This window comes from Condylostylus longicornis, unplaced genomic scaffold (assembly GCF_029603195.1).
Source record: "Condylostylus longicornis isolate FDR11 unplaced genomic scaffold, ASM2960319v2 ptg000064l, whole genome shotgun sequence".
Classification (NCBI taxonomy): Eukaryota; Metazoa; Arthropoda; class Insecta; order Diptera; family Dolichopodidae; genus Condylostylus; species Condylostylus longicornis.
In genome coordinates, this window is record NW_026578032.1 from 536,971 (window position 1) to 754,102 (window position 217,132).

The 217,132-nt window shown below is 23.1% G+C and overlaps 9 protein-coding genes and 1 long non-coding RNA gene across 17 annotated transcripts; 7 read left to right on the forward strand and 3 right to left on the reverse strand.

The window, feature by feature from the left end:
• Window positions 1-16,209: 16,209 nt before the first annotated feature.
• LOC129612224 (uncharacterized) lies at window positions 16,210-73,724 on the forward strand. Its single transcript, XR_008697214.1, has 3 exons — window positions 16,210-16,319; window positions 16,814-17,281; window positions 73,516-73,724. It is a non-coding gene; the product is annotated as an uncharacterized LOC129612224 (long non-coding RNA).
• A 196-nt stretch (window positions 73,725-73,920) lies between these two features.
• LOC129612223 (neuropeptide Y receptor type 2-like) lies at window positions 73,921-109,327 on the forward strand. Its single transcript, XM_055525756.1, has 2 exons — window positions 73,921-74,369; window positions 108,125-109,327. The coding sequence occupies exons 1-2, from the start codon at window positions 73,995-73,997 to the stop codon at window positions 109,094-109,096; spliced, it is 1,347 nt and encodes a 448-aa protein (XP_055381731.1). The 5' UTR covers window positions 73,921-73,994; the 3' UTR covers window positions 109,097-109,327.
• Window positions 109,328-123,885: 14,558 nt separating this feature from the next.
• LOC129612282 (orcokinin peptides type A-like) lies at window positions 123,886-142,562 on the forward strand. Of its 2 annotated transcripts, none has more exons than XM_055525837.1 (5): window positions 123,886-124,094; window positions 124,235-124,323; window positions 138,778-138,838; window positions 142,005-142,044; window positions 142,222-142,562. In XM_055525837.1, exons 2-5 carry the CDS (start codon window positions 124,255-124,257, stop codon window positions 142,412-142,414), a joined length of 363 nt encoding a protein of 120 aa, XP_055381812.1. In that variant the 5' UTR covers window positions 123,886-124,094; window positions 124,235-124,254; the 3' UTR covers window positions 142,415-142,562. The 2 variants fall into 2 exon arrangements, with proteins under 2 accessions (XP_055381812.1, XP_055381811.1); XM_055525836.1 differs by lacking the exons at window positions 142,005-142,044; window positions 142,222-142,562 and adding exons at window positions 140,597-140,683; window positions 140,777-141,015.
• Window positions 142,563-144,531: 1,969 nt separating this feature from the next.
• Window positions 144,532-151,010, forward strand: LOC129612257 (catenin delta-2). 6 transcript variants are annotated; one of them, XM_055525805.1, is made up of 7 exons: window positions 144,564-145,279; window positions 146,206-146,265; window positions 146,951-147,256; window positions 147,356-148,306; window positions 148,376-148,938; window positions 149,003-149,931; window positions 150,013-151,009. In XM_055525805.1, the coding sequence occupies exons 3-7, from the start codon at window positions 147,177-147,179 to the stop codon at window positions 150,136-150,138; spliced, it is 2,649 nt and encodes an 882-aa protein (XP_055381780.1). In that variant the 5' UTR covers window positions 144,564-145,279; window positions 146,206-146,265; window positions 146,951-147,176; the 3' UTR covers window positions 150,139-151,009. The 6 variants fall into 6 exon arrangements, with proteins under 6 accessions (XP_055381782.1, XP_055381780.1, XP_055381781.1 ...); XM_055525806.1 differs by having other exon boundaries at window positions 146,218-146,265; XM_055525807.1 differs by lacking the exon at window positions 146,206-146,265 and having other exon boundaries at window positions 144,532-144,664.
• Window positions 151,011-154,842: 3,832 nt separating this feature from the next.
• On the reverse strand, window positions 154,843-156,884 carry LOC129612269 (zinc finger matrin-type protein 3-like). The gene is made up of 7 exons (XM_055525824.1): window positions 156,778-156,884; window positions 156,408-156,647; window positions 156,155-156,351; window positions 155,983-156,095; window positions 155,870-155,920; window positions 155,540-155,817; window positions 154,843-155,462 (listed from the first exon to the last, which is right to left on the reverse strand). The coding sequence occupies exons 1-7, from the start codon at window positions 156,797-156,799 to the stop codon at window positions 155,242-155,244; spliced, it is 1,122 nt and encodes a 373-aa protein (XP_055381799.1). The 5' UTR covers window positions 156,800-156,884; the 3' UTR covers window positions 154,843-155,241.
• A 718-nt stretch (window positions 156,885-157,602) lies between these two features.
• LOC129612268 (peptide chain release factor 1-like, mitochondrial) lies at window positions 157,603-159,111 on the forward strand. The gene is made up of 4 exons (XM_055525823.1): window positions 157,603-157,948; window positions 158,017-158,242; window positions 158,309-158,691; window positions 158,793-159,111. The coding sequence occupies exons 1-4, from the start codon at window positions 157,619-157,621 to the stop codon at window positions 159,033-159,035; spliced, it is 1,182 nt and encodes a 393-aa protein (XP_055381798.1). The 5' UTR covers window positions 157,603-157,618; the 3' UTR covers window positions 159,036-159,111.
• Window positions 159,112-159,677: 566 nt separating this feature from the next.
• LOC129612234 (dual specificity protein phosphatase MPK-4) lies at window positions 159,678-161,203 on the forward strand. Its single transcript, XM_055525776.1, has one exon. It carries the CDS (start codon window positions 159,715-159,717, stop codon window positions 160,804-160,806), a length of 1,092 nt encoding a protein of 363 aa, XP_055381751.1. The 5' UTR covers window positions 159,678-159,714; the 3' UTR covers window positions 160,807-161,203.
• A 137-nt stretch (window positions 161,204-161,340) lies between these two features.
• LOC129612235 (protein FAM117B-like) lies at window positions 161,341-163,630 on the reverse strand. Its single transcript, XM_055525777.1, has 7 exons — window positions 163,431-163,630; window positions 162,797-162,883; window positions 162,479-162,634; window positions 162,267-162,418; window positions 162,007-162,115; window positions 161,852-161,949; window positions 161,341-161,783 (listed from the first exon to the last, which is right to left on the reverse strand). Exons 1-7 carry the CDS (start codon window positions 163,462-163,464, stop codon window positions 161,643-161,645), a joined length of 777 nt encoding a protein of 258 aa, XP_055381752.1. The 5' UTR covers window positions 163,465-163,630; the 3' UTR covers window positions 161,341-161,642.
• A 516-nt stretch (window positions 163,631-164,146) lies between these two features.
• On the reverse strand, window positions 164,147-165,175 carry LOC129612271 (exosome complex component RRP41). The gene is made up of 3 exons (XM_055525825.1): window positions 164,898-165,175; window positions 164,593-164,838; window positions 164,147-164,536 (listed from the first exon to the last, which is right to left on the reverse strand). Exons 1-3 carry the CDS (start codon window positions 165,066-165,068, stop codon window positions 164,201-164,203), a joined length of 753 nt encoding a protein of 250 aa, XP_055381800.1. The 5' UTR covers window positions 165,069-165,175; the 3' UTR covers window positions 164,147-164,200.
• A 7,309-nt stretch (window positions 165,176-172,484) lies between these two features.
• On the forward strand, window positions 172,485-216,891 carry LOC129612256 (uncharacterized). Of its 2 annotated transcripts, XM_055525800.1 has the most exons (7): window positions 172,485-172,605; window positions 175,132-175,368; window positions 213,685-213,875; window positions 214,532-214,818; window positions 214,914-215,089; window positions 215,180-215,321; window positions 216,196-216,891. In XM_055525800.1, exons 2-6 carry the CDS (start codon window positions 175,311-175,313, stop codon window positions 215,278-215,280), a joined length of 813 nt encoding a protein of 270 aa, XP_055381775.1. In that variant the 5' UTR covers window positions 172,485-172,605; window positions 175,132-175,310; the 3' UTR covers window positions 215,281-215,321; window positions 216,196-216,891. The 2 variants fall into 2 exon arrangements, with proteins under 2 accessions (XP_055381775.1, XP_055381776.1); XM_055525801.1 differs by lacking the exon at window positions 215,180-215,321 and having other exon boundaries at window positions 172,488-172,605; window positions 216,196-216,888.
• The last annotated feature ends 241 nt before the right edge of the window (window positions 216,892-217,132 follow it).

Below are 217,132 nucleotides of genomic sequence, written 5' to 3' on the forward strand. Positions count from 1 at the left end.
TACTATGAAATATAAATTTTGACAGCCGCTTGAAGCGTGTCGCGCTGTTTTAATTACATCACTAAATTCCAATTACATATTGAATTTTTATTAACTTAATTTTTTTATTATAATTTAAAGTTTAATCTTTTTCTGGTGCTGAGATTATATTTAAGTATTTAGATAATTCTTATATGTATGTATTATGTGTATTGTTTACATGCAATATACATAATGAGATTTGCAAATTAAAAGGTCAAAGATTGTAGATATCGCATTTTATTGTTACGTATTTACATACATAAATACATTACATTATGTATGGATGTATATCTACAAAGGGTACTCTGAAATATATGTATTTTTAGAAGTATTCAAGTATTATTGAAAATAAAGATTGAATTTTTTGTAAATATATAAATATTTTATTACATTAATTTAGTTTAATATTGTATCTTATTTGTATATGATTAAATTAAAAATGAATTACATAATCTAATAATTAATTATATATATATATATATATATATATATATATATATATATATTGAATTATAAAATTTAAATTTATAAAATATTTGGACTAAGCACATTTTACATTTTATATTACATTTTTAATATTAGTTTCAATTTATTTGCTACTTATTCTAACACCTAAAATTATGCAATAAACTAATAATTTATGGCAGTATAAAGGTACTATATGGATAATGCCATAGAGTATTTAAATTTAAAAATGTTTCTTTTTTTTCAGATTAATTGCAGACAAATGTTTTAATACTACAAAAAATATTCAATGAATATCACAAGAATTCAACAAATTATTTTAACATTTTTTCTTTTGAGTTGAACTATAATTATGTCTCATAGGCGAAAAATTTATTTATATGTAAACAAATAAATGGAGCCTAAAAATATGTTATTTTTCAAATATTTTAAATATATAATTTGGTTACCTTATATCCGTTTTAATCATAGGTAATATTATATACATACACGCTATGGAACGACATATATATATATATATATATATATTTTTATAAGATTAGGAAGAAATTGTAGTTATATAATATGTATGTTATAATATATATAATCTATAATATATGTGTTATGATATAAATATAATATATAAGTATATGCAATAATAATAACATTATAATAATAATATCTTTAACTTTTTATAGTTACATATATATATATATATATATATACTTATATACATATATATATATATATATAATCAATATATCCGTACGTACTCGCGTTATTTTTTTTCTTACCATTTTCCTTTCCTTTGGTTATAATAAAGTCAAAGCTCTTCTTAACATTCATCTATTATTTATATGCCGTATAATTTATGATAAACTTAATACAATTAAGTAAAGAATACATTAATAAATCAAATTTAGTCATGTACACAATATTGTTTAATTTTTTTTTTATTTTTTTATTACCTTTTTTTTTTTGTTTTTGTTTCCGCACCTTTTTAAATTATAAGACAATATATTCATTGGTATATACCTATATGCTTATGTATAATATGATATATAAGAATGTATATGTATATTGTATGTAAATATTTATCTATATGTTTCAATGTTTATATTATTATACAATATAATAACAGATATATGTGTATTTCAATATATATATATATATATATAATTTTATATATATAATTTATATATCAGATTTTTTTTCATTGTATATATTTTCTCTCTTTATGGTCGTGTAATATGCAACAAATGATTGTGTAAAGTAATTATATACAATATTTTTGTTATACATGTTGTTATTTGAATGTTTTTGTATGTATAGTGCTCCTCAAAGTGGGGGTATATAAATACCTAATATATAAGATGACAAAAAAATTCTCTCTCAGTTAATAAGCATATATATTAACATATAATATCTTATATATTATCTTATATACTAGAATTATATATATTTCTGTATATAATAATAGTATATAACAATTTATTTATCATAAGAAATATATACATGTTCATATATATCATAATATAGCACTATATGTGTTAATTTATAACACTATATGTGTTGAAAAAAAATTACAAATAAAAAAAAAATTATTTTACTTTTCATTCTTACTTTGGTATTAAAGGACTTTCTTTTCAAATTTTCACCAGTATAAAATTTATCCTTATGTTGTTCGGTATTATTATTCTTTTACTCAAGAAAATTTGTTATATGTATATATATATAACATAATTAAATATTGAAAGAAATCATTATATATTTTAAATCTAAATAATATTTTTTTTTTGTGTTCTTTTGTTAATATAAAAATTTCCTTTTTTTTTATATATATTATTGTTATATACATTGAACTGTGAAATAACTTGTTGCTATAATAATTTTTTTTCGGCTATTTAAACAGAGTATGATAAATGTATATAATATATGTATATATACAATATATCAAACAAACATAATTAAATAATCATGAAATAATGAAAATTTTTTGTGAATTCTTTTTTAATTTTATTCTATCATTATTTAATTCCATAAATTATGAAAAGATATATTTGTAATTATATTAATATTAATTTTAAATGATATTTTTTTTTAACAAATAATCAACATTTCATTATAGTACTTATATATTTTAATAAATCAAGTATATATTATATACTTCTAAATAAAAAATGTGTAAATTAATTTGAAAGAAAATATTAATAATAATAAAATAAAAAATTCTAAACGTAAATTAATAATAAAAATAAATAATAAATAAATATTTAATAGCTAAAAAAAATTTAATTTAATTAAATGTAATTAAATATTATAATAGAATAATTCCAAGTATTCCAAATTAAGTGGTGTAACTAATTGAAAATTAAAATAAATAAAATAATTATTTTTAATTTTGGTTTCTGAAAATAATTCTTTTATTATAAAAATTTTTTCTTTAAATTACAATATACTGTAAGAAATTGTACATGTATATAATAATAAATTCTATATGAAATTTGTTATACTGTTTTATATACGAGTATATGTATATATGTACTTAATGTTGAAATCATGCAAATATATTTAAAATTTAAATTAAATAAGGACTTATGGTAAGATCTTCTATTCAACATAAGCAAAAATTAAAATAGTTTGCAATTAATATAAAAAATACCAATACCAAATTCTACATTACTACAAATTTTGACTGTAGTATAGAATAATAGTATATTTAGTAAGGAAATAGTATTTTCGAAGTTTTTTCAAAATTAATATGAAAGTTATTAAAAGGAGAAGATTTTTATAGAGGGTAATTAGAGGATATGTTTTTGTAGGGGGTTTTACCCATAAATGTTTTAATAAATTGTTAAATACTTTATTATATTATTGAATTTATTGCTCTTTTATTAAACATATTATTATAAATTTAATTACAAATAAATTTACTTATACTATATCTACATTTAAAAAATTTCAAACTTGAGAAGTGTGTATGAATTATAATGGGGTTTATTCTGAGTATCGAATCACTAAGTAATAGTTATAATTATTGTAATCGTAAAAATTCAATATTATTATTGTAAACACAAACCAATTTATACAAATTATTCGTGTCTATAATGAAATTTTTGAAAATTTTACGATAAATCTCACTATCACTTAGTGTTACGGATACTCAGAATAACTCCCAATATAATATTGCAAAAAATAATACAAATTGTTTGTTTTTCTTCTTTTTTAAGTACTTTTAAAAGGATTAATAAGATCCTTTGATTCTTTTTTTTTAAATTTCAATTTTATTGTACAATATATATATATATATATATATATATATATATATATATATATATATATATATATATCTATATATATATATATATATATATATATATATATATATATATATATATATATATATATATATATTAATATATATATATTAAAATAGTCATTATTTATTAAATTGAAGAGAATCTTAATTGGCAACATTATGCAATTAAAATTCTTTTCTTTATTATTTTTGTTTTTAATTATATATATATATATATAAATGAAAACAAAACCGTTAATAAAATATACCTTAAAGCATCATTCTTAAGGATTTGTTTTTTTTAACCTTCTTATATATAAATTTTTTTGTTTATTTATTTTTTTGCTTTTTATTTAAAATAAAAATTTTTTATTTGATGATGTTAATGATGATAATGAAGATGATAATGATGAAAATTATATTAATATTATTAAAAAATGTTATCTAAGAGAACCAGTTTTAACCTTTTTTTTTTGGTCTTTTATATTCCTTGTTTTTTATTATTATTCGCATTATTTTTTACTATATATACAAGTACATACATATATATATATATTATTTTGAAAGTTGAAATTATTTGTTTATTAAAGGCTTATTTAATAAACTCATATATTAACAGATATAATGTTAAATTATGCTGAAAATTATGTATATATATATAAATACATATATATATAAATATATATATAAATATATACATATAAATATATATATATATATATATATATATATATATATATATATATATATATATATAAATATATATATATGTATATATATATGTATATATATATTTATATATATATTTATATATATTTATATATACATTTATATATATATGTTTGTATTATTGTGATATATAATTTGTACTTACATAAGATATATGTATATATGTTATATAACATGCAAATTCATATGCAATAATAATATTCTTAAATATTTAAAATTTTATTTATATATACATAAATATAAATATGTATGGTATATAACTATTTAAAACTGTTTTATAAAGTGATAATCATACACCTTTATTCATTTATAATTATGTATGTTAGATACATGTATATGGTATATATATAAACCATATATATACATATATATATATATATATATATATATATATATATATATATATATATAAATATATATATATTTAGTATTTCTCCATATATATGTATATATAACACTATATTAACTAAATTATTATTTTATTATGTATATCCAATATTAATTCATGTTCTAAATTAGACGTTTTAGAATGAAAAATAAAGGATCAGCAAATAAAAAAAAATTTTTTTCAAAAAAAAAAAAGAAAATTCTGAATAATTTTATAGAATGTATAATAGTGTATATAGAATATGTACTTATCTTTCTTGACATGAAAGCAATACTATTTCCGAAAGGCAAATAATATATGGAAATTTTATAAAAGTAACATGCTTAAATGTAAAATTCGAGTTTAAATGCAATCATGCATACTCCAAATAACATAAGAAAATAGATTTTTTGTTTTTCTTAAAAGTTTTCTTAATTTATCTATTTTTGGTGTGTACCTAAAAATTTCTGTACGTCAAATTGACATATTTTGAGTTGACAGTGAGTAGATGTCAAATTGTTAAATAGGTTTTCCTAGATTTAACACGTTTTCGATAACAGTGTACAAATATCCATGTTCGACTGTAGTTAAAATTTTCAAGCCACATTTTTCGTATATTGTGTAAAAAATCCTAAATTTTATTTTTTTATTAAAAAATTATCACATTTCATTTGAGTTTTTTTCAATAAAAAAAAATAAAATCGCTGCTCTCATTTTCTCTATTATAGGACATACTGGTATAACTATAAAAATTTTTTACGATCAAATTAAGAAAAAAAAAATAAAGTCTAAGCCTGAACTTTTTTTATGCCAAAGATAACAACACTATTTATGGCTACATATATATATTTATATATACCACAAACAGGATAGTCACTTTGTATGTACTTATGCACATAATATATCCTTGTTATAGAGAGCATTATTCATTATAAAAATAAAATAATAAAAATTATATAATATGAGCTTTTATCACGTTTTATATACAAATATACTTTTATGTATATGAAGGTGTCTATTATAAAAATTTTTATACTTGTATATACATATATATAAACCTATTTATATTTAATGTAAACAATTTTTTCTTGTACTTAGTATATACAAAAAAAATTACTTTAAATAGTTTTTCAATATTTAAATTTCAATTGTTTGGCCATTTTCATTATCAAATTCTCAATGAGTATATATACCCTACCTATATACCACTTATATATATGCAACCTCAGAAATATGCGAGATTCTATATTAAACATAGGAGTTTTATACCATCTCATTTCGAAATATACTAAAAATTAAATAAGCTATATATTTATATATTAAAATTTATTTTAGTTTTTATTTTAAAATTAGTAGTAGTGACATTATCGAAATTGTTCATTCAACAATCAAGAAGATTTCTTATCGTCACTGATGATTCTTGTGTGTTTCTTTTTACTTATTTTTGTTACCTTAACAATAGAATAACGGCCCTGAGCTTATGTATAATTTATTTGTTTTGTATATATTCACATATATTATATAGAAACAGGGTGATTCAGTAAACAATTAATGATTGTTTTTTATATATATCAACTTTTCGTTTTTAAGGCATCGCATCAAAAATGGCTAAAATTTTTGTATTGAACTGGGTTTTAAATTGAAAATTTTCGAAAAATTTCTCGTACATTTTATTTGGGCCCTAAAATTCGTAACATAGAAATCGTTTTTATGCTATACCTCCTATATCGTAAAAGATTTTTTATCGTTGGAGGGGTAGAATTAAAGCTTATATGGATGTGTCCAAAATTCTGTAATAAAAAATTTTAAAATTTCTGAAACTTCCACAAAAAATTGTAGGGATAAAAAAATTAAAAAAAATACATAATGGAAAAAATTGGTGTTTTTAAAAATTTTACCCATTTTTGATGTCCTAAACAATGAAATATAATATCGTAATCTTTACTGAATCACCCTGTATATAAAATTATATAATACATAGAAAAATTAAGAGAAAAGAAAATCTCTAATAAATTGTTTTTTTTTATTCATGGGGGGGCATAGATAGATATCTTACCTATTTTCTATTTTTTATCGTTTCTACTTTTTTTTTTACTTTTCAAATAAAATGTGAAGTGAAAAGTTTTAATATTGTTATTTGAGCATGTCAGGGGAATTTGATCCTCTTTTTTTCTTGCTTTTGTTTTTTTTTTGTTGTTGTTTTTTTTTGTCGTCTTCAATTTGACTAACTTTTTGTTTTGTGTTTTGTTTTTTGTTTTTTTTTTGAGAATTTTACTCTCCTGGATAAATATTATTTTCATTTGAAAAATTTTGTATACATATACATTTATATTAGTATATATACATGTATTTGAGGGTGTGTATATTTATATATATTTATATGTATATGAAGTATTTGATATATTGTATATAGCAAATGTATTTATATATATATGGCAGTAATAATGTATACTTATGTATGATCTTATATATAGGGCTATGTATTATGTGTTAAAATATGGATATATATATTATAAATAATTATATGTAAATGTAATGTAATGATATATTTGAAGATATATACGTATATATATATATTGCGTAGATTTTGTTTATTATTTAATATATATGCATATGTATAAGAGTAAAATATTGAGTAAAAATTATTTTTTTATGAGATAATTTTTTAAGAATTAAATATCACAATTTAAAATTTATATTTAAGACACAAAAGACATATATAAAATTTTTATATATACAATATATATGTATATATATGTATATATATTAATATTACACAGTATTATATTTTATTTTGAAAATTATTACAACTATATATACTTAATATATATATATATATATATTAAGTATATATAGTTGTATATATTATTATTATTACTTATTATGTTATACAATAATAATAAATAAATTTATGGTATAAAACATTTATATTGTACATGACATTCATATGTATGTGTATATGTGAAATTTATATTTCATATGACATCTTAATGAATAAGAATAATAATAATAATATTTCTGTTTTTTCTTTTATTTTTCTCTTAAAAAACATATGATAAACATATTTTTTTTATAACAATAACAACATGGAGAATATTATATTGTGTATAAATAAATAAAAGAATAATAATAATAATAAAAATATAACAGAAAATTCTTGTAACAGTCATGTTTTTAAGACAGCATTTTGAATACTTATATATATATATATATATATACATATACATATAGTGTTAGTAAAATCACCTAATGTACGGGTATATGGGGATGGGATTATACTTATACTGATATATATATATATATATATATATATATATCCATATGCATGTACATATGTATATAACAATCATATGTGTTGTAATATTTTTATTTAAATACATTCTTGTACACATATGTGTAGTATTATTCAAAAATGTATGAATAATAAATGAATGAGAAGCAAAACAAAAAATATATAAAAGTTAAAATATTTTTCTTGTTTTTTTTTATTCTTGTTTTTCTAAGATTTTTGCATTAAATGTTAATAAAGGACACAACAAAAATCATTATAATAAAAGAGCAACAATCAAAAGGAAAATGTAAAAATATGTGCAATTTAAAATATGCATGAATAAATTGTGTGTATGTATGTAAAAATATAGTGTAGAAAATTTATGTTGTGTAAGGACTACAAAAGGATAATCGTATATATTCATATTATGCATAACGTTTTATTTTCCATCGTTATCACGAAAAAAAAACAAAAGATTTAATAAATAAAAGCAAAAAAAAATCTGAAAATAATTTGGATTTTGTTTTCCTTCTTTTAATTGTTTTCCAGGATTTTTTCTTTTTTGTTTTTTTTTTTACATATTACTTATTATTATTTAGCTTTTATTTTTTATAGTTGATTTACATATATTGATTTCATATATTCTTAGTATTTTATTCTTAAATTTTTAAATTTAAGTAAATATTTAATGCATTAAATGTTTAAGAGAAATCCCAATAAAAATTAATAATATTTTGACGATTATATTAATAATATTATTCGACGATTTCCAAAAAGTGGGATTTTCCCATCTCCGGCCTACTCCCATGCAATAAATAACATGCAATAAATATTGCACATTACCCACAATAAATCAGTTTCTTGCAATTTTATCATACCCAATGCAAAATTAGTCATAGAATTAAAGATTAGAATTAAAATTTTTTATATCAATAGGCTATCAAATTAATTTCACTGTAAATAGAAGAAAAAATTTTTGGAAAAAATTTTTATTTATTTTTTTAAGATTTGAATAGCGCCCTTGTTTTCCGGCATTTATTTTAAATATTTACTTTGAATATATGGTAAAGCCGGCACTGCATGCATTCCTAATTCTTTAGAAAATAAAACTGTGATATGTATATAGCTCTATTTCGATTTTATTATACGAAAATTAAAAGTTATATAGAAGTTTCTTAAGAATTTAATTTATTCTATTTAGTTATGTCGTAAAATATGAAATTAAATCATAAAACAAAATTTATAAATTAATTGATTTAAGATATTTTATATTACCAATTAAAATTTTATGGTAAAATATTACAAATGAATAATTTTCTACGTATGTAATATATTGTTTGTGTGGGTTTAGTAAAGAAGACAAAAAAATTTTGTTTCTTTAATTAAAAGCTATGCATATTTGGAGTTTTAGACCTGAACTTGACGAGTTCTATGAAATTTGCACTAAAATTATTAATTAGTATCCTAAAAATTTATATAGTATAGAATCCGCTCTAATATTATTATAATCTAATATTCTTAATATAGTTGGTTAATTAAGATAATTTGGAATTTTTAATTTTTCACAATAAATTATCGTTGAAAATTTTATAAAAATTAATTAATCTATCTATATATATATATATCTATCTTCTATCCATCCAATATCCATATGGGAAAATGAAACCGAAATTTTATATGGCCGCCCCTTACTAAAAAATCGCTCATTTGACCGCTCAGTTCATATAATCGCTCAGTTTTAGAAAACAGTTGACGAGATGACTAAAGATCTTTACAAATTGGTTCGAGGTGTTTATTATACCAGTAGCATAAGAAATGGTATTACCTTTCTTCTAAAATTGCAGTCACGGGCGACAGGTTAGTTATAGTGGTATATAATAAATATAATATGAAATTTAAAGGATTTAAAAAGTCATGTAACTATAATTTATATTTTTTTTTGTTGTTTTTCTAATTATAATAAATATATATGTATATATACCTTTTAAATACCTATATATACATATATAACATCTTTATAAACGAAAGCATATGTACACAATTTCATCTATTTTTTCTTTGACTTCAACTACGTCTTATATAATATGCAGTTAATTGTATTTTTGATGCATATAATCCTCATCTTCATATATGAAATTTATCCATATATATATATATATATATATATATATATATATATATATTTATATATGGATATTATATGGAATTTTCACTATATATCCACGGGGATATTATACATCTACTTGCATAAAATCAATATTATATATAAAATAGTTTTTATACCACTATGTATGTTTGGATAATCCATATATATATTTCTACAAATATATTTTTCATGCGTATATATATATATATATATATATTATAGACATGGATATATGCTTAATATATGCAAGGCGGTTTATTGAATTTAAAATATTTTTAATAAAAGGTAATTAAATTTTCATTTATTGATTTTATGGTCTTTATTAAATTACTTTTGAAAAATTTTTTAAATGAATTTTATGGAAATATATATATCGTGCGTAGCTATATGTATGTATATGAATATATTATACATATACAAAGTATGAATATTTATTAAATTTATGACGTTACAAAATATATTTTGCTTGTATAAATAATTCAATATTAGGGGTAATATGGTTAAAAATATAAATTACAATTAATTTATATTTGATAAATTGTGTATATGTACTTGATATTGGGAGAATCCAAGTCATATAGTATGGACTATATGAAATGCATGAGCCAATGATTACGTATGTTGTGCAAAATTAAGTAGTATTCGTAATTAAGCTTTATGTACGAATATGAATAAGAGGGTTCTTAATGGCAGACTCTACGGTAGCATTGATTTTTTTCGTTTAAGTGACGCTTTCTTTCATTAATCTACTAATTCGCCTAGTGGTAGTTGCATACTTTTATTGGTTTGGTTGTTCAATTTTTAATTTAAACATTAATACTACTAATAATATCATTACTTCCTCTACCTTTTCAATCCATAAATGAGGACGATATTAGTTATATAGTTAGTATAGTAGTTACTGATAGCCACGTTTGTTGGCTAAGTGATGTTTATTTTGCTATACTAAATGTTTGTGATATGCAGTCGCCTAATATATAAATTTCGAATTGTATAAGTTATTCGGTTACATATATAAGGAACATAAATTATTTATATAAAATCCAATATATACTTTGTTATCTAAGTATATATGTTTAAATAATATGTATATAAATTAGGAAATATTCAAGCAATTCCATATCTAAAAAATTTTCTTTATGTCAAAAATCATTAATTTTTCTATAAATAATTCAACTTATTCGTTAAGGTATTCGCCTTATTTCAGTAGTTTTCAAAAAAAAAAAAAAAAAACAAAATAATTGAAATTTTTTTTTCCAAGGAATGGAATTGATTTCATTCAGTCCTTCCGTCTATATGTCTATACAATCTTTAAAACAAAAAGCTGAAATACATAAATAAATCTTAAAGAAACTTATTTCATTATGAAGATTTTTACAAAAAAGTAGTGAGTGACTTCCTGTATTTTATGGCAGCATAGTCAGAAATTACAATAACAAAATGGTTCTTGAAGTTGTCCATTATCTAAAACCCGTATTTTGTGACATTATTTTTCTTCGAGATTTGGTTGTAGTTGTATAAAATTCCGAAATTTTTTTTTTACACCTTCCTCCTCCTCCAAATTTTCACCTATTGTGAAATTTTGTGGAAATTTTAATACTCGGCATTTTATATTTCCGAAATTGCATACTTTTCCAAATTTCAAGCAAAAAGCTTCTTTAAATTTTTTTTCATCCTAAATGTATGCAATAATTTTATATACATATTTTAGTATATTTGCTTTTTAGAAAAATATTTTCAATTGTTTAAGGGAAAAGTGCTACCTTACAAACCATTGGTTTTGTTTCCATTTTTATATATTGATTTTTGCTATATATATATATATATATATATATATATATATATATATATATATACATAGATAAAATATTCGATACACATGAATACCTCATTCAAAATGTCAATTATTTAATATAAATTGTTATATTATAAAAATGAAAATTTTGAATTGATTCAGTAAACATTAAAACACTGTATCCTTAAATATATACATTATAATGTACAAATATAACCAAGTGTTATGACATAAATTGTTAAAATTTCAAGCTATATATATACGCATATAGTGTCCTATATATAACAATATTTCTGGTTCTATATTATGACGCGTATAGCCAATAATACGAGTACATCTATAAAAATTCATTTATTTTCAACTAAATAAACCTTTATTTAGGTTTATTAAGGTGTAAATAAAGGCTTAAAACATAATTTTTTTTTTTAAAATATAAAAACCCTTTTCGCCATTTATAATTTAATACACTGCCACTTATCTGTTTTTCAGGTAGACATTTTCAATATTATATAATATACGGCCTCAATAAATTGATTAAATTTTTTACGGTTATAGTTTTGTAAAATTTTAGAGAAGAAAATGATAAGATCCCTGTGTATAGGGTTTGTGTATGAGTACAAATGCGTGAATATATATGTATATTTCAATATATTATTGATAATTCGTACGAATTATTAATGATTCTATATATTTATTGAATTTGTATAATAAAGATTTTCATAAAAATATTTCGAGTTCTATTAGATTTCTAAGACAAAAAATATAAGAATGATTGGAAATTGATAGAGAATGATATATGATTGGATTAACACAACAAAAACGGGAAAAAATGCAGTGTTGATTATTTCAATTCAGTGATATTGGTACGAATGATTTTATAAGAGTTATGTAATAGCTCTTATATGCATTTACAGGCAAGAGTTCTTGCATACAGTACTCATGTTATGTTTTGTTATTTAATATAGAAGCGTAAAACGTTTTATTAATTTTATTTTAACGAAATTTGAGCACGGTAAATTTGATAGTTTCCAATATATTACCAAATTGTTTTTGAAGTTGTACAACAGCTGTTATTACCAATAATAAACACATAATTAAATTTTATCGAGATAGTGCCTTGGCTAAAAAAAAATTTTTATACTCTAAATAACAAAGTTTGCTATATATGACTATTTAGCTCAATAAGAGAGTTAAAAAAGCTAATCTTTAATAAGATTATTTAAATAATTGCTAGAATTTACATAAAAATAAACTAAATTTGTCGAATTCCTAACTTTGTTGCCAATTATACCTTACAGTTTCAATAATACAATTAAATTGTTTTTGTAGTATATTGTAAATATAAGAATATTTTAAATTTTATTATATTTACTATTTAATATAAATATGTTGACATTATTTTATTTTAAATAATTTACTTATTTGTACTTATTATTTTAATCCTCTTATAGAATAAATTTTATTCGATTTTCGAGAAAAATATTTTTTAACTTCGCCTAAAAGCCTGCAATATTTATTATATTAAACACAAACTCCAATATTCAATTCTTTTTCTTCAATTATTTTTCAATTGAAAATATCATACTGATTTCTTATCCTTATTTCAAACATCCCACTCGAAGAACATATATATATATATATATATATTAATACATCATTATATAATTATATTTATACACTCATTTTATACAAAAATGTCAAAAAATTGTAAAATTTTCCTTTCCATCTTAAATAAATACTATAATGAAATTTAGAATTAAATTAAAAATCCTTTCATTAAAACCGCATATCTTTATATGACATTTTCCAAAAAAAAAAGCATAAATTTAATATAAGATCATAATGTGATATATATGTATAAGTATATGTATAGGTATAAGTATATGTATTGCCTGTTTATACAAGTGTATGTATTTACGATTACCAATGGAAAAATTTGTTAATATTAACTTAGAAAAATTTTCAATTTAAAAATTAAATTTTTTTTTTTTGATTTTGTACTATTAGAAAAATTTTAAGCAATATTTAAAAGTAAAGATCCCGAAAATTTTTGAAATGAAAAATTTATAAATTTTAAAATGATTTTATAATTATTAATAAATTAATTACTTTAGAGTTGATTATATTAGTGAAATTCTTTCACCTACGTCATCTTCTAATAAATTAGAAAAATATAACATATAACATATATTTCGTTAATCATATTAAGACTATTATAAATGCTCTTCCTACATGCTTTAAAATTCTGTGCACCGCAAACATTTTAATAAATTTCTTAATAAGACTGGATTCGAATTGATTTTTTTAATAAATTCTTAAATTCCTTACAATAGAGTTTTAACGTTAAGATTATAGAAATGAAATTTTTATTCAATTAATTTCAATTACAAGTAAATGCATCATGGTTGACTAATTGAAAATTATAGCTGAATAGCATCATAAATCGACCTCTTTGTATTTCAACCAAATTTAATTATAAAATTGATATCTAAAAATATCGTGATTATCTTAAAGGATCTTCCGATATCCCAAATATGTATATGTATATGTATTTCATAATAAAAATATAATTTCACTGTCCATTATCTTTAATATTATTATTTTTGCTGAAGTACTCATTCAATATTTTTATTAATTTACATCTTGTTTTTTTTTTTCATTTATAATTTTCGTTCCAAGTTAAAATATCATTAATATAAAAAGTAGATAATGTAAAATATATTATTACTGTATATTATAGTACATTTTCTACGTTATAATAATTTTTATTAAACTACATACATACACGTATACGTATAAGAATTTATTAAATATATCTTATGTATAATAATGATATATATTATATAAGTATGTACATATATACATATAAAATGATGGCAATTTTCCCTCTCCCATTTTTATTCTATTTGAGTTAAAATTCTTTTTTTCTTATTCTCTCTCTCTCTCTCATCTCATTTTATATAATTTTATTAAAATTTTACACTCACTTTACTTTTGCATCTGAGTAATAAACTATACATACAGTACGTAATATATTATAATACATGTATATACACATATAATAGTATATAATAATGGGTACATATTTACTAACTATGTACTATTTACATTAAAAGGAAAAAAACTTTAAGTAGGATGATATCCAGTCAGAGAGTTAAAAATAGGGAGTGGGAGAGAATGAAACGATTACAATATAAGAAAATTTAATAATTGCAATGTACACAATACATAATTATTTTCTGACTTATTTGAGAATGAATATTGTTATATACAATATATGTATGTATGTATTGTATTATTTTTTGTTTAATGTCTTGTGAATTGAAATTTGATGTTGTTGTTTTTTTTGTAAAACAACCTGTGGAATATAATGAAATTGTAATGTGCACTTGATTTCATATACAGAAAAACAACAAAAAACAAAAATTAAAAATTTTCCTAGGATACAAAATATACCAATATATAAGAATATATAAATGTGAATTTATTTTTTATGTATGTATGTATTTATATTAAAATATTCTATATAATATTATTGCCTATGTGGATGAGTGAATATAAGTATTTTAAAAGTATAACAGTTATTTTGTTTTCAGTCTGATTTTGATATTCGAGAGAGAAAATATTGAGAGAGAAGAGAATATTTTTAAAATATTCAAATATATAATGTAAAATAACAATAGTACTTTTGCTTCAATTCTATTTATAAGAGAAAATTAAGAAAAATAAGAAATTTGTATAACAGTTTAAATACTATTCCTGTCCTCCTGTGTTGTATATTTACATCAAGTCTAAGTATATTCACTTACTGGCATACATATATATGTATATATTTATATAATTATTTTCATATTTGTATATACAAAAAAATTTTGTATACTTATTCGAAAACATTCTAAATTTTTAAAGAAATTTTCTGAAATTCTCTCAAAAATTATGTAAGTATATAATGTATAAATAGTTTTTTACACTTCAATATATATCTACATATATATATATGTATATATTAAAATTTCCAATATACTATGTATATCTAGTTTAAAATTTCACAAAATAAGGTTAGTTATTGGGGTATACACAATAATTGTGTTATATTTTTGACCGTCAGTCTTAAATATTTTCTCAATTAGTTAACAACGAAAAAACTTTCAATAAAAAAATATAAAAATTCAAAAAATTTTCTTCCATCGAATTTTTTTATTTAATTTTTTTATTATTTCATTTGTTTTTTTTTTTTAGCAGCTACTTGTATGTACCATTTTAATTGTTAAATACACTTAGAACCAAAAAAAATTATTTATAATAAAATATTCAAAAAATTAAAAAAAAAACAACAATAAAATAAATTTTTTTTTGTTTTTCTTTTTCACTAATTTTGTTTTTCCCAAAAAAAAATTTTTTTTTTTTTGTTAATTTTATTTTTCCCAATTTTTTTCGTTTTTGGACATTGTGCGTATATATGTGTGATTTATGTATTTAAAAAGGTGAAAATTTGTGAAAAATAAATTAAATAACAAAAAAACAAAAAAAAAAATAAAAGAAGGAAAAACAAAAGTGAAAAAGAAAATTTGAATTTTTTTATTTTTTTATGTATTTTTGGTTACTAATTTGTAAAAGTTGAAAAATTAAAAAAAAAAAATAAATTCAATTTTTTTTTTTAAATAAAAAATTATTAAATATTATATATGTGTGTGTGTATGTACCGTATGCATTAACGGAAAAAAAAATTTTGTAAATAATAGGGTGGAGAATGACGACAAAAGATGTTTTTTTAAAAAAAATATAGAAAAAATAGAAAAAAAAACAAAAACAACAACAAAATAGGAAAAAAATAAAAGAAAAAAAATTGAAAATGTGAATTTTTCTCAAATATAGAGAAAAGGTTAAAAAAATTTATTCCAAAAGAACAAAAGAAAAAAATAACAAGAAAATTTTTATTAATCAAAAAAAAAAAGGGAAAACAAAAGAAAAAAAAAAGTTGACTAAATTTTTGGGTTTTTTCCGCTTTTTCCGTTTTTGCTGTACAGTTGATTTTTTCCTATTTGTTTTTTTATTATTCCTTACAAATTCAGAATAGAAACTATTCGAGCATGAAAAATTTTTTTGAAAAAAAAAAGGAGAGATAAGAGAAACGAAAACAATACAAAAACAATAAAAAAAAAACTATAAAGAAAAAAAAAGAGAAGAAAACAAATTTTCACGTATCCCAGGTAAAAACTGAAATACATACATATATATCTACATATATATTATTATATATATATATATATATACATATATTATATATTTTTCTGTTTTTGTAAAAATTTTTTGGTTATTTTTGTTATTTTTATATAAAATTTTTTTTTCTTAAAAAACTTGTGTGGTTTATCAAGTGAATCGAAAGTGTAAATCTGATTTCTTTTGAATTTGTATAATATAATTTATGTATATGTATATATGTATATGTATAAAAATCTTATTAAAATGGAAATATTCTAGTCTAATCTAATTATTTAAATATATATAATTTATTTATTTAATATTTTATTTGTATAATGGTTGTGTTTAATAAAATTGATTAGATCAATTAAGATAATCAACTATCTTAATATTATATACCTATGAATATACGAGTATATATACATTTTATGTAAAATTTTCTAATATCAAAATTTAAAAAAATTATTAATTAATTTTAATATTGTTAATTTTTATTAAATTTTGTATTTATGCATTGAATATAGTAATTGAGCTATTAAAGTGTTATATGGCTCAAAATATACATATATAGAACAATTTTGTTATCATAATTATATAAATTTTATTTAATAAATGCGTACTCTTCAAACTTATGTTGGCAAGGAAATATTAGTTGTCATATTATCATTTATGCAAAATTTCAATATTTTAATTTCAATAGTTCCTAAGATATATAACCGAACAAATATTTGAAGTAGCATGACAACTACCCGAACCATTGCCTCGTTTATATTCAATTTAAATAGCGTTGACAGCATTTACTATATTATAAATTATTTGTGAAAATTTGGTGAGCTTAGCTAAATTAGTTTTTGTGTTATCGTTGGCAGGGATGCACCATGTGTTAACTATGTCTTAAATTTGTTGTTTTTTTTAGTATAGTTAAATATACGTTCGTAATGGTAATAATAAAGCTTTTATATATATATATACATATATTTATTTTTAATTAAAATACCGAAAATGTTGTATATGAAATAGGAAAAGTAACCGACAATATGATTATATATATAATGAGATTAATTTACATTTTTGATAATCTTCAATTAATTTGATTTTTGGTGATTCTAAATTATATATATATGAATTGTAAATAAAAACGGAATTAGAATCAAATTTGAGTGCATCTAATTATAGTTTTTATAATTAAAGTATTGAGGGCAACAGTAAAACAAATTTAAATATTAAATTTTGATAATTCGTGAGGTTCTTATGCGATAATTATGCGATTATAGAAATTTTTATAATAAAGTTTTTAAATTGTAAATTTGTTATACTAATGCTAACCATAATAGACTCAATGTTAAGCAAATACAATTTCTCTCTTTGTTAGAGAGATGAAATGTAGATTTTGAGAAAGAATTGTAGATTTTAAGACAAACATTTTAAAAGTTACCTCTAATAACTTCCTTTCATCCCAATTTTATTGAATATTAATGGAAATAACTTACAAATTATCAAAATTTTATTATATTAAGATTCTAGTTGGAATTAACTTGGAAACATCGTATTTAAAATTACGACCAATTTAAAATCGGTTTATTGAAAATTTGGAATTTTGAGGGCATTCGGCTTAAAATGGTAATTAATCAATTTGTTTTGCCGAAAAATTTTCATATTGTCAGTTTTGAAATTTTAAATACTCTCTTATATAAGCACTCTTATTCTCTAAATTTTTACTCAACTCTTATTATATTAATTTGAGTGTTAGTTTAAGATCAATAACTTTCTATATAACACATAGCCAAATTAAACATAACAATTAAGTGACAGAACTTTTCATTAACCTTATGCTTTTTATATTGCCATCGTTATGTTCTCTCAGTTGTTATTGTAAATTTTACTTTAGTGTTAACGTATCTTCCACTAAATATTATTTATTTATATTGTTCTTGTTATTGTATACAGGGTGATTACATTTTATTAGGGCCGCTAAAATCTTAACATAGAAATGGTTTTTTCTTCTATCTGCTGCACTTAATGGCTTAAATTAAACCTTGAGAAAGTAGCCAAAATTCTGTAAAAAGCAAACTTCGAAGTTTCAAAAAATTTTGTGCGACATTATCGGGTTGTTGAAACCTAAAAAAATAAAAGAAGTGAAAAATTAGATTTTTTTCAAAGTTCGAATGCCTGGTATTGTGAAATTACATAAAATACAAATTCAAGTGTAATATGCTTGCATTTAGTATTTTGGAAACCGTTGAGATTTAACAACTAGTTCGGAACAAAAATTTAACTCATTTTTTATGCTCTTAATTATGGTATACGTTATGTCACTGATTACTGAATTACCCTGTATATTATGAAGTACATATATTATACAAACCTCAAGTTTATAAACTAAGTATTCTATTCAGTTAAGATAAAAATTATCGGTTAATATATTTAATATATCAATATGTATACTTAATTATTAACATTGTATATTAAGAAGGAGTGTAATAAATAAAATTATAATAAATAAAATTATAAAATACAATAAAAATAGTAGCTGTAACATAAAAATAATAATTATTATTGTTATCGTTTTTGTTGTTGTTATTTATTGTTATCTTAACAAGTTATTAATATTATTACTACATGATTTTTATCTTATATACATATATATATATATATATATACATTTATTAAGATATTATTCATAAAAAGGGTTAAAATAATTAATTTTAGTCAGCTAACTAAAAATTACTGAAAATTTTTATGCAAACAATATTACTACATAATTTTTATTGTGTTTTATGATCAGAAACAGAAATTCTTTTGAAATCCTGTTGAATTCATGTCAAAGTGACATAAGCATATTGTATTTCGTATAGGATGACTTTGTATAAAGAACACAATATTATAAATTGTGTTATCGTTTAGTTAGAGAATCACAATAATGGTAAAATTTTTGTTTAGTCAGCGCTTACAAATATGCAAAATTTTTGATGGGTTTAACGCGGTTTATTGCAAGGAACAATTAGGCCATACCAGTCTGTTTAATGGATTATGTTTAATGTGAATTTAATAGCCTTCCATTTTTGTTTTTCCATTAAACAAAATGTACGGACTTTTCTTTACATTCAATTTTCATGAAATTTTCATCAAAGCAATTAAATGTCAACAAAAAACTTTTAAAGTCTAATTGTGTGTCTCTCTTTTTTCTTCTCACATTTTATTCATTTTCAAATTAAAATTTTCCATTTTTCCAATAAAATTATTAATTTTTTCAATTAGATTTTTCCATTTTTTCTAAAATTATTAATTGAATACATTTTGTATGCATCTTAGAAAAAACGAGATATGCAATTCAAAACGAGGAATATTTTTCTCTCACTTCAAAATTACATGAAATTATACAAATATATGATAATTACTCACTTTTTTTTCACTTGGCGAATAAAATAGCGAGATCCCAGATCAGGCTCTTAGTATGTAAAAGTTGACTTCATAGTTTATAAGTTTCAAAGTTGAACGTCTTCCGAAATACCAAAAAAGATTTTCAGAAAATTTTAGTCATATTTCGCATTTGCTTGTGTTGCTATCTTAACTCTCTTACAAACAAATAATTTTAATATTTCTTGCTAATATAATTATAAAAACGAATTTTCGCTAAGTTTTTTTTGTATGTTACATATAGTACTATATAAAAAACTTAGCGAAAATGTATATAACTGCGGTATATCAATTATGTTAGGGTTAATTAGCTAGTTATATATTTTATTTATTTAATGAAATATATTATTAAATTTTTTTAATAACAGAAATTTCTATTCATTCGCCGAAAATCTCCAAAAATTTTAAAACTATTTTAAATGAATACCTTAAACCAATTTGAATTTGTACAAATGTATGTACCTTTTTTTTGCGTATATTAACTGTATTTTTAGCACTTTTCCAAAAAAATTTTTGAAAAAAGTGCTTATTAGTTTCACTCTGTCCGTCCGTCCGTCTGTCCGTCCGTCCGTCTGTCCGTCCGTCCGTCCGTCCGCCCGTGGGCACTTTTTTTGTTTACAAAACTTCTACACCCTTGAAGATAGAAAGCTGAAATTTTATATGTACATAGATCTTTACTAGAAACTTACTTCCGTAGAACAAAATTTTTACCTATCTCCCCCCTCTAGAAGTTATACCCCCCCAAAACCTTAAAAATGGCCTTTTTTAACTATTTGTTGCAATGAAACCATAAGCATTTTTGAAATTTTGCAAACGCAGAAAGGCAGTGGCTTGCTTTCCCTAGCGCAGTATACTACAGTTAAACTTTAGAAAAACAAAATGGCCGCTCAAATTTACCGTTATCTAAAGTCCTTTTTTTCCAAATTTTTGATGTCGTTTTTCTTCTAGATCCCAGCCTGTAGAAGCTTGAAATTTTAGAGACTTTTAGACATTAACAAATAGTTCATTTCGTTGGAAGAAAATTTTTTTCCATCTCCACCCCTCTCAAGTTATGGCCCCTTGAAATTTGTAAAATTTGAATTTTTGACACCTCATATTTCCGAAATCGCATGTTTTTTCAAATTTTTATAAACGCAAAAAGCTAACGGTAAATTCCATGACATTAAAAAATATAATTATTTTCCTTAACTCACACAATTAACCCTTAAAATCGAGCATTATGTTAACACCTTTTTATATTAATTTTTGCTTTATTTCAAAGACTGCATAAATCGTTCATCCTAAAAATATGCAATCCTAGAAAGAGTTTTGTATATGAATGAAAATAATTTTAATAGTGTGATAGGTATACATAGACTGTATTTAAAAGCAGAATTTTCACTTGTTGAAGGGAAAAGTGCTACAATACAAACCATTGGTTTGACCCAACTTTATTTGTAATACATTTTGAATATAATAAATTACAAGGACATTTGTCTATCTATCATTTTCATATATAGAGAACACCTCATCTTTTTTCACGCCCATTTTCATATATATATATATATATAAATATATATATATATATATACAGTCAGTATATATATATAAAATGTAAAGTATAAAAAAAAAGAAGTGAAAAGAGAAAATAATATAAAAATAAATAAAAAAAATATAGTAATAAACTACAATTTATATTTTGGTTATTTATTATATAATATTGCACGCATATACATACATACACATACTTGTGAATATGACGTTGTTATTATTTCAGATTTAAATAAAATATATAACATGATAATATATAAATGTAATGATAAAAATAATCAGAAATTTTATTTAATAACTTATTAATTTATAGTAATGAAAGGATTCCAAATCCTTGCTTCTATAAAATTATATGCCCTCACCACTCATATATTTTTTTCCTGGAAATTGATTAAAGATTCATTCCTGCAATTAATTTGCCACCTTATGTGCAACAAGGTGCAGGAAAAGTCTGATACCTTTTTAACAGGCTGTAGTTCGAAAACGAGTATATCTGCCCTTCCCCTACCCCCATCACGTTTTTTGGTGGGAATTGATCAAAAATTCATTCCTACTTCAGTTGTGTCTTTAGTTCTAGTCAGCTTGGGTTTTGCCATGTTTATTTTGAGACCGATTTTAAAAGCTTATTACATAAGAAAAGTTACAACTGAATTTTCAAAAATTCGGGATTTATTCGGGGATTCCCATTTTACTTAATTAATTTCAGTTAAAAAACTGTTAAAAGGAACAATTAATTTATTTTTTATAAAAGGTCGACATTCTTACTGTAACAATGATAAAATTTTCTGAAAATTACAATATTTTTTTTTTAAAATAATAAAAAATAAATAATGTTCTCTATGAAAAAATTCTACTCTTTTTAAAAAAAAAAACACAAAAACGTTAAATATTCTTTAATTGAGTGTTGAATATACAAAAAATATGTTACAAATTTTTCTAAGAAATTTCTATATAAGAAATTTCTGTAAGAAAAAACTTAAGTTCTTTGAAAGACACAAGCGAAAAGTGAATTAAATAAGTTTGAATCAAATCTAGGGTTTATAAATGAGTACATTTTTCCTAAATTTATATGAAAGTACCTTATTTTCCTTGAAATTATATTTTATTTTTCTAATACATATTGTGATTTATCGTGTTATTGCATACTTCTAGGGAGGGAGGGGAACACAAAATTTTTAATAAGAATTATAGTTATACGTGAAAATTTTATTAAATAAAATGAAAACTGATTCAAGATAACGGTAAATATAAACTGCCATTTTTTTATAGTGATAAACTCGGTCAGCATGCCGCACTTCACAGTTTAAGAGAAACTAAAGTCACAATTTTTGGTATGTGTTTGCCAAATTTAAAAAATATTTGTGATGTCAATTTCAAAAATACCAACTTTCCCGAAAAAATTCCGAGATTTATCATAAAAATATATTCGTGTACAATTATGTAGTTTTGAGAGTTAATTTTTATCTTTCTTAAGAGGTGAAATTCTTATAGGAGAGAATTCTAGAAGAGAAATTTTGAAAGTTCTTAAGAGAGAAGCTTTGTAGATCACAAACAGATGGAGACGAACAAAGTAAAAATAATATGCCTATATTTTTTCGTTTTGCAAATTCTCTATGAAATATGCTTAAAAAATACAAACAATATACCATAAAGAGAAAAAAAAAGAGTTTCTTTTTTTAAGTTTTCGCGTACAATCACTTACATACTTACATAATACAGAACAATAGTAAGTTAAATATGTAAGGATGTGTTTGTATATATGTGATAATATATGAATTTAAATTTATAGGTATATATTTTGTTCAAAATAATAAATACGTAAATATGTATGTAAATAACTATGTACATATATACATATCCTATGAATTAGAGCATATTGTGAATTATTTAAGTACCAATGAAATTTGTATAGAAAAATCATCAATATTTTTTTGTTTTTCTTAATTTAAAATTGGAATATGAAAATTTAAAAATGAATTTTTGTAAATATTAAAGGAAATATTCAAGTTATTGGAACATAATACGAGTATAAGGGTCATATTTCACTTAAGTGAATATCCTTGATAGCAGATAACAGAAATTTTGGTAACCAAATCCGAATACTAGAATGATAAAATGTAAATTATTTTGCTTATTTTGATGAAAACATCTCTGATAACTATTTTATCTACATATATACGTAAATCAAATAGAAAATTAGAGCAAATTTAGATTTAGTGTGCATATTTCGCATTATATCCGAATATATAGGAGTAAAACAGTGTATTAAAGACGATTAATCAAAAAAAATAATAGGTATTTAGGAAACATTAATGTAAGTGGGATGTTTAAAACCTATTTTACTTTTAATAAACTCTCTATTGTATAACAGTTTTGTAAATCTGAACAATGTAAACACATGCGTTAATATATTATTTAGATATTTGGTGAATTGCGAATAACAAGTTAAAATTAGGATTGTCACTTTTGAAAAATTATATGAGCTAAATTTTCGCAAAATTAAATGTTCTAGTATAAACAAAAATTTTATGGGCCAACAGAAATTTAATCAGAATTAGAGCTAATTCAGTCTTATATTGTAATAAACATAAAAAGTTTTTTAACCAATTTTCTTTCTACTTAAAAATTTCATTATAGTAATCGTTTTTTATATCGAAGTACCTCTATTTATACGTAGTGTCCAATTTGAATGAAATTTTATTTTAAAATGAAAAAATGTCATAATCGGATAGAACTTTAATTATTTTTATAGAATATAGGAGAAAAACAAAAAATTTATAATGACAATTTTCAAAAAACAAATCAAATTCGATCAAATTCAAAAAAAGAATGGGACAATGAGGCTTAAGATTGATTATTAAATCAGCAATAAATGATTATAAATGTGAAGGTACAAAATGGAGTTAATTTTATTCATTTAATCCAAAGTGGCAGCAAATGGATCTAGCTTATAATAATACATCCACAATCCCGTTATTTAAATACATTCTATATAATCATACTTAGACACACATAATTTCTATATTATGATATTATGATAAACATTATAAATTTAAAAATAAATTTATAAATGAAAATTAAATAAAAAAAAAAATATATCAAAAATTTTACTACGCGTTGTGTAACTAAGGAATGAAAAATTAGTTCATTAGTGTGTTTATAAGAATGAAATTTAATGCTATAATGTCTTTAAAATATGTTTATTTAAATATTTTAAATCACATTATATGTGTATAAAAATATATATACATATGTATATGTATATGATGTTTATATTATGTATATTGTTTATTAGCCTACAGGAATGGTGAATTATTGTTTTTCCCTGTTTATTTTTTTTTTTTTGTAATTTTATTTTTGAAAAAAAATTCAACAAAAACAGCTAAAAATTGACTGGTATTCTAAGTGGGGTACAATTATTTTTATATTATTAGATTTTTTTTCTCATTAGATTTTTTTTTTCATTCTCATAAAATTGAGTTTTGTAAGGGAGACTAACTCATACTCTCATATACTCTTCAAGTTTTTCAACTGAAGTAAATTATACTTATATAATTTGTTTTCTAAGAAATTTAGAAAAAAAAAAATGTAGCTATGATGAAATGTTGATGAAACAAAAACAAGAATAATAAACAAAAAGAAAAAAAGCCATTTCAAATTTTTCGTCTTTTTTGACATTAATTTGTTTTTTTTTTTTGTTTTTCTTTTCATATTTAAAATATAATATGCTTTATAGGTACACCTATTTTAAGTACAAATAAGAGAATTTTCTTTAAAGTAAAAAATAATTCAATGATTTCGTAATTTTTTTTTTTTCGTATAAACACAATTTGCATATCATTGTGTTATTCGTATGTAAAATGTATATTATGTAATACTCGTATGTGTATAAGGTGTCAGAAATTGATTTCTAAAGTGATAAGTCCCATAGAAAATTTTTACTTTATTTATTCTTTTATAATTTATACAAATCCTTTTAAAACTTAAAGTATGATTTAATTGGGATCTTAAAGCAACAATTTATAGTGGGAAATTGAAATGGAAAATTATTATATTGTGTAAACGACCCCATTATATCGTAAAATGAAAAATTCTAGATGATATTTATTTGTATTTTGAATGTTAAAATGGTAATTTTTTCCGTATTTTTAAATGGAAACTTTTTCTAAAATTCCAAATTTTAACTTAATTTCAAGTCCAGATTGGAATTAAATAGAGATGTTAAATAATTCAATGTATAAATTGTCAAAAAAAAAAATTGAATAAAATTTGAAGTTGAGAAAATTCTGTTATTGAAAAAACCAGTTTTCAAAAATTTCGAAAATTTTCAAATGTTTTTTACAATCCTATTGTAAGATCACATTGTGCTATTGCGTGAAGATCTTTTGTATGTTTAGAATCAGGAAAGAAGTAATTAAAATTAATTAAAATTGCTGTAAAGTGATTTATATTGATATCAGCCTAAAAGTATGCATTTTTTTTTGTAAATTTTGTTGAATTTGTAGATTAATTTCAATCATATGAATCTATCCTATGTATAAATTAATTAATAATTTAATTAGCTTTATATGTGTACATGAAGGAAATTGATAAATTTTGCTAAAAGGTAAAATAATTGTTATTATGTAATTAATTATTAAAAATATTAAATTTTAATTTATATGAATAAAAATTTCATTAAACTTTTGATTAAAATTATTTATTTAATAATTCCTTAAACTCATTCACAAAAATTCTTCAATATATGGCAACATTTTAAAAATATTTCAAAGAACAAATTTTGACATAATTATATTAAATGTGTTAGTAATGCCAGAGGGTATAGATTTAAGAAAATTATTGTTATAAGTACGAAATTTTTCTTTATAAGTATTGTATTTGACATTTATTTTCTGTCACCTGTAAATTTCATACAAAATTTTATCTACTAAAATTTAAATAACAATAGTATACATACTCGTAAATAAATATATTTTGTACGATGATAAATAGAAACATATATACATACACGTAGAAAGAGAAAGAAATGGAAATTTCAATAATTATATTAAATTAAAGAGACTTTATTTTTAAAAGAAGTTAATTTTCATTTTCTTATTTTTTTTTTTGTCATTATGAATCTTGTTGTGATTCTTATGCAAATGTAATTTTTCTTAGAAAAGCAAAACAGCAACTAAAAGAAAAAGTAACAGAGAAACAAAATGAACATTATTCTAGCTTTTATTGTCATGTACTGGTTTACATTATGTATAAATAAAAACTTTTATTAATAATAGGATAAAAATATAATTATAGTACTGTCTTATAAGCAGATACGTTTTAGGGAGGTCATTAACATGTTAATTAACATGAACTTTTGCTTTTACACATTTAATTTTTTAACATTGTTTTGGGTTTATGTTTTCTTCTTTAATTACTTTCTTATATTTACATACAAAAATGAAATATTTAATGTATTATTTTTAATTCGAAATAATTATATAAAATATTTTCATTCACAATTATCATTAAAATGTCAATTTTGTAAAAACAAAAATAAATTGTTATTTTCAATTTTTAAATTATTCATTTGTCATTTCAAACAATTATACTTTCTCTTGTACTACTGGCGCATTTAAGCAACTCAAGGTTGAAATTTATATATGTAATATTATTTTAATTTACATTCGTGTATGTATGTATAAATAAGGATATTATTGTAACATGAAAATAAGGCATTAAATATAATTAGCTACATTTTGTTTTATTTGCTCTTTTTTGTTTTTTTTTTTTTGAAAAATTCATTTTAATATTTATAAATTTGAAAGCGTTTGACAATAAAAAATTATTATAAAAAATCAATTATAAAATTGATTTTATAATTTTCGTGATAAATTGTACTTACATACAATTTTAATTATTTGAATTCTTCATTTGAATTGAGTTCTGTAAACAATTAGCCAGGTTTTAGTACCAGTGCCAGCCCGATGAAGTCATTTTTTGCTTAATTATCTTTGATTACAAATTATAATTTTGTAATTTGTAAAGCTAATAATAAAATGTAAGTGTAAACGCCATGTCCTTCAATTTATAAGTTATAATAATTTTTTATTTACTTGGATATCTTGGATAATTTAATATAATTTAATATAATTTAGTAAATATAATGTAGTTAAATAAATTTACGAATAAGCAGTGCCGGATCTACCATATAAACAAAAGTAACATTTTGCAAAAGGCGCCGGAAAACGGAGGCGCTAATTAAATAATAAAAAAAAAGTAAATTTTAAAGTAAGAATCGTGCTTACAGATAAGTGATTTATATTTCTAGACATTATGGGTTTATTGTATATTTTCATTATCTACAACATAATTTTTTCAGATCTCTGAAAAATCCACAAAATTATATTTTATTCTTCATAATTAATTCACAAATATAAATTTTGTTTTTTTTTTGGTAATAATCATATAATTCAGGACTGAATGGGTTATTAATTTTGTTGTTTTTATATGAATATATTATTTTCTGCTTACTAAGATTTATATTTTATATTGAGATTTATATTTTTAAATTTACCAAATGTTACCAACATAAAACAAAAACTAAAGAGAAAATACAAGAAAAACAAAGTTATATAATTATGTACGTAAGAATACTTATATACTTTATGTGCCTTTAAAGACAATCTTTAACTTTCATTTAAATGTGTCTTATTAAACCTAAGGGATTAAATGCCATAATAATAAATAAGATTTTCTTTTTTCAATCTTTTTACTATAAACATTAGATAGATTGTATATAGACATACATTTGTGGTATATATGTATATAATAAACAAGAGTATGTAAATGGTTGATTAACTTATATATATAACTATACACACACGTAGATCTTATATACATATATATTTTATTGATGTGTGCGTATCTAGAATATTTTATGCAAAATATATTCTCAAGTGAATTCAGGTGAAAAAAAAATTTTCTTTTATATGAAAAATTGTCACAGTATTGTAAATGAAAAACTTGGCAATTTAAATGAAAAAAAAAACAAAACTTTTGATAAATTTCCAAAAGAGAAGTAACAAAAAAAACAACCAAGAATTAAAATAATATTATTTTACATTATGTATTCCGTTATAAAAGTAAATAAGTAAATGAAAAATAACAACAGATTATGTTCTTTTCCTAAGCATGTGTTTAATTTTTCACGATTAAATGCCTCGACTACTTTATTCTTCAAATATTTAAAGGTCTTGCGTTGAAGTACGTTATTTACATGAATTAAGCTGGGGCAAAGTGAAAAATAAAATATTTTATTGAGTTTTCTCAACAATTTCTTGTTCTTCTTTTGATTCTTCCGATTTATTCCTATTCATAATTCGTACTTGAATGCCTCTAAATTTCTATTCACAATTCTTCTTATAATTCAAAGTTTAAGTCAATTTCGAAATCATTCACAATATTTAATCTATTGGAAGAAAAAAGTGGTGTATAGATCACATGAAAGTGGTTTGGATATTTTTAATTCGAGTTGGTAAAATGGATTGGTAAAATTTTTAAAGAATTGAAAATTTCGTGTAGTTTTTCTCACTTTCAAGTCTGAAACTCATTTCTGCAGGACTATGAGAGTTTATAATATTAAATATTTATTTAGTATTCCTGAAAGCAAGTTTTTATTGTATATGCATGCTCGAATTAAAGTTGTACTTAAAGTCGGATGTTGTTGTAAAGCTAACCTTTTATAACAATTCAAACAATACGAAAATATTGTTCGAATATCACACTTCGAACTTTGTAAATGGGAATGGGATGTACTTTGAAAATGGACCACTGTTTTAAATGGAAAACCTCTTGTAAGTATATCTAAGAGAAAAGAGTAATCTCTTTATTTTCCATATATAATCATTTGGGGCCATCTACCGGAATAAACTACTGTAGATACCGGAATAAGCACAAATGTAGTTATGGTAGTATTGTAAAACTATAGTGTTATACGAAATATACTGAAATATTTAATGTTTTTATTTATAATAATTTCAATACAAAATATAGAAAATTAACTGCGCGTAAATAATATTTTTACACTAGAAAAATTAATATTGTGTACAGTAGAGTTTCTCTGCAATATCCTTAAACTGTTTTTGCTTTTGTCCATCATCCCATTTAAATATTAATTAAATTATTATTAAAATCTTAATTTTTTTATTAATTTCTGTATTTTGTATAAAATTAGTCTGCAATTTGTAAACGTAAAGTATGTAGGTTCTTAAAAGTATACCAAAATTCAAACTCCAATATTTTAGAAATACACGCGCTCATTCATTCGATTACATTAGAATACATTCAAAACCGTATACGTACACATATTTGGTGCGTTATATATTAAAAAAATATAGATTATTTAATCTTAAAAGATAAAGATTTTAATAAATTAACAAAATATTTATTTATTTTGTACCCTTTTTTTTTAACTCTTTGACTTGACTTTGTTTAAACAGAAAAACACAACAAAAATAAAAAAAATTTTAATTTGTATAAATGAATCATAGAACTTTTTGGTTAAGCCATCCCTTAAGTTAATAACTTACTCATAAAAGAACAAATTTTGGCAAAAAAAAAAAAAGCAAATATAGTTCAAAAATAAAAAATGCCACTAAATACGCAAAGTATACAATAATCCTTGCCAGAAAAAAAAAACAAAAAAAAAAAATTTAAAAAAGGACCACTTTGAAATATTTTAATTTTATGTTTTCAGGATTTTATATAGTATGTATTAGTATATATGTACAGGGTGATTTATACAAAATTTTATACATTGACTTGGAAAATTCAAATATGAAGTAAATTTTAACTTTTTAAATGTGTAATTATTGTTTCCAGAAAAAGAAAGAGCCTTCAATTTAAAAGTTTTCGAAATTGCCAGTTAAGAATTCGAATTTAAGATGTTACCTAATTCAATATTCAGCATATTTTCGAAAATGGAAAACGTTATAAAAATTATGGTCCGATTTTTACATATTTTTGATTCTGAAAACAATATAAGCTTCTTGCGTTTTTAATTAAAACTATAAGATTGGAGAATATTTTTCAGTAACCAGGTGGAACTCAACAAATTCCATTTTTTATTTTCATCATAGAAATTGAATTTCGATGCTCTAGGAGGGTTTTATGAGAAAAAAAACCATGCATACAGTTTGTATCAATCCTCAATTCTATACACAAACTCTTGAACTTTGATAAAAAGAGGTTCTTAACTAAATTTTCATTTTCAAATTTTTAAGTTTTTAAACGACATACGGTAATAAAGACTCACCCTGTACACAATAATATATACATATATAGTTTGATGTCTTTGTACCAATAATGCTGAATATTTATTTTAAAACGAATACATTCTCATTTTTTATACTATATTATGTTAACACCTACATATATATATATATAACAAAAATATATGTATATGTATAACACATAATTTGTAATAAATGCCGCCTTTCGCACCATGAAAAATAAATAATTTTTCGAACAGTTTTTTTTATTTTTAATATCTATGTATGTGTGTATGTATGTATGTATGTGTATTTTAAACAAAAAGTGTTAAAGGTTTTTTTGAGAAAAATTTATAAAGGATTCTTTTTTTAAAAAAAAAAGAGAAAAAAAATTCAGTTGCCTTTTCATTTGAATGTCATAGTTCGAGGAGCATATTTTTAATAAAATATAGGGGGAACTCTATGTTATATGTGTGTATAGAACTATATAGCACCACTATTATGGTAACTATGCTACTTTTAACGATATTAAAATATAATTGATTGTAAACGATGCTTGTATAGCCACTAAATAATTTATTTACCATAGGTTTTCATTTTAAAATATTTTCTCAGTGATATTTGTATATACACACGTATGTATATATTATGTACTTTCCCACGCATCTCTCATATAGAATAAAAATATAGTTAATATACGCTAATATTATAATTGTTAAGAAAAAAAAAAATATGAAATCTTTCGACACCCTATATTCTATATTAAAATCTTAAAATAATGCTTATTAATAAAATATATTTAGAGAGAGAGAGAGCTATATTGAAAATAATATTAATGTCAGCGTATATTTGATAATGAAATTGTTATATAAACAATTTCTCAAGTGAATGTTATTTTATAGTTCTAGAAAATCTTAAATATTGTAGAATAGAATCATGATTTCGAAAAATACATTCTCCATTCAGATTATAGCGAATTACTTGTCATTCTCGTCATCCGAAAACATGTTAATGTCTAGTATGTGACCACGATTTTCTATAGCACTTTAATTGAGTAGGAAAATGTATCATTCTCTTTATTCTCTTATATTCTTATTGAAGAATTTTCCAAAATAAATTTTAAAATTTTTAAAAATTAAAAATTAATCTTTTACGATTTTTTTCACCATTTTTTGTTTTAATAATCGAATGAACAGTTTTGCTTGTATTTTTAAAATACAAAAAATTATTTAAAGAAAATTTTATTGAATATCGTAGCAGAATAGTCACCGAACTAGTTGCAAAAATTTGAATTATTTAATAAATGAATGGTCGATGAAATTTTAAATTCGAACAGAAAGCAAAATTTAAAATTTTGGCTCTCATTTAGAAGAAATAAGGTTAACGGATGCTTTTTTACAAAAAAGAAATTAATAAAAGCTATTTTTGTTGGTCTATTTGTAAAGAATTATTTGAAATAAAAATTAAAAGAATTGAGAATATGGCAGTAAAGAGAGTAACAGTAACAAAAAAGAAACGTCAATCAATTTTTGTAAATTTTCATAATTAAAAATTTTAATTTGCAAAAATTTTGCAAAAGAGAAAGCAACGCCACTTGTTTGCTACTCATTTATTTTTTTTTTTAAGTAATTTTTAAAATGAGACTGTCATTTGTTTAACGAGAACACTTTTCAATGAGCAAATCCTCTCAATGAATAAATGAGCAGTGTTTTTGCTGCAAAAATTTAGGTAATTTTTTTTTTTTTTTTTGTAAATGAACGTAAATTTTTCTCTTTGTACATACTGTGTATACATATATACCAATATAAAAATTTTATAATAATTTATTATGCGTATACAATAATAATTTCAACCAAAAAATCAACTTTATTTTTTAAAATATCGTATATACCTTTATGAAATTTTCTTCTCCTACGTGTTTTTTCATCACAAAAAGAAAATTTGGTTTATTTTTCCCTTTTTATCGAATATTTTTTTTTTTTATATTCAAAGTGAACCTTAGCAAAAAAAAAAATTTTCCTTTGAAATTTATATTATATAATAAGAAAATTTTTAATTTGTTGAAAATTTATACCAAGTGTGGTATACCTACTACACATACCATACTCTAAATTTAAAAAAATTGTAAGAATTTTTTTGTGATTCTTTCAATAATGACATTTTTTTTTTTATTTTCAAGAAATAATTGAAAGCGCTCTCTAATAGTTGACGTTTGAGTTAAAGAATTTGTTAAATTAAATAAAAATAATTTAATATTTTCTAATTATTATTCTATTTCTGTTTATATTAAAAATTGCAACCTTTAATGTTAATAATAATAACAATAATAAACGCTTTTTTAATTAAAGGTTTGCTTTTGAAATTAGTTTTTATAAGAACACCCCATTAAATATTTTATGAGCTCTTTTAAAATAATGAAATTTTATTTAATTGAAAGAAAATGTTTATTGTATGCCAAGAGGCATTACATTATTGGCATATATTTATATACATGTATATGTGTATAATTTGGTATCCTTCTAAACTGTGTGTACATATTTGAATTAATTGTTTCGGGGTAATTTTATAATTTTGGTTTTCGTAATCTTCTTTTTTCTTAAAATATTTTCAATTTTCTTATTACATTGAGCGTAAAATACGTAGTGGTAAGGATAGTTTTTGGGACTAAGACCAACATTGTTTAAGTTATTTAATTATTAATGTAATTAATTGTAGTTAATTGAAGAAAATGATTTTTTTTTTTGTACCTTTGGTTACCTTTTTTATTTTTCTTTAATTCGGTCTTGTTTTATTCCTTAAATTAGCAAATTATAATGGCTTTATCTTAATTAATTTTTTTCTTGATCAACAATTAATTATTATTTACGATATTTTTAAATTTATTTTTAATTTTTAAAAAAAATTAAGAAAAAAATTGATGATTTACGTGATTATAAAATATTACGGTATATATACGATATCGCTATAATAATAAATATTCAAAGGTAATTTTTAATTAAAATTTAGAATTTTGCTTATTTGAAAATTCAAACACTTTGTAATATTTGTTTAAAATATTTGAAATATTCAGAAATTCACTAAGAATGAATTAAATTTCAAATTTCTTTGATTTCAAAATTACTGCTTTGTATTTTTGATTCAAATTCGATAAATTTCAAAAACGGCTTTATAAGAGTTTTTACATTGTATATAATGGGCCTAATAATTTTATCATTATATAATAACGAGAAATGTTAGCAAATGATACTCGTGTATAGTGAGAAAATTTGAAAACGGTCTACCAGTAATTTCAATTTTATGTAAAAATGGCTAAGAATTCACTGAAAAACTCGTTGGTTTTGTTGATTTATTGTAAAACGAGAAAAAAATAGAGTTGACCTTGTCAACTCTGTGATACCCGTACGAATTCGTTATCCTATGTGCGAATAAAGATGCCATAACTGACTATGTAGTTGCCGTATATTGATTTATGAAAAATTTCAGTACAATGTGTTTTTCAAAATACTGTGTGTGCCAAACTACTGTTGTAAGTTGTATGGCAGCTACCAGAAAGAGCCAAGAAATTTTAACGAATTTTATCAAGCACATCGGCCCTACTAATATATTCCCTTGTGTGAAATTTCAATACCATAGCTTTTATAGTTTCTGAGATGTAGCCAAATAACTTTTGCAGTTGTATGGCAGGTACCAGAAGGAGCCAAATAATTTCAACGACTTTTATCAGACACATTGGCCCTACTAATATATTCGTTTGTGTGAAATTTCAATACCATAAATTTAATAGTTTCTGAGATATAGCCAAATATATTTTGAAGTTGTATGGCAGCTACCCGAACCGGTACTCCGATCATGTCCAATTTAAATAGGGTTCTGGCACTTAGTACAATAAATCATTTGTGAAAATTTGGTGAACTTAGCTCAATTAGTTTTTGAGTTATCGTTGGGACGGACGGACGGACGGACAGACAAAGCTAAATCAACTCAGAATTTGACGCTGATCAAAAACATACACTTGAGTCTATATCTAAGACCGTTATTTCTTAGCGTTACAAACGGTAAGGCAAATTTAGTATACCCTTCGAACATACGTTCGTACGGGTATAAAAATAAAGAGACTATATAATTAGAAGAAAGCGGCAAAGAAGAAGAAATTCTTCTTAATCGCGGATAAAATTTAATTGGATTGAAAATTCAAGATCGGAATGCAGAATACCGCTGAATATTTTTCCAAAAAAATTCTTTGTAAGAAATCCAAGTATTCTTACATATGTAACGTATATATGTGTATGTCAATAAAGTGAGAATAAAATATAGAATAAAAATTTTTAATTGATTTGTAATGAATGAGAATGTCAAACAGTTTTTAATATTATTCAATAAAAAATTATTTTTTCAATATTTTTTTTTTCTTTGTTTCTTTCTTTATTTCTGTACAACAATATTTTATTGCTTTATGTTTATAGCTTTGTAAGCAAATATTTGACTACAATTTTATTAATGCATATATACACGTATATATAAACCATACACATCATAATTATAATTCAAAATATATATTTTGTGTAAGAATATAAAAGTTTGCAAAAATAATTTTTTTTTCGCATTAAAATACAAGGTGTATATGATAATAGACTGTCCAATAAATATTCTGGACGGTTCAGGATAAAGAAAATCAGAAAAATTTTAATTTTGAAAAGAATTTTATAATTTGGCAACATGTTCTCGAATAAACAATTTTTTATCACGAATATCGAATATAGATGGAAAATTATGAAGGCGAACAATGATAATTGTTTCTAAGCCGGAATAAATATTATGCACCTGTAAATTACAATGAAACTTGAAAGAAAAATTTACTTTCCAAAAATATTTAATGTCATACGACACATTATACTACGAGTATATATTTGTAATTATTACTACAGCCATTTCAAAAATTTTTAAAATTCAGAATTTTTTATACAAACTTTCATTTTATATCTCACTTTTTCAGTAAATCACCAATTCTTTGTCACTTTCTTAAATCAGAATTCTCACTCGGCCAAATTTGCTTTATTTCAGAACAAAGTAATAAGAAGTTGACTGGAAAAAAATGAGATACGTAACACGAAAAATAATTTAGTTCCCACAAAATTTATGAAATTCTCTTTTACTGACTAGAAAATAATCACTTGAAAAATAGGCACTCTCAATCTCTTTTCATTTTGTGAGTAAAATTTACGAATTACAGAATAAGGACAGGACCATATAACAGGTAAATTTGTAAATTTGTACAACGGGGGCAACTTAAACAGGCAAATTACGTGAGTTATTAATTTTTTCGGAATGTGAGCGTAATAAAAATAAGTTGGTTGTATTTTAAGCAATGATACACTCTGTAATTTTATAAATTCTATTTATATTGACGAGTATACAAGCATGTATATACCATTATTCATTATATTTGTAATATACATAATAATCATTGTTCGTTTCATTTATTTTGTATGTATATATATGTATATATATGTATAGACGATCAAGGTGAAGAATTTTTTATTATAGAAAATAAACTCTACTGTTTTAAGGTAATGAAAAAGAAAATATAAAAAATAAAAAAAAAAACAACAAACATAATCATAAAAATGTAATGCAAAAAAATAAAAAAAGCAAAATAAAAGAAAAACAAAATGAAAATATGAGAAAAATTTAATGTTATAATAAGATGAATAGAACTAGAAAAAGCATAGAGAAAAGAAATGGAGTACATTAATCGGAGTAAAGAACGTAGAAAATTACCTCAATAGAATTCTGATTATGATTATTATTCAAAGAAGAATTTTATTGTAATTTGTTTGCATAAGTGCTGCTTAAATAAAATAACAAAAACAAAAATAAAGAATGGTTAAATTTAACATTATAAAATAAAAGGGCACATTGTCCGTTTTTCTTATTACACTTATACTCTTTTGTATTATTATGTATATGAAAGAGTATATTAAAAAATAAAGAACATTACAAGGTATATAATAAAATATATTATGCATACATGTATAAAATTTGGTATACTACAGTAAAACAAATTTTAGATTGACAATTTAAAATTAACATTGAAAAGGATAATAGGTAAATAAAAAGTATTGATATTTGGGAATCACAAGGGACAAAATAATTCAAAACAAATTTCAATGACATCTAGCTAATGAACTTGAAAAGAACGGCTCGTTATGTCTTTGCTGACATATAAATGACTTATAAATAACATAAAAATTCAGGTTGACAAATCACAGCATAGAATCAATTATAAGAATACAAAGGAATATAAATTTAAGCGTTACTGTATTATTACCTGAGCGAATAATTGATATAATGTACGTATATATATATATATAATAAGGTTCTTTATCCTGTCAATAAATGTGTCGTATAAAAAAATTAAAAAATTTTTCTTCTTGATTTTTATTCTCTACCCACATTTGACGTACAGAATTCTAAAATGATTCTTTTATTTTTGAAAAGTGAAGAGGTGAAATGTCCCAAATTAATTGGTATACGAAATAATACATAATGTATACATTAATATACAAACTACATACTAAAAGGCAATTAAAAAAATTCAATTCTTAAAATACAAATAAATTCCTAAATAAAATATTTTGCATAATTTTAGGGAACTGTACAAAATTCGAATGTGCACAATTTATTAACATTGGAAATTATTTTAGTTGCCGCTAATATACGTCAGCTGATACTCTGTTTTCATTATATACAATGAATTATACAATGTAAGCTATAGTTATAAATTGAGTTGTTTTTTTGAAATGGAAAATAATGACAAATTCGGTCACACTCCTTCTTTTTTAATAAATTTCAGAGATCAGTAATAGAGCGTATCGTTCAGAGAGTTGCTTGATTTTTAAAATTGTTATATCATATAAGATGTAGGCTTAATTCATTCTAGAAAATATGAACCGAAAATTTTAGAGATGACACGGAATTTACTGTAATTATGAAATGTTCACAGAACCCTGTTGCCATTAGTCCAATTCTGAATCGAATTTAAAATAAAAATCTTGATATTACAGAGTTGCTGTTTAAAATGTTAAGTACAAACAAGTTACAGAGCAGCATGTACATGTCTAGACCGAAAGATCGATATAATCAAAATAGTTTGGTTGAATATGTAAAGTTTACTTTTATACTACCAAATTCTACTACAAAATTCACTTAATTGACTTAAAATTTTCGAGATTTTATTTTATTTTTAATTAATTACACTCAATTAAACTTTAAAAAGTGATATAATATGTATGAAGAAAAATTTAGAGCTTCGTATAACAGTTTGGTACAAAACTGTATTGTATGGAATAAAAACGTGTATAAAATATATGTTGATATAAATGGAACTATACTCTGTAAATGCATTCTAAAAATTTTAAATATTAAATTAAGGTATAGTCCTAATAATTATTCAACAAATCATTTTTATAACTGTTATATAACATTGCCATATATTCATTTTATACGTTTTCAAACTACTTATGTATATATTTACACAAAATTTGTATATATACGTTGCATTATAAAACAATAAAAAAGCAATAATATTTTATATAAGAAAATTTTATTACCCCAACTTAATTGATTTGTTATTTAATATTATATAAAATAGGGTCTTAATATAGCTAATTTAATTTACTAACCAGTTCATATAATAATTTGTACACATATAGCTTCTATATAATTAATATAGGATTTACTATTGTTGTTTTTGTTAAGCTTTATAATAAAATATATCGAAAATGGTGATTCTATGTTCATTTATGTGAACTGATAATAGATGAAAGGATATTGTTCAATCAATTAAAAAACAAGAAAAATAAAAAAAAAAATTAATATGGATATAAAAATATATAAGTATATATATTTATGATTTCTATATATATATATATATATAAAAAATATAAAATATACGATCATAAATGAACGTTTTAAATGTTCACGTAATACTGTTAAATTTGTATTTGAACTACTCAAAATTAAAGTGGTTTAACTCCAAAAATGACATTTCGAGATAAATAAGCTTTAATAAATTTTCGGAGCAAAACTTTTCCCTTAAGTTATTTGGGTACAATTTTATGTGTATTGAACATTCATATTTGTCGGAAATGAATAATTGCGAAGTCTTTCACAGAAATGTATTTAAATAGCCAAGAAAATTTAGGTTTAAAATCATTTCCCGCATTCATTATGAATTGAAAGCATCATTCCACAAAATTTTCCAATAAAAATGTTGGGTAGTCCTGCAATCTTTTTCAAATATTCTTCATTTACTATTCGAATAAAGAAAAGCAATTACGCTGTTTGTTAAACCATTCCCAGCCAAGCAGCAGCAAAACTTTTGTTTATAACATTATTTTTTTAAGTAGAAATCCCGAGAATATACAATTACTTTGAAATCAAAAAATTGTTAATTGAATCATTTTATATTTGAGCACCTTATCCCACTATAAAGAATTTTGATATGTAAGCAATTTTTAAAAACCATATTGTATTATATGAACATTGAGCACATAAAAAAAAATTTTTTTTTTTTTTTAAATAAAAGTAATTCACATTATTTAAAGGCACTAGGGCGTAAAGATTTCAAAAGCATTTTGTATAAGGAGAATTTATTTCGCCCGGAGATGAGATCTGGTGTTTTTTTGTTTTTTGATTTGATTTTCATTTAAAGTACATTTGAAATTTTGTAATCAATTTCTTTTAATTGATCAATCAAATCTCTGCTTAAATCCTATATCTTGTATACATGTTAAATTTTTGTATCATATTAATTGTTATATTCAGAATATAAGAGAAAATTCTATTTTAAAAGAAAAAAAAAAATTTTTTTTTTTTTTTCAATTTTAATTAAATGTGACATACACGTATATAATATGCTGTTCTATTTATATATGCATGTAAATCTAATAAGGTTTTCTGTATATTAATTGATTCTTTGTAAAATTTCAATTTCCTGTTTGAACCATGAAATTGTAATATTTAGATATAAAAATTTTTTATTTTAATTTGGTTTCACCGTAGTACATATATATACGAGTATGTATAATATCCGTATAACAATTGTGGGAGAATTTGTTCCTATAGATATGAAATTCTCCTTTTATATCATCAATTTATTTATATATAATTTCACAACATTTGTACATGGATTATATATATAAATCTATATTTTATCTATATGAGTGGAAATTCCGTATAAAAAAAAAACCTTCCTATATAGAAAAAATTTTTATTTATTGTCATTAAATTAATCCTTTAAAAAGTAAAAAAAAAAAAATTCTTTTTCAATTAAATTTGATATTTAATGCACTGTAAATGTCATATCTTCAATAATTTATATATATATATACATATATATATATACTTAGATTATATAATCTAAACTGTTATATTCATGTAGATGAGCAGATATTTTATATATTCTCTTTTCTGTTTTATACCATTAGGGAAACATAAGCGACCATAGAACTTGTGTTTATCGGAGTTATTAAAAAAGATGAGTTGAGGTTGCTGTAATGTTGTGGAATTAGATACCAACCCTTAGAGATTAATCTATTATCTACTATGTTTTCTGTTTCATATCATTTTTTTTCAATTGAAAATAAAAATAAAATTGAAATTTTTTTACGTATTTTTATCCTTTCATTTTTCCTTTAAAAACTTTAAAATTAAACATTTACAAATAGATAAATATGTATGTATGTATGAATGCGTGGGACATATGTTTTAATGTGATTTTCATTTATATATATATATATATATATATACGTGTACATGTTATATAATTAAACTTTCTAAATAAAAAGTCTACTTGAAAAACTTTTTTTGTTTTCATATTTCCTTTGCAATTACACAAAACATATGTATTTAAACATATATATATATATATATATATATATATATATACAAAATTTTTTCTTATTCTATTTGTTGAGGGTTGCCATTTTGTAAGCATCAATAATAATTACTGGTAACATTAGCAATTTTATTTTATAACTAAAATAACTCGCATTGCGTGCCTGTTACGATCTCACCATATGTATGTGTATTTTTATATATAACCATATGTATCATATGTTTGTACGTCGCATACAAAAATTTGGAAGTGCATTACATTTATTTCTAGCATTTCTCGGCACTTTATAATAAAATTTCCTTCAAAATTCGTTTAAAATAAATAAAAATATTTCAGTTGATTTAAACCGACTGAATTATATCCTGCACCTTGAATATTTGAATAAATTTTGAAAGTATTTAAAATTAGCTTTTATGGTTGTAGGAGAGTAACTCGAAATCCACGAAAACTTCACGAATATGTATGAGATATATAATTGTGCATATGACTGCCAAGATTGATGAGTTTAATTTTATTATTTTCCCAAACATTTGATATATTAACTTTTGAAATTGTATACCAGTTACCCGAACTTGTCAATCCATTCGAATTTAAGGATATTTCTGAGTTATAATTGGATACACATCTGCCAAATTTTACCCAGTCCATAATTAGTGTTTGATGTATTTAAAATAAAGAGATTATTTTTAGTTATATGGCAGCTACTCGAATATGTTGTCCAATTCGGCTCAATTAAAATATCAGCCGTTATTAATAGAAAAGAAGCAGCTTATAAAAGTTTGATGACATTTGCTTAATTCTATTGCGTCATTACCAATACTAATTACCTTACATATATGGTAGATCCGGCGCTGAGTATAGCATAATATTCATATTCATTATACATAAATGTTTCAATATAGAGGAAGAAATTAATAGGTAGTTATTTACTGTTTAAAATTAATATAAAATGAAGATGATCACAGAACACAGTGCAATCGGTCATAAAGAGGCATATGTATAGAATTATTATTCAAAAATTTTTCTTTTGTTTGAATAGCAAGAGATGTCGCTATTTTATATTCGCGGTATTTTTCTGTAATAATCTTTGCTATGGTTATATTGCATTTTTATGATTATTTGCTTTAGGGCGATTGGTAACCCTAATATACCTTATCATTTATACATTAATATTAAGTATGACATTGTATGTTTTTTTTTTCTCATATATGACATTTTATGTACATATATGTATAAATATTATTATACGATGTGAAAGTAGTTATAACGTTACGTACAGGCTAAATACTGAATGAAAATTTTTGAGTTTTTTTTTCTTTTCTTTTGGTTTTTTTTTGAAATGTTTTCATTTTCTGCTCGTTGTATATTTTTAGGAATGTAAGCAGAACAAGTTAAAAATACTTTTTTTTTTTTGCCTTTTTAACACTTGAAAATTTTATGATTTATACACGTTAAGTATGCAATGGAATATAAGTACATACTTAGATCTATAATATATATACATATATGTATAGTATATAAGTGTAATTTTGTGTATATATAAATGTACATTTGTTATATAATATATAAGATTAGTTTATGACAAAATTACAAAATTTTTGTGGTCATAAAAAAGTGGAAAATTTTAACATTTTATTTTAGGTGTTGCGAGATTAATAATTTTTTTTTTGTTAAGGAAAAATAAAAATTTAAATAAAGAATTTTTCAAATAAATTGTAAAAATTTTCCAGTATGCACTACAGAGTTAACAATTTTTGTAGGTATGTCTGTATATGTGCAGATTCCTGTGTTTTTTACTCGGCACATGCAATTCCGTTGAAATAATTTTAATTTCAATTTAAAATTTGAATTAAATTCAGGATTTTTCTATATTGTACCGAATTCACAATAAATTTCTTTTGAAAAATTGCATTTTGCCATGTTGTTGCATACAAGACTCAAAACAACAAAAAAAAAATACCAAAGAAAATTGTGTTTTCAACAGTTTTAAAATAAAAATTAAAACTGGAAAAATTTTTTTTTTGAAAAAAAATTTCAAGAGAATTTTAAATATTTTGTTTGTAAGCTTGCTAAATAAAATTTTCTTTTGAATAAACCTATATAACTACATACAAACATGCATAAAATTTTAAGTAAGAAACAATGAAATTGTCGGTTTAATGCCTGTTTCGGATAAACGCAATTTTAATTCACTTTATACACTAAACAAGTTTTTTTGGAGAGGAGAAAGGTAACGTCTTTCATTATTCCCTCATTTTTTTGGGTGAAAGGTTTCTTAATTCTTTGGTTTCTCCTATATTTTATCATGTTTTGCATGCCAACTAAATTTTAACGCGGTAGTTTTCTGAATTTTAAATATTTTGTTATTATTTAATATTTCAGACAATTCTACGGACCATGAGGCGTTAAATTTAGTCATAATAAGAGAAAAGCATTGCATAACTTTAAAAATTCTTCAAAATTTTCACAAAACAATTACCAAACTTCAATCAACTATATAGCTTTATTGTTTTTTCAAAAATTTAATATTAATGGTTATGGTTGTGTGGCAGCTATCCGAGCCATCTGTCCTAATTTTCTCAATTAAAATAGCAGCTGCCCTTGGTAGAAAAAAAAGCAACTTGTAAAAATTTGGTTGTATTTACTTAATTCCTTTTTGGGTTTTCATGCAATCGGACGGATAATAAGTAACGGTAATTACTTTTTTACTAAGGGTATAGTAAAAATAGTAAATACCGTTATTTAATTTGGGCGACTTCAATTAAATTTACAGAGAAATTTTCTAGTAATTAAAACTTCTCTGTAAATTTAACTCAAACTCATTTACCCGGAAAATTTCGTTTGTGGAATTTGCCTGAAACAAGCACTAGTCCGACAAAATGTATTTTATGCGTGCCTGATTTATATATGTATACACACATATTTACGGTATATTTTTTGTTTTATAGTTACAATAAATATAAAAAGTACATACAAATAAAAATACGGAATTTCAATAAATATTTGACTTGCCTTTTGCGAATGAATTTTCAAGGATTTGCAAAAAAAAAAAAAAATATTGAAAATATTTTTCTTTATTGTATGCTTAAAGTGTTATACGTATATTGGTTTTAAAGGTTATAAACAAAAAATAAGTTAAAGAAATAAAATTTATTTTTGAAAAAACAAAAATATTTTTCATTTTTATCATTTTTAAATTTACAATATGGTTTCAATTTTAACGTGTAGTGTAAAATTCAGATTAAAAGATTGTTTCTTTAATAATCGCAATGCATTTCAATTATTTTAATTGTAACAACTAAAAGTGTGTGTATGGTAGAAATTTTTCATGAGAAGGATAAACATTTATGCTCCAATAATTAAAAAAAAAAACGCTTACGATAAAATGTACGAGTATTTTTGAATAAAAATTGCAATTTTTAAGCGTCATTGCTTTTTATTTGCATATAGTTTGCAAAAATCTGCTTACAAACACAGTTTGAGTGAATTTTTACTGAGTGTATTGCATATAATAAGGGAGGTTATGTGGTGACAACGAATTTCGTAAATTTGCGTGGAGGTCACAATAATTGGAATTTTACTTTCGGGCGATGTTTCAATTCTTGCTATTTTTAAGAAAACAATCGGCGGATTTCGATAAAATTTCATGTGTATAAACTCCGTCTGACAATACAGGACATCAACTTTTGTAAAATTAAAGAGGCATTTTCAGCAATTAGACTTTTATTACGGACCGAATCATGTTGAGAGAAATAATCAACCAATTTCCATAAAATTTAGTATTTCAACTCTGTATTTATAAAAATGTTGGAGCAGTAGATATTTCAGAAATATTATGTCTCGGAAATCGGACTTACACTATACTAGATTTTACGTGTTTTACTATATTTATAAAACTGACTGACGGAATTTCTTGAAATTTAACATTTAAATACTGCTTGTTAATGAAATTAACTGGAAAATTTTGACAGAAAATCGCAGCACGAACCAAATCCACTTTTGTCTGGCCTCATTAATTTAAAGGCAACTTATAATAGGTTTTATGAAATGGAAAATAAGTATTTAAAAGACATTTTCATAAACTAAACTATAACAATTCGATCGGATATGTGCTGTTCACATCAGATTTCTGTTTATTTAGCTTCGTAATGCTTAAGATATAATTTTATAGCACTTGATTTTAATGAGTCTTTTTTTTTTCTCTTTAGAGGTCTTCAGGTCTTCACACATATGAATTTTTTTTTTTATATTCTGCTATTTGCTCTCCTCTCATTAAGATTTTTAATTTTATAATATTTTTAGTGTATAAGTGATATGAGTGTAGAGTATCAATGTTCAAAAGTGTTGGAGAACGAAATCTGTTTTTAATAATAAATTCTTTTAAATAATTTGGTTTTTATATAAGATGCATTAAGTGAATATGTGAAATGAAATGATGCAATTATGAGTTTAAAAACCAAACAATCAAAATTTGCAGTAATTGCTTATTTATATAAAGGTCTTTAAGTGTTATTATGAAAATGTTATTTTAAGGTTAAAAATAAATAAAGTCGGGAATCAGGATGCCCAATTATGGTTAATTCTGCAGAACTATAAAAAAATTAATGGGAAATAAATAATTCAATTTTTAAAACGATTTCTCTTTTGATATTACAATAAAACTCAATTTACCGAAGTATAGCAATACTATCTCTTCTTTGTAAAAAATTAGTTTTGGCTGAAATTAATAAGAATTTTATAAAATTTTTAAGATTATCTCTTTTATACAACCGAAAAATTGTTATACTAATATAATTAAATTTTCAAAATTTTGAAACTTCACGAATAAATTCAAGTTGGCAATCATATAAAAAGTACTTGCTTAAATATAATTATAACCCTTGTTAATCCCAATTGTGTCCTATGTTTTAAATACGTTTTGAACTCTTTAAGAAGAACAATAAATCTTATAATACGTGTAATTATGATAATTCCTGTAAAAAACAATATGGAGAACAATTTTCTGATAATTTCTTCTTACCGCTGTATTTCGCAGTTAATAGGGAATCAGCCACAATTTTAAAGCTGTACATCATTGATTCGAGTCGAGTTTAAGAAGAAAAAATTTTCTAATTATATTTTTCCGTTTTAACTAATTTATTTGCGGCAACGTCATCCATCTGTTTCGCAGTTTTATAGAATAATTTCCTTTCTTCATTTTCTTAAGAAATCTTTTATTATTTCTCTTATACATTATACACTTATCTTTAGTACATTGTCGCATATAACCTTTATTATTTTATAATAAATTCTCTATAGTATAAGTGTATAACATTATACGGGTGTATTGCAATAAAGTGTGTGTTAAAAGTATTTTAATAAATTATATAAAAATCAAATTAGCATCATTTTGTTTCTTAACACGTATAAGAAAAATTAATGTAATCAGTAGAATATTTTTTCAATGTATGTATATAAAATAATAATTTAATAAAAGAATACACCTTTATATTAATTGTACTCAAACACATATACACGTGAACTTTGCGTATTTAATTATAATTTTATTCTATTCTAAACACTTGTTGTTTTCAACCTTTTCAAAAACATTCTAAAATAAAAGATCTGTGAAGGAGAAAATTTTGCATTAGAATTAAATTTGAGTGATAATTACAAATTATGGGATGAGTACACGAATACGAGTATAACAAATTTTGTGATTAGTTTAGAACTATTAAAAGGTTAAAGATTAATTGAATTTGAAACAAATCATTTGAATAATTTGAATTTTATATTCGCAGCAATATCAATTGTTAGGGAATTAAATGATCAATTAATTATTACTTACTCTACTTTTCTAACTTACTTGTGAAAAAGCTCAATATTTTCGTATAATGAATTTCATTAGTATTTATATTGTAAGTAGATAATTTTGTTCAGGTTTTAAATACATATTTTAAAAAATATTCTCTGAATAATAATGTTAATTAAATTCAAGATGCACGATGCTATGTAATATACTATTTGATAAACAACATTAGCTTATAATCTAATTTGTAAATAATAGGAAGGACATATAATGCACCTATAGTCTATACCATATGCTAAGTTCTAAAATTTTTCAAAATCTATATTTAAGAGTTATGAGACTGGAGGGTATCTTATCCTTTCCGTGATCCGGAATGCCTTGTAATACAAGAGATATTGTATAGATCCATGAAGATCTATTTATATTTCCTTGAATAACATTAAGATAAAAACAATTAGGAAAATCCTAAATCAATTTCACTCTTGAAATAAAACATAAATAATCACTTTACATTTATTTTCTGTTAAAATCCCGAAGGTATATCCAATGTACCATATAAAAATTTTCACTTCTTAATTTTAGAAAATCACAATCACAAAAGGATTTATTTTATATAAAAATTTTTATTTCGAAAAACCTACACTTGAAAATTTTATATAATTTAAGATTATGAAATTAAAGGATAATTTTATCCTTTATATTTTAAGAATAATATAAAAAGGTCCTTTAAATTTATATATAGGAAAATAATAAGAAAACAATTCTAACTTTATTAACCATATTATTCGATTTGGATGAGATTTGAAATTAATAAAAATTCGAATATCTTAAAAACTTTTAAATGTTGAACTTAATAAAATAAATGTTTAAACTTTGCATATTTCGAAAATCTATTTTATAGGAAATTGTACTCAAAATTATTTTTTATACTATACGTATTTATGTAGTGTAATAACAAAGGGTAGTTAGTTACGTAATAACGTCACCTCATCTGAAATAATTTAATATCTATATTGAGAGCAATAAAAATTGCTAAATTCACACTCTCATTTAAAAAATACTACGTCCTACATTCATATGGGAATCGTATAAATCGTATACGTATAGTTATACTTTCTTATACTTTGTGTGTCTATATAATTTAATACAATAGACTCACATACATATAACGTACATGCATATATGGGTATAAAACATGGGAAAACTAAAAGTAATAAAATATATTTTATTGTTATTGGATTTCTATATTTTGTAATTTTGATTTTTTATAGAAAAATAATTGTAAACGTAGCTTTGAGATAAATTTTAAGTTGTCCTGATTTTTTTTTTATAGGCTAACAAAAACAAAAAAAAAATAAATAAAAAAATAAAGAAAAAGTACTTTAAAATTTATAGTCGTCATGAAAAATACTATACTTACTGTTCTACTGCTTCCTTTTGCCTTATATCACGTGGTATCAAACAAATTTTATTACTTTGTCTGTAAATTTTGTATTTGTACTTCATTACATATGGTGTGAAAGAGCATTCTGTTCTATTTTAGAAAATGGAGCGCACCGCGTTCGAGTTAAGCTGTGATTTCATATATGACCGATTAATTGCCGTAAGGAAGCCCGATATGTCGAAATTTTGGAATGAGAGTAAAACAATGGTTTGCGTGCCATTTAATAAAATTGTAATTATGGACAAGTTTACAATTTTTTGCATCTATATGAGATTTATTGAACAATTATCAGCTAATTCAAGACATAATTAAAAAATTTTTCTACAGAAGATTTTTAAATGAACTTATTTTTGGAAAATCAGTACGGATTATGCACAAGAATTCTAAATTATTGGTAAAAATGAGATTAGTTTAAAAAAGCCCTCGCACTTCTTAGTAAAATGAAAACTCTAATATTTTCTATGGTACATATGGAAAATTTCCCACAGAATTCAATTGAAATCTTATAAATTTGGTCAATTATTGTAATCATTATTAAGGCTTTCGGATTTAACATCGATTATAATAAAAATAATTTAAAAATGTTGCATGTTTTGAATTGAAATTCAATATTTATTATACAAAAATGGTGGTTAATATTAGAAAATATTTAAGTGATTAAATTTAAATGTTTTTTAAGTCGAAGAATTATTATTTTTTTTTTTGGTATTAAAATTTTATATTCCAAGAAAGTGTTTGAAAGTTATGACTGAAATTTCATATGAATATGAAGTTTTTTTTTTGTTGCTTTTCTAAGAAAAGAAATTTTAAAACACTTGCACGCTTTCATTTCTTAGACACATAAATGGTATAAATATGATAAATATGGTGAATATGGTAAATATATATTAATTTTTTATGAAGATTTTAAAAAAGAAAAGAATTTTTTTTTTAATTTTCTTGTTAAATCTGAAAAAAAACAATTTAAAGAAAATATTTTGTTTTTTTTTTTTTTACAAGAAATTCACAATAATTACAAAATCGAATGTCTGTTTATTAATAATTGAAATTTTAATCATATAATTGTTCTTAGTCTTATATAAGACTACATACATATATATAAGTACATCTTATATGTACTTTCATGCGTAGTCGGTAGATGGTGCACGTGTCTCACCATACTTCCATTTAAACGTAATTTTTTTGTTTTGTTTTCAAATTTTTACATAGAAAAAGAGAGAGAGAGTGACAACCTCACATTAAGAGATTAAGAAATTGTTATTTTCTCATCATTAAATGATGATATTTATAAGGTATACCTATATAAAAATATTTTTATAAATAATTGACTTCAACCCCTATAATGGTATGTTGTGTAGTGACGCTTCTGTCACCTTTATTTGAGAAATTTTAACACAAGAAAAATCTGGTTGAAAGTAGGTGTTAGACACATGCTTGTCATAGAAAAAAAAAGTACAAAAATAATTTATTATGTACCGAGAATTGGACAAAAAAGAAATTATTGAGTGTATTTCATAGAAAATATCATGATATTAGATGTAGTTTCTTACTTAATGACTCTTACTTATATTAATGAAATTTACTTAAATTCATTTGGTATGGCAGCATTATAACCAACGTAAATGCTATAATCAAATATTTCTTAAACAAAAATTTTAAAAAATATTTAGCTTTTATAGAGCTGTTATAGAGCCATCTGAAATGGAAATTCAAAAGTAAATAATTGAAGGCCTTAAGCCTTGGTTTATTCTAAAAATTCTCTACAAGCTCTCCAAATTTTGTTTATTAAGGAAATCCAAAATATTTTTGAAATTTTTTTGGTACATAGTAAAGGTTAAGACTTAAGAGTATATTATTCTACGCCATCCATAACTAATAAATTTTTCTTGAACAGGCATATAAGAATATTTTTGTAGAGAACAGAAGCGTCAGTTTTGGAGACATGAAGACGATTATATAGAGAGAAGAGTAGAAGACAATTCATGACGAATTATTTTAGTTTTTTATTGTGTTTTTTAATTTGTTTTTTTTTTTGTTGTTGTTAATTTACACTTTTTTTTGTAATGTTTTTAATTTAAGGTACCATATGTGAGAAAATTTTTTTCCATTAGTCAAGTGCAAAAACAAAAAAAAAAACAACAAAAACAAAATATTTACTTTTTATAAATTTTATTGTTTGTAATGAAGAGAAATGAGCACACATTTAAAAAAATTTTCAGCAAGAAGTAGGAGGAGGATTAAACCAATATTCCAAAACAATGAACCATTTCCGAACAATTTTTTTCGGATTTGTTTTTTTGTTTGAATAAAAGAGAGTTGCCATAAATTCTTGGAATTTTGGTGAAAAATTAAAAATAGAATTGAAAGTGAGATTGTAAGATGAGAAGAAAGGAATGATTAAAGCTATTTGATTATTTTATGACTTTTTATATTTTAAAAGTGTTTGATAGATGTCATTGTTGAAACACTTTCCGAGAACGCCATCAATCTGATGATTATATCAATTATATCAATAAAGTTATATTCAGTTAAAGTACTCATTTTAATAAAAATATTGGTCTTAAAAAATAAACCTTTAGGCGTAGTTGTTCGTTGGAAAGGATTTCCGGAAAAATTATTTTTGAGCAATTTTTTTTTTGAGCATTTGAGTGATTTTTTTGAGTAAATTTTATTTGAGTGACTTTTTTTTTTTGCGATTTTATAATGATGCATTTTTGATGACTTTCTCATAAGTGAAAAATGTGAGTGAAAATTTTTTGAGTGAAATAACTTTTGAGAAAATTTTGAGTAACATTGAGCGATTTTTTAATGAAATTGTTCATTGATTTTGTATGTACAGAATTTGAAGTGGTTTATTAAGAATTATTTAGTATTTCAGAAAAACACTCATTTCTAAGTAATTTTATGAGTGAAATAAAACTCTCCACTTTTTACATGCTGTTTATAAAATGTTAAAATTAACCCGGATACTAGAATTGTTTTAATCAACAGAATTTTAGGATGTGACTGGAATTGCAATCCTTTCGGTGACGTGAGGAAGGTTGTGATACGATTACGATTACTGATAGGTTGTGATAGGTATATAGCAATATAATTTGACACGGATACCCATTTATTAAAATTCAAGTTTAAGAGAAAGGAAGTTTAAAAATTCTGTACCGTTTTCTTATTTTCTATATACAATTGGTCCCTTTATTTACAAATTATTTTTTTATTAATATTTTTGATTATATGAAAATGCTTATAACTATTACAATAAAAATAAAAAATAAAAAATAACAATATGTGTACATCATTTATCAAACCATAATTTTTTTTCTTTCCTTTCATAACATTTATTTACTTTTACATAAAGTATATACATTTATATAAAGTATGAAGAGATGAAAATCAAGAATAAAACTATATGAAAACAGGAAAATAGAGAATAGAAAGAATGACGTATGTTTGTATATTCAAACATCATCCGTCATCTTAAAAATGATCCAGGATAATTTTGGGACATGCAGCAAACAAAAAAAAAAATTGTATGTTTTCTATATGTACAAGAGCATTTTTCTTCTCTATATAAAAATTTTTGACAGAAACAAAATTTTTTCTTTTTATCATCGCATAGCAATAAAAACAGGAAAATAGTATAAGGCAACAAAAAAAAAAAGGACGTGCTCTGAAATATAAATATCCTTGTTTAGATTTAAAAGAATCAAAAAAATAGAAAAAAAATCATGAAAAAAATTATAAGAATTAAAATAATAAAAAAGAAGAAGAACAAACATTAAAGTGAGATTTTTTCTTTAATGGTATTTTATTATACCAAAATCAATTTAAGTGTAGCCCTCATTAAAATGTTTATTGTTTTCCAAAAAAAAAAAAAAAAATCACAAAAAAAAAAAAATAAGTGAAAAAATGAAAATCGGATAAAGTATAAGAACAAAATTCAAACTTAAGAATATTTTAAAAGCACATATACTCAATTTTTTTTTTTTTAAATATTTTATTTAAAAATTAGAAAGGATAAACAAACAAAGAAAAATTTTTTTATTCCAAAATATCCTAGGAAACAAGATAAGCTTTAGCTATATAACAAGTGCTGATTACATCATATAGTCAAACAAAATTTTTTTTTATGGAACTAAGTAAACATTAATTTTTAATACCCGTACAATGCGTTATAATTCTTGTATTTCAAGGTCTTACGCTTTACATTTTAATATTAACAATAAGTTCTGCAAGATTTATTTAAGAAATGGATGCTAAATTAAAAATATGTTGAATTTTTTTAAAGATTTTCAAGACGAAAGTAAAGTTTTTTCAATTTTCTTTTTTCAAATTTAATAAATTCGTAGAGCATAAGTTCAAAGTTTTGTGGAGATCGTATTGTGAATTTTTATCAATTGTAATATTAATAATAATTTGGTTGCTATTGTGAATGGAATTTTTGATATTTTCTATTTACAAAATATTTTCTAAAGTAAAATATCAGCACAATCAAAAAATTTTTTGTTCCGTAATCTCGTACAGTTTTCTCTTGAATTTCTTAAATTTAAACAAAGTTACAATAATAAGGGTTTACAGTCACTAAATTACAACGTAATATTAAAACATGGTACATACACACATATAATAATTTATACAGTCTTTGATATGTCGTAATGAATTTTAATTTATTTTATTGTAGTTGTTTTGAATTTCTCAACAGTGACCTTTATAATAGTACTCACTATACCGATTTAAATATTATTTATTATCACAGACTTACATTAATAAAATTATTATTGACTTATAGCAGGGTAGCGGTGTTGGTCCCTTGTAATAGGGTGGCTGCTGATTCCTTCGTTTGCTAACCCAATCTTACGTTTATGATAAAGAAAATTATTTTTAAAATTCATAGTCAATATAGATTCAATGCCATAATATCATTCCCATTTTAAAATTTTTTTAATTTATTCTATTAAATAAAGTTTTCTATAAAAAATTTTTAGAGCGCTGTATTTTTATTAATATCCGCTCTTATTGAAAATTTTTTTTTAAGTGATACCGTATCTAACATTTATGGTAATTCCAAAAGAATCAATAAAATTATCAAAGTTAAAATTAATAACAAGGTGCACGTTAATAAATATTTTATACACACGTACGAAAATATCAATAACCATATAAATCAATATTGAAATTGACCTCCTTGTGTGTTTATATGTGTAATAGGATACCGAAAAGGAGAAGAATGAAAATCAACACGTGCATATTATTTATAAAAGAAAGATAATGATGATTTTGTTTAAGTACAAAGTTAAAATTTAAATTTTATGTGGTACATTAAATTTTACACTGTATTAAAACCTTAAATATACTGTGATATTTAAACTGTTATATACTTATATCAATAAACACACTTGGGTTGCAAAAAAAATCACTTCTCATGTAATGAATTCCCAAATAATTACGATTCCTGTTCTCAGCATCATAATTTTCTCTGTGTATAATATTTTTAAAATAGTCTCATTAAAAGCATAATGATACTGAGCCATCCATATACGGTGATTAGGGGTATGCAATATAATATTATGTATAACAAATTAAAACTGAAAAGTTTCAAGATTGCAAAGTACGGAAAATAATAGTAGACAAATCAATAAATCTCTGATTCTTGTAATCAATATGTCAGTAAATTTGATTTGATTAATAAATATCTGCTTCAATAAAATTTGTACGTTAGATATCAGTGAGATCTTTCCAACAAAAAATAATTCATATATGACTATATTGTTCGATTGTTAATTTTAGTATTTGTATTGTATTTTTTTGCTATAACTTCCGCATTTGTGAATTTTCTATTAGAGTTTAAAAGAGTTAGTACAATATTTTATGAGAGTGGAATTGAGTATAACAATTGTTTTGAAATGTAATTTTACCACCCGTATGAAGCACAACTTCAACTACGAACGTTTTAACTACAACAACTTTAATATATACGCTATTTGAGCATTGGAATTACCGCGGCTGCTGGCACCAGACTTGCCCTTCAATACATTCTTGTTAAAGGATTCAAAGAATGTACTCATTCCAATTACAGGGCCTCGGATTCACTTACTGCACACACTGAAATACTCACATTTTAAATCAAGTATGTTGATTTCTCTAAGACCGCACAATTGTTCTGCTCATTTAAACAGTCGGATAAAATAAAATTATGAGATCATTTTTTTTTTTTAATAAAATTCCAATTTATGTTTTAAAAGAATAGAAAATTAGGATTTTTTTAAGAAAACAAAAAAAAAAAATTATAATTATAAACGTGTAGTAATGTAAAATGCATCCCTTTTAATAGAAAAAAAAAAACAAAAACAAAAAAGTAATCCTAAAACAAAAAGTTTTTAGGACATTAAGTCTTTAAAAAGTTCAATTTTTTTTTCATTTTTGTTTTTCTTTTTCTTTTTCTTATTAAATAAAACTTTTCTTTTTTCTTTTTTTTTTGTTCTTTTTGCGCTTTAATGAATTAATTGAATTTTTATTTTTTAAGGGACTTTCAAGATTTTTAACATTATTAAAAATTTTTAGAAAAGAAAAATAATAAAAAAAAAAATTCCAGTTTAAAAGTGTGAATAAAACATTAAAGAGTTCAATAGCATACAACATGAATGAGTCCTTTTTTTTCAGGATCCTTCGTTTACATTTCATTAAAAGTGAAAAGGAAAAAAAAACTTCTTTTTTTTTTAATGGTCTTTAATTTGTAATGAACACAATCTTAATATTATCTATAATGATGGTTTTTCTTTATAAACTTTTAGTTAAAATCTTATACAATATTAATGTAAGTGTGTATGTATATATACAAAAGGATATTAATGTGATCTTAAAATAATTAAATGAAATTTTAATAAATTTTTTTAAAAAATTTTAAATGAATTTAGATTTCTAAATTCTAACCCCTCTCCCTATCTTTGGATGGAACATACGTGTTATAATTAACCATTTAAAAGTTAAATTATATACAGGGTGTTTTGAAAAATAATTCCAGGGATGATTCTATGATCTATTTCCAGCAAAAAATTCATATGGGTTTAGGACGTGCAGATATGATCGTTTTCCATCTGTTCTGCCTGTGAAGAAAGGTATACCTGATTTTTTATTAATTTAAATGAATGCTCATAAAGTCGGAATTATGTGTTATTAAGTAATCATCATGGCTTGCTTCACAAGTAATTGAGCTCTTTATTGTGTATATAAAGTACATACATACGCTTTTTTGCTGGAAATCGATCAAAGAATCATTTCTGAAATTATTTGTATCATGCGAAACATCCTGTATATATATGAATAAATTTGCTCATACATTTCTTTAATACAAACCTAGATAAAATTCTCGGTATTTTCGGATAAAGAAATCAAAAAAATTTTTTAAAATAAATTCTATACAAAAAATATGCTCTACTAATTTATTTTTTACCATTTTATTCACTTAAAAAAGCACTAATTGACATATTTCCATATATATACAAAATTAAAATAAGCACAAATAATTAGCACAAATATACACACATAATTATGTATTAATATTTAGATATATGTCAGTATACGATAAATATATATATGCATAATATTAAAATTTTACATTTTAAATTTCGAATGAGGACAAAATGTTTTTTTACAAATAAAATATTTTAAATGCTTCCTTATATATAGAAATATGTAAAATTATTTTAACAATTTTGAATTATTTTTCGATAATTTGATACAGTCAGAGGTTCTAAACGCATTCGGGTACGGACTGTTAAAAATGTATTGTGGCTGTATACGTATAAATATTTTGGATGACACAGTTATTAGGCTACACCGAAATATACCGAATTAATAAAATTTTTTTCTCAAAATTTATGAATATTAAGAATATTTATTTTTCTGATGAAATCTAATTACCAAAATTATTTTTCTTAGAAATAAACTATTTTCTTCCAAATGACTACAATAATTTCGAATTTATGTCATGGTTAGATTAACACATAAAATATATACGAGTATATATAAATTTCCCGATAAATTTGATTAAAATGTTTTATTTTGGTCTCAATAAACATTAAACTTCTCCTATATTATGCCATATATTTTAAATTTTGGCCATATACAAGTAAACACTTAAGTATAGAATCGATTACAAATATTGCAATTTTTAATTGGGTACTATAAAAATTGACGTCTTATACGAAAAGTTTATAAACTCATAAACAAAATATTCATTTATTTTTGTTTTTATATGATATATATGTAAATAGCACTAATATTTGTACACATACATATGTATGTATGTGTGCATTATATATTTTTAATATTTAAATTTTCTTACATTATTTATTATTACTTTATTTTCTTAAATTTTCGATAAACTTTTTTATATTTTCATTCATCAGACGGAATTTTAATAATTTTGGTCCTTATTATCTATAAATACTTTCATATTCATATATACATACATGTATGAATTAAAAATGTATTTCAAATGTTTATGTATGTATATAGATATGCATAAATTTGAGAAATATAAAAAAAAATTTGCCAGCAGGTTATTTATGTAATTTGAGTTTTTTATTACTTTCTATTCTAAAAGTTACTTAACATTTTTGTTAATATATACATATATATACATATATTAATATGTATATGAACGAATATATGTGGATATGAAGGATTAGTCACTCTATGTGTATTAATAAATCCATTTTAATGTGTTTATGTATTTTGGGCACATAAATATAATGTTATACATTATCTATGTATGTATATATATACATGTATAATGAAAAATTATATTTAAATTTCTTTGATAATTTTCTCAATTTTTAACATTTATAAATCAGTATAATTCTTACTAAATTTATTATGTACATACATATATATATATTGTATATAAATATTTATGCCACACATACATATATGATTTGTGTATATATATTTAAATAAATGTACATTATTTAACACAAGGTTGTCCCGAAGTGGTTTTAAAGCTCTCCCGAAATATTTTCCTGAAAAGTTTTTTTTTTGAGAAAAAAAATTGTTCGTGTGTAGGCGATGAATTCGGTCATTTACGAGTAGTTTTCGATGTTTAAAGAAAATCAGATCAAAATAATTCTGCTAACAGTTAGCAGTTTTAAATCTGTTGAATTACAGCAATACATTGTTCACAATTTTTGTTCTGTTTCGTAAAACAGACCTACATAAAAATAATGTTGGTATTGTTTTGGTACATATTAGACTTACCGTTTTCGAATAGTAGCTGCTTAAACATGAAATTTTGAATTAGAAGAATGAAAATTTTTTAAGAAATGTTGATTATCTCGAAAAATATTCGCCAAATTTTTTTTTTAATGCTGTTCCTCCTAAACTTCGTTTAACATAATTTTTATGTTATACGTACCGCTCTGTCGCAAGTAAAGATATTTATTTATGTATTATTTAAATTTTTTCTCTTATAATAATTTTTGTTACAAAATTTAATCCTTAGTTGCAGACCACCCTGTATAATTTAAATTTATATATAATTAAATAGAAGAAAACTTAACTTTTGGTCTTGACAACTTTTTATATACATATATGTATGTATATATATCTGTAGGCAATTAACCTATAGCATAATATTTGATTTTACTTGTTAGCTTAATGTAGGACTATGTAGTTAATATATATATATATATATATATATATATATAGTTAATTTTCTTTTGAACTGCTACATATCTGTATATAGAAGAACTCTTTGTATATGGAAGAAATTGCAGAAATTGTAAATATTTGTAAATATTTGAATTCATTTGTGAATATGTACATATGCATAATGCAGAGCTTTATGTAAAATACATACGAATACATAGAGTAAGCTCAATAAATCAATGGCTAATATAGTTTTAATTAATTGTTCTGTAATAAAACCGGTTGCATGTTGAGTCCAGACTAACTTGCATACATGTATATTGAATAGTACTTTTACAATTTAGTCTTATGAAAGATATTTAAAAATGAAATTTTTTTTATTAACAAAAAAAAAATCATTCTGAGAATTGATGTGTACGTCCTCATACAATTCAAGTGCCAAAATTGAAAATGATTTTAACCTTCTTAATTAATTTTAAAAACCCAAACACAATCTTAGTATAAGAATAATTTTATCCTAAATAAATTTAATTTTACGAAATTTATATATATGTAAATTATGTACACCCAAACTGGTTTTTGAATTTTCAACATAAAATTTTAATTATTTCATTTTATATTTTTAGATTGAGACCAGAGTGTTTTCTTCTTTTCAATCAAATATAAATTACTTTTGAAATTGAATATGAAAATTTATTGACATCTTTTTTGATTTTCTTGAATATTTCATTTTTTTTTTTTTAATTTATTCCTAAGAAATTTCGATTCTATCTAATTCTATATTTACAAATAGCTATATGAATATTTTTTTTTTAATTAAACTTGGTGAATTTCCTGTGAACTTTTATCATTTATTATAAGATTTAAAATTAAATTCTATATTTATACGTGAAGAAAATCAATAAGTTACAAAGTATATAAGAAGTAATTTGTGGAATAAATATCTTCCTCTTATTAAATTTCAAATAATTCTTATTTGAATTAATAAAACCAAGTCACAGGAATGACACATATGTAAGAATTTATTTTAACAATTCATCATATGTATATGAACTCAATATTAAGCCCGATTATATTGCTAAAATTATGTTGCTAATATTAATAATAAAATATTGCCTACAAAATATAATAATTATGTAAATTACAAAATTTTATAAACAATAATAAAAATGTTGCTAATAATAACTTTTGAATAATTATTCTATGACTCTAATATGTGCTTTTGTGTCATTCGTAATAATTATTACTGTTAGTGTCATAGAATGTTAATAATATCTTTGACAGTAATTTTGTATCGGTAATAATGAAGCAGACAAATTGCAACAAATTTTTGTTATTTTATTAATATTATTATTGAGAGAGAATTTTTAATACTCGACAGTAAACGTGTAGGAAATTCACAATAATTAGTTTTTTCTTCTACATTTATTTACAATATTTTATAATAGTTTTTTGTTCTTAATAATGATGTCTTATAATAGAATACGATTTTTAACTAAAATTGTCTTTATAATAATTAATCAATAAATTTCATAAATTAATTATGAACTATTAATCTATAAATAAAATTTAATATGAATTTAGTTTTCTAATTTGATAATAATAATTACCGTCGAATCTTGCCTGGTTTGCATAATATTTGCTGATAAACATTATTTTTACATATTTAAGTTTAATATTCAACAATGTTAATTCAATTTAAGGCCAATATCATACATATATAATTTCAGGTTTTTTTAAAATCATATATACAGGGTGTTTCACCAACAACTTTGCAACCATATATAATCAAGTAGAGGGTGAAAAATGCGTGAAGTTTTTGTTCAGAACATAGTGTTAAATCGCAACCGTTTCCCGAGCTACTGAGAATTCAAGAAAATTTGGAGAAATTTTAATATACATAAGTTTTTTTGCTTATAACTTCCGTTCCAAAAGAGATAAATGTTCCAAACAAATAAGCCTTTACTAAAGAATAGCTAGTTAATTGTTTTTCATGTTTTTTTTCGGAAATACAAGCATTCGAACTTCAAGAAAATTCCAATTTTCCTCATTTTTAGCACTTTTCCAAAAAATTTTTTGAAAAAAATGCTTATTAGTTTCACTCTGTCCGTCCGTCCGTCCGTCCGTGGACACTTTTTTTGTTTACAAAACTTCTACACCTTTGAAGATAGAAAGCTGAAATTTAATACGTTCATAGGTCTTCACTAGAAACTTATTTCCGTAGAACAAAATTTTTACCTATCTGCCCCCTCTAGAAGTTATACCCCCCCAAATGGCCTTTTTTAAATATTTGTTGCAATGAAACCATAAGCATTTTTGAAATTTTGCAAACGCAGAAAGACAGTGGCTTGCTTCCCCTTGCGCGGTATGCTATAGTTAAACTTTAGAAAAACAAAATGACCGTTCAAATTTACCGTTATCTAAAGTCCTTTTTTTCCAAATTTTTGATGTCGTTTTTCTTCTAGACCCCAGACTATAGAAGCTTGAAATTTTAGGAGCTTTTAGATATTAACAAATAGTTCATTTTGTTAGAAGAAATTTTTTTTTCATCTCCACCCCCTCTCAAGTTATCACCTCTTGAAATTCGTAAAATTTGAATTTTTGACACCTTATATTTCCGAAACCGCAAGCTTTTCCAAATTTTTATAAACGCAAAAAGCTAACGGTAAATTCCATGAAATTAAAAAATATAATTATTTTTCTTAACTCACACAATTAACCCTTAAAATCGAGCATTGTGTTAACCCCTTTTTATATTAATTTTTGCTTTATTTCAAAGACTGCATATATGCGTCATCCTAAATATATGCAATCCTAGAAATAGTTTTGTATATGAATGAAAATAATTTTAATAGTGTGATAGGTATACATAGACTGTATTTAAAAGCAGAATTTTCACTTGTTGAAGGGAAAAGTGCTACAATACAAACCATTGGTTTGACCCAACTTTATTTTTTTTGACTTTTTTTTTTGTCCTGACAATTTCTTCTGAAATCGTTTTTGAAACTTCCTAATTTCTCGATAGTTCGGAAACGGTTCACATGTTAACATTATGTTCCGAACAAAAATTTTACTCATTTTCGACCCTCTATCCGGTGGTGTATGGCTCCTAAGTTGTTGGTGAATCATCCTGTATTAATATAATGCCTTTTTCCTAATTTGTTCCAATACACATATTTTAGGATCATCTCATTAAACACGAAGATTTTAATGTACATAAGATAAAATGTAAGATAAAAAATATTCTCCCAATATTATAACACATGTATGTTTGTATATGTTTATAGACTTTGTTCATAAATTAATTAAATTTTTATATTGATTTTTGATCATTAAAGTCTTAAAGGAATTTTTTAAGTCTTTATATACTTACATACTTATATTTTCAATATTTTCCATATTTATTTATTACGATTTAATACATAAAATTTTGATTTCTTTTTTTTTTTTTTTGGTTTTTTGCCTTCTATATAATAAAAATATAAAATTCAATAAGTATTGAAGAAATATAGATAGAATGAAATCATAAATTTGTTCTTGTATCCAAACACAATATCATAAAAGAAAAAATCCAAATCAATATTATATTTATTCCCATAACAAATTGAATTGAATTCATTTTTATTTTACTAACTGATACAAAAATTTTTATTAAATTTTTCCTTTCATTTTTTGGTTTTTTATTTTTATTATTTTTTGTTTTACGAAAGTTGCGCTTTTTCAAAAGATTTTGTATTAAAAAAAAAATTTTATTTTTAATGAAAAAAGAAAATATATATTGAATTCGAATAACGTATATATACATATTTATATATATATATATATATATATATAAGTATGTTTATATATATATACATGCGTTATATATATATAAAATGTGCAACAGTTTAAATATTTATTGTTTTCATTATAACAATAGCCAATCCATTAATTTTAGCAGTATGTATTGTTGAATTATTCGATGAATAGAAATTGAATGGAGGAAAGAAGGCGGGACAGAGTGGGGGAATGGAATTTAAACAACAAGTTTTATAATATGAAAGAAAATTGTTGTTTTTTTTTATGAATGAGATTTTGTTATTTTTTTTGTCGTTTGTATTGCAGACTAAAATGAAATTAAAATAAAAAAATGTATATGTATAGCTATATAATAAAAATACAGGGTTATGCCGTGTAATTTTCTCGATTTCGAGACCTAATTTACAACAATTCTTTTTAATATGGAAATTAATCTTATAAAGAACTTACATGAACACAATTAAGAGGTTTATAGGCGCAATTTTTTCTTTTCAAGAATGAAATTTGAGGTAATGCCAGAATTAGCACAAAAAAAAATTTAAGAATTTCTCAAAAATATGGAAAATACGAAAAATTTCTATTTCTGGTGCATTCTAGTACAACGTACATCCTACATCCCATTAATATATTGAGACAAAAATCTTAAAATTGTACGTAAATGCACTAATTTTTTCTATTTAAAACATAAAAAAATTTCCAACACAAAAATTATTTTTAGAAAAACAAAATTGTCCTTGGAATATCTACGTTAGAAATCATCACATTTTTTTAACCCCCCCATGGCAAGGTAACAATAATTACTATTTTTAATTATTTTTTAAAACTAATTTTTGTAATGAAAAAAGTAAGTAAATATCACAGTTATAAGACTAGCTCTCCTAATTGACTTTCATTTTTTTGCAAGAGCAAATTAATTTGCCAACTTCTAGGCTATATTTTTTTTTTAAATTTACAAATTAAAAAAATTGTCAATGTAATTTGAGAATTTTATCAACGTAAGAAATTTAAATGTACTCAACAAGTATTTTGACCGTAAGTCAAAATGAAAAAATCTAATAATATCTTACATTCCTATTGTAATAAACGGGAAAATTAAAAACACAATAAAAACAAGTACAATGTAAAATATCGTAAAAATTTTTTTTTTTTAAATTTAAGATTGTGCTATTTTTCATCTCCTTTTTTCGTATAATAAATTTAGCTTTGAAGTATTTTTGGTTCATTTTTTATTGTTGTTTTTGTTGTTTAATTTGCTTTTTCATTTTCATACTCGTCCTTTTAATTTCTAGATGGTAAACTGTTATAGACGTACATATGTATCTAAATATATATATGTATAAAATGTGAAACATTTCTGTTGATTTTCCCTTAGGGGTTATTTTCCCTTGGTTTCTTTATTGTTGAAAATATTTTGTTTTTTCGTTTTTCTTTCATTTTTAAATTATAATGAGGTTAGTTTTTCATATTGTTCATCTAATTGTCTGTCATATCATTTTTAAAATTTTTTACAATTTTTTTATATATAAAAAGCTATTTTTTCCCTTTTTGGATATTAAAAAAATATGCTAAAAACATTTCTCTTCAAAAAAAATAAATTTTTTTTTTTTCACAAAAATGCTTTGAATGCATAAAATTTTTTTTCTTTTTTAATTTACTGTATACGTTTGTATAAAGAGAAAAATTGCATATCTTAAGGCGTATACGTTATGCTTTAATTTTTTGAAATTACATATGTGTGTGCTTATGTAGTTAATACAGAACAGTGTTATGTAAACGATGGTATTTAAAGGTTATATGGACATCTTTTATATGTGTATGTGATTGCATATATGAGCATTTATTAAAATTTCTATGAATGCTTTTGGGTATTTAGTCTCGTTTGTGAATTATTAAAATATAAAATCTTGAATTTTCTTGTATCTTAAAAATAAATTTAATATTATGTGTAGCTACATTTGACACGTTTTTAAAATGTTCAATTTTTAAAAAGCGAGCTCTAGATGAATTTTAAAATAGAAAATTGGAATTTAATTTTGTATCTTATTCGTAATATTTAATGTACATCATGCAAGCCTACATTACGAGTATATATATTAGAGATTTTGTAGGTATTTTTATTAGATTTAAATAAAACAAGATAGACGTGAGCGTGCAGATTTGTATAATTTCGTAATTGTATTCGAATCTGATTAAGAGCACAATTAAAATTACTGACATATTTGTGCACACTTAAATAGTTTTCCAATTGGATTTGTTTACATTATTAAGATTAATTCAACATGTTCATTTACTAGTCAGTACAGCTTAATTGAAATCAAAGATCAATTTCAATTCCAGCTTATCTTTATCGTAATAATTTTTATTACTGCAAACACCAATATATTATTTAAGATTTTTCACAAGAATCGGGCATTTTCTCTTAATTTTCCAAGATTTCTTAATATTTCTGCAATAACAAAATAAAATTCTTTCTCATATACTGTAAATTCTAATAATATGTACCTGTATTGTAAAAAATCAGATAACTGATAATTGTATTTACGATAAAATTTTTAATATTTATTTATTTTTTCAAAAAATTTATACAATTTTTATTGCTATATAATGTTTTTGAAGTGCATTAATAACAACTATAAAAAAGAAAAACTTTTTAAAATGAAACATTTTAATTGGTAAAAACGTCACAATTCAAAAGGATTCAAAGAAAATGAACTAAAGAAACAAAAAAAAAATCATAAAAACGAAATTGTAGAAATAAAATTGTAGAAATAAAATAAAAAAAAAAAATGAAAATGACCTTTGTTTTCTCAACTACTTTAAGAATTTTTATTGAATTTTAATTAGAATTTTGCTGATATTTAATAAAATAATAAAATTTTACGATTTTATTATGAGAAATAAAATTTTAATATTATACGTTTGTGTGTATGTGTGTGTTTGTTTTTCTTAATTATTTAACATTTTAACAAAAATTTTTCTCACATTAAATTCATTTTTCTGTATAAATAATAACCATCATATTGTTGTGTACGTGCTTATTAAATTGTAGAGAGTTAAGAATTTCAAAAAATTATACAGTGGAAAAATATGGGAGACTACTTAACATTTCTGTATTTAAGATACTTAAAATATTGAAAATATATTGTAAATTTTTACTGTTGCAGTGCATAAGGTTCAAAATTTTCTCAAATTTAAAATTCATTTTGCATTAAGTATTTTAATAAATGTACAGAAATTGCTTATTAGAGTAGGGAGGATAAGAAATTCTAAAAAGTAAATTTTTGCCCTAAATACTTAAATGTACCGAGTGTAACAAATGTCCTAAATGAAGAATTCAAGGCGCGTATAATATAATTTTCATTTTTTAGTTTTCTAAAATAATTTTTCTTATTTCTTTTGTGAAAAATTTGATTTTAGTCCTTTTTCGATATTTTTGTTGTATAATTTTTTTTTTATTATTATAAGGGCTTATATGTTGATGCTTATGTTAATATTTAAAAAATAAAATTGCCTTTGTGTCACAAATGTATTTTAATATTTTAATTTTGATTCAAAGAATTACTCTACGACTTCAATAGTTCTAGTCCTTAATAATGTAATCTAATAAATTGTTATACTTAGTATTGTTAAAATTATTAAAATTATTATTTTATTATACTGTAATTTTTATACTGTTAATTCCAATATAGTTTTATTAATACTGACATTTGGCGTATTATTTAGAGCTGTAATAAATTAGAACGAAGGCACAATAAGTAACTGTTGTGCTATTTAAAATTGAGCAAAAACGACATATAATTTGTATAATTTAGCAAATTATTTCTCCTTTCACAAGCAAATTAATTTTCAGAGAAATTTTCATTTTACACGGCAATCCGGGTATATTTTAGATTTTAACAGTTTATAGATATTAATGAATATTTTATTCTATTAGAACAAAATTTCTTTGCAGGTTCTCCTTCTCACAAGTTAATATGTAGCTCTATTTTTAGATATATGTACAAAATAAAAATTTTTAGTCTCACATTTCGTCGACATTTTCAGATCTATATATCTAACTTCTCTAAAAGCGAACATGTAACTGTAACCGTCCTCTTAGACAAAACTATAACCTTCTATAACCTATAAGCTTATCTCTGTTAACTAGAAATATAACTCAAATTTTATTTTAAAAATTTTTCGAAATGTAACACTGAAAGATTCCCTCTTAGATTATGTTAGGTTAAGGTGTCCCGGCCCCCCCAAAAAGTACACATATGCCAACTAGACCCGATGAAGTACCACCGTATCTCTTCTTTTCCGCCTCTGTTTCGAACCAGCCCGAGCTCCTCAAAAATCGGCTCAAATTTCTAACGCTTACAATCGCTAAGTCCGTAGTGCGCTCGAAGAAATAAGACCCAAGAAATCTCTGCCTGGAGTTCGTCAGCGCCGGACATGAGAAGATTTCTCCTAAATATATGCAAAATTATTTGATAATACAAGAATTCAACATGCTCATTATAAATTTTAATAACATAATTTTCATTGCATAGACTTAAAGCTTCATATAATAACGCAAGTTCTTAAATGAAAAGCAAAATTTCCAAAAGAACTAAGTGCAATTTCACAAGCCATGGGGTTGGCGATTGTATCTTGTTTTAAAATATCTTTTATTACGAACATTTTTACAAACAAATTTAATTGAATATTACAATTTTCTCTACTGTGTATACTTTTATTCAATCCTATATATTTGGGTCATGCGTTACACCTTATTACCTTCAAATAACAATATAATTTTTATGTTGTGTTCATATTTTGGTTAGTGGTTTAATTATATACGACTTGAGTTTTTTTATTAAGTTATAAAAATAAATGTAAACAAATTAATTACCATAGATTTTTAATAATTTAATACTTTTTTTTAGCAAAAATATACACGGGCAAGGTTTGTGTTTTTCACAAAAAAAAAATGAATTTAATAATTAAAATTTAACATGATATTCTTTTAGCTTTGTTATACCCCTTTATTATATTTTATGCATCCTTTTTTACGCACATTTTGTAATACAAAACCTATAATTCAAAAATTTTACAGCATATTTCTGTTTACATGTTATTGTATGAGTGTATGTTTGTATATTTTGCTATGAAATCAAATTATAGGTATATTTTTGTTAAATGTATGTATAAGTGAGTACTCGTATATAAGAAAATATTTATTTTGGAATATAAATTTAAATTTGAACTATGTAGTATAGCTATACGGAAAGGATGTATAGCCTATAGGCTATATTATAAGGTACCTTAACATTTTTATAAAGATTTTATGTTTCAATATGTTTCATATTATATAGAAAGTAAATCAAGATGAAAGTTTATTTCATATACATACATATATACCTAACCCAATCTACCAAAATTTGTCCTTCATTTTTTCAACAACAATATTATATTAATAATAATAAATATGAACATATTTTGACAATATAGGAATTCTTTTCAAAAAAATATACAAAAATCTATGCCAACATATTAATACAGGATGGTTCGGCTTGGCTGTAACAGCCCTCGGGAGATGATTTCTTGGAGTTTTTTTTGTAAAAAACTCATAAGTAGTGGAAGTAGAGACTCAGACGTCTAGTTTGAGCGAAACCGGTTTGAAAAAATTCTATGTCACGAATATGCACTCTAGTTTCGAAGCTGTTGAAGTTACAATAATGATCGGATGGGAAGCTTATTTTTTCAATTGATAGACCTACATAAAAATATGCCAATCATTGGTGTCACACTTACTGCATTCGAGTTACAGTCATTCAAACATAAAATTTTAGATTAGAAATCTGAAAAATTTTCTGAAAACATTAATTATCTTCAAAGTGTCCGCTATTCTTGTTTTGGTTCGAAGCGCTACGTCATATTATAAAGCATTGTTATGCATAATCTTCATGTCATATGCGCCGTTTGTCAGCTAAAGAAAAAATTTTATAATTAATTTTTGCGATTACTGTGTAAAATAGACTAAGGAGTCTTCTTTAAAGGAAACAGGTGGAAACATTAAACTCTAACGAGTCACCAACCAAGCGCGTTTAGATTAGAACCAGACCACCCTGTATATTATATATTACTTTTTTATATATTATATAAAAGTTAATAAAATTTTGCAATTTATTCCATAAAATTTTGTTTACATAACTCCTATAATTATGCAAATTTTTATATTTTGTTTTTTTTTCTAAATTTATTCTTTCGCTCTGTTAATAGAAAATTTCCTAGCTATTTTCTTATAGCTATTCACAAAAAAAATTTTTTTATGAATATAAATTATATATTTTGTATAAATTATAGGATTTCCTTAATTTGATCGAGTTATTGTTATAACTTTCGAAGTATAAATTTTTGTATATTTTTAGGCGTGTATGTGTGTTATAAAATAATGTTACGAAATTTAAAAATTTCAATTCCAAATTTATATTAAATTTTATTATTTATTGTGTGTATATTTAGAATATTACTCTTAAGTTTTTTTCACCAAATCACTAAGCATATGCCATTTAAATCCTGAAGTTGTCATGTATTTGTCGGTATGAGCAAGTATAGGAGCGGTGTACTTTGTTTTAAATTTAAGTATTAATCAAGTTTACTAAATGCAATTACAAATAGGAGGATCCATAATTATTTCATATGTGTTTTTATCATTAGATACGATTCGAAACCCTATTTTTTTAAAGTTTTCCAATTAAACATATGTAATATTGTAAATATGCAATTTAATAACAATTAATAGTTCTTGTTCCAAACATATACTTAAATATTTTACAAAAAATACCACAACTTAATTTGTAATCATCACGTATGTATCTCCTCTGTCATTATTATTTCATTCACTATTCATGTATTATACTTAATTTTAACCTATGCATAACGGGAAAACAAATTAATAATAATTTAATTATATATTATATTCCTTAGGTTTCCAATTATTATAAGGTAATTTTTAATATTTGGGAAAATATATTGGATGTGGTTTGGTTTTGGATTAAACATACTAAATTAGCAACTCTGGTCCGGTATGTGTTTTAATAAAAAATTCATTTTTTCCAAATAACAAACAGAAATTTTCGGAGTAATTTTCTTTATGAACTTATAAAACTTTTAAATTTAAATATAAAATATTTATTTAAAATAAAAAACAATCTGATGTGATCAGCACATATCCGACCGCAAGGTGTATATTGTTCATTTTAGTAAAAAATATTGCAAAAGATTGTGAAAATGCCATTTAAACATTTCTTCCAAATTTTAAGAACTCCAGCAAATTTTTAGTTAACATACTTAGAAAAAAAAATAATTTTGGTTCCTAATTGAGATAGACTTTATGTCATCCAAATTGCCTGGAAAGTTTTTCAGTTTTTGGAAAGTCTTCAGATATCAAACAAAACCCAATCATAAAGTTTCATAAAATTTCATCAATATTATTTACATAGACATGTTAAAAAAATGTGAAAGCAGCCTTTAGTGAAAGTTAAGTTTTCGAGCCCTGATAGCGCCAAAAAATGTGTAAATTTATTTCTTTAACACACTGAATTCAATTTATAATAAATTTCAAGAAAATTGGTTGATTTTTTCTATTTATATGCGCGAAAATGTAAACTTGGCCCAAAATGTAAACTTAGATAGAGTGACAAAGAGATAGGCAGATAGGCAGATAGACCGACCGATATTTCTCTTATAAATAGTTTACTTATGTTTCCCTAGCATTGGGAAACGCAATTTCGGCCGAAAATTCCACATGTGAAATTTGGTGCCATCACATAACCTCCCTTATTGTCTGAAGTGCGGGTCATGAATAAAAAAATCATAAAATTGTTGTTAATTAATTTAATTAATTGTTTAAGTGAATCGTTACCTTTATATAAAAGGGTTTCTATTGTAATTTTTATACCTTAAAATACTATAGAAAATTTAAAATTTAAAATTTTATCTCCCTGGTTTTGTTATTGTTTTTTTTTTTTTAATATCAAGGCTCATATATTAATTTTCCATTCATTTACTGAATATTTTCAATTTTACATCCTTTGAGTTTATTTTTTTTTTTGTTTATCTAGCATCAGTAACGTTATTACAAAGAAATACCATTTTTACCAGAAAAAAAAAATTTTTTACCATAATTTACCAAAATAATTTTTTTTATATTTTATACATGTTGGTATTCAATTATTAAATGCTGTTGTAGTCATGGTGTGGGGATTAACGTCACGAATTTTTATGGTTTTTAGCACTTTTCCAAAAAATTTTTGAAAAAAAGTGCTTATTAGTTTCACTCTGTCCGTCCGTCCGTCCGTCCGTCTGTCCGTGTGTCTGTTTACAAAACTTCTACACAGTTGAAGATATAAAACTGAAATTTTATATGTATATAGATCTTTACTAGAAACTTATTTTCGTAGAACAAAATTTTTACCTATCTCCCCCCCCCTAGAAGTTATACCACCCCAAAACCCTAAAAATGGACTTTTTTAACTATTCGTTGCAATGAAACTATAAGCATTTTTGAAATTTTTCAAACGCAGAAAGGCAGTGACTTGCTTCCCCTAGCGCGGTATACTATAGTTAAACTTTAGCAAAACAAAATGGCCGTTCACATTTACCGTTATCTAAAGTCCTTTTTTTCCAAATTTTTGCTTTCGTTTTTCTTCTAAACCGCAGCCTGTAGAAGCTTGAAATTTAAGAGACTTTTAGATATTGACAAATAGTTCATTTCGTTAGAAAAAAAATTTTTTCCAACTCCACCCCCTCTCAAGTTATCGCCTCTTGAAATTTGTAAAATTTGAATTTTTAACACCTTATATTTCCGAAACCGCAAGCTTTTCCAAATTTCTACAAACACAAAAAGCTAACGGTGAATTCCATGACATTAGAAAATATAATTATTTTTCTTAACTCACACAATTAAACCTTAAAATCAAGCATTATGTTAACCCCATTTTATATTAATTTTCGCTTTATTTCAAAGACTGCATGTACTCGTATGCATGATCCTAAATATATGCAATCCTAGAAATAGTTTCGTTTATGAATAAAAATAGTTATAATAGTGTGGTGGATATATACAGATTGTATTTAAAAGCAGTATTTTCACTTGTTGAAGGGAAAAGTGCTACAATACAAACCATTGGTTTGACCCAACTTTATTTTTTTTTGTATAATTTCCAAAACTGTTAGTGTATATATTTGGTAATTTTATATCTATAATAATTTTACATATTTTATAGCATGAGTTTACAATAGGTCTAACTCATATTAAAAAACCTTTATTTGGGAAAAAAATTATTTATAATTTGGACTTGTTTTGTATGAAAGGATTTTATCTATTATAAATATTTTTCAATATTGTTGAATTAATTTTATGTTAGATAAGTATAGGTTCCAAAGAGAGTTATAAAGAATTAACTTTAAGAGAATTTTAAAATATACTATACTAAATAAATAAATGAGAGAAGGAAGGGAGAGAAGTGAGTATCACAAATACTTAAAATTGTGAATTAATTCACCATTATAATTATTATCGTTCTGACTTAAAGAAAACGAGAAAAAAAGTAGAGTTGACTTTGTCAACTCTGTGATACCCGTACGAATTTGTTGTCCTATGTGCGAATAACTAATGTGCCATAACTAACTATGGGGCAGACTATGACTTTAAATTGCCGTATTACCATATTAATTTATGCAAAATTTCAGTACTATGTGTTTTTCAAAATACTGGTTGTGCCAAACTACTATTGAAGTTGTATGGCAGCTACCAGAAAGAGCCAAGAAATTTTAGCGAATTTTATCAAGCACATCGGCCCTACTAATATATTCACTTGTGTGAAATCTCAATATCACAGCTTTTATAGTTTCTGAGATATAGCCAAATAACTTTTGAAGTTGTATGGCAGGTACCAGAAGGAGCCAAGTAATTTCAACAACTTTTACGAGACGCATTGGCCCTACTAATATATTCGTTCGTGTGAAATTTCAATACCATAGCTTTAATAGTTTCTGAAATATAGTCAAATAACTTTTGAAGTTGTATGGCAGGTACCAGAAGGAGCCAAGTAATTTCAACGACTTTTATGGGACACATTGGCCCTACTAATATATTCGTTTTTGTGAAATTTCAATACCATAGCTTTAATAGTTTCTGAAATATAGTCAAATAACTTTGAAGTTGTATGGCAGGTACCAGAAGGAGCCAAGTGATTTCAACGACTTTTATGAGTCACATTGGCCCTATTAATATATTTGTTTGTGTGAAATTTCAATACCACAACTTTTATAGTTTCTGAGATATGGCCAAATAAATTTTGAAGTTGTATGGCAGCTACCCGAAGCGGTACCCCGATCACGTCCAATTTAAATAGGGTTCTGGCACTTACTACAATAAATCATTTGTGAAAATTTGGTGAACTTAGCTCAATTAGTTTTTGAGTTATCGTTCGGACGGACGGACGGACGGACGGACGGACGGACGGACGGACGGACGGACGGACAGACAAAGCTAAATCAACTCAGAATTTGACGCTGATCAAAAACATACACTTGAGTCTATATCTAACACCGTTATTTCTTAGCGTTACAAACGGTAAGGCAAATTTAGTATACCCTTCGAACATACGTTCGTACGGGTATAAAAAAGAAAAATAGGTAGCGGAAGAAATTTTGAGATAAATTTTATGATAGGCTCTTATCCTACTAAGAGAAAATATACTAATATTAATGACGTTTATTTGAAACTCTCATTTTTCAATTGATTTTTTTTTTGCTTCCTGCTTTACAATTTACACTTACAATTAGTTTCCGGTAATACTAAAGAAACAGACACTAATTTCACTTCAAATTTTAATATTAATTTCACAACTATTCCATGACAATGACATTCTTGAGTGTAAGAGATGGAAAGAGAACCAATACTGTTATTAAAGTACATTATACTATTACCGAACGAATATTATTACAAGCAGCAATAAAAAAATACTATTAAATCAAGTTCAATAAAATAGAATAATAGACTAAATACAAATTTCAAATTTAGTTATTAATTTTTAAAAATGATAATTACCATTTGATTGCCCAAGAGATTTTGTGTAATTACAGTGAAAGCCCGTATTTGTTAGGAATTCTCAATTCATTCCAAGACTTCTATTACAAATTCAAAATCCATGATTTTTTTTTTAAAAATCCTTTTGAAGTTCATTAATAGCATTTTCTCTGAATTATTTTTCTGTAAAATTAAAAAATTAAATTATATAATTTATGTATGTGTGAATGTATGTATGTTTATGCAAATTATAATTTTTTTATGAATTTAATAAATTATATTTTGTATGTGCATTGAAAAACCCTTTGAATTTTTTTTTTTTTGAAACTTTTTATTCAATTAAAAAAAAATTTTTTTTTTAGTCTTCTGAAATTTTTATAAAGTTTTCTAATTACATTTTTCAATTTAATTTCAGGTTTCAGCAACTTTATTTATTTTATTTTTATTTTTTTGATTATTTTAATATTTTCCACATTTTTGTTTTTTAATAATACCGAGACTAATACCATAAAATCTATTCAATTATGGTTTTAATGGATTTTTGAAGAAAAAAAAAACAAAACAAAATGAAAAATCGAAAATTGAAAATTCTCATGCTATAAAATAAAAAAACACAGAGAGAAAAAAAATTTAATTATCATTATTACAATCTAGTAATCATCGCACATTTGTCAACAAAATCAACATATTAAAAATAAAATAAAATAAAAAAAATTATTATAAAAGAAAAAAAAATTAAAATCCGAGAAAATTGCAAATAAATTGTTATATTTTTTTTTTGTATTCAATGAACATTTTCAATAAAAAAAACAGAAAAAAATCGGATTTTAAAATAAAAAAATAAAGGACGAAAATTAATAAAATAATCACCATCAGCACCAATAAAGAAACAAAATGGATGAGGATTCATTGGATAGCAGTAATTTAACATTATTTTTAAATTACACTAATTGGGATAATGAACATACCATTGAAAATAAAACTTTAGTTAAAAATAATGGACCCACAAATATAACAGATTTAATGGATAATACAGCAATACAAATTATTTTTGGTTCATTATATACATCAATATTTATATTGGGAATATTTGGGAATTTTCTTGTTTGTTATGTGGTATTTAGCAATAAATCAATGTTAACTGTTACAAATTTATTCATCAGTAATTTGGCATTATCTGATATAATGTTATGTATATTGGCAATACCATTTACACCATTATATACATTTTTAAAAGAATGGATATTTGGAAAAGTTTTATGTCATGTGGTAAGTTTAGAAAATATTTTTTTTTAAGAAAATTATTATATGGACATACATTTTTTATTTAATTTAATTTTAATTAAAATAATTTACATAATTTATTACAGATTTTATAGTAGTCTTAATAATATTCATATGAGGTCTTCTATGTTCTGGAGTTGTAAGACCATTCATCTAAAATAACAATTACTTAATTTGAAATAATATTGATGTGAGCTAAATCATAAATTATTTCTCATCATACTGAAGCTCAATCATTTGCAGTTTAAATTTTCTTATTATTTTTAATTTTATAAAAAAGTCGAACCTAGATGGAATATACCGATATAGTTTATTAGATTATTCATAGAAGGGAGTAAAATATTCAGGGAGTAAAATTTGGAAAATAAAATATTTTTGATTTTAATAATTTCGGACTTCATTCACAGACAAACGATTCAGATTAACACAATCAAATTTATTCAAATTTCTGATTAATCATAATTGAAGGTTTGCAATTACGGTTCACTGGACAAACCCTTTAGTTTCATAACATAATTAATTTTTATAGTTTTGAAAAATTCTACTGCAAATTACAAACATTTTAAACATTTTTAAACAAAAAAATTTCTAATTTTCTCAATTAGGCAAAAAAACCGAGAAAAAAACAAAATGATAGTTGAAGTTGACACATTATTAGAAAAATATCATTTATGATGATTGAGATTCGGTTTGCATAACGTTTAGAATACAATTTCTAAAAAGACGTAGAGCAAAAACGAAGATTAAGCTTTCACTATTAGAAAATTGTTGTTGAATTTGATTTTCGGTTTCTTTAACGGCAAATTGGTGTTATAATAATTTCATATCATTTTCTACATATACAAGAAATATTTTATTTATTTTAATAACAGTATTACATGTGCTTAACATTTGCAGCAACTAAAATTTAAGGAAATGTGCAATAATTTTTATAGTAGATACGTTCACCCACATATAATCGCACATTATCAAAGAATCACCCAATAGAATTTATATATTTCATTATTTATAGTATATACTAAATATAATTTCTAAATTTCAATTAGTTTATTCAATTAGTTATTTAATTTTATACATGAAATATATATTATATAATGGCTCAATAATTTCGAAAACAACACAAATGGTGCTGCTTATACAAGAATCATCCTATGCACTTGTAATATATAAGTAGTTTTAATGGCGTCTAGTCTAAATGTTTTGCAATTTATTCATAATTTTAAATTATATGAATTTTTATATTTCATATAACACTTGTTTTTCTCAAATATTCAAACTTTTATATAACTTTTAAAGAATTTAATAAGAAAAAATATGGAAAAAATAAAATTAATTTTAATAAATTTTCGATTATTCAACAAAAATATTGGAAAACCATTATAATAGAAATTGAATATTTAAAAAATATTCAACCATATTTTTTTTTTTTTGTAAAATTGTATAACATAATTATTGTGCTTAAACTTCTTCTCCTATTTTTTTCGGGTCTATATGAAATTCTCTAGTAATTTTTATAATATACTTTGCTTAGATTCATGTCTACTTCTGTAAAAATTAAGGATTTTATAAATAAGTTTTTGAATACACATAATAATACTTAAATAACGTATATATTATTTATACGATATTAGGAAAGTAGCCAAATGTAATAATTTTTTATTGAAAATTTCTATGGTATAGAGCAAATATGGTTTTTTATTAGTCTGTGTGTATCGTAAAATCATGTGATATAAATTCAATATTTAAAATAAATTTTGTTTCTTTAAGTATGTAATAATAAAAAATATAATATTATTTTTCTGTTTTATATACTATTTTTTTTTTATATAGTTAGCCCTTTTGTTTGAAATTGCCACTCCAAATGTGGAAATTCTTTGAAGAATAATCTTATATGCACACATGTAAATTGTATGCCTATTTAATTTTCTCTGTTTTTCTCTCTATTCTATATATTATTACACATATACATATATAATCTTGAAAATATAGATTTTATATTTTATATTGAAATCCATTTTGGATGAATAAATAAATTGTCCTTGAACTTTATTTTGTAACTATAAAAAAAAAAAACTTTTACGCTTTCTCTCTTGTATTTTTTTTTTTTGGTTTTCTCATCGCTTCCAATAACTATTTTGCTACTTATTAAATATTGAATACTTACATATATATATATAAGTATGTATAACTACCACATCAGCCTTTTTATATTTAAATATTATTAAATTTTTATTAAAATATTAAATATTTAGTCAAATATTTGCCAAATATTATTCGATAGCCGGTTGCGTGTTATGTACAATTTAAATTTTATAAAAGGAAAATTATCCAATGGTTAAATTAAAAATTTATGTTGATTAATATACGATGGTAACTTATTATAATATATGAATGACCCTTAAAACATATTGAAATTCATTTGAAATTCCTTTTGTGGTATTGCAAATACATAGTTATAATTTTTGTAGCTGTAAGTTCTTTAAAAATATTATTTAGGAAAAATTGCATATATTTAGGGGCATTTTATTTATGCTATAAATTTATTAATTGAATTTTCTCATAAAAGGATTATGTAATATTATTATTCAAATATATTATACTTTTGAGTCTATTCGAACACATGTTTGTCAACCTGGATACTAAATTCAATAACAATTTTGCAACTAAAAAAATGAAAACATATGCTTAAAATTTTAAGTATTGTAAAATATTTATCGGAATCATCTTGTAAAATACAAACTTTCAAATATACTTTTATTATTTGTTTTTATTTTACATATATATTAAGACGATGTCATTAAAATGTTTTAAGTATCGATAATAAGTACCAAATATAAGTAATAAAATCAAAATTTTTGCAACTCAAAAGATTTAGATAATACTCGTAAAAATAGGAAAAATTCTATACTCCTACGCGTTCCTATATATTTATGTATGTTTCATTTGTAAAAACATATGTGAATGGCATAGGTGTAAAGTAATAAAATTCTGTGGTGACTAGCAATAGCTGATATTATTGGTGGTTTTTAATTTTATGTCAAGTTCAAATTTTTTCTAGATTTTCAAAAAATAATTAAGAAAAACTAATCTGAAACTTAAACCTAATTTTCTAAATGTTGACACGTCATTTCATCCAATACTTAAACCTGATTTGAATTTGACCTTTTTGAGTTGTTATGTACCTTATCAAATTTTAATACCTTATCAAATAATTTTTACAAAATCAAATTTACAAGATGTAGGGTATAATTCGGTCGGTGAAGGCCAACTAAAATGTTTTTACTTGTTTTTTTTTTTTGTGGTTTCATTGTAAATTTTTTTGTAATTTATCATTTTCTAGTTTAAACATATTTTCTGCTATTAGACTTGTGGTTAAAGACCAAATCAAAATTTAATATAGGTGGTGTTGTTGTTTACATTCAACCGTTTTCGTTAGCCTCGCACAAGACTTTTAAAAAATTAAATATCAAATTTATTTTCAATTTTGATCCCTGATTTAGAATGTTAAAGATAATGTGGTAAAATTTAATAAGAAATGAGAAAAGTTAATAACTTTTTGAGATTTACTCATTGCAGAGTTTTTTGACTCTCATTAATTAACGATATGAAAAAAATTTCCTTTTGTATAACAATAATATCCTATAACATTTATATTAAGGGGAAATTTATATTTATAAAATGATTTTGTATTTATAAAAATATGCTTATTTAGTAAATTACCAATTTCTTGTATATTAATTATAATGACTTAACGGAATAAAATATAAACTGATGTTATCCTGATTTTATTTTAAAGATTTCTTGTTGCCGGAAATAAGACAATTTGAATAAATATTGTATAAAATATAATGACGAATTTAAAAAGGATCTTTATCTCATAAAATAATTTTGGGTGGGAGTTTATTAAAAATTAAGCGTGCGGTGCTATGAAATGAAAATATAAAACGAAACAGAGATAATATCGATTTGGTATTATTATAAATTTTACATATACGAGTAGTGGTATATATATGTATATATGTATATATATATGTGTTTAATATAATATTTTGGTTTTGAGCTTCTTTTATTTTCTTTTCGCATAATGAATATGGATTGGATTCCCTTTATATAACCATTACCTTTTTTTTATATAAACGTATGGAATATATTTCGAATGTCTTTAACATGATTAATGTTAAAGATTCAAACAAGATTCTAAAATTTTCTCAATTTTATTTTTTTTTTTGGTTTTCTCTGCTTTTTTAAATAATATAAGAATAAGATTGATGAGATTGATATGTTTGATTCTCGCGTTTCTTGTATCATTCATATTCCACTTAATTTAAAATTTATCACCTTCTCTCATCTCTTTTTCGTATTAACATAATTTTCTTTTTCGTTTCTAATTCAAAACAATCTTAAGTATAGAAAGGAAAAAGGAAAAAAAAAAAATATTTTCTCTTAATGCTTGATTAAATTTGCGACAATTCTCGATTTTTTTGTTTTTTTTTTTGATACTTTAAAAAAAAAAATTTTGTTAAGGCAAAATTTGAATGAAATACTCGTAATATTAGCAATATTTGGCATTATACCCATATTTGAATTAAAATATTGTTTCCAAAATATTAAAAATTTCAAATATCAAATTATTGCAGAAAATTTTATCGAAATTATTTAAAAATACAATTAAAATTCAACTGTTTAAAGATATCTCATAAATGGGTTTTACAACACTTACTCACCGAGTGAGAGAATAGTGAGCAAACATGATATACAACGTATTAAATTTTTGACAATTGAGAGAAATGCGAATGAGTACATTTTCTGAATTATTTATTTCGCTCTTTATAGAAATTTGAGTAAAAATTGCAATATTCATTTTAAGCCAAATAATATTCGTTCTTGCGAGAAAATTGTAATTTAACCTTTAACAACTAAACTTCAGTCTTTGTCAATATTGAATACTTTATTATATTAAGTTTTGGGAGACCTTTTTTTATAGAGTTTTTCAAAACCTTTCCAACGTTAAACTGTAGTTTATTACCATATTTGTCTAATATTTTAAATCCGAAATGGTATCAAATTTAAACACCAGCACCGATTCCGAACCGATTTAAATCTCTAAACATAAGTTATTTATGCAAATTAGTGTTTATTAGAGCATACAAATGCAATATCAACCATTTTAGTATTAAATCACAAATAGGATTATATTTTAAAACGAAACTGCTCTCATACTCAACTTCAACAAGTTCACCACATTTACATATACACACATATTTCATATTTTTATATAAGAACCCAATTGAAAGGTAACATGTTTATTATTTGCCAAATAAATTGGAATATATTATATATATAGAGAAAATCTGATTAAATCTTCAAATAAAATATTCGAATACTACTGAATATAATTTGAAATAAAAATATGTACATATTTAATAATAAATTCAACACATTCACATGTCATATATAATAATATATATACAATGGTTTATACAAATGTAATAATAACACTGCTTATTTATTGTATATTTTATATATGCATCTCGTAATTTTGATTTTTATTTATAAATATTATAGTTTGTGTAATATTTTTTATTATACAAATCCATTAGAATTTTTTTCTTTTGTTTTTCACCATAAAATTAAATATTTTTTATTCAAAAATTAAATAAATACACCATACACACCAATAAATTTTGGATACCTATTAAAATTTTATTACTTTTATTGGTCATCATAAATCGAGATGAAATATAATTGAAAATTGAATGAAACAGATTATAAAAAAAATTTTAGTGAGTAATTTTTGACCACATGCAATTTTTTGCAAAAAGCCCCCAAACCGTCTACCCCTCCCATTGGAGTTTGAATTTATAGCGTTTTTTGAATAATTTTTTTCATTTGTGAATTAATTGTAAATAATGACGGAATATATGTATAACAGTTTTATATTATGTATTAAAAAAAACATTAAGAAAAGAAGAGATTCAGCAAATATTCGACAAATTCAACAGATATGTGTGTATATGTGATCAGCTAAGAGTAGCAAAGAATAAGAAATTTTTCGTCTGATAAATTTTATTTATGACAAATGTACAATTTTATAGTTCGATTTGCATTTAATTTTATTAAAAGTAGAATATTTTACAATTCCACTTCTTCAGACAGACGTCGAACTCGAATATTTTGTGTCTATATCTCCAAATACCTCTGGTATAACGGGTTGAAAAGCAATCATATAATAGTCGAACGTTCATTTGTATACTAATTTCTTGTATTGATCGCCACCAAATTGATCTCTTCTGGAAGGGTACTATCAACAACCATAGTGACTAAGTAAGTTAAAATGTCAATAGAATTGCAATTATACTTTTTTATAACATATTCCAATATTATACTTTGTTTCACTTTTTGTATTAATTGTGTAACCAATTTAATATTATTTTCCACAGAAACTTAATCTATAGTATCTAAATTCTAAATCAATTCTATTATATGTCTCTTCATACACATATATTGTGATATACAAATATAACTGACCGAATAATTTACATTCTTATAACTTAAGAAATTTAATTTTAGATTTCTTAATAAGTATGTTAAGATAAATTAAGAAAATGTGTTATATAACAACTTTAATAATTCCTATATAAAATATTGATATTCGATATTTCACACGCGTACTCAAATTATTGTTACTTTAATAAAATTCAATATTATTCAGTGTATTTTGCCATGGGAGAGAACATCAGAAACAAATTCATAATATTTTAAGTTTTCAGTTTTTTTTGTTTTTTGATTGCTGTCCTCTTTCTTGTAATTACCTAAAAGCAAATCGGTGTGTAAATGTCAAAAGGTGGTAAATAAAAAATGAAAAAGAAAAAAAACTAAATAACTTTTACTTACCATTATTCTCGTTTTACTTATATAAATCAAATTTCCTGTTAATTACTTATGAGCTTTACGACGATGACTTCTTTCTTAATTTTTTGCCTTTTCTCTTCTGTATTTATTGTGTAGACCATACCTGTATATTAAACTAATGTATACTTATTTATCATCTACACTTACACACATACAAACACACATTATACTATGTAATTTTGTAAGTAGCTTTAAAAGTCTTTTGTCTTTATATCTTTATATTGAAGACTTTCTTTTCAAGAAAGAAAAAACTATTTCTTATTTATCATTCAGACTTCAGAGATTGATTATGAAAAGGAAAAAGTAACTAAAATTTTCTTTTTAGAAATAAATTATTAAAATATATATTTTGTATGTATTTATGTGTATATTTACCCGTACGAAGTGTTGTTCGTTTAGGTATTTTAAATTTGCTGCTCCGTTTATATTTCTGAGAAATATCAGGTATACCTGTATACATTTTCGCTCAGTGTAGAATTCTGAAACGATTTAGCCATTTTTGTGTGTACGTTTTAGTGGTAATTAAATAACTAACCAAATTAAGTTTTCGTCTCTGCCTAGACTTTTTTGCAGAGACGGTGGTGAATGTGTTTTGAGTAAGTAGCTCGCCTGTGGCCCCGAGAAATACTTTGCTTTTCCTGGTTACAATGATACAAATTGTTAAGAACCTGGAGATGAAATTCACAAAAGATCTGGTGGGTCGAAGTGAGAAGAGCCTAAGGACACCAATCACACAAATGATTTTCGCTGAATTGATGAATTGACGGTGATATAGATACTAATTCGGGTATAGCTGGCAATATGATTTCAAAAATGCTTCAATACTGAAATTTAAATGATGACGATTAATTTTTATAAAAATCATTGAGATTGTAATACTCATTATTTGACAGCTGGTAAATGTAATTTATTTCACTATATCTCAGATAAACACTAGTTAAGGCACGGTGAAACTGAAATGTAGCATAAGTGAATTTAGTACAGTAAAACCATTCTTTCAATGAGAGTAATTGAGATTACAAGAGCTCTTGTAACTGTCAGATTACATACAAGTTTAAAAATATTTTCATATTTTAAAAAATTTATCAATTTACAGTGTTGAGGTTCACTGCGACTATCACAAGCGACTATATAAAAATATTATCGGAATGGTACAAAGAAGTTGTGGTAGTTATTAGACAAAACTCTTAGAATTATTCATTCGTACGAGTATATCACAGAGTTGACACGGTCAACTCTCTACCTATTGCCATTTTTATTTTTATTATTATGTACACATAAAAAAAACTTCGTACATCATAATGAAAATGACTAAGAATGACTTTTAGAAAAAATTTTTTACTTGTCATTCAAATAAAATCTAATAAATAAATATGAAATTCAAACAAAAGTAAAAATAATTTTCTTTTTTATTTTCTCTCTCACTCTCTGTCTGTAACATTTTACTCTCCTGTCTTAATGTGACATATTTAACATTAATGATAAGGATATCCACCAATTGTTAAATATGATATAAATATAGGAAAAAAAATTACGTAGTGAGAAGAAAATTATCCTAAATAGTTTTTCTAACAAAGCTATAATAAAGTGTGTATATAACATACAAACACATACAAACATATAAAGTAATTGTATGTGCATGTAAGTCGGTATAAATTGGCAATGAGATGAGTAAAAAATATAAAAATATTATGAAACAAAAAAAAAGGAAATAACAAAAGAGAAAAGGAAAGATTTATATGTGCGTGTCATATATTTGAGATACAAGTCCTTGTTAACTTTTTAGCTCATTTTCAAAAAATTTTAGAAGAAATGTGCCTACCATAGTTTAACTCTGTAATGTCTGTCACAACTACTGAAATTAGTAGCTTTTATAGTTTTGTACACACAAATAATTTTACTAATTAAATTTTTTTTATTCCAAACAAAATTTGTATTCATCCCCATCTGTAACGGCTCTGAATTTGAAAGCTCTTAGAAATACTTGAAAATGGAAATCTTTGAAAACCTACTGTGTTCCCAAATCAAAAGAAATTCATATGTCTTATAAACCTAGAGGTGCGTGGCAAACAAAGTATATTTAGCTATATTTATTTATTTATTTCAAAGAATGCCCCGGAGATAATTCTCATATCGTAGGTTTTATAGTTATTTTGAATTGACGTTTCAGATTAAATGCCATCTTTAGTTGGGTTTTCACTAATTTTTGAACAAATTATTGTTCTTTAATGGTAACTCAATGGAAAAGAGTCAAATTATATGGTTAATATTTTATTTCACTATAGAATGAAATTTCTTTGCATTTTCCATGTTCTTTTTGTATTGTCCCCCCTTAATTAGCCATTTTATCCCAATTCGATATTATATTAGTTTCAATGCAATTCAATTAATACGTATCAAAATAATATTGTCCTGCACTATTCAATTCGCAATATTGATTTGCACTATTCAATTTAATCTTTTTGATAATATAAATTTTCCTCCTAAATTTATGCAAAATTAATAAGAGAATTATTTAAAAACTTTTAAAGAAAAATGTGCTATTTTGAGCAACTTGGGTTTGGACGACTATACCACCTATACAAAAAAAAATGAAAAAAATCAAATATATAAAAGGAAAAAACAAAATATTCTTTTCATTAACTTTCCACTTTTCCAATAATAAAAAGAAGAAAGAAAAAACCCGTTATACACAAAGAAATGAAAAATCGGGTATTAAATTTTTCAACATTTTTGAATTCTGAAAAATTGAATTGAATTTGAAATTCAAAATTGAATATTATTTATTTATGGTTGCCAAAAAAAACAAAATTTGAAGCACGTGTATTACGTATACACGCATAAATTCCGAATGCTTAAAAATTCAATTTAATAGATCTGATATAAGAAAACTGTATAACAATCTGATTTTCCAAAATTAGTTCTTCTTTTTTTTATTTTTTTTTTAATAATACACTGAGAAAATAAAAAAATTTTGTGTTGGGATTGTATTTTGTATATACAAAAATTAAATAATGTCGAGTATGAGATTGAAAAATTGAAGCCAATACTGAATGTAACAGATGTTGTACCTTTTACAAGAAAAAAATTATTTTATTTTTTTGCGAAGAATAAAATTTAAGATTTGAACCAATTTATTTCGGTTGTTTTATGTTTAAAATTTTGTCGGTCTTCGCATAATGATCAGTTATTCTATTAAATGGTGCCAAATTAGGAGAAAAATCAGACAAAAATTAAAAAAACTTTAATTATAATAAAAAATTTCTTAATAATTAAAAACAAAAATTTTAAAATTTATTTAAAATTTAACAAAATTACTCAAAATTTCCCCTATTATTAAATGAAATATGGCGTTATTCAGTTGTAGTCCTCCTCACCTGCTAGACAAAAATATTATAGAAAACAAAATTTAAAAAGTAATCCTAAAACCCCAAATTTTTTGAAAATCTTATTTATTAAAATAGAACCTTAAAAATCTAAAAAAAAAATTTTATAGAAATCGAGAAAATTCTACATGGGAGAAAAGTTTCATATTCTTTTTTTTTTTGGCTTTCTTCATTCTTCTTTTAATATGAAAGTGTGTATGATTGTCACTCAGCTTTAATCAAAATTTTATCAATCAAAATCTTTAGCCAAAAATTTATTTTAATAAAATTTTCTTTTTTTTTTTTCATTTTTATTCTTCGGTTTTTCATAAATAAGGATCTTTACGACTAAACATCAAAAAAACGAGAAAAAGAAAAAAAAAATATTTTATTATCAAATTTTTTTTTTTTCTGTGTATTGAAAAATTTTCTTCAATTATAAAACTCTTAACAATTTTCATATGGCACTAAACCAAAAAAAAACTAAACTCTCCCTGTTTCTCTCTCGGTTGTTATAAGAATACCTTTTGTATTGAATTTCCACTGGAAAAGATGTGAATACCCTTTTTTTTTCTTTCTTCGGTTTGTTTTCTCTTCTTCGTGTATTGAAGGAAAAATTTATTTTAAGAAAAATTAAGGCAATCAAAAAATTTTCTTTTCATTTTCATTTTTAAGGAACATGGTTTTTAAATAATCATTTTTTTTTTTGTTTTTGTTCAATTCAAAAAGGAGTACTTGAGAAAAAGAAAAATTGCTTCTTTAATTTTAAATAATTAATAAAGGATCACTTAAAATATGACCTTGCAATCAATGATGTAATATGTATAATAAATCAATAATTATATAATACGGAAATTTTATATAATATTATTTTTTTGTTTTCAATAATCAGAATTAAATATAAAAGTTTTTAAAATAATGAATGAAATATAATAGCTTTAACTATTTCGTTTAAATTTTTGTTGAATTTATTTGAATCGAATTTAATACTTTCGATTCTCGAATTTCAACTCTTGACAATTGATTCTCAATTCAAATATTGTTCGATTCAATTATCGATTTTGTTTGATTCTACATTCTATGTCGGATTCTCGATTTAATTTTAAATTTTCGATACAACTCAATTCTTAACTCATTAAGATTTTTGATTTTCGATAATACATTTATAAGTTTTACAAAATTATTATTAAAAGTGGGGGAGGCAGCAAGTTAAATCGAGCACAGCGAGTAATAATCAAAAGTATAAAACAATATTATCAATAATTTTTGCACAATTAAATAGAGCAATTATACAGGGGTCTTGTCAAATGAGTAATATAATTTATTAATAAAACATTTAAGATTTAATTTTTAAAGAAATTATAATAATAGTTTGTTTTAGATTCATTCACTCAAATAATCCAAAATTTTTCAAGTTCAGATTCATTCACTCATTTCACAATCCAAAATTTTTCAAATTAAAGAAATTTTTAAGAATTATAATTAAAAAAGTTTTATATAAGGTTTGTATAAATTTACTCATGAATTTCACAAATATTATGTTATAAAACTTTTGAAGAAAAGTTTATTAATGTAATAAGATTAAGCTGTTAAGAAAGGATTAAATTGTTAAGGTCATCTCTCATGGAATTTTATATAAATTTTTTGTGTACACGAAACAAAACGAATCTACTTATACATACATACATGTACAACATAAAATGTGTGACATACAAAAATTGTATCAAAATGAAATAATATCCTTTTTGAGTTCAACTAAAATTAGAAATACTAGCATAAATTATTTTTTAGACTATAAGACAGTTTATGTATATTATTAAGTGTATTTACTAAAATATTACCCTAAAAATTGTTTTGAAAATAATTTTAAACCTTTTATTTGTTTTTTAAACTTTATCCCTATGGAAATTTTTGTTATATAAGTTATGCAAATGTAGTAGACTTTTTAACATCAAGAAAAATAAATATATATAAGTATTTTAATTTCTATAGTGAACCCAATTTTCATATCACATGGAAAAATGTCCAATAATTTGTGATTTTAAGGAGGTTGGGAAAATAAGCGGACTTGCTATAGACTGAAATTTTTTAAAAATATGAGGGCATTTTGTTTAATGCATAAGTACCTACCTGAAATATTAAATAAGAACATCGAACTCTTAAAAAAAATAAGTAAAAACTTAGAATTAGAAAATAGTAGTAAATTTCTGTATATTAAATATGTTGATACCACGAAAAAGGACAGTTAAAAATTACAATAGCAAAACGGCTGTTGAAATTAACTACCATCTAAGACCTGTTCCTCTCAAATTTTTGATATACGTGTGGTTGTTCTTCTAAATAATAAGTTGTAGACATCTAAAATTTAGTCTGAAAATTTAGCAAATTGTTAACACTAACAAACAATTTCTTTCGTTAGAAGATAATTTTTTTTCCACTTCCATCCCCTATCAAGTTATTTCAGCTAAAATAATTTTCATTAAGTATAATTTTTTATTTTAATCGGCCTAATTTGCTGTTGATTTCGATTATTATGTGAAAAATTCATTCATTTTTTTTTTTATCCTAAAAGTATGCAATAATTTGATATATAATATGCATTTGGTAAATTAACAAAAATAATTTAAATTATAGCTTAAATTAGATAATAAAATGTAGTAGATTGCTTTTTAAAATAAAATATTTTTACCTCTTCAAGGGCTTAATATCCTTTTGAACAAACTATTAGTTAGACCCAGTGATTGAGGATTATCCTTCTGGGCCTTTGCAAATTTTTTTTGCCGAATTTATTTTATTTGATTTTAAGTATATAGTTAATGAATACGCGAACGAAAATATTAGAAGACTTCTTAATTTAGTTGCCTTATTATATAGGGTTAATATTAATCGGGTTCGACTGTAATATAAATTTTAACAGAAATAAAATTTTATTCAAAAGTTTCTATTTTTCATTGTCTATAATTATTCACGATTTTATTCAAGAAATGAACCCAAAAATTATAGAAAATGTCTTTTAAATACCCAAAAAATTACCTTTATAAATATTTAATGTAAAACAAAAACAGTAGAACAATAAAAAAAAAACCATCCTTAATGTAAGTATATATAAAATTTCTGTGTAAAAATATTACAAAATTTTTAAAGAGTATATTCTGAGATTCATTCACTTAAAATATAAACAATTTGTCATTTTTCTTTGATATAAAAAAAAATTTTCATAATATTATTATTAACTATTCATGAAATATGAGAATACCCTTAAAGGACTTTATAAATCCTTTTGAATTTTAATGATATTTAACTATATTTAAAAATATGTATATATATATATATATATTAAGTAAGTTTCAAAATATTTGTATAAATATTGTAATTATGGACTATACCTACATTTATTTTGAATTTATATAAAAATTTCTTAACCACATTATTATTATACGGGTACATAACGAGTATATGATTATGGTCTACTTGTAAATTTTTGTAGATTGAATGGGGGGGGCCACAATCTATGGTCCACTTTAAATATACATACATATATGTACCTGTTTTACATAGACCGTTTTAACTTTTTCAAATATGAAATAAAATTTAAACCCAACAAAATATGATTTCGGGTTAAATAAAAATTATTCAGAAGTGAAAAATTCATGGAATAACTTTTTGAACATTACTCTAAAATTTGTTAATTTTTTATTACAATTACGTAAATTTTGCTTAAAAAAAAACATTCTATTATTTTATGAGAATACAATAAACGAGATTTAAGATTTTAATAAGAATAATTTTCAGGTATAAAATCTATAGAGCAATATTTTTGAAACTAATATGCCGCCGCCGTGTTAATATTATGTATAAATATACTATACATTATAGACTAACCGCTGTATTGTAGAGGGCTTGTATTGTACTGCTCTCACCTTCTCCTATATATAGTTACCCGTATACTTTTATATAATATCTTTACAAGACATGCACGCAATTGCTCCTGAATTCCACACATTTTACACATCTGAAGCAGACCGGAATGAACTCATTTATGTGCTTAACCTATTCAAATCTCATATCTATATTTTCTATCTCCTTTCATTTTGTTTTTATAAATAGAAATTCACTATATTCTAAGTAATTGAAATATAATATATGACAATTTGAACTTTAAAATCCTAAAGGACTGATAAAACTCGCATATGCTTACTATTCAAATCACTTGAATGTGAATATGTATATAGAGATAGAGTATACACTTATTGTATAACGTATAACAGCTCGAGTACAGGAAGTCAAAGTTGAATTTTAATATTTTACTTTTTATTTTTTTTTTTCAGTTTTTAATTTAAACCACAGAAATTTGCTTAAAGCAATATGCAAAAAAAACTTATCTTTTGATAAAAATATGTAAAAGGACTAACTTTTTCGCTTAACTGTAAAAACTTTAATGAAAAAAGTTTTTTTATTCTGTAAATTCCGCGAATATTGCTATATGTGTGAGAAACTACTTTTTGTAACAATTAAATTTCCCTTTGCTATAAAATTTTTCCTTTTAAATTGTAAAAATTTAAATTTTTTTGAAAGTGCTGCAAATTTGTAATGTTATCAAAAAAGTGTAAATTTTATTATAGGATTTTGTCTCAAAGATATGCATTTGCTTTTAAAGAAAAACTTTAGAGAAAATTGTAAACGAAAAGTTCTAAAAAATTTTTTATTTTTCTCTCATAAGGAAATTTTTTAAAATGAGTTATTGTATCAATTTAAAACTCACTTTGTTTGAAAGAAAATATAATTTTCGCTGGAAGGCTCCTGACGGGTGTCGTAATATGAAGCTGTTCCTCTTATCTTACTTAAGACAGAGCTGTTAAGAATGGAGGGAAATTGGGTCTGTGCTATTACTTTCTTTTGCGCTAGTCATTATCTGTTGAAATTTCATTTGCACAAGCTTGGACTCCGTTTTATGTACATTCTGCAGGAATGATAAGTGCACGACCCTACATATTTTGCGTCCTGTCCTATATGGTATACCTATCACGGGGCGCAATGGTTTTTTCAGGGCTTTCTCAGTATTAGGCTATTTTTTCTGGGACCGAAATATTATAAGGGGAATATTGAAAGGCTACAATAAATCATAGTTTCGCTGCGTTGGTTGAAAAGGGGGGTGTTTCTTTTGCCCATATCTCTCTTCAGTCATTTACAATCTACATAAAAATACTACGTAACTGGGCATCAAAGCGCTTACTTACTACGCTATTTTGGTTTCTGATTTAAAATAAAATTTTAGTCACTGTTACATTTTTAATAAACTAATAAATTCAAAATGTCACTTTTTTATCACAAATGCTGTTATGTCAGAACAATGTCACTTTGACAACATATATCAATTATATATACATATATTAATAACCACACCACAACATTCAATGTTTTCAATCAAACATAAAAATATTAAATAAAATTTATACTTAGTATTTTAACCGCAACTTTTATAAATTTCATAAGAAATATACATAATTAGAGCATTGCCGTTCTATATGCATATATACATAAGATAAAATACAAGAAAGGTTGTTATACAATTTTTAATTTCTATTTGAATTTGTACATTATACACACTTACATTTCTTTATTTCTAAATGTTGATGAAGTAACACTTACCTACACTGAAAAATCTAATTAAATTGCGGTCTATGAACAAAAGAAACCTACATTTTCAATTTCCGTCCATTCGTATAGCATCATACACACATATATATATTTTCTTCTTAACTGCTTTGTGTTATACTAAACTAATATACAAATTGTTTATTTTATACATCTACCATAATTATTGTGATATTAATTGCTATAATGTATAACCTACGTACAAATCTATGTATTTTTGCATATTGTTTATATATACGAAATATGTACACGTCTGTTGAATAATTATTATATAAATGGTAATTTATTTTTCATTTTCTTAAGTTGTAAAATACAATCATGTCTTTTATTATATAAGAATATAATTAACCTAAAATTGAATTGTAATTAAAGTTAATTGATTTTTCCATAATTTCATTAGAAAATTTTTCAATGTTATTAAGAAATTTCATGAAAATTAATTATGTATAATATTTATATTGGCTCTATTGATTGTATTCTCTATATATTATATTGTATAATCTCTATTCTTATATGATTCTATTTTGTTCTTTGAATAATTACATAAAATATATTAAAAATACTTCAAGGTATAAATGATGTGATGAATATTTTTCGATGTTATTCTATATTCAATATAGTTCTCTGCTTCAACTCCTTCTTAAATTTTGTAATATCATATTATAGTTTATTTGTAGATTGTATATAGAGATTGATGCCAGAGTATGAAAATAATTTACAAAATGAAATTACATTTTATATCCTTTTATATTTAATCCAATCCGTTAATTGATTTTGAAATCCTTTATTGACATCCTTGTTCAAATTAAGGTTTATATATATGTATTTAGAGTTTTATGTATGTACTACAAAATACCTGAAGAAAAAAATTTTTCTTGTTTATTTTTTACTGGGATTACAAAATATAATGTATAAGATAAAATTCCCACAGTAGAGACACTAAAAAAAAACATTTTAAAATAAAATATTTAGAAAAATATTAGAGAATTCTAATGGGAACATTCGCTTTGAGTGCAGTTGGAAAGCTTTTGTATATGATATATGCCTTTGAATTTATTTTTCACAAAATATTATTCTACAATAAAATGTGATGATTTAAATTTATATACCATAGTTCAGTCATATTTTTCATTCAACATAATAGTTTATATATCTCGTTCAGCGCTGTTGCAATCTTCAGCGGAAAGAAAGTGGTGTTTCTTGAACGCATTAAAATAATTATGCCAAAATTTTGTTCACATTTAAGATTTGCGATGACCTCATGGCGCGACTTCCTTCCTGCTGCCAAAATTTTCGGGAATCTATATCAATCTCAGTTACACAAAATCTGTATATTGCGTATAGAACTATATTTAAAATATTTTCTTCAGAATCCATTTTTCATGAGGCATGATATGTTTAATAAAACTGTATATTTCTTCCCGGAAAAATCTCCCGGAATAAAAATCATAAATCCTTTTGAAACATTTTTAACAAATATTCTGTACGACAGCATTTGTGTGTAGCGGTCATCATAATATCGTAAAATTGGAGTCTCGTAGCATTCCTATATACGAATACCGCTACCTATATTATAGTTCTACCTATAAAAACAATATGCTTCCTTTATTCCTCTTCTCATTAATATGTGGAACAGCGTAATGTAAGGTGCCACTAAGTATATATAGTAATTCTAATATAATATAATCAATCTTATACAATAATTAATTTTAAATATAAATAAATTTGTAATATAAAAATTATAATTAAATTGATAATTAAATTTAAATCTAAGTATTTAACATTATTAAAAAAATTGTTAATAAAATCACACAAGTGGGTATAATCACCCATTTATATAACCACCATATGTGAAAACTCAATTTTAGTAAAACAAGACCTATACCGATAGGCATTTAAAAATAATAATTTTGAAAAAAAATAATTTTTTTAAAGAAATGATCGCGGGATTAACCTTGACAATTTCCCAAAATTTTAAGGTGATCTGATGAGCAGTTTATTAGTGATAGAGCCGGTCACTAATAATTGCCGATTTTATATTTCGGATTTTATCTTTTACGCCAAAAAACATATTTCTCTTATACGAGATTTTATATTCATGATTTTATTAATGCAAATCATTACCAGCCTTGATTTTTTGAACTATATTTGAATTCTGCATTAAATTATAACTATTTATTCACTGGATTGTAAATGTTCCTATGGAGTCTATTTATATTTCGTTTTAAAGCTTTTATAACATTAAATCTAAATGCATAGTAAATTATTTAATATTAAGCATCTTTAATAAATATTAAGCATCTATTATACATCTTATTAATTTTGACATTAAAATCGAAATTCTTAATACAAACATGACAGACTAATCTTTATGTTATTTCTCTTGACTTTCAATACCTTTTAGAATTTTGTTGTTTTTTTCATCTTAAAACACAAAATATAATTTAAGATTTAATTCAATCAAAATGTTAAATACAATCAGAAAATTCTCTAATCATGCAATTATATGTGCTTTATTATTTTATATATATATATATATATATATTTTTTTTATCCTGATTTTGGAATTATTTCAGCTTAAGTATTTCTCCTAATTGGTTTATAAAAATCATTTTCGCAGAAATTTTAATATAAATAGGATAATGAAAGAATTTCCTGTTTTTCTTTTTCTTTTTAAAACAGATTAGTAGTTATTTAAGAGGGGTTATAATTTTCTCTTCAAAACAAAATCAAAAACACAAAAATAAAAATAAGAAGAAAAAAAAATAGATATTTATTTATCGTAGAATTCGTTTGAAATTTGATCCCAATTGGAAAATTTTTGCGCGCGTATAAGAATTTTCGCATTATGAAAAAGTAAAAAAAAAAAAAAATTTTTTCAAGTTTAGGATTTTTTTTTTTGTTTTTTTTATTTTAAGACTGAAATTGCTACATTTTTCTCTTCTTATTTTCATTAAATATTTTTGTTTGACCTTTTGTATAGAAATTTTTATCCTCCAAACTAAATTACTAATACTTTATACTTTTTTTAAACTGAAGAGGCCATTTTAACTCATTCTTTGAACAAGAAAAGAAAAAGGTGTCGTTTACATTAGCTCATGAATTTTCTTTAATTATAAAAAAAAATTTTTTTTTTTAATTTGATATTGGACTCTAACTTCTATTATTAATTGAGTATAAAATATTGAGAAATTAATTAGAACAATATGACAGGAAAAAATTTATTTGTGTACTTTGTCACTTTGTCCATCACAGTACTTATTTGAAAGTACTTTAAAATATTAAAGAATTTTAAAAATTTTTATGTTTTCCATAGTGATTATATTTTTTTTTGCAAATTTTTGAAATTAACAAATTTCTATTAAATTGAAAACAAAACAAATTGTCCACTATATTACATAATTTTCTTTAATGATTTTTAAAGATTTTCCTTAAAAATTTTTAATTATTTGATATTCGTATTTTAAAATAGGGATTCGTATCATGTTTCTTTAAATTAATAGTTACATACAGGCCCGGTTCTAACTTATTCGATGACCCAAGCGGTTTCCAAAGAGTGCGTTCCAACCCTTTCAATTTAGCATAACAAAAATTACAAAAATAAACTTTCTACATTTTGTATAATAATAATTTTCTTGTTACTTTATCATGTTGAATGCAAGATTAAAAATGGAATTATAAACTGGAATTTAAAGACAAATAAATTATTTGTATACAGATACAACATGTACTAATATCAACGTAATTTCGCTGCAAATAGAATGAAAAAAAATGTTGAAAAACATGTAATGGAACGAATTGGAAAAAATTTTTATTTTTCTATTTTGTGCCCCTGTTTTTTCGACGCTCATTCTAAATGCTTAATTTGCATGTGTGCTTGCTCCGACATTGACTACATAATACTAATTATGATATATTGTGCTCTTAACAATAACGTCCATGTAATTTAAATTGAATTTAATTTGATAAATAATTTACTAAATCACCTAGGAAAAGATCTAAGAATATTTTGATTTTATAATGGTTGTTTTTAAAAACCGAGTCCTCACACAATCTAGAAAAAATATTCTAGAAAAAAAAAATTGATACACAGATGAAACAACAAATTAATACTTTACCTTAACAATTTTTCCAAATATCTACATTAAATGCCATGAATCTGGTGCAATTACCACCTACACGGCAATATTGTTATCACAGTAATAAGTATTCTCTCTAAATAATGACATTCTCATTCATTCTTTCTTTCCAGCATTTTAAATTAACATTTTATATTGAAAATCTTATTTCTTAACTTTTTATACAAAAAAAAATACTCAGCCTCCTACTTCCCACTAAAGCATTTCCAACTAAAATTCCATAATCCTACAATCAAAACTGCTTGAAGCACACAAAACTATTATTTGACTTTGAAATTTATATTTTTCATGATCCCATACTTAGCACAAATGTCCTTCTTATCTTACTTGTCCCACTACATACAAACGTATAAATATTATATTAAAATTGTTTTATTGTATTTAGAAATCCGTAAGTTTAAGTGTCTTAGACTACGAGTATTAAATTAACTGAACATATAACTAGATTTAGAGAAAATAATTTTATAATAAAGAAAAAAATTAAATAAGAAAAAAAAGAATTAGACAAAATCAGTCTATTTATTTTTATGTGTTAATAAAAGGCATAAAAAAGATTAAATGAGTGTTGGGACGACAGAAAAGCCAGAAAAAAGCAAAAATTTCCTTAATAAAAGAAAATCAGATTTTTATCCAAAAAAAAAAAAAGAGAAAAATAAAAAAAAAGAAAATTTGCTCTTAACAAAACAATTTTGAAAATTTTCCGGAAATTATTTGTGGCTTAGAGATTTGGTTTTTTTATTTTCCTTCTCTACTATTTTTATTGCATTCTAAGAAAATTCAACTACAATTATATACACACAAATATGCAACATATATGTACACATATATGAAATACACTCTATTTCACTTAGAACAAGGTCAATTTAATTTATCTTCTACATTTTCTCAATAATATTATCAATATTTGAGAAGGAAATTTTTGAATTATAAAAGTTTAATGTGTTTTTCTCGAAAAAAAAAAACAAAAAATAATAAAATGAGTTTTATGGAGAAAATTTCTTTGTCAATCAAAGAAATTGTAAAGTATAAAGTTCCTCATAAATTACAAAAAATGAAATTTGGAATTTTACTCGAATTACTTTAATGTTTTCCAAATATTTTAATTTCTTAAAGTTGTGAAAACAAGTTCCTGTTTTAATTAAATAGAATGGCAACGTATACTTACTCTGTTCATTTCAATCATGTTTCAAGAATATTGTACAATAAAATACAAAGCTTATATCCTATCTCTTAGAGTTGCCATCTCTTTAGCGACTAAAGTTATAAGAGATTAAAAATAACTCTATAAAATAAATTGGCTCAAAATTTCACCTTTTATTTTGGATTCCACTTGTATATTCTCAAAAATTCAATTTATATAAAAAATATATTATATAAGATCCCTAAAAACACCACCAATCCAAAAAATTTCTAAATAAAATTAATTTCTTTATACATAGCTTTATTTTAATGAAATGTAGTGTAAATTGTAAATTTTTTTTTTCATTTTAATAAAAATACACGTATACAAAGGTTCTTTCTTACATATTATAAAAGGAATAACAAGAAAATAGGCAAATCCTTGTAGAGGGTTACTATTATTATTCTAAATCATATATAGAGGGTTACTATTATTATTATTATATTCCAAAAAAGAAATAAAAACAGGAGAAGAAGAAAAATAAAATCTTTACAATAATAAATAAATGTAAGGACAGATTTTTATATATGTATACATATATGTATTATGAATATATACGATTATACAAAAATATAGTAAAAAGTCTGCCCATAATTACTTTAAATTGAAAAGGACAAAATATATATATATATTAAGGACACTTGATGTAACAATAAAAATTTATTTATATAAAATTTTCTTTTGAAAATTTTTTCTCTGTATATATATATATGTAATATATATATAGCATTAATGTGCCTTTACAGTATACACATGGTGTCTAACAAATAAAGAATCAATTTTATTACCTCATCTCTGCAAACTGCTATTGTTTTTCTAATAATATTGTGAACCACAGTTAAGTGCTTAACATGCATTTATAATAGAAAACAACAAAATAAAGAATTTTGTTTTTTGAAAAATTATAAAAAAAATGTCTAACCACAAACAAGATCAATTTTTCAATCAATAAATTTTAATTAATTGTAAAAACTAGAAATTATTATATAGCAATTTGAATCAAAACTAACAAATTGAATTTATTGTGAGAAATTTTATCTACTTATTTAAGCATATATACCCTGTCCAAATTCTATATATAAAATATTTTATTTAAAAACAAATTTCATCTTCATTATGCCTTATAGCTATCTGTTTTATATATATATAAAATAATATTGAATGATTACAAAAAGTTTTTGAGAATATATTAAAGATTTTTATTTTATTACATTGTATTGCTATTAAAAATCTATTAACTATTTTAAAAGATTTTATATACATATACATATAATTTAGAAAAGACAAACATAAATTAACAATGGAAAATCATACATAGTTTTTATGTCATTAAAATAAAAGAATAAATCTTATTCACAATAGTTATTCAACAAGTTACATAATACATGGAATATATTTTTTGATTTATTGCTTTAATAAATTTTAGTTTTTGGGGTCCAATATTTTAAATCAACACATTTTATATTCAATTGTAAATTCTTTTTGAATAAATTTTCATAATATTTTTAATGGTATATATATAATTAATATTTTTATATTGTAGATTATAGGTCAAACAATATATTATATACACTATTACCATATTTATATTTCTTTACAATATTTGATATTAAATATCTGTGATCTTTTATTGCTATACGTAAGTTTTTTTTTTTGTATTACTTAAATAAACTTTTATTGTATACTTAAACTTTATTATTATATTAATTTAATTGTTCTTTTGCAATCATCTATAAAACTATTTTTTGTATATGACAAATAATTTTTTTTGTTTTTAAAATTTTATTTTAATTGTCAGAAATAATTTCAAATTAATTCAATATACATATAAATTAAAAATCATTAAAAAATTTTATGACGTATTGTGAATTCAAACATGAGAGAGAATATTGAAAATAAATGTTGCGGAACTTTGTTTCTGGACATTATCGTTCGTTACAATAAATTGTTAATATTGAAAATTTGATTTTATTGAGTATGAGAATTTTGAGTTACTCTTATAAAATAAAGGTTAATTATAATTTTTAAATATTTTTTTTTATTTTAATATTAGGAATTAAATCTCTAATAAAAAATTACTAATTTTTACTTATACAATTGGTGTGTCTTTTTAATACAATATTTTTTGTATCAGTGTTTACACATTAAATATTATTCATGGATTTTGTATCAATGAGAATTGGATGCCATTCCATTAAACAAAACCAACTTGACATTTAAATGCATTCAATTTCCAATAAATTTTGATTATATGATCAAATATATTTAATTAATATATAATTTTGATGATAGATCCAATAAAATCCATGAACAATATTTGATGTGTAAACGCTTCCTTTTAATGACTTCACAAATATTTCGAAACAAGGATATTATTTATTTGTTCATATAAATAAATTTAAATTCATTTTAGGATTAAAATTTTTTGTATGATATTACAATATAAAATTGCATTTATTCAATATAAAAAAAAAATATATTCAAGTAGACCATATGTCTCTAATATTAAAAATTATTTATAGTGTAGGATTTAAAATAAATACAGGTGAGATTAAATATAAATAAATTATTTTGTTATTTAAAAGTATATGCAATGATTTTAGAAAATTCAAATGAATATTCAATTTATATATAGGATTTAATTACCATAAATATATAATTTATATTTAAAATGGAAGATTTTATAAATTCAGAATTAGCAGGCAATAATAATATTATTATCAATTAATTTTAATATAAAATTAAATAAATTTTAAATGCAAATATTTTCAATTTAATTATTTAATAAGTGTAGGTTGCAATTTGACATATAAAGGCTTTAATTTGAGTAGTCGTATGGCAATTTTATTCTACATTCTATAATTCGTGAAAATGAAATTATTAAAAACTATTCTAAGATTCAATCTACTATTAAAAATTTTTACTAAATTAATTTTTCTTTTAATTTTAGAAATTTTATGGAACAGTATAAAATTTAAAAAAGAATCAATTGTTTTGTATAACACTTTGTATAAAACTCACCTCGTTTCAATACATAAACTATTTACATAGGTGCTTATAAATCAAATCTTAAAGAATATTAGAAACTTTCTCTCATCTATTTTCTTCTACATTTTTAATATTAATATTAATATTCTACAAATTGGGGTCACCTTATATAATTTTCACAATATACAAATAAAAAAAAAAAATAACAATTACATTTATTGTAACTAAATTTTTTTTTTATTTTTTATAAAAATTATTTGATAATAACTTAATTTCCTTTTTATCTTCTAAATTATTTATATGTGTATACAAAAACCTAATTACAATGACTTTCAATTAATTCGTAGAAAATTTTTCTTATTTTTGTATTCCTATACATTTGTATATTGTTAAGGAGTATACAAATATCCTTTTTATTGATAAAATTAAGTAAAATTGCAAAATGGCCAATTTAACCTCATATTATTTAATGGATGTTGTAATTATAGAATTCTCTAGATATTTTACCAAAAAAATTTCCATATATACATATATAGAATGTGTGTATCTATAAGTAAATATATTATTTTGTTAAAATAATTAATTTTATATAGAAGAATTATTTAAGAAATTATATAATATAAAAGAATGTGTATATAGAGAAATTTATATTACAATATTGTATTCTTAAAATACTTTTATTATTTTGATTCTTTTTGTTCTAAATTCTATTAGAATTATGTAATTCGTGTCCTTTATCCATTATACAAGGATATTTGTATATATTAATATTATTTAAAGAAATTTTTATCAATTTTACCATAAATCTTTTCTATATACGTAAAAGTAAGTCAAAGAAATAAATTATCCTGAAATTGTACATTTTTTATATATATTTTTTATTTATATATGATTAAATAGAAATAAATCACGTATTTTATATTAATATATATAAACATACCCATAATCGTAAAATTCAGGAGCTTAATTATAATATTATATACATACGCATATATTTATACAGTTATAATATAAAATATATATATCAATCTATTTAGGAATTGATTTAATGATATACAAGTACTATTTTATTATTATTTAGGATAATGTTTAAGTAAAACAATTATTTTCAAAGTATCAAATAAATTTGCATTTTGTCTATATTTTAATATAATATTGTATATGTATATTAAAATTAAATAATTATTTCTTTTGAAATTTTTGTCTAATTTATTAGATTTCATTTAATTTAGAACAATATATTAATTGCCTTTTTATTAACGGTTTAGGCATATTATATATATTAATTTCAATTTTCAATGAAAACTACAATTAATGATGAAATTTTAAAATGATTGCAATTTTAATTAATTATTGTATAGTAATTAAACCTTTCTAAAATTGAGAGCTTTTCTTCTCAAATTTTGGTTTATAAATTTTATTTTTAGCATGAAGTTCATTATTAATTAATATTGTTTTGTCATAAGATATTCAGAATGCTTTGGGGTTTTGATCATTTTAATCAATTAAATATCAATTAGATTTTTGGAAAACTGGAAAATATTTTACTGAATTATAAAGAATTTTTATTTTACCTAAGAGAATTAAAAAATTTTCATTGCATACTTTTTGGCAAATATAATTTTTTTTTTACAATTGCTTGTACATAATTTTTCTTCAAAATTTTAAGAAATAATTTGTAAATTAATTTATTTGAATTCAAATTATTTGCAATTTTTTTTAAATAATAAAATAATTTGTATTATCAGATTTTTGAACAATTTTATGATTTTATAAAATAGTGTCTTATGCAATTTGTATATTTACAACTATAGAACTGGTTCTCAGTTAGTTTGATTCCCGAAATAGTCTTAGTTAATAAATAAGGAATAATAATAAATAAGGAAAAATACCATTGTAATAAGGAAACTTGCTTATCCAAAACTATTTAAATAAGGAATTGATCTTATAGATAATATAATTCAAGAATTAAATTTATATGAAAAAATTATTCTAAATTGAATATAATAAAATAAAATAAATTTTTTAATAAAAATTTTTAAAATATTAATGTTTTTAGAGAAATAATAATAATAATTTCTTATAAGCCTCACTAAATTCAGAGTTTTAATTAAGTAACTATTTTTCGTTGATATAGAACCTATTTCATTCATATGTGTAACTAAAATATGAAATTTAATTAAATTGAATTTTAAATTATAATTTTCAGATTTAGAAAAATCTTAAGCCCATATAACTTTTAATTTTTTATTCACATTTAAATTTATTCACTTGTTATTTTAAAAAAATCATAGAATTATGCTTGGGCCTTTAGAGAAAAATTATAATTTTCAATAAATTCTTCAATAAAAATATATAGACTTTAAAATTTTTGAAGGACCTCTTTTTCAATATTATAGAAAATCTTAAATCTTTTCTATCAATTATTTGGTATTTACCATTTTAATTTTTCTTATTTTCATTTAAATTCTGTAACAATTTCAAGTGGTCCTTATTTTATCTAACATTTTCAATTTTCTTCATTGAAAATTTTTTGCTTTTTTTTTCTTGCGCTCTTAATTTGATCATAAAAATTATAATATTATAATAATTGAAATTTGAAGATAAAAATTATAGAATTTCTCTTATAATAATAATAAAAATAATAATAAAAATAAAAAATTTCTTATATAACATGTAATTTTCTTTTAAAATATAAAAATTATGAAAATTTAATTGAAAAAAAAAAATACTTGAACCAAAAGTTAAGAATCTCCTCTTTTTTTTTTTTATTCTTTAATAACTTTTGTCTGGCTCCTTTTACTTATCCATATACACGTATATACACAAGGAGTATGTATTTTCTTGAAATTGTTCATATACATATATATAAATATATAAATGTATAACTGTGTATATGTATCCGAAAATAATGAATGATGACAAGTGGCGTCTCTTGTATTCATTTTGCTTTTTTAAATTGCTAAATAAATGTTTAGGAGAATGAAAATGCAGTCATAATTTTTATTATATAATTTTTTTTTTTACTTTATTTTATTTGTTACTTACTTTTACTACACCTTTATAATAACCGCACCTTCTTAAGTCATAGAATAGAATTTGTTTTTTTTTTCCTCATTTATTTAATTCCACTAAAATGAATTCTTTCTTGAAAATTTAAATTGCAAAAAAAAAATTATACGCAATATATAGGCAATTATATCTTGTATATTGAATAGCTATTATGAATTATATATATATATATATGTATATAAAGAAAATAGCCATTTAAAAAAAAATATATATTTATTTATGTATTTTACATAAGTGTTAAAAATAAAGAGAAAGAAAAAATACGGTGGTAATTTATACTAATAAAATATAACCTTCGTTTAAAATAATGTTCACATAAAATATACGTACCCATATATAATATATATATAGATATATGTTAATGTTAAAATGTATACAACTATGTATATATAATTTGCATATATAATAATATTATTGTACAACAAAGTTGTTAATTATTATAGCAATTTTTTTTTTTTTATAAAAATGATGGACAAATGACATTTATGTAAATACACAAGAGGGGACCGAATATTTAAATATGGATGAATATAGATATACGAGTATACAATTTTATATAGTTATATAAATATTGTATATATATATATATATACATATAAACTGGTTTCTAATAACATTTCAAATAGCCATAATTAGCCATTTGTTTTTCTTTACACGTATCGGATTTTATATACTATATATAAATTTAATAATATATACCTCTATATATATGGATATATATACATTAAATATGTATTTATATATTATATATTACAGTATTCCTCTTTCATGTATATGCATTTTTATTAAAAAGGACTTTTTATACATACATAATTTTATAATAACATACTTTATATTTTAGTCAGTATTTATTTAGAAAAGCTTATATACGTGCCCGGTTTAAGATTATGAAATTTATACACTAATATACATATATATATATATATATATATATATATATATATATATATATAGTTATATATATATATATATATATATATAACAATAAATTAAGAATATAATAACTAGCTTATACTTGATATCTTTTCATATTTCCATGTAAATAAATTCTAATATTTTATATACATAACATACGAGTATAAATATGCTTATTATAAGAATATGAGAGAATAATTTACGATATACAAGTTTATTGAAAAAAATGAAAAATAGAAAACAAAACAATTGTAGCTGTAAAATATTATGAAATTTAATATATGTATTTAATATATACGTACATATAATTATACAAGGTGTCTCTGATAATAAATGGGAGCGGATGATCTCAGTATAGTGATGATAAAAAATATATATATAGAAAAAATGTTCAGTAACAAATTAAATTATTATTATATTGTATTTTACTATAATGGATCGTTTATATTGAAAGTGATCTAAGTCCATTTTTAATTGATAATTAAATAATACAACGTTTGGTAATTAAATGATAATATGTTGGTATAGGTATTTGTATTCCTTGTTACAATCACATAATGTTAAAAAATTGCAAGTAAAATAAAAAGACATTGGAAATTGCAAATGGCCTTAAGTTACTTTCAAAATAAAACGACCCAATTAGTGTATGAATTTAATACTGAACTCATTCTGGCACTTTAATTTTGGAAAATATTATGAAATTATTAAACCAAGCTCAGCAACATTAAATTATCGAGTTTTTTTTTTTAGTTCTTCTAAAAATTATCCTTTAAATTATCCGTACAGAAAATTCATATTTTTTAGAATTTCATGCAACATCAAGAATGATAAATTCCTGTTATTTTTGTACAAAAGGAAATATGAAGTTGTTGCATAACAACTGAAGAAATAAAGAATAAATGAATTACGCCTAAAAGATGGCAATTTTTTGCATATTAGAAAATATTTTTTGTTGTGATTTATTTTGCTATTATTTTTGTTGTAAAATTATAAAATGTCTATTAATAATTTTCTAATTTCTCTAAATTATTCTTTTTGCTTCAGTAAAAAGACTGGTATATTTAAAATATGAAATTTTTTAATATTGTTAAGAACTTTTTGAGTAAAATACAGCCAAACATCTTTGTTTTAACAAAAATAAAACTGGGACAAAAATTTTATTCTCTTCCAATACATAGTTAAGTTTTAGATATGCGTTTTCTGAGAAAAAATATCCCTGTATTAACACAACCACATCCACATATATTTTAAAATCAAAAAAATTTACCTTAAAAATTACTACAATTCAATTTATAACAGTTCGATTTTGATATTATGCTATACATATCAAAACTTTTCAAAAATAAATAATTTATAAGCTATCTAAAGTTCAACAAGACTTCAAACGATACTTGTTTCAAAGAGATTTTGAAGTCTCTTTACAACATGCAACAAAACTTTACATTGGAATCATTTATTTCGTTTAACATACATATTTTATAGAATATTCTAAATATGACATATGAAATAAACTTCACATCAATCTTTCGATGTTTCCTCCAAAAATAACATACAAAATTTAAGACATATTAATTTTTTTTTTATTTATGAATAATTCATATATGTATCTATGTATATCTATATAAATATTTAAAAAAATATATTATGTTTGGTTAAAAATTTTGGACAAGTTCAAGGATAAAGTTAAAGATATTATAGACGCATGTAAAGCTATTTACAAGAGTTTGAAAATTTTTTCCAAGAACATTCAAAATTTTCAAATAAAAAGAAAATCTTATAATAAAAAATGAACATGTACTAGAATATAAAACATTTTTGAAACAATTTAAAACTTTAAAAAAATTATTCACTATGTTAGAAAAAATTGCATACTTCTTGGGGTATGTATTACTCATTCAACTTTAATATAACTGTTAACTTAAATTTTAAAAGAAAAACTTTTATGCAAACATTATTGTAAAACTTTGTAAAAAATATGACTCTGATTTAAAAAATATTTTACTGTCGGTTTGGTAAGTGTTTACAAGTTTTAGTCTGATATTTTTAAAATCTGTAGTAAAACTTTTTTTCAATATTGAAATTGTGAAAACATTCAATTTTACACATTCACTTACATGAATGTGTAAAAATATCTAATTTGGGGGACATAAAAATCAATGGGTTTAAAAAAAAAATATTTGAATTTCAATATTTAGATGAGTTTTCGGTAAAATGCTCGAAATTTTCCGTAAGAAAGCCGGGGGAAATTGATAATTTTACTTGAAAGGATTTTTTAATTATTTTAGAATAACAATAATGTTAAAAGTAATCCAAATGATAAGCTCCCTTTAAAATTAGATTTTCTTGGGTTATAGGCATGTTAAATTCATAGAACGTCTTTTACTTTTACGTTGACTAAGGCTTGTATCACAACAATACTGTCATTTATTTTCTGAAAACTATCACCAAATATTAACTACATTGTTAATAAATTGTGAAGTGAATTTTTATTACCAAATAAGTGAACTTTCTTATTATGCAGCCAATTATTTCATAATTCTTTTTCAATTTTAATACTTACATAATTATAATAATTACGTAGTCTTGTTCAAATAATACATAGGGAAAAATACGATTACCATATAAAATATTCCAATACCATACTATAAGTGTACATAAAAATGGTTCAAATATTAATCTCTTAAATAAAAAAAAAATTTCATTATTCATGCATTAAATTAATGAACAAAAGGCAATTTCTTAACAAATTGCCGATCTTTTAAAAAGTTTTAATTATATTTCATTGGCATTGTACTTTTACTGAACCTAGAAATTATATTTTTTTTTTAATTTTAGATGTACGTGCTTCTATACCTTCTTTGTATTTTGTAAATGAATTTTTTAGGAGCGCATTAGATTCTTTACATTATATTTGGTGTTATAAAAAAAAAAATCAAATACTTCCCAATTATTTGTAATAAGAGAATTTTAAAATTACTTGACATTGAAAATAAAATACTTATTACGTATTTGCACATACATATATACAGTATACATGTATTTATATATTGCACACTGAAATAAATTTAAAAAAAAAAATAAATTTTCGAATTCATTGATTATTAAAAACAATTTTTGATGTTAACAAAAATTAAAGTGACTGGCAACATAAGAAATTTTAGCTTTTGTTTTTTTTGTTGCTTCTTTTTTTTGCGAAAATTTAACAAATAAATAAATCACGTTTAGTATTGACGCATGAATTAACTGATGTATACTCAATATAATGTTGTATTTTAAAATTACAGTAAAACTTCCATAGAATGAACAACAAATATACCGAAATTTTCTGTTTAACGAGAAATTATTGGTGAGTCGGTAAATTTTTAATTTTAGTCGGGTAAAAAATTCTACACATAGTGATCCGGAGGTTGCGTAAATGTTTAACTAAGTATTTCGTTGGAGTTTCTTAGGAATATCATAGAGGATAACGTAGCGCATTAAAACTTTGAAAAATTTTCCATTTTCTAAACTGAAATTTCACACTTAAGCAGCTATTACTCGAAAACGCCAAATCAGTCATTAAAATTACCGCTATGTAGATCTATTAACTGAGAAGAAAGGTTGCGGAAAAAACATTCAAGCTTCAGCAGTTTCGAAGCTGATTTTAATATTTGTCAAATGGAATTTTTCAATTTGATTTTCTTTGGACCTCCAAAACTATCGCTAGACGTCTCTAGACGTGTCGGCAGCTTTACCATCAATTCCAGACCACCCCTTTAGCGTGCATTTAAATTCATTATAGCAAAATGATTTAGGTTTCCGTTTCTTATAATTTGTTTTTCCATATTATAAAAAAAATTAGTACACAAAAACCTAAAAATCCAAAGAAAAAATCAGAAATTTTACGTGGAAACATTTTAAAATAAGCACTAAGAGGCAAACATAACATGAAATTAGCTGTCATGTTCAAGTTTAGTTCATACATTATTCCGAATTTCTCTTAATATATGACGTAGCTTAAATAAGCTGTATTGGTGTATAATTTTTAATTAATTTTTGTTGAGCGAACTCCTCTATATTACGAACAAACAATTTGAATTTTGAGTGGTTTGTTATATGGAAGTTTTACTGTATATGCACACATGTCTAGTATACAATAAGCAACATAAATACGGATACAGACTTTATATTAAAAATTTTTTTCTAAACAATTTCATTATAATTTTAATAGCAATTTCCTTCTTTTACGTGACTTTAGATGAAAAGAAAACAAAAATTGTGTATTCGAAAATTTTATTATTTCTGCTAGAATCAAATTGATTCCCTCTAAAAGAATTTTTTTTTTTTTTTTCATAGACCACTTATTTCAGACAAAATTTTACTTTTGTTTTTTGTTGTTTTTGTTATTTCTTTTTAAAAATCCATAATGGAATTAAATATTAAACATTTGTAAAATTCAATTTTTTTCTTTTTCTTTCTTTAAGTTGAAAACAACAACAATAGCAACATAAGAAAATTTCCTTTTTTTTTTTATTTTTCTTATTTAGGATCTAAAGGAAATAACAATTTAAGTACCTATAGATTTATAGAAAATTGTATAAAGCTAGGCTATATAAAAAGTTTTAAAATTTTTAAAAAAAAAAAATGGGAAAAAAAAAGGTTAGAAAATTTTCTAAAATTTAAAGAACACCGAAAGAAAAGAACAAAAAATATTTTAAGAAATATTTTCACGTTCACTTGTTACAAATTATTATTCAATATTGAACAAATTTCCAATTTTTCTTTTTTTTATTGTTTTTAATTCGAAATTGACATGAGATGTCGAACATATTTATTGTCATTACGTCAAATATTTTGGTCGACTTTTGACCCACAAAATGACTAATTGAAATATTTCAATATTTTTATCTTCCTGTGTACACACCACATTTTAATCTTTGGTTGGTTGGTTGGTTGACGTCCACCGCGACTCAATTAGCTAAAATATGTCGGTTTGCATGACTACCCCGTCATAGAGTGTACGATTACAATTGGTCTATTTAAGCCATTCGGTTCTCTTGAGGAATCTATCTAAATCCCCGACGATAACCTTCAATATTTCGTCTGGCTCGTTACACTTGCTTTGTCTCACATGTCTGACACTCGTAGAGATAATGAAAAGTCTCCTTCTTTTCCATTTCTCGGTACCTATGGAACGTCAGATTGAAGAAAAATGTAGTATAGCCGCATGCTCTCTCAATAAACGGTATTTCGTGTAGACTGTCGTAAGGCCGGCAATGTTCTTTCCCCTCCCACCCCCCTGAAAGATATCGTTACGAGTCCATCTATTTGTTAAGTCATAGTACTCATATTTTGGGCCATATTTTTCTTGACGTTCCGCATGTTGACAAAGTTTTCCACCCATGTGAGAGAAAACTCATTTTAACTGCAACGAAGTGTATTTCTTTATAGTCCCCGTTTAATGATATTATTTTATTACAAAATACAATGACAATTAACTAATTTACCATTTTTTTTATATATTTTTAATTTTAGGTACCATATTCTCAAGGATGTAGTGTTTATATATCAACATTTACATTAACAGCGATTGCAATAGATCGTTTCTTTGTAATAATATATCCATTCCATCCGAGAATGAAAATAAGTAGCTGTGTGTCAATTATAATTATAATATGGATATTGGCATTAGTATTAACATTACCATTTGGCCTATTCCGTCATGTATATACCGATACAGATGATATAACTGGTCTAAATACAACATATTGTGAAGAAGCATGGCCTACAGAGCATATTCGTAAAGTTTTTGGTTCAATAACATCAGCATTACAATTTGTTTTACCATTTTTAATAATATCATTTTGTTATATTGCTGTATCATTACAATTGGCTGGACGTGCTAGAGCAAAACCAGGTACAAAAACATCACGACGCGAAGAAGTTGATAGAGATCGTAAAAGACGTACAAATCGTATGTTAATTGCAATGGTTGCAATATTTGGTTTTTCATGGCTACCAATAAATGTTGTTAATATATTAAATGATTTTTATGCAAAAACCGATGATTGGAAATATTATAATTTAATATTTTTTATTGCACATAGTATTGCAATGTCATCAACATGTTATAATCCATTTTTATATGCATGGTTAAATGAGAATTTTCGTAAAGAATTTAAAGTTGTATTACCATGTTTTAATCCATCAAGAGGTTTATCAACGAATATTGAATCAAGACAACGATGGAAACGTGAATTAACAATAAATTGCCAAAGTGAACCTCATCAAGAATCATTACTAACATCTAGAGTATCAGTTAGTCAATTATCAATGAAGGACATTAGTCAGGGATGTACAACAACAAAAAATTCAACAATACAACAAACTGTATTTGTATCATCAGATACTGGCCAATCAAATGTTAAAAAAGGCCAATTTACTGAAACGAAAATTTTACCCAGCGGTGTTATTGAAACTAATTTTGAAAATAAAAATAGTTTGTAAGATTAGAGAAAATTAAAAATATAGAGAAAAAAAAAATAACCTTAAAAATACATAAAGAAAAAATGTTTGTATACATAAGATTTAGTAATTTGAAATAAAATATAAAAACAAAAATATTATTATTTTTTATAATTTTTGAGAAAATAAAATATAAAAATGTAAAACGAGAAAACTAAGTAATAGAAAAAACTTAAGTTGGAATTTTTTCAAATAGCTATGCCTTCTACAAAATCTAAGAGCAAAAATCTTAATTATGAAAATTTTAAAAAATAAATGAGAAATGAAAAAGGCAAAAATTAAATTAATTTATAAATTATACAATTAATAATACAATTGTAGATAGATAGATTGTTAATTTTTTAAAAAAAAAAAAACAAAATAGAATTAGAATTAAAATGTACTTTGGTATATTAAAAGAAAAATTAAATAAAAATTTAAAAAAAAAAAACATATTCCAAGAAAAAACAAAAATGTATTTGTGAAAAGTGTAAAGAAAAATTCTCAGAAAATTTTTAATTTATATTTTAAATAATTTTATTTGTAATTTTTATCATTATATACATGAAAATATAATTTTATTTAAGCTGAAATTAACAAATTTAATGTCCTTCCAATCTTATAAACTCAGTTGACTGAATCAGATCATATTAGTTTAGTATCATTTTGTAAATCTGTATAGGGAAGAAAACCATTATAAAACTCTTCACCGTAAATTTTTTATTTAGCTTCTAAATTTATAGCAATTAAATAATTAAAATTTTACTAACTTACATTAATACTATACGAAATGGTCGGATAACTTGCAAAATTGTAAAATTTTACTCAATAGTTAAATGATTTTAATAGGTAGTCGCTTCGGAATCACTCATAAATTTAAATTTTTAAATATGATTTTTATTAAGAGTATTTATTAATAGTACAGTTTTTTTATACTAGTATATTTTTGATCCAAACCTTGGATTACGCTCGTTTCGTATTATTTAATCCCCTCAGATCTAAATAAGACACTAATTTCTGTTGATGCAGATTTTATTTGATTTTTTAAATCTACATTCTCTGTTTGTAATTTGCAGATCTCGTTTTGTAACACCTTACAAAGACCCTCTAACTCGGTTATTCTCGAGTCCTCAGTATCCAATTTACTCTCCTATATAAGACGCCTTCTCATATTACCCTCTTGGGTTTTCATTTTTTTGTCTTCTGCAAACTTATTAGACTTTTTCTCGGAGTTATCATCCTTAATTCTGCCATTTTTCTCGGCAATCACCAATGGGGATGATCGCATGACCCCCCATCTACTTCTAAATGGACCCATCAACGCCGATCTACTATGCAATAAGTGGTCTCCCAGAACCCATGAGGCCATCATCCGAAGAGTGTGAATTTTCCAGCATTACTGGATTACCACCTCGGGTATTCAATCCTTGTGTTTTGTTCATTGTATTTGTTTTGTTTTATTTCGGAGTTTTCTTCTCCTAGACTTTGAGAATAATTCCCTCGTGCAAGGCAGCACATAAAATTTCTGCCGTCCCTCAGGGATCAGTGGCAGACCATAACTTAAGTAAACAATGAGAGCCGCTCATTGAGAGTCCGTCGCGTCTAGATATCTATTTGGATTTTAGTGGACTCTTACCACAAGCATACCATAAAACCTTCATACAACTACAGAACACGATTTATGATGTAGCCAAAGGACTGCGTCAAGGCAACGAATTTAATATTTTATAATTCAGTATCTCTACTGAATCTATGTGAACTACTGAATACTGAATCCAACAGTATCTCTACTGAAATATCTATGTAGCTTTATAAGTTCCTGATGTGGTGGTGTGTTCACCTATTGAAAGTAATATTTCGCTGGTTCGAGCTCAATTCGAACAAAAATTTTCTCATATTGGCTCGTTTCTTTGAATAATCATAAAAATTCTCTAATGAAAACCTTATTTCAGAGAGTCGTATCCCAATAGTAAGTAGCCTATTGTATAGAAATAAAGTCAATTGAAAAGAAAAATGAAGAAGGATGTGATAAAGCTGATAACTATCAATGCGTTATTACTATTTTGGCCTGATGTACTAAATTTGAATAATTATTTTAACCAATTCTAAATGAAAAGATCAAGGAATAAATTTTCCAAATGAAAAGAATAATAGACTAAACGTTGGTTCAATAATGCATTCAAAGTAGTTTAAAAACAATAACCAGTAAATCAACCAAATTTTAGGTGAAATTAAAAAACCGTAAATGGGAAAAATTCCGAAGGTTTCGTTAAAAATGTAAAAATCCTCATAAAGCGTTTTTTACTTTCCATAGGAATAGAATTTATATAAAATGTAACATATTCTGAATTTCTAGAACAAACCTAAATACAGAAATGTAGAAAATTTTTATTTTATTAACTATTTAACTGGTTGAGGGTCATGGTCATTAAGCACAAAACACTCTTAGAATAGATGATGGGGCCAAACGAAATTTCGTACAATTATTTTTGATTATAAATAAAAAAAATTTCAATTAAACAATTAAACATTAAATTCAATTTGCAAACAAACAAAATTAACTTTTTATTATAGTAGAACTTATAACTATTAACTTGTAATAGCAGAATATGTACACAATTAATGGTAGCCAATTACGAACAAGTACGCATAATTTTTATTGCAACTATTAAAACTCAATTCAATTTCAAATTATGTATTTGTATACGCATTAAAAACAAAGTAGTAAATTTGCATATGTAGTACAACAATTTATAAGGGCATTATATATTTTTGTACATAGATCTATATGCACATATAATATTTAGCAATAAGGATAATAATAAAAAGGAAGCCTTCTAATCGAATTGTACTATTGTAGTCTACAAATTTTATCGCATATTAAAATTTTGTCCAACAATAACTTTCATCATTATTCGTCAATTGTGATACACAATGCATATAATAATTTTATTACATGTTATTCAATTGTATTTCTAATCGTTTCGTATTATTTGAAGATATCATTATTTCCTATTACAAGTATCCCATGTACTAGACATATAGTATTATAATTAAGGGTAACGAGCCCTACTTCATTAAATTTTTATAGATTTTTATGTTATGCCAATTCAAATTTGTTTTTATTTATACGAATTCTGATTAGCACTATAACGGGAAAAGGAAATTTTTTATATATTTGAGAAAAATAAAAAATTTGAATGATGCTATTTGGAATATAAAAAATTATTTATTAGTAAATAATAATATAAAACTAAAATAATAAAGTTGTGTTATCTTTGAAGAAAAATAAACATTTTGGTATTAAACTCTTAATACGTATAATAAAAACTTAAGAATAGGTTTTTGGAATCATTAAATATTAACTACTTGGGTGAGACTGCGTAAAACTATAAATAATTTAGTTAACACTTTTTTCTGGATTTTAATAAAATTAGTTGATAGGATGTTATGGCACATTTTTAATTTGCCGCACTATTTTTACCTTAATTTTTTTCTCAGGCCTACTTTATAACTTAAGACTACTACCATCATTTCTCAAAAAATATTTTTAAACGTTCAAGCTTTAAGTACAGAAATGTTTATTTAAAGAACTCACTTTTATACTTTACAATTTGCAAAGTTACAATATCTATGTTGGTCCGCCATATTTTTTAAAACAAGGACAAAATTTTAACCAGCCGGATTCATTATTTCAGTTGAATAAATAAGTTGAATACACATAAACAACCTTAAAAAAAATTTTACCTTGTAAAATCGACTTATATACATAAATTTAATAATTTCTTGTGTGATTTATAAATATTAAATTAAAATTTAAAAATAATAAAATCGAATTAAACAATTGCGTAAATATACACAAGAGCCCCGGACAATATTTCAATATTTAATTAGCAATATTTCAGGTCGAAACATATTCCATTGAACTGTGTGCTCTGTCATCAGAGCATCATAATAATAAAGCAGAGTCTTTATTATGTTAGACAGTAGGGCTCTTCTTGGGGCTCCCTCGTCTAATATCATGGGATGCAGACTGCTAAGGAAATGCGTTGATGTCCTTGATCTGGCTAGGTATACCAGTTAAATAATTCTAATGAAGGTGCTGGGACATTACGGTATATGCGGAGATGATAGTCTCGGCTTGACCCTGAAAGGGTTGACCACCCTTTTCATTGGGCCGAAGCCATGACAACGGCCCTGAATTGTTGGGAAGAACGGAAACTGGTCACACTCGGTCGTCCAGATATGAGGGTATTGTCGGGTGTATCCACTGTACCCTGCCTTCCAATGGTCCATCTGAAAAGGATGGCGAAGAGCGCGGTGTGCCGTCTCTGTCTTGAAATGCTGTAACACTTATTGTGTGAATACAAGACCGTGACTCGCCTACACTTGAAAAGCTTCGGAAGGGGCTTTGAAACCACAATGGAAGCCTCGCGACTTGAGGTTGCTGCTCTACTGTAATTTTTCAGGGGCTCAGATATAGTGCCAATGTAGGTGGTGATTGGAATCACAAAAGATCCTATGGGTCGACGCCAGAAGTGCTTAAGGAGTTTATAGACTTTAACTAATATATTGTTAAAAATTATCGTTTTTAGTAGTTTTACTGTCCAGAAAGTGGCCAGAAATAATTATCTCCACAAAATATGTTCGTGTATAAAATTTTCTATTTCAGCGTCTCAAAGTTTTGTAAACAGTCGGACGGCTGTGGGGACAGACGAACGGGCTTCGGCAGAGTAAAGGTAATAATTACATTTTTAAACAAATATTGAAAGAGCCGTCGAAAAGACTCTTATTATAAGTTAATTAATAAGAGTCTTTCTAAAGTTTATTTAACATGGCACCGACCTTAACGATTCCTTTTTGAAATTCTATACATAAGGTAATAAAGTAAGTATATATGAAAACTTTTTATACTCGTATTATATTAAAATTATTCATTTTCTTGTGTTTTTCGCGCATTCGATAACAAAATCATTATTGTTCAGTAATTTGCTACTCCATAATGACTACACATTAAAAAAAAATGATTAATCTACTGCCCAATAGATGTCTCATTTATTTTTTATTTTATAATGTAGTACCTTTTCTCCATTCCAATATAGTAAGGCAAGAATGGAAAATTTTATTTGCAAACAAAAATAGAAAATTCAAATTTGCTATAGTTATTTTTATACATATACATAGCTGTAATAAATAATGCACACTCGAAAGCAGAAATTACAAATTAATCAAACATTTTTTTTTTCATTTTTATTATATTTAATTTTAATATTTCAATATGTTTAAAATATTTATGCGATATTTATTGTTTCCTTTTCAAATTTTATGATGTATTCATCAGTGTAAATGTTTGTATAAGTAATTCCAAATAATATGAAGGTTCCGCCTTCATACATAACATATTTTTGTTTTATTACGTTGTTATGTTTGAATGTAAATAAACCGTATGTTTAATTTGTTAAAAGCTTCTTATCTACTAATTGAAATGGTAATTTGAGGTAAGGTGATTTTGTTTACAATATTCATAAATATGTGTATTTTTTATTACTATCACTTCATATTATGTAAAATGTGTGTAAAATTGGAGTTAAAAATTTTTAATGCGATTAATCCCTTACAATAATTTGTATTAAGTTTGAAATTTATTAACATATAAGTTTGTGTGTCTAAAGCGCAAAAAGTTCTGACGCAATGTTATAGCCTAAGTGTAAGGGATTTTATCTATATTCAAATATGATGATTTTCAGTTTTATGGTTTGTTTTTTATGTCAATTCTGATTGCAATATTTAGAATGATCAGGAACTAATGATCCCTTATATGATCTAGATATATATCTAGCGGCGCATCTAAATTAAACAAAATAGCAAACTTTTTTATGATAATTAACGTTTTGGAAAAATTTTCCAATTTCACAAGCTTCGAAACTGTTAAGAATATTTTTCAAGCAGAGTATTTTCCTATCGCCCTTATAGTCTCCGGAATATTTATTTTTTTCCTATAAAACTCCAAAGAATCATTTCCCGAGAGCTTTATTACTAGTTCATATTTGCGATAATCCTATATAAAGTTCTTAATTAATTATACCCGGTTGCATTGAATGCTATTAATTTCCTTCATTTGCAGTATTGAATTTTAAGTTAAGAAATTGCCATCAACCAGTCACCAAGCAACCTCAACACAATGATGTATTTATTGCATTCTAGAAAGAAAGACAATAACTACATAATTCAAAATTTTAAAGAATAGATCCATTTTCATATGCTATACATTTTTCCAATATATTGCGTTCAAGACAAACAATTCTCATATTTTTTATATTTTTCATACAAATTGCATTCCAATTCTTGCCAAACAAATCCAGTCTGTGAGCCCCTATTTTAATGACCTTTAATTAATTTTTTAAATCAAATTAATTTTTTTTTAAATGTGACCAAACGTGTCACTTTTAACTCATTGTTTTATTTTTATACGAGTATTATATGCGTATAAGTATAACAGCTTCATAATGAAAAAAAGAAATAAGTAAATTTCCGTTATTTTTTATATCCTTGGTAATTTTATGTACCTTGTATATGTTCTTAGAATATAAATGGTCTATTTATTCGGTCATTTTGCTTTTCCAGTTGTAAGCATTTTAATGATTTTAAAAAGAATTTTATTTTTTATTTTTTCTTATATATTCTTATTTTATCAATGTTATACAAAAACCACGTTTAACTACACATAAACTCTATACGCACATTTATTCATAAATACATATATAATTATGTCTGTGTATGTGAATGTGACAATAGACGTCATAATAATTTTATCATTAATATAAGTAAATTTCCATATAACAAATATTATTTATGTGTAAATGGATAAAGTAAGGGGTGAGTAAAAAAATTTCCTTTTGCTTCATTTAAAGTAAAAAAAAGTTCTACAAATCGAAGCGCTACGAGTCAATAATATCACATTGTTATCCGATCAATATTGTAGGTCAACCGATCAATTGCCATTTTAGTTCTATTTATATGGGACTGAAAATGTTATATATACAAAAATTTAAAATAAAGATCAATACACAATTTCACTGAGAAGTTGCGAGTCTCGAATCCTACTCAATTGAATAAAAGTCGAGCTCAGGAGCGGTTTAAAAATTTTTTATCAGAATAACGTCATTGCGGATCAAAATTTTATTTCCTTTTATAATCTCACTTAAAGTTTTGTTTCTTTCTTTCCAAATTTTCAATGTTATTTTTAGCAAATTAAATTAAAATTCAATTTTACTCATCTACACTGTTTAAATATTTACAATGTTTACAGAAATTCTTAAGTTATTCCCTAAGTTTTTGGTTTATTTTGAAATATTTATTTATTCTATACGTATTCATCTCTTATTTTAAAATATGGCTATAAAATGATGAAAGGTGAATAAAAAAAAAATCAAATAATTGCAAATATTTGTTAGCCTCTTGTCATTTTTTACTCGGTATTAGGTACCAATGATGCGTAATATAACATGAAAAGATTTTTTTTTTGGAACTCATATACTTTCACATTTAAAAAAAAAATACTCCAAAAGACTATAGAGATATAATCTGTAAATGTTAATATTTTCAAAAATTTTAGAGAATTTATTATTTTTCAGGACGTCAATTCCATCGTAGACTAAATAATACATTAAACTGCATAGCAAGCGGAAGAATTATGAATGATACCTGGTTTCGGTATTAAAAAAAATGCATGATACGGTACCGAATCGAATAAAATATAATGTCGAAAACTATTTTGTATAATTTTTAAAATTTTTAAATTAAAAATAGAGAGTTTAAGTTATAATTAAAGAAGGTCGGAGTGCTGGAAAAGTCTTCCGGAACTTTGGCAGGCCAAAAAGCTTCTGGAAGATTATGACTAAATTTAAGAAGATTATAGGGTTGGATATATAATCAGATGATAGTGCTCAACGGGGTCTTGTCCAGTCACTGCAGATTTTCACCTCAGTAGGCCTGGAAAGTGGAGAGACTTGCAGATTCTGTGGGGAGACTATGGGGAGATCGCAGTACACTTTCACCCGTAGGAGACAGGAAATACTGAACAACTTTATTCTCATGGCGGTAGAATTGCGGTCTTCTAAGCCTCGCAATTTGCTTGAGGGAGGTGAGCGTCAAGAGTGTGTTTTAGAGTATACCACGCATTCAAAGAGGGCACAATAGATCCTTACACATAAAAGAAGCTTTGGCCAAAGCAAACTTAGGTCAGTGAATTTTTCACTCTTATTTCCTTGAAATACAGTACAATATAAAACTATTGCCAAATTCGAGTACATACTTAACGTAATTCACAACATTATAAAATTAATATCAATTTCAGAATCTACTTTAATATTTCATTAAATATTTTTTGATACAGAAAGAGAATTCTGAATTAAAATCGTCATTCTAGGTACAAAATTATTAAAACATCAAAATGTTTTCTTTTAAAAAAATTTTTTATATTGAATAAAAATTTTATTTTTATTTTTATAAAATAATTTTATTTTAAATAAAATTAGAATTTGCGTTTTTCTTTTCAATACAAAATATTGAAAATCTTTTCAATTGAATGAAAAACACGAAAATCATTTGTTAGAATTTACTTGAGTACTGCTTTGAAAAAATTTTCTCTTTCACTTCTACTTTTCTGCTGTTTTACAGTTCTTTTTTTTTGTTTTTTTGCACTTCTTGTTTCAATGAAATTTACGCACTCCTTTTAGAAGTGTTTCCTTAATGTCGTAGGTTTAAGATTTTCTTGGTATGTTTTACATTTTTTATTATTTATTTATTTATTTTTTTCCATTTATTGTTAACCTGTTATATTATTGGAAAATTTGTCTTCAATTTACGGTAAATAAGGATAATATTATGACAATGATCAAAAATAAAAGAAAAAAAAAACCGCAACCCAAAAAAAAATTTTTTTATTTTACTCGAAAATTGAATTTAAATACCTTTATAGTACGAGCCTATTTTTTTCGATATTTAAGTGTTGGAGAAGATTTTATTTTTAAAAATATTGTATAAATGTAAACTTGATTTTTTTAACAAAATATATAAAAATTATAAAGTATATTATGAAATTGATAAAAATATTTATAATGCCGCAATAAAAATATGATTGAATTTCGTATTTACTGAATATAACCATAGATGACATTGCATTTCATATTCTCTTAATTTTGAGCATATACAATTCCATTCTGCTATTATTTTTTTCTAAGTGTACAAAGCAATATCGTAACTTTTTTTTTAACTAAATTGCTTAAAAACAATGCAATCGATTTATTAATATTACTAAGTAATAATGGTGATTTATAAAAAATAAGAATGTTTGTGTTCCTTGTTTGAATAATTAATATGTTTCATTTGAATGTTTTACATTCATACTTTACAGCTATGTTTACATGTAGTTGTAAATGTAAATAATATTGTAAATTTGATTTATATTATTGGATAAGAAATGCATTTAAAATTTTATGAAAATTGATTTTAATATTTTTATTGACTGCATTTCATATATAATTTAAAATTAGGGGAGGTATTGTGATAGAACCAAATTCTACATGTCGAATTTTTCACAGGAATGTAGGTATACTCTTATAAGCGCAATATAACGAAACGTAAATAAATCAATTTTAGAAATCTGTTTATCTGTTTGCCCTGTGTCGTCGATTTACTCGTATATACCATTTATCTGTCAGTACACTCGTTCTATTCCACATAAAGTTTCGGCAGAACTGATTTTGATTAAGAGTTATTTCTACGATTTCATTATGGAAATAGAAATGAATTAAGAAATTTTTGGTATTTTGCGGGGGGCCTCAGCAATGCCATCAAAAATTTTTCAAAATTTTCAATAATATCCAAAATTTCTTCATTATACTGTCAGTTTATCTACTTCAGAACTTACTCAAATTATATTCAAAATTAATTAACTTATAATTTAACTTTAAAAGACACATAAAGATCAATTAAATTTTAAAATCAATAAAATTGACATTATTCGAAATTTGATAAGATTTTTAACTTTATCACTTAAAATAAATTTAATTATTACAAAATTTAAAAAAAAATATAATAAAAATTCAAAAAGAATATTTTCTTTAAAATTACAAAAAGATTACAAGAAAATTTCCAAAAAAAATCTTAAAATTTCACATTTATTACATACATATATCAAAATAAATTAGAAAACAAAACAAAAAAGGTATCAATCACGTTTCAAAGGTTCAATTTATATTTGCCATGTTTATATTGAATTATTTTCTTTTATCTTCAATAATTAAGTCAATATATTTATACAAACACGTAAAGTAAACTTAAACAAAAAGGAATTAAGTTGGTATACAATTCCCAGAACAAAATTTTCTCTTCTATATTAGAAGTAAATAAATATTACCGAAATGTTATAGGTAAAAAAGAAAAAGAAATAAGAAAAAATTTAGAATTCAATAATCACTAAATTATCTAAAGTATGCATGTATTAAAATAGAAAAAACTGTTTATGTTTATTAAGCTAATAATGCATATTTGTAACAAATTAACAAAAAATTCTAATATAAGAAATTAAACAAATAAATATAGACCTATTCATTCAAAGTGTTAATATACCTCACTTACATAATATCAAATTTCAAAATGGTATATTTTCTAAATATTTATATAGAAATTAAGTCTCAAAGGTCTATGATACAAAATAACCTATCACACTGTAGGATATACGAAGAACAATATAAATAAAATTATCAAAGTATAGAACATGTAGTTTTCTACTTTTGCTAATATCGTACAATAAAACGAGGGCTTATAGGGAAAACTCTGTATCCAACATAAAAAAAAAAATTTAAAATATTTTACAATTAATGGAAAAACCCATATTAAATTCATGTTATTAGAAATTTTAACTGCAATATATTGGAAAATAAAATATAATTTTTTTCAATTAGCAATCTACAATTTGAATTGAATTTTCAAAATTTTCAAATTATTTCAATATTTTGAAATAATAGAGACATTTCCCCATATGCCCTCGCAAAAAACAATTTTATTTCCAACGAAAAATAAAAGGATTAACATAAACTCAAACTTAAAAGATTAATTTGAATGATACGAGCATATTTAACATAAGTGACTCTTAAATTTTGGAATAAAAATCATATTTTTCTATGATTTCATAAACATCTCATATTTTAATCTAAAATTCTTGTTAAATTATGTTTTTTGTTTTATAAAATATTTTATTATTATGGACATTTTAAATATGTTTAATAGTTCTAAGAATTTTATATGAAATAAGAAAAATCATAATATTATTATACGTAACGTACGTTCAGCACATATACATGTGAATTCAATTATGTCCACCATATTATGTAAAACAATTTCTGTCTTAGAAACACAATTTATTCAACTGATTAGAAGAGAAAGAAAAAATAATTAATTTTGTATATTAAAATCGCTTGACTTACTCAGGAATGTGCTACTTTTGAAAAACTACAGTACGAAATAAAGAGTAGAAATATGACGCCGAATATTTTAAGGAGTCGAGTGGTAAATATAGACTTTTCAGTTTTAAAAGTTTATGATATGTATAAATAAATGTTTCAGAAATATGAAATTTTTTTATAAGAATTAGCTGGCAGGCCAATATTCAAAGATATTTTCTAAATTTAGTTAGTAACAGGCAGTCCCATATAAAATTATAACAATACTGGTTTATATTTGCAATTGTAGCAATAATTTGTTCCAAAAATATTTATTATATGAAGTGTTCATTATATAAAAGGCTCACTGTGTAGAAATATTTTCACACACAAGTATTTATTTAAAAGAGTTATTATCCATACATGCAGAAAAAACTATAAATATAAAAAACAGTTGAGTTTAAGTAAAATATCATTGATTTAAGATTTTAACATTCATATATACATACATATGTATATGTCAAATAAATTTTGAATTTTAAATATAACAAATAACATATATGAATAAAAAATATTTGCATGTCTATCATTTAGAAAATATTATTTTAATTCATCAAATTTTCAATACATCAAATTTCCTAGAAAATTATGACTGAATTCTATACAAAATGAATTCACGCCTAACTATTTTTCTTAGAAGTAATAAATATTATTGAATAAAATGACATTGAACTTTAAATAAAATCTTTATTATATTAAATCCTATACTTCAAATATTTCAACTACTCTTGTATATACATACATATAAAAAATATATAAAATATTGTCGTACATTATTATGTTATTGACCTGATTACAAATAAAATATTTAAAAAAAAAAAATTATGTGAATTCATAAGTTGGTCATTAATATTCCAAAACTGTACATCTTGTATATGACATGACCTTATATGTAATATTGTCTGAGCATAAATGTTTATGTAAATATAATTATGTAAAAATTTTTTAAATTTAGTTTGATTATTGTATTTAATATAGTATAAATTACATTGTCAGTTGTCAGAAAACAATTAAACCACTGTTTTGATATTTCACCACCATCACTTTCTCTGTTTATTAATGACATCTTCACCTGTGCGAAAACCTAACCTCAAACCAGCTTGGATAGGACCTGAACTAACTGGAGTGCCGAAAACACCGCTCTACTGTCTGAGAGCACCCAAAATAATATGATTTTTATAACCTCTTTCCAAGCTCACTCTCAGGCAAATTTATATTGAATGTATATTTCAGCATGAAATACCGGACAATGGATATAAACTCATGCTTATACGCTCATGTTCAGGTGCACTCCATACATGCCTGAGCCCATTCCCGTTGATATCCTACAATATCAAAAACTAGACCATTCAGTCTGCACAAGCGTCGATCAGGAAACACTATTTCGTTCGTATCCACGATCGATTTTATGCGACAGGAGAAAAACGTCCAAAATGCCTATTCTGAGATAGGGGCTCGCTCTCCGCGAAGGCCCTATGATATCAAGAATAGTAAGAAGTCGGTAAGTTGTTAGACGAGCTTCTCACACAATGTAAATGTCAGTTCAACGAATGCCTCCAATACAATCACTAAATTAGACAAGCCAACTTTTGCAATATCCCCAACTTGAACACCTGCTTCAACTTGCGATCGACTGTGTATACCCGCTGCCTATAGGACTAATGCCCCAAGTAAACAAGCTGTAACAAGGACGACAATTAATTAGTACAGTCAAATGTATAGCAAGTTTTCTATGTATAATTGAAAATTTATTAAAATTACTTTTAAAAATTTTCTTTTTTCAATTAGTAACAGTAAAGGTAAGTAAAGATATTGACGTCATATAATCATATTACGCACATTTACATACAACCAGATTTCAATTTATTCTCGCACATCGTCCTACAAAAATTTTAATTTTAACATTATTGTATCTGGTGTCTAGTTTTTTTTTTTTTTGCTGCTTTATCAGCAAAATTTAAGCATTATTTTTACAATAAATTTAATATGCGGTAATAAATGAATATTTTTATTGTAATACATACATAATAGACCGCTAATAAAAAGAAAACTATTTTGCAATTAAATAAACTTTTATATTTGAATTTCAAATATGACAAAAATTTTCCATTAAAATTTATTAAAAGAATTTGGAAAATTTTATGTAGGTACTCGTATATAGACAATATTAATAAATGTCAATAAAATAAAAATGAAAAAAAACTTAACCTAAAAAATTTCCCTTTTCATTTATAGTCTGTCAACATTATTGTCGTTGGAACATTTTCCAATTTTCAATACACATATATACATATAATTTGAAATCAAACTAAATTTTCAAATGTGATGTGTAACACACAAATACAAGTATGATTTAGATTTAAACTTATCATTGTGTATTTTCATATTCTCTTCATGCTCTCTGCCAACATTATACTTTCTTTGTCATTATCATTCGTCATTTAATTTCACCTTCTTATTGTATAAACTCTTCTTATTGTGAGTATTATTGTGAATTGTGATCTTTTTGTTCATTTTAATTTTTCAATAGAAATGTCCTTATTAAACTATACCACAATCTATTTTTTGTAGTAGTACGTATAGTTTTTTTTAGCATCTTAATTTTTCTTCTTCTTCTTGTTTTTTTTTACAATTTCTCATGGTTCTTTAAATCCGACAAGTGTTTTTACAATAAATATAATTATAATTTTTTTTTTGTATTTTTTATTTAATTTGCAAATATTTTATTATCATATTATACTATTAAATACAAGTAGGTGGCTAGGGCTGGTTATGGTTTCAATTCTTGTTTTTTTTTTTTTGTGATGGTTGATTTTTAATGTTTGTATTTTATGATTTTTTTTTATTTCTTATATATTTTAACATTTTAATAGCGTTATATAGAGTGCTAAATTATAATATGCTAAAATTTTTTTTTATATATGTATTCATCGGATATTGTTATACAAGCATATTGTATACCTTACATGTAAAATGAATTGTTTTATGGTGTGTTTTAACATACACATTTTATATTTACAAATGTATACAATATGAAAATCACAATGTTGAAATTTATTTTCATTGTTTTCTTGTTGTTTTTTTTTTTGTTATGATAAAATGATAAATTCCTTATATTTTTTTTAATATTTTTATTTTTATTTTTAATTTCTTATAAAACGCTTGCGCTATAGATCCTTTTTCTAATACAATATAGTTAAAATATATATTTTTTTTTTGATATTGTATATATAAGGATGAATAATTCGAAATTCCGGTCAGTTAAAATTTTGAATTCTAACTGTTGCATTCTTATAAAAACAAATAAAAACAAAAAAAAAATTTTGTAAAAAATATAAGATAAAATTATTGTTATCAATAATATAAGCCAACAGTATTTAAAATACATATACATATATATAAAAAACAACAGAGTATATCAACAAAAATTTGAAAATTCAACATTATCCGCAATATTAGCCAAAACTATATTAGAGACTTAGTGCAAATTAAAATAAGTAATAAAGAATTTTATACAAATTTTTTTTTTTAAAATTAAGCTCTTCTGTAAAAGTAAATTATTACTTTTGAATAAAGAATTTAATTTTAAATTTTTTTAATTATTTATTTTTTTGCATTTTTTTCACAATAAATTTAGAAAAGAAACAAATTAGCATAATGAAATCATTTTGTGTTGTTGCATTTTTGGCTATTTTTATTGGATATAGTTTTGGTATTCCAACAAAAGTGAGTATATTAAATATTTTTTATATTATTATACATAAAAATATATAAGAAATATAATATTTTAAAATTAATTAATAATAATGAATATTTTATAATTATTGAAAATTAAATGGTAATTTATAGGGAAGCTTTGTTTATTAACATAAAATTAACGCCATCTATATATTATTATAATTGCAAAATTCTCTCTTGCATTTAAAATTTGTTTTTAATTTTAATTTAAATAAATTTAATAAATTTAAGATAAATGACGTTATTTAATAAATATTAAGTTTAATTAAAATTTTATTTAAAAATTCAAGAATTAAATAAATTTTTTCTTAATTTGGAACAAATAAAATATGTTCTTTAATTAAAATTTTGATACGGGAATTTTTCGAAGCGAAAATTAATTAAAATGAGGATATTTCTATAATATATTATTTATTTAATTGCATGAATAAAAATTATTTATTTAAATTATATTTAGAATTATAATTAATTATAATTGAACAAGCGGAATAATTTAATTTTCATTGATCATAATAAATTTGTTTAATTCCCTTAATTTTAATAATTAAAAATATTTTATAATAAACTTACAATATTTCTGCATGATTATTAAAATCGACATATCACTGATTACCAAATATTTATATACCAGTATTTATCATATAATTGATAAAATTTTCGATAACATTTATTTATTTCAATTTTATTTTATACAATGCACATAATATTGTAAATTTATAACCCTTAATCAATTATAATGTAAAATTAAAATCATCTTCAAAAAACATATAATCTTTATAAAGCAAATTTAATAAAATTTTAATTAAATTTTCGTAAAAAACTTGTATAAAACTTTACTTTTCTTTGTATAATATTGTTTTTAATAATTAAATTTATAAAAGTTTTAAATATTTTGAATAAAGTTTTAAAAAAGTCCCAAATTTTTAAAAAAATTTAATACACAAATTTAATTGAATTTTATTGGAAAAAAATATAAAAATAATTTTGGAAAATAAAAAAATAGTATAGATTTTAATCAATAATAAAAAATAAAAATTGACAAATTTTTGTTTTTTACAAGTGTTGCAAGAAAGGAAAATTTATGTATAAATAGCATAGTACCGTTTAATATTAATTCTACTGTGGCAAATTTGTTCTGATAACCACTTTGAAATAACACAATATACATGCAAAATTTGCATATGGCACATTGGGAAAAATAATGACACAACTGAAATATAAAATTTCGATTTCCGGAATTTAAAGTACTTATAGCCTAGTGTAAATTACTATCGAAGGCTAAAAAACCTTGGTATATGAAACTATTCTATAAATATATGAACAAATTCTCTGTATTATTTTATTACATAAAATTTTGTATATTAAAATATAATAGTATAATAAAAGCAAGTTTTCAACTCTGCATTTTTGACTCATGCCATTGTTTCCACAAATGTTTGATATTGATATGGTTATACAAAGTAATACAAAATTTGAAATTCAATTGAAGAATCGGTTTGGAATTTTCCAAAAAGAAAAGTTAGCTTCAATTCCTTAAATTTAATTTACAATGGAATTTTATTTAAAGCAGAATTTTATTAGCAAAAATAAAATTAAATTTCTTAGAAATCATTTAATTAATAAAATTTGTGTGAGCACTTATGTTTTGAAATTAATAAATTGTAAAAATCATTAATTTTCCTTAAACTACATATATATATATATAATTAAGACCTTCAAACACGGAATTTAATACTTACTGTATACATTTTAAAAATATTAACATTTATAAAATTGAATAGGATCTGGAATGGCCAGGAATTTTCAAGAAATTTGTAAAAAAAATAAATTTTCTCGTAAATTTTTTTCATAAATTTTTTATACCATTTACAAAAATATATTTAATGTAGGCATTTATTTTACTTTTGTATTTTTTCATCCGTGTGCTAAATTTTCACAGTACATTGATCTTTATTTTAAAAAAAATTTCTGCCCAAAAGCAATAATACACAAAAAAAAAAAACGGAAAATTACTCAAGAATCAATTCTATATAAAAATTTTGGTAAAAAGCTTATATGGTTTCGGTTAATTAAATTTTAAATTTTAAAAGTTTCCAAAAAAAAAACAATACTCCTTTTCTTTTATTTTATAAGTGTATATGGACATTTCTTATTTTGCTTGCAAAATGATTGACGACATATTATGAATATGTCAAATATTTCAAAAAAAAAAAAAAAAACAACAAAATTACTAAATTATATTTAAAGTTTTCTTAAAAACAAAAAAAAAAATTTTTTTTTCTAGAAAATTTTCTAACAATTTCCTTAGTAATTTTATTAAAAAGGACTTGAATTTTATTGAGAATTTTTTTTTTGTAAATATTAATATTTAATTTGAAAAAGGATCAAAGCTGTAATATCATATTGTAACATTCATTTATGGGGCAATAAAATTTTGTAGTAAGAAATAAAGAAAGATTAACATATTTAAGCCGATAATGGAGCATATGTATCTATGTATGTGTGTATGCCCACAAGTCAAAATACAAAATTGCCTAAATTTAAAAGAAAATATCATAAATATCAATAAATCTTATACATATACCAAAAATATTAAATTCTGTACACAATGGAGTGTACGAATGAAGACAAGAATTGAAAGAAAAATTTTTTTTTTGTTTTGGAAAGAAAATTACAATGGCGTACTTAGTATTGAATTTCAAAAATATTTTATTAAATTTTTATGTGTAAATTAAGATTTTATTATAGAATATAGCAAGTAAAATCAATATTATAAATTTTAACATAATACTCGTAATCCCCGAAAAAAATCAAAAAATGAAAGTGCATATTTCAAGGCTTTTATTGAAGGTTGTTACATTCTTGCATTCATAATTAATTTTTAAATATAAAAGCGATTGGCTCACCCTTTTCAATGACAATGAAAATTTTTCCGTAAAATCATATTTTTTATTATTTTGTTATTTTTTAACAAAATATGATTATTATTTTATTTTTAAGGCTTATTAGGCTGGGCCTTATAGAGCACTAATTAATTTTTCAATTTTCAGTAATCGATTAATCAAAAAATTTGCAGAGTTTTAGTTGACGGCAGAAACTAATATTAAAATATTACTATTTCTGCTTTGTTCATTACCGATGGAATTACAGGACTTCAACAAATCCTCTGAATCACAATCTGTTTTGGACTTGCCACCTTATTTCTGACCATTATTTTCTATTAGATTTGGCCTTCTTAAATATGGTTCATCACCAGATGTTATCGGATTTACCCCACTTTCTTTTTACCTGTGCGATCCAATTTGATACCAACCTGAATTCGGCATCCGAAACGTGTTTCCCAGTCACCTCTACTTTTTTTCTATTATAGTGACAATCACAGGCTTTTGCTCTGTAATCACGTAAAATACTAATAAACTCTAATAATAAGAAAAATATTTTTTTAAAAAGTTACAAAGGAAAAAGTCGTTCGTGTAATTGAGCTCTGATTTATTTTTGAAAAGAATGTCGTAAGTGAAATAAATTTTCAATATTAAACTCAATACTATAAATTTCACCCAATTTCATCCTGGATATCGTATCGTCTAATATAAATTGCCTTTTTTATTCAAATACAATTACGAGTATTTTAATAAATAATATTTTTGTACATTACTGAAGCATTTGCATAATATCCTTAAGTTTATATGATTTAGCTCTTAATTTTTTAATAGAAAAATACTTCTCACAAGATTTTATTTTTCATATTATTGTACCCAATATTGAATTCTGACAACTGTTCAAAAAGACTTATTTGTTATGAATTGATTATCGAAATGGTTATAAACCAAAAATTCATCAACTAAATTAAAACGAAATTAATTTTCATAAAAAATCAAATAATATTTTTTTTTTCAACAAAAAACAGAAAATTTTTTACCAAATATTGTGATAAGCTAAATTATCTTTTCTAATGAGATTAAAAATTTTGAAAAAAAAAAACCTTATCCATTTAAGAACTGAAATCATAGATAAAATAATCCAGCAATTAACAAACCCTTTATGCTTTATATAAGAGTATATTTACATATATGATAATTCAATTATTAGCCTTGTAACCAATTTACCACCTTCCATTAGAGTAAATATTATTACCTTGTATATACGTGTTCTCCATGCTCATATATACATATAAATGGTATTGGTATACATACTCGTATAACCATATAATCTTCTTAATATTTTTTTTGAAATTTTTCTCTCTTCATTATAAAGTGGCTATTTTCAATATTGTTTCACGTGCAATTTACAAACTATAAAATTGATGTCCTTTTTCTTTTTTCCTATTATTTTTTTTCTTGTAAAGGATTTTCAAATGATTATTTTTACTTCTTTTTTTTTTTGTATTTTCATTTTGTTTATTTGTGTTTTTTGTTTTTGAAAGTACAATAGTCAAAAGAAATAAAAAGTTTTAAAAAGCTTTTCACAAAATCAATAGAGGAGAAAGTAAAAAAAAAAAATTATTCACTAGAATCAATTAATATTTCATTAAAAAAAAAATCTTGTCAATAGATTTAACAAGAAAACAAAAAAAAAGTACAAAATATAAGAGTGGGTAATCCTTTATTAGATTAATTTTTCTGTTCTATGCATATACATACATACATATAAAAAATTAATTAATATCCTTTTATTAGCAGTCAGTCAAAATTAATGTTATTAAGGAATTTTTTTTTATTATTGAGACAATTTTTTTTTTGAAATTTTAAGTATTTTAAAAATTTCTATATTAATTGGAAATTAAAAATAAATTGATTCTAGATTATCGACCTTGAATTATAGCAGTTTCGAAAGTAAAATTATTAAAAGTAAATTTTTCGAGTGAATGCCAAAGCCAAGTATGTATGCCAATTCATTACTTCTAAACAACACGTAATCCTACCATGAAATTTTATGAATTGAGCATTCTAGATGAAATATTATAGATTTAAGTTATAATTTTAATTCTTCTATTCCATTTTCAAACAGAATATTGTATTTTCAGTTTAGAAATTTTTGAATTTTGAATTTCAAATAAAATAATCAACATTACAAATTAATTCGAAATATAGAAAGCCATTAAAAACTAAACCAAATTCTTCTGCTAAACAAATTGTTGGCGTGTTTGTTGTAATTCACAGGTTGCACTTTTACCCTTTAAAATTTACTGGTAACGTGAGAATACCACCTTTTAAAATTCATTTTAAAAAAATTCAGACCAAATTCTACAATCAAAATTTTGTTTTCCTGATTGTTACATTATACAACGAAAACCGGTTGAATTAAAATTGTTTAATTTATCAAAAATTATTTTTTTTTTTGTAAATTAAACAATTTTCATACTTCGTTTTAAAATGATATTAAATTTTTATAAATAGCAAAATATTAATATATAACAAGTTTATTAAAAAATTGCATATCTTTAGGATTAGGATAATTTTTTCTCATTAAAGTAGCGATTCTATTGTAAATGTTTATTAAATATCGTATAAATTTGTGAACAGTGAAATCCTGTTACGTGTATAACTAAAATTTAAAATAACTTAAAAATGTTATACAAGTTATATGCAAAAATTACCTAACAGTTTATTTTGTTTTTTACCTAACAGTCAAAGTTTCTCTTATAATTTAATTGTTCTTCAAATTGTTCTTTAAATTGTTCTTCAAATCTAACATTATATATTTCTGTGTCTATTTTAAATTTCAATCTTTTTAAAATTTTTTTCAATTTCCTTCCATGCAATTTCTATTGACTCCTTAAGAAATATTAAGAGATGTTTACTTTTTATAACAAATTGAAACAGCGAAAAATAGGACGTAGGTAGGGCATAACATAACATTTCCAAAAAGAGAAAAAAGATCAAATATTTCTTTTTAATAATCGAAAATTTACATACTCTATTAAATAACATGATTATATATAAATATACACATATACATATATATTTCTATTTAAAACTCAAAATAATTTTACTTAAAATGGATAGCCCCACATAAATAATTTCTTTAATAATTGAAAAACTTTTAATATAACAAAAGATGAAAAAAAATTTGAAAAAAAAATAAATAAAATTCATATATGGAATTGAAAATCTTTGATGAAATCAACACATGAGTATACGAGTATATGTATGTGTATTGTAAAATAAAATTTGCCATAATAACGGTAATAATATTTTTTTTTTTCCAATTTAAATGTACATATATGAAATATTATTTTGATTAATGTGTATGTACAGGATGTTTTAAAAATTATACATGAAATTTTATTACTCTCATATTATTTATTTAATAATTCTCAAGCACAAGTCGTTTCAAGGAAAATTACGGCAAAAATGTTGAGCAATGAAGCTATTATATTCAACATGTATTATATTCAGATCAAAAATATTTTGTTTGAAAGCTTATGGCACAGAATATCATTTCTGTGGGTCTCATTCTTAATATACAGTTTTTTTTTTACTTAAACTGCCCTTGATACAATTTTTATGGTAGGTACATTATATTTAAAATTGGTTTTTATCACGCTAATAAAAATTTCTACGAAAATAATATGCGAACATTAAAAAATATTCAAAATTACGAAAAACAAATTTTAATTTTCAACGATTCCATTTCAATATTGCGAACACGTGTAATATCGACCTGATCATTAAAAAAATTAAGAGTCTACATTTTAATGGAAACCGAAAATTACTTAAAATTAAAGCTATACGTTCTTTTCTCATATATTCAGATTGAATGTATTTTCGAATCGATTAATGTATTACAAAATGAATTTATTAATTATTCAAAAACAATTTTTTACATTTTGTAACCACTTAAAGTACAAAATGTAATTGAAAAATTTTAATAAGTACTTTTGTCATTTTAAGAAATCGTAAACAATTTTAAAATAAAATTTTTCATGATTCATGTTACTTAAAACGATTTTACTTTAAATGTAATAATAATACGTAATTATTAAAGTAATAAAATTACTTGATAGTGAAATATAAATTTTATTTGAAATTTAAATTATATAATTTAAAAATAAATTCAAACACATAAGCCTGTAAGCGTCAATGTCATTTGCAAGTTCGTTGTTTACAAACGCATTGTAACATTAGTACATTTGGATTAGCAAACTGAATAAATTTTACATTTTCAAATTTTTGTGCATTTTCAGTTGACTGTTATTCAAATAATGTTTCTGATTACGCAATAATATATTCTGTACAGGCCTAGGTATATAATTAAATTCAATCTGCTTATCTCAACAATAAAATTTTACGTACCCAAATCAGCCGAAAATTTAAACGTGGAATCTAAAATATCGGGAGACTCTGTCTAGTATACGAAACTAACGAATTTGACATTTTAGAATTTTATTTATATAAATATACATATGTATATGTTCTTCTATATTTTTTGCTCTTTCGGTTAGTATAATGTATATTAATAGATTTCTTGGAATAAAAATATAAATTCAATTAAATTTTTGAATGAAAATGAAATGTTGAAACGACAACATATACATATTATTATATTAGTATATAAAGAGCAAATAATATGATTTTAAGGTCCTTTAGTTTTGACTACAAAGATAAATCATCAATATTCAATATATAAATAAAAGCCGGATATCGGATGAAAAACGATATATGTACAATAACAAGATGTTTGATTTTGAATACAATAAAATATGAAAATATAAAATCTTATACATATACATATACATATATATTATAAAAAATAATCCTTTTTGGATATTAACAGTATAATAGTATATAGTGACTATATAACAATATAAAAAGATTATTGAAAAAAGAACAATAATACACTTTATACGAGTGCGATATTGTTATATAAATGAGGCTTTGATCTTTTTTGTTCTACTCTACATTTCAGTAGTTTTTTTCTTCCTCCTAATTTTATGTGTACCAATAATTTTATTTTTATTGTAAATCCTTTCATTTTGATTATGACACGTTTATTTTTATTTCACCTATAATTTAATTTGCTTATTGGTGTTTTATTGTTTGTTATTTAAGAATAATAAAAATAATATTCAAAGATATTGGTAACACCATTATATGAATAAATAAATGAATTTTACAAGTTCTTTAACTTTAAGGAAAACTATGAGTTATAAAACTAATATGAGCTATTTAATTCGATATCGTTATAGTGGGACTTATTCTAAGTACCAAATTCTTCGATAAAACGGATATTTATCGTAAAAATTTCAAAAAACCTTATCGTAGACATGAATCATTTGTATGAACTGGTTTATGTTTGCAATAATAATATCGGAGGATTTTTATGTTAAATATCAATATCATTTAGTGATTCGATACTCAATACAAAGTCTAGTGTTTGTTTTTGGCACAATCGCAGAATTATAAACTTATATAACATTAAAAAACATGTACTAATACTTCACTTGTAGAACAGTTTTAGTATAGAAAATCATATAATCGTCATTTAACCGTTTCAATTTCAACTTATATAATGAACAAAGCCTATACGCCAAACAAAATATTCTGAAATTGTGAACCATATATGAAAATTATTGTCCCTTGTAAAACTGTTATAAAATATTTAACAATTTTAATCGAACTTCAAAAACAAACGGGAATAACTATAATATATCCAAAAAATATAAAACTTTGATAAAAATAGTAAAAATTTTTGAATAATAAAATAGCAATGTCACTGTCAATGACTAAGGAGTTTTGCTTAAAATCAAATTATTTTTTTTTTGTTTTTCAAAATATTTTAATTGATTATTTTGTTATTTTAATTATTTTATTCTATTCTACATACATACATATGTATATACATATTGAATACTGACCTATGTCACATTTAATTAAAATTAATTTTTGAAGTCATTCACAATGGTCGTAAATTCCTCATATAAAAAAGAAAAACCATAACCATTGTTTGATTTTTAAAGAAAAAAAAAAAAATTTAATAATTTAAAAAATTTGATGTTTATAAAAAATAAGAAAACAGAAGAAACATTTTTAATTAAATTTATTTTTAAATGAAGAAAACAAAAAAAAACAAAAAAAAAACAAATAATAAAATTTCACCCTTTATCAAAACTTTTGACATGACAAAGTTTTTTTTTTTCTTTACACTCATTTATATTGTTTTTGACTTCAAATATAACACTTATTAAACATGTATAAATGAATGTTTATATGTGTGTATTGTAAAAAACAAGAAAAATTAGTTTACATAAGTTGTTTATTTAAAACAAAATTAAAAACAAATTTTTGAATGTCTTTTTTATTTTGACATAATATAGCATCAAAAAAAATATCTCTCAAAAATCGTCTAAGAGTCTACTCACTCACTCATATTATATTTGAATTGTCAACATTTTTGATTTACTCACCTCACGCACATGCGAAAAGTTTAACATAATTTCTTATTAAATGACATATGCTTATGACGTACATACATAATAATATTCATTTTAATCAAGATTTTATTTATTCTGGAATATTTATTAGGAACAAATATAAAAAAGAAATCAAAATAAAGAAACAAAAATCCTGAAAAACTTTCTTATTTCTTATAGCAATTGTGTCATCATAAAAAAAAAATTTTAACTTTAATGAAAAGTTTTTATATTTTTTTGAAAATTCTAAAAATATGTTTCTTAAAATTACATAAATCTTAAATATGAGTAATGTATTCAATTTTAGTTACTTTATTAGAAAAATTAACCCTTTTAATACAAGGATGAAAAACTGAGTTATTTAGAAGTGTAATTTTAATAATTTCTAATTCCAACTCAGAAATCAAAATTTTGCGAAAAATTACCATTATAACAAATTTTCAATATGAAATATATATCAACCATATTTCGGTATATTGTCGATTATTGAAGAGAGATATGGGCAAAAGAATTCCTCCCCTCTAGCCATCGCAGTCAGAATAATCGCTTATTGTATAGTCTTCCCATATATACCACTAATACTAATCTAGTCAAATTTATATTCGGTTATATAAAAAATTATATAAAAGTTAAAAATTATGCAAATGTATGTGTGGTCTTTCTAATTGTTAATTTGAATGGTATAAATATCCATTCACAATAAATGTGAAAAATTCTCTAAAAATGAATGAAACTTTACTATTATCCTTCATATTCCTTTTATAATTTAACAATAATAATTCTGAACTTAATCTTATTAACCTTTGTTATATTTAATTATATAGAAATTTGTTTAATTTTTAACACCTAAATTTATGGTTTCCGCCATTTAACAATATTATATTTTACGTATATTATAAGTATAACAGCGTTATAGTTTACATTTATCCTGAAATAAATGATTTTTTTATTTTATTATAAGTAAGTTGTAATCAGCTTACTTATATATACAATACATTTATCATGTAGACTCATATATAGACATTCTCGATTATCATGCTACGATTAAATCACCTACAGAATTTTTTACACATTATCATTGTTTTTTGCGATTTGAACACCTTTAAGAAAAAAAATTTTAATTCACACTTCTGTTTATATGTTTATAAAACAAAGGAACTTAAATTGTTCTTAACAAATATATACACATAAGCCCATATAAGCATACGTATATGTATATACATATTAACTTTTCAAACAGATTACATTTTAATAAGATAAGTACATATATATATATAAGGTATATATAAGGTTTTAAGTATAAAAATAAAATCGTGACATGATTACAAAAATTTTAATGTTTTACACTAAATTTTACAATAGTTTGATATATATCATGTACATGTAATATATAGTTATCATGTAATATATAGTTATATTTAAATAGATATTATGAAAAAAAAAGGTTATTTTTTAGTATAACAGTTTATAAAACTATATATTAATGTACAATTGTATTATATATATATATAAAGATAAATTAGGCGAAAATTTTCTGTAATAGAAAATAAGATGTTGAATATAAGAAAGAATAATGATTAATATATTAAAGAAGAAAATTCTGGGTATATAAAGGAACAAATTTATATCTCACTTGAGAATTATATTATATAATATTTAAGCTTCTATATAAATTTTTAATAAAGTTGTATACCATAGAGTGCGAAAATTGAATAATCAAAATGTTTGTACTTTTGATATTTAGTTTACCTAATCACCTGGTCGTAGATTATTGCAACAATATTTTTAAATCCATGCACTATACTAGATTTTTAAAATGCATGAATTTTTCAAAATTCTTTGAAGAGGTCAAGAAATGCATTCTTGTGCGTATAATCATTATATAATTATTTTATTAAGAAAATACATTATATAGATGGCATATTAGTTGATGACATCGTGGTGAAAAAATTTTTAATATAATTTGACCACTTTTTTCTAATATAGAGTAGAAGATTCTCTTCAATTCCATTAAATTTCAAAAATATAATTTGCAATTACTTATGTTTTTCTTTTTACCATCTCTGTATAACAATATTATTACATATATTATACAAGAAAAAATTTCTATTATTTAGAATTTCTTAAACTTTTAATTTCATTTCTTTTTCATTTCTTTAAAATAATTTTAATGCTTTGAATGTCATAAAGGCATCTGCAATTTGTTCATTCTATAATGTCATTTTAAAATTAAATACAAGAGACTTAACAAACACAAGTATATGGTATATATAGATATATAAGTATATAAATTTGGTTGACCAACAAAATGCAATTAAAAATTGCATTAAAGTATTCTTCTCCATTAATTCAATTTAAAATGATATTTCAAATCAACAATGTTGTTTGTCCTTTTTTTTTATAATAAAATCGTAGAAGAATTTTTTCTTGTATCCATTTTAAATAAATGGAATATGATGCAATTAAGTAATAAAAATAAAAAAAATAACAACGAATTATACATAGTGATGATGAAATTATATTTAAAAAATGCATCCTTTTGAATATCCTTAAAAAAAATTCAGGAAGAAGAGGAGCATGGCATTTAAATATTAAAAGTAATGGCAATGCGTCAGCCTATAGAAATCGGTGTGGTGAACTTGTTTTTGGATCCAGTTTGAAGAAAAAAAAAATTTTAATTTTTAAGTTATAACTTGTTCCTTTTGGCCTTAACTCGGCCACGTCATCTATCTGTTCTGTAATTTGTGGGAATAACAGAATTACAGAAATTTATTTAAAAAATAATTACAAAATTTTAATTAAAAAAAAAACACAAATAGTTTTATTAAATAGTTTACAAAATTTCGGCTGATTTTGGCCTTTTCAAAATTTCTAGCGATTAGAGAATGAAAAATTAATTTTAGCATTTATAAGAGTATTATTTGCTCTCTTTAAACTCGTGATTGTTACTCGTTATTACAATTTTATTATTCAAAATTCACTATTGTAGTAATTTGCTTTAAAAGTATTTACTCAGTCTTACTGATTACAAAAACCGATCTATTTCCTTCAATTTAAGAGAAAAATTAATTTTTTTTTTTTAATTAAAAAATGTTTTTTTTTTGGAAAATATTTAATTTTCTTGCGTCCAAATATTAAGTTAATTCTTCTTCACTCTTTTAAAAGTGTTATATTAGTTCCTCTTCACCCCTCTTCACTAAAACTGTTTTATTTTTTTTTTTTTAAATAAATTAAAGGACCAATGTATAGTTTTGTAAGATAATCACGTACAAAAAATATTAATTTCATTTTATTTTAGTCAAGTTTTTTAACCTTCATTTACTTGTGTAAAATTTATTTCAAAACTTAAATAATACTGTCAAATGATTTCGTTTAAATGCTTGAAGAAACTAATAAATTATTTTTAAGTAAAAACAAAGAATATTTAATTAAAATATTGCAATGAATTTGGTGAAATGAGAAAGGTCATGTATTATAGTAAAATTTTTCAGTTTTAATGTAGAGAATAAAATTTTTAAAATTGCAATGTAATGCAGTGTATAATGTGAAACAGAATTGAATTCTGTTTCTTCAGAATTCTCAGATATTTAAAATAGAAATAAATATTGCCAATTTATAAGTTAAAATATTTATTAAATATCTTAAATTTCAAATTAGAATTAATAAAATATTGAATTATTCTTTTTTTTCTTGCTAATTAATTTGCGAAAATTACAAACTTACAAGCGTGTGAGATTTTAAAATTTTAGTAATTTTATTTTTGTTATAGCCAACATATTTTCCATAAATGATGTTCATTAAGCTTAAATAATTAAGTATGCACTAATTTTTATTGCTTAAAATAAACAATAGATGGCAATAAAAAATTGAAAACGAAAGTGCGTTAGTGTTATTATTTGTATTTCCCCAAATTATAAGTCAACATTAATTAACAAAAACGCAATTTGTTCATTAAGAGAACCAACGTAAAAAATAAATTAAAACAGAAAAAGAAAAAAAGGTACAGGTAAATTTTCGCGATGGAAATCAAATGTTATTTCAGAGCAAATATCCTTACGTACTCTTACATATGTACATATAAATTAATGATGTATATGTGGATCTATATATATTATAACATATGGGAACTAAAAATAATTGTGGTTACCCTTTATTTCTTATTTATTTTCTGATTTAAAAATTCTGTTAATTTCGAAATATTTTACATTCTTTTAATTTGCATATGGCATTCAAAACAAAATATTAAGGCTTACATTTTTCCTTTAAGTTATTAATTAAAAAAGGTTGAGAGTGTTGGTGGATTATCAATTTAAACCAAACCATTTAGGCCACATTTAATTTTACTTTCTGAATTTAATATCATAATTGCTGGAATATTAAAATGCGCACTTATCATGGAATATATTCCAAAAAAATCTTATTATTTAGAAAATTTCAATAATTTCTTCTATACTTTATATTTTTTTTAAAAATTTTTCCATTAAATCTTTGGTTACCAACAAAATTTTTTAAATGAATGTAGGAAAAGCTTATGTTTAATGTTAGCTTCTAATATTATATTTGTCTTTCAGCAATATTTAACATTAATTACCTTTATAAATTATTTCCCTTTTGGAAGGCAAATTATTTTGGTTATTTAATTTCGAAATTATAGTCAATTTTTTCCATTTTGCCACGTATTTCGTATTCAAAATCATTAAATTACATAGAATCATATAAAAAATATTAATGCGCTCTATTTGCTATAGGTGTGGCTATAAAATATAAAATTAATGTTACCTATACATACGAAACTTTTCACACTATACTTTATTATTATTTCACCAATTTCGAAAAATGTATAACAGAATTATATTCTCAATTGAATTTAATATTTCGAAAATTAATTGCATACTTTTAGGATAATAAAAACAAAATCATCTCATACAATAATAATGTATTTAACTTGAAAAATATTCAAAAGATTTTTTTTAAATTTTATAATATTAATAAAAATATTTTTATATTTTCTTTCTCTTTTTACAAATTAGGTTCATGGATATGACGAATACATGTTGCAAAATAACTTAAAACAGCTTAATCAGAATGAGGGTAAGAGCTTCTTTTGACATTAAAAAAAAAAATACATTTTTTATTTAATTATTTTATTTTCAATATTCAATAATTTATAGAAGCTTTTAAGGTAGTAAATTTGGTTTTTCTTATACAATATTCACTTATATAAAACGGAAGTGAATTTTTTTTTTTGTTTTTTAAATTTAATAATTTTTTTAAGTTTTTTGCGTAAATTGTTTTTATAATTCAATATGTTAAGTAAAGTATATTTTGTGATAGTATTCATAGTAGTATAATAATAATAGTTTAATAAATTTTAAAATATAATTGTGTATAATTTGTAATATTCACAAATTGTTAATATAACGGTAATATTTGATCGTATATTTATTAGATTAATTAAAATTTCAATTGAAGCATTTATCAAATTAAAGGCTCAAATAAACAACACTTAATTTAATTCAAGTAAAGAACATAAAATTTGAAAATAAATTGAAATGTGAATAACCATATTCGAAAAAATATAACAGAAAGCAAACAATTGCAAATCTTGCATATTTTAAGCGCAAATTATCAAAAACTTTCAATGGCATTCTCAGAAAACCTCATTCAGAATTTATAATCAAATTTTCAATAGATTCTTCTCATCTAATATTCTTTTTCAGAATGCAATTAAAAAAATTTTAATAATGAAATATACTCAAAATTAATTTTAATCTTGTTGAAAAATTAATAGTGTTATAATAAGCTTCTGATTGAAAATGTAATATTCAACGTATTGCCTTCTAAACCCCCATAAAATGGTAAACATAAAAATGTAGTGGTGAGAACTAGGTATATATATTGTTTTTTACAAAACCAGTGGTGAGAAATTCAAATTTTTTAATAAAAATGCCGTCTACTTTATTTAATTACTCTACTTCAATTTTATATTTCAATTTTATATATATATATATTTCTTATATATATATATATAATAGAAATTCCAAACATAAGTATAATATAATTAGTAATAAAAATTAAAAATAAATTTGTTTTGTTAAAAAGTTGAACAGTTTTGTTAGTTTTTATAAATTTATTATTTATTTTAGAAAATAGAATAAAAAAAATTTTTTAAATGATTAATAAAAAAATAATTTTATTTTTTAATGTATTATAATTTAAAGCTTCTTTGTTTTGTTCAAGCCATTCATTTTAAATTCATATACATATATACGTAAGACGTTTTTTTCACATTATTCACCATATTAAATTTAATTCACCTTATTATACCAAATTAATATATTTTATTTTTTAACAATTTTATAATATTATATAATACAGTAAAAATCATCATAAATTAATTATAACATCACATAATATGTATAACACATATATATAGAGAGTAGATATTTGAATTTGAAATTATTTCAATGTTAAAAATATATATAAATATGTTTAGAAAAATGTTTTTATTTTATTTTATAGTTGAGTGTGCTTTAAAGTAACAAAATTCAAAAAAAAAAAAAAAAAAACAAAAAAATAAAAAACAATATTAAATAAAAGTTGTGCAATTTTTAAAATTTGTGGTAGCGGTAATTAAGCAAAACATAATATGTATAACAGTTATGCTCTCAAATAAATTTACTATATATAAATTATAGTAATTATGGATTTAAAAGTATTATACTGTAATTTTGCTGTTAAAAAATGGTAATGGTTATTTTTTATTAAAAAAAAATTTTTCTATGTTATTAATTAAAAAAAAAAAAAAAATTATTTAAAAATTTAATGCATTTTATAAATTCATTTTAGAAAATTATAGCCCATATCAAGTATATAGAACATTGGAATCAATAGGTGGTGGACATCTTTTAAGAGATCTCAATGCTATTTATTCTGGTAAGTGACCACTTTTTTTTTAATTAATTAATAATATAATACACGTTATTAATTTTATATATATTTTTTTCCAAATTAAAAAATTTAATGCAGCTGATAAAAGTACTTTGAAAAGTGAAAAAAATGCCAGATTAAGTGCATTACTAATGAAATTATTACACCATATAGAAACAACACAAGGTGAAAAAAATGATATTGATTCGTATGTATCAGGATCTGGATTTCCATCAAAAAGGACTATCGATTCCATTGGTGGAGCTAATTTATTAAAAAAATAAACCACCTTCAGATATATATACAAATATATTATGTATACATATATGCGTATATATATATATACTTGGATATATTTATTTTTTTTTGCACATACGATTAATGTATTATATATATATACATAAATATGTCAGTCACTATATATCGTCGACAATAATTTAATAAAATAAAAATAATTAACAAAAAATTGTATAAAAATTGCACCATTTAAAATAATTAACATGTACTAAATTAATATATATATAAAAAAAAAAATTTCAATATCACTTAATTATATATAAAAAAATATGTAAAAGAAAAAAAAAAAAAAAACAAGAAAGAAGAAATTTGGTTGTGAAATTTTTCTTGTGTTTTATTCAAAATTTATAATATTATTTTATTTATTTATTTAAACCCTTATATTATATATATGTAATTCATTTAAGGATTGAAGTATTTTTCTTATTCGCAGAAATACTGTCGTGGAGTTTATGTTCTCACTCTCAATTATATATAGCGTCCATATTACTCTTTATATATCATTAAAATTTCTTAAATTTAAATATTATACAAAAGGTTTTAAAATATAATAACAGTTTATAATGTTATACAGAAGACAATTTTTTGTAATTACATAATAGAACTACATTTTTTTAGTTGCACTCTTTAAAATTAAAAAATTTAATATTCAATAGCGCTACTCAAAAAAGTCGTACGTTTTATAATTACAAAATTAATATATATGGTGCCACAACTGGCCTGGATGGCCTATGTGTACCCTTAGGTGGGCCGCGTTAACCTATAATTGTATATAACAAGAATTGTCTTCTGTGTATAATACTATTATAAACTATTATACATAATAATAAAATTTAGATTATAAAACTTTAAGCATAATTTTCATTTTTTTATTTTTTATTTTCATATTATTTTCAATCAGATTCAATTTAAATGATTGATCATTTTAAAAATATAAAGTAAAATATATTTGTTTTTTTAATATTCACATATTTTACTTAACATGCTCTCATAAATTATATACATACAATATATATACATATATACATAGCTGACAGATTAATGGCATACCAACGTTTATTGGAAGAAGGGTAATTATATTTTATTGTACAAATTTATAATTAAATTTATAATTGCACATAAAATCATTATATAAATAACAATTAAAAAATTTTTATATAAAAACATTGTATTTTCTAATTAAGAAAAATTTAAAATTCTTTAATTTTTTCTTCTCATTTCTCCATGCAAAAAAAAACATTTCTCAGGCGACAAATTGGCAACAAAATCAAAATTATGACAAATCATTTACAGAGGAACATGATCAATAAAAGAAATTTTGATGAAATTGATCGAGCTGGTTTTACAAATGTCAAAAGAAATTTCGATGAAATTGATAGAGCTGGTTTTAATTTTGTTAAAAAGGATTTCGATGAAATTGATGCTGCAGGATTTAGATAAAAAACTTGAATATCCAGTAATAAAATGAAATAAATAATATTTTATTAAAATATATATACAAATTATATTATAATATAAAAGTAGGAAAGAGTTTTATTCATTCATTATTAAATCTAGTTATAGATCTGAAAATATGTAAAAAACAAAAAATAAATACAAATAAATAAAATATTATTAAATACAGTATTATTATATGAATAAAATTTAAAATATAACTTCTTAATTAAGTTTTTCTTTAATTTTTCATTATCAAATTAATAATTATGATGATTAATATTGAAATGAAATGGCATTTATTGGGCAGAAGGGGTATATGCTCTTAATATGTTCCTAGATAGTACAAATACTATGATAAGTTTATGATGAATGAAAAAATATATATATATATACGTACGAGTGCGAGAAAGATTTATAAGATGATTATCATTACTATTGAAACCCACAACACCGTTATATTAAAATGAAGAGTAAACATCACAGATTTAAAATCAAACAACTTACCTTAAAATTTGAAGAAAGCCATTTTCAACCCAATTTTTTAACAACAATATACGCCCTTCAGCAAACCGAAACCAAAATTATTTTTCTCTTTGCTTCAAATATATGAAAAGAAATGTTCAAATTTTTTTAAGTTATAACACACTTTTATAAATAACAGAGAATTAAACGGAAAAATTTTGACTAGTGTCAAATATGATGTTTCACGCTAATGTCAAAATAGTGCATTTAGAATAAGTAAAGGAATATAGTACTTAAATTTTCATTAAATTGTCAGACATCTTTATCATATGTAATAACGTTTATAAAAATATTGAAAATTTTAAAAGTTGTCAAACGTTTTAAATAAAATGTTAAATTTTAATTGCAATGAATAACAAAAAAAAAATTTCGCCTGAATAAATGTATATATATAGGCAAAAATACTACAACATAAAAAATCATTTAATAAAATGCAGTTTTTTATGTTGGAATCTCTCTATTGAGAGATCTTTGTATCCCCTTTCATGAGATAAAAATTAAAAAATAACTCAATTAAACTTTAATTTTTTACAACCAGCTGATTTTTTAGTCCGTGTGTTTATAAAAAAGTATAACATTCTCAACCATATTATGAAAAAATTACAAAAACCAATCCCATTTTTAATTTTACCAAAACATTAAAAGTTTGCTACAATTTCAAGTAAATAAAATAAAGGAACGCAAGTAAGATAAAATGATTTATTCAAAAAAATAAACTTGGTTAATTTTAAAATTATACTTGATTTAAAAAATAGCTGATTCATATTAAATAACATCAAAGTATAATACGTTAAAAATAATACTACTTGTCAAAAAATTAAATAATGATAATTCACGTAATAGTGCATTAGTGCAGATAAATACAGCATCCTCATATTTATATACAATCACTTAACTAAGTTTATTATTTTTTAATCAGATAACTCAGTTAAAATTTGATTTTGTTTCATAAAACAGCCTAATGATAATTTACCGTCTAATTTTGTTCCAATATGTCAAACTCTAACTACATACCAGTATGACACTTTGAAAAGTTACTAAATTATACTTTTTCCCCCAAGCCAAAAACAAAAATTGTCTTAACGTTTTCTACGGATAAGTTTTGTTAAAGTATTTTATATAAAGTATATTGCAGTTACATTACATACTTTATAAAGTATTACATGTTTTATAAATGTTCCAATAAACGCTGATTTTTTTATAAATGAAATTACTTATATTAAAATACGTTTAAAAAAAATTGTTTTTCACACGTTAAACATACGTCAAAATATATGTAAACACACAGATGCACGAATGCATCTTTTTATTGTAAGCTTTCTTAAAAGTCACTGTAAAAAATAAAAATAGATTAATATTTATTGTCATATTAATTTTGAATTAAATTAAAAAATTTTCGCGCACTTCAAAATATGATATTGAAAGCGGCATTTGCGATAGTAATAACTACAGATATAGTGTGCGCTCAGAACATATCGATATTTATAAACAAGAAATGACAGTTATGTAGGCGTCATTTCTAGTTGGAGAAAACTCATAAAAAAAATGGCAGCACTGTTTAAATGACATCTTTTTTTTAATCAACTTGTATTTTATCTCAAGATATTTCTATTGCAAATAATAATGGAGTCGTCATATTTAATAAATTTAATTAATTGTTCGGTAAATTCGATAAATATCTTATAAATTTTAATTAAATTTTATAAATCGGTTATAATAATATTGAAAAAAGTAAGAAATATGTTTTAGTTTTAATATTTTATTGATTTTTTTTTTTTGTAAATTTTCACCCTCTATATTAAGCTTTTAATAGCTAAAGAGAAAAGGCAGACTTGTCAGACTAATGGAATTTTCTTTAATTTATGTTAATATTTTGCTAAATAATAATTTTAAGAAAAGTGTGAAAAATAAATAGATTAGAATTAATTTTAAATGAAAAATTAATTTTTTTCATTGAGCCAATAATGAGATTTCAATGCTTTTTTGACATTTGAACAAAACCCACCCAAAGTGTAGACATCTATAGATTTTTCAAAATTTTTGTAACATCAAGTGATCTGATTAACAAAAATAAATAAAAAACAAAAAGTTATTACTCTTGTACTTAAATTATTGTTCTTACTATTATAATTTTAATGAAATGATTTAGTTATGGTGCAATTAAAAACTATAATATAGCCAGTTATTATATAAAGAATATCTTAAAGATAAGAAGTTGAGAATAAAAAAAAAAAAAATTATAATATACATATATATATATATATATATACACATATAAAATTTAGAATTTATGGTATTGACAACTGCAACAAATCAAGGATATCGGATCAAAGTTAATATGTTTCGGTAAGGTATCTACCCCCATACTATATATAATTTTTTTTTTCTTTTCCACAAAATATTTTATACGAAAGGATCTGCAAATTTTTCTGTTCAAATTATTTTTAATTCCAATTTGTACCCATAAATATTACAAAATTAAAAAAAAAAAAAACTTTTTTTATTCGGAAATTAACATAAATATTGATTTGCGCATCCTGCGAGGTTACTCAAATTAAAAAAAAATCAAAATATTTTATACGGTATACTGATATTTTTATAATTATTTCGCATGAATTTGCACGGCAAATCGATTTAAAATTTACATGTTTTTCACAAAAAAAAAAAAAAAAATTATAAATAAAGCAAAACGAGTGTATAAATTTGAAATACAACCATCTCTGAATGACTAATTGGTTTTATCAAAACTAATCAGTAAATAAACATAAATACAAAATTAATATAGATTTTGTAAATAGATTGAATTGCAAGTAAAATTATTCAATAAAATTAATTTCTTGATTTTAAAACAAGCATACATACAAGAAAATTTATTGCTTGTGCCTGAAAATATTAAAAATAAAAATGTACCTATCTATACCTACCTACCATCTGGATAACATACCTAGATTTTATATTTTTGCTATAAAATAAATTATTAATGTCTGGATGCAATCTGTACATATATATACATACACATAAATGGACTGAGAAAAAGTAAAGAAAAAAAAGAAAAACTGCATTTAAAAAATATTTTTTTTAATCGTGATAGTAAAGAACTATTGAGTATACAATAAATTTTTGTAATTATTAATAATTACACATTTTACTTATATTAAATAAACATTTAGAACAATTTTAAAGATTTGCGTTTTTTTCGCTTATAATATGGGTGAACTTGATGAAATAATTTTATTTATTTGAAATTTATAAATATTGTATATCTAAATAAGTTTAAAAACTAGAACTAGAATATTCGTTGACTCAGCAAATAACTTGGAAGGCATTTAAAAGTAAGATTTTTTACATTCATAGTTCTATTTAATTTTTTTAAGCTAATATAATTCTGATACTTTTTTTAATAAAAGTTCACATTTAAATGCACTATAAATATAAACCCTAATACTTACAATGAATGTCATATTCTATTTTCATATACATATACTTGAGTAATTTTTTTTTTTTTATTTAAACACTAAAATAATGTTTCAGTTTTTTTGGAACATTATAATTTAATAATTTAATTAAATATAGTGTTAGCACGCCTTTTGTTGTTTAGATCTGTTGTTAATGTAGTTAAATTAATATCTGTTTAATAATAAATTCATTTGCTATTTTAAATTAATAAAAAAAAAAAACTTTATTAATATATTTTTTGATTCCAGACACCTAAATGTTGTAACATTAAAAAAAAAAAAGAATCCAATGCATATTTAATTCATTAATATTTACTGAAATCCTTATTATTTTAAGCTACATATAAGATAATCGGGCTGTTGGTGTTTAATTATAAAAAATTAACATATAAAATAACCCGATTAAAAGGAAAAATGACTAATAATAACACTTACATAATTTTATGCTAAACTATTTTTTTCGTTTTAAGATATTAAAGTTAATTTTTGAGTAATTTTTGTTCTATATTTAACAGAAATAATTAATTACATGCCAATTGATTTAATAATGTTATCATTAAAGCGGAAATCAGGCAGATAATTCAACAACGTCTAATTTTCATCATTCCCATACAAACGGACATCAAGAACAATCGCCTAACTCCTCTCAATTATCGGTACATAGTGACGAAACTTTAGTAAGAACACATAAACAACAGACTACAACACAACAAGTAACAACAGTTACTAAAGTAGTTCATGAAGTAAAACATTTTCGTCCCGATGGTGCATTAGTTGATTACGTTGCAATGCCTTTGGACGTTCAACACACCGGACCTGATGGCCAAACTGTTGATTATGTTGCCATGCCAATGGGTATCCATGCGAGGTAATTTATTCATTTATGTACATACATACATATATATATGTGTATAATATTTTTTGAAAAATAATATTAAAAATTCTATTAACATTCTTTTTATTTTAGATCACAATATATGAATTATAATCATGTAGATCGGCCTCAACATCCAGATTCACATCATGTGTATGTTGCAGAAGGTGCACAATATCATTCACATTATCAAGATTTCGAACATTATCCATCACAAGCCGATCATTATGGCAATTCAACTAATCCATCAGGAGCTCAACAGGGTGGTGCTGGTTCAGTAGCATATTTATCAGAATATGTTGGTGGCACAAATGAACGTTCAGGAACTCCACAAAGTCCAAATGAACATAGCGGATCGCCATCACCGATGCCTTTGACATCTGTTGCTGGACAACAGCATGCAATTGTTCAACCCGTTGCATATTTACAAGCATCCCACTATGACGAAATGACAGATTTTCGTATTACACCATCGCCTGGAGGCGTACAATTAGATCCGCGATTTGTCGAAGATCCCGCAATGGTTTATGGATATGTTTCGGCTCCAACTTATGGAATTTTGCCAGCCGGTGGGGTTAATCCAAACGCTACTTATGCCACACGCCCTGTTATATACGATGATAATTCAAATGGAACGAATTTCGAAAACGCATTAGCACCCGCTGGAAACGCTTTGACTGGCGGAAGATTATTACTAGAAAGTGATCACGACTTGCAAAAACAATTGTCACAATTATCTATTCATGGCCATGGTTTAATTGATCATAATGTCGCAACTTCTCCTAGAGGAGGAGCAGATGCTTTTAGTTCTAACGTAGCCGGTAACGAGGCTGACCAGCGACAGGTCATGCGGTGGAGAGACCCAAACTTGTCGGAAGTTATTAGTTTTCTAAATAATCCGAATAATGTTATTAAAGCAAATGCAGCTGCCTATTTGCAACATTTATGTTATATGGATGATCCAAATAAACAACGAACCAGAACGTTAGGTGGAATACCACCTTTGGTACGATTGCTTTCACATGAAACTCCAGAAGTTCATAGGTAAATTTAATATTTAATTTAATTTTGCTTAATTTTTACTGAAATCAAATTTGTTTTAAACCATCCTAGGAATGCTTGTGGTGCTCTAAGAAATTTATCATATGGAAGACAAAATGACGAAAATAAGCGAGCAATAAGAAACGCTAATGGAATAATAGCTTTAATAAACTTATTAAGGAGAACAAACGAGTCAGAAGTAAAAGAATTAGTCACCGGAGTTATTTGGAATATGTCGTCTTGTGAGGACCTCAAAAGACCTATTATTGATGATGGTTTAAATGCTATAGTTACTATTATCATTAAACCCCATTCTGGATGGGATCCAATTAATCCAGGCGACACATGCTGGTCTACTGTTTTTCGTAATGCTTCTGGTGTTTTAAGGAATGTAAGCTCAGCTGGAGAATATGCAAGAACAAAGCTGAGGGAATGCGAAAGTTTGGTTGATTCATTGTTATACGTCGTTAGATCTGCAATCGAAAAAAGCAATATTGGAAACAAGATTGTAGAAAACTGTGTTTGTATTTTAAGAAATCTTTCATATCGTTGCCAAGAAGTAGATGATCCAAACTATGATAAACATCCTATGCCAAGTCAATCTAGAGCGTCTTCAGCAGCTTCTTCTCCAAAGGGTAATTTATAAAAAAATATTGAATATTTTAACTAAAATATATGTTATTCTATTTCTTTTTGTAGGAGAAAATCTTGGTTGTTTTGGAGCTAGTAAAAAGAAAAAGGATTCACAAGAGCAAAAAGACAATTTGTCAGTTGGTGGTAGTGGAACTACATCACGTAATTCAATACAAAGAAATGAGCCTGCCAAAGGGTATGAGCTTCTATGGCAACCAGAAGTTGTTCAGTCTTACTTATCACTCCTTCAAAGTTGTTCAAATCCAGAAACCCTTGAAGCAGCAGCTGGAGCTATTCAAAACTTGGCAGCATGTTATTGGCAACCTAGTATTGAAATTAGAGCAGCGGTCAGAAAAGAGAAAGGACTTCCAATATTAGTTGAATTATTAAGAATGGAAGTTGATAGAGTAGTTTGTGCTGTTGCTACCGCTTTAAGAAATTTAGCTATAGATCAAAGAAATAAAGAACTTATTGGGAAATACGCTATGAGAGATTTGGTGCAAAAGTTACCATCTGGTAATCCACAACACGATCAAGGAACATCTGACGATACTATTGCAGCTGTTTTAGCAACTATTAACGAAGTCATTAAGAAAAACGCGGAGTTTTCTAGATCGTTATTAGATGCCGGCGGAGTTGAAAGATTAATGAATATAACACGGCAAAAACAAAAATATACAGCATGTGTGTTGAAATTTGCAAGTCAAGTTTTATTCACAATGTGGCAACATCAAGAATTGAGAGATGTATATAAAAAGCAAGGATGGAAAGAGCAGGATTTTGTAACAAAGACAGTGGCTGCCAGAAACTCAGCACCTCATTCGCCAAATAATGCTAATAATACTTTAAATCGACCAATGGCATCGCAAGGCCGAACACGGTATGAGGATAGAACTATCAAAAGAAATACTGGTGGAGCTGCTGTCGGTAATGAATCTAGAAATAATGGCGGGCTCTCTGTTGTTCATAGTGGATCAGGGGCATTATACTTAAGAGTAAGAAATTAAAAAAATTAATATTAATAGAAATTAGTAATTATAAAATAATAGGAATAATTTTCTTTTCAAACATTTTAGGGTGAAGATATTCCAATTGGTGAACATGCATACCAAGAAGGTGGTGGGCAAGCAGGTGCCTCTGCCGGAAGTCATCGAATGTATCACTCAATGCCCTCCGGAAATGGACCAACTCATTCCACTTAAAGTCATATAAAAATTCAATAGTAATTTTAGATTTACTCTAAACATATTTATACAAAACAATTTAAAAAGAAAAATATGCATTTACATTTATAGAAACCATGATAGAACATTTTACACATCGACACAAAACATTTAGTACGTGTATTTATTATTTATTTATACTAAACAGGCATAAACAAAAATTTAATTAATAAAAAAAAAAATAAACAAAAGGAAAAAAAAAACAAAAAGACAACAACTACGAATACTAAATACTACCATATTATGACTATTTATTAAAAATATTTTAATAAATTTCTAATTATTCAATTAAAACAAAAAAAAAAGTAGCTGAAGCAGTTATAATAAGAATATAATGATAATAAGAATTAGTTTTTTAATTAAGGATTTAGAAAAAAAAGTAAAAAAAAAAAGTATCTATCTTAGTATCTTGTACGAATATTATGTTAAAAATTTTTTTTTTTTTAATAAGCAATTATGTATATTTGTAAAATGTAAAATGTTTCCCGATTATTTTTAGAATTTATTTGAAAAAATCAAAATTAGCATAAACATTCTTACTATAATAGTATTTTATTAGTTTATAATTAAATTATAAATGTTCACTTTATTTTTTATGTTTTTACGCTAATTTTTATATATTATATTCAAAGGTTGGCTTTATAAGAAAAAAATTAATAAAAAATAACTTCAAAATTCTTGCCAAAACATAAAAAATTAAATAAGTGCACACAGATTTTGTAAAAATTATTTAACAAGCTTTCAAATTTTGTAATAGGTCTTTTTGAATAGAATCTTTTTAGTTTGTTTAGAGAATTCAATTATAAAATTTATTTTTATTTTGCATCTTTTTTTTTTTTTGTTGGTCTTCCAATGATTTTCTTGAGTTAATGTGCAATATTGTATTGAAATATAAAATATTTTTTTCTTGAAATATAATTTTATTAAATTATTAATCTTTTAATATTTTAATAAAATACACAAATATTTATAATTTAATTATAAATTTTGAAATAAAAAATAAAAATTGTATTATATGAAAAAAATCCAATAATGTAAATACTTTGTCTCAATTTTCATCCTATTCAATTTATTGCTCAAGAAAAATCTTTACAAAATTTTACATTATATAAATTTATATATGTATTTAGAAAAATTAAAAGAAAAATATGGTATAAATATATTGCTAACTTTATAAACTTTAAAAAACCTAAATGATGTAATAGAAATTTTTTTTGTCATAGTAAATATTTTGTATTGTGAATATTATAAAGTATTTTCTGTATCATAAGATATCTATGTCAATCAAGTTTTTGATAGTTTATAAGGTCAGTGAGATTAAACTATAAAATATTATTTTCTTTTAATAATTTAAAATATAATATAAAATTGACATACTACGTAACATATATAATATGTAAACATATTTTTTACACCCAATATTTTAGTTTAAATTCAAACTTAAGAACATTATAATTACATCTTCAATTAAATATGAATAATTTGATAATAAAATTAAAATTATATATTATTATATATTTATTATAATACAGTTTGCTTCTAATTGATTGTGATAATTTTTCAGCATATGAAATTAAAAAGAAAAAATTTTTAAACTTTAAAAGTAGTTTAAAATTTTGAATTAAACACAATATTATTTTTTAAATTCAATTTTGGCTTTTTAAGAGTAAAAGCCACTTTAAAAACTTGTAAAATAATTTTCTTTAGCTAAAATTGTTTTTATAAAATAAATATATTGATAATGAAATAATTAAAGAACAAATTAATATAAAAATTAAAACTCATCAAATTTAGAATTTTATAAAAATTTATGACCCAATATTTTTAAAATTGAAAAGCCAACCTTTTTATTTTGTTAGACAAAAAATGTAACTCAAATTAATAACTAATTTTTTTTTTTTTTTTTTTTTTCGTTATTTAAAATATAAAAACTTTATTAAGCAAATAAAAAACACAATTGAAAAATTTTATTGTAACAATCTATCAGGATGAATCTTTAAAATTAAAAAAATTTAATGAGTATATTTTAAAGAATCATACCGAGATAAATGTCAATTTTAAAATAAAAAAAAAAAAAAGATAAACGAAATTATAAACATTCCTTTTAAAAGAAAAAAAAAAAGAAAAACTCAAAATTCCTTTTTCCAAATAACTTTTATATTTATTTTTTTTTTCTCTCTTATTTTTGGAATTGATAAATTTTAGTAATGTACATACTAAGAATATTTAATCTTAGTAATTTCGTTAGTATTTAAAAAAAATTATATCTATATATATGTATACATATGTATAAATACATGTACAAATATATAAATATATTTAACTAATTAGTTTTATATAAATAATAACTGAATATATATATATAATTAAAACAAATATATAAAAAAGTTAAAAAACAAAAAAAAAAAAAACAAAACACACACATTTTAATGTTTAAGAAAAAATTTAAAATTAATTAAGAATTTGGAAGTTCTTAAAAAGAAACAAAATACAAGTACGCATGAAAAATACATTAATAGTTTTATATTAAATAGAAATATTAATTATAATATCGCATTCAAAAAACAAAAAAAAAAAACAAATAATTGATTATTATTATTAAAAAATATCATAGTTTTTCACACAACAAAACAAACAAAATAATAAAAACAAAAAAAAAAAAATCCCCCAGTTATAAAGTAAAAATTTTGTTATATTTAACAGTAGTAAAAAATAAAAAACAAATCTTTACTAAACATTATTAAAATAAAAAAAAAAAAATAATAAAAAATTTAAAAAAATGTATATATATATATATAATATATAAATATATTTATATATGCATATACATATACATTATATACATATATAATATTAAAATAAACACGTTCTTAAATTATTTTTCATTTATTATTTGTATTTAATGAAAAAAAATTACAAAAACAAAAAAAAATACAAAAAAAAAAGTATAAAATAAAAAAAAATTACCATTTTTTAATACATAAGACTAATTTTATCTGTTGCCTTTTTGTACAATTACTACCAAACTGAATATTATATAAAAAAAATATAAAAAAAAAAACATTTAAGCACTTAGAAATTCATAATTAATAATTAAACATTATAATTAATAACAAAAAAAAAAAATGAAAAGAAAAAACAAAAAAAAAACATAATTAAAATATTAAATTTAAATATAAAAAAAAAACAAAAAATTTAATATTCTGATTTGCATACACAGCATATAATTGTAAAGTAATAATAAGAGTGAAGAAAAAAAAAAAAATAATCGCAAATTACTTAGCTATCAATTGTTAATGTCATGAAAATAAATTAAAAAAAAAAAAAACAAAAATAATATAATAAACATAATTATGTAAAACAAAAAAAAAAAACAAAAAAAAATTTAAAAATACATGTGGCACATTCTTAAATTAATTTTTTTTTTTTTTCGAATATTTATTTTACTGAAGTTTAATCAATATCTATTAAGGTTAAGCCAATACTAAAAAATAAAAAGGTAAAGAAAAATTTAAAAATATAAACTGCTCAAAATTCTTTAATTAGTCCTTTAATAATTCAAAATACCATCGTAATAATTCGATTGAATCCTCAAAAAAAAAAAATGTGACTTGATCCGATACAATAAAATTCGTAATGATAGAAATTGTTACGATAAGTTATGATTAATACTCTTATCCTTAATTCTGAAATTAACTATGATTAACAAAAATAATATTGCTTTTAATTGTTTTAACTAATGAATGTGAGACCAGTTGTGCATAAGAATAAAGAGAACTAATATGAGGGGGTTTTCATTTATTTAGTTCTAGAATAGATCTAACTTTTATAGTACGTTCGAAAATTCACCCTAAAAATATAGATCATTCGGAAATTACTGGCTGCAATAAAGTGCGTTCGGAAATTCAATCTGTAATAAAGTAATGTTAGAAATGTAGCGATTTTGTCGCTGCCTCATGAAATTTTGTTTTCTTTTTTAAATTAAAATTCAAAAAAAATTTTTTTAATTTTAAAATTGCAGAGTCAGATATCGAAAGGTATTAAAGTAAGTTTTCTTTAAGTCTTCAAATGTTGTTAAAATTTCTTATTTTGCAGTGTATTGAAAAGCGAAAAGTATTGGGATATAATTTCATAAACAATGTCATTTATGTTATTTTCGAATGACAGATTATTTAGAAATTTCAGAAATTGTAGACTGCGTAAACAAATAAAGCTTAGCTAAAGTTTTTGCATACTGTTTAACGCTTCAACTTTAGTTCTAATGTAGAACTTTCAGCGCAGCGTGCATAAATGAAAACCCCCTGAATATAAAGAGGTTATTAATAATGGGATTATTATTATTATGTTATGCATAAAAATTTCTAAATTTTTTTAAAAACTGGACTATTTCTACAATTACAGAACAAATTTTGTATTATAAGTTTTTTCTGTAATTATTCGACATTTGACAAAGCTGGTTTTGTTCTAAGTTGCTCGAAAACTAATTAAAAAGAAACCAAAATTTAAAGAAAAAAAAATCACATTAAATTATAAATATATGTATGTATATTTTGAAAATCTTTGGCGTCGTAAGGAACTTGAAAATTATTTTCCTAAAAATTTTTTCAAAATAAAACTTTTAATTAAATTTTTCTGGCACTTTTTATATTTCATATAAAAACTTCATTGAATAACAATCATATTTGATTTATAATTTATAATAATTTTTTTTTTCCTATACTAAACAAATACAATAGTTAATAATTATAGGATAGTCAAATAGATTTACATACACTTGCGATTAAGGAACTAATCGTGTCAATGGGTATCATAAGTTAAAAATGCTTAAAAAAAAGAAAAAAAGAGGGAAATTCCTTGAGAGTATCGAAAATATATGATGAAATTAAGCATTCCTATGAAAGAAGTAACAGAAAAATACAAAGAACCGTCTGCAAATTTGTGAATCTCTAAACGGACCGATGCCGAAATCTCCAAATATAAAACCTTTTAAGAGGAATGGCAAAATTTTGGAGGTATTCTTGACAGTTATTAGTGCACGTGTCATCTCATCTTTTATTTGTATTTTCGTAGGTGTAAATTCCATTATTCTTTTAAATTGTTAATAATTGCATTTTGTTCTGGTTGACCTTTTCGCTTTTTAAGATTTCTCGTATGTCTTTTACTAATAAAATGTTGTGAAAAACTTTTATCATCGGCAACAGTTATATCACATGTTTTACAATAAAATACACCAGAAGGTGTGCGACAATTTAAAATAAATCTTGATAAATGAGAATCTCTTTCAGCAAAAGCTTTTTCTGGGCCTAAAATAAAAGAAAAATTAAACAACTTATTCATGACATGTAATATAATATATCTTAGATTTGGCTTCTAAACTTACAAACTTCTTTGAATTTTTTAAAATGTTTTGTTCCTTGCATATGGATTGTTAACTGTTGCTCAGATGTTGTATAAATATTACAAATTTCACAGTATGTATTTGGTTTAGAATTAATTTGTGAAACATTGAGATTAATACTATTTGCCTCTATTTCTGAGACTTTTTTTGGTCCAATCAAATCATTTTCAACATTTTTATTCTGTGTTTCAACTGTTGTAAGATCCACTTTAAATGATTCTCCGATTCCAAATCTTTGGTCAACTGCACAAATATTCACACTAAAAATAAGATTTATAATATAGTTGTAGAAATATTTTTGAATTTCTTTACTTTTTAGGAACATTATTTTTGTTCAATGGCTTTATACCGGAATTAATTTTTCTAAAAAAGAAAATTTAAAGGATTAAATCTTGAACAAACATTAAAATTCATTCAAGTATTACGATGCATGCTTTTTTCCACTGTAATGTTGCTTAGCATCTTGCAAAGATGTCAATTTTACATTGCAATATTGACAAAAGAAAATTTCAGAATCTTTAGGTATTATATTATTGTCCTTTAAAATAATCAATTTAAATAACGCAAAAGAACTATAAACGTTAAAAAGTATTTTACTTTTTCAATTTTAGGTGCTGGTTCACCTGTACGTTTTGACCAGTCAGACAACCAATTATTTATTTTCTTATCATGACTTTTTGACAAATAATGAAAATGAGCACTTTTTGCTGAATTTAAAGCTGCGTTACATAGTTTACAGAATAATGGTAATATAAGGTTGTTTAATTCTTCAGGATATAATGTATTTCTACCGGCTGAAAAAGAACAAATTATTAACAAATATTGAAGAAATTTAACATTATTATTATACCATATAAAGCCATTTCAGAATTTAGTTTTCTTTTCAATGGTTTTTCATTGCTAATTGATTCTGTTAAGGTGGTATTTTTCCGAATCTCATTGACATCTATATTTTCAACAACTTTTTCTTGTTGGGAATCTGATATCAATGGGGACGAAAAATTTTCCATAGATTGTAAATGACCAACATTTTCCGAATTTTTACTTGATTTCATAGGAATTTTAAAATTTATCTTTGTTCTATTCGTATCTATTCGTAAAAGAAATCATGTATTTAGGTATATATACAATAATAAAATTATAAAATGTTTATGAAATTCAAAATTTACAAATATTAAAATTAATTATCGGAAAATTGTACATTCGTTTTAAATAAATACCTTCAATTCGTCCAGCGTCCATTTCTTATTTCCTAATTCTTAATACTTTTTTGAATGAATTCCAATTTTAAATGATTAAAATTTTATTTATTTACTCTACATTTTTTATTTCTACTAAAAATGTCAATTTTCAATTAGCTGACACACAACCAGTGCTTCAAAAACTGCCCATAGAAGTCATATGATGCATAAAATGTTTATACCACGTATTACATTTATTAAAATATTGACTACTGGTTCAATTTATGCTGTCACACTTGATATGGATTAAAAGGGTTAAAATAAATAACGTATTGTAACAAAACCTTATCAATTTGATAATGATTTAGTATTTTTTAATATTAAATAAATCTATCTTCTGATATAAGCTAAATATTTAGTAATTTATTAATTTGCATTCAGACTATCTACCTCCAGAACTTTTAGGTCTCTCTTTAATTATGTATCCTTTATATCTATTTCTTTAAACCTATTTTAAAGGTCTCTTACGAATTCGAATCAGAAAAGTTTTATTGTAATAAATATAATTTTTAATAAATATGTTGCAAATACTTGTAATATAATAATTTTCTAATAATGTAGGTTACGTTAAGCTACACATCCTTTATTTTATGTTTATAGTTATGTTAAATGAATGTTGTAAGACTAAGTTTGAAACTGTGGCAATGCTAAGTTTAAAGTCACTGCAATGTGAAAAGGTCTGAGGATCACTGATTTAGAAACAAAATGGTATTTTGAAACTAATATTGAGGTTAGGTACTTTAAAGTTTTATTATGTTTAGTTATTTTGATTTATGATTTTACATCATATTTCTCAGGTCTTAAACAAAAATTAATAAAAATGATTTATAATTATTTAAAGCCATTTGCTAACTTAGTACAACGAAAATGTTATTTTGAACTTAAAGCGTGTATACATATGACATCCGAAATTATTTCGCTTAAAAATGAAAATTTATTAAAATATTTAAACGCGTTAAAAAGCGAATTTTATGCACTACGACTCAGTTCACTAGAATCCGAAAAGGATCATTTAAGGATGCGTCGTCTTTCTGATGTTGTCGACAGCTACGAGAAAAGAAATTGTTTAATCTTGAATTTGCAAAATTTGAATGATATGGAAAAGGAGAAAGATGAGGAAATGAAAGAACTGGTCAAAGAAGAGAAACAGGTAGTTACAAAATTAAACGTTAATCCAAGTTTTAAATACATATTTTTACAAAGTTATTGGTTTTTTAGGTTTATACTAAAATGTTGGAAAATTTAGAAAATAAAATTATTGATCAATTATTGCAATCTTGCGCTCCTAAAAAGTGTTCAGAAATTTTTTTTGAAATCAATGCAGGTGTAGGTGGCCAGGAGGCTATGTTATTTGCATCAGATTTATTTCGAATGTATGAAAACTTTTTTTGCTATAAAAATTGGGATTATGAGATAATCGAAAAGGAAGAGAGCCCTATAGGAGGTTTACCTTACCATTATCAAGTTTAAAAAAGTTGTATTTTTGTAAAATGTTTTAAAATAATTTAAGGAATAAGAAGAGCAACAATGATGATAAACAATGATAACGCTTTCGAATATTTACAAAATGAAGCTGGGGTTCATAGGGTACAAAGAGTTCCAGCAAATGAAAAATCTGGTAGGATGCATACTAGTACTACAGTAGTAGCGGTAATTCCAAAACATGATGACATTAATCTGGAATTAGATGAAAAGTCACTGAAAATTGAAACAAAAAGAGCTTCTGGCGCTGGAGGCCAACATGTAAATACTACAGATAGTGCTGTTAGAGTTACTCATATACCAAGTGGAACGACAGTAGAATGCCAAACTGAACGATCCCAAGTTAAAAATAGAACAATTGCGTTAAAAAAACTAGAAAATATTTTAATACAAAAGCAATTGACAGCACAGGTGAGTATACATACCTAGTTATGTATTAATAAATAATATGATTTTTTAATATAACATGAAATTTACACAATATTAAACAACATATGCATTATTTGTTGAAGGAAGAGGAACGAACTTCACTGCGGAAATCACAAATTGGTACTAGGAATCGAAATGAAAAAATTCGTACATATAACTTCACTCAAGATAGAATAACTGATCATAGATTGAAAAATGGAACTTTTCACAATTTAAAGGATTTTTTAAACGGTGACAGAGCTTTGGATAACCTTATACAACAAATAATTTATGACGAAAGATGCAAGGCACTGTTATATATTGTAAATAACATAGAATTTAAGTAATAATTCAAAAAATTGTAAATTTTTTATTTAGGTGCTAAATACATGTGTAATTAGAAAATAAACTGCATAAAAGTTATTTGTAATGTTTAGTTAAGTTCATATGTAATTTCCATATAATTTCTATAAATTCAGTATACAGCTTAACAGACTTGTTCAGTATGCAGCTGAGCTGACAAAAAAATTATTCTCAGAAGATGGGAACGATGCAAAATATAAATAGATTGTAAAATGTAATAGTTGTCTAATTAGTAATAATTAAGTAATGTAGGTCATTTATTTGCCAATCTACCCTATAATTGAACTTTTATAAAAATATGCTACGTGGAGTGTCAAATCAACGGTTTCAACTTTATTAAAAAAAAATATATGTATACCTATCCATCTAAAATTTCGAACATTTTCCCAATTACATAGTAAGTTCCTTTAGGAGCCAAAAATTAAAAAATAACTTATTTCTGTTACAAAAAATGCTTAACCAATTTAATTACCAATATTAAACATTAAATTAAAAATAATTCCTTTTCAGCCAAAATCTTTTAAAAAAACTTCGCACAACAACACCAGTGTTGTCACATATTGTGTTAAATCTTTCAAAATTACGAAAAACGTTGTAACTGGTAATACTTAAATTACACAGTAAAGAATAAATCCAAAATAAAAACAAATTCTAGAAAAAAGGATGGAAGGCACTAAAATCTATTCAAAACAAAAAATTTCTTCATCAAATATAACAAGAGAAGATTTTGATAGCGGTCCTGTCAGTCTTGATGAAATAGAAGATGGCTTGTTTTTGGGAAATCTTTCTGCCGCTTGTAGTTTGGAAACATTAAAAAATTACCAAATAACCAGCATTTTAACATTAGATACTGTGCCTCTACCATGCCACATATCCGAACAATCATTTTTAACAACGAAATATGTACATGTATCTGATATGCCAAGAGAAGACTTATTGCATTATTTGGAAGAATGCATCAATTACATTACGGACTCATTAAAAAATGGAAAAGTATTGGTTCACTGTTACTTTGGAGTCAGCAGAAGCTCAGCTATCGTAATTGCATATATAATGAAAAAATATAATTTGGATTATGGACCTGCGTATGAAATGGTTTTAAAAAAAAGGAAGTATGTTCAACCAAATGTTGGATTTATATTTCAATTAAAGTTATTTAAAAGAATGGGATGTAAAATAGATCCAAATTATCAAAAATACAAGAAATATCGTTTAAGGATAGCTTCAGAGAAAGTTAAAAAAGCTAAAATTCTTCCACAGAGTTGTATGGATTTAATACAACCAGATCCTGGATTGACACAAGAAAATCCAGAACCGATAGTTTATCGTTGTCGTCAATGTAGGCGAATACTTGCGAATAAATCACATGTTTTAAATCATAATAGCAAAATTATTGAAAATAATACGAAAATTAATACAGAATTGGATAGCGAATCAAAATCTGACAATAATATACAAAATTTATGTGAGCAGTTACAAGAGTCTTCCATTGTTCCCGAGAATGAAGAGCAACCTATTATCGCAGATGTATGTGATAAAATTGTATTTTTGGAACCAATTGCATGGATGAAAGATATTTTGAAACATAGCCAAGGCAGACTGAATTGCCCAAAATGTAATCAAAAATTGGGAAGTTTTAGTTGGGTAAATGGGTGTTGTTGTCCATGCGGATCTGCAGTGGCACCAGCGTTTTACTTAGTACCTTCAAAAGTTGAATTATCAAAAATTGTACAGAACGTACAACTAACATTGTAAAAGAACAGATAAATAATATCAAATAATATTACATTCATATTCAAAAATTCAAAAAGAGCAATAATATATCTTTATTCTTTTTTGGAATAAAAATATCAATAAAATTAATGGAAAATTTTTAATAAATAATAATGCTTTATGTGTTCTACTCACCTATGTGTATTTTATAATAATACAATTTTTATCTTATAAAAAATACTCCTATTATATAAATATATTAAAAAATTTGCGAAGCATCACATTAATTTAATCATTTATTGGTGTACTGCCTGCAAGGAGTATAGTTAATAAGGTTTTGAGATATATACTTAAAATGTTATATTTCTTATGTACTCTATTTAAAAATAATATAGTTAGTAAAAATTGTTAATAAATTATTTAGTTCTTTAAAAAATAATCATTCTTTATTTTTCTTATATGATTTGTGAAAGAAAACCTGTACTTTGTGCATTTTTTACAACTGGACATTTAGAGTCGATAGAACTTTAAATTTATGTATTTTCATGATATTTTATTCAATCTCAGACCCATACTTATTATTTAATGATTCAGGTACAAGTATCTTAATATTATATGTAACTGGCACAATAAACCACATTAATACTTTTAAAATGCATTAAAATATATGCTATTTTTCTAATTTTTAATTTAGTTGATCTAAATAAAATGAAATATGTATATTTTTTTTTTAAATTAAAATCAAAAAACTAAAAATTTCTTTTAAAACATTCATTTCTTTTTTCATACCACATTTCTTCCAAAATTTTAATTCTATTCAGTAACAAAATGCTTTTAAAAATATATATATTTTTTTCATCTTAAATACTTGAAAATGTTTACTCAGTCTGTTCACTAATAATTTTTTCTGTATTCAACTGTTGTAACGGTGTAAAAGCAGATGCTTGTGATATAACAAGCGAGCCCACATTTGGTTTGAAATCTCCTGCTTTAACTTTTTCAACAATTTTGGTTGAGATCTAAAATATAAAAGTAATTAAGCATACAAAACGTACATTCATAAAAAGTTGATAGTTATTATTATTACTCTTTCACATCCGTCAGGAGGTTCTCTTGATAAAAATCTATTAATTCTTGGAGATGCACTTGGTGTATTACTCCGATCATCAGAGGATGGACTTTCATCTATAAAATATTTTCGTTTAAAATTAAAACAAAAAAAAATTAATTTTTATTTTTTACCTGATGATATTATATCTCCCATTGGAGTTTGTGTATTAACCGATCTCATACTATCATGAAATAGTTCAGCTACAGGTGCTCTGTGCCCTTCTGGTGTACCACCAGCAATCTTTAAAAAAAATAGGTACTTTCTTTAAACTACAATCTTTAAAATAATTGCATATTTTTGTTTTTTGAAATTTATTCAAAAATTTTACAATTCTTTAATTGCAAAATTAATTTTAGATATATTACACATAAATTTATATATATATAATTACCGGGCATAATTCATTCTGACTAGAATTTTTTTGTCCAGTGTATAGAACTAATTTTTCTATTTCTTGATTTAATCCTTCTACTGAGCTTCTCATATGTCGTATATGTATATTTGTTCCAGGTTTAACTGGCATTAAGGTTGAACTAGGAAATCCTAAAAATATTTTAAAAAGTTGAAACCAAATATTGGTACAAATATGTTTAAACAACGTACCGTGAATTGGTTTTGATTGCACTGTTTGGATGCTAACTGTTTCGCTGGTTTGTGAATTTTCTAAATGTTCTCTTATTACTGGTGATTCCGATGAAGTTGTATTCTCTATATTTTCTAAGCCTTCAATAGGCGACCACTCAGTCTGAGTTGCTTTATCTTGATTAATTAAAGAATGAATTTGTATATTAAATAATTTTTTATTAAAATTGGTTTTTACTAATTTAATTAAGTACTTATCAAATGCATACATGTACATACACATGTACCTATAGGTAAAATAATGAAATTTACACATAAAATTATTATGGAAATTCTTACCTAAAAGAATTATATCTAATGACGAGTTCCATGGCGATAGTGCGTCGAGTGAAGTAGTTCTTCTCAGATGCTCTACGGTCACGTTATCTGAAATATCCAAACATTGTTCAATAATTATATGTATGTATATGTATATACAGTTTACATTTTAATTTTTATCCACATCAATATAATTATGAAAGTATGTTTTTAACTAATTTTGATGTAATAGGTAGGTATGTACCAACATCTTTAATTCTAATTGAATTATCAAATCACATAAATAAATTATATACTTTTATCATATCCAACAATTTTTTGTGTGTAATAACACCCATAATGAATTACGTACTCGTAGTATACCTACAACTTTTATTTTAGCATGTTAAGATTTACGCTTTTACTATTTTTTATTCAATATTATGTATGTACCTATTTACATACCTATGTACTTAAAAGTATACATGTATATATACATATACATATATAAAAATACCTCCTACCCACAAGTTTTTCAAAGTCAATTGTACTTTGATTAAATTTCAAATTTTAGTTTTCCTAAAGTATTATCAACACACAAATTTTGATTTCTACAATATTGAGCTTAGATTTTTTTGTAATTCTTATATAAAATTTGCATTATATTACAACTTACTTTGTTGGGAGCAATTTTCTGAACATTTTTTCATTCTATATTAAATTTATTGTACTCCTCACATAAATACTGAATTGATATTTTGTATATTAAATATATTACAATCTGTATTTAGATTTTAATATTAAAATATAATGATTTTACAACTTTTTTACATTTTTAAAAATGAATAATGAAATACCAATTTTTTTTTATAATAACCTGACGAGACAAACCAAATGGTTGCTGCCAGATAAACAAAATCATTTGGTCAAAAGATGGCCGATTAAAATTTGCCGTTTAAACCGCTTTCTGAATGCTCTTATAATATTTAAAAAATTTATAATTACTATATATTCTGACAAAAGATTGTTAGGCTGATCTTATTAAATAAACCTTACAGTTGAATTTTATCATATTGCAAAGAATATCTATGTAATATAATTAGGAAAAAGAAATATGGTAGTTTTGACTTTATAAGCAAGGTATGTAGTGTTATATTTGCAATAAAGAAATATGGCAATGCTAGAATATGTCGAATTTTTTTTTTGTTTTGTTAACTGTTGTCAAAACACGTCATATTGGAATGGTTGGTTTAATTCATTAATTGGCCAATATTCTTCTAATCAGTAAATTTGCAAAAAATTTACATTTATTCAGCTTTTGGACAAGCTTAAATTCAAATTAATATGCTGAAATTCGTAAAACTAAGAGCTACATGGTATTAGATTTTTAAAATCTATATTTATCAAGGCAAACATTTTTAAACCGAAAATTGGTATAATTACAATTTAATTTTTAACCACATTGCCCCAATCACTTGCGTAACCCATTAATGTTATATGTTCTTGAACTGCTTTATCTAATATATAACGGATTTCTTGACATCCCTGTTGAGCGTGTTCTAGAACCTTTGGCAATTGATCTAAGTGAAATCTTTGTGACATCTCCATAAATGCAATTTTATTTGAAGTTGGAAGAGCTGCTACTGATAAAGTTGGACCACCACAATTTTCTTCTAAATTGGAAACATCCATTAGTGGTACATCACCATTAGCTAAAGATGCCGTACAAGCACAAATATATTCTTTGATACAAATTCCAGCGTCGATTAAAGCAAGAGTAGCCTAAAACTCATCAATTTTTTGAATTTTCCATTGTTTTAATTTGAAAATAAGTTTACCGCATTTACTGAAGCACAATAAGTACCACCATCAGCTTGTAAAATTTCAATATAAACATCAATCTGTGATTTAGGATATAATTCTGTAAGTATAGCAGCCCTTAAAGTTTGCTGCAAATTTATTGTCATTTCTGTTGATTTCCTATCACCTCTTGGACGACTTTTTCTTTCACCGGTTGAAAATGTGGCCATACTATACTGACAGTTAACTATAACTTCATCCTGACTACTCTTTTTTGCAGAAGCCTTTAAGAATATTTTATTTAACAAAATCAATTTTTTTTTATAAATATTTTATTTTTAACCTGGTGTGGTCCATATACGGCTGCCAAGACTTTAGTGTTTCCTTGTTCAATGTACGCGCTCCCATCTGGTTGACTGAAAACACCAAGTTTACAACTTATTTTCCGTAATTCATGTGGCCTTCTGCCATCTAATCTTAAACCTTGATCCGACAACAATTTATTCGACATCATTTTATATACTGATCACAAAATTAGTAAAAAATTATATTGTTGGTTACTTTATAAGAGAAATTGAAGCTGCTTTTGTATCATAAAAATGTGAATTTTAGGAAATTGGGATCAGTTGTAAACAAAAACAAGAGTATTAGGTAGCAACAACGGATTAGCTCATATTAAAAAAGTGTAGCATCAAATATCTATAATGTTAGTAAATAAAGTTGAGCAACATTTAAAAGAAATTACAAATTCACAATATTTTAATGAATCACAATACGCTGCGAGCTGTCACTTGGTCCAAAAAAGTGTTATTAGAGAGAAACGCTGGTCTCTCAAAAATTCAGTTGAAATAAAAGTTTTGCTTGCTTTGCCAATGTACTACGTTTCCTTTGGTGCTATGGGAAGTATATTGGAAGTGCTATTTGGTAGTAATGCGTAAAATTATTCGTTTTTTTTTTGGTTTTAAATGTTTTAATAATTTTTTTATTAAATAAATTTTTATTTTTGAAAGTTTTTGCAAAGAAATGGCTTAATCATGGACTCGTCATTTGTTTTTCAAGTGGTATATTTATGTAGGTATGTATATGCAAGCATGTATTTTAATCTAATATCAGACAATTATTCTTAAATCTCTACTTTGCTGATATAAATTAATGTTTAAACTCAAATAGCAAATTTCAATGAATTTGGAGTGGGAGAAATAAGCCAGACTACATATTTTGCAAACGCATTTGAGAACGGAGCTCAGTTCTCCATGAAATCAATTTTTTGTTTTTTTTTTTTTTGTAAAACAAATTTTCTTACTGTGAAATTTAAAAAAAAAAATATTTTATTACCATACTTAAAAAAAATACATTACTTTTAAGTTATTTTCTGTTATTTGTCGTAAAAAACCCAACACCAATGTGTAAACCAACCCAAAATTGATATAAATCAAAATCACAAAATTAATACTTAGTGAGAAATTTGAGCATCGTAATACCGATACATTGATTTTATTGATTGATAATTGAAATCGCTTTTGCCTCTTTTGGAGCCCATTTTCATAATATTTTGGTAATTGTGTTGCCGTCTTAAACATCTAATTTCGAATCGAACACAAAAAAATGCCAATAATCTAGTCGTGAATTTTCACAAAGACAACTTCTGAAACTGGAGAAAACTTTAACTCACTGGAAACAAGCTTTATTCCACTCACAGGCCGCTCTCTTAGAGTAAAGAACCGTTAAAGATCAGATGCACTCTTACGTGTTAAAAATTTCAATATTTAGTCAGTAAAGAATAATTACTGCATGTTTAACAGTGCAAATATACATATGTATATTTATGCTTATTATATAAGTATGTATGCCTGTATATAATCATAAACACATATAATTTTGATTTTTAAACTATAATAACGGTACTATAGCTACAAAAATTCTATATTAAAAATGTATTTGTTCGATTAATATTGAGATTTTGAGCACCTGATGTGTTCACAATTAAATATGCATCCTTTTATTTACTTATACATTTACATACATACATATTACATATATTTTAACTTTATTCATTTTATTTTATAACATTTCAATTTTACTTCATTTTTTTCCCTTTTGTTTTATTATTTGATTAATAATTTAATGGTTTTTTATTTTGTAAAAAAATTTTTTGTTTTTTTTTTTTTTGTTTTTCGGAAAGCCTTTTGATGTTTTATTTAAATTTTATTTTCGGAAATACACAAAATATATACGTGGATATACTTGCATATTTCTATTTATTTAAAGGAAAAAAAAAATAAACAAAAATAATATGAAAGGAAATTTATAAATTTTCATTATTTTTTACTTATTTTTTCAATTTATTAGAAAAGCAGTAAAATCTTAAACACAATAAAATTTGCATATAACCAAAAATATAAAAATTTTCTTTTTATTTATGTACACTTATTTATGACGATTTGTGTTTTATCATACATAAATAATGTATGTACACTCATATATAGTTTTAATCGCGTGAAGAATGGTAATTTGATATGCTTATATTTTATATTATTATTAAACGTTTTCCATTTTATTTATTTTTTTTTGTTTTGTTGTATTTAATTCAATTGATGAGGTATCACCCGCGTTGTCTAATAATTTTGTGTAACAATGTTTAGAATCAAACAAAAATAATTTTATTAGACAAAAACAAGAAAGAATGAAAAACAGTTGATCAAACTAACTATTAGCCTCAAATGAAAATATGGCAAAGTCAATTGAATTCACTAGTTGCCTATACTTAATATTAAAATAAAGGTTGTCCCCAGTATGCCAAAGATTTGACGATCTCATCATATTAACGTAATTCGAATGATTTGATCGTTTGTTAATCACGTTATTTGTTTGATTTTGGCTAAATAAAAGCATCTGCAATTTTCGCAATTGAAATTTTTTAATAATTCTTTCATATAAAGTGGAAAATTTGAAACTTCAAAATAAGAATATCTTTGCCGTCATTCATTTCGTCATATTTAAAAATCACTTATGCAGGAATCTCCAAACAATACAATAGAAACTAAAATAATAATCCGTTCCGTTTGCAACTAACTTCAATTGCACACATTTGGTATACTGAGAAACGGTCAAAAACCTATTAAAGAAATGAAAATTATATTATATTTGAACTACGAGTAGTTTGCAAAATTAAATTCTCAATAAAATATTTAAATTTTATTTAATTACTATTATTTATAAAGTTCCTTTCACAAGTTTTCTTAGACTTGAAATAATGTTGGCTTACTCCTCTCTATGCACCAGTCATTGTGAACTAATTCTTCTATCGTTCTTATACCTGCCTGTCCAGTTTCGAATAATTCTGAGAAATGAAATTTGTTTCCTTCATTATTATTCATTCATTTTCTTTAAAATTCCAGAATAATTAAAATTGCAGAATTATAAAACAATTATAAATAAATTTATCTCTTTTCTTATAATTTAATGTAATAACAATTTTTATTTATTAGAAAAATAATCTAAACTGAAAAAGAATATCATAACATGTAGTAGATTTTATTTATAGAATTAAAATATGAAAGGAAATAAATATTTTATATTACTTATTATTTGTCATTTTATGAATATTAAAAAAAAAAAACAAAAAAAAACCAAAAACTAAATTCAACTATAATTTTTCAATTGGAATTGTATATTATGTGCCAGTTAATGTGCATACATACATACGTACATGAGCATAAATAGATATTTTATTTATTTGTTTTTTATTTCTTCTAAGTATTAACAAGCGATTATTTATGACTTACGGCTCAATAAGGATTTTTCCATAGATTACATTATTTCGGGAAATTATAAGGTTAAATGTAAATAATTTTTCATTTTTTTTTTTTTTTGTAAAAATTATTATGAAGTGTACAATAAATATGTTTTACCGTTAAAGAAGCATTTAAAATGTTTGACAGAACATTATACATATTTAAGAAAAAAAAGAATGTTGGTTTATAAAAGAATAGAATTCAAGTTCTAATTATAATTACAATGGCAGCACATTACATATTATGCAATGGTTTTGTGGTCAATTGGCAAACGTGATCAATTTTCTACGCACACCTATGGGATTATATAAGGCTTCTAAAGTAAGAGCTTATAGGCATTAATTAATAATATTGCTCACAGATTTAATTGTGTTTATTGATTTAAGATTTCAATGGTGTAGGTACTTTATTTGTATTAGAGAAAGCTCACAGAGGTTTACATATCGCAAACTTTCATCTACAATTTTAATCAAATGAATCAAAATTAATGAGCAATGTTTGATACGGTATAAGTTCTGTAACTAACAGAAATTTTAAGTGTTTACATGTACAATACTGAGAACCGTAATAATTAAGAATTAATTAAGATTTTTTGATCTCTGGGCTTTAACAGCGTGATAATTAAGAATTGATTTTTTACTGTTAAATCTTAATTACTGATTCAGATTTAATAGTAAAAAATCAACTTAAAATATTTAACTTGGATACGATAATTTCTTATTTACTACTTGAAATGTAAGAATGGCAGTTAAAAAACATATCCTATAATTGATGGAAATATATAATATTGTTTTCTTCTTTATACATGCTAGAAATAACTAGCTATACATACAAGTACATATATTAATTCTTTTGTTTTTCATAATTTTGTATCTTTTTTATTTTGAATATTTGAATTGACAATAATTATATTTTGCTTATACATAATCATACACACATATATTGTTTTGTATTTTTTTTTTTATTTGTATGTGTACCCAGTTGTGCATATGTATGTATGACAAATAATCTATTAGTCAATGAATTTTGCTTAGCACGTTCCATATTATTGTCTTTTACCCTTAAAAATATTATTTCTTTACGCTTTTCTTATATACATATAAACACACATATACACATGTACTTACATTATAATAATATGTAACTATGTATATAAAAACATAGGTGAATTTATGTTTTTTTTCCCTTTTCCGTATTTTATTTGTAATTTGTGTTTAGAATTTTAAATTTTTTTTTTTTTTTTTTTGATTTTTTTTCCTTTAAATGTTCATATTTGTTTTTGTTTTAGGACCAGTCTTTTTCATATATTATATATATAAATGTATGTATGGCTGTACATTTAAAGGTGCATGCATATATTGTTCCGGTCTGTTACATTCATAGATTCTTTTTTTACTTAACAACATACATATATGTATGTACATATATTTTCCTATAAAATTTTAAAGTACTATATCACCGCAATGTACTAAATTTCATTTATATGTTTGTACATACATACATTCATACATTATATATCCATATATATCAGTATGTATGTATATTTGTTCATTTTATAAGGATATCAAAGTAACGTAAATATAATGACAGTAAAATTGCTCCCCCTATACATTAACGTTGAGCATAAATGTTGTTTAAATTTACATACATAGTTTATGTGTTTATAAAATTAGAAAGTAAAAAAACAAAAATTTTTTTTAAGGAATTCCTGAAGGCTTTAAAAAACTACAAATTCATTATTTACAAAAAGTTAAAAAAAAAAAAGGAAAAGCAAAAATAAATAAAACAGACACAAAGTAGCAAACATACATACTTACATACCTACATGTGCGGACTCTCTTTTTTTTTTTTTTTTGAATGGAGAATGAAGTATTAAAAAATTGATGGTGCGCCTCGTGTTTTTCATAGTTGTAAAAGGAATATTGTATTTATGTATATCGTTACATTTACGATTTTAAATACATTACATACATGTGTACATAATATTACTTATGATAGCAACGGTATAAATAATTACATATGAATTTAAGTATGTATATACTCGTATGTGTACGTTTTTTTTGTTTTTGTATTTATGTGTAAAAGAATGACAGAAATGTAATATTTTTGTTTTTTTGTTTTTTTTTTTGTTTTCATTTTGTATAACGTTATATTTTTTATTAAATAATCTATGTGTATATGAATTAGTTTACATACATAATACCATGCACGTTTAATTTTTTTTACGCACCCACATTTACCGGGTTGTTAGATATTATATTCATGCAAACAATATTCTATACATGTACATATGTATACATATCTACATGTATAGAATGGATTAATGTAATTTAAGGAATTTTGATTATTAGTAACTTAGATTCTCAAATAAAATATTTAGCCATTTAATCAGTTTATTTTAAAGAATATAATATTATAAATTGTTTTAAATGATTATTACTATTATTTAATATATATATATATACAGTGAAATCATTATATTATGAACTTTTAATATATACTGAAAATATCTACAATATATGGGGAACAATTTGGTCTCCAGTTTTTACAACTTCATATATAAAATATATACACTTATTACAAAAATTCTACAAAATTTTCTAATAATATTTACGACCCTTCGAATGTTATTTACAAACAGAAATATATTTTACAGAAATTTATTATTTATATATAAAAAAATTTTATTGTATTTTGAAAATAAAATATTTATCAGCAAATTTTTGTTCTTTTTTCCAATTTATATTTGAATATTTATCAATATATTCAATTATTTTATATTATTGGTATTATATATAAATATGTAGAAATTGTACTTATTGTTTTCAGATCATAAATTTATTATATATAATTACATATATAATTTTATTATAATTACATATATATTTTTTTATATATAATTTTATTATACAAATAGATTCCTCGAGACTTATCTTTCTAATAAATTGGAATATTGTGTGGGGTTAGATAAATGAGAAAATCAGTTTTAAATATTTAAGTTCTGGTGTCAATTTGAATTCATTTATTTGAATTTAAAATAATAATAAAATTTATGAATTATAGTAGAAGAATTCAAATTCTAATAACTGTAAATATAATGATAAAATAAATTACCCTGAATGTACATATATTAACATCCCCTAATTTATTATCGTACAATTTACCAAATATAAAATAATATAATACAAATATAAAGGTAAAAAACCCCAAGCTATACATTGGAACTAAATTTTATTGTTTATTTTATTCTATTTATACATAATGTACTTAATTACTAATTAATTTATACATACATAATGTAAATATATGTATCCTTCAGAATTACAATATTTTTATTATACATTATATCAAATAGAATTTAATTTTATATAAAATTTTCATTAAATTTACTTGGAGCTGTTATACATTAACAAATATAAAATTAAATATGTACAAATACCCTAGTACTTAATTCTATACATACATATATGTACCTAAATTATAATAATTATTATCTAACATTTAGAAAAAGGAACCATTACGGAACACAAAAATATTTTTTTGATTCTAAATTCATTTTAATAAAAAATTTTGACACTGTCAAAAAAAAAAAATTGCACAAAAATACTGAACACAAACAATCATATTATATGCATAAAATGTACATGCAATCATATATGTTAATCTACATACATACATACATACATACCGACATACTGTAAATGTGTATGTATACAAAACACTATAAATAAAAAATTCAAAAACATAAAATAATAATAATAAAAAAGAAAAACCAAAATAAATAACGAACTAAAGTTCTGGTGAATGATTTTTAAAGCACAAAAAAATAAAAAGTGAAAAAAAAAAAAAATAACAGAAATTATAGAACAACAACAACAACAACAATAACAGCAACTACAACAACACCAAACATATGAATATTTCACATACAAACATACCGACGTTATCGTGTACATTACGTTAAAATTAACATAACGAATAAATTTTTTTTTTATATTTTGTTTCCTTTTTTCTTTTTATTTTATTTTTCTGTTTTTATATTAAATAAAAACTACTCTTTTCATACACCATATTACAATCGGGAATTGCCAGTACTTAAGAAACTTTCTTGAGTATAACAAGCATTTAACTAAAATAAAAAATAATAATAAAGAAAGAAAAAAACAGAATTAAATTAAATAAAAAAAAAATTATTCCTCGAATGAAAAATAAAAACAAAAAATAAAATTATACAAAAATATATTTTTTTTACTACAAGTAGTTACAAATTTTGTTTTTGCAATAATATTAAAAAAAAAATAGATATAAATAAAATTTATAAAAAATTCTGTTATATTTTTTCTTTTTTTTTTCAATTTTAATTTTATTTTTTCTATTAATATAAAATTTTTTTTTTTTATTTATTTATTTATTTTATTTTATTCTAATTTTATTTTTGTGTATGTGTAGAACAAAATTATATTTTATGTTTTTTTTTTTTATTTGAAAATTTTCATAATTTTCATATTATAAAATTTATTTATTATTGTGCATGCTTTTATTTTACTCATGAATCAATTCACTGTTATACACGGTACAATATTATTATATATTATTGTAATACAAAAAAAAATATTTCTGTGTGATATTGTATTGTACAGTATATGATTATAGAAGAGAACAAGTGGAATAAAAATCAAAAAAAAAAAAAAAAATAAATAAATATTTTAAAACTATTAAAAAGTCAAAAAAAAAAAAAAACAAAATCTAATAGAAAATTATAAGAAAAATTTCATTATTATAAAAATAGTATTGCGCTGATTATGATTGTTGTGATGATGATGATAATGATGATGATAATGATGAGAGACCGCTCAAAAAATTAAATTAAATGAAAAAGCGTTCAGTTTGCGGTGGTTTTTTGGGCATACAATAACTATATACTTATGTATACAAAATAAAAACAAAAAAAAAAAAATAAAATATCTATGTAATAAAATTATGATTAAATTTAATAAAAATAAATGTGAATAGTTAAAATTTTTAATATTTGTATGTACATATACACATAAATCCAAATAAATAAATTATTATCTATATAGGATTTTATTTTTTTTTTTCAAAAATTGCATTCCATATGCACTCATATACTTTAATTGTATTATATTTGTATGAGTATATATAAAGTGAACAATATAATAACCCCGCCGTGTAAATTAACGAAAAGAAAAGAAAAAATAATAGCTAATATAATGTAATAATAGAAAATTTAAAAAAAAAATGATTGAAAATTAAATAATTTAATTAAAAAATATAATAGAAAAAAAAATTTTATAATCAAAATAATATCAACAAATAAATTTAAAACAAAGTGAAAAATTATTTTATTTTTTGTTTATTTTAATTAAATAATATATATATATATATATCTATAATTAGTAATTACTTAATAAAAAACATATATATCCGTATAAATATACTATTATATTGTATTTATTTATAAATGAAATTTAAAATAATCATTTCACTTATATTTGCAAAATTAATTGTTGTAACTCAAAAATAATATGATTTTCGGTAAAAAAAAAAATAAAATTTTTTAAAAAATATTTTTAAATTTATTGTTTGAGTGATTTTAAATAATTACTTAATTAATATAAAAACAAAAGACAAATTCATTATTTTTATAAATTAAATTTTATTCAAATTTTTAATTGATTGAAAAAAGAATTAAAAATAGTCAAAAATCAAAAATTTAATTACAAAAATTAATTAACTATAACTAATTTATTATGAATTTTTAATTAAAATTTCAAATTTATTTAAAATTTGTAAAACAAAATTTGAAAAAAAAATAACAAATTTAAAATTTAAAGTTTCCTTGAATATATAAGAATATTAATAAAGAAATAAAATCTTCACTCCATTATTCAAGATATTGGTTTTATTTTTTTTTAACAAAAGTCTTTAATAATAATTTAAGTATAGAAATTTGAACTGGGCTTGTTAACTTTAAATTCAGTAAAAAACAGTCATTCTATAATACTTATATATAAAATATATATATTTTTTTAAAATGATATTTTTCATTTTGTTATACATGATAAATACATAACTGGAAATTTATAGTTTTTGAGTTATGGCAATTTTTTAGTTTGCAAAATATTTTCTTTTTCAAATAATTTGAAATTAAAAAGTCATTAAATTTAGTGATCATTTGCAAGCACTAAATTTTTAAATTATACTCTTATTAAAAGAGTGTCAAAAACAAAGAATTGAAATTTGAATTATTCGAATAATTATTTTCAACAATTTTTTATATTAATATTAAATATTTAATTTATGATTTTTAAAATATTTTTATTTCATTATTAATTTTATTTTTTTTATATTTAAATATTATTTATTATATACCTATATTGGATTATTTTATTGAGTCATTTCTTTACATTTTTCTTCTAAACTAAACTGTTATACAAAAAACAAATAATTGTGTTTATTATTATTATTTACAGATCATACATACTAATATAAAATATTTTTTTCAGAAAAACTATACTAATTAAATACAAATATATAAAATAACAAACAAAATAAATTATTTAAATGCATTTTAATAATAAAATAAATATTTATATATAACAGTATAAAATACGGTAAAATATAACGAATTTAAATGAATTTATAACGGTAATAATATTAAAAAATAAATTTAGTTTTTATGAAAATTTTTTTAATTTTGTGAATTTATAAATTTTTTATATTTTATTTTATCTTTTGTTTACACTTACTTTTGTTTTTTAGTTCATTTATCAATATTATTTATTAAATTTGATTGCATGATTTTTATGAAAAATTCAAGAAAATTTTAAAAAATAACAAATTATAAAAATTAATAAAAGAAACAAAGCAAGAAAATAAAATTATATTTAATATTTAGTAATAAAATAATAAAAGATAAAAAAAAAAATATTTGTGTAAAAATGAAATTGTACAATAAAATAGAAATTTTTCTTGGAATTTTTCTAATACTAATTATTGGTAAGTGAAAAATATTTTTCTTATTCATTTTTAATAATATACATATTAAAATTTTTTTTTTATTTATTTATTTATGATTTTTATTTTTTTTTTTAAATTTTTTCAACTTAATTTTACGTATAATAAGTATAGTGTTTAAAATATTATAAATTTTAAATTTAGAATTTATTTATTTTTTTCTTTATTTTTGAAAAAAAAAAAAATATTTCGGTAGTGATGAAGTCATTTTTTGTACATTTTCAAAAATAAAATTATGTATGTATGTATGAAATGTATGTGTTATTTTAGTATGTAACTAAATGTATGAAATTTTTCTGACATACACACAAGTATATACTATATATTATTATATATTGTGAATATGTATAATTATATTATATTTATACCTATTACTCGTTATATTGTATATAAATTACAGCACATGTTAATATTGAATATATATTTTAAATTTCGCATATTATACAAGTATATATACATATTCAGGCCCGGTTCCTTAGGCTGTTTAAGCGGTTTTTTAAAAAAGTACGTCTCCCACTCCCTCCAGCAACACTTTTGAAGCTTTGATACAATAAATATTGCACATGATAAATAATTTTCTTGTAATTTTATCATACTGAACGCAAAATTAGTCATTGAATTGAAGCCTGGAATTAAACATTTAGCTTTTTGTTCAGCATCACATCTTATCAAGTTAATTTCGCTGTAAATAGAAAAACATTTTTGGAAATTAAGATTTATTTTTTTCTTTTTGTAAGTTTTCAATGTTGCCCCTGTTTTCCGGCGCTCATTGCAAATGCTTACTTTGCCTATTATATTCTATAGATCCGGCTCTGTATATATTACATACATAGGTATTTATTTCTTTCGGTATATAGATCATTGCAATAATTTATTTTCAAATTCTTTTCACTTTTGGTATTTTTTTAAAAATTGCAATAAGAATGTACCAAAAAAAAAAAACATAAACTTGTTTTTAAAAATTCATTCTCAATCAGTAAATTACTTTTTCTTACTTATTTTATATACAGAAAATGTTTGCATACTAAAATTATATATGTTATATTATTGTTATACTTGTGTTTATAGTAATATAAAAAATTTTATTTTATTTTAAATAATGGAAAAGTTTAATAGAATTTCATTTTTGTTTTCATATTGCAATTATGTTTGTAGAACAAAAACATTATTTTTTTTTTCAATAAATAAATACTTACATTACTTATTATTTAATTAATTTATTAATTATCGAAAATTAGAATTAAACATAAATATCGAATTTTGCTCATGAAAAATATGAAAACTATTATTAATTTTTGAAAGTTATAATGAGCGCAACAAGTTGATTAAACAAATAAAATTATTCGTATAGAATTTTGAAGAATATTTTAAATTTATATACTTATTAATTTGTAGAATAAATGGGATATACTAGAATATTTTCACCAGGTATATATGTATTTTTTCTGAGTAAAAAAAAAGTAGTTTGATTAAAATGCATATAAAAACGACTATATCCTTAATGTCGGACTTAAGTATAAGGTGTATTTTGTGCGTGTCACTTGCCAATATTATTCAATATATTTATTGCAGTGTACAGTAATGCTAATAACTTCTGATATACTTTTGAGCATATATACATATATATGTAGATTTCATGTTAAGTCATCATATAGTTTAATAATTCTCCTTTAATATTATAGTTTGAATTTATTTCACTCAGCATACTAATTTTATTTTATATCACAGCCGCAGGATATTTAAGATAAAATATAAAACGTGTTATGTTTAACAGAGTGTGTATATAACAGTGTGTGTATAACATATTGCATCTCTAATAAATTCTATATCCGATCCACTAAAATATAAAATTATCAATTAATTTATCTGGGAAATTAAAAATGTAATCACATATATACTTAAAGTCTTTATGTATATCAACCCTCGGGTAAGTTTTAAAAATTTCGGAAAGCACTGTACATTATAATGGTACTTCTATTACTTGCATTTAGTAAATTTAATTCTGAAAATAAATAATAATTTAATTAATTTGCAAATATAAAAAAATCAATAATGAAATTTAAAATTTTGTATACTAAAATATATGGGTACATGTGTGTATTTTAGCACATGTATTTAAAAATGAGTAATAATTAGGTATAAAAATTCTTATTTGATAAATCATAATGCAAACTATATATCCATTTTTTCTATTTCAATATAGAATTCATATTTCCGGTGAATATTTTGTGTCTATATATTTTTAGAAAATGTTATAATTATTTTTTTTGTTATTTTTCCATAAAAAAATGTTTAATAAATTGGCAAATATTACAGAGTAAGTATATACTATGATCCGACATTTAACATAAAGCATAAAACATGAGGCCTATACTTGAAATATGATATTTTACTGTCAAAAAAAAAACGAAAACCAAAAATACTAACAACTTAAAAATATTTGGCGAAATTCGTATTTATAGCTTTTTTTTTCTTATTTTTCTTATTTCATACAATTTATGCACATGTTTAATGTATTACATATATTATATAAGAATATTTTATATAACAGATTAGTATATATATATATATTGTACGTACCAATTGAACAAAATGATTAAGTTGTGCTATGTAGTAAATTATTTGTTTTATAATTTCAGAAATTGCAATAATTTTATTAAAGACTCTTGGATTATTGAATTTTATTATTACAACAAAAATTTTTGTATTTCCTCTTTATATAGAACCTATTTAAGCGCCACTAATTTTATATATACTACATATTTTGTTTTTATATAAATTTTCCGGTTATGACGAATTTCCTCCCTTTATACTTACAACTAGCACGTGTATTTGAATATTTTATTAATTTAAAATTAATTTTCAGTTCATTAATTTTATAACCCTCCTATTCTCAGAGTCTTACTTTTGAAAGTAATTATTAAATAAGTATGATTACAAATTTAATTGAATCAGTCTTTTAAAACTGATGCATTTAAAGTGTGAAGAGTCATTTTGAATTAAATTGTTTTAGTATAACATATTTTTAAAAGTCAATATGCCGGATTCACGCACAATATATTCAACATTATTAGAGTATACAAATGTAGAATCCAATTTCCATATAATATAACAGATATGTTTGTAAATATTGCATATATATCCTAATTAGTGCATTGCCCACACTATTGTTATCATATTTTTCCTTTTATTTTTTGTTATTATTATAATTTTAAGTATACGCAATATGCATACAATTCAAAATCATTTAAAACACTTCAAAATCGTAATCGAAAACCATTTAATTCACTATAAATAACAATAAAATATTTTTATATATATATCGTATAGAGTAGTAGTAGACTATATGGTGTATATGTAAATTTGTATTCACCATAGTCTGAAGATGAGCTCCATATAATTAAAGATCATAAATTTTATGGTATATTATAGGTATACTCCAGTTTAACAAATAAGGAAAATATTAATTTACAATGTGAATCATTTTTAATTTTTATATATACATATATACATAAGTATGTAGGTTAGTCATAATCGAAAATGTTAAAAGTCTACAAAATATGCACGTTTATATTTTCTATACATTTTGTGTAGAAATAAATTAATGACTGTACTCATTTAGATTTTGAGTTAAAATTTTATATGTTTCTGGTACGAGAGTAATAGAATCATTATATTTAATTTAATTTTTTGTTTTTTCTGTTATGTTTTTCTATAGATCTAGAGCAATGCTTTTAAGTTTTTTCTTCAAAATATTTTATAATCAGATTTTCGCAACATTAATTGGTTTTCCTTTTAATTTTTATTAATTATATCATAAAAGGAAGCATATGGTACAAACATTTTGATTATAATTGTACTTATGCAAATGTAGGAGATTGTTGGGAGATTGTTCAATATTTTGGAAAATAATAGTAAAAAAAAATTACTCTTTAGAAGCTTTAAACTGATTTTCTGACTAAACTGCAAGTACATGACTGTAATTTTTGAAAAATTATATTTTATTTGCAATTTGACAATGAGTTCAATAATGATAAGCAAATTAATTAATAATTCGTTTGATAGGTCTAAATAATCAAATAAATGCAAATGTGCGCACTATACGTGTCCGGTGTTTTCAGGACTTTTCAGTTTAATTTGCAATTATATATATGATATACGATATCTATATGAAATACTAAATGTTAAGTTAATAATAAGCTGAAGACAAATCTGAATTCAAGAAATTTAATAGTCAATAATAATATAGTCAAATTGCCGAAAGGTTTACTTTGAATAAATATATTTTGATTATACTCGAACATTTTACAGTACTTATAGTTCAAAATTTACTAAATATTTCAAAATTAATATTTACTTTCGATAATTGTTTCAACAAATTTTCAAAAAACTTGATTATTCAATTTTATTTTGTACATTTTCATTCCAGGATACGGTAATTAGCATTTTAATTAAAATAAGTAAGCAAAATTCATTTGTGATCCCAATTTCAGTTGTTTTGTGCTGAGTAGTATTATAATAGAGCTGAGCTTCTTTTCAAATTTAGAATTCTCAAAATTTTCTTAAACTTAAAATTTTTAACTTTAATTTTTATTTATAATTAGTAATTCTTTTTTATCAAAGCATCCGAATATACACTTAATATAATTTTGTTCTATATATGGGATCAAGAATTTTTCGTTGAACTTTGCAAATTTCAATTTAAGAATTATATTTGAAAACAATAAATTATACAATTTAAATATTTTCAATATCAGTGTATATGTTGACCATATAAGTAGCTAATATATTATTTAAATCTTGATGTTCTTAATGTGATTCATTTAAATTTCGCCTCTGTATCAAAAAAAAAAAACTTGCATTTTCTTTTTGTAAAAACTTTAATTTAAATTTCCGTAGCAAATATAAAATAAAACTTTCTTTATCCCGTTTTGAGCAAAAATACATAAAATTATTTTTTTACCTTGAAAAAAAATTTTTTTTTTTTTACATTGTACACACACCTTATTTGGTAATTAGAATAAATTTACAAAAATTAATTAATATTTTTTTAATAATCATACTGTTAAACACATGTTGCGTATATCCACATGTATGTACGTACATATGTGTGTATTATGTGTACATATATAATTTAGTGTGAGCGATTAAATTATTTTTTTTTATAATTTAGTGAATAGTTTTAAAAAACAATAATATTACTTTTTATATTTCAACACAAACAAAGACAAAATAAAAATTCATTGAGACAAAATTTTTGTTCACGTGGGTGCTTCAATATGGTGTTTAACCTTTAACAACTTATATTTTATCTTAGAATAAATGCATTTATTTAAAAAAAAAAAAATTTTTATATAAAAGAAAATTAATTAAAATTATGTTTAACACTTTAATTTTAATTTATTCACAGATTTTGTTATTAATGAGTGCTCAAACGAGTAATTCTAAAAGAGTGGTCTGCGTGCATACTACTCGTACATAACTATAATTTTGAATTGTTGGAACAGAAAATTTTTATATATGTATATTTTGTTATTCGACGTATTATAATTAAATTTTGATTAATGTAGATTGTTGACTATTAACATAACACCAATGTTAATTTTTTTTTTAATTTTGATTTTTGATAATGGTTCTCCTAAATAGATTTTTTAATTTGTTAACTAAATAATTAACAATAATGTTAATAAAAATTCTGAATATTATGAAATTTGAGTTTTTGCATTAAAAATTAATATGTTAATTTTATAATGATAGTTAATCAGATTCAACTGTACTGTATTATGGAGCCCGATGCTTGGTTCCATCCACACTTGTTTTATCTATATAACACGGTTCATAGGGTCCTAAATGAACAAACTATAAGTAATATAAATATTTTATAAATAATTTCCGATTTTTTGGGATAAACATAATTATATAGATTGTATTAATTTAAATTTTCATTTTGCCTCTGTTAAAATTACCTCTAGCTCTTGTAATTTCTCATTTCAATTTGGTATTTGATCGTCTTTATTGTTTTGCTCAATAATATATATTAATTGTACAATGAAATGAAAACACTGTAGATATACATGTATACATATATAAATATAAAACATATGCATATACAACACTATAAGTTTCACCTGTCCTCAATGAAAAACAAAGTATTTTTGTTTTTCTAAGATTTTGTTCTTTAACAAAATATCCATACAATTAACATTAAACTAAAGCTTAGTAAATACAATTAATCTACAATTTAACTAAGTAAAACTTAATAAATAACAATGTATATTATATGCAACTCTACAATAGTTATATATAGTAAAGATTTTCGTATCAGTTCAACATAATATAGCTATTAATTATATGTAAAAATCACGTACTTAAATGCATAATATTTTGAAAATTCTATACTCTTATACTAATTAAATTTATAAATAAGTAAATATTTTTTTAAAATTCAATTATATGAAAACGTGCTTTTGAAGGTGATTTACCTACATACTTATACTTACTCTTTTATCTTAACATGTAAATGTAAGTATTACCAACCTATAAGTATTAGTTTCAATATTCAAATTTATTAAATGTTGCTCAAAAGTAGATTTTTTTTCAAAAAAAAAATATACGCCCTAATATTGTAATTTAAATATAAATGAAGAATTAAATAATATATTTAAAAAAAACAAAAACAAGGCTCCCCCCCCCCCCCTCCCCTCCCCCCAATTCGGTTTGTATTACATTCTAATGGTTGTTTTTTAATATGTTTTGTAATCATTCCTAAATTAAATTCAATCAAAACTTCTTATAAATTTAATTAACATCCAATATACGTGATCAATACGATTCAATTAAAAATTAAAATGTAAATATTATAATTAGGTGCTATTTAAAAAATTTACAATATTCAATACAAACTTAATTAATTTCTCAATTAAAATGTTGTAATATAATTTATTTATACTATAAACTATCACACACCTTAAATATTTTTGTTAAAGAAATTCAACTAAATTAACATATACTTATTACATACACATACGAGTTGTATTATTTCTTAAAAAAAATTTTTTGTGAAAATTTCAAACTTAAATTCAATTATATATGTCATTATATTAGTACGTACATACAAAATATTCAGTTCAGTACACAAATCATAAGCATTTTTAATAAAGAATTATTAAAGGTCTCAAGTACTCATAGTATATAGTAAATAAGAGTATGTATACCAGTTTGTTCTTCTAAAAATGAAAATTGTTTTTAAAATAAATTGTAATTTAATGTAATAATAATAATAATGACATGTTCTTTTTGTTCTTACAACATTCTAGACTTAAATATACAAATAAAAAACTTAAGAAGTTCTAGAAAAATTGAATTGTACATAATTTTATGCTAATATTTTACATAATGTTCATATTTAAGGGCTTTGCATTATTGAGTCGAATAAATATATATACCTATGTTTACAACAATAAGATATTCAATATTTAAAACGTACAGTTTTCATATTTTTATATGTATACTAATATTAATATAGAATTTCTGTTTTAATTTAATTCACCACAGGCAAATAAGTTGGTATTTAATTTATCTTTTTAACTTTTACACCCTATATATCGTTTATTGTATTATCGAATAAATTCATAATAACATACTGCAGTTTATAATAATGCACGCTTAACAATATTGTATATTGGACAATTCAATTAACATTTTAATATTATATATATACATATATCTAATTTTGTTACTATTCTCTATTTTGGTGAAATATTAGTTTTGTTATAATATATGAATAATATGATAAAAAAAACCATACAAAATAAAACGTCATACAAAATATTGAAAAATGCAAACTATACACTTCTCTCATTCAAATATAATTTTTCTAATTTTTGGAGAATGCGAGTGAAATATTAATATTTTTCTCACTTACTTTTATAGTAATTTTCACATAGTTAGAGTATAATTTTTATAAAGAAGATTTCTCTTATATTTCTGATTAGCACCTATGTTATTCTCTTATTTTTTCTGAGTACTCTTATATCGTATCAAATTCTAAGCTAAAAAATATCGTATCAAATTATAATCTTTATGGTTTCACTGAAGGTAGTTATTTTATAAATACTTTTATAATTATTATGATATTTAATTTTAAAGAATCAAAGTTGAATATAAAGTAGTAAGGAGCATACATACATACATACAATTTAATGATTTAATTATAGCAGCCACATACAATGGGATAGACGGTCGAAAATTGAGTAAAATTTTTATTTGGAGCATAATGCAAAATCGAAATCATTTCCGAGCTACAGGTGTTTTAAGAAAATTTTAAAATACATAAGTTTTTTTTCTTATAACTTACATTTAAAGAATAATATAATTTTCTAAAAAGAATAGCACATTACTTGGTTTTACATGTTTTTCAGAAATGCATATTGGATTCAATTTTCTCGAGTAACAGCATTTTTTCCAGAGAAAATACAGAAAAACTAAAAATTTTTCTTTTTCCAAATTTATTTAGTTCAAACTATATGTAACATAAATATTGAGCTTAAGATCTTCATATACCACACACATTCAAATATGTAATGCTCATAAATCGCCTCTCAAAAACGAGTTATTAAACGTCATTTATTTTTCACGCACTGTATTCCATGAATTGAAAAAAATTGTATGTAATTATTTTAATCTAATTTAATAAATGGCAAATTAAACAATCATCATAAGTTGGAACGGTGAAGATTTAATTTTCAATGCACTTTTCGTGGATTCTTTAAGTGATTCGAATTCACAATCGAATATCAATTATTATAATTCACAATCACTTATTGTTAAATATTCACCACTAAATTTTGTATTAAATGGAATTTCGAAATTGTATAATTAATGATAAAATTATCAAAGCATAAGGAACTTATATGTTTTAATTGATATTTAAGTGTTTTCGATAATCAAAAATACATATACCAAAATTATAATGAATTCTTCATATTTTCTTTAATTTTGTTTCTGTTTAAAATATAAAACATAAATTTTGTAAAATTTTTTAAAAATAAATATTGACTCATTCGATAATAAAAATGGAAGGCATCATATACACTAATATTAATTTTTTAACATTAATTGTTCTTCATGTTTTTTTTTTAAATTTATTTAAATAATAAGTACATTATAATTAGTTATTCATGTACCTACATTGTTATTATTATTTTTTTTTGTACAAAAATATTTGAATATTTAAATTTTTATTTCAAATTTTTGTTTTTTTTTTTGATAATTAATCAACCAATTTTAATATTATAATATTCATTGACCTGATATATATTTTTAAAAACGAATGATGATGCCATGTTTAATATTAAAATATTACGTATACAAGTTGAGTATATGTACATATATATATATATTTTTCAAGTGCAATAATTTCCTGCTTTTATCGTCCACAACATAATTTTACAATTTTATTATTAATATACTTATGTATTTAAAAATTTTAAGCCTGTATATAACATATATGTACATTTAACGCAAAGCATAAATACGATATATTGAGTATGTACGAAATATATTAAGCATATACTATATATTGAGCACCTATTTATCGAAAAATTCAAGAATTTTGAAAAAGAACCGTATGTAAAATTTCTATATATACATAAAAACTTAATATTTATGTGTATATACATACATGCATATTAATTAAAATTTATATTATTTCAAAAAAAAAATTTGTGCCGAATAGCGCCCAACCGCCTATTAGTATATGTGTGTGTTATTGGTGTATAATAATTTTTATATTGTATATATATATCAACTATGTTGTCGCATAGAATGTATATTTTAAAAAAATCAAACAATTTTCAAAAACAAATTTCAAAAAACAAAAAAAAACATAAAATTTTTTTTTTAGCAAATTAAATAAAATTATTTTTAGAAAATTTAGTTTGTGACCTAATAATAATTTGTTGTATTATACATACATTTCTTATAATAATATGGTATACATATATATACAAAATGAGATCTTTTGAAGAAACATTATCAACTCATATATGAGTGTCTTTTGGTTTATTTTCATAATATGCGTATACATACATGTGTACACACATATATACACAATTATAATATTTTTAGAATGCTTACACAATTTCATTTATATTATATTTTATATTTTCAAGTATTTTATTCAATTCGAAACAACAAAAAATTTATTCTCTATTATTTCATTTACAAAATATTATTCAATTTTGATTTTATATTAAAATTTTATTCCATATGGTTTTTTTGAAGTTTTTATGTTTTCGCGTTTTTAAAATGTATACGTATAAAATATAATTTATCAGTGGTGGCGATTTTAAATTAAAAAAAATTATCTTTAAAAATTTAATTGAAAATTGTTTTAGTAAATACGAGTAATAGTATTATCGTTGAATAATATGTGTAGTAAAATTACTATTAAAATATAGTAAAATTTATTGTTTTGATTAATTCTTATAATTCAGTTAAGAACTAACATTTTTTATTTTTATAAGTTATTATATATTCACTGAATTCCGTAATTAAATTATTAGATTTAATTGATTCAATTATTTTAATTAATTGATTGCTATACAATTCATATTCTAATTTTGAATAATTTAATTGTGCTTTAAAATGTACAGACGATCTAAAATCTATAACAATAATAGTTCCTCACTGTTTCAAAAAGCATTAAACAATGATAGTTTCTAAGCTTAAATTTATTATAACAATGAAGAAAAATTAATTGTACTTTACCAAGAGTATACAGCTAATTAACCATAAAAATTTTTTAAATTTATAATTTTTGAAAAATTGTTTATCTAATACTTGGAACAAATATTTTTTTCTATTTATATCGTAAATTAATAAATTTATTGAATTAATCGTAAAATATTTATATTTTGTATATGTTATTGTAAAAATGTTAGAATACAATTAATACTAACCGCATATATGATTTAGGTATAAGATTATCGAAATAAGCATATCGAAATTCCTAGAATTGATTAAATGCATATATAAACTTAATTACAAAAATCAGTGTAATTTTCATAATTTTCGTGGAATTTATTGTTTACTTATTAATAATATCCTTGTATACCCTTGTTTATTTTTCATAAAATTTTTAGATTTCACTTTGTTTATATGTTACAACAATTATTATTTGATATTTTTTATTATTTTAATATTTATATTTAGAAAAAAAAACAGACAAATTCACAATGATAAATAATAAGAGAAATTTATTAATTCTGTATTTTGTAATTTAATTATAAGCTTTATTTAATTATGTTTATTTTCATTTTATACACTACAATTTATCAGAAAAAAAAATTCTTATTTTTTTTTTTGGTAATATTTTAATTCTTGAATTTACGTCAAAATTTTTTGGGAAAATTTCCAATTTTCACTTTTAAAATTACGTTTATATTTTATTTCTATAAAATTCTATAATGCCCTTCAGGTTAATAAACTGTAGATGGCATCACTGAAATATATAGTTCATTAAGACAATAAAATAATAACGTACATGCATATACACACACATATACATAGATGTATAATTGTGAATCTCCTCACATATAGATAAAACAAATTTTTTCCAATAGTTTACCTATATATTCAATTTTTTTTTTTTGAAATTTTTAAAGTTTATATTATTTATATTGAAATATAGAGCACATAAATTTGTAAAAGGTTTATAAATTTTAATTTTTCAAAGTTCTGGAAAATTATTTCATTAACTTAAAAATTTCAATTATCTATATAGAAGCGCCACATTAATTAAAAAATGAAATTATTTTGTTTTAGTTCTAATTTATTTAATAATTGACAGGAAAATTAGAATTATTTCTTTGTATTGATAATTTCGGTTTATAGGGAATATTTTAAATATCATACAGAGAGGGTGGTATAATAAACATAATATATAAGTATTTTGTTTATTGAGTAGTTTTCAAAATATTTTTGGTTTGAGCAAATTCTGGAATAAAATTTAAATATTTGATTTAGTTTTTAATTAAATCCTCTCATGAATGGTCTAATTTTGGAAAACTATTCTTGTTACTTAAATTACCGTAATATTACTATAATTTTTTTAAATTTCTAGCATAAATATAATAAAACAACTACAGTTAATGTTAAATCGTATACGAAATTATTGGACCAAAAATATATTATTGCAATTTATTCAATGAGATTTTAGTAAATTCCTCTATATTAAGTTTTATCTGGAAATGTCGACTTCAATTTTTAGGCTCTACAATAGTGTCATTCAAATTTTTACAACATAATCCATCTCCTACTTTTTGTCTTGCAATTTTATGAAAATTAATTTATATTAGGGCTCACTTTTTATTCCTCACACCTTATTGAAGCGTATATTAACTTTGGTATTAAGTTTTTTAATCACTTGAAGAAGTTGTCTAAACACTTGAGGGAGTTCAATGAACATGGATAAATATTCTTCTTGAGCGAGAAATGCTGCGTTGTCCGTCCGTCCGATCATACGATAAATGAAAAACAAATAAAGCTCATAACCAAACTTTTGGAAATTTTTTCTTTTCTGCAAAGATGGTCTGCTATTGTACTCTGGTATTCTGCAAAGGAAGTCTGCAGATAGCGGAAATACAAATTAAATCTTGAAAGTTTTAAATGAATGGTTGCACTGGTTTAGGTAGCTTCAATCCAAAATCCTAATTTTAAATAATGGAAAAAGATAATGAAGGTCATGTGTCCAAACATAAGAAAACTTTCACTTGTATACGTAGAATTCATAATCTCAAATTTTTGAAAAGTTTGAGAATATTTATTTCGAAAAATTTTAACACAAAAACTGTTTAATCATGAGAATTTTCCTTAAAATCCACAAACAAAAAGCAAACGGAAAAAAATGGTCCCGTTTTTAACATGTGCACTATTTGTGATTAACTTTTCATAAATTTTTTCTCTTATTCTCATTCGTTTTTTCAGTTTTTCTTTGTTTCCTTTTGTTTATTTTATTTTCGGGTTTCTCTTCTCTCTTTGTCTATTCGTCCGAAGAAACATTTTCGCTGTACTTTTTTCTTGTACAAATAGATTTGTATATTTTTTTTACCGTGTTATATTTAAAATTTATACACACATACATACAGTGTAGATATTATGTATTATACGAAAGAATAACAAATCAAAAAAAAAAAAAATGAGAAAAGTAGTTTTCAAGGTAACCGCAAACAGAAAAATAAAAGAAGAAAGAAAAATAGGAATAAAGGGGAGAAAATTTTTCATATTAAAAATGATTCTTAAATTTACTTTTAGATTTAGTGATGGACAAACTAAAATTAATTTTCAAGGTTAAACGGACATAAAAATATAAATGGTCATTTTGTATATACAATATATAAGTATATCTGTTATATGTGTATACGTGTATAACAGATTAAGTGTAAATTATGTTTATCTTTACTAAAGTGAAATTCATTAAAAATTTTAATTTATTTATGACATATGGCAAAATAAGGTCTCCCAAGAATATTATACAGCTATGTATTGAATATGAACTTACATGAACCTTTATAATAATAATTTTTTAAAATTTTTTATAGTTTTTAAGAAAAAAAAAATTTTTATACTTAATCAAAAAGTTTTATTTAGATTGTTTGATCACTTTTATATAGAAATATCAAAAATAATTTTAATTTTCAAAATTTGCACGTGTATTTTTTAGTTTCAATGAAATTTTAAATCTAAACTTGATTACATTATTTAAAAAATATGTGTATGTCAATCCCTAATTCTAACATATTCTGTTATACAATATGCCTCATAGATGTAGTTCATTGCTGTTTAATAAACTACTGCAAATTTTCTTTTATAGATCTAAAAATATAAAGTATTATACAAACTGTTGAATTATTTTTCGTAATATAGGCCCTTATACATTTAGAGTTCGAGTTGCGGAAAACTTTTCCCATAATTCAAGAATAATTTTACAAAATTATTATACAAAAAGGACATTCCAGAAATTCATATCTCCTTTTAATTACCAGTACAAATGTATATAAAAAATTATCTGTTATACAATTTTCTCTTGTTATTTTACATGTTATTTTACTTGTCATCCAAAATATTTAAGTGTTTTTTAATTAAAATTTCAATTTCATGTTACATTATTTATATAGACATATTATATGTTTTTTTTTTTTCCGTAATGCCCCAAAATATATGCAATATTATTAATAAAATACAAATGCCACTATATTAATATGAGTATATCACCATTAATATAAACATAGACAATGTCAATGTTTAATATATTATATGAGTATATTATATATTTCAATAATTGTACTATTATTCTACATATAATTCAACTTCCCATACCAAAATGTATAAAAACTTTCTCTTATATTATAACTTGATAACATATGAAATTTAAAAAATTCTATACGTGCATAAATACATATAACAAAAATTACGTATAACAATTTAATTGTAGCAGGTGGTATAATTGTTTATCTTTATATTATTTGACATATTTCATTAAATAATAACATAGGGATGATGCATGAAAATCTTTAATTAAATAATAATTTTGACCTGCTTCTGTCATACAAAGTTGATTCAATAATTTTTTTTTACTACCTATATATATAAATATATATGTATATAAACAAATTATTTAATCACAATATAAATATTATGTAATGAATTTTTAAAGGAATATTTTGTCTCCTTTTTCCGTTTTCTTTTTTTATTTTCTATTTGTACACACATTGAATGTTTGTTTGTGTATAATAGATTTTGTTAGGTATACGTCATTAAAAAGTACAATTTGAGGAAAAACAATTTTTTATTTTAAGTATTTTTTTTTTTTCAAACAAAAATTTACAATATTATTACTGAAGTTATATACTTGCATAAATATGTATGTATGTACATGTGAGTACTCAAATGTATAACTAATTTTTAAATCAGAAGTTAACATTAACTGTCAGAAACCTTTTATTTATTATATTTCTTTTTATATACAATATATATTTTTTTTAATAATGCGAGTATAACACAAAAAAAAAATCTGTATGTGTATAGAAAAAAATTCTTTTGTGAGAACTTAAGACTACTTGTTATATTTTATAATCCATAAACAGAAGAAAAAACAAAAAGAAAACGAAAAAAAAAAGAATTTTTTTTTGTATATTCTTCCGTTGATTATAGAGCAATTGACCTTATTATCTATATGTTGATTTATAAACACCTATACACACAATATACATTATATACCTTTATAATATAAATACAAATAAATATACGAAAATTAAATAACACAACCTACACATTCAATTTTTTGTTGACATTTTCTCTTTATAATATATGAACATTTTATACAAATATATATACAAATATATAAAATAAAAATAACAAAAAAAAAATGAGAAAATCACCCTCATAGGAAATATTTTAATTGTGTATGCTAATATAGTAGTAGTATAACTACATTATTTTACAAACAGGATTTATAAAATAAAAAATAAAAAAAAAAACAAAGAGTATTATAAGAAAGGAAATAACTATATAAAATGAGGAGTTACTTTACAATGCACATTAAATAACTATATAATATAATGTTATAATAACATAAAAATGAACCCTTTTTAATTCTCTTTCATTATAATATACTTCTACGGTTCCTTATAACATCAACTGTACTATATATATATATATATAAACATTATATTATACTCATAATATTTTTATTCAACACGCGGCAATTTTTTTGTTATGCTTGAAATCTTTTGCATTCTTAAATTCCATTACAAACCTATTTACCATATTATAACACTTAAATATATATACACACATATGCATATGTATGAATAGGAAAAAATATTATGCGGCAAGGTATTGGTACATTTAATATGGCATATAAACTTGTATACAAACATACGAGTACATAATTTCATTACTTTTTTTTATACAAAATATTATTTGTACTATATGAACTGTAAGTAAGTATATGAAGTAATATTAACTACAATATTTTATAATATGTGCTAATATTACCAGAAAATCTAAAGTGAAATATGTCAAGGGAATTTTTTTTTATATTTTTCATGTAGTAAAGTTTTTCTTTCTCTTTCCATTTTCTTTAATAAATAAAAAAAAACAAAAAAAAAAACATTTTTTTAATAGCAAATATTTTAGTCTAAAACTATATAAAAGCGCGTTCACCTTCTTAATAATTATCCATACACATAATATTATATTTGTTATACATTTATATTATATGGTATAACATATTGTATTAAATGCAATAATATATTTTTAATATATTTACCATAAATAGTTTAACAAAAATTATTATAGAAAGCGGAAATTTGTTACAACAAGAAAAAAAAATTTTTTTTCTTTTGTTTTTGTAATTATAGTAATTTTTATAACTATTCTTCTATTCTTATACTTAAAAACTGTTATATCGTAATACTGATTGCCTATAATATAATGTTTTTAATTGTTTTAAATAAAATTTGTTATTGTATGCAAATTTTTGATATTATTTGTCAAATTAATTTTGTAAAATTTAAAATTGTAAGGTTAAGCTTTTGTTGTTTTGAATATTAGAATTGATTTGTATAATATTTAAAATTAATGCGTGTATGTGTATGTTGATTGAATTGAATAATTGCCTATTATAGTTCGAAGAGGAAATAAAATATGTTCTTATTGATTAACTATATTTATGTTTAATATTTGAAAATTTTGCGGATTAATTCAATAACCATTGAAAATTTATTTTTTTTTCGGATATTATGAACATATAACAACAAAATTGAATTAATATTTTTTTTATAACTCTATTGGTTGGTATAGTCGATTTTTTCGGATATAGTCGATTTTTTTTCAAATATTGGCTTGTTTGTTTATTAAGAATTTTTCGAAAATGTTTGAAAATTTACATCAATTTTCAATAAAAAATTGTCAATGTGCCCTAGCACCCAAATGAGCATTACTATGTTTGTTGATGCAAGCTCCCCTTTCTATAAGTTGACTCTCGGGTAGATTTCTATTGCATATATTTCAGCTTGAATCACCGAGCAACACGGATCAGGGTCATGCCGCACTCCGTACACACCCGGTCCCACTCCCGAGTCCTTTTTGGACCTCACGAAACAGACGCATTCCTACGAGTGAAACATCCCCATCTTCTATCTGAACCATGATCAACTGTAAGAATTTGGTAAGTTGTCAGTTACAACGACGACATTCCATTGGGTGCCTGCAGGGCTGCCCGCATTGTTTCAGTCACTCCGAGACAAACCAGCCTTTGAAGCTCTACCAACTTGACCCACCTGCTCTCCTTAGCAGCAATGTTCTACGGACGCCACCAAGCACCAACAAAACTGTCCTACTATTTAAGAGAATATATATATGCGTTAGTTCTTCGGACAATCTCTCTCAAACACGACTCAATTGCATATCCGCACACTACACTAATGAATCAGATTTTCCACCCTGCTCTTATGTTCTGGTATAGTATTCCTCCAATTGACATTCATTATTACATCTAGCTAAGCAATTATTCTTAATAATGATACTGAGGATAAATACTTTGTTGTTTTCATCGATCAGAACAAATCTGACATTTTACCCATAGCACCCGTAATCGTTAGCCAGGCAGGTTTTTGTAATTTCTGCAGTGCCGCCTGATCTAAATTACGTCCCAACCTTTTCCAAGACAGCTTTTTCAATAACCAGAACCACATTTATATGGGTATAGGTGCTATTTGTATCTGATGCCATAGTTTTCCTATTCCTAAATCACTATAAAAATCAAAGAATTAAAGATATGCGAAAGAATTTTTGTTATACATATACTAAGATAATATTTATATTTGCAAGCATAAATGTGTACACACTATGTATGCAACATAGATATGGTTTTTCATCCACCCACAATTTTTCGAAAACAAAAATATTTTTTGATATGAATTTTATAAAAAAATTATGTTTTATCAAGCGATTTACTAAAATTTCTTTCAAAATTTTATTTAAAGAAAAAGCAAAAAGCTCATCAAAAAGACTTAAAATTGCAAAATTATTGTTTTTTATTTTCTGATTCTTGTCTAAACAAAAAAAAATATGTTAACCTTGGCAAACATATTGACATTTTTTAGCTTTTGTATTGTTGTTTTGGATTCATATGTGTCAAGAGGAAAAAAAATATTTAAAATACCACGTTTTTCTTCTGTATTTATTATTTAATATATCAAAAGTCAAAAGAACTAAATGCTTACTCAGGAATTTATGAAGTTTAACTCAGGATTATACAGCTTAACTGTGCAGATTTCTCTAAATAATTCAAAGCTAGTTGATTTGTAAAGAAATTTGTAAAGTTTTGTTGCGATTATGCATGGATTATTCTTCTCCCGAATTAAATACAGAAGAATATTAAGTTCATAAATTATATTTAAAGTAGAGATCGAAAATTTATCGAAAAACCGCATTAACTATATTAAGGAGCTTAGGATTCAAAACAATAATCGGGATTATCATTCTATTTAAAGCGATCTGCTTGAATAATTAGCAAACAACCTCTTATTTAGTTTTTGGATTATGATTTCTTAACCACATTTTTTTTAAAACCATAACTGCGCCAAAATTTGTTACTTCGTATTGAAGCAAGTAGCTTGCACTCAAATGATTATTTCAAAATTTTTTCGCAGAGTTGCATAGAGCTGAGATCGTATTGCGGACCAACCTTAATATATATATACATATCCAATATCCCCCAATATGGCAAAGTATTTGACAATTTTTTATAAGTATCTAATTTGTAATAAGTTCTGTTCATTAGCGGAGAGTAGCTGGAAATTTTTCCAGAAAAATCAAAAAGTGAACTTTTACTTCCTTTTAGAGAAGCCTTTCTCTTTAGTGAACTTCCGAATTTTTTGAGTCATAAAACTAAACAATTAAAATTTTAAATAAGTTATTTGGAATGTGTGTCGACATATTAGGGCTTGGACGGAAATGAGAAAGATTATTGCCTTCCCCGGAAGAAAACAACAACTCTATTTATTGGGGCAGAGATTTGCTTTGAGCTGCCAAAGAAAACAGTACTGTGCGTCCCCGTAATACTGGTGCAAGCAGGCCAGAATCTATCATTGGAAAGTTTTGCGGGGCCCTTCTACTTCAAAAACTTATACCTCTTTCAAGATTGGGAGGGATTGGGAGGGGGTGTGCTGGAGTTAGCTACACTGGGTCGCCCAGATTTGAGTTTATTGGTGGTCGTACTCACAAGATATAGCCTCCCGATGATCTGAGAGGTATGGCCAAAATGAAGAACGAAATTTGTCGTCTTTGTCTGCAAGAAGACCAAACACCAATGTAAATGGGACGGGAATCGCAAGAGATCCGAGGGGTCGAGGGGCATAATATTATTTAAAAATAATTTTTATTCTTAAATTTTATTTTACTTTTGGAACTATTTTTGAACATTTTAACACTGTCGAGACTTAAATTAAATAGATAATCTTTCGACTTTCTAGCAAATATTAGTATTTATAAGCCACAATTTTGCTTCCAAATTAATTCAAAATACCAATGCTATAAAGCTTGCAAATCAGGAAATTAAATAATAAAATAATTTATTTTTTTTAATTAAAAATCTTCTTAAATATATAGGAAACTTTATAATCTTATATTTAAAAAAATAAACAATTCTGCAAAACATACTTTAGCGTTGAAAATGACTGATTGATTGATTAGCACAATTTTAAACAAAATAATTTTCAAAAGAAATTTATTTTTTAAATATTTTTTTTGCAAATCTCTGCATACTATAAAATATTTTTAAAATTTTTTTGTGATTTAAGAAATTTAAGAACATGTTTTTCTTTATCATTTTATAATTATAATAAAAATATCTTTGATCTTCAAAGAAATGCACACGCATACATATGTATGTATGTATGATTATATTGTATTATATATAAGAGTTGTAATATTACACATAATGTAAACAGTTCGAGAAAAAAACAAACATTTTCTTAATAAAAAAACAGCAAAACAATATGTCAATAATTGACAATATCTTTGAAGTTAATCAAATTGCATAAGAGATTTTTTATGCATAATTAAAGATTGATGTTGCCTTATGTATACACACATGTACCATATAGGGTAAATAAAATTTTTATACTATCGATTCGGAATATTCTCATAAAGTTTTAAAGAATTTCACCTGTAATTTATTATACATTCATCAAATTTTGCATTTTCTTTAAGAAATTTCAATTGTATAACAAAGTAATTTTTGTTATATAGCCGGCGTAAATTGCATGTTATTCGTATAATATTTTTCATTATTAAAGAATAACTTTGTCAGAAATCAATATAGTCAGAAAGCTTTTAAATAAATTTTTCATTTTAATGATTTTTATTGATTTTCATATAATGATATAAAAAAAAATATTATAATTATTAATTGTTCAATTAGTCTATCGCTATATATCTAATTTTAGAAAATTAAAAACGTGAATATTAATGAATTTTATTCACCTTGATTATTCACGTAATTATTATTCATAATATACTTAATAAATTATGTAAATAAGTATCTTGTTAGTTATTTTTATAATTAATCACCATGAACATAGTATATTCTAGCCATCTAGAATCTAGCTTAATTGTATATCCAATATAATATTAAAAATAATATTATATTTAATGAATTCGAAATTAATTATTTATTGAATTGTAAGTTAAAACATAAAGGTAGACTACGAAATTTTAAAAATATTAATATGAAATTCCAGAACTAAGAAATTGTTACTCCACTGTTTGTGCCTATAATACTTCAAAAGTAAATCTTCAAAAAAACTTAGGCCGTCTTCATTACAAAGAAAACAAAACTACGATATCTACCAGATGTTAAATTAAAAATTAATTAATATTGAGGTTGAGTAGACTGACAAACTCAAATATTAGGATGTTATATATAATTGATAGAAAATCATCCTTTTTTGAAATCATATCACGTTTACAGTCCATATGATTAATGTTACAATACGAAATTTACAAGCCTTCATTAATAGAAATTCTAAGCTATCCATCAGAAATAAATTAATAATATTGAACGTCATATTTCAGTTTATTCTTTTTTATGGCGCACCAGTTTGGGGCAATTTTGCTTCAATTATCATCTTTGAAAACTACAAACTGCACAAAATAGAATTCTCAAAATGATTTATACCCTACAACTAATCTGCACAAAAGCGATAATATTTTTTTAGTATCAGACAGATTATGATACTTGATCGATAGCTTTACAGAACAATGTGTTTATTCCAACAATCCTCTAATCAGGAAAATAGCCACAAATTGGTGTGTTGAAATAGGTTAAATGTAACTTTAAGTTTTAAATTAAATATGAAATACAGATAATTAGAATTGAAATTTCAGATTAATAGAAGAATTCAATATGAATGTTAAATTGTACAAGTTGTGTCAAAACTGAGTGCTCTGCTGAAATGGGCTCACATAATTGTTGTTGATCACTAAGTGACTCCATTGTTTTAATACCGTTATGACTATAGGTAAAATTATTGTATGAAAGAAGTCAACGTTCACAATTTCTTATATATTAAGGCGTTGTACATTAGAACATGTTTGAATAAATTAATTAAAACTTGTTTAAAATAAACACTTAATTCTCATTTAACTTTTAAATTTAAATAGATTATTTAAGTAATTAATGAAATAATTTCAAATAAAATTTTTTTTTAGGCGTAATTGTCAATTTTTTTCATTCAAATTGAAAAGCTTTGATAATATTTTTTTTGTAAATTTTATGATCATTTGTTTTAGAAATATTGAAAAATTTCAAAAATTATTTTATTTAATTATAATTAACAATAAGTTAATAATTTTTCAATAGATAAATTATAACCAAAACCAAACAAAAATCAGAACTGAACAATAATAAGGATTTTTAATTGAATTAAAAATTTTGCTAAAAATAATTTAATTATATAATATGATTATTTTTTTTAAACATTGAGTATTATAAAAATTTAGTTTTTAAAAAGTTTAAATATTAAAATTTCAAAGAGGTGTTATAAATTTATCATTCCATTTGTAATTAATTTTGAAGGATGTCGAATGGTATGTGAAAAACAAATAAATATTTTATTCAAATATTTAGGGCTACTAATAGGAGTAGAGAATGAGAGATTTTTTTTTCAAAATGGTAACACAAATGCATAGAATGCTGTTAATTTCATAGCATTTCATAACACGAACATTAATTAACCGACTTATAAATTATTATACAGGAGAGTTTTTGTGAAATGGTGATAATAAACAGATAGAATGCTGGTAATTTAATCATCAGCGGTTCGTTAGCACGGAAGTTAATTAAGTGACTTATAAATGAATATACAGTGGTGACTAAAAGCTTTTTTGCTAAACAGTTGTAGAATGTTGATAATTGAAGTCTCAGTGTTTTGTGAGAATGCAAGTTAACTTTTCAATTATTTTCATTAAACAATTTTAATTCACAATAATTCTTGTATATAAAAAATAATTCAGTATGAAATCACAATTTTCGAACTCTGATAATCGAGAAAATTTTAATACCAAATTTCACCAATATATTGTTATACGCAGAGTATATTGCCAAATATAAATATACAATTTTATTTTTCAACAATGACTAAGGGATTCTTATTTTTTACCAGACTAACAATAACATTTTTCTATGCTAATTAAATTTACCAAAAATAAAGTTTATGTAACATAATTACTATTTAGTAAACATTCGTTATTTTATTTGTGTATATATATATTAAAAATATATGTACATAATATTATAATTAGAAAAAAAAAATACAAAAAAGTTTTTTAACAAAATATTCAATTATTACAAAACAAAGTTTATTATTCTTTTGTTTTATTTAATTATTAAAATATTTCACGTTATATAAAGTCAATAACATTTTTGTATATGTATAAAAAAAACGAGAAAAAATAGAGTTGACCGTGTCAACTCTGTGATACCCATACAAATTTGTTATCCTATATGAGAATAATTTCAGTACTGTATTTTCAATATTTTCTAAGATATGGTCAAACTAATATTGAAGTTGTATGCCTGCTATGGCACAAAGAGTCAAGCAATTTCAACGACATTTATCAAGCACATTAGCCCTACTAATATATTCGCTTGTGAAATTTCAATATCACAGCTTTTATAGTTTTTGAAATATAGCCAAATAAATTTTGAAGTTGTATGGCAGCTACCCGAATCAGTACCTCGATCACATCCAATTTAAATAGAGTTATGGCATTTACTATAGTAAACCATTGGTGAAAATTTGGTGAACTTAGCTCAATTAGTTTTTGAGTTATCGTCGGGACGAACAGACAAAGCTAAATCGACTCAGAATTCGACGCTGATCAAAAACATACACTTGATTCCATATCTCAGACCATTATTTCTTAGCGTTACAAACGGTAAGGAAAATTTTGTATACCCTTCGAAAATACGTTCGAATGGGTATAATTACATTATGTTCATATTATATGTGCATTACATACATTTGTGCGTTAAAAATATTATTAGTTAAAAATATATTTACAAAAAGTACAGTAATATAATATTATTTTGAGTTGCTATTTTGAGAATTTACACATCGGTGACTTGTAATATACTATAAACTGTTATAATACCAAAAAAAAAAAAACGAAAAGAGCATAAACAAATAAACATAAATATTATTATTATGCATATTGTAATGGCAATAATGTACTTATAAATATTTACATAAATATTTATTTTTAAATATTTTTAGATATGGCCATAAAAGAGAAGTTATTCATGCTTGCTTACCACCCAAAAGTATAAATATTCTAGGTGGTAAAGAGAAAGAAATTGAAAATAAAAGTAGGAAAATAATGAAATCTAAGCTACTCTGGCAAAGCAATAAGTCAATTGTAAAAATCAAAAATGAATTTTAATTTGTTAAATCTTAGAAATAAAAATATTTTTGATTTAATAACCATTAAAATTCTTGTATCGAATGAGAAATTAATTGACATTTTAAAAATTTTAAAATTATTATTATTGTTTTTTTTTTTGTTCGAATAACAGATTCAAGTTCCGGATTTTTACCTTAATATCGGAATCTTGTACTGGTCTTTAAATTATATACGAACTTTTAAAGGTTCTTGTCAAAATTTAATCAATTTTAAACCTCTGATTGCAATAATTGTTTGTATGACGGTGAACTTTATTTCACTTTTCGTAAAAAGAATTTCAAATAAATATTTTTTGATTTCGAAGATGTTTTAATATTATTTATTATTACAATTATAATTGTAGTATACATGATAATTTTGGTCAGGTATTATTATTTTCTTCAAACAGCTCCGAACTAAATATGGAACGGTAAACTGACATGTCGCAAACATAAAATTTTCTGTATTATCTGAAATTTAATTCTTTTAATGAAAATAATTGGAAGAACTGTTTTCTTATGTTAAAATGATTGTAACAAGTCCTACAATGCATTTTCATATAGTTGTGTTAATTGCATATCATACATATCTGACAAACATGTTTTATACAAGATCAAACTATACATAAATCATACAAAACATATTCAAACAAAATATGTATATTATGTATGCTTCAATATATTTTGAAAAATTTTCTAAAATTTTTAGAAATTTTATTCAAATAGATATGAATGATATTACCTTAATCGAATGACTACATTCGACTTACCGTATTTTTATTTTTGCTACAACAACCTATATATCGTAATTATAGTACATTTTATATATGTATTTCCTTCATGTATTTATGATTAGGATATTTCCAATATTGAAACGGAAACCATATTTTATTATTTATGAAGAATACTTTTTCCTTACAATTCTACAATATCGGTTTCTATATTTAAATTCATAAACAATTAATTCCTTCTAAAAAGGATTTTTTAAATAGAATTTTTCCAATAATTTCGCACTCCCAACTTAATAATAAATTATATTTAATAATTGATAGTTTCCTAATTAAATTAAATTTTGATTGATTTCAAAAAATATTATTAGAAGAGGATATCCATAAAAATAAAAACAAGTATGAGCACTCTGACAAAGACAGTTTGTGTATAGAGTATGACTAAGTATGTATGACAAGAAAATAAGTATTTGATTATAATTTGACGTAAACAAGCGGATGGCAATGACATAAGAAAGAGAATTGACTATATACTCTTTTAACTTTGATTTCGTTTCCTTTTTTGTACAAATAAATTTGAAAATTGAAATTTCGAAAAAAAAAAAATCTTTATTACTCTTAATTTGCATTATTTTATGTGCATATATAAATTTGTTTATATGTAAATGAATGATAATTAAAAAAACAGAAGTCTTTTATTTTATAATCTATAATAAAAAGCATTTTATTTACGTACATACTCAAAATTTTATTAAATATAATCAAATGCACGATATATTTACGTACTTGTATAAGATAATTAACAATCTTTACACTAATTTACATATATGTATGTAGAAAATCACCATAGAATATTTTCTATATAATATGACTTATAGTAGCTATATATTTACCATAATCTCTCTCTCTCTCTCTCTCTGTAATCTGTATACAGTTCATTATACTGTATTGTTCATTTTAATGTTAAAGAATATTATAATTTGTTTTACTACTTTTCTAATGTTTTTTTTTTTTTATTTCAGAGTTCTTTAATTTTATTTTTGTTTTTTCTCCTTTTCTATTTTATATTCTTAAATGTTCACTTTAATAAAACAATTATTAGTTAATCGATAATAAATTGTTCTATTACCGGTAAAGGAAATTTCATTTATAGTTATAAAACATTTGAACATTACTTGTATTACAACCACTATACAAACATGATATGCTACACATATAATATAATATACATACTTATAAAAATCAGAAAATTTACATATAAATATATGACAGTAAATTATATAGTATAAAAGGTATTGTAAATATTTTGTATTCCATTTATGTTTTTTTGAGATTCTTATACATTTTAGGTTGTACCTACATATATAGACCTACTATGCATATTTTAATTTGTATATATGTATGTATGTACAATAAGTTGTTGGCTCTTAATTCATTTTTATATTTGACTATCAAAATACCGGTCATTTAAATCTAAAACATTTAATAATAATAGTAATAATAATGGTAATAGTTAAATATATACGGATATTTATATAAAAAAGACATAGTATTTTTTTTTATAAATATTAGAAATAAAACGGATGTTATAATACTTTTATATTGTGTACGGTCATTTGGAAGTAAATAAAATAATAAGTATTATAATATATATATACAATATTTTTATATAATGAGTATATGTATACAGACGGCTTTACAATAAAAAAACAAAAGAAGAAAGAAAAGAAATATTTTATGTATGACATAGAATTTTTTTACACTATTTGTATACACAATGTAGGCACAGACATGAACTCAATACTTATGTGTCATACTGTGATATACTTAAATTATTATTACATTTATAATATATACCCTTCAATTGAAATTATGCTGGAGAAAATTTTATTTTTTATGAAAATCATTACGCTTAAAAGTTTTCATAGAATTTGTGCGAACAATACAAAATTTAGACAATTAAGAGTCTGACAGACATGCAATTTTTAGTTTTGCAACTGTTTGATTGCGTATTCCAAATTGGTTCATATTCAAGCGCACACACATGCAACTGTATGATTGCATGCAATTAAGCAATTTAACCGTTTATAGTTTTTTACAAACCGATTGCAATTCAGTAATTTCCAATAGTTTGGTTGATTGAGTGTGCGCGCAATTAATTTGCAATCGAACTCTAACTGATCCTCAGGATAAAAATTTTCGTATTATCGTTTTAGTTGTTAAATTTTAAAATATTAGTCTAAAAGGATATATGTATATTATAAAATTAAATATTTAACAAAAAACTTTTATTTAAAAATCATAAATAATTTCATGTCTAGAATACATTGAATGCAGGCTTATTTTGAGTATCAAACCAATTTAAACAAATGTTCTCGCATATAATAAAGTATTTGAAACTTTTACGACAAATACGAGTATTACTATCACTTAGTGATTCGATACTCAGGAAAGGACCCATTGTTTTGTTATCGAATTTGTATGATAGCTTTTGCAGGAATTTCATTCGATCATTACTTATTATCAATTTGTTATCATACATGTATGATTCATTGAATTTTGCAATAATTAAAATTATTTTTGTAAATTATTTAAAAAATCATTTTTAGTAAATAATTTTAAAAATAATTTTGTATATTCTAAATTAGTATATTAATTATGTTTGAGTATAAAATAACTATATTCAAATACAATTATATTTCTGATATACTGATGTTTAATTTTATGTGTTTAATGATTAATTTTCCAAACTCTTTTCCGAATATGTATACCTGAATTCATAGGAATTTACAGAAAAATTATAATAAATCAATATTAAAAGGGCACCCTAACTTATATTACACATATTGCATATATCCTAAAGTCAAACCAATTTCTATATAATTATAAATTTTCTAGTTTTTCCATAAATTCAAACTTTTATAATTTAAAATGGCGCGATTTTTTTAAATGTTTATATTGTAATTGCATGAAATATTTCAAACAACAAAAGAAAAACCAAAAATACAAAGCAAAAATTCTCTTCCGTTTTGATAAATGATCTTTATGCGTGAAGAATATATACTTAAATTAATTTAATGAGCCCACATAACGCATGTTATTACATATACATATATACGCTTGTCTTTTTTTTCAAATAATATAAATTGTAATGCGTTATTTTATGTACGTACATTAACATTTTATGTATGCACGTAATGTTATACAAAATATTTACATAGTACAGATATAGTAAACTATTTGCTCTTTTAAACATGAAACCTTTTTTAGTTCATATATGTATACATCGCATTCAAATGTACAATAGACTGCACATTTTATGTAACTGTTATACATACATACATATATAGGACAACGGAGACAACAAAAACTCAAATTTCTAATTTATATACTCGTATACATTATTAAGTTTTGAGCTCATTCTAGTTATAAATTTTGTATTTTACCAATATTGTGAGTACTAGATTTTGTACAGTATTTGTAGTTTTACGAGTAATTATATTTATTCCATTTTAATATTCTATTTTTATGCATTTCATTTTATGTTAATTAAAACAAGGTGGCCATAATTGAATGGTATATGAAGCCCTCCCTAATTTGCAGAAAATTAACCGGATGCTAATAAAAAATAAATTTTTCAATTGAATACAAAAAAAAGATTTAATAAAAAATAACCATTTTAGTAATTTCTTTATAAAAATTATAATTTTATTAATTATTATATACGTTTTGAGAATATAAATTAAAAATATTTAATTACAAATTAACGAGTTTGTTTTTTTTGTTAAATATCCAAATTTAATATTGAAAATATTAATTTTGACAGCTAATAAATTATAATAAATTTGGTTATAATCGGAACGTTGACATTTTATAATTAATAAATGGTAATTTTTGATTAATAAATTTTGATAACTATTTATAGAAAAGGTTAAAATTTTCAATTATAATTAAAAAATTTATTAATTATAAGAGAAATTATTAGAATAATTAATAGAAGAATATTGTAAGCAATAATAATTAATCATAAATTTACAACAAAATGTTATTCATTTCCTAAATAATTCTTATTTAAGTGCATTCTTAAATTTATACGTACAGAAGTTTTTGTTGTACAGAGACAGAATACAAATAATTTTACAATTTTTGTTGTTTAAAATTTTTGTATTTAATATAATTTAATAATAATTTTTGTAAGTTTTGTAATTAATTTAGGAATTTTAAAGCGTAACGTTTACACTTATAATACAAACAACTAATTGGCACATGGAGAATACTCATTAAATATTGTGAATGGAAAGATTGTAGAAAGTTTTTGTGATTTTGCAGTGATAGTGCGTTACGAGTATAAATTACATACAACACAATGCAGTAGTTAGAAAGTCAAAAGATGAATTATAATTGTTTAATTATAAATTGAATTGAATTGAATTTACGTATTGCCATATTGTATTGAAATTTTTTTGATATTAATACATAAAAATAAATAGCTAAAAAGTATTGCCACAAAAAATTTAGCCCCTTTCATTTATTGCAATATTATTACAATAATACGTATAAACAGCAAAATAATCCCGGAATTTATCAAGAATTTATAAGAAGAAGTGGAGAGTTTTTGGTAATGTTTTTTCGTGTTTTTATTACAAACAGATAGACATCATATTTTGTAACACAGTAGAAAATGCCGAAAGGCTGTTGTTGATATTTAGGCACATAAATTCTATATAAATATATTTTTTTGCTTTAAATATATATTTTTTCTATAATTGGCCTTATCTTAATAGTTTATGATGTAAATCCCATTATGCATATAATATTCTGCAAGTTGTGATATGATATGAATCTGGGGGATTATAATGGTATATAAGTAAAAACTGAATTTATTTTTTTATAAAAATATTTACAATAAAATTAAAAATAATTTTAGTAAATATTTAAATTTTTTTAATTTTTTTGTATATTTAAAACATTCATAGTTACGTGGTACTTTATGACCACAAATTGTTTGTTTTTTTTCACATTATTTACATTTTAAATGATAATTGCGTGTGATACACTAATCACTATAATTAATTTAAAATTTTTATCTCATTACTATACTAGTAAATAACAATAAAATTTAAAAAAAAAAAATATAAAAAAATGAAATCATTTTAAGCTGTCCTTCAATATTTATTCATAAAAATCCCAAAAGGGTGCCAAATTTTTTTTTTTTTTTTGAAAATTATTTATTGATTATTCTATTTTTTATAGCTTTGTTTTTTTTTTTCTTAATTATTTGTTCTTTTTTAATAATTCGAACACCCATATTGTTTGAATAGATAAACAATCGTTTATTGAAATTTAAATATGTACGTAAAAGTTTTTTATTTAATTGATTTTTTGTGGCGTGTTAGTGTTAATTTCATTATTGTACAGTTATTGTTCATTGTTTATACAAAAAGTATTTTCGAAAGAATTTTTATTTTTTGATTTGTTTTTCGTTTTATATGAATTAATAATAAAAAATTTAATCGCCAAAAATCACGGTTTGGAAAATGGCACATTTCATTTTAGCTTCTTTCATTGGAGCTTGCATTTATATACATATACCATAGTTTTAGGTCTAGGTATCATTTAGGTCTAAGTAATAAAAACATTCTAATGAAATAATTCTCTTGGCCATATAATTTTGCATATTATATTTAGGAGAATCTTAGAGTAATAAATATCAAAAATTTTATACTACTCTTAGTTTAATTTGTAAGAGAACGATTACAGCCATATTTTGGTATTTATAAAAGTTTAATAGAATCTTGTTTTAAAAATAGGAGAGCGTCTAAGAAGTAGGAAAGCAAAAATTGACACTTTGTAAACTATATAATGGGCAAAAGTTCGGAAGGAAAAGGAGTTACATGGAAATTTTTTTTTTGTTGATAACTATAAACCGTTTAAAGTATAAATTAATTAAAAAAATTACGGCGAAAATTAACAAAAAATCGGTAATAGATAAAGGTTAAATTGGAGAGAAAACTTGTTAACCTTACATTTTCTTAATCGAAAATTGATCAACAATCGGCAATAACTAATGATTAAATTAAATAATAAAATTGTCAGTCTGACATATTCTTGCAATTTTTTGTTATATTTCTTATTGTATTTTTGTTATAAAATTTACAGTTTGGGGAAATAACACCGCAACCAGAATCAATTCGTGTAGAATTCAAATTCAGAGCAATTTCATACTTTTTCATCTCGCACAATTCAGGAGTTTTGTAAACAAACAGCCAAACACATTGACAATCGAACAAACAAACGAACAATTTGGAAAATAGGCAATTTTTTTTTTTCAAAATATGCCAAAAACGAACACATTATAACAAAACAAAAAAAAAATTGTTATTTTGCAAAACAAAAAAAAAACTAAAATATAACAGTAATGGTCAAATGCGATCATATGTGAATTATGTTGCTGTCTTCAATAGAAATAGAGCATTGAAAACAATATAAAAATAAAAAAAAAATTAATAAAATTTGAATAAAATATTAACTTTTAAAAAGTAGAAGTTTCTAACAATGTGCTTAATGATCCAAACCCTATATTATCTATGGGTTTGGTCAGTACTTCAAAAAAAAGAGACAATGAAAATAATTTACAAAATTTATTTTAGTCTTTATATGCATATATAATAGTGTTCTATGTGTACTTGTATTTGACTACATTTTGGAATGTTTAGATATTTATCATATGCACACTTTTATCTAACTACTTATTTAAAAAAAAAATTAATTAACATGCTGCGCTTTAAATTGATTTTTATACGAAAAAAACGATAAAGTTTTTAAAAATTTATTTCCGTGCTTTCAATATTTTTAAATACATAGTTAGTATATACTCGTAGCTATAAGTGATGTTCTGATTTATCCTTGAATATTATAACAATTTGATTTGTAAGTTCTATATTTAGGTATTCTTAACATATGTTTTTCTAATTACAAAATAATTAGTGGAAATAACATTTGCGGTTTTATGAACACTGAAATTTTTTTGTTGGATTAATTTTTTTTTTTAATGTTATACTCGTATTAAGTGAACAGAGGCAAACATCAAAAAGAAGCAAAAAAAATTTTAGATTCTGGTTTTTCCATCATATGATAAATTTTGCTCAAACGTCTTAGATTACATCCGTAAAAGAACTAGTTAGTTAGTTAGGGAGGCGAAGTGGACCCTCAACACTACCATTCAGCACTAAGCCATTTAAGCAACTTGAAAAGAGCAGCACACAGATAACCCACAGGTGTCCAATCCATTTATCCGAAAGATCGCCCAATCCATTGAACCAATATCAAACCAAAAAGTATCTTCTTTTCTGCATTCGCGGAGAGAAAACTCGCTGGGTACATGGTGTACGCTCTCAACAGCAGTCGCAAACATCCGATTAGACACAAACATTATTCCAGTAAACCTCTCACTTAAAATCTAATTGAAACAATTAATTGTGGAATTTAATTCAGGAGAACATAATATGCGCAGAGAATTTCATTCTTAGAGAATTTAAATATTTTATAATGTTTTTTAAACCTTCAAATTATATCTACTATAAGGTCAACAAAATCACTCTGGTGTTAGTAATTTTTATAATTTTATGTGAAAAAAAAAACTTCCTTCTCAAGTTATTTGCATTTATCTGTCTAAGTTCTTTAAATTTCTATTAATATTCCATTTATATTTTAAAAAATAATTTAATATCTTACAAAATTTTTTATTTTTACAAATTACTAAAACAATGTATTAGAAAAAATAAAGAGTGAACTTAAAGAAATTTGAGTACAAAATTTTCATCATAGAATGAAAAAATTTTATAGAACAAAAGATGTTTGAATAATAATATGAAAAAAACTTTTATATTTTTCTTAAAAAAATCCTCAGTTTTCATTCAAATCATTTTTGTTTTATAATATTATAACAATAAAATAAATCAAGATATGCTCCGACTAATTTTAGAATCCTAAGTTTTTAAAGTACTTATTCTCTTTTCTGTCAGTATGTAAATGCGTTTAATGTAATAAAATCCTATAATATTTCAATTAAAAGAGAAAAAGAATGAAACGCTGCAACTGACATTAAAGACAAAAAAAAAGAAGGTTTGCAAAATATTTGAAGATAAACAAAAGAAAGGTTGTGTGTGTATGCAGTGCAACAATAATAGTTGCAATGACCAAATAAGAGCTAATTTAAATATATAATTTATATTAAAAAAAATGAAGGAGAATATGTTTTTTTATTACTGAGCACAAACTGTCAAAAATATATTTTTTATTGGAAAATTTTTTATCGAAAATTTTTACGATATTAAAAATTTGAATTCAAAAGAGTTGAACGGGAAACTTGATCCTTATATAATTAATCCTCTAAACTTAATATTTCGCTCGATTGTAAAAAATTTTTACGGTTTTCTCGGTAAAATTTTTCAAAAAAATTTACGATATAATTTTTTTTGGTCTATTGCTATAAGAGACTTCAAAATTTTACTTAAAATATAATTAATTACAAAATTGGTATTCATATTAATTGTTGAAAACTAATTCTTTTATAATTCAATACTATTCTGTAATTGAGATAGTGGCAGTGATATTTGTCGTCAAAATTTTAAAAACATTACTATGGACACAAACCATTTTTATAATTTATTTTGGGTTTGAAATAACAATATCTAACTTGTTCCGAAAATATTTATCCTGCTATCATCACTTAGGACATTTTAATTTTTTAACATCACAGATGGAATCTTTATCATATTAAGAGATGTCAGAAAACCCTGGTATCGAATGAAAAAATTTTGCAATATGAAAGGATTCTAAATTTAATCAAAACATAATTTGATTTATTTTAAAAACGAAAACTATATAAAGCTAATTCTGTCAATTAATAATTTGAAGTGTCAAAGGGAAAATGAATTTTTAGCTCGTTTAACTCTGAGATAACAAACGCCCGTAGTTGTTTAGCTCGTAATTTCAATATTCTTGTAATTTTTATAATTATTCGTCATCGTTTTTGTTTGTCACATCAACTAAATGTCAACTGTAAGACCGTAAAAAGTTATGTACATTCAAACTTTAATTATAAATATTATTCAAACTAAATATGGTTAAAATTAAAAAAAAAAAAAACAGAAAAACAATATTAAAAATTTATAAAAAATTAATGCTTATTTTAATTATAACTTTCGGTCTTAGATTGTGTACACTTCTAAATAAAATTTACAGCAGACAAACTAAATAAATTTTTTAAAAGTAAAAAAAATTTCTGATTTCTTAATTTTAAAAATAAGCCAAAAACAGAAGAAAAAATAAAGTGAAAGAAAATTATTTGCTTTTATATGCACTGAAAATTTTTTCAGTTTTAAAATACACAAACACGATCAAAATATAAAATGATGATGATGACCATCAACATCGTTATCAACAACGTTAGTATGTATTACAACTATTATATGTAGTAAAAAAATATTTCAGGTATGACTATTCGTGAAAAATAAAATATAAAAGTAATGTTCATTATTTAGCATAATAATATGTAAATATGTATAAGAATAAGTATAAAAAAAGAAAAACAGAGAATTTTATAAATATGTGCACACATAAAGCTGTACATACTACCATGCATATGTGCACATGTGAAATAGTGAATAAATTTTTTTTTACCCTCTATATAGTTTTCTTTTTTAATAGACGAACCATGCTATATAAATGGTATAATAATGGTAAACTTACTACCATATTCAAGGAAAATTTCAAAATAAAATAAAAATCTAAACAAGTAAATTGTAGCATATGGATTGTTAATATTATATATAAAAGTGTGTATAAATGATTATGATGATCCGACGACGAAGGAAATCATAGAGTGGAACGAGGAACAATATTAAAATATAAAAGTAATGATCATGGAAGCGGAACCATAGCACTGTTAAAATTGTTAAAAAAAAAAAAAACAAAAAATTGTTGTTTAATTTTTTTTTTTGCTTATGGGTTTGAGGAGTTATTTTTTTTTTTTTTTGTTAGTTTTACATTGCATTTTTCCATCTGCTTTTTTTTCTTTTTTAATAAATTATAAAATTTTTCAAAATTTTTTTTACTCTATACAATTTTATTACCATATTTTTTTTTTGTGTGTTTGAGGAGCGATTCTTGTTTATTTGAATATTTTTTATTTTCAACTACGTAAACAAATTTGCTATGACTAATAATATTCATTTATTTTATTATTTAAATTTTTGGAAAGTAAACTAGATATTAATTAATTAATTAAACTTTAAAAAAAATTTTGTCTGGAGGTCTGTACAACCATATTAGCAAATAACAATTACTTAAACATTGTACGCTACTAAATATCAAATGAGTTCCTCAAATAATTTCTTGCACTAATTCAGAATTCTAAAGAACTTTTAAAACAAAAAATGAGTTTTGTTGCGAAAAAAATAATTATTCGATAAATAGAGAACGATTTTATTACGTTAAATAGAAAGTGTTTGTTATATTATAGAAAATGTGTTGCATACTGTAATACTTTACAATTTGCATATTTCAAACAGCATCGAAAATTATCATCTAAAATTAAATAATTTAATCATCGAGAGAACATGATTTTCTATTAAAATATGGTACGGTTATAGATAAGACCAATAACTTTATATTAAAATAAAATAAAAATTCGTTTATATTCTAATATAAAAATTAATTTTAATTAAATTGATAATTCATTTAACGAATTAACACTTAACATTTTGTTATTTATATAATTACTCATATACTTATACATACATACATATTTTTATTTAATTGTTATTTTATGCTAACTATTTGAAACAAAAAGATAAAAATTAACATTTTTGTTCAAATGTTAAGAATTTTTCGAACAAGTATAGGTATACAGTCGAACATGTTTGATTACAACACTTATATGTATATTGTTTTGACACATATTGTTTTCACACATGTAATTTCTCTAACTCTTTATACATATTTGTAACACTTAACTATAACTCTCTTTCATACAAATATTTTTGCTACAACACAAATTAAATTTTTGTTTTACTTGTAATAAATTTAATATAAAACTTAAATAAAATTAAGAATTTTTTAACAATCTGACTTTAAATATTAAAAATGTACATTGATATTCAATATTAAAAAGGCTCAGGGTTTGAAATTTTTATGAAACTGATTATAAAAATTACAATCAGTTTGATAAAAGTTTCAAACCGTTTGATTACTTAATTTCTAGCGATTATACAGTTGAATGTTGGCTTGCTTGAATATAAATCTATTTATCTTAAATACAAATAAGCAGTCAAACAGTTGCAAAACTGAAAATTGCGTGTCGGCCTGCGCTCTAGAGCGTCTCTAATACGTACATTTTATGCCCAAAAAGCTTTTCTTAGAAGTATGTTCAACTGTTTTTGTTTAATATGTAGAAATAAAAATTTCATTAGAAAAAATTGTTTGTTATACGCTTATATAGCAAAAACATTTTGTTAAACATTTCAAACTCTTAAAAATGGATACAGTAAATTTAATATATTAATTAAATATAATGAAATTGCGGTCTCTACTTGATGTGTCTTCATATTATTTATTTGTCAAAAATAGCTTTAAGGCATTAAACTTAATATTATTTCTAAGAAATCCAAAAAAAAAAACAAATGTAATCTTTTATAATGAGATTTTAATAAACACAAAAAAAAGCGAAAAACAAAAAAAAAAGTTTAATATAGTTTAATATTTTACTTTTGCTTTGTTACTGTTATTTTCATTTTTATATTTAAATGTATAATAGCTATGTTAGTTCTAGTCTAAATATAAAATTGTAAATCTATATAATACACTCTATATACCATTATAACAAGTAACATAAATGTGACAAAAATTTACTTAAACTTTTTGTATTTTACATACAATGTCACACTTTATGTATAAAATATATTTATTACTTTTTGGAACGTAACTTAGGAAAAAAAAAAATATTTCATCATCATATTTTTTAAATAATAATGCAATTAAAAAAAATTACTTTAGTTATTATGTAATTATTGACATATAAAACTTTGTCAACAAAAAAAAAAAAAATTATAAAAAAAAAATTTGAAAAATAGCGTGCATTAAAGTAATAATAACTTTGCAAGTCCGGGGTATACCACACATCATTTGCGTTTAATGCGTACATTAATGAGTAAATATTTTTAATATATAAAATTTACATTAAAATCTCAGGGCTATACATACATACATACATACTTATATAATATTCGTAAAAGTTACTTATACCGTTATTCAAGTATTCAAGTAATGTAGAAAGTAATCCCCTATAATATTGAAAAAATTTTATACGTACCTATGTATAACTTTATAAAAAATATGAGTAACTTGTGGTGTCATATAACTGTTGCTTAAATGACCATTTATAAAAATTTTATTTTCTTTAATAATATTTTTTCACTTTAATTTTATTACACACATTTTTCATGTTCACTTTTAATTTTAAACTAAAAATACAACAATGCAATCCCCAAAACGTAAAATTCCTTGAAAAATCAACCCTTAAAACAAATCAAAAGAAAAAGAAATGAGCAAGAGTCGATATTTATTAATTATGAGAGATTAATTTACTTTTCGGCTAAAAAAAAAAAGCAAAATATAATCAAAACAAAACTAGTGTCATGAAATTTTAGACATTTGTACTTGTAGTACAACATAATGTGAAATACAAAAACAATACCAATTTAAGAGTACCATGTCATTATGGCACAAGTCAAAAGAGCTTTATTTTACATGTCACATTGCATAGAACTGCATACTCACATATATATATATTATATTCAACTACATATGTATATACAGTGCAAGAATTTTTATGACTTATTATACAATGTATACGCATAAATTAACAAAACAAAGCGTAATATGTATAAAGAATTTATAAAAAAAAAAAGAGTCGATTGTGCCAAATGGTGCAAATATTAATGAATAAGGAAAATACAAGGAAGGGTCATTCTACGTTTTACATTATTTTCTTGGGTATCTTTTTAGGTTTCCTTTAAGTTCATATTACATTAAAAAAAAAATTCTTTTCTTCCTCCTTATTTTTTTCTTTTTAATTATAAGTTCCTGATTGAAATTCGAGAAAAATTTTTTGAATTTTTATTTTCTTTTTTAATTTTTAAAACTTAAAGACCAATAATTTATGTACATACCTTTAAAAACAATTTAAAGGAAAGAGAATTTTTCGTTTGTTGTTTTGTTTTTACTGTTTTCCCTTTTTTCTCTCTCTTGTATACGATAATGTGCTTAAGTTCCGATTATTAAAATTTTTGTGGTTATGTATGATTTGATTTTGTTATTATTTTTCACAATAGTGAAAATTTTTGTTATTAAATTTCAATAAAGGGTTTTATTTAGCTGAGTATAAATAAGAATAATTAAATAATAAGAAAATATAAGATTTTAAAAAATAATTTTTAAAAATTAATTTTTTTTTTTTGATTTTATTATTAATGGCATTTATTTTTTTTTTCTTTCAGGTGTTATCACAGTTGAAATCACAAATTTTCATGTACCTGAACATATAGTGATTACAGATGAAACACCAGATGATATAAAATTAGATTGCGAATATGAATTAGAAGATGGTGAAACGAATTTAGTTGTTAAATGGCTTAAAGATTCAGAAATAATATATCAATGGATACAAGGGCGTCCACCAAAAGCTTTTGTAAGTTATTATTTTAAATTAATTTTAAATTTATCAAGTAAAAATTTGTTGATAGTTTCATTGGCAAGTGAACAACATCCGAACGGCAAAATCAATTGTACAGTATTTTGCATATAATATCACACAAACATGGAAAGAGATATTGTAAAAAAAACCGGAAGTGGTAAAATAGGAATTTATACCATTTTACCGTCGTCGGTTCAATCCACGGCGGCATTTCGCTTGTTTATGAGCAGTCTCACTTAAATTTCTGTTCTTTATGAATTCTGACTCTTTTCATTAAATTTATTTATTCTATATGGATTCTGACATTTCGCAGCAGAAAATCGATCATTTTCTCTTTCCAACTTGAATGGGGGGAAATATTTGAACTAAAACTTTTTTATGTAAGAAAACAAAACTTATAATTAATTTTAATTGTCACAATATGTCATTTTAAGAAATTGACAGTTCTCTAATAAAATTTTTAAATTTAAACAGACAAAAGAGGTTTAATAAAATGAAATTTAAAATGAAATATTCAAAATAAAAAATATTTTCAATTCTACACTTAAATATTAATTATTTTTCAATAAAATTTGTTTTTTTAAAGAAATTTCTTGCATGCATACTTAAATTTTCTATAAAATTAATATTTTATTTTGTCATTATTTTAGCCAAATGTAAGAATGGAAATCGATGAAGGATATGAAGCATCAGATGATGAATTACAAAAATATAGAGCATTGGTTATTAAAAATCCACATTGGAATGTTACAGGCAAATATAAATGTTTAGTACAAACAAAACAATCAGCTAGTAAAATGGAAAGTCATTTACAAGTGATTGATGTCAGCAATTTAACATTTTCTTTAATCGAAGAAGATGATGATGAAGAAGATGAAGATGTAGAAATAAAATGTTCTGTTGAAAATATATTTCCACAACCAAAATTAAGAATAAAGTAAGAATAATGAAAATATATTTTATAATTAATATAATAATAAGGTTGTCATTGTAAAAAATCGTAAAATTTTAAATATTTGCTTTTTGTTTTAGGAATGGTGAAGAAAACGTACATATAAAATCAGAAGAATTTAGTAGAAAAAATAATGGGTATTATGATGTTTCAGCTGTTGGTATTTTAAAACATACTGAAAGAGGTGATAATGGATTCTCATGTTCACTATATGTTCCAGGCAGTAATTTTACATATGTTCAGACAACAAGTTCTGGTAAAATTTAAATTAAAAAATAAAATCATTTTAGATTTTTGCACTTTAGGTTAAATTTAATTTTTCTTTCTAAATTATGTATGTATATAGACCAACAAGATTCATTTGCTGTTCGACATTCTATTAATCAAATGATAAATTGTGTACAATTTATCATTTTAATTTTACAGTATACGTACGTTATGTGTTAGTTACACTTACTCAAATAATATGATTTTAGGCATTATGAAAAGTAAGTTTTGAAATTTTTTTTTAAATATGTGTGGGATCAAAGAGCTTCCTTCCTTCATACATATTTATCACATACATAAGAGACCTTAAATTTTTACGAAATTTCCGCTTTTCCAGTTTTAGAATATATAATTAGTTTGTAAAGGTAGAAAATTTACCTATTTAAAATCATATTTGTTTTTTTTTTAGTTTGTAAAAATTATCCTCATCCATTTTCCAGTTGATTTTTTTTAATTTTTTTTTATATACATTCTTAAGATTGAATTCCAAAAACTTTTCATATTGTAACATAGATTTTAAAGTAAATATGAAAGTTGATAAAATTTATTCATATATAATTAAGCAATTCACCTTGTACAGATTTCGTGAAGCTCTATGCATTTATTCATTAATTTTGACTTAGTACATATGACAAAATTTCATGTAGTAAAAATCTTTATTCCTAAAAGATATTAAATTTCAGTCCGCTTATTTTAAATCCCTGTCTTATACCTTTATATTTACACTTAATAATACCTCTGCTGTTATTTATTTGGTTTTTCAGCAAAATGTTTATCGATTGGTCAAATTCTAAAATGTAAATGGTTAGTCGTAGTCCTTTATATCGTAGCATTTAGAATCTACTTATATTCTTCATGGAAACGATTTTAAAGAATTACCTAGTGAGTTTTTAAATTAAGGCATTAAATTATAAAAAGTAATTAATGATTTTATTAGAGTTTGACCATTCGATAAACAAGAATCCTCTTAAAAATAAATTTCAAAAATTTCGAATTCGCAAAATAAAGAATAATTACTAATAATTTAAAAATTTTATTAATTTTATATTTATTTAATAATAATTATACGAATTATTTTTTTTCTTTTCATTTTAGGAAACACATTCAAATATTTTAGTTCATTATTGCCTGTGTCAATAGGTTTCCTCATTGTTACATTTTGTACATAATTAATTTATAAAACTATAAAAAAAAAACTCAAAAAAAAAAAAATTAAGTCAATATTTCATTTTGTTATTTATTTACTTCCTAAAACATTAATAATACGCATACATATACATATTTCATATAAAATTCTTAATAAAATTACAAAAAAAAAAATCAGTACATATGCAGTGAAATTTTATTAAATATTTGATTTTAAAACGGATATAAAAGGATTCTTTAGTTACGATCATCAGCCGTCATTATGCGAGTTACTTAAAACCATAATAGATATGCTGGAAATTAAATGGAAATCTGCGGTTTATTATTTTTATTTTTAAAGATTTTGTAATTAATAATTGTGTAAAATTTTGCAATAACATGAAATTTATTTTTTTTTTGTAAGCTATTTTCTAAAGCTAATACTCAAAAACTTAAATTAAAAATAATTTTATAATAAATTTAAAATAAAAATGTATTAATATTTTTGTTAAATTCACAATATTATTTTCATTTTCAAAATTATTAATCTTTAATTAAGAAAATTATTAATATTGTCTTAGTTTAAATTTTATATAATTACCAATAGTTTGTAATATACAAAAACTAAAATTTCACTGCATATTTTTTGAAACAAAATGTATTAAATAGCAAAATTATGTAAAAAGTTTCTGTTTTTTACTTTCATTTTAAATAATTTAATTAAACTTGTTAATAATTTCTAAAACATATATAAATACATAATATTGAAATAGAAAAAATAAACTAAAAACAACAAAAAAAAAACTTAAATTAAAATTAATTAATTCACTTAATTTTATTAAGTTAAAATTAAAAAAAAAATTAAAAAACCCATATAGTTTTTAAAAAATTTCTACTATAAATTTTC

Coding starts and splice junctions, on each gene's coding strand:
- LOC129612223 (XM_055525756.1), top strand. CDS start 73,995: ATGGATGAGGATTCATTGGATAGCAGTAATTTAACATTATTTTTAAAT. Junction 74,370..108,124: donor GAAAAGTTTTATGTCATGTG/GTAAGTTTAGAA, acceptor TTTTAATTTTAG/GTACCATATTCTCAAGGATG.
- LOC129612282 (XM_055525836.1), top strand. CDS start 124,255: ATGAAATCATTTTGTGTTGTTGCATTTTTGGCTATTTTTATTGGATAT. Junction 124,324..138,777: donor GTTTTGGTATTCCAACAAAA/GTGAGTATATTA, acceptor TTTACAAATTAG/GTTCATGGATATGACGAATA. Junction 140,684..140,776: donor TCTCAATGCTATTTATTCTG/GTAAGTGACCAC, acceptor AATTTAATGCAG/CTGATAAAAGTACTTTGAAA.
- LOC129612257 (XM_055525802.1), top strand. CDS start 145,224: ATGGTATTGACAACTGCAACAAATCAAGGATATCGGATCAAAGTTAAT. Junction 147,257..147,355: donor CCAATGGGTATCCATGCGAG/GTAATTTATTCA, acceptor TTTTTATTTTAG/ATCACAATATATGAATTATA. Junction 149,932..150,012: donor CAGGGGCATTATACTTAAGA/GTAAGAAATTAA, acceptor CAAACATTTTAG/GGTGAAGATATTCCAATTGG.
- LOC129612269 (XM_055525824.1), bottom strand. CDS start 156,799: ATGGACGCTGGACGAATTGAAG. Junction 156,352..156,407: donor TTCTGAAATGGCTTTATATG/GTATAATAATAA, acceptor GTTCTTTTTCAG/CCGGTAGAAATACATTATAT. Junction 155,463..155,539: donor TAAAAAATTCAAAGAAGTTT/GTAAGTTTAGAA, acceptor CTTTTATTTTAG/GCCCAGAAAAAGCTTTTGCT.
- LOC129612268 (XM_055525823.1), top strand. CDS start 157,619: ATGATTTATAATTATTTAAAGCCATTTGCTAACTTAGTACAACGAAAA. Junction 157,949..158,016: donor TGGTCAAAGAAGAGAAACAG/GTAGTTACAAAA, acceptor TTGGTTTTTTAG/GTTTATACTAAAATGTTGGA. Junction 158,243..158,308: donor GGAAGAGAGCCCTATAGGAG/GTTTACCTTACC, acceptor AAATAATTTAAG/GAATAAGAAGAGCAACAATG.
- LOC129612234 (XM_055525776.1), top strand. CDS start 159,715: ATGGAAGGCACTAAAATCTATTCAAAACAAAAAATTTCTTCATCAAAT.
- LOC129612235 (XM_055525777.1), bottom strand. CDS start 163,464: ATGAAAAAATGTTCAGAAAATTGCTCCCAACAAA. Junction 162,884..163,430: donor AGAAAATTGCTCCCAACAAA/GTAAGTTGTAAT, acceptor TGGATATTTCAG/ATAACGTGACCGTAGAGCAT. Junction 161,784..161,851: donor CTCCTGACGGATGTGAAAGA/GTAATAATAATA, acceptor TTTATATTTTAG/ATCTCAACCAAAATTGTTGA.
- LOC129612271 (XM_055525825.1), bottom strand. CDS start 165,068: ATGATGTCGAATAAATTGTTGTCGGATCAAGGTTTAAGATTAGATGGC. Junction 164,839..164,897: donor CCGTATATGGACCACACCAG/GTTAAAAATAAA, acceptor ATATTCTTAAAG/GCTTCTGCAAAAAAGAGTAG. Junction 164,537..164,592: donor ATTGTGCTTCAGTAAATGCG/GTAAACTTATTT, acceptor GATGAGTTTTAG/GCTACTCTTGCTTTAATCGA.
- LOC129612256 (XM_055525800.1), top strand. CDS start 175,311: ATGAAATTGTACAATAAAATAGAAATTTTTCTTGGAATTTTTCTAATA. Junction 175,369..213,684: donor TTTTCTAATACTAATTATTG/GTAAGTGAAAAA, acceptor TTTTTCTTTCAG/GTGTTATCACAGTTGAAATC. Junction 214,819..214,913: donor CAACCAAAATTAAGAATAAA/GTAAGAATAATG, acceptor TTTTTGTTTTAG/GAATGGTGAAGAAAACGTAC.